The 262,501-nt window shown below is 40.7% G+C and overlaps 3 protein-coding genes across 22 annotated transcripts; all 3 read right to left on the reverse strand.

The window, feature by feature from the left end:
- Positions 1-6,679: 6,679 nt before the first annotated feature.
- Positions 6,680-64,459, reverse strand: MND1 (meiotic nuclear divisions 1). 3 transcript variants are annotated; one of them, XM_027636210.1, is made up of 9 exons: positions 63,947-64,155; positions 62,383-62,482; positions 62,100-62,165; positions 61,239-61,296; positions 59,438-59,586; positions 43,101-43,175; positions 41,157-41,271; positions 7,977-8,074; positions 6,680-7,511 (listed from the first exon to the last, which is right to left on the reverse strand). In XM_027636210.1, the coding sequence occupies exons 1-9, from the start codon at positions 64,045-64,047 to the stop codon at positions 7,398-7,400; spliced, it is 876 nt and encodes a 291-aa protein (XP_027492011.1). In that variant the 5' UTR covers positions 64,048-64,155; the 3' UTR covers positions 6,680-7,397. The 3 variants fall into 3 exon arrangements, with proteins under 3 accessions (XP_027492011.1, XP_027492013.1, XP_027492012.1); XM_027636211.1 differs by lacking the exons at positions 6,680-7,511; positions 7,977-8,074 and adding exons at positions 22,056-22,307; positions 23,949-23,993 and having other exon boundaries at positions 63,947-64,154; XM_027636212.1 differs by lacking the exons at positions 62,383-62,482; positions 63,947-64,155 and adding an exon at positions 64,364-64,459 and having other exon boundaries at positions 6,690-7,511.
- Positions 64,460-68,021: 3,562 nt separating this feature from the next.
- TRIM2 (tripartite motif containing 2) lies at positions 68,022-158,975 on the reverse strand. 17 transcript variants are annotated; one of them, XM_027635732.1, is made up of 13 exons: positions 158,676-158,975; positions 157,984-158,303; positions 108,662-108,840; positions 106,282-106,519; positions 99,601-99,752; positions 98,771-98,951; positions 94,857-95,580; positions 86,667-86,770; positions 85,280-85,447; positions 78,392-78,572; positions 76,694-76,764; positions 73,405-73,545; positions 68,022-72,444 (listed from the first exon to the last, which is right to left on the reverse strand). In XM_027635732.1, exons 3-13 carry the CDS (start codon positions 108,793-108,795, stop codon positions 72,292-72,294), a joined length of 2,247 nt encoding a protein of 748 aa, XP_027491533.1. In that variant the 5' UTR covers positions 108,796-108,840; positions 157,984-158,303; positions 158,676-158,975; the 3' UTR covers positions 68,022-72,291. The 17 variants fall into 17 exon arrangements, with proteins under 17 accessions (XP_027491533.1, XP_027491531.1, XP_027491547.1 ...); XM_027635730.1 differs by having other exon boundaries at positions 108,662-108,843; XM_027635746.1 differs by having other exon boundaries at positions 78,404-78,572; positions 108,662-108,843; positions 158,676-158,974.
- Positions 158,976-223,568: 64,593 nt separating this feature from the next.
- On the reverse strand, positions 223,569-260,343 carry FHDC1 (FH2 domain containing 1). Of its 2 annotated transcripts, none has more exons than XM_027636099.1 (12): positions 260,324-260,343; positions 254,771-255,400; positions 247,876-247,937; positions 247,198-247,300; positions 238,995-239,080; positions 238,813-238,913; positions 236,070-236,140; positions 235,860-235,967; positions 234,895-234,965; positions 232,432-232,549; positions 230,090-230,254; positions 223,569-227,617 (listed from the first exon to the last, which is right to left on the reverse strand). In XM_027636099.1, exons 2-12 carry the CDS (start codon positions 255,248-255,250, stop codon positions 225,572-225,574), a joined length of 3,411 nt encoding a protein of 1,136 aa, XP_027491900.1. In that variant the 5' UTR covers positions 255,251-255,400; positions 260,324-260,343; the 3' UTR covers positions 223,569-225,571. The 2 variants fall into 2 exon arrangements, with proteins under 2 accessions (XP_027491900.1, XP_027491899.1); XM_027636098.1 differs by lacking the exon at positions 260,324-260,343 and adding an exon at positions 259,800-259,864.
- Between the last annotated feature and the right edge of the window lie 2,158 nt (positions 260,344-262,501).

Below are 262,501 nucleotides of genomic sequence, written 5' to 3' on the forward strand. Positions count from 1 at the left end.
GCTGGGGCGGGGCGGGCGGGCGGCGGGGGTGGCTCCGCGGGCACCGGGCACCGCCCCCGCCCGCAGCGCGGCTGCGCCCGCCCCGCCCCGCCCGCAGCGCTGCGCACATGGCGCGGCAGCAACATTCCCGCCCCTCCGACCCGCGCTCCCGGGGGCGCCTGAGCCACCCCCACGCACACACTCCCCGCAAAGCAAGAGGGACATGCGGGAGGCGTCGTGGAAATGCGATGCCAAATCGCTCTTGTTACCGCGGCCGTGCAGTCGGACCGCGAGCTCCCCAACCTCCCGCCCGCCGGCCCTTAGTGCCCGTGCCGGGTGTCACCTCGCCGCGGCTCGGCGCTTCTCGTGATTTTTAGGGAAAAAAAGCATGAAAAGAGAGAAGGGAGTAAACCGTGACGCGGCACGAAGGGGGAAGGGAGAGCGCAGCTGGGAAGAGAGGGGTGAGGGGAAAAAAGACAACCAAAGTCCCCCAGATCTGGTGGCCCTAGTGCAGATGACAGAACTGTTAGGGTTGGAAGGGCCTTCTGGAGATCATCTAGTCCAACCTCCCCGCTAAGGCGGGGTCAACTAGAGCAGGTGACACAGGAACGCATCCTGGTGGGTCTTAAATGTTTCAAGAGAGGGAGACTCCACAGTCTTCCTGGGCAGCCTGTTCCAGTGCTCTGCCACCAGTAAGGTGTTAGCCAAAGGGTTAATTTGTCTTTCCTTGGCAGCGCTGTGTGTTGGAGGATAGCTGCTGCTGTTCAAGTCCATTTTGGTTTTAAGAAACTGTTATGGTGCCTGTGGGGTCTCTCAGGGAATCACAGGGTGTTTATAAAACAGAAGTGAAGAATAGATCCCAGAGATAGCTGTGTGGGTCATGCAGTTTTAACGTGCATCTCACACAGCCTTCTAATTGTATTTTAAAGCACTTGTCCCTTTTGTTCAAAAAAACATAAACCCTCAAATGCTTCAATTACAGCAAACAACAGTAGTTAAATTACTTTGCAAACCTTGAGGAGAAAAAGAAAGCAAATACTCTGCTAACAAGCTTTTCACAACCCCAAAATGGTGTCTGCTTCTCTCCTTACCAATCACTCATAATAACTCACACAAACACTGGCAACATGGGGCTTGCTTACCAAAGGCTCATAAATAAAGCCAAACAAATGACAAAACCCATTTTCAGCCCTGAACTGAGACAACACATGAGGCCATTTGGGACCTTGGTCCCCATTAGCAGTGGGTCAGCTGAGAAATGCCCTCTCTGCTCAGTGTTTGTAAAAGCTTTTCACACCCAGAGGCCATCCAGATTTGACTGCAGGCGTGGATGGGTCTCCACAATCATAGTGATGACCCCTTCCCTAAAGGAGAAGAATTTTGCACAACAGCCCACATATAGCAATGTAGCCTTGTCTCCTGCTCACATCCTCCTCTTGCTTTCTTCTCTTTTCTCCTTTTTTCTGCTCTCTGCCAGTTAGATGGGTCTTTTGTTTTCCACCCTGTTCCCTCGTCTCTAATCTCATTGCATGGGCTTTCCCACATGTGGGCAGAACACCATGGCACCCCTCTGCCTCTGCCCCAGAGCACCCTGGGACTTGCAGAGAAACAGAGCCTTTCAAAATGGGAATGGTTAGATCTTTCTCTGTCTACAAACATGCATCTATGCTTGGACAGGTGCTTGAATAGCTGCTTTAGAGAAAAAGAGGATTATAATGGCATAAACTCTGTATGACAACCCCACTCGAGGGCTGTGTGGCACCATAAACATGCTGTGCATTCAGTAGGGAACTGTTCTCATCACTGCTGCAACTGGTCCCAGTTTGAATACCTTTAGAGCTGTAGACTGGCATTATTTTAACTTATTAGCTTTTTCTTGCCGAGTTTTTAAAAAGCAATACCAGCATGAGCTGATGATTATTTGCCTGTGTGAGTCTAAAAGTCAACTGCATTTTAGGGTGTCTGGCGGGTCATAAGTAGCGGTTTAGAGGGAAACTCTCCTAGACGGTCTTGGTTTAGCTAAGCAGGTTTAAAAGTGTTAGGTGAGAGAAGTGGTCTAAACTGCAGTCCAGGCTTGGACAAGGTGCACCTGGGAGACAGTTCCCCCTTCCCCATGGAAAGGGGCATGTCCGCAGCTTTGGAAGGGGCTGGGGAGCAGGGGGAATGAGGCGTTCTGCAGCCATGGTAGAGGCATCTCAACTAAACGGCACAGCCGAACACTTTGCTTTCTGAAGGCTTTTACAGATGCAACAGGCAGGACTGGGAGGAAATCAGGGCCATAATGCAGACGTTGCAATCAGATGGGCAGATACATGTTGTGTAAGAGACATTAGATGGGAGCAGGCAACCTAATTACATTCCTGCTCTTGTGCCACTGTGCATCTCTTTACCAGAAAAATATGCCTGGGACTGTTCTTTATATGTGAGATGAAATTAAACATACCTACTGCTATATACATGGAAATGCTCCTGAGCCAGCCCCAGGTAAACCTGGAGAGCTGTCGCCAACCACTGAAAGCACAGGGGAGAACAGGTCAGGGACGATGCTGGGTGGGCAGAACAGGAGGGAAGCAGAGGGTTAAGCTTTTCCTCCCAGGTAAGGCTCTATAATCATGAGAAAGGATATTTGGGTTCTTCCAGGCTTCTCTTGGCCTTGGTTGCTCAGGAGGATACCCGAGACCCCCGTGTCTCGCAGCACTCACTGCCCCATTCTTCTCTAGGCCACGCTCAGCGGGTGCCAGCCCCACACTCCCCCAGGCAGGCTTTGCCTCCCTCCGCAGCATGGCAGGGGCTGTGTTGCTCCTCCTCACCCACAGCACTGCCTGCAGTGAGCTGGCATGTGAAATGCAACCCTGCTCTCTGCTCACATCGTCTTTAAGCAGCTTGGGCATTCCTAACAACACATCCCTTGCCGTCTGGTTATGCGCACATCAGCACCACCACCACCAGCTTTCCAGCTGCATCCGACCTACATTTGCCATCTTCTCGCTGCCACAGCTCCATTTTATTTAGAGCAACCTCACTCCTCTAGTCTCACTGCAGACCTGTACTGGTGAGAAGGAGCTTGGTACGCAGGGGGAAACAAAGTCTGTCAGCATGTCCCTGCTGGCCCTCTTTGATGGGCTGCCATGGTAATCTTCTGTTCCTCAGAAATTACTGACTAGTCCAGAGCCCCACTCAACCTGGAAAAGCAAACAACTGCTAAAACATTTGGATGAAGAACTTGTCAGATAACGTACTGGGAGGGCATGGTCCCTCACATGAACCTGGTGTGGACTGTGCAGAACCCCTAGATACCTGCAAATATGCCAGTGGTCTTCCAAAGCTCACAGACCTATTGATGATGCTGTTTTCCAGCTAGAGAAGATTCTTTTGAGGCTGTACACATACTTACTATTCATGCAAAACAAATCCCTGTGCTGCCATACTTTAAAATCTTTGACTTGTTTTTTCAGTACTAGGATGTGCTGCTGAAATATTTATTTTTATTGTTTGCCTTGCCCTTGAACTACAAGGAAAAGGAGCTGAGTTTTACCTACAGCAGTCTGGAGATACTGTTGTAAACTTCTGCAAATCATAAAGCACACAGAAATTAATCCAGCACTAAATGCCATTACAAATCCCCATTACTTGCAGCATGGGAATAGCTATTTGCCTTTCAAAAAAGATGTGAGACTTCACAGAAACACTAGGCAAAATTAACTTCTGGGGGAACTGAGCCCAGCAGAAGCCTTCCTAGTTGAAATATGCAATCATTTCATTTGCAGTCATTGACTGTACCATATGCAGTCAATGCTTAATGTTAAGTCATCTATTTAGGTGTTTCCATTAGATGCAGTTTGAGAGATGGTCTGCGCCAAAGGTGATATATTTTTTTAAAAGCCTCAGGGAAGTGGTCGGCTTGCTCTGGAGTGTTGCCTTCGCTTTGCCATCCCCAGCTGGAAAATTGGCAGTGAAAAGCCCAGTTGGTATGAGCTGGAATGTGCCCATCGTGGGGTCTGCATCAGGCTCCAGTGGAGCTCAGGGCCTCTCCTCACCCTCCTCAGTGGCCTCCCTCCCTTGCCAGGTTCTGCTTTATCAGCCCCATGGCTGTACATACCCACACCCACCCCACACACCCGGGGCCAGCCTTATCAGCAAGTGCAGCTTGCTACAAATCCCAAAGAGAGATGGAAAGGGGATTAACGCCTTCACTTGGGTCATCTCCTTGCCCAGCTAGCTCATTCTTCACCAAAGGGGCAGCCTTTCCTCAAATACCCACCACCAGGTGACCAGACAGATCACCAGGGACTCAGTCCCACCCAAGGCAAACCAGGTCCTACCAGCCTCTGCTGTAGGACTATGTGTTCCCCAAAAAGCAGCTCATGGGTGAAAAAAAGGGGAGGGGAAAAAAAAAAAATTAGCGAGAGAGGACCTGGCAGGGTACAGCTGTAAACGTCTGTGCTCAGTCCTGTGTGACGACTGAAGATAAGCAGCCCTCCCTTTTCTCCCTGGCGTTTGCCCCGCTGCCTTGCTTAGCCAGACAGTGTTCTGGGAGCAGGGACTCTCCTTCCATCTCAATGTTTGTGTAACTCCTGGCGGAGCAGGGCTGCAATCTCTGTTGGGGCCCCTCTGCATCATTAGAATAATAAAACATTTCGGGAACAAGAGTTTCTCTCTTCCTCCTGGTGACAATTATCGTCATGCACTCCCCCACTGCATCCCCCCATTCCTAGCAAAGATTTTTAGCAAAGACGGTGAGTGCAGCTCGAGCTGGGCTGAGCCTAATTCTTTAAAAGACTAATTCAGCCTGATAAGAGTGTCTGGGACAAAGCCTGCCCTGGCAGCGCAATTAAAGAAGTACAAATTGTTTCTAAAACCACACACTGCAGAATTTTTACAATTAATGACCAGTTGTCACTGTTGGGGCTTGTCAGGGAGGAATCGCTCTTGTCTTAACACGCCCAATCTGGGTCAGCAGCCCATCCAACGCCTCTTTGAGGACGGGAAAGCGAACAGGCAGCGGCACTGCCCCAATAAGCTGTTAACGACACCGTACTCATTACCGCGGATAACAAACATCAAGCTCTTGTTTCCAAGCAGAATTTTTGCCAGCTCTCTTTGACTTTCTAGGCTGTGATTTAACACAGACAGAAAAATAGGGTACTTACCTGGCCTACTTTTTTCCTTTGCTGCCTTCTCATGCATTTTTCATTGAAAAAATCTGCATGGTAAAACAAGCATCTTTGCTTGTTTTATGATCACACAGAAGACCTGATGAATGTAGGACAATATTAAGTTATTATAATGATGCAGTTTATGAAAGATTGACAAGAAAAATTATATGGTTAGGCAATCTATTTAAAAAAAGCCACTTGCTCTGGAATCTCAAGTATACATACATATATATCCCAAACTCCTCTGTGTACTAAAGAAAGGATAGTAAACATTTTTATTTTAAAAAGCAATGTTACCATTGTGGTATCAATCAAATGCTAGGTAATTAAAAAAATATGCTGACATGCTCTGTCCTTTCCTTGCCCTGCTCTGCCTACATTTTTTAGCACATACAGTGCATCCACTTGAAAGCGTGGTGGATCCTTGCACACAGCGGGATTTTTGCAGTCTCCTGCGGGACCCACCATGTTACAATAGCGTTCAAAGCTTTATAAGCTTCATTTAGTTTCAGCAAGCCTGTTGGAGCATTGTCTGTGCTTAAAGAGGCATTTAAAACTAAAGCGAAGCTTTGAAAGCTTCAGAGACAATGATGCTGGACTCCCTAAACCCATGAGTTCACTGCACGGTTTGAAGTGATGGCATCATGTAGAAAACATGACACGCTGCTCTGAGAGCCTGGCAGCACCTAGGCATGAAAAAGTGGGGGAGCAGAAAATCTGGGGCACACATGGAGTTTCTATCGCTGAAGGTCATGCCTGGACCAAGGGGAAGAAAAGCATCCTTAATTTTTTCCTGCCTTTGAGATTTTTACCCATGCATATTTATTCTCTCATTCTGGAATGATTTCTAAGCCATTGCTATGCGTGTTCCTAAGCTGTTATGAATAAAAGAAAACAACGGTAGGAACGTGCACAATAAAAACAAGGGGTGATGCAGCAGCCATGCCTCCAGGAGAGGTCCAGCTTCTGCGACTCTCCCGTCCTGTGGCACCGCGCTGGTGTAAGTGGTTTGCACATCCCTGGACTGAGCAAAAGGCAACATTTAATGCAGAACTACACTACCTACGAGCTAAGGGAAAGAGCAGCAAAACAGGCGTCAGTAAAACTGTGCTTTCCCAACAGGTACTAATTTTTCAATGTACAACCCCACCTGTCACTGTTTCTAGGCAAGGGCATGTAATTTGTAAAACTACAGTGTTAAACTGCATCAGTAAGTAAGATCTCAATGCAAGAGGAAAACACTCCCTTGACTCCCAAAAATAAGTGTCCACCCCTACCCATGTCACCTCACTCAGGCAGTGAAGGGTCACATGCATCCTCCAGCTGCAGTGGCACAAATTCCTTCTCCTGCCTCATAGGGCTTCCCTGGCAAAACCCCTGGTGCTCAGCCACTGGCTGAGCAACCTCTCCATCACCACAGACAATGACAAGGAGAGGAAGACCCACACAAAATGATCCATGTAAAAGAGGACCCTATGGATCAAGTCAGGTACAGGATGCCCACAAGTAGATTGACAGGACAGTCTGTAGCACACAGGTGTAATAGATACCAGCTTTGAAAAAAGCCATGGTGCCTGAACGGGTTTAGAAATAAAACAGTGAAATAGGATTTCACAGCATGACAAATGCTGTCCAGTAGAAGCTGGGCACACCTTGGCAGCACTTGGAGAGTCATGTCATGTCTCACAGGCTGCATCTCATTCATAAGACCACAGTATTTCATCGGGGCGCAGCTGCTGGCAAAGCTCAGTGGACTGGGCAAAGGAGATGGCATGAGCCATGGCAGAGTTACCATGTGGCTTGATTTTCAACTTCAATAGCTATGGAAGGTTTTAATGGGGGTAAAATGTAGTCTTATTTAACCTCACTCCTCAGTCTGGTGGAGCCCTTTTTCACTGCAACTGAAAATAATGAAAATAAACTAGTTGGAGTTGGGTAATGAGTATGGGAAATTTTAGCCCAAAGGGTTAAAGCCTGGTCAAAGCAGAAAGCAACCAGAATCAGTTTAGTACCACAATATGTCAGAAGAAAGCTTGGCTTTCAAGGGTGCAGTAGTTCCACATGTGTGCAGTTGTTCTTGAGGGAGGAAGATGCTCTGATAACATTGAAAAACACAGCATGGAAGTAAAAAAATTTCAAAATACATCTAAATTGGAAACACTACTGTTAGAGGCTGACTAAAACACAGTAAAATATTGTTGTAGCTCTTTTTTTTAAGTCCTGCAGTGTTACTATAACAAAAATAAACATGCTGATAACATATTAGAGAACAGCAATGCCAAACTCCTGGAGAAGCAAATGGCAAATTTGCCCAAACCATGATTCCAAGTTGGCTGCGCAGCCCAGATCCAATGTTAATGGGTCACAGATGTTCTCCTGCAAAAAAAGAAGTTGAATGTGTTTATTTCTTTCATGGTACAGGCCAGAGGACAGTTAGGGGAGCAATTGGAAACCTGTAAGTTGCAGTTACTTGATCAAATAACCCGTTTGAAAAAAAGATGTTGCTGTGCAAAATTATCCTTCCCCCCTCCCCGCCACCTCCCTGCCAGTTTTGACAGCATATAAGAGTTTCACTTCCATCTGAAACTGAGGGGAAAATTTAGGTAACCTAGAAAAACAACGTAATGTGCAGTTTGTGAAGTACCAGGGATTTTTCATGCCACAGCCTTAAGGACACCTCTTTTTTTACACCCTCAAAGAACACAGGGGGCTCGCCACTGCCCACCTCGGTGCCAGGGCATCAAGATGCGCAGGCAGGTCAGGCTCTCCAGCTGGAGCCAGGCTCGCTGGAGCTGCCAAGAGGAGGCATCACCTCTGGGCACAACCGTACTACTCACTCACCTCTTTGCAGACAACCCGTGTGGCTGCAGCCATCAGTTTCTCACCAAATGCCCTTCCCCAACACCTCACTCTTCCAGCAAATAACTGAGGGGGTAATCCTTTAGAGAAAAGCCACAGTTTTACAAGGAAGAAAATAAATCCCTTCCTGAGGACAAGGAATGCTATTACAAGCTGCCTCGACTACCCCAAAGCATTGGCATTTGATAGTACTCGTGGTTTTAATGGGGGAGGAGGAGGGGCACTGCCTTGCACCCAGGCTGCATGGGGAGCAGTGGTGTGGGTGACAGGATAAGTTAGAGTAGTACAACTCATCTAACATGGAGACAAGAAGGGTGATGGTTTCCAAGTTCAACTCAGAGCATCAACAACAGTCCTTTCTGGATACCTATACCACATAGAGCAGAAAAATCCTAGGCAAGAGTTGAGTATCTGATGGCAGTCCTGCACATACAGGGTACTCTCCAGAGCCACAGCTCCAATCACCACTGAAGTAAAACATCATGTGCGAATATGGGATGCTTCTTCCAGGGGCGACAGGTATGGGTGCCCAGTTACAAACAAGCATTCCTCAAAGGACACAAAAACATATGGGAACTGCCCACTCCACTGACCTGAAAGTGAGTGGTACCCACAGACAGCTTAGCTAAGGAAGGGTGGGGAAGTAACGCCTTGCCCTGGGACAGAAGCCACTTCACTGCCCTCACCTGAAATGGTCTGATTGCTGAAGGAGTCTCTGCAGAAGCCCTTGCCATGTGGCAGATCCCAGAGCACTGTGTGGAGCAGGGATGCCCAGGCTGCCCTGGGAAGAGCCCAAAGAGCAATTTTTTTCTTTTACTCCTATAGTCAGGGATCAGCCTTGATATTTACGACTTTCTAATCCACTTTCAAATGCTGCTTAGAAAAGCATTGCAGAGAAATCAGGTGATTTGGACATCTTGAAGACTTCCCAGAAAGCAATTTTAGGCTTGTTCATTTCTTTTCACAGAACATCTGCAATTCCCTCCAACTGTAATTGCCATCATTGTCTTTTGAAAATGACGGACACTGTACAGCCTCCTTCCAAATAATTGCAGGTACTTTCAGTTCCTTAAGGGAGCATATTTTTGATGCACGAGTCTTCACCTCACGGCACCTTTGCCCTTTCCCCAGGGATGTGCATGCGTTCAGCTGCTGTACTGACATCCCAGGGGCTGTGGCCCTTTGCTCACCAGTTATTCCCAGTGGCATGGCACTCACAGCTGGACAGGAAGCAGTACAGCTCCAGCACAGCCTGGATGAGAAGCTGTGCACATCGTCAGCCACAGGAGCCGGATGCCTAATTCTCTGCATGCTGTGCGAAAAATGTACTCTGCCAGGTGCCTGAAGGCTATGCAGGTTGCTTTTCCAAACCTATTGTATATGCTGAGTGGCACTCAAATGAAATGCAACTGTGGAGCTGTTCTAAAGGGCTTGATAAAATATCAGACAAGGGGACCTCTGAAAACAACACATCTGCCCTAGGAAATAGATTTTGGTTATTGTAATGAATTGCATTTTTACATCCAAAATCTGTTTAGTTTCCAGGAAGAAATCAGAAGATGGCTAACATGAAATACTTCCGTGGATTCTGCCAAAACAGCTATCTTGTGGGTGGATAAATGCAGAAGGATCTGGAATTTCTTTAGGATACTGGAAACAGCCCTACAAATAGGTTGAAAATAATAAGTTGTGTTTCCATGTAAAACTGTTAGCCTTTTAACATTCAACACTCCAGCTTTGCTCTTGGCTTTCTGAAGCTGAGATTATTCCTTATGCTGCTGACTACACACTTGCACTTACATGTTTTCTTATTTTTTGGCTCAGTGGAGCAAGCAGTCAGCTTTTCCCTCATTCCTGAGGGATATCAGGTTACAACGAATGTTGTTCTGCTATTATATACTTACCCAGTGGCGTATTAAAAATGCTTATTTTCCATTTGATTTTTCTCCTTGCCAGAGTTGCATTTAAGGCCACTTTTCTTCTCCCACTTGCTAGGTACTGTTAACAAGCTACGAGCTTATTCCCAGATGTAAAAAGGCAGGCAACAATACATGCCCTGTTTAACCCCAGCTGGGGATATAGTCCCTACACCAGTTCATTTAAACTAAGGAAATTCACAGTGCATCGCTGCAGCTAAACTATTTTTAAGCGTATTAATTTTTTGAGAAGTAGGAAAGAGACAGACATATGGAGGCTGCCTGATGATGCCACAGTGTCCTGCAGCTGTGTGTACTCCTGCCCTGCCAAGGCACGACACACGCTCCCCTTGCAAGTCCCAGAGGGTCTCAAGTTCCTGCTAGTGGGTGCTGTGTCTCCACTCTGCCCTGCCCTTGGGCACGTGGGATTCAGCTGCCATGTGTGAGGCCATGGATGAGTACCACTGCTGAAGCTCTGGGGGATGTTGAGGGTCCTGTCACTCTCAGTTTTGTTCCAACTGGGATATCTATTCAGTTATTAAAATTAAGTAGCAAATTCAAAATAAAACCAGCCAGAAATGCAGTGCAAGCTTATTAGAGCTGTGTCCGGAGGTCTGTGGGGTCACCTGTCTTTTCTTGCTCACCACTGACATTGCTCAGTTTAGCAGCTTCATCTCAGCCCCATAAAAAAAAAAACAGGATAGAATCCTACTGAATAGGCTCGATTCCCCACCAGCATTATCCAGCACTGCTGCAGCAGCCTGCCTGCAGCACCATGCAGCTGCCCAAAGCCCCGTATCTGACATAAGGAGAAGCCCAAATGCCACAAGGCCAACATCTGCTCATGTTTTGTCTCATGCTATGGAGAGGTTGTTCATCAGTCACACGGTCTCAGGTCAAGGTACTGCAAACCCATTTTCAAGCGCATGGGGGTAACCCTGGTACCTTGTTCTCAGTCTCCAAACTCTTCAGGTCCAGGAGCACATACGTGTGCACTCATCAGTACAATAAAAAAAACCCCCAAAACTTACCAACTGACTTTTTTTCTTGTTTAGAATTAGGTTAAAGACTTTGAATCATTAAGTATAACTGATGCTAATAATATTCTTCTACAGATATGCTAGAAACTGTTAGTATAGGAATCTCAAGAGGCAATTTAATCACTACCATGATTCCCTGAAACACCAAGAACAGGGATGTAACTGTTTTTCCTACAGCAAAAAAGGGTGAAAGGTTCAGCCTGAAAATACCTTTGTGGTCCGGTAATTGCCATGTGTAAAGAGAATGAACTAGAGGACTACACAGACAGACAGGGACAGTAAATCCTATGGATGTAAACCCATGTTACCACTCAAGCTAAAAATACTGCTTAAAGGAATTATATTGTCTATTTGCTCTTAATTGAGCATATAAAGAAGCAAATCACTACTCAATGCAGATTTCTGAATTGGAGCCTCACTACTTGGATTTGTCTGTGGCTGTACTATTATGGATGATCAAAACCAATTAAATGTATTCATTAAGTAATCACCTCACCAAAAGAAAATACAAAACAAAAAAAAAAAAAGAAAAAACTGATAAGTCAAAAAAGTCATAGAAGAAAATGTTCTGAAGTTTTTTATACGTTTATATCCTATGTGCAATAGCAAGGAGAACAGGCTGATATTTCTAAAAGGTCAATTTTTTGTGCAACTAACCAGAAAAACATGAAGTAACATGAAAAAAACAGAATCATACAGCCCCTATGACTCAGAGTCCTAGGAACCAGAAGAGTTTGCATGGACATATTCTAACTCAACCTACAAAAGGATACGTCTAGGTTTTATGCCAACTTATCAGTCTTCAGCAGGAGAGCTAGACTATCTTTCTTTGCTTTATCCAAATCTAAGCATTCAATTCCATCCATTTGGGAAAAATTCAGAAGATTTTCTTTATTATATTTAGCATGATGAGCATGTGAAAACAGAAGATGCTTCATTCAACTTTCTCAAGGAAAAGAATGCAAACTCACCTCTAACTCTCCTGGAAAACCCTCACATTCTCTCGAGATCCCTATACTAACAGTTTCTAGCATATCTGTAAAAGAATATTATTAGCATCAGTTATACTTAATGATTCAAAGTCTTTAACTTAAGAAAACAAGGGAAGAAAGCATAATGGACTAAACTTGAAACTTGATTTGTTTAATTTTCTGTTTTAAATTATTGAAAATTATGCAGTCACCCTTCAAAAGCATTAAATGTGGATGAGACCAATTCTCAAACTGAAAAAAGGACATGAGACTTCTGTCAATTCCAAAAACAGTTATTCAGAAAAAAATAATCTGCTTTAAAGCTGGTCTCTGTTGAGATATCAGATCCTATACAAGGTATTTTGGGCTCTGAAAACAGTAGTAAGCAAAATGATATTCATCTAGTTTGAGTATTCCTGCTGTATCCAGAACGAGGCTCAATTGCTCCTACAGTAAAGGATGATTTACAATCCTGCTGTCTTTAACAGCAGAAAGCTTAAGTAAAAAAAACCTCACAAAATCTCCCCTATTTACTTTAATTCATCCAATAACCACAGGGAAGAGACCTGAGACTAACTCAGACAGATTCTTAGGCTCCCAGTGATTTCAGAAGGACTTGAACTCCTGAAAAACTCTGAAGAGACACAGATGCTCCAATGCCTCGCACGGCATTTAGCACGGCTGTACTCTAAACCCCTAGGGATGTCCACGCAGATGTTGAAAAAGGCTCAAAAACCTGTTTGGGGGCCAGAAGCAAAAGAGACTGTATTGTGCTTAAAGCATGCCAGGAAACCTTCTGTTGAGAAACTGCACTGTGGAGTAAGACCTTTCCCTTACTTTGCAGGTAAGACTGAGGTATAAGTAAAATGTAATTCATTTCCAGAAAAAAAATTAGCAATACTTTTTATGATGCTCATGGAAAGATATGCTCAGGCTGGTCCCTTCCAGAGGCTAGGCTAAAATGCAACTGTGCTTCAAGTGGCATTTGACTGAAGCACATTTTTCCACAAAAGCTCTTCAGTCTTGAAGCCGCCTGATGCTGCAGAGCGAGCTCCTTTTTTTCACAGCGGGCTAAAGCTGCATCTTGCGTCTTACTTTGACAGGCGACAGCTGTTTCTGCAGCAAGACATTACAAAATATGTAGAGTTCGAGGCTTGTTCGCAGAGTCTCTGCATGACTAATCTCTGAGCAATCACAAGTTTTCCTCGAGAGAAGCTCCACACTGTACTACAGATTACTGGGCTCTGCCTTGGCATCAAGTGCTCTGGCTGAAACGCAGCCTGGGGCCCAGCTGTAAAATGAAATGAGCAGTAAGGGAAAGGCCAGAAGCATGATATCCAGCAGCATCTTGCATTGCACTGCCTCCCAAACCCGCTGCAAAGAGCGCTCCAGCAAAGTTATTCTTTTTTGATAAAAATCAGGTGCAATTCAAGAAGTTTTAGCCAAAAGATAAGATGGAAGCCATACGCCAAGGAATTCTGGAGCATGAATCTCACAGATTTTTATCCCTGAAGTGAAAAGTAGTGATTTAAACTCAAAAGGCAGAAAGGAGGGGGAGAAGGAAATTGTGGGCGTGAAACCCTGGTCACACTTGGTGGAGATGAATGAAGATAAAAATCCTGATTCTCTAGAGTTGAGCAGGGTTCAAGCAAAAAGGGAATTTTACTAGGTTGAGCAGAGGGATTCCTAAAAAGGAAATGATTTTCCTCCTTCTCATCGAAAAAAGATTGTTCCAGTGACAGTTACCATGGAAACTGATTTTGAGAATAACAAGAAAGCATCTATGGTACAGAGCTTATTTTAAAAGACGGTGAACCATCAGCATCCCATTCCCCTAACTGGACTGATAACCTGACCAGATGACCCAAAGAACAAAAATAACACATTTTAAAGTGGCAAGGAGTGGCGATGCTAAATGGAACAGTCACAGCTTCCTATTGCTGTGCTTTTATGACCTTCAAAGCTATGGACATGGGACTCAAAAGCTTCTCCCAGGACACAGCTTTAGCCAGGCTGACTGGCACCGCATCTCTCAGCATGCAAAAGCCAGAGACAGGTGAGCACCTCTGCTTGAGTTAGTTCATTCAGGCTGTCATTTTCTTTTGTGTCATTCAGTTTTACTATGAAGGAGTTGGTTTTTCCCCTGGCAGTCTGAAAATTCACAGCTGTCAAATGCAAGGGAACATGTGACTGGCCAAAGTGAGGAGGGCAGCACTCCTGGTCATCATAGTGCCTTTGCACTCAGGTTATTTTGCTTCTTCCTGTGGTTGCCACACAGACAAGGGAAACAGAAATGCCTGCTACCCCAAGGCAGCAGAGGTAGGAAGGACCCCTAGGATGTCTCTCAACACATAATGTTAAAATGTTCAGAGTAGAAGTCATGAGGTTTTTTCCTTCCACTCAACTTCAGTCTTTGCTCTGTTTTGCATTTACTTTCTATTTTTATTGCTTCTCCTTGAACTATGAAGGCTGAGGGACAGGAGGCTGCACACAGACTTCAAAAGAGAAATACACAGACATGGGCTCTAAAATAAAGGTAATAATGTTCTATTAGCACTGCCACAAATATTTTTCACACAAGGCTATCAAGACCTTTTCAGCTTTCCAGATACGAGGCTGTTCTCTGCACACCAGTAACGGAGGAGCAGTATCTCTGCTCACAGCCACCCACAGCACTGGAAGAAGAACCTCGCAGCCCAAACTCCCGGGGCCAGTCTCTAACGGCTCAAACCCAAGATAAGATGACACCTGTCAGGTGGAGCAAAGACAAGTGGCAAACCCTGGGCTTTTGCAGGATGTGAGCACAGAAGTGGATGAGAAAATATATTAACTTAATCAGATTTGGATACTTTTTGAAGTACTCAGAAATCAAGCAAGCTGTAAGGACTTCACTGCAAAAATGTTTCTTTTTCAAGGAGATTGATTCTGCTCAGAAGGTTCTTTCTCTGCTGGCTTCTTGGCAAAATTTCTCTCATTTTAGTAAAAGCTAAGGCCCTGTGACCCTCCATCATTGCTGTCATTCATAGCAGAGGTGACAGAACTGTGCAATTAGCATTGGTGTGGTGAACAAAACTAAAGCTCCTTAAATATGAACCCTGAAAAACATCACATATCAAGTAGATAGCTTGACATTAAATGGTTTCTTTCAGTAACTCCATAGTACACCTGCAAGCCTAGTCCTCTGAATTTTAATTGTAAATTATTGTTTACACTACTGCATACTAATTTATGATGCAAAATCACTTGCATCAGAGTACAACTACTCACCACTCACTTGCAAAGATAAGCATTTGTCAGGGTAAATCTGTCAAAAATAAAGCTGTCTGGAAGAGCAGAGAGGGAAACTGCTATCAAAGGTGGATCTAAGCATAGGTCTTGCTTGTGCTTTTTAAGCAGTGAACTGTCCTCCCTCTGGCCTTAATTCAGGATGGAGACATACTAAGCAATAATAGTAACAATAAAAAGGCAAAAAACTTTACAAAAACCTGTCACTATTGTTTTCTATCTGGTTCCTACCAAAAGCTGGATGATGCAGCTGGTGGGTTGGTATAGGAAATATTTGCACAGCAAGTCAGGAATTAATGCTTTTCATTTACGGTTTTCTAATTTGGGAAGTTGGTTGAAACCAGAGGTTAGACAATTCCTACTCTGTTGGCTCAAGACTGACAAGGCAAAAGTCTAAAATGAACCAAAAATTTGAAATTAAATTTCCTTTTTTTCCATTTCCCCAAGTTGCTATCAAGTTATCAGTCAAGTCTGCCTATCAGTAAAGGCCCTCTAATAGAAAATTCTCTCCATTTTGGTTACTAGGATAAGCATTGAAGAAAGAGTAAGAATGAAAATATGCAATCCCAAAATGCAGATTTTAGATCATGCCTACTTGAAAGAGTGAAGACATATGTCCTACTCAGACCTGTATAATTTCCCTAGGTTTGTACAATCTTCTAATGATTTAGATAGTTAATGATAAGGAAAGGCTCCTGCACTTTTTTTTTGTGGTGGTATTGTTAAAGAAGAAGACAGCTTCAAGAAAAAGATAGATGTGATATCCAATTTTGAACATAACACTTTAATTTGAAATTTTGATTTTGAATTATTTTAACTATTTTCACTTTTACCACCTCCAATCTAAGGTCAGAACAGCAAACCAGCACTTTTATAACAGCTTAACTTGAAAAGACCATTAAAAGTTGATGGATTCCATCTTGAAGCTGCTTTGTTCAACGTAGCTGTTTGAAAAAAATGTACTCATTCACTGAATCTTTGATGGTATTTATACCAAAAATGGGACATATCATCCAGGCTTCTTGCCTTTCACCAGATGATAGAGACTGGTGTTTTGGAGTATAACTTTCTTGAGTGTTATTTCTTACATATCCTTTTCGAACAGGTACAATATTAATGACCATGGAATAACAAACAGATCTGCTGCAGAGCCTTGACTTTTGGTTGTTTTTGTTTTTTTTTTTATGACTGATCTCAGAAATAGACTTACTTTTAAAAACATAGTGAAGAGCATATTGCCTAGAATATATTTCAGGAGAAAAGAAAGCCCACAGACGAATATAGTTTATTATGATGATTAATTGATGTCCATGCAAAAATAAATCAAAAAGCATTTCTGCCAGCATAACACGGAAAAAAAATCTGATTCAATATATACTTAATTTTTTTTCTGAGAAACTGAAAACAAGGTATGAAAATTTGACTTTTATCTTCCTTCAAAAATCCTCCAGAATGCTAGGACCAGCAAGAGGCATTATTTTGCATGGTTAGTAATGGTAATGTAAGAAAACATGATGTAATTGACTTTTTTTGCTCTCCTTTTTTTCCTAAGCAGAAAGGGGAAGAGAAAAAACATTAATATTTTTCCCACTGTAGACTGCGAAAATGAGGAAAAAAATTACGTTTTTGCACCTCAACATAAAAATCTCATCTCCAGAATGCCATTGAGGTGCAGCCTTGAAGGAAGGTGACATGATCAAAGGTGTCCAGGGAAAGAGGTGGATCTCTGTAAGACGCTGCTTCAGCATGCAGGTGGTAACTCAGGCCCTTCTCACTTCAAACACAACTTCTTCCTCCACTGGCTTTCTCTAGAAGTCACAATTTTAAACGACTTTTCCTTTTGAGGTTCAGCTGCAGCACAGCTGAGGTTCATCATCTTACCTGAAAAAAGGTGCCCCTCGGACTGCTCACAGGATTTACTTTAGCACTGGTTGCCAACAGATCAGTAAGTTTTTTTGAAAGAGAAGGATGGAGTGTATTTTAAAATGAAGTTTTGCGTGTAGAAAGGCTCATTGTTTCTCAGAATAACTTGGGTTTTCATCAAACACTGGAAACAGAAAATTACCCAGCAGGTTTTGCTTGAAAACTGTTCTTTATAAATACTTCAGCAGTTATTTTTTTAATAAGTAAAATTTTTCTGATTAGGTTTGGTAGCAATTGAATGACCACATTATCCATGGCATAAAAACTGTTCATTCATTTCTGGGGCATTATAAAGCTTCTCAAGTGACCCTGAAAAGTTCAGTGGTGGTGTTCGCAGATGTTTTTGCCCTCTAGTCTCCTTGATGTGCAACCTTCTGCACATACGGTTTAAAAAGACAATTCTAACATATAGATGCTCACCTTCCTGTATGCCTGTGCACTGGAAGGTGAGCGTGCTGACAGGCATGTCAGCAAGAGGAGGAGTAAGACAGACAACCATCTGTACAGACTGTAGTGCTCTGCTTGTTCAGCCTACATAGTTTCTGTAAGCAGATCTGAAAGGAAAATAACAGTGAAGGGGTGGAAGATAAAATGCAAATGGGACAAGGAGAAAAAGAAGATGAAGAGAAAGGCTATCCCTGCTGTGAAGGCAGACCCCTTAAGCACAAGAATACTTAGGCACTGTGTCTAGATGGCAGCTAACTGCAAATGGAAGAACCCAGTCACATGTGTGACACTGAGGATTAGTTGAGGACTTCACTTGTTGAAGCCCCTGTTCCTTCCCACTGAAATGACGCACACACCATTCCATCTCAGCTCCAGCAATGCTGCCTCACATGTACTCCATCACCAGCAGGCACCAAATGCTTCCTGGTCTTTTACAGTCATCTTTGACATCTTTCCTTCCTCTTCCTGCCCCCAGCATGCTCTGCCCCTTCTCAGGTCCCTAAACTGGCAGGTGGGAAAAGGAAAGCCTGTATTTATCAAGCAGCCAGCCAAGCAGAACAGATAAACTGTGAGCTCGTACCACAGGCCCTCAAGAGAAAATCTGGATGAAATCGCTGGGTAATTTAAGAACACTGGGAGGGAAAAGGAGGACAGAAAACATGACTGTACAAACCTCACCTCTGCAAGAAACAAGGTAAAGATAAGCACCAGTCACATCACCCAGCTAGTGGATATATGCCTGGGTGACAGAAGGACTGTAAGTAGCTCTTGCATCAAAGTTCTTAATCACTATCAGAAGCTGGGTTTCTTTTCCCCTTATTCTCCCAATAAGTTTCAGTTCCAGCTTTGCCACGTGATCACAACATCACTGCGACATTTGCGTCAGAGCCTGGATTCTCCCTTTTAAAACCCCCCCAACAGTAATGACATTTCAGATGATGCACTAATGAAAGGCTTAGCACCCGATTTATGTCAAAACGTAAACCTTTGTGACTGTTAACATTTAACACTCTGCAAGCACCAGAAAGGGAGTCCTAGAGTTCATGCTTGGTGTTGTATGGAGCATGCAGATGGCTAGTTAAAAGAAAAGCCAAGGAAGAATGGGCTGTTTCAGGGCAGACCTTGTCAGCAAAATTTCTTTAAACCAGTAATGTTTCCCAGCAGATCAAGTAGAAACAAATATTTTCTCTTGTGTCTAGGTTGCTTCACAGTGGCTAATCAGCATCAGTCCCAAAGAGCAGGCAACAGTTCAGCCTGGTACTGTAGAGATAAACTCCTCAAGAGATTATTTTGAAAAGCTAGACCTGATACTGTTCCTGTCAGAGCTACAGACTCTGCTAAAAACAACTGCCTTTGATTTTCCCACATTGCACTAGTAGCTGCTTTAATTATAAAACTGAATTGTAGTAAGGGCCTGACCTCCTGACTTAGCTCTAACAGTTGAAAATATTTACCTTACATGGGCAAAAAAACCCTATAGGGCAGAAGAAAAAAAAAAGAAAAAAGAGGAAGACATATACATAAAATAGCTGTGACATAACCACAAGAATAACAGTAGAAGCGAGCATTTAAATTCCATCGTTTTCATGTTAGATTCTTTAGAAATATTCCAGATTCTACCTCTGAAGAAACAAATTGGGACAAAAGATCAGGTTGAGTGTTTTCATTTTTGCTATAAGCTAATAGCCAAAAACATATCAGGAGAAGGAAAATAATTTTAACTCTTACTGACTTTTAACTCAGCAGAAAACAAAAGTCTCAGCTTCTCTTAAAAATTCAAGTGAACACACATCTCAAACCACACAATCCTACATGGTTTCATACTGTGGGATTTAGTAGTTTACTCCATATCTTTTTAAGAAGAAAAGCTTCCAAAAGTGGGCAGATGCAGCAGTATGAAAGATATACAAATTGCCTCTTTTTGTCTCAGAAAGGATCTCGCTTTGCTTTTCATGTTGAAATTCATCTACACTAAAAATGCAGAATCATGAGAAAGGTAGCACAAAATAAATCTATTCCACTAGAGGAACAAAGCATCAGTTTCTGACAATGCACCACCTTTTCCCTTCCTCTCTATAGCTTAGAAATTTCGGTTCTGGCTGTTCCAAAATTGTGTCCTTACAGAAACAGACATACTGTCCCAGGCTTGCTAACCAACACCAGCAGTAGGAGACAGGAGCAGAAAACAGAGTGCAACTGCATGTCTATAGTCTATGGTGTACTTGTAAAACAAAACAAAAACTCTACAGAAAATTATATTATTAGAAATGCCTTGCACTTTAACTGTTTAATTTCTGTGTCCAAAGCAAAGGGACTGTGTTTGGCATTTTAAAGGTACTGCTCATGCTGGCTGAATGCACTATCTCTAAGCAAATCTATCTCAACTACAGTTATTTAAATTATATTTATTATATTTAATGGTTTTATTACAGTCCCATGCGGGCTGACTGTAGTATCTCTAAGCAAATCTATCTCAAGAACAGTTATTTAGATCATATTTAATGGTTTTATTATAGTCCACAATGCTTTTACCATACAAACAGGAAGCCACAATATTGCAGCTAAACTTACATAGCTGGTCATCTTCATTTCCTTCTTGAATTTGGAAAGTAGCCAAAGCAGTAAAATCAGTAAGAAACCCTCATCCCTACAGGTACCAGAGGAAGTCTTGATGTACTAGCCACTACAGGCCACAAATTACGTGAGGCTCCTTGACAAGTAGAAGGTCGGCCACATGAAAGTGATTCTAAGAAGCAAAAAACATCAGTAAGTTAATGTGCTCAATGTTCCTTCGTACAAACAAGCCTTTTGAGTCATCATCATCTCCAGTGTATGGCAGTTATGTGCTCTCAAACACAGATGTGTCAAAGAGCTTCTGACACCTGTTAGGCAGTACAGAATAGTCACAGAAAAACCCAGGTGTTTAGCCAAACAAACAAAAAAAATCACCGGAGATATACTACCAAAAAACCAAAAAAACCCTCGTTCTTTGCTGTTTCCCAGCACAAAATCCAGGAGCAAGAAGAACCACCCAAGCTGCACGTGCACTGATACTTTGGTTTGGCACTGCCACGTAGCTTTGCTGCACAGCATCCCCTTCACGGGGCAGACACCAGGCCTGGCGAGGAGCACTGCACCCAGCTCAGCACCACCGCCTTGCATGACGCCTTTATCAGTCAGCAGGTGTATTAAGTGCCTAACACTCTGTATGTTAAATACTGGACTTATTAGGAATAAAATCTTTCCAAACACATAAAAGGAAACATCTCCTTTGCAATTTTAAGCACAGTGGCATTTTACTATGTGCCAGGCATCACAGACATTTTCCTTAGGCAGCAGATAACTTGCTACACTATCTCTTTGAGAGGAAGATCTTCCCCTTGCTATCTTCCCAATAACTTTGCTGTCTTCATAGACATGAGATGACAATTGCCAGGGGCATAGCTGAAATCCTTGGATTTTAACATGCGCTGAGCTGAGCTGATAGGAAACTTTTTAATTGGAAAGGTCACGGGAGACAGATTTCTGGGCATATCTCCAGCTAAATGTCACCTTTTCAGCAATGCTCTCATCAGAGGTTACATAAAAGGCAGACAGACACTTTTCAGTGATACACATGTCTACCTTGCAGCAGGCCTGCCTGCCTCCTAAGGGTAAAGCTTATACCCTCCAGGGATGTACAGCAGAAATGCTGTCTTACAATCCACAGCTGCGGAAGGTAAAGACCAGTCTGTAGCTTCCACCTGTCTTTCTATAGCCACGTACTGACCAGAACTAGAAACCAGAAGTTGATACAAAGCGAGATGCCTGTGAAATTTCACCAAACAAAAACAAGGCACTCTGAAATCTGTTATTATTTTGGTTAGCTGCTTTTTTAGCCTGAAATTGAAAAATGCACATTAACCCAAAGGTGCTTGATTTTGAACAGCAAATTCAATTGTCTCTCCCATCGCAAATAAGCATCCTAAATCTCGCTGCACTGGTCTGAATAGATGGGTACTCTCCAGTCTCCCTTCTATGCAGTTATACTCTTGACCAGAGCTTTCTCAGTGTCAAATCCAATATATTTGCTGGAACAGATTCAGCTCTGATGATGCCCAACAACCAAAATTTTGTCACTAAGCATACAAGTAGTTCTAGCAACACAATAAAAAACAACCTGAAATCAGACCTCAGCCTTTCTGCTCACACCCTTACTGCCTTGCTGTTTTTCATTAACTGATTATGCCTCTTTTCTATTTCATTGGTGAGATGAGGGAAAAATTCATTCTATTCCATATTGTCTCCTGCTGTTCTTTCTCCAAAGCCTTTAACATATTTAAACATAAATCCCTGGGGAGGTTCTAGCTTAAGCAAAGGAAGAGTTGAATCAAGATTCTATAATAATTATTCCCTATAACTTCTGTCCATTCTAAGTCTGTCTCACAGACGAAACCAAGATATTTACTATCAGCAGAGTACAAGACAAAAAATGCAACAAATATTTTTACAATTTTATTAACTTTAACAAAAACAGCAAATTAAAGGATGGTCAGTTTTTTGGAGAGTACTTAGATACACATTTAAATGCAAACTGCAAATATATAACAAATTATGTACAACTGTGTCAGTCATCAAGAGAACGCTAATCAATGTAATCCAAATCTTCCGGGATTCCAAAACCTTTATCAATTCTGCTCTCTTCAAATCCAAATTTACGTTTGGCCCAGGACTTTATTGAAAAGATGTTATCTGTGAACAGAATGAAAACCATTCAGCTTTGAATATTTAGGAAACCATGAATTATAGTCTTGGCTACAACAAAATCCTTCCATTTAAAATATCTCTTGTGTGTCTGAAAAAGGTACATAGTGGGAAACATCATTACTAAGTAGATTTAGAACAGAAAACAGAATGCTTTTGTTAATGACATAATTTTACTCAGTTCTAAGTAAAATATTTCCTCTTTTTTGGATGTTTTCTTTATCTTTCCTTGCTCCTCTTTTATAAGGAGACTGAAAAGCATGATTACAGTGTAAGCCTGCTATAGTGATGAGGTAAGTGTGAATATGCATAGTATTTTATAGGTCCTTCTTCAACTAGACACCTACTGACTGTCTACAACTGCAAAAATTAGATTTAAATTAGCTATAAAATCCTTTCTAGTCCCATGTGTTTGTTCAGACACTGTACATTTTTGAAAGTTAAATAAAAGACATTCAAGAAGCTTTATTTTAACCAGCACTTCTCTTTTAGCTTTAACATATACATTTTCTTCAATTTAACATTATTTTTCACTGCAGTATTGACTGAAACTCATTACGTCATTTCTAAAACCCATTATGTCATTTCTAACACCCATAAATTGCACCATTCCTTAAGAGAGTAAGTGTTCTTTGTCTGCACACCTTTGGTTTTAAAACTGTCTCTTCAAAAGAAAAATATGCTACAACATATAACCTAATTGTCTAATTAAATAGCAAAGTACTTTCTACAGGCTGAGGCATAGCTCCTTTACCTCACTCGAGGCCTTGAGAACAACAGCCTGTCATCAACAGCAGAAAGCCCTGACAACAGAATTCCCAGAAGTTATTTTCAAATCCATAATTTTATTTGCCCATATGCAGTAAACAACCCAGTGCAAATGAAGATATAAAATAATAGTCAAAAGAATAAGAAAATTAAATCCTGCTGCATTTGTCATAACCAATGACAGTGAACAGTCCATCAGTAGGTCAATTCTAGACAAAAAAATTACAAACAACATTCTAAATAATTTAAAAAAAATAAGGACATACAAATTGTTTGCTCTGCAAAATGGAAATGCAATATAGCAAACAACAGAAAATTGAGTTAAACTTCCACATTAATGTTATCACAATAATCTTCCTCAAAACTGTGCAGCATTTTTCTTGCATGTCAAAGCTGAAGAATTAGTTTGAGAAATATCTAGTTTATATCAGCATCCATCACATGGTAGCAGCAATAAGGTTCCACAAAGCATTCTTTAGAAACAGATGAACATTCAGAATAGAATTAAACTTTCTGAATACCTGGGCACCACCATTGCCAGTCTCTATTGTTTTGCTGATTGTAAGAGATTTTAACTCTAACAAGGAAATGAGTTGCAGGTTTTAACACAGTGTGCAAGACAACACCAGAAGGACAAATCTATTATGTCATATGAAGTACATTCAGTAACTAAACTCAGAAGATGTAGTCTTTATTTTGAATCATAATAGTTTATAAGCAAAATAAATTTCTGTATGTTTTTTTAAGTGAGGACTATCTAACATCAAATTTAAAAATTTAATCAAATTTAAAATTCTTAACAATGAGTAGGTCTTTTACTGAAATTGCTCAAGTGTGAAGTTATGTCACTGCAATACACACCAGTCCATCTATTGGCTGCCTCCTTGGCCACTTTGTTTGTTTGGCCTGAAACAGAGAAAAACACCAACAACAATAAGAGCATACATCACAGTAAAGTCATCTCACAGTTTCAAGACACAGAGATTAAATTTTTAGTGATGTCATTTTTAGGGAACCACACAATATAGAGAAGTTATTCCACTGCTTCCAAATACTTCTTTTGTTTTACACTTTCAAGGCTTCAGCAAGCACAAAGCTAGGTTAAAGAAAAACAGGATCAAGGAATATAAAAGATACCAGATGAACAAATGTGAGTTTTAAAAGTGTATTTTAAAATAAAATAATCCTACTTTGGCTTCCCTGGGGCCTTAACTTTCTGCAGCAAGATTGGAACTAGATACATGCCCTGAAGATACTAGAGGCAATGGAGATGGAAAATATTTTGTAATTCTCTCTATACATAAGTAATCCATCACATGGGTATGCATGATTCCATATACATAAGGAAAAGGGACAAGGCATCAGTCTATCACATTAATCCAAAAGTTTATCATAGAGTTCTGGAAGGTCTCCCAGGCTTTAAGAATCCCCTCAATGAAATGAAGACAAAATAATGTTTCTGGTTATTAAATTTGGCTTAGCAACCTTACCACCACTCCAGAACTAAATACATAATAGTAATTTACCATTACTACAAATAGCTTTTGTATAGCTTCCCTGAAGCAAAACTATCAAGAAAGATTCCTCCTAGATCACCTTGCTCCCATTAAAATAAGTACTGAATCAAATCAAGCAGGTTGGTTTGTAATGTGGGAATTTATCAGAATCATTATGGTTCTCATGCCTACACATAACTTAGTTATTCCCAGTTAGTCTTGTTAGTACTTGCACGATAATACTCATTTGAATGGTCAGCATGAAATTTGTCTCCAGGGGGTGCTTGGAAGTGAATATATGATCAGGTATCTATTGTTATACAGATTATACTTCAAGCAAAATTAAATTATGTTCAAAAATCACCTGCTAGCACACAGGAAGGTAAGCATTCATTATTCTAACCTTAATACTTCAGTAACTGATGTGAAAAATTTTTAAATTGGAGTAATATGACATTTCAAAACCAGTGTAGTTTCTAAAATGGTCTACAATTAGAAAGTTTGGGCAAAGCATGAAGAAAAGCAAAAAAGATGGGCAAAAAAAAAGAGTGGGTGAGAAGATGGCATTTCTGCTTGCCTGCATGCATCAGAAATTCAAGTTGTTCCTAGTTTGAGAGAGATATTCCTTTTTTTCTTTGCTGACTGCTAGTTGCCACCTCCACTTGTTCAGTTCCATGACTGGCAGTACTGACAGCATATTTGCAGCTAATGGCATTTGGAACAGTACTGTACTTAACCTAACCCTACTTAAAACAAGTCTGCAGAGTAAGAGCTTTCACTGGTCAAGATTTAAAATGTTAGTTGTGATACTTCCCTCAGCATTTTTCTAAAATTCTACAGTAAAAGTTGAAAGCTGTATTTGACTCCAAGTAATGAAGTTTGAAATGAAGTGGGGGAAAGTAGGATAGCATTAAACTCATGGATACAGAGCAGCAAGGTGACAGCATTCTGATGGCAGGGGAGCCAACCTACTCCACAGCATTTGTAATGTCTCAGCAGAAAGTTCTGCTTTGCTGGAAGCAGCTAACCAGCCTTGCTCTGTGCTTCTCCATCCCACAGCAGCTTTAAGTTCATGCAGCTTTCAGCACACAGCTCTGTGCTTAAAGCCCAGTGGCCATATAATACAGTACATTAAAAAACAAACAGTGGCAGCAAGGTGCATCGTCATCCTGCAAACATTGCTCATGTGTGTCAAAATATACATATGTGATCGTGTGTTCTGAAAATGTGGCTACATACCTCAGTCAGAGAAAAGGCTGAGGTGACCAACAGATATATAGGCTGGGCAACAGGGTGGTTAGAATGGCAGCTGCTGCCTATAACTGAGCTGTGGCTAGAAATGAAAACATGGCAGTGAGAGCAGAAAGCTATAGTGGGGAAATCCCACAGTGGGCATCAGTTTCAACGACTTCAATAGCAGAGAAAAAAAATAAAATAATAAAAACCAAACCAAACAAAAACTCCTGAGAGTAAAAGCTATACAAACAAAATGAAGAAATATTTTAACCATGGCATTCTTTCTATGCGCCACCTGGGACTGATCACAGACTGGCAGTAAAGTGTCATGGTAGAAGCATGGAAGGATCCACAAGGCAGAACTTCAGGATGGTGAAGGTGACATTCAAACAACCTGTCTGAACATCAAAGAAGAGGATTCAGTCCTTCAGAAATTGGGATGACATATCCCCCACATTACTTTGCTGCCAGAGGACTCAGAGTTGGGGAAAAGAAAGCCACTTGCAAAGCCTCAGGCACATCACATGTCCCAGAAACACATTCACAAGAGGCTGAGGCAAATGTTTGCTGCTTGCTATTTTGCACTACCTCATGCCTATGATACATCCATGTATATGATAGCACCACAGGGATGCAGGTATGGATTTATTCCACCAAACTGAAAGTTGCCTATACTATCAGGCATATTTTATCAACAGCAATGTCAGCTATCTTGGCAAGTTGCAAGACACTCATGTTTTCCTCATGTCCAGCCTGAGCAAGCTCACGCAAACAAGACAGACTACATTGTCTGTTGACATCAAGTGAGACTGTCAGCGTCCCTGCTACAGGATGGCACTGCAGTCTACTTAACCACTATTTCCTTCACTTAAATTTTCCCTTCACATTTATTTTTTTAATTTAGGGTGCAGGAAACATACCTCATCCATCTTCAGAAACTACTATGTCATCTCACCTCAGTTGCTGCCTCTTGGCTACAGGCAGAGCTTTCAGCTATCTCAAGGCAAGATGTAATCCTTTGGGATCAGGCTTAACCTTGCCTACAATTCCACTGCGTGATCTTGTGTGCCTGCTGTAACCAACACCATGTCTGAAAGAGGAACGAGACAGGCTTTGGTAGTCATGGACCTGCATCACATGAAGACAGCAGCCACATCTGCATCATTGCCAGCCATCTTCCAGAGGCCACCAACTCCGTCACAAGAACTGACAGAAATAAAGGAATCTGCACCTTGACTGCTTTCTGGAAGCCTTTTATAGTTGCTTGTTGGGACTTTCACTAGTTTCATCATCTGTATGTGTACATGCATGGAGGATGAGGGAAAAGAGAAGTAGTGAAGCAGACATCCCCCAGACTCACCTACTTTATATATGGGTCTAACTAACTGAAGGTCATGCTACTTCTGATTGCCTATTCTCTAGCTCCAGAGGATGACGCAGGCATTGGACTTCTGGTTTTCAGACTGCACTGAAAAAAGAAAGTTCAAGATCTAAAGACAGCAATAGCATGGGAACTTAAAAATGTATACTCCAAAGAAGAATCAGGACACCAACTGTGTGATCTGTAAAAAGGAGAAACGCAGACACAGCATTAAGGGCAACTGGTTAATTGCCAAAACCACCACTACCATTGGGTCTCAAACTTGGCTGGAGTCCTGCTGATCCTCCTGCTGACCAGAGCTGCTCTAACTGAAGTTGACTTTTGGCAGCTACTAAATAGTGCTCCAGTACTGAAGCTGCACAAAACAATGAAAAGGCCAAATGTGCAGTAGAGGTAAGCAATACAGGAAGCAACATTTTCCAGATGCTTCCAAATATTCTCCTTACCATTACACTCTAGTTACACTCTATCTATACACCTGCAAATAGGCTGACAATATATACAATTGCTGCCTGGAAACACCAAAATTATCCATTTGTTCTGGATATTACATATTTATTTCACCTACTGGTATGACAATACATCCATAGACCTTCCCACTCCCAAGTCTGCAGGATACAAGTCATTTATTTGGCTGAGGCACTCACTTGTACCCTCTGCTGAAGAATTTCAGGCACATTTGGCATTTTCTAAGAAAGAAAATGGAAGCTTGCATTTTCCCTTCAAAACTGAACAAAAGCAACCACTGTGCATACAGCAAGGCAAGGCCCAGGAACAGCATGACTTGCAATGCTAGTCTGTTATGTTAGCAAAACACACCTGGAAATATGCCCTAAACAGTGAAAGGTTAACGGTCAGAGAGTTAATTCTGACCAGTCCTCATGGAAGTCTCTTCTTCCCTCAGCCCCAGGTATTTCTGGAGAACTGGGGGGAACTCAAAGAGCCCAGATTCTGGGAGCTGAACCATTATCCTAGGCAACTGTGACTGTCCTTATCACAGGCAGAATCCCTTGTATTCCCATAGAAGAAAGCAATGGTAAGGGAAGAAAGGTCCGGGGGGGGGGGAGGGGGTATTCTGGAGCAGGCCAGGAGACAGAGCTGACAAAAGGACACATGGACACCTCTTGGAGATGCACCAAGGAGCCTTATAAAGTAAATGAACTGCACCTGGTCAGGAGTGAAGGCCAGCAACACAAAACATTTACACAGCAATGTTTCTGAACAAATCTGAACTGGCAATATATATTGACTCAAATCTTAGCACAGTAAGGCCACAATGTTTCTGATCTGGCTCAGGCAGTCCCACAGTCATTCTCAGCATACTGTAGAACTACAGCTTCCTTTTTCCTTTCTTCTTTCCTCCTTCCCCCAGATTCTCTCCCTTTTTTTCATGGAATGGGAAGGTGGTAGGAATTAAAAGTCCTATTTGCATTCCGAAAATGAAGAGCCAAAAGCCATAGAATCTCAAGTATTTCCACAGGAAGGGAAAACCACTACATGCCTCCTTGACACAATATATATACTAAGTTAGTGTTGCTATGAGACTTTGGATACTTTCACGGGTGAAAAACAATTGTGATAGCAACAACCACCACCATCTCCTCACAAACGTTTTCCAAATCTACTTGCAGGTTCTTCCTAAAAGCCTTTTTAAATCCTGCACATATCATTACAGAAATATTAAGGACTCAGTCATGGAATAGAATTCAGCTCTAAAGGCAACATAAAGTTCCAATAGCTATAGTAAAAAAAAAAATTTCAATAGCCAGAACCAGCTCACAACCACATATTATCTTGGAAACGCACAAGGAACTGTAGTGTTCTTTGATCTCCTAGATCCTACTGTGGCATTTTCAGGATAACTTTAAGGATTATTGTAAGTAATGTTTTTATGTATAAAAAAACCTTCAAGGTCCAGGAACCCCTATTTCCATAGAATAACCAAAGCTAAATGTATTTATACAGCTAGCACACTTTAGTGCCAGTTTGGACCTACCACAATTAATGCCACAAGAAAATTTTATGGATTTCCTCACTTAAAAGGCACACAATTGCAGAGGAACCAGCACTTTATCAAGGAGACAGTCACCCATCAGCCTGTGGGACTGTTAGCAGACACATACAAAATATAACTGCAGCCTTCAGCATGTGGGTGAGGGAGTAATTTTACAGTGTGAATCACAATTCTTCTGCATGAAATGCAGAGAACAGCTGCAACTGTTTCAGGGACCAGTGAGGATTATTAGCCCAAAGGTTCTCAATCTATCTCATGAAACTGGTCAGGGTAAATTAATTGCATTAGGTGCATTTGAATTCCTGTAATAATTCTGCATTCACTTAGACTGAATTCAAAGATGAAAAACAGCAACTAGCATAAGAAGTATACATGAACTTGAATCTCTGATGATTCTGATTGTCTGTTGCCTTCTGCAGAGAGTTTTCTGTTCTCTTGCACACAGGCTGCCCTCACTTTTCCAGAATCATCACACTGGGACAGATCTATGTTTCCCTACCTCTCCTGGAGCAGCATCACTATAATATCATCCTGTGATGCATAGTTTGCAAAATTTTTCCTACTAATGAAAATATCTCATGCAAATAAAGGGCCCATCTCTAAAGGCCAGGATAGAAGGTGAACATAGAAATTATACACCGGTCATCCACAGAAAGTACAAAATATAGTTGCCTAGTCAGTCCTACTGACATGCCGTTCACAAACTGACACCAGAGACTGATCAAGAGACTGTAGCTTGCCATTGGAGACTATTTATGGCAATTATGTGATGAAGTGGCTTCTTGAAAGTCCGTATTCGAGTATCCTCAAGAATAAGTAGTCTGTGACACTGTCAACAGGGTGAATTGCAATGTGGCAAGAGCTTTAGAAGAATGTTTTGTAATCATGTATTAGGCAGAGACACATCCACAACACTGGAAATCTTTACCTTCCCCCATGCTTCCCAAAGAGGTGTTTCCTCTTAGAAGCAGAATAAAGAGCTGCTGTGCAGAAAAGTGATAGCACATCACAATTCTGTCAACTCCTTTGAATCTGAAATAACATATCATTCTTTCCCCATACGCCAGTATCCCACACAACACTTATCCCCATGATATTAATCAACAAGTCACAATGCTTCAGGATTCATGACTACATTCAAGTCAATGCATAAATATGATTTCTCATTTAAATGACATCACAAATTCAACGGAATTATTTATACCAACTTCTTTTAGATCTGAATAAAGTTTCAGAACTACAAGAAAAAGCATTGATGATTTTGAATGCTACCTACTAATCTACAACCATTTTGAAAGGCATAGGACACAATATAAGCTATTTGTGATAGAAAAATACTCAAGAAATTTTGATATACAAATGAATTAAATTAGCACTTCTGCTGCAACGTGTGTGTGTATATGCACATATATATATATATATGTTTACTTGAAAATAAACCTGAGTGAATACATACCATAGTGCCAGTCTGTAGTGCTTGTCTGTATGGTGAGACACAGCAGTGCACAGTAAAGCTACTATAGAGCTGATCCACATTGCTGGGAACACGGTTTTAAAGGGTCTGTGATCTTTGTCAGTGTGTTTGAAAAAAGTGTCAAGTCTCATCAGCAAAAACTCCTTCTGTCCCATATGAAAAAGGTCACACTGTCAAATTTCATCAGGATGTACACAGGGTCTCCTTGAAAAACGTCGAACAGAATTTGTCAGAATTGCTACCAAAAAATTCCTCTATGCAAAAGACAAGCTCTTGCACTTAAGTTTACTATATTCATGTGCCTACAGAAAAAGACCATTTCCCTTTTAAATAGTGTCCCTGAAAACCCACGCTGAAATCTTAGTGGCATAACTAAAATATATCTATTCTTATCCAAAGACCAGAGGGAAGCAGTATGCTTACAAAACAGAAACAAGCATACCAACTTGATTCAGGGCTGATTCAGGGCTCCCTGAATGGACGACAACTTCCTCCCCACTTCATTCACTAATAAACTCCATATGTTCAGCACAGCTAAAGTGAATTCACAAAATCACAGAATATGCCAAGTTGGAAAAGAACCCACAAGGATCATTAAGTCCAACCCTTAGCCCTGCACAGGACCATCCCCAAGAATCACACCACATGCCTGAGAATATCATCCAAACACTTCTTGAACTCTGTCTGGCTTGGTGATGTGACCACTTCCCTGGGGAGCCCATTCCAGTGACCAACCACCCTCTGGGTGAAGAAGCTTTTCCTAATATCCAACGTAAACCTCCCCTGACACAACTTCAGGCTATTCCTTCAGGTTCTGTCACTGGTCACCACAAAGAAGAGATGAGTGCCTGTCCCTCCTTTTCCCCTCATGAGGAAGTTGTAGACTGCAATGAGGTCTCCTCTCAGTCTCCTCCAGGTTCCACAGACCAAGTGACCTCAGCTGCTCCTCATATGGCTTCCCCTCAAGGCCCTTCACCATCTTTGTTGCCCTCCTTTGGAGACTCTACAATAGCTCTTATACTATCTTTCTTATATCATGGCACCCAAAACTGCACACAGTATTTAAGGTGAGGCTGCCCCAGTGCAGAGCAGAGTGGGACAATCCTCTCCCTCAACTGGCTGGTGATGCTTTGCCTGATGTTCCCTAGGACACAGGTGGCCCTCCTGGCTGCCAGGGCACTGCTGACTCAGATTCAACTTGCCATCAACTTGCAAATTTCTGTGCTGCTGAACTGCATTTTACAAGGAGGCCCATTCCAGAGCACCATGATTTTTGTCCAGTTCTGGACTGCAATCTGCTGCATGCCTCATGTGTCACAGAAGTTGCAGAGAAGAGTAGAAGGCATTGCAGGAGGTCCTCCGGTCTCTGCACCCCACAACTCAATGCATTTTCAACCTTACCTATGCCATTTCTGAGGTATTTGTAGCCTGTTTTTAAGGTTGCCAGTATAAGAGCTTTCACAACCTTCCCAGACAGTCTAATTTTGTGTTTGATTATTGCTACCATTGGTTTTTCACTTAATTTTTATTCCCTCTGCAATTTAAGGCTATTACTTATTGCCAACTTCTCCAGGAACCTGAGTAATAAGCTATTCCTTTCCTTTTTTTGGAGGAGATACAGATATGCAATATTCACCAGAAGCAACCTTCTTTTGAGCCCTAATTTTATAAATCTTTTTTTCCTCTTAGAATGTGATTGCTCAATGTCTGGTCTTTTAGCTCTACCCTGAACACTTAGTTATAAGAATATATGAATACTTTGAAATAAATTAGGTAGGCTATGCAGCTTGGATATCCAACATTGATAGTGTTACGGCTGAAGCCGCACTAATGCCAGTTTGAGGAGGAAGATTATTTCATACATCTCCGTGCTGGTTATACTTCTGCATCTTAGTATGGTGACTTTGCTTTACACAACAAGAAATTTTACATTCAACCTGTAAACTACTATAACCCTGATATCTTTTTTCAAACCCTCCCCCCTTAACCAACTGCTCCAGATCATTTGTGTAACACCATATCCTTGAATGCATGTACACCCTTGCACTCACCACTACTGAATTTTATTCAGTGTTTTTTAGACTATCTTTGCAACTTGTCATGCTCATTTTGAAATCCCACTTTGTCCTTTGTCCACACAGTCCCTCCTAGTTTCATCAGCTGCAAATGTAACAAAAGCATGTCTTCTCTTGTATTATCCAGCTCATCAATATAAATATTGAGCAGATGCAAGACACAACAGACCACATTATAGAGCTTCATCAATTCTACATCCCTTTCTGATACTGAATTGCTAACAAATTATAAAGTAGTTTGAGATTCACACTACTCCTGTTTCATCAGGATTGTATTTCTCTAGTTTCACGCAAAACTGAGTCAAAATACCAAAGACAAACTTCTCCCAATCTACAAAGGTCTCTTACAATGGTAGAGAAAAAAACTCTGTGTTCTTCTTGGTGTTCCCAAATTGGTTCTCCATTCTGGATTTTTTCCTGATATCCTGCTCTTTTCAGTGAAACTAGCTCATAAGATATTAAAGTGAGAGGTGAAAAAAACATTAGAAATACTCTCAAATACACCACCAGCACCAAGATTAGTCTTGTACTCATACAACCTGCCCTGCAAAAACTCTGCAGTTAAACAGCACTGAAAAAGGTATCTATATTAGGAATATACCCTGATAATATACAGTCCTAGTCTAGATAAACCCATAATGAAAACATAACATACATGAAAACATAAAATATGGAAGATATCTGAAGATATGAGGCTGCCAACACATTTTTTAAAGGCCAGAGAAGACCTCATTTGACAGTTCTGCAACTTAGCACTGAAGACAACAAACTAAAATCTACAATACCTTTCCTGACCTAATTTTGCATTTAGATGTCATGAAAAGATATAAACCAGTATGTTCCTTTGAATATCACTACCATAACTTTATCGAAACAGACTGAATGAATGCTACCATACCCAATTAAGCTAGTAGGTCTAACACTGGGAGACAGAAGCAAAATACTCACTCCACAAAAGCCTTTCTGTTTCATATATAAATGATCTATTGATTAGCTCCATTTGATGCTTTCCTCAGGGCTTTAAAACATGGCCAAAATGGATTGCTACTGATCATTTCTAAATCAAGGAGTATCATAAACGTAGTCATAAGTAGCCATTTTCCACATCACAAATTTTATCAAGTGTCTACCATTCCTAAGCAGCTCAACAGCTTTTGCCATAAGGATTTACTGGCTCAGACAATAAACTATTCCCACACATTTCACCCATAACCCTCTAACTCTACATATTTTTTCTGTCATCCCAATATAAGCAAATAAGAAATAAAATAAACAGGAAGAACAAAAACAAGCCTTGTGAGTGTTTTCATTTGATTTCAACAAAGGATAACTTGCCAGAGTAGCAAATTTATTTAAGCATGGTGTTAATGTTACCTACAGATTTGATCTTCCAAGTGGCTCTTTTCTGAGCGTCCAAGTAAAGCCCAACGACAAAACACGAGCTGTGCTGTTTGCTTGTTTTTTGGTTTTTTTTGCTTAACCAGCTAAAACGCAGCTTCATTTTAAAGCAAGTTGGCTTTAGTTGACATCCTCTAAGAAAAATAGTCTTGCTAGAATGTATAGAGGTATAGAAACACATGTATGCATGTGTTTAAACATTTAGGGCAGTTTTTCATTGTGGAGTAACCTCTTAGCTGGAGTCCAAACACAGAGACAGAGAAATTCTCTGAAATGCAGAGAATAAGGGCCTTTTGCTGAAAGCCAAATGTCCCTTCTGAACTTAAGCTTCCCAGCAAAGCCCCACATTTCACTTTAAGCTTTGTGCCTTAGGTATATATGTACAGGTACATCCTAAGCTGCCCAGTTTTTCCTGGTCACCCTTCACTCATTATTCTTCATGGCTGTTGTATTCTCCTTTCTTTACAAGGGCCAGGAGCTGCTCACCCATTTACCTGTTCCTCCCTCATTCAGTTTTTCCCAGATCCATTTTCTAACAGTTCAACTCATTGCAGAGCTCGCAAAGATGTCCTTTGAAAACTTGTCACCTGACGTGCTCCTAGTTGGTCTGAGGATCCCTGGTTGCTCTTCAGGGCAACTACCACAAAACAAACAATTCTGTGGGGTGCATGATAAATTACACATGTATGAAAGCTTTCTGAAGGCAGCAAAAGACTCCATCAGACAGACCTGTCGGGGGGGAAAGAGAGATTTCAAATACCTCAGGAGATTCCATCACGAAAGAAGGGTATCCATACCATCTGTTCCTACCTTGAGCTGACAACTTGCTTTTATCACTGGTGAACTGCAGCACAGGAATGACAGGCCAAGGTGAGGACTCTTTAACCTACTTTTGTCAGGGAAGGTCCTTAAACCAGGTCTCTGGTAATCACAGCCAGATTATGCTTTGCAAGTGTTTGCTCTCTCAAAGGACCAGCATTTCAATAACTGAAATGCAAACAAGTTTCCCTTGACTTTCAAGATAAAAAAAATGGAAGGGCCGAAGATAAAGGAACACATATTTTGCTTAACCTTGCAATTCCATCTCACTTGCTATGATTACCAAAGGAGCTTGGAGTATCAGTGATCCAAGTACACATTTGTAATTACACTCATCAATTTTACTTAACAGTTAAAATTTTACTGTTACTATATGTAACTATGTTTTCATGGAAGTACATTTATTATTCCTAATTCTTCCTAGAAATTAAGTTATGTTTAGTTTTGGGAAAACATTTTGATTTATCTTTTAATGTACCTTTTGAAAAGGTAATTTAATTTGCCAACCTTCCAACTGAATGACAAACCATTCTAAGAACATTACAGGGAGCAAGGAAAACAAAATTCTTAGCTTGATGCAATTAGTTGAGTAAATGTGTTCTTTCCTTATTGCTGCACATCTATATATATTCTGCTACTCCATGATGAAGTAGGAAAAAGGGGTGGGCATATGGGCTGTCTGGTTTTGTTTTTATTAGTAGCAGATAGTCTACAAGTTACATACTGGAACATTCATTGTCTATTTCCTGTCATATCCTCATTCAGATCCTCGGGAGATGAATACACTAAATATACAATACCCTGAAAGATGAGACTAAGTAAAAAAATTTGCTTGCTTTTAAAATTATTATTTTTCTACGTACTTTTAAACAAGTGTCTGGTTCACTCCAAAGAAAGATTAGTTTAACCCTCTAAGGCTAACATAAATGTGAGTGAAGACACTAGTCTAACTTCAGCAGAATGACTAATTTCTGACTGCAGATCTTTGTTAATGATATTGTTGCATAAAACTGTAAAAAGCACAGCTCGCCTCTCAGATGCCAGGTGCATATTTCATGGTCAGTAGCTAGGAAACATCCTTTTAATTGCAAACTGAACATACTGGATCTAGAGGTGATTAAAAAAACATTTTGTCTATAGGCTTCATCTGTACGCTATTGATCTTGGTGGCACTTAGACCAGGCTTATAATTATTTGTAGACATTCACTTTTCCAAGTGAATCATTACATTTTTAAAAACAGATACTTAATAGTTCAATAACTGATACTGCTGACAAGGCTTTTTTTTTAAGTAAACTTTCTGATACTTTTTCTGAACAATCATCTTTGCCACAAAATATAAAATAAAATCCATTAAACCCTTTTGTAAATTATCAGCGTTCTGACGAATTTTGAGTAGAACTGATGCAATTCATTTTAAAGCCTCTCCACTAGCCAGGATAGTCTAATCTTCATTTAATTTCTTCACTAGTGTTTCCTTTCTGGGAACAGGGACTATTCTCAGTGTTAGTAAGAAATTCCCAAAAGAATCCAGCACTTGGTACTAAGTTTGTGTAACATGAAGTACATCTGCAAATGTAACAAAGTTTCTAATTTGTTTGAGCGTAACAGAAGAGAATAGGGGGGTGTATCAACCAACAAAAAAAAAAAAATCCCTCTCCTCCCCAAAAAAACACCTAGAAAAACAACTCCCAAACTGTGCACCCCACAAAATCCAGCAGGTAAATCAACATTAACTTTTCAGCATTCAGCCTTCAGATATTAAGATGAATGAAGAAACTGAAAAATTCAGAACTATTTTCTCATACTGTCTGTATATCCTGATATAATTCTTCACAACAGTTTGTCAGCTGAAATTTTCAGCGTTTAGAAACATCAGAATTAGGAATTTTGAAGCATCTACAATGAAAGACACTTTCAAGTACATACTACATATAACGTAACATTACCATGGCATTTAGTAAAGTCTGGATGTTATCCCAGAATTTACTTTCACATACCCATTAGTTTTAGAAGATAATCTAACACTAAAATGGACTCGTAGTGATGTCTCTGAGACCACACATTCAGGGAGTCAAAAGGATATCTGTGGTTTGAAATCACATCCATTTGAATCACTTGCCTCTCTTGCTACAGGATAAAAATAAACAAAGAGAGCCAAAGTAAAAAGGTTGACATCAAAATTGCTACATGAGTTGTATCTGGTAGTTTGCTAATTTTTGAGAATACGGCTTGTCTAGACGTGTTAAGATCATTGTTTTAAAGGTAAAAGCCTAGATAAAAATTATCAGCCACTGGACACTCTAAAAACATGCTAAATTAAAGACGAATTCTAACAGGCAACATCTAAGACAAGCCCCAAAAATATTAGCAATCATACCACACAGAAGTCACTTACTGCAGTCAGTATGTAACTATTTCTGAGATAGCTGTCCTATGCAGAGGCACACAGTAACCAAAGTACGGCTATTGTGAAAAAAAACAGCTAAGACCCAACAATCTTTTAATAAAACTTAAATCAACACTCCTCTATTTACAGTGAAAGAACAAGAAGTTGGAAATTCTAGAAATGTTTATTTTACAGTGAACATTGAAAATGTTTAGCTGTTTCCAGTTACAAGCTGACCAACTCAGAGTAAACTCGCCATCATTTATACAGTTATGTCGTCAAGACAAACTTTTCTATAAAATCAATTATGAGAAAAATGCTATTAGCTCCCTAACATCTCTCTCTGGCAGGCAGGCAGAATTAAACTTACGCAGCAGGTTAATCTTGATGTTACATGCAGCTTTTTCTGTCGACTTTATAAAAATCTGGAGAAATTATGAACTACTGTTCATATTATGAACATTATGAACCATGCCTTTGTCCTCTACCATAATCTTTAGAGAATCTAGCAGCATCACACGTATCCAACTGCATACATGCATGCTATGTCACATAAGCTTTTCTACTGGAGGAATCTCTCTACAATGGCCCCTTTCTCATGAGAATATCTTCCACCCTACATAAACGTGCCTCAAAGCTGAGAAATAAGGGTTCCATCCTGAACCATCTGCAGCAGGATTACAAGTTTAATAGAGAAGTATAAAATGCCACTATTTTTTATTTTTTTTTTTACTTCCAGTGACTGTTGTCAGTTTTACTGCCTTTAATGTTGAGAAATAATTTATTACTCAATCCTAACTCACACAAGATGTCTTAAAGATTGTTTCTAAGTGGCAAAGACTTCAATCACTGAATCACGGAGGTCATTAGAAAAAAAAACCCTCATATTTTGCTATTCTATTTTTACAATACCCTACCTGTAAAATGGAATTATCCAAATATATCCACAAAACCAGACTATTACGTAGTTTCCTCTAGTGGTCTGGCCCTAAATCTTGTTTCTTTTGCTATTTACTCTAGTTAGTTGTTATATAAAAATACTGAAAGTCTGTGTTCAAATGCTGTAAACTTGGGTATGTGTTAAGAGTTTATACTTCAATGCACTTCTAACACAAAAGACATGGAAACTAAGCCAAACCATACAGCAAAACATTTGTAACTGATATGAAGAGGACAAGCAGTGAAGTCAGCAAAAAACAGAGTTAGTATTTCAGTATTCCAATCAGCCCCCTTGTGAATACGCATTATAATATATTTAGTTACATGGTCAAACTTGACTTTCCCACCACAAGATTCAGGAAGCAAGACAGATGTTCTGTTTTTAGCTGAGTCTTCAGATATTCGCTATGAATCATCCAAACTTTGTTTTGACCCTGAAAATAATATGTGTGTGTGTGCGTGTGTTTTAATAAGGCTTACCACTGTGCAATAGGTTTGTTTCTGCAATACTTCTTTGAGGGAATGAGCAACTAAAAAGACACAGGAAAGCATTCACCAAATTTGAAGGCCACTGAAAACAGATGACAATTTGATACAGCCCTAAAATACCACAAGAAGAACCAAAGTAGCTCTGTGATATGGGATGAGAAATTAATAGAGTGAAATTTTATATTAGACATCAGAAAGATTTCCTCAGATGTTGAAGTCATTAAGGAAGAAGAAGGAAACCCCAAATGTAGAATGTGACCACTGCCCACTACAAAACACATTTTATTGAACAATTCAACTCTTTTTAAGAGTGCGATTTTATAACGTAACAGCCATCTCTAATTTCTGACTCTAAAACAAGGTAATTTAGAGTTAGAAATTTGCTCAGGTGATCTAACTGAAAATAATCACAATTATCTAAATTGCACAGAAGTATAAAATCATATCACTCACTTGCAGTTCAAAAATACTTTAAAATCTGTGAATGAGTAACTTTTATTATAAGGTTTTTCTGCAAAGCATCAGCCGTAACTTTTATGTCTAGCTGAATGCCTTCCATTGCCTGAGATTCTTTATTGCCTTCTTACACTAAAAACCATAACTTCCTGCAGCTTGTTCTGCCTTTGCATTTTTCCGCACTCTGAAAGAAGAGAAATACCCCCCAACGTTTTTTTCCCCCCTTTCCCTCTTTCCCTTAAAGTCTGTAAAATTCCATTCAGCTTTGACACAGACCTTAAGTCCCCCAAATTGACATGACCATTTATTCAACTCATACATTGCCAGCAACAATGTGCACTACTAGTTCAGTAATAACTGACAAAACATATAATGAAGCAGAAACAATTTTTAAATTAAAGGTCAAGGACAAATTAATTTTGAAACACTACTGCATATTGCCCCTGCAACAGCGCTAACCTCATCAGCTCCCTTAATTGCTCATGCCTCCATCACAGAAGTTCACATGGACCTTCTACATACTTTAACAAAAAAATCCCCCAAGCAACCAAACAAAAAAACCCCAACAAACAAACAAAAGACAAGAGCATAAGTGAAGTAAATAGGTATTACATTTCTTTCTCCTTCCCTCTTTCCAGGATATTAGTCTCCACATTGCCAACTAATGCAGTTGCCCTAGCATTCAAGCTGTGATTTGCCCCCTTGTGCCTGGTATTCAGGAACGTGCTCACCATGAGTGGTTCAAAAAAGAGGCTCCTCAAACCATTCAGTGCAGTGCTTACTGTAAGGGTACCTCAGCAGTTAAAATACCTGACATTACACATCCCTCTGCTGTCAGTATCTGCCTAACCTCGCTCATTTTTACAGCTGGAATCAGCTGGAACGTGTCTTGTCCTCAGGAGAGCAGGCAGCAAGGGATTTACAGCACAGTAACTAACCTCAGGTCTCAAGTTTGCTTATTCCCTGGCATACCATTACATCCTTAGGGAAAGATAACACAGCTGACAAAAAATGTCACAGCCCCTCAAAATAAATAATATCTGTCCAGATTTGGTGTATGCTGCCAACTCTGTTTATGTTCCTGGCTTCCTCTCAGAACATTTCTAGTGCTGTGGACTTTGTTAGAAGAATAGGGAAAGAGGAAGATTCAGCCACGTATCTGTTCAGAAAAAGGACTGTGCCTGTTTCTCGTCACTCTGTAGCAGCATGTTGGCATTACAGCAACATGCAGTGGTGCTTGGGTAGCAATGTAAGAGCCTAATAAATAAAACATGAAAGTTGCAGTAGAGAAAATTCAATAAAATTTCATGCATGTTTTTCATTTTTCATGCTAAGGATCAGAATATTAAGTACATTTCAGTGCCCAATTTTGTATTAAGTATTAAAGTCACTCATCATTCCTTGTATTCTATTAGAACTAGAAACTCCAATCAAAGCCCAGCATGTCAGAGACAGTACAGTCAACGGTGTGATACCACACTTTTGTATGTGATAATTAAGCATCTCTAATGAAATGCTTATGTTCTAAATAGATAAGTTAAGTACCTGTTTTGCCAGCATGGAACTGAAGGTAAGTGGGAACCAGACACTACTCTTCCTACACACATTCTAGGGTTCAGCACAAGTTATAGAATTAATATGGTTCTAGAAGAATGATCCTGATATTAATTCTAAAGCATAAGTAATTATGGGATTGTTTGTTAACTGCTCAGTCATTGGCAGAGTAAATATCAACAAACCCCCTCATATATAATATAACAGAACATGAAAAGAAATGGTCTGTGTACTGTTTTTATTGCTCAGCTTTAAAAAGAAAAGCAGTTAGTTTTTTACTAACCTCTGCATACCAGATTTTAAGCTAAAGAAGTGCAGACCTTTTCACTTTAAACAATACACAACTTACGCATTTCTTCAACAACGTCTGGATCACATTCTCTGTATTTGTCTATCTCTGCCTTTAGCTGCTCTTTTTTCTGCCGAAGGGCAGCAAGTTCCTCCATCAGAGCTGCACGTTCTGCCTGAGGATTCAAAGTATGTTGGGAGACACACACAAAAAATACAAACCTTAAAAACAGTAATTATCACACAGAACATTTTGCAAGAAAACAATACATAAATTTAAAAGCTGCTTTCACTACTGCTTTCTGTCAATGAACCACTTGAGCATTTTATTTTATTACACAAAATTCTCAGTGACACTCAATGATATCAAGGACAAACTGGAAGGAAAAAAATTAAGGCCAAAATGGATAAACAAAAGAACAATTTTCTACAACCTTTGAACTCAATGAGATTTGGCAAACTCCAAAGAGATCTCTTAATTACTGAGCTTAAAGGTTAAACAGTATTTAGGAGTTCTAGTCTTGTAATTAAAGACAGCATTACAGAAAAACCTACCATCCACCCTTCCACAAACTGATATGCTGTGTATGAACACCCTCTGAATTTATTTTTCTTATTTGCCCACACCACTTGAGAGCAGTAGTCTCAAAAATAAGCTCAGATATTTATGACATGGTAGTCTGCTGGGAGTGTACACAATATCAACCTCAAAGATTCTATTGATCAATAAGAATCTGCAGACACTGACTCAACACGAGCTCTCCCACAGCCAACTCAGCACATACTTCTAATTCAGTCTGTAGTTACAGACAAACACTGTAACTGGCTGATACTCAAATAACTCATGCCAGGGCACTGGGTAGCCTAAAAGAGCCAGATACCACAAGTTTGTAAACCATCAGGTTTTTTACCAGTGGAAATCTCCATGGCAGCCCAGCAGTGTGAGGTGTTCATGGGGGTGGGGTTTTGTTTAGGTTTTGTTAGGTTTTTTCCCCCAGTATTCCATATTCCCAGTGCTTTTGCCAACAGTGTGGATTCAGCATGTTCTGAAAATGCAGAATGAATGGAAATCAAAAGTTTCCAGATGCTGAAGTATGGGCATAAGATACTCAGAGACCCACACTGTGATCTAGATTTTTCAGGACTTCTTCCTGATGTATAATCAGGAACCAAAATATTGGAAACACAAGCCGGAACAGGATTTCCAGGACCAATAGCTTTCTGTAGGGCAGGACACATGCTGGAGCAGACCAAATCTGGAACAGTTCATTTGGAAAGATGACAAGCACAACTGTGTGAGAAACCCACCCATGATTCCCTGATTACAGTTCACTGCGAGTGAGAGGATAAAGAATCACCATTAAAGGTACTGGCAAAAAGCAAGTTTTAATTAAATTTGTGAAAGTGAGACTTCAACAGAGTTTGATGGCAAGGTTCACTCTATTACTTACTAGATAAAGGAAGCATACACAGGAAAAACCTAGAGTGTTTCTATAAAACAGTTTGGATTCAAAGATTTGACACTTTACTACAAAATTCAATTCCAACTGAAAGCTTCTGGCTGTCCCTGTTTTATGCATTTATTTATTGGACTTCAGACAGAGCATTGCAGTGCAAATTTGCAACACAGAACACCATATCAAGTATTTCTAACTAATATGTTACTTCATAAATATAGTAAACATAAAGCCTAAATATTATTTTGTAGTGTCAACAGCTTCAGCGTGCAAAGAGAACCAGGTTTACATGGCTGCTCAGAACAGTAATTTAGCAATCTATACTACAAATAAGTTTTAAAAAAACAACTCCAACATCTAAATTTGTCGTTACTAGATTTGGCAGTTCAGCAACCATCGGCAACTTTGGTATACACCTCTGGGTAGTTCAAGTTTTAAGATATTTTTAAATCTGAAAGCACCTGGAAAGACTACACTAGTATTTACAAGAAGTGCATACTTGTAGCCCTATTTCCTTGTAGGATTGCCTCCCCCTCAAAGCAACTTACAGTATCTTCACGTCCAATTTTTGATTTCTCAATGCTTTTTTGTAAAGCTTCTTTTTTCTGACTGCTTTCAGCAAACTGGTAAAGGAAACAAAGAACAAAATCAAACTTATTCAGTAACGTATATGAAATATACCTATAAAATGTGTATACATATTAATATATTTAAATAAACAGGTGGATATATCCTTTTAAGATATATATATTTATAACTTATGTAATAAAAATAAACAGAAAATAAACACAAAAGCACCCAAATATAAATCCAAGGCTCTGAACCACAGAGAAGAATTACAGGAAGCAACTTAAAGTCTAAGAAATTTTTGCTAGGGTGGCACATAATCTTGCATGTTCAGCATGGGACCAAAATCCTATGTCATACCATGATCTGGCATCGCTATGCAAAGGACTCCATAATATGGAGGCCTTGGATTAGATGATTTCCTTTGGTCCTTTTCCAGCTCTCCCTATTTGGTCCTTATTCCAGCTCTCCTGTCACCTGCTCAGCAGCTGACACTGGTATTCCCAAAGTCTGGTAAGCCACTGGCATGGCCCCAATCCCTTTTACATGCTGGTGAACAGAAGCCTCTACAGCTCAAAGGCCTGTAAAGCGATGGCCCCCTTTTACTGTGCTCCCTCACACTCCCAGATCTCACAGAGTTCTCCTCCTTCACGCCTGAGGTAGACGAATCTCACAGAAGTCACATCTCACAGGGCTGGTGTGAATACTTCCATTTTCCTGTTATTCCAGGACAAATAAATTTGGAAAGAGAGATCTCTCTCCATTAACCTGCCACCCATCTTGAACCAGGACCTTCCAATTTAGTTGGTAGTTTTCCAGAGATACTTTGGAAACTATTTTTAGCTGAGCAGGACATATGACTTGACACATACACAGCATTGGCCAAAGCCCCTTGAAATATTAAATGAGATGAATGAGAATTTAAAAAAAACCCAAACTAATAAAATATAGTTTGAAAACCATTTGAAAGAGAAAAGAAAAAACAAAGGAGAAACAATAGCATGCTTTTTAAGTACTTTTTGGTTTAGTTTCAAGATGCTTCGAGCACCAGTCAGGTAGAACATTAGTATATCAGACTAATTGGGAAAACAACAAGGATGGCTGTCAGAGCCCAGCTTTTATTCTGCCCTACCCCAAAATCCCTCACACGAAGCCTCCACTTCTACATTCCCTTTCTTACTGAGGATCCCACTGAGTGGAAAAGCATTCCTAGACATTTCTTGCAAACCCTAGCCTTGATAATTTAACCATATCATTTATATCATGCACCTGAAACACCAAGGCCCCATTCATACAAAGCAAACTGAATGGTTTTGGACCTACAGTCATTTCTCAATTTCTATTGAAATTAATGTTCAGTTCGTATTTTCAGAAATACATATTAAAAGTAAATGCATAATAAATATCAGGCAGAGCTTATTGCCAAGTCTTGGAGATCAGCCAGAACAGAAAAGCCAGAAAAGAAACTCCATCCTGGTGGTCCAGATAGATTAGGACCCAGCCCAACTGCAGCTCACTGGGTTTAGTGGTTCCTTTTATAGTCCAATTTTTGAATATAATTACTCTTTCTGTGTTCATGCATGTGTAAGCATACATATGGACAAGAAAGTTTCCTTTCTAAAAGAAAGTTTTAGTTTTTCTTCAATTTACACAGAAAATATACTAATGGTAAGACATACATAATTTGAGGAAAAATATGTCCAGTTGTTTAATTATTGCTCTCAGTGAGAGTAACCACAGAGACAGTGTAGGTTTCAGTATGTGGCTTGAAGTACACCAACGTCTTAATTTTGGTGGATAGCTAAACAGTACTCCTGCTGGGCTTTCCAAATTCTTAAAAAATTAGGTGTGTTAGTCCCCACATTATGCCATACTAAACAGAGGGATTATAGAGTTCAGAAGAGGACAAGTACTCAGGTGCAGTTTGCAGTTCACAAAGCCCAGGGAAGACAAACGCCAGAGCACACATTATTTGGCACCTCTGAACAAAGAATTTTTCTGGAACAAAATTGGCAGAGGAGGTAGAGAAGTCAAGGAGCTTATCTAGGCCCTTAGACCACAAGTGCAAAGAAGAAGCTAACGTTCTCTGCAAGAGAGGCCATAAAGGTGTTGTTTTCCCTGTTTTTTCAAACTTACTAAGTTCTAAAGGAATTTTTCTGCATTCACTAAAATGGATGCACAGAAGGAGCTCTCAGGGCATTGCAAGTCATAAAAGCTGGTTTCCAGCTTGGAAGCACGTTTCACAGTATGGCATCTTATTATTTTCTTGATTCTATATTCTACATAATTTAATCATGAAAGAGACACTAATGACAAACTCTGGAGAGAAAGACTTTTATTAGATTCTCACCTAAATAACACGCAAGATTGTCGTGTCATGAGGTTCATCTGCCTAAAAGCAAAGATGATTTTTACACAATCTTATTTAAGATTTTGCTTTCTTCTCTCACAGATTTTAATTTTTTGGATGTTTTTCGGTTTTTTTAATTGTCCTCACAACCAAAAAATTTACAAAATAAAATGAAACCACAGCTCGTTGTGTATTATTTGGAAGTCACAGTGAGTATCCCCATGACAACAAACAAAAGATGAGAATAAGGAAAGGCATAGCTGAAGGCGGCAAGATATTGAAGAAAAGCTAACGTAGGACAAGGATACAAAGGGTAGGAACAGATGGCCAGGGTCTGTGCAAGAAATCTATAACAAAGGGAGAAGCAGGAAGGCTTGGATACAGAGGTGGTAACACAGCTGAAAATAACTGTAATAAGAGAAGGGAAGACAATCAGCAAGGATAAAGGAATCTGAGGAAGGAAGTATACAGATGATACAGTACTTAACTGAAAGGTAAGGGCAAATGGCAGATGACAGCTGACAGGTTATAGGGCAATAAGAGAAAAAGCAGAATTTGCAAGCGTTGTGTATGTATGATAGCAGAGGATGACATCTGGACAAATACGGTAACTTACTTTCCCACTCACCAGTTGTAGAAAAGCCTGGTTGCAAAGAACAATAGAAGCAGATGGAATATTTCAATCTTTGGAGCAACCTTGGGACATTTTTCAAGTGAATTGGCAAACAATTTCTCAAGGGAGATTAACCACTCAGAGAAATGTGACTCCTGCCAATAGCAGTGAGACTGATCCAGTGAAAAAGATATTGTCTCTCCTCTATGTCTCTTGAAAGAGATGACTGGTCTGACACATGAACAACTTTGTGCCACAAGTGTAAGTGACCAGGTATGGAAAAGAAGTACAGAAAGCTTCATGTCTCCAGTCTATCTGACTGCTCTGAATCAGCATATGATTAAGCAAGATGCAAGAAAGTGGCAAAAATATCATTTAGGGGAAAACTGTTCAAAGAATGAGGGGAGACTAAATAATTAAAAAATAAGAAGTTGAAAAGATTCTTCACAAGAGCATTTTCAGTGTTTTCAAAACACACTGGGAGCCTGCAAGAAGACAGTTTAATGAAGAAAGTAACTAACATCTATAAAACAGGAGATTTGGGGAAGAGTTTCTTTAATTTTACAGACCAGTGTGGTCAATTAAGTGACCACTGGCCTAGCTTAGACATTAATGCAATCCAAAGTCCCCCAAAGGGATGATTTTTCCTACTCTGCAAAGGCTTCACAATGTTTAGCCATACATTTGTGCAGCAGTTTGTGTGTGGAAAGTGCTATGTGCTGATGATAACCATCAGTTCCATCACGGGCCTTGGGGTCTGGTTTGTATCAAAGGATACAAAGATTAGACGTACACACATAATTTATAATATAGTATGAACACATTAATACCAGGGTTCCACTTCAGCAAGTCAGTGCTGTACATCTGGAAAAAGAACATTAACCCCAACACATAACAGCAGCAGTTTCAGTTCTATTCCTTCTCAAAACTTGCCTGATAGACTTTTATTCTAGAATAAAAAACCTATTTTTTTTTCTCCAGCCCAAGTTTTTGTTGGTTCTATGCCTTCTGGTTCCTAGTTCTTAACCACTCTAACCACCAATATCCCACCAAACATGTAGCTTGTCTCACTAGCATATTAAAATACCTACAAACCTTGTGTAAGCCATGCAAACACATACCCTGAGTATGTTCAGTGGACAAGAATCAAACCAAGGTCTCATATGCTAACCACCAAGAGCACTCACAGCTGTTAGCCCACTGTCATTATGGTCTTAAAGAGAAATATCATACATTTGGTTTTCTTTCAGCCAAAACACTCAACCAAAAATGGTATTAAAAACTACCGCTATTGTGAGCATCACTCACTGTGGCACTACGAAAGAATACAAACATCCATTTTTTGATTGTTTGTAACTTGCAAAGTTATTTACTTTAGGTTTGAAGCTCACTGTGCTTTGTTTCAGGCTAAAGGCAAGGCTAGTTTTCTTTTGGCTTATACAAAAGCAGTTCAAGAGTTTTAGGGTGATATTTGCAGTAGGTATTTCTTCCCTACATTAAAACTAACCCACTACTGAAAAACTTAAATGGAATTGACAGACAGCATGGAGAGAAAGTACTTCAAAGCATTCCTCTAGATTCTAAAGATAGATAACAAAAAAATTGAAGCCAAAAAGCAGCCTAATAATATATAGAGAGCAAAAATGCAAAGATCAACAGCCAAAGAACAACATGGAAATATTGAAAACAGACCGGTTGTGTTAGAAGAAAGGCACAGAACGTTGCAAAAAGAAACCACTCAGCAATTACTGTTGACTAAAACAATAAAACTTTCAAGAGGAAGAAAAGTTCCAAAGGGTAACAGATTGAAGCGCAGAACTGCTTTCTAAAGTACTACACTAAGTAAGCATACAGCTACTTCTTTTACATACACAGTCACAAATACGTACTTCCAAGGGCCTCCAAACAGACATAAGCAAGCTTTTCAGTCAGCTAGTTGTGGTCACAGCAGAGTAGAGAGCTCTAGTGTGGCCTGCAATACTGCAGCTTCCACTCTGCTCTCAGGATGCAGCGCACCACTCGTGAAATGTCATTTCTCCATATAACCCATCCAGTGAACTGAACTACAGCAGGAGCAGCTACCAGGTCCACTGGGACTTTAATCAGGGATGCCATGTACCCTTAGTGAGGCACAGACAGCAAACACACACTTGTTATGTAAATACAATTAAAAGGTCTATTTTTTTTTTCTTTTAATGTTTGTGAAAGAAAGAGAAAAGCTGCATGCAAGGTCTTACCCCAAGTCACTTGAAGTTATTTCAGCAATATGAAGTAGTGATTTGTGTTTGCTGGGACTTAGAAGGAGCAACTAGGAAACTGAAATAGTTCTGGAAATACAGGTGAAAACAAGAGTAGAGATCAAAGCAATTTGGAATAAGAATGTGAACTCAGAAACTGAAAAATAAACAAGATTTTTTTCAGTAAGAGAACACCATAAAATGGATGAAAAACAGACTGTAGAAAAAGAGAAGAATTAGGGTCCACCATATTTCTGTATTCATAAGAACTTTTTTTTCTTAAATACTGCATTATAGGTATACTGGAAAAATGTTAAATCCCAGAACACTCTTCTCTTTATGTATACTACAAATTTTACCATGTAAAGATTACCTCATTTTAAATGAAATCTTTGAAAGAGTCAATTCAATAACCTGGGAGAAAGTAGGAAATAAACGTAACTTTCTGGAGAAAAAGGAGACCCATAACACATTATATTTGCTATTCAAAATGAAAGGCTGGTGCACTGGTTTTTTAAAGTGAATAATACCTGTTCCAAAATATCATACTGCTAGTCCTACCAGTGTGCAAGTTCTGTCTTTTTAATGAAGTACTGAAGAGATAACGAGTGGGTATTTTTTTTGGTTTACGACTGTAGCTTAAGTCAGTGATTAAAAAAAGTATCAGACACACATACTAAATAAATAAAGGGGTTTTCAGGGAACTAATTGAATAAGTATCAGACTCTCCATACAATTGTCCTTACAACTAAGCACTACAAAGATTCTCAAAAAATAATAATTCCAAAGTTAGAACTTTGCACTCCTAAGCAGTATTTATGTGTTTTGCTTGAGTATTCATGTGGGTAATACTGACTTACTCGCCCCTCCCACAAACACAATCAATTTTGTATTCCAAGAATAAATTTAGACCTATAACCCTGATTTACTTAGCACGCTAACACATAAGAGTGAGACTGAAGTATCACATGGTAAATTAGGCATGGCTCTATTCTCAGGTCATGTTGAATAGGAGATGAGTCATTTTTCTTTTTGTTAAATAAAATAGAACGTGGGTTATCTAGAAAAAAATAAGTGAGGAATTCCCCCTCTGTTGGAACCTTCATCTATCCTATTACAAGCTTTATATTGCTGGTTTAAATTATTTTAAAGATTATTCCTATATAGTAAACCCCTTTACATTAAAAGTAGTTTTTAATTCAATTGTTTTCCATCTTTTTAGATTTGCCATAATAATTAAGTTAAAGTTTACTAAGAGAAGTCTTGTCATGAGCTTTTGTTTTTGCTTCATTCATTTGCAACACCATTTGATAAGTACTAGTTATGCAACAGAAAAAAACCACCCCAGGCCAACCTCCTTAATAGACAAAAGGTGAAAGAAACAGTTGTGCAGGCTGAATAAAAGAACTGAATTTCTGTGGCTGCTTTCAGAGTTGGCATAATTGGCACGACCTGAGGGACAGATGGCTGTCTACTCAGAAACAAATACCAAGTATGCCCCAATCAACTCCAAAAAACCCACCCCAAAATAACAGAAAAACAGCTGAAACACCTTATTCTCCAACATTGTTTCACAAATGCAAGTAGTCTAATAAGGAAAGCTGAAAGAACTTCGAAAGACATTCACATGACTGACAGAGCTATAGAAAATTTGAATACCTGGACATGAAGGATATGCTTGTTACTGCATATTACTAAACTGTTACTGCATTTACTAAACCCACAAAGTCCAAGGTGATAGTTAACAGGTCTGTTCAAGGCAAAAAGAACATTGAAAAATATTTTCCCTTAAAAAGAAAGAGAGAGAGAGAAGAAAAGTTTTAATTTTTCCCTAAAGGGCTTTTAAAGATTGGTATCCTAAGCAGCTGGGCTATACACTGAAAATGCCTTCAGGGACTAAATACAGACAGTCCCAAGATAAAACACATTATTCATCTGATATTCCCTGAGCTCAAGTCCTGCTTAAATACTACAAAAAACAAATCAAACTTTATTCCACAGACTTTTAAAAATGCCCAAATTCTACACTGAGATATTATCAGTAAAATAAAAAGTGACAGTAAAATACATCTATCAAATTTCAGAGTTTTGACAGCAGTCTTACAAATTCACTCTTTCTGCCAATTTCATCATTTTTAAGTAATGCTCAGACAGATAACCAAGTCATCAACAATTCCTGATACATAGAACAGTCTTTGATGGAATTACCATGTGTTCAAAAATAACGAGCTGTTTGGCTGTTATAAGGAAGACCTTTCCTCTAAAGTCTCCCTGTTCAAAATAATATCACGCATTTTGGTTTTATACTTGAGTTTTTTTCTAAATATTTTTTTTTATTCCTTTCGAAAGAAGAAAATGCTATGAATGTAGACTTCTGTAATTGCATGCTGGTAGTTTATTTCTGCATGTGTGCTAATTTTCTAAAATAAAATATGCTTTATTAATTGAATTACAAGATTTTAAGGTGAAAGTCAAAGTTCAAATTAAATAGGATTACAACTAACTGTGCCCATCAAATCCAGCTTTGAAAGTAGTATTGCCTCTGCCCTATCCCTAAGCTGGAAGCTCCTGGCCTTATAGCAGAGGCAAACTTCCAGACAGCACAGAACACCTAACCCTTTAAACTTCCTTGGGATACTGGCTTTCTGTTGATATGCTGAACTGTCACTCACACCTGCCATGCCCACTGTGGGGCACAGGGAGACATGCAGGGCTGCATCTGTGCCAGCTCTGACAGGGCTTCTGGGGTGCAAGCCCCATGTTTACTCCCAGTTTCTTTTCATTTCAGATTAACAATTTCATTGCAATGTCAAGGACTAAGTCAGCAGCCAGTATGCAAAGCCTCTTCGAAAAGGTAAACTGTGAGATGATATCACCCAAAAAACTGACAGTTTCACAGAAAACACTGTTTGAAAAACCTGTTGTTCTTTCCTGCATTATATCAGGAGGAATATATAATACACAGTAGTGGGGGATGGTAATGATTTATCCTTTTTAATATAACAGGAATCTTCTTTAAACCTATTTTATAGTCTTTAGAGTTCCTACAGAGGCAGCGTTTTTAAAAAAAAATTGCTCTTAAATCATGCCAATTTTACCTCATGCTCATCCAGAAGGAAGGAAAAGGAAATCTACACTTCACAGTTGCCATCAATCTAGTTACATATGAACAGCTAGTAAAAGGAAAAGCATGAAATTTAGCTAATGAACACCAAATTATGAAGTTGCTTAATTCTAACAGAAGCCTCCAGAGTATTTTTAGAAGTCTGCCATGACAGCAGTAACTAAGCATAGTCTCCAGGGCTTTGTAGCATGCCATAAAACATAATTCCAGAAGGCTCTAATAAGTTACAGCATTAGAAGAGTATTCTCTGCTGGACATTTTAAGGCTTACTAAATTCAGAATCATTTCAAGGAATCACCATTTTTCACGTGCAAGATGCAAAGAGGTAACAAAAACCCTGGACTGTTCAAATAAAATGTTATTAGCATTTTCTAGGAGACTAATCCAGGGAATAAGCTTTACAGGATCAACAAACAAACCAGCATAGATAAAATCAACGTATTTGCAATGTTTAAATGATGCAAATTCTCAGCCTCTTGTTTTAAAGGGCGCTCTTCACTGCTCCAGCTCCCTCTGGATGTTAACTAGTCATACCATACCAGTTTTGCAGTGGGCCTTTTCTTTATGAGTCTAGTCCTTTAGTTCAAATAAAGTGTACAGGTGAGTGAAAGCCTGCAGCAGGGAGGGGTCACTAATTGCCTCTGTTGGGAGAGTCATGACTATGCAAGAGAAAAAAAAACAAGTGAGGCAGAATTAAATGGAATCAGCCAGCACACTGGGGCTGCAGACTGTCAAAATGGCCAGGCTGACCCAAGGAAGAATAACTAAATACATGAGTAAGGGGAAAGCTAAATGACATGTCCTCAAATAAGATGGAAAAACAGAGGCCCAGTGTGGATATGGGAAGACTGCTCTAAGACCTTAGTCAACACACTGGGATCCTGCCTACATATTAGAGAATCACAGAATGGAAGGGACCTTAAAGATCATCTGCCATGGACAGGGATGCCTCCCACTAGACCAGGTTGCTCAAGGCCTTATAATGGGCATTAAAAGAGAGACGTCTTTAGCAATTAGACTTTTATTTTTCCTGGAAAGGGACAATCTATTATATTTTCTTCAACCCAGTAAAATTAAATTGTAAGCATACATATGTCTAAATCAATGAATGAGACAAACGCCTAAATAAATAATTCCTAACACAAGTCACAGGCATTAGTTGCAAAAGTTCTGATGTACTTCTCTGGTTTTAGAGGACAATTCTTTAACTACGCCACCTACTCCCTTATCATTAATAAAATATATACAAAAAGACAGCGCTAAGCTTTTCTAAAAGGTATTTCAGTAAAACTTAAAATCATTACAAACCTTAAGACACTTTATGCCTGCAAGTCCTTTATTTTCAATAAATGAAAAAAGTTGTTTAAAAACACACTGAATACTGCATTACTACAGCTTTTCAACTGATCATAATGTGAAAATCTTACATCCAAAAAAATAACCTGTTCTATCAAAAGCATTAGGTCATAGATTCTAAAGGTGTTGCACATGCACCTGTAAGAATAGCTCATCACTTCTACGAGGCAAAAAACCCCCACTGAGATCCTGAATTCAGAACCATCAGAGGCTGAAAATTGCAATAGAGACCTGAGGTATGCAAGGAGCTCTGTTAAGGGCCCATGGTGTACCATCTGCTGAGGTACAAAGCAATGCCAAAAGCTTGCTTCACAGCAATAGGGCCTGCAGGCACTCCCTGCTGATTCAAAGCGGCAGCCAGGGCACACATCTTGTCCAGCAGCTTCAGCAACGTCACCCGACTCCAAGCACCATCAGGCTTGTTACTCCTCACTGAACATGACATCTCCACAGATTTGTACCTCCATTCAGGGGTGCTTTTAGCCAGCCACCACTGAGCATTTGTACCTACTTGCAGTCCAGAAGCAATCAAACTGTGTGGAAATACCTCAACAACTGAGTGAATCAACTTGATCAAGGAAGAGGCTGCTCAGACTGAAACAGTTTGGGCAGCAGAAGTTTCCTGAACTTCAATCAGTGGTCTCAATCAGGCTCTGTTTAACAACTTCCCATGCAGTAACCCAGTCACAGTATTTAAGGAGGAAAAATACACCTAAAAGGTGTATTTTATAAAAGCCACTACAAAGCAAAATGCAAGCAAACCCAAGCTGCATCTTGAAAGAACTTTCTGATAGTTAAAACTCAAAATTTTCTGTGTGCATTCTAAACAAACATGGTTCTCTCCTTTTACTTATGTTGTCAAATATCTTCAGGATGATTCAAGCCACATTACTCACAATATGGTTATTTTTTTCCATTAACTATTTTCAAACAATGTGCATTCCTAACATAAGCATTTCCTAATATAGCATTGCCTTAGGTTATTTTTTTACTAAAATAAATCCTTTTGCTTTTCATATTTCAATGCTCATAAGTACAATCAATTTGATACATATGAAGTCACTTTATTTCAACATGTTGGTTTTTCGGTAGGGCTTTTTGTTTTGTTTTAAACTAGCTGCCAAATGAGAGTTAGGATGTATTGACTTCTAAATACTTCCCTTGGCTCAATATACGAGTCATGGGAAGTGAAAATCCCTCCTCTTACCAACCCTAGGGCAGGGATTTAAGGAATGAAACATCAACTAATCCTTTTTATCTTAACTAACACTGCCCCAATGCAATGCTTGGTGGGAGAAAAAAAATTGCCAGAAACTCTCAAATCTCTGTTGCTCATGAGTATTTTGATCCAAGCACAGGAAACAGCACAAAAAGTCCATCCTGTATCCTGCTCACAAAGATTCTGTTCAATCTTTTTTGCAGTGCAACATGACACCATCCTGCTCTCAGTTGGAACAGCAGCTCTAATACTGTTTGCTGTTAAACTTTCCCTTGCAAAGCCTAAGAATACAAAAGATTAACCCCCGGGAAAGTGACACCAGGAGAAATAAGGTGAGACAAACAACAATAACACAGTGACATGAAGGGGTTTGAACTGAACAGTGAAATGAACTCTTACAACACCAGACTGAGGAAAGGAAGCAAACTGGTTGTTTCCCCAAGCTATTGGACTACAGTACTCCCAGTACTCTCAATAGTTACACTAACAACCACAATATCTTTGAAGTACTTGGTATTTCAGGTCCCTATCTGCTAAAAGTACTACATTATGCTATGGCAATCCCGTATAACCTTATGGTTCCAACATATATGCCTGTCATACTGAATGCCAGACACTCTTCAATGTCACCAAGGACCATTGAAATTGCTTCTGCCTCCCTTAGGCCCTGCCATGTCAGTACTAAACCTGCCCTGTGCAACTCCAGTTGAGATGCCCTGGAGCCTGTCACACTGGCTATGGCAGAAAATGTGCTGGAGAGATGGGACACTCCTCATGGCTTCTGAGGATCAGGGTTTGCAGACTCATCAGCCCTTGTGAGACAAAGGCTCACTGTTACTAGTTACTTCAATTAATGCTTAATTGAAGCCACTACAAAGCAAAATGCAAACCAGCATTAAATCACCTAAAACAGTTGCAAGTGTTTTACCCAAGACACAGATGAAAATATGAAAGAAAATCTAAGCTGAATCTGTTTATACTAAGGCTACATCAGAAAGGTTTCTCTTTTCCTCACTCATTGATAGGCCATTTCCTACCTGATAACACTGTTGTCAAGTTTTTGGCTGCATATATCTTCTCCTCTTTAGCAGGTAACATATCCTTCACATTCATGTCCCTTCTGCAACAACACATACAGCAGAATACAAAACCCCAAATACGCAAGGGAGCTAATTGTGTGAAGCACATTAGCAGTTCTTGCCCAAGATTGAACATGGCTGTCATTAATACACTGGAGCTGCTCATCTCCAGTCTCCTCATTTTATGCAGGCTACACAATCAACAAAAAGCAGTGGAATCACCAATAAATGATGATCTTTCTGTTACATGGTGTAAGTCAAATTCTTTGTTAGTTTAATAAAAACCCCAAGCATCCAATATTGTTATGCTGAGAATAAAATCTCATTTTATCTAACTATAACTGATTACAGGTTATTCAAAACTTCAGAATACAACAGGAAAATATTGATAAAAAATAAAACCATATCCTTTCACCTTTTCTTATTAAAGGAAAAAACTTACAACCTAAGCACCCTGTCAGTAAAGCTTCCGCAGTTCTCTGGACAGGTGAGGTTCCACTAAAAATTTCTTCACTTATAAACATTGTTAAAACAGTATTTCTCAGTCCACACCCTTGCTATAGTTTCACCATCTCATAGCTGTACCCATCTAACTAAATGCAACTTCCACATGCAAACAAACCAAATGTGTGTATAAACCCATCTAACTACAATGCAACTTCCAACTTCTTTCACTTTTTCAGTGGTCCCCTTCACAGCTGCATAAGCATAACCAAGAGATTAAGAAAAAGCATCTGGCAGAAGGCATAAACCTTTAAGAGCAGCCTCGTCACTGCAAAATAAATCAATACAAACTCCACAGGCACCTACTTAGCAATTCTCTTACTCTGTGAGCTACTGGAGAAAATAGCAGCAGAAGCATCTGCTGTCCTTGCTTTTCAGAAAAACAGGAAGAAGTCCAAACAGTAACTGGGTTAGAGGGCAGCACCAAGATCCTAAACCTAATTAGATCAGCACAAGTTTGCCACATACATAAGTTCAGGGGTTAGTGCCCCTCTCCAAACACCTGCCCCCACAAAAGCAAGCTGAAAGATGGGGTCAGGGAGGTGAGCTGTCAAGAAACTTTAGCATTATTTTTAATTGTCATATCACTGCACAAAGGGATCACACTAATGATGTCATATATCCTTATAGAAAAAAAATCTAGGGTATACCAGAAGCCCTGTGAAGTGCAACTTCAAACATCTGGGCAAAACTGGCTTGCTCTTCATCATGAATACTGAGTCAGACTTCTTTGCTACTGAGTAAATTGGGGTGTGGCTTATTAATCACTAAAAAATCTGAAACAAAAGAACTCTTTCAAGAACAGTTCCCAAACCAGCCTCCCCACAATCACAAGTTGTGTAAGATACAGAATGCTATGAGCAACTTGGCTAGAACATGCTGAAGTACCAATGTATGCAGGCAAAAGGTCCTGTAGTAGGCCCAACCTGTCAAACCTAAGCCTCAGAGATATGAATTAATAGAAGAATTTGCATCACGGAGATTGTTCTATTCCTCCAAATTATTTTCAAATGTCTTAGTTCAGCATTAGAGATCACTCCTTTCCATTCACTATTTACCCTAAGCAAACAAAGATATTGTCTCCTGGTAAAAAGCCTTAACTGCAGTACAAACTGAACTGCTCGAATTTTAAACATGCTTTAAGTAAGGCGGCTTCATTCTGGCTTTTAACTGCTAAAGAAGGAGACCAACTCACACAGTTACCAATCAATCTGGACAATTTGATCAGGAATGATCAAAGACAGGCAACATGCAACAGAAATGGTAAAATAGCTGACTGTTTTCCTCTGCTTTACATGTTCTCACAGGAAGTTTTGTGATACTCGGTGACTGGGTTTAGAAACTCTTAAGAAAATCTGTATGTGTTCACATCAAGAAGACTTACAAACACCAAAACAGCTGCTATCATCTTGTAAACATGTTCAGAGAGCTTTCATTGAAAATGCCATCTTTCCACTGTGTCAACAGGGAAGTTATGTTCAGCTAGTAAAAATGCTTTTCCCTGAAATGCTGAAACATTTCAAGTCTCATCAGAAAAGTGAGGTAATGAATAGAAGTACTTTATAAGACTCATAACATGGTCTAAAGAGAGCTCTTATACCAATAAACCCACATGCAAGGAGCAGGACTTGGTTTGCAAATGAGGGTCTGGTAAAAAAATATTTCTTTTTAATAGTTTTATGTTGCAAAACTGTTCATATCAGCATGGTTTACTTCCTACACAGAAATAACCATAAAATGATGTTACAATACAGTAACTACATGCTTATTATAATTCCACAATAATAGATGGTTTTGTCTTTAATAATGTAAAAGTGCATTTAAAACAGTACAGCATATTTTTGTAGATAACACCAGGATATTTATGGTGGAACACATTAGCTGGATTCCGCAAGACATTCATCAGGGTATGTTAGAGACCTGCTTGACCAATTATCTTTGAAATTCATGATGGGACTAGGCCTAAGGGCAAAGAAAACCAACCAACTCCTTCATTCAGCTACTTGAGTATAATATGGAGTATGAGCAACAACAGAAAATTCACAAGAGCAAATCATTTGCACTCAACAAGACAGTGGTACCAGACCGTTTGGTGAACAGAGACAGAATTTTGGCATGTATCTGTTCAATTGCTCAGGTGGCATTTATGTTCTGGCAGAGTAAATAGCCTGATCTAAAACTTTCATGAATATATTAGTAAGTTGAGTAACTTTGCTAGGAAATTCAGTTCCAAGTCAGTGCAGAGTTAAACTAATCTCTTGTTTCAGACAGATGAAACTTCACTGGAGTAAGAATCAGTGCATTGTTACTACCAGTCCATAAAAATTAATTTAAGCTCAGTAGTGCCAGATTAAGTCCATCCTTGAAAACAGTGCAACTATATCCAGTTAAATCAAACTCCTTTTTCAATTCAAGCTGGGGAAAAAAACTTTTTTTTTAAATTATCTTGATATAATTGTATAAATATAATGAAGTAGCTGAAGTTGACAACACTGTACATAAAAAGGAGAGGATGATACTAGAGCTACGCCTGAAGAAAATAAAGTCTGTAAAAATGTTCAGATGCTACCAATAATTTTGCATTAATTCAAATGATTCTTTGATGAAAGACTATAATGCTAAATAAGCACAGGAAAACTTGGCAGTGTTGTGGTGCAATCACACCACATGGTCTCATAAATCTATTTTGTTGATCTTGTTATCGTATACTCCCGTTGCAAATAAACTGAAAAACAGATGCTTTCCCACTGAAGAAGCAAGAAAGACAGTTCCTAAGAAGTAGTTAAGAACCAGACCAACAGAACAGCAATGCTGCAACAAAAGACGCCTTGCTCTTCTGCAGAAGAGCCTATCCTTCCCCTCTACTCTGCCCTGGTGAGGCTGCATCAGGAGTGCTCTGCCTAATTCAGGAAAGGCAAACAATTACTGGATAGGGTCAACAGAGGGCTATGGAGATGATGAGGGGACTGGAGCACTATTCTTACAAGGAAAGGCTGAGGGAGCTGAGCCTGTGCATCTGGAGAAGAGATGACTGTGAGGGTGCGTGTCTACAGGATGGAACCAGACTCTTCAGTGGTGCCCAGTGAGAAGACAAGAGTCAACAGGCACAAATAGGAAGTTCCATGTAAGTAAGAGGAAAAACTTCTTTCCTTCGAGGGTGACAGAGCACTGGAACAGGCTGCCCAGAGACGTTGTGGAGTCTCCTTCTCTTATAACCTGGATGTGATCATGTGCAACCTGCTCCAGGTGAACCTGCTCTAGCAGGGAATTGGACTAGATGGTCTCCGGAGGTCCCTTCCAACCTCAGCCATTCTTTGATTCCGTGATTCATGACCTATCTGCTCTTCTCTCCTACTAAAAGTACAATATGGGATTACAGAAGTGCTCACAAATTAAGCCATAGATAAAGCAGAGAGGAAAGCACAATGGCCATAATGAGAAACCACTGCCACATTTACTCAGGTTATGCATTTCAGCACTCATGACTTTTACATTATCACCACAGGATGGCCTACATTATGTAAGAGACACAAAACCATACACTACCTAAATATTTTGAGTCCTTAAATGACACTTTGCATCATGAATAACATACTTTCAGCACCAAGTAGATAAAAAGTGTTCTCAAGCTCCAACAAGAACTTCCAACATTTTTCTGATGTGACAGTAAGATAATGAGAACATCCTACCATGTGTGACAGATAATTCCTATAGTAAAAAGCTCTGTGTGTGGGCATGTACTTTTGTACACAAGAGATATAAATGAGAATGATCAGGGGGTATAAGAAAAGGAAACCCATTCAGATAAACAAGTATTTTTCATAAAATAAATTTACCTGAGACTCCAACTCCTCCAATTTACGCTTCCTGGCATGAAGAGCTTTACTTGGAAAAGCCCAGAAATAATTGGAAGTTCCAATTCTATCAGTGTCCACCATGCCATCGTCAACTAGGCTTTGCAGAATCTCTTTCACTGACATCGAGGCTAACAAAAGCAAAAATATCAAATTAGAACTGCACAGCATCTAAACTATGGAGAATTATGAATACACAACCCAACATCTATAATCACCTGTACGAATATTTTACTCTAATATTAGTCAGCTAGCTAGAAGATTTCAAGAGGACACCCACCATGACAGAAGCTTCCCTTGAAAAGATTAATCTCTTTGAAATCAGCAGTTTGTTCCTAAAGACTGCTATTCTGCACATCTGCTAACAGTTATTTGCAAAACACCACTCATGAGTATCATACAACATATATGCATAGCACAGTACAATACCATAACAAACCCATGAGAGGTACTTCAGAAGTTGCCCTGCAATCTTAATATGGATTAATTTACAATTTCTTGATTAGGAGTGTAATTACATTTCACTTTGTAATGCTTATCAAAGCATTTAATAGCAGCAGAGGTACTAAAGCCATCTGTCTACAGACTCAGGAGGGACAGATTCTACTCTTGATTTTGTTCCAATACAGAACCTCACCTGCAGTTACAAGGACCCAAAGCACTTCTGAACATAATTGATCATTTTTTAGCAAATCTGTGGTATAAGTCACCATTTTAAAAAATGATGACTGTTAACGAAGCAGAATAGTTATATTATCCTCAAGTGTTGAAGATGTAAAGACTTTTGAGCTCATTTATGGGTTTTGGTATTTGATGTTCAATTTCTAGTCTAAAAGGGATCCCAGATCAAAATCTGTGTTTTGGAAGCCATAGGTTGGATGCCAGGATGAGGCCTTTTCACAGGCTAGTCATTTTTCTTTTCAGAGTAACTGGGGCTTGTGTTGTGTGGCTAAATGCCTTCATATGCAGAGGCTGGACGAATTTGGATTATTCAAAGATGTTAACGGTTTTAGAAACTCTACAGTTGATTTTTAAACATTAAATTCTACTGCTTGTATTTACCACAAATTACAACTGAATATACGGATTTGCAAACCAATCAAGACAGCATCACGTCTCTTCAGAAGCCCATGAGTGCCTGTTAGCTGCTGACACAACTGCAAAACTCAGCTTTGTGATATTCACATCTGCAGTTCTTTCAGCAAGTTCATTTACTCTTGCAATGCTACCAAGATATGCCAGTCAAGGACAGTGGTAACTACATGAACATTCTGCTTTGCCCCCCTTTTGTCAATGAACATAGAAAGAAGAAGAATGAGTAACATATAAACCAACTCAATGGCATAAGATAAATCCTCTTGGACCTAATCCTAAATCAATGGATCTCATCAGGAAGGCTTTCATTGAAAAGAAAAACTCCTTCCATCTACAGCTGTCCAGCCATTTTTGGAGGGGAACAGCTCAACAGAACACTGTTGGTGTATGTTTGGACTACCATGTTCAAATATTTATGACGTTACAGACAGATCTTTAAAACCCGAGTGCCTATAATGATTTCATACACTGAAAGTCACTGCAAGTCAGGCAACTTAGAGCCTAAGAAAGCCCCCATCCCATGTCACTTTTAACACTACAGCCCTGCCACTGACCAGTCTCCCATTCTAGATATTTTTTCCATTATTACAACCACAAGCCTAAAATTGTAGCCAGGAAAATTTATGCTACTTGACCTGCCCCAAAAATGATTAATGGTTCAAGAGAAATAAGTTTTATAAACACTTACTAATCCCTTTTTCTTTTGGAGCAATCTTCTCTATATCCTTCAACTGGAACACATCTTTCTGTGCAAAACATGAAAGACAATTTAGTTCCAAATGACAGCATCATCTAAGCCTGAGTGTTTCTTATACTAAATCAATGCCAACAACAGCAAGCAGAAAATACACTGTATGTTTTGGTTTTGCTAGGGAAATAGGCTGCATATTCCTCGACAGAACTGGAATGTTCTTGAGAATTAAATAATAAGAAAAATACTATTATTGTAACAAGCCCTGTTCTTTCCTTTGGTACTCTAAAGTCACCATATTTTGCCTAGTTAGACCATAAAGCCCTTAGGGCACACAGAGCCCAGGTCAGATTGCCAGCACCAGATGCACCACATTGCTCAAGTACTCAGGTCACAGTATTTTTTTTAATAGGTGAAACACGGTGGATTACATATGCCACCAATACAATTGAACATCTGCTTTTGTATCTCCAGGTCTCTTCCCCCTAGGGACCTCTTCTAGTCTGCTCTCAGCTTTTCTAACACTCAGATTTTTTTCCTTCTCTCATAAAATGCAGTGAGATACCTCCTAATCTGCTACTGTCCCTCTTATGGCAACAGACTCAAAAAGAGACAATGTGCATAGGTAGCACATGAAGATTTTAACACATCTGTGCATGTTCATGCCTTGGCTCCACCAGGAGATGATCCACCTGATTAGAAGCTAAATGAAGGAAGCTTTGTGCCTGTAATTTATACATTGATGACACAGGGCATCAGTGAAATGCATACTGGGATACAGAGTTCATCTGCAGGTAAGCTCCTTTCAGGACATGTTTTCCCACCAATGTAAATGCAGGATAATTACAAGTTACTTACTGTTTCAAAAAAGATCTCCATCATGCGAGCTCTCTTCTCCTCAAAGCTCAGACCTTTTTTCTTGGACTAGAACAACGAAAAAAAAAATTCAGCTATTTGAATAATTAACAGCTGCTCAGAATTCAAATCTGTTTACCTCTAAGTTATATTCTCCATCCTTTAAAATACCCTATTACTAACCCCAGGCTTTCTTTGCAAACTACTTCTTCTTGGTCACTACACCAAGCTCATTCACCTGCAATCTATTAAATGGAGAAACCTACCTTCTAAGTTTGGAACTGACCTTTGACACAATCCAATCCACCTCCAGATTCAAGGTTTCTTGACAAATACCAATCCTAAAGTGTGTATTTATACCAAATGCATGCAAATGTTTAATAGTCCTTAGAAAAGAAGGAATATCTTTTGAAGTTTTTTTAATAATTGTTTTCTAGCTTTTAATATACACAGAGGTATATTAAAAGATGTGAGATGCAGGCCATTAAGGGTTTTTTTAGGAGATAAAGAGCATTTTGAGGTATATATTTCTTTGAATGTCCTACCAAACTTTATAATTCCAAGGTCATATTTTAAAAGCATTGCTGCATTTATTTCTTGTCTCTGCAGTTGTGTGACCAAGCAGTAAATAACACAGGTTGAACTTGAAGCAAAAGGCAGAAATGGCTACTCACAAACTGCTACCAGCAATACGAAACTGAGAAATAGTCTCCTCTGATCACTTTCAGAAATGCTATTTTGACATGCTCATTGTAAAATTCGGATATAAAATATTTCATAGAGATTTGGAGTTTTATTAATAGCATTTAGCATAGTCCACAACAACTTGAAAGCAACTGCCATAATGTGAATCTGAAAAGTTTCCCCTTGCCCCACTCCCTACTTCACAAGCTGTGTGTGGCTACAAGAAATTGAGAGTGATAGAAAGAAAACCAGAGGTTGCTGACAAAAAAAGGTCTCATTTAAAAGAAGCCAAAAGACATATATATTGTCGTCCTTGAGTCAATGAAAGTGGGCATTCTAATAACATGATGCTTTGAGAAAGACATGGTTATGTTTCCAAGTGTCGACAGAAGGGAGTCAATACCATTTCTATTTTTTAACAGCTGCTTCCTTCTTAAATAAATCCCATAATAGGGCAGCACAACATTTAAAACGTGCACCAAGAGCAAACTGGCCAGACTGACTTAATTTTAAAAAATAAAAGGTAGCTTATGAAGCTACAATAACAGAGACAGGAAGAGAAGCAATTCAATACTATATTTTACAACAGCACCATTAGTTTGTCTTTTTTTTAAGTCTCTTCCCTTCTGCTTTAGCCAGTGATGCCCGATGCCAGCACTGACGTCACAACTGTCTCCTACGATGTCACTACATTGCAGGATTAAAGCCTGGAGCCGCCACACACATGCGAGTAGGAGCATGAACGGAAAGCAGACTGATTAACTTCCATCTCCCTGCCTTCCCAAACAGCCCTGACACCGGCAGCAGCCAGAGGAATAAAACCTGTATGTGCATGATGCGGAATCGAAGCGGCCTTTCTGAAAGCACGTGCTCGGGCGCCAAGTTTCACATCCGCGCTCCAACAAACAGAGCAAAGCAACCAATCAAAGCGCGCTCCAGATAAATGTTATTAACTTTCACGTCGATTTCTCCCTCCTACCCCGCTGGCAGGTGCTCCCCACCACAAATACAGACCGCACCAGGCGCACCCCCTTCGCCGTCGCTCCCGCTGCCGCAGGCAAAGGCGGGTGTGCGGTGCTGTGAGCGCACTGGAGCACATCCGCGATACACTCTCTGCCCGCTCCCACCTCCCCACAGCCGCAGCCAGAGGCTCAGCCTGCTCACACCTGGGCCCCCGATTCCCAAGGGGATCAGCGGGCGCCGCGCCCACCCCGAGCCTCTGCCACGGGGCTATGGCTACTCCTCCAGGTGCCGCCTGACTCTCCATCGCCCTTCAACAACCCAAAGGCACAGCTCACGCCGTGCTGACGCTGCGACCCGCGACCCGGCGCCGTGGGAGCTTATCGGGAGCAGCGGTGCCTGCCCGGAGCGGGTGCCCCGCTCCCCTCAGCAGCCGCCGGGGCGGAGGGACAGCGGGGCGCGGGCGCCCGTCACACGCCCCCTGCCGCGGCCCCGAGTGGCAGCCCCCATGGCTGCGGCTCCCTCAGCAGCCGCCGCAGCCTCAGCGACCGCCCGGCCCGGGCGCGGCTGCGGCGGCCGAGGGGCGCGGGAGGAGGAGGAGGAGGGCGGGCGGCCCCGCTTACCATGGCGCGGTTTGATTTCGGCGCCGCCGGGCGGGAAGAGGCCGTGGGTAGGCCGCGTGCGCAGCGCCGCCTGCCGCCCGCCCCTCGCTCCCGGCTGTCCCGGGGCGCCGAGCCGCGGGAGGCAGGCAGGCGACCGTCACAGGGCAGTTGTAGAACACAAATCGTTTTAAGGCCACCGCTAACGTACTTGTGTTTTACCTTTTTTTTTTTCCTTTTACTGGCCGGATGGCGCCATAGAATAAAACCGAGGGGACAAAAAGAACGCGGTAACGGTGGTCTGAAACGACGTGTGTTGTACAGCTGGCCTGTCACAGGAACCGCAGGACATGGAGAAATAAAACCCTTGCTGACCGTGAAAGTGAAGGGCCTGGGCACATCTGGTGTTGCATGTAACAGTTGTTCATTGAGATGACTGTTCTAGCGGCCTTAATTACTTGCATCTTGGTTTAATTATCATTTGTGTTGTAAATCACTTTCCTTCAGCTACAGGATTTATGGGAAATTGCAACAGCAGTGGGTTGATATCTGCCATACTAATTGTAGAGTTTAAGTAAATGAAAACATGCAAGCTGAGCTGTTCAGGCAGCCTCTGTGAAGATTTTCTGTACCTTTTGCAAGGTGCCCCGTTCCCTGAAACCTGAGGTTCTTTTCCATGCAGACCTGGCCCATGATCCTGTTCCTCGTTGTGTGCACCAGTGTATCACTAAAAACGGAATGTGAGTTAGAAAGGATGTTATTAATACAAAGCTTAAGGTTCATACAAAACACAAAGCTTCTTGTTTTTTCATTCTCTCTTGTGCAGCACATTTTCAACTCGCTAGCTTGCAATGAAATCTGTTGGTACGCCTCCTCATATGCTGTGAGGGCTCATATTCTGTCTCCTTGCTTTTCCCTTCCTTTGGCCAGCCCCTTTTAAAGTATGTCCCCACACTCCCTGTGACAGTTCTTTTCCTCCTGTCACACTCACCTCTGCTGCCGAGGGCGTGGGCCCCTTCCTGTTCCTTCACAGCCTGAAATAAAACTGAGCTCTGCTCTAATTTTTAACTGCTGCCAAACAAACGGTTGCTGCAACATTTTTTGCCGTGTGGGTTTTCTCCAAGCAACACATGTGAGCAGCAGAGTGGGTGTCAGAGCTGAACATGCTGAACATGCAGAAGAGGAGGAGAGGGAGGAGGGGTTTTCATAGGGTCATTCACTCTGAAGTGGGCTTGGGGCATGTACCTCGTGTATTGTGATCAGCATGTGTGAAACAGCAACGCTCCCATCTCCCCATTACACCTGAAAGTAGACTGTCATCAAACACCTGGGTCACTCCCCCAGGTAGAGCCCATACATGGCTGGAGCGCACACGTGGAACCACAGCTGGAAGGCATTCCTTGTTTCAGCAGTGGTCGCAGCAACCAAGACAGCCCATTTGTCACGGAAACATTAGGTCATGCTCTCAGGCGATGGTGGGTATCGACAGGTTTTCTCTGTCCATGCCCCCTGGGGACAGCCACTCTCAGCTACCCTGACTGCACTGGCAGCTCTGAAGCCTTTTCATGGCCACACTACTGGGTCGAATTTGCTCTGTAATTAGAGATTCCCTAACACCTCCCACGTTTTGCAGTACCAGCTCAAAAGTAATTAGTTGAAAGACCATGGGGTGAAAGAAGTCTCAAACAGAAGGAGAACACACAGTAGTATCTCATGCTGTGTCATTTGAGGGTGGTTTTCTGTTACTGGGTAAAGTGGAATGAATGATTCCTAAAATACATAAAAGTCTGACATTTTTAATTGGCTTCAGAATGGCTAAATGTGGTATTTCACAAAACTGCTAGTCATATGCTATGATTCTAAAAACAAGACAATGGATGGAAACACTGTGGAAGGTGGACTCATAACTGTACCTTTCTATTAGAAGATTGTTCTCATTTTCCTGTGATTTCCTTAAGCTTTAACAGTTTGGGCTAAATTTTCTATGCTAGGTGTCTGACCAGGACGTTTAAGTACCAGTCAAAATAGTTTTCTACTGTTCCTGAGTTAGACAAAGTGCAGTGCTTCATCAGTGTTAAAATATGCTTGGATGAGATGAAATTTGTACCCTCCACTTTGCTCTTACAAATCTGTAATTGAATGACATTCGGAAATTCTGTTTTGAAAGGACACTAAAGTGACAATGGCAGGAAGGCTAGGAAGTAGGAGAACAAAAATTGTCCTACTTTAGTTTTGTTCCTTCAATACCATATGTGCCATAGCGCAGTCTCTAAATTACATGAGCTATTTTTTTCAGCAGAAGGGAAGAATTCACATTGAATAGCAGATCAGTTTATTTCTAGAAGTGTAACAGCAAGCCTTTTGAGTCCTTTGGCTGCCTCACACAACACCCATATGACTGACAGCAGTAGAGCTTAACCATGGAGGACGAGGAGAGCTCTAAGAGATGCTCACCCATGGGAGGTCATACCAACTTCTCTGAGGTCCAAGCAGTCAGTCATGGGCTGTGACCAGTTATCAGGAAACAATATGATCCATGAGTGTCCCATACAGGCTAGTCTCTGCAGCATCTGCTGCCTCATTTCAGCCTCAAATGAGCATTTGGACTGTAAGCAGATGTTCTCCCTACAAACATCTTAACCCAGTGAGAAATGCTAGTTGGCCCTCCTCCAAAACTGACAGCTTCCACAGCTTTGCTAGGCAGAGCTGCTGAAGTAAGCATCACCAATATTAGCATTGAAATGAGTTACTTAAATACTAGGTTTTTGGTAACTAGGCATTTCACTGAAAGAACAAGTCATTCACACACCTAGCTCAGCCAACAGATCAGAGGGGCAGTGGTCTTCAACTGGACGTAGCAAATGAGTAGCAAGTGGTGGGTATCTATTCCACCAGCACAGCTGGGGCCTGCCTACGGAGACCATCTGTCCACAGAAATTACATTGACTGTTCCAGTCACTGAGATACTTTTGGCTGGTCCAAATTAGGCAGCATTCACATTAACCGTCAGCAGACTGTGGGGATAGCTAACTGCAGAGCAGCACAGCTGGATGTGAGAGAAAACTTCAGCCTAAAGAACAAGGAATTGGTATATCTGAAGATTCTGTTTATCTTTGTGAGCAGGTTCCCAATCACACTGAGTTCTTAAATGATTCAGGTTTGGAGAGTTCACCAGTGACAAAGAAGACATAGGTATTATGTAAAATGAAAGTTAACATGAACTGAAAATTTGTTCTTACAGGAATACAGACTGAACTCCTAAGGCAAATTTTCTGTTCTTCCACAATAATTTATATTTGATTTTCTGCAGCAGACTCTTGAAAGATGATAGCACGGCATAGCTAAAAGGTACTGTGTACTTCTGTGATGCAAATGGAAAAGTTTATGACTCATAATCTTACTGCCACCAGTGAAAATGTTAATTTTGATTATTGGACTGAAGAAGGAAAGGAGGAGATAAGGAAGCTCCAACTCTCCACCGTCTTCCCAAGAACAACTCAAGTCCCTCTCTCCTCTGTGTCTACGTAAAAGTCTAACACCTATGAAAAAAAGTCAGTTTTCTTGTGACCTGTGGCATCAGGGAAAAAAACTGGAAAAAATTACCTGTCTTCCTGCATTATGGGGCTACTTTTACAGACAGTGAATATGAGACATATCAGAAATAAATCCTCAACCATGAAAATAACGGAGGAAACAAGCTTTATTTTTATTATTTGAAATTTTTGTGCGTGGTAAAGGTACACATTTGACTCTGGTTTTCCTACATTTCCAAGACAGAGTAATTTTTTTTTAATCATCGGCTAAAGCATCAAGAATACTGTGGCACACAGGAAGCTAAAACTACACACACACACACACAAACACTTTGATGCACATCTTTCATCCTTGACCTTAAGGAGAAAAAGGTTGTATTTAGCCTCATAGGGATTAAAAAACCCAACCAAAACCAACAACAATAAAAAAAAACAAGTGAGAAGAATATTTCATTATGAGTTTCAAGAGAGTGCAAGGCTTACATATACACAAAACATGAGATTGACTTACAAAGATGGAATGTACAAAAACTTAAAAAAAAAAACAAAACATGAAAAAAACCCACTCACTCCTAGAACTGGAAAGCTGCAGAATATCAACTGGTAGAGATTTCTAACAGGGGCTGCTGCACTATGCATCTGAGGGAACATTCCCATGTCATAAAGCCAAAGGAAAAGTGTTAGGGTTAAGGCTGTGTTGCTCACAAACATCAACTGAAGTGCTGTACATGTGTCAAGAATAACAGGACCTGTTAGGAATCTTCCCCCTCTTTAGCACAAATACCTTTCGCACACTTTTCCACAAATAATCACTGCTCACAATTCTTGAAGAAAATTTTCCATGTACATCATGATTTCATAACGAGCTGTCTCTCACAACTGAAAGTCATTTCTTTATAACAAACAGAACATATTGGGCACTTATAGTTCTCATGGCAACACTAGATCCTTAGTTATAAAAAATATCGACATAAAATGAAAAGCCCTCTAGCTTTTACAGAGCAGATGTGCATGTACTAATAAATAACTATCCACTTTCATTAGGCAAATGCGTGCCTAAACCATTTTCCATTTCTTTTTCAGCTACATTGGTGCTGGTTTAGCCTATGTAAAAATCTCCTACTGCTTATATTGGATTTATCTGAACAGATCCTTTTATTTTATTCTATTTACAAAACAATGAAAATGCAGTTGGCTAGTTTGTCCTAAAATGCTCCAAATGACACAAGATCTAATAACCTTTTGAGATTACTTTTGAGTTGAAGATTAGTTAAATGAAGCACATACTTTCACCATTCATGCTGTGCTGCTAGTCAATTAGCATTCCAGGGAAAGCAAGGGAACATTTGGTTATACCTGAAGTCTGGCAGCAGCGTGCCTATAAAGCCTTTAATAAATGCTAACAACTCAGCAAATCACATAGTGCAATTCTGACGTTCCCTTAATTAGATGAGAAAAAAATCTGCCAGTTTTTTAGTACAGAATTTCTGCTTTGGTTGCTCTTTGTAAGGTGTGTAAGCCAAGCATTTTAGTGAAATTGGCTTCAGAAGCACACTGTAAAAGCAATGTGTTTCTCAGTGTCCCAGTGCCAGGCAGATAAGGTCAGACCTTGGAAGGGAATGCCACTGAATTTGAAATCGTAATTGGCCGCATTTGCTATCAGAAGGAACTCAAAATTAGTGACATGTTTCAGGTGCTTCTCTGGTGATAATATCTAAAAGTCCTGAAAAGGGACTACTCAATTTTAAGAAAAAATCCACAAAATCCCTAATAGCTTTTAGCTGGGTTGTAATGGGGTTGTGTGCAGAATTCCGTATTTCATCAGGATGGACTGGGTTGACAAGGGTTATATAAAATAATAGTACACAATGCTGGACCAAAGGGACTGAAAAGCTTTTGAAGAAAAGTGTGTACATGAAATAGTACAGTATTAAGTATATGTTTTGATATATAGGCTAGGATCTGATTTCTATGCTTCTCAAAGTTCCTGAAAGCAGAGGATTTGGCGATGTTTTCTGAGGGGTAAGCATGCAAGTTTAGTAACATTGTATTATAAAAATCCATATTTGGAACAAGATACAATAACTGACAGCAACAGCACATTTTTCATTTTCTCTTAAAGTTTTTATCTCATAGAATCTGTGCAACCTCTTCTCTTTGCTAATAAATAAAGTTAAAATGCTACGCACCTTGTCTTCATTAATAAATGTGCCATTTAAAGACCTTCCAATATCAGAAACTGTTTGCTTACCAGAAGGTTGCTTATAAGGACACTTAGAATGAAAATCTGATCTACAACTTTGTTAAATTTTGATAGGACAGTTTATTGTGTAATGACTGAGATACCATCTTCAGAATTTTAGGACAAACTCAGTTCAAGCAGAGGATATTTCGTTCTCTTGGTAATAACAAACTTGAGTTTTAATATTCCATAAATGTTACCATCAGTTTCTCAGCTGCATTATACAGTCCAACCTTAAGCTTCATGCACAAAATATTTATTCCAATGAAATAAGGAAACTTATATTTGCATGAAAATTCATACATTGGCTCTATGTGCAAAAAATAAACAAGGGAAAGAGAAGGAAATATCTTTAAGAAAAAGTAATTAAAAACCAGACAAGTTCCCCATTTAAGAACCTTGGGGTCTGCATTTTTACAAGTCAAATGCAACTTTACAAAAAAACCATTACTCTTTTCAAATTGATTGAAACAACCACCTTAACCTTTTAGAAATAAGACAAATACTTTTAACAAGTAATTTTATCAAAGATTTCTTTGCATTTTGAAGACATGCTTAAAATACTCCCTCATTTCTGACCCAATGCCCTTTTGTTTCTAGGCCTAAAAATGAGAAAAGAAAGACAGCACTTCTCAGGTCATTGTAGGCATTGGCAGCAAGCTCACTAGCTTCTCAAATGAGATTTAAGAGAGAGCACCACTCTATCTACATTAGGCTACAGTAGCAATTTATCCCTTGACCATTGGATTTAGAAATAATAAAGCAAATGCTACTTTAAAAAGGACAAGTTCACACTTAAAAAACTCCAACAAACCAAACATTAAAAACAGAAATATGACTGTAAGCATTTCCAGTTAAATTAATACTTTAACAAAGAACACAGAAGAGAGATCTGGCAGAAGAAGGAGGGACATTTTTCAGAGTACTGCCATTGTCAAATGTCATACATACGTTCCAGTTTGCTGAAATAACCCACATTTACTTTTTTTTTATTTTTATGTCAATCAGTCATACATACATACATACATACAAACAAACAAATCGGAACAGATTTCCCAGTCCTTATTTTGTCCTCTAACAAAATTCCCTTTAATGAAGGACTTCAGGAATTGGTTCAAATTCATTCTTATTTGTATTTTTTCTCACATAAAAACAAATAGCTTTGGTAACCCTTGGCTTTCCTATACAACCTCTGTTTTCCACAGTTCCTTTGGTTGTACAATGTAGGTCCTCCACAGGGGTACCTCTCTGGCTTTCTGTCCTGTGTGATGCTGCATTTTATTTTATTGGTTAATACAATGAGTTGCCGCAAGGAAACACGGCAATGAACACATACGAAAGAGTGGCACATATGAGGTTAATTGAGTTGACATTGTAATAACCCTGATCCTAATGAACTAGTTTGGTGTCAAAAGGTCTGTCATTATACAGAAATTCCATTCCCACTAATGTATCGCTACAATTAAGTTTTTCCAGAGCTTTAGAAATGTCCGGTCTCTGCAAAGTCCTTCCTGCACATTGAGCAAGAGGAAGAGTGAAAAACAAGCATATGAAACAATCCTTCATTAATTCCACGTGAGTAGGGAATTTGCATTGATCCTCATAGTGCTAAACGTTGAGCTGTGTTAGGTCTGACAGTTAGAGCTAGACGGATTGTGTGAGACTTAACCTTATACTAAAAAGACCTACTTGTTATAGATAGTAAGACTGAAGAATGTTAAAAGTGTAATACCTACCATGATAATGAGATCTAGAAGATTCCCAGGATCACCTCTGGGTTAAATAATGCATAAGAATGATACTTCTTTAAATTTGGAAGGTCTGACCCCTTCGCAGTCGTCAAAAGGCTTTGGGGACTTTTCCCAAACTTTTCTCATTTTTGCCTAATTAGTTAATTCCAGTTCCATAGCTTGCAGTTTGTGTTTAATTTCACATTGTCTTTATGAATTCAGTGAAAGAAGACTTATTTTATTAACCCTTGCAACAAAAAGTTCAGTGAGAAACATAAGAGGTGCAAGTCCTATGTAAACAAGGTAAGTTTGGAAATTATCACAGGAAGTCCATAAGAGACTCCTTCATTATTAAAAATGAACTCAAAGTAGGAGATATCTTGCATTGGATCTCTAGGACCAGTCTTTTCTTAAGGGTGGGTGATTATCCAGCTCCAGAGCTCATTGCTACTGTAAGTATCGATAGACCTTGAAGCAGTGATTTCCAGAGTCTGCAACTACGACGTGGCCATCTGAAGTAAGGGCCAGACCTTGGGGACCATAAAGTGGGTCAGCAGAGGTGTTAATGTAGGACAAAAACGATCCGCTTCCATCAAAAACCTTAGAGGGTGAGAAAGCACAGAATAAATGTTATGAATAAAAAAGAAAAATAGCGGACACAAGTCTGCTCTCAATTATACTGTTATACTTCTCATCTCTGAAACAGTTGACATACACTAGAACAAACAAGGGCAAAATCTGTTCTGTTATCTCATAATACGCAAGTTTATCTAAAAATGTATTTTCTTGTTCAAAAGAGCTAATTAAAGCTGTCAGGATCTTTGGCAAGAATTAAACACACAATGAAGTAATAATAATAAAAAGCACCTTGGCTGTTCCTTGTTCTAAAAATAGGCAACTACAATAAATCAAACTCAATCAGGAACTCAACCAACATGTTGTTTTCCTAAAAAATATTACTGTCATGGCTAGCCTGACTCATAGGTTCCCACACAGAAAAAAACAGGAATTTGTTTACCCTGTTGATAGTGCTTCCTGAGAACAACTCATAGGCAGATCTCTCATTTTTGTATTCAGTGGAAATAATACATACACTTAGTTATTTATTGGGTATTCTTTGGCAAATAAGAAGACCATGTGATTAGCACTTGAAAGATAAAAAGAGTGCAACTCTCATAACTTAAAAGCAGAACAGTTTCTCAATATTTAAAAAGATGATAAAAATCTGCTGCATTTGCCTCAGGTCATTTGCTTTTTCATCTCAGCAATGCTTGCAAGTTGCATAAGTCATCCAATAGCTTTTGGGGAACTACTTGCAGACAAAAGCCTTGGTCACAGTGACCATCAGAATTGCTAGCAGTCACACTGGAAAGCCTATCATCTGACATCATCAATTTTAAAAGTGGACAGGCCAGGAATGAGGCATATAAAAGGTGAGAAACCACATCACTTCTAATTTTTGCCATTGTGTTTCTTGGGCAGTCTGAAGACTTCAGTGGCCAGAGTTATCAATCCATTAGTTTTCTTAATCAAGCACCCTTGAAATATGGAAAGTTCTACCTGTATTCGGCTGTTTCCCCAGTCTGCTACAATAATATTTCCATTAGAATCTACAGCTACTCCAGTTGGTGCATTAAACTGTCCATTTCCTTCTCCATTTGATCCAAACTTCAGCATGAATTCTCCCTCCTGGTTAAATACCTGTATGGGTTAAAACAAAAACCTGAATATGGCATCGCATCAATATTAGTATTCTACTAGTACCAGTTCACCTGCCAGTGAAAGTAGGAATTGAAGATTCCCCAGGAACACACACACACACAGAAGACGGGAGAAAAGGTATCCATCTCTCCCTCCAGCTCCATTACACTGTACAGTCTTTCCCTTCCCACTTAACATCTGATTCAGCTCAAACACAGAGGTGAAGAGCCCCAGAACCCTTCTACAGCTTGCCCATCTCGAATTAAAAAGAGCTGAGGGCAGATGCAGCACTGGGTTCTGTGTTTCTGTAGAACTGAAACACAGCGAAGCAGATACACCCTTCTCTGACTTCCATAATCTAACACACACTGAGAATCATGGCATGCTGCTCTCTGTATGGACAGTTCAGCAACTGAATTCTCTGTGATGGTAACAGGTTTAGACAGTAGAATTACAGAACTGGTCAATGACTATTGTGTCAGTGACCTGAATGCACCAATGGGACCAACTGAGATACAGAATTTGTCTCTTACATAATACCATAGCCATTTCTAAAATATTTTGGTCCACTTTGGACCCAGACCCAGCTATAGCACAAGGTCCAACTGTATTCTTAGAGACTGACTGTGGCTTGCACAAGAAAATGCAAAGACCTGACAAGTGCCAAGTGCTAATAAGGTGGAAGATGCAAGGAAATCATCCTGTTCACCCACAGTGAACAGAGAAAAAGCATTTGGGAAGGGAAATTAATGAAGTACTTGGTTGGTACCTCAGGTGATTAAAGAAAATAGAAAAAAAGTCAACTAATGAAAAAACCAGGCAAAGATGTATTGCTCTCTCCTTGGGTTAAAGTGACCAAATGAGAGAGAAGCCTACACTGTGCAGGATTTTCCATAGAAGATGCCTGAGGGAAGGAACATGCTTGGAGGTTAATGGGGGAGGGAGAATAATGTTGCTGAGTGAGCATGTTTAATTCAAAACACTGGTGGCAGGAAGAGGCTTTGGGACCCAGAAGAGTGAAATTAATTTATTTAGTTATTTATAAATTAATTTATTATTTAAAACAAGATGTACTCTGCTCCCAGATTATACACTCTGCTCTCCAGAGTGTCAACAGTTATCTGTACCAATTTAGACAGCACTACAAAAATAAGAATCTTCTCCAGTTAGCACCCAGTTGTAACAAATAACATGTTTATCCCACTTAGTCATGCCAGAGACAGATGGGAACACTCTGTTCTCATTAGAAATGTAATAATTATAAATTCCCTAAGATGCCACACTTCTTACATGTCTTCACTTGCTTTTTTTTCATTTTAGTTTTCCCTTGTTGTTAAGCCTCTCCAGGCATTCTTGTTACCAGGCAAGCCATGCTTGTGGAGGGGTAATTTATGGAATCATAGGCATCCTGCTGCTAAACATTCTGCTTTAAGGCTCCTGCAGCAGTCTTGATTTCTGTGTTGTAATCCAAACCACAAGTTGCTACTTCCTCACAAATTCCAAAACGATACGCAAGCAAGGTTGCTGTTCAAAAGGTAGATGATTCAGCACTGCTCAGGACATGAAAGCATCTATGTTTAGGCAGCAACTTCCTATTTCAGGTGAATATGTAAGATTTATCATTGCAATTATGAACAGTGAAGAGCTAGACTGAGGGTCCATATTTGTGTTCAATCAAAATAGGCATCCATTAGGTGAAATCTCAGGCATTTCATTGGTGCATGGGACTTGATGCATGTGGCCTGAGAACCCAGATAGGACAGCATTCTGCCTGTGTCCACCTGATGCTGCTTCATGGTGAGGGAGGGAAAAAGAGCAGACATGGAAAGCGTCTGAAAGGGAATGCCTGAGAACAAACATGCACAGGTGAGTAATTTCGGAAATGGCCTTTATCTCCTTCATATACACTTTCCAACACATGACCTCTCAACACATGTATCCTTGTTTTGGTTTATTACTGGGACAAACGAATATACTTCTCTATCTTACCATGACTGTTTTAACAGGCCATGAGTCAGGACTTCCCGTGGGTGTAAGGACTAGTGGCCAGTTCTGCCCAATGCAGGAGGTACTGAATGAAAACCAATGGTTACACAGTTTTTAAGAGATCTGATTGTAAATGGATTCGGTAATCTTCAAGCTTACAGGTGTGGAATTTGAAGACTGTCACATATCTTTACTTTGTTTTAACTTTGTTCAGCTAGAAATGTGGAAAGCTCTTACTGGGAAATTCAAAAGCAGTTATCAGACTCTTAAAATAGGACAGAACATAGGGACTATAACAGGTTTGGTAAAGTGCTGGTAAAGTGCTAATAAAATGCTAATAACTAAGTCAAAATTATTTGTATCAGGTACAGCTTATGTTTGAGCAGTTGAATTAGAGGTCATTATAGCGACACCAAAGGCAAGGGACTATATCTTCACTAAGAAATGCACTGCATGCAAAGTTCTCTGAACATGCTGTCAGAGCCGGAATTTATTTCCCCATAGCATCCCTCACAGTGCTGTGCTCTGCATTGGTAGCTAGAGGAGTGTTGATAACACGCCCATGTTTTGGCTACTGCTGAGCACAGCATCATCACTGTAACATTCCTTCTTCAGTCGAGGGCAAGATCCTGGGAGGGGACCCAAGCAGGCCAGCTGGCCCAAACTGACCAAGGGGATATTCCAGATCATATGACGTCAACCCAGATATAAAAGCTGGAGCAAAGAGCAGGACTGGAGGCACTCACTGTCTCTGACAGCTGCCTGCTGACAACCATACACGTGCTGGAGCCCTGCTTCTCAGAGAAGTGGCCGATCACGGCTGCTTATGGGAAGTAGAGGTTAACTGCTGGATTCTGCTTTGTGCACACGCACGTTGCTTTTGCTTTCTTTTTTTGCATGAATATAAACTGCCTTATTGCAACCCATGATTTATGTTGTTTTCTTTTCCCACCTTACTCTCTCCCCTGTCTGGCTGGGAAGGGGAGGGATAGAGCAGCTGTGTGGGCACGTGGCGTTCAGCCAAGGTGAACCCACCACATGTCCTTATATCAAAGCTCATATATATGGAGTCTGATCTCTTTAACAATACTTAATATTCCTCAAGAAAGTACCATAATAAATAAAAATGGCAACTTTCCAATTTGCCATTAATTGACAGTACCTTGACAGAATGGTTATGAAAATCTGTAATGATGATTTCATTGTTGCTGTTTACAGCTGCAAAATGAGGACCTGCAATGCAGAAGAAGAAAAAATAAAAAAAATAACAGTAGCATTAAAACAAAAAGTATTGTTAAATTAAAAAAAAATAAATTCAGCCTGCCAGGATATTATGTTTGGCTTCTGAGCAATAATAGCCAAATTGGGAATACCAGTTTCAAAGTAGGAGTAGTTTTATTTCGTGAGGTTTTTTTTAAAAGCTCAGGATGCTTTTTGTAAACAGTTTCTTTTTCAACCAGTTGTCAGCTATTGTTACCAAAAGCATTGTTCATTTCTCCCTCTCTTGTATACATATGACTATACAGAGATTTATGTGCTTATTAACAACTCAAAACACGTAGTGCTTAGGCATAAAATGGTGTATACACTGAAAATAGTTCTCAAAAATGTTAATGTAAAGTCTTAATTGAAATATTCTATGCTCTTTGTGCTCACATCTTACAAGCATTTCAGATAACAAGTTTTAGGATAAATACAAAAGTTACATAGAAGATCATTGTCATGGAAAAATGTGCATTTTTGGTTTACATTGTGTATCGAACTATGTGTGCAAATTTGACTAATAAACAAATGTCCCCAAATCAAAATACTTTATTCCATTTTGAGTTATTAAACAGATCAGAACTCAGTTTCAATTTTCAGAGTGTATCAGGGTAAACTGTAAAACAGATGAAAGCCTTTACAATGAAAAGATCTGAGTATGGACGTGTTTTCTGTTGCATATAAGCAAGGAGACGTGATACGTTTATCAAATGCATTGTTAGGAAGTATTTGCACACTTATATTCAGGAGGTGTTCTTACAGATTTTAAAATGAAAGAAATTGAAGATACCCAGAAAATCTAGCTGTGTTAGAGCCAAAGTGCTCATAAATTATATATATTATGCCATAAAGACATTGCAAGAGATATGATGATAAAAACAGTTATACCACTGCTATATGCCCCTCTTATACTGTGAACCAGTCAGAACATCCGACCAATCAGACTACATACTCAGTGACCCAACATCTGCAAAGTGACCTGCATACGTAATTTGGCATCTTCATTTCAAATTTTGAAAGAACAGCTTCTCACTTAAAATACATCAATTGGGTTTCTTTTTAAACTTAATTGCATGTTCTACTCGAAAGACACCATGTGCAAGCAGTCAGTTAAGTGGCAATTTCCCCGAAGTCACATTGGCCATTGCATAACTGTCTTCCTGATCTCAATCTTAACACTATCCCGTTACACTCATTTTCTAATGAGTGGGAAGCTACCACTTGGGGCATTGGTTTATGTGTATCTGATCACTGGAAATACGAAGCACAGTGTTTGAGCTGATTATCATGAACAGCTTAGTGTGGGCATTACTAAGCACTTATAAAATGCTAGTTAAGATCAGTCTTTCTTGGATCACTGATCTGAAATGCTTCCAGGCACAGAGAGGTAGATAAAACAATCTGGTTACAGCTGCATTTGCAGAACAGATGTTGCAGTCTTCCTGACTAATTAAACAAATGGTGAAGTGAATAGGAGCTGTATGTTTAGCAGAACCTCTTTCCAGAGGATAAATGAGTAGGATATAGCATCTTCAACATGCTCAAACATCATGCAAATGTGAGCAGAAGAGGCAAGAAAAGGGGATTTACATATTACCATCAAGTGTACCTGCAAACTGCTTGTCACCATTTCCTCGACTACCAAACCTGGTGACTATTTTCCCATTTGGCTGGAAGATGAAGACACAGCATGCTTTATTGTCCACTACAATGATGTGTCCGTTACGATCCACTGAAACACCTTTAGGGCCCATGAGCTTTCCAGACCCAATTTTGGCCTAAAAGGGAAAATACAAAACAGGAGAATATGTTGGCATGGTAGAAATTAGTTAGTACATTTTGAAGATTGTATTACAGGCACACGGCAGGACGGAGAGGCATTTTTGTCATTAACAGTTGAAAGCAATTGTTTTTATCAGTTCTTACTGTGTACTTCATAATTTTTTCTTCAGCTGAAATAAAGACTGCTTTATATATGTCTTTTCTAGAGTGAAAAATCTGCCACCTCAGCAACTGAGTCCAAACATACAACTCAAAAGAAACACAATCATGTGTGTCTTGACAAACTACAGCATCTGTCAAGAAATGTCTGTATATCCAGCATTAGGGTACCAGCAGGATAGGCAGACAATCCGAAAAGATTTCTGCCTCCTATTGCATTCTATTCCTGAGTCCAACAACCACCTGATTATGGACAGGGAAATACACCTCCATCATTGCCTGCATTCAAAGCAGACAGAGTTCACTCTTAGAGCATCAGAGGTGAGTGGGATGTAGGCTATGATGTCCTCTCTTCCCTTTCTTGGGTTCATGAGACACCAGCATCTTCTGAGTGCTCTTGGAAAGAATTTGAGCAGAGCTAAATCTCAGGCTAACCTCTCTATCTTCCACCAGATCCACATCAGATTGCTTCACTCTCTGCTTAGACACATGAAGTGTCAGCTGAAAACTGCAAAGGAGAGAGGATCATGCTGCCAAACAGCAAATGAATTCATCTTTGAAACACTAAACAAATCAAAGTTTGCTCTTGTCATAGGTAAATAAAATAATTTCCATCATTTTAAATAGGCCTTGTAACTACCAAAACCATCTGCCAGCATAACCAGCAACAAATATTGTATACAATATTTCAGTGGAAAAACATTCAGTGGAGATGAGATGGACCTCACACAGAGTAAATTATTTGGAAAGGTTAGAGAGCTGTCAAATCAGAAAATGTTAGAACCAATTTTCAGGAGGATCAAAAAGAAGGGGATCTAAGAAGAGGATCTAAACAACAGAGCAAACAGAAATTAAGACAAAGCCTTCAAAGAATCCATGAACTATCTGGGCATATACCCAAGAAGATTCTAGGATCACCTCACAACCCATTCCACATTTTTCATCATTCTGCTCTTTTTTTAGGCAGCGATTCTATAAACTGTTCTAATCTACATAAAATCAGTTGAGTTTTGACCTTTCAGTTAAAAAAGGTTGTTTGGGATGGAATGGAGCAACTTGTGTCCTGCTTTTTGATTTTTTTGATTTTTTTTTTTTTTTAATTGATACACAGATTTGGAAATCTGTGGTTGGTTTCAAAAGTCTGGTCTCTTGCCAGCATCTTTACTGTACTGGACAGACAATCCACCAAACAGGCTGTGCTGAAATTATGGATTCCAGAATTTTCAGATCCTGTAGTAATTTGTGAGAGACATGACCTACAAAGAGAGGTCCATATCTTGGTGAAGAGTATACTTTTCTGTTTCTATTGGAATTTAAATTACATAGATACTAAAATACTCATCTTGTTTATGAAACAAGGCCATTTTTCACCTCACTGCCTTTGCAGAGTGGGACGGATCACCACATAGAACAAGCAATGCTTAGAATTATAGAATCACTTAGGTTGGAAAGAACCTCTGAGTCGAAGCATTAACCTAACACTGCCATGTTCACCATTAAACCACATTCACAACTACCACATCTACTTGTGACTTCTCTGCCTCTCTCCTCTACCTCCTGCAAGTCATGAGTAGTAGTGGAACCTATCAAGGTGGGACAGATTGCAAAGCATGAAGAATATCTATTACCTAACTCATTTCTCTGATGTCCCTAATGTTTTCAAAGCAAACAGAAGGAGCTCTACTACCCTTAGTAAGTCCCATGCTCCTACTCCATGGTACATTCTCATAGGTGGGACTGCAGGTAAAAATAGGAACTGTCCTAAAATAAAACCATCTGGGCTCCCTGAGGATGTCTGGTACCAAGTCACTACACAACCTCTTTCAGTCTCAAATAAAGAAAACTCCAGGGAGTAAATCTTGCAGCTTCAAGACTATGATTAGCCAACAATGGCATCATGAGTCTCTTTTATGTTCAAGTACATACACGATTATAAATTGCTAAATATTTAGGCAAAATCCACCTAATTGAATCATGCTAAAATATTCCCAGGAGAAACTATTAAAAATTACTTTGTGTTCACAAGGGGAAAGATACCAGCAGACCTACAAAATTTATTCAAGTTTGCATAACAACAAAGTAGCAAAAACATAAATCAAATGCAAATCAGTAGATTTATTTCCTTTGGGGTGATTAAGTCATATTCCCTTCTTTCCTCTAGGATGTCCGTGTGTTTGTCTGCTTGTACATTGCACCACCTCCTTACCATCTTTCCAGGATTCCTATGGAAAAATAACTCAGACTCGTGAGTACAGTGACTTCCTGCCCATATAAACACATATGGAAAAATAAAATGAATAAATCACATACTACATTAATGGCCACTCAGTGCTGAGAAGAGTAATAAAAATCACTGGCCTTGGACCAGAATTTAAAATATAATTTGCAGGCAGCAATAAAGTATATCCAGCTAGAGTTTGCAGTGCCTTTTACTAAAAATCTCTGTTTCCAGTTTAGATCAAAATATGCTGATGACACATTACTGGGTCTGGCTGAACATATTCTTTGTATATTTTTATTTCAGAAGGTTTCTTAGAATTATAGGTTTGATTATTTAGAACAGAACATTATGAAACCCAGTCACTCCTGTTAACTGCATGAATGGAAGTATTTTCAGACTTTTCTGCCATTAGAAATGAATACAGTATAATGAATCATGTGAACCCGTAATACAAATAATGTGTTTAATTGAATTCAGTCAAGGACATTATGTCCCTTCTTTTATAGGCTCTTAGGAATTTAGACTGTTTTTCAAATATGTGTTTATAAAGTCACCCTACCAGGCTGGAAAATATTCAAGTGTGGGATATTCCTAGAGGTAAAAAAAAAAAATCAGCCAGCCTATGTAAAATTTATAAGGACTTTTCCACTGTAGAAGTAAGTGTGTTTGGGCTTTAAGGTTAACACTACCAATCTTCTTGCTGTCTGAAAGGTTCACGATTATCAGGAATTAATTATAGACTTTCAACATACCATCTTTCCCTGTTTGAGAACTTTCCTAATAAGGATATAGAGCTTTGTTACACACTGCAGTATCGCACAATACATGAATTTATCATTCACGTAACCACCATAATTCAACTGTGACCATTTAACCACACTACCTATTGCTATCTGAACATACAACCAGCTTCAAATAGCTCTTTCTTTAATTCTTCTAATGAGACAAGAAAAAAAAAAGTCTGACATATAAAATGTTTCCTTTCATCTTTTTCCACTCATCTAAACTTGATCTTGACTTGCAGCCCTGATTGGTTGATACAAGCTATCTTACACATAACTCTTCAAGACTAGGAGAAAAATAATTCTCTTCTTGGAGGACTAGAAGTCATTCTCTTGGCTCTGTTGTCCAGTTCCTTCACTAGGTTTGAACACTACACTGGTAAGAAGCTACTGCTTCACCACGTGCTCTCTCCTTAGCCTAGAGATATGTCTGCTGTAACAGTTTTCTTAAGCGATTTCAGAGTATTTGACAGAGGAAGCCAGCACTGCTATATGCCTTCTAGAGATGAGGAAAACAAAGCACTGAGAAGTGAAATGGAAGATCACTAGTCACCTGTGAGATCTGTGGCATATCCAGAAATAGAAGCCCCAAATCCTAAGACCCTATCTGAGTCTTTACCACGATAATACAGCCTCTCATTTTAAAATGCTTGTGTCTTGGTGCAACCTTAGATTAGAGTTTGTCCACCTCTGCATTATGCAAGTTAAAACAGCCTTGAGAAAACAGAGCTCTGTCTCTGTTGCTGCCAGCAGCTGAGGAAGGTGACACTTTTCTGCCTGGCAGTGGAGGTTGCCGGGGTGAGTCATGCCAGTGCTGTAAGCAGGGAGATGCCTGGGCCTGGCTCCAGGGAAATTTGCCTTCTGGCTCATATGACTATTAAAATGCCACTGAGAGAGTAAGTGTAAGTAAATACAGAAGAAAGGGGACAACATCAGAAATGGTTAGATTAAGTTCAGAAGAGACTTCTGGTAATGCTGAGTTAACAACTAGCAGGCCACCTGCAGAGGTCTTATATAATGACTTGCATGGCACAGTCCTTTGAAGGGAAATGCCATTCTCTCTCTCTCTTTCTCTGTTATCTTAGCAAGTGCTGCCCAATTTAATCTGACAAAGCCTCTGTAAGAAATACCATTGCCAACACACAAGAAATTACGAGGCTTTGCCCAGTTCCCAAAGGCTAGATCTGTTATACCTATGTCCTGTGTTTCAAATATATTTTATATAACCTCATCACAGAATATCCTGAGTTTGAAGGGACCCACAAGGACCACTGAGTCCAGTTCCTGGCCCTGCACCATCATGCCCAGTACAAGCCCCATCCCTTCCAAGCACCATCTTACAGCCTTATCCTTGGTGGGCACAACCTCCCAACCCTATGTGTGTGTCCCCAGGGCTCCCCCCACCCCCACCCCTGTCCCCCAGCACAGCTCACCGATTACACAGTGTGCAGTACAGCATCCCCCTCAACCAGTGCTGCACCAATACAGGATCCACTTCTCCCAGAACAGCTCCCCAGAGTGTGGACCTGGTCCCAGTGCCCATCCTTGTCTCCATCCTGGTGCTCCCCTTGCCCTGCTCCTGCCCTCCCCACGCACATGCTCTGCCACCTGCCCTGCACCCAGCTCCTGCATAGATATGATTATACCTATCCTCCATATAGAAAATACTTCTGCAAACATTTATTTTTTTCTCTCATAAATATGGCTTATTGCATTCAATCTAAAAATAGTGTTTTACAACATTGATGTTTCATCTCTCATTTAATCAGTCCAATTCCAAGAACTATGAAGTCCAATGCATTAACTTGTATAGACCACACAAATACTGCCAGTATTGCATAGCTTTTGCAATCCAACAAATATATTGACTAAAAATAAAGCTAGGCTTCACATCAGAGGAACAACATTAATAATTAATTTTTTATTCAATACCTCTGTCCCTGCTGGTAGTATATCACACATAGGGTCCTGGCTTCTCCAGAGCTTTTTCCTCCAGAGCTGGCACCATCCAAAATGCTGGATTTACAGCATATCTTGAGAAGGAAGGAAAACAAGCCCTCCATGCTCTGTGTTCAGATCAAGCCAGTTTCACATTAAAGATGTTAATAATTATTTAAAACACACTTAGGATATTCAGCATATTTGGATTCTTAACTAAATTACATCTTTCTTTGGGTTTGTTTTGGTGTTTCCATTTCATTCAAGGACTTCAACCAAACCCAAGATTTTCCTCTGTAGCTGCACATTTTCAAAATTAGCTGACAAGGAAAATCACATACTCTCTGCAAATGCAAGTGATTTGTACTTTTTTAACACTTGCATTGCATATTAGTATTGTTTTAGTTTTTTTTCAAGTCTATAGATGATCTGGATACTTTTAAAAGCATAGACATCAGTTTCTCAGATGGAGGTCACTGAGGACTATACAAGCACTATCTCCTATTTGCTATAGCATTTGTCACTTTGCAAAGACTTTTCAAAGGCAGGCCATTTCTTGGTGCACACGTGAGCAGCTCAGGACCCAAGTTTTTGCTCATCAGACTGCCAGAAAATTAGCCAAATAGGCCATTTCTCTCCAAAGTAGGACTCTAGAACTAAGAACTTACGGTAGAAATTTCCCTGCAGATCCATGATCCGAATGACCAGTGAGTACTGCTAACTGCTGCTATAGGTGGCTCTTTCTAGCATCACCACCAGACTTGGTAACAGGCATTCAGAGAACAGCATCAAATACAGTCAACGTTTACTTGTCTCTGGAATTACACCTGAACCAAGCAAAATAAATACTGCAGGTTGACAATCATAAATACAGCACAGTAGCTGCCATCTTAATTTACTCCCATTAAAGGGATCAGAGGTGATATGAAAATAAGAGGTGTGCTTTCCTCAGAATTTCTGATTTCTGAAACCTAAGACATTATTACGGTATTCCAGTTTTTCCAGTCATCGCACAATCACACAACCTAAAACGCTCCTGTCTGTGCTGTAGAACTGGAACAACATCCTGAGCTGCCCTTTCTTGCTTTGATTACCAACAGGATCCTACATGAATTAGATATGTTATTTGCTGATACACATGGAGTGGAGGAATGCATCATCAATCTGCTACCTTCTTTTTCTCCTCCATATGTCAGTGCAGAGCTTCACATACTCCTCATAAGATTTTGTGTTTGTCTGTGTGTACACACATATCTGCACATACCTTTCTGTACAATCAGAGTACTAATGACATGAAGGTTGTTGAGCTAGTCCAGCTAGACTTGATGGCACTAGCTATCCTCGACCATAAGTTACAGAAAGGAATCCAAGCACCTAGTATGCAGACCTGTAAAGTGGAACATATTGTCTCTACTTGGTATAAGATTAGCATCACAACTGTGATCTCCTCCTATTAATTATACAACATGGCTGTGTCATGGGTTTCCACATCACAGCAATGGAATTTAGACTAACTTACATGCAGTCTCTTGAAAAACAATGTTACTTTGCATTCCTTTGGAAGACAGAGAAAGCTCAGGAGAGTTCACATGGTAACTCGTACCTTAAATTTTCCATCTGATGAGAATATGCTAACCCATTTGTTATCATAGTCTGCAATAATGATGTCACCACTGGGATGCACAGCCACTCCTGTTGGCCGCTGCAGCTGGCCAGGAGACCTTCCTCGTATGCCAAAACGGCTTTTGAACTGACCATCATTGGAAAATATCTGTAATAGAAAACATAAGTTTTAAAATTAAGTCTCCATATTACCATCACCTATTTCTTGGAGCTTAGATTTTAGAAGTCACTAATGAACTAATGACTATAGTCAGGAAGAGATCTGGTAACTTGAAGCACTTTTACACAGTCCATATTTGAAAGTGATATGCCTAATTTAAGAAGAAGCTTGCACTTGAACCCTAATTTCAAAATAAAGAAATTCTCTGCACTTACATTGCACTGTTTCTTCAGTGACCTCAAAGTACTTTACAAACAGGCTTAGTAAATTAAGCTTCACAATGTCTCTCTCAGCTGGTAGGAAGTGGTATTATTCCCATATTAGAAATGAGGAAACTGAGGCACTGAGTGACTCAGCCACAGTCAAACACTAAGTCTGTAGAAAACATAGAATAAGTTCACTGGTTGTGCCCCCAAGCCAGGTAACTAGACACTGAAATTCCTCTGAAGTGGCTGCAAATTATGAAGCGTGAGGGTGCTGATGAATATTTGTCTCTTTGAAAAGGCCTGGAAATGAGTTCTTACAGCATGTGGCTTGCTGGTTCTCACATACTGAAGAACAAGCCACATGCTGCTGCCGTGTTCATTGCTACCACATGGGCAGCCTGAAGAGCGATGACAAATTGTTAATGGTAAAAAAGATACATGGCAAGCAAAAAAAGAAAAAACAGCTTGATTTTCACACAGGTTACAGAAGGCAAGAAATTATGGGTGTTAGAAGTGCTACCACAGAAAAGAGTTGATCATGATAGCAGACAGAAAAGTCAATTAAGTACACTAAAAGCCATTTGAAAATTACATCTATATGTTTATTCTTCTATTTGTATTTCCTTAAGAAATTATATTTGTCGCACCTTACCCTAGATTTATGTTTGAAAGCATGGGGGAAAAAATTTACAATGTAAAATTATATTTACAAAAAAGCGTTTTTCCAAGTTATTGCATGACTTTTTTTTTCATTCATTGCCAAACATCATAAGGAGAGGAAATAAACTCTGATATACATACTAGATATAGTATACATCTGAAAAAGATAGCTGCAGGTCAAGAAGATAGAATGATAATGGATGATAAACAAATTGAGCTTCCCTTGTATTTTCTATATCTGCTTGAATTGTAGAAAATGTGTCTTTCTGGGACTACAAAAAAGGCAGAGCTATGGGGGCAGGGAGAAAAAGAAAAACACTGAAAGTGGCATATCCTCATACCTGCACACACTGGTTGTTACTATCTGCTATTAATATTTTTCCATTTGTAGATGCAGCTACACCTTGAAGATTTGTAAATTCCCCTTTGTTTCTTCCTTTGGTGCCTAAAATTGAACACAAAGCACATAAGAAATCAGGTTAGACAGGACTAATCAGTTAGGACCTAAACGTCAACACATGCAATTATTACATTCCTGATCTAAAGATTTCTAATTTGAAGAGTTCTTATCACTGCTGCAACTTCAAAGAACCATCTCAGTAACAGATCCACAGTTCTACCGACAAGAAGGGATTATTCATATTCTTCAGCGTGTATGTCATCAATATAATTACTTCTTTGGCTTTCATAAATCAGTGTTCACAAATTGCCTCTTGCATGAGGGAAGTAGTAAAAGTTTTTTCCTAAGTGATGGACTTTTTTAAAACTGTGGATTTTTATTCAACTGAGAAGGCAATTAAAGGGGTACTACTGTGGGAAAATATAGACAGAGGCTAAGATAAGAACTTGCACAGATTACACAGTTTTAGTACAATCAGCTAAATCTCTAAAACATATCACTTTGGATGGGGCCACTGCAAGACAGGGAAGTTTCCTATTTATGCGTAAACATTAACAGTTTTCAATCACAAGCTTTAAAAATTCCCTTAGCAGGGAAACTCGGATGAAGAATTAGCTTTGAATGACTGGGACATGTGGGCCAATGAAGACCATCATCTGCAGACTGAGTGCTTCTGCAAAGACCTTAGATTGTTTCATAAAGCAGTGTCCACACACAGAGGTCTCATTTTAACTCAGGACAAATGCAATAGTGATTTACATAGAACTATATGTTGTTTCTCCAATGGTTTAAGGTGATAAGGAGTTGTAAAATGTCAACTTTTCATGAAAGTTCAGTAAGTTTAGGTGGCTTATTACTTAGATGTCTGTTCTGAGATGTTCCAAGGAGCATCACAGAGCAAACTGGTATCTTTAAAAGATCAGCCTCAAAACGGCTGGTTCAAAATACACCTGGAATACAGGATATCCAAATTCCTGATTTGTTTGTAAAAGAGGCTCAGGTATCTTTAGAAAAGACTGCAGTTGTGACTTTAGACACTAAGGTTACTCATAATGAATTAATGAATTTTGAAACAAACAAAAAACCACAAACCAACAACCAACTCTATAAGCTGTTCTTTCCAAGACTTGGATGCAGTGCTGATTTTCCTGGTAAAATATTTTTACAAGCATTCACTGGCTGTGTATTAACTGAAAAGCTTGTATTTTATTTTAGTCAGTCCAAAATATCCTGGAGCTCAATGATTAAAACTGTTCTGACTGTGATGCCTAATATAAGACATATATATTAGGTCTAATTTGTATTTGGTTTTCATTAGGGATGTGTATGCTCATAACAACTCTTCTTTCTTCTGGGGTGATGGCTGTGGGATTCATATTTCCTGTCACTGGCTAACAAGTAACATTTAATTTCTCTGTACTTGCTGCTGCAGGAATGTCCCTTTGTTTCAAGACTTATTTTCTTCAACTCCATCTGCTCCATCCTCTAAACAAGGCAAATGCTTCTCAATTTTTGCACTGCAAGGAGAAACTACGTATTCAGGGAATAGTGAGTTACATACCAATTACATTACCCATTCTTGAGCCATTTCTGTATATTCTTTTAATAAGCAGTGCCCGAGGGATACACGCAGTAATTTTTTTTTCACCATATGCTAATGATAAGTTTCTTTTTTGCCTTTTAGCCAAAGAGAATGGAAGAAAAGGGAGAAACATTCCTTTTACTACTGAGAGTAAAGGGAAAACATTTGTTAAAAAAGAGGATGCATAAGCTAGAGCATCTGGAACCAACTAGCACAACCTTTATGGAATGTATGGTCCTTAGCCTTAGAAAAATGTTCTTGAAAGTCAAGGAATTTCATTTTTAAAGATAAGAGAGACCTATATAAAGAGTTACTGAGTGTTCTTCAGTGGGACCTTGTAAATATACATCAAAGGAAAAACTAAAGAAATTACCCAGGAATGCCACGGTCACATTTCATAGTAAGCTTAAGAAATTTAGCAATTTACTAGCATAGTGTGTAGATGAAATTCAGCTTCATGAAATGTTCTTGTACCTAGCACTTTGCAGCTATTAAACCTATCACATAGGTCCTAATTTGCACACAGGTCTTTATACTGCAGTCCCCTCTGCAGTGGTACAAATTTCTCTGCATAAGAAAGCTGAGGTTAGTGAAACACAGCTTATTTCCTAATGTATGTTCAAGAGGAAAACAGATAACTTTGAACTTTCTGTTTTGAATAATTCACTATGCCAGCAAAGATCTGAAGCCAAGCACAGGCACTTCAGATGATGAGAGGAAAGCTTGTAGTAAAGTATGTCAGCCTCTGGAAAAGCAGGCTCCTGCAACTGACTCTGCAATACCAAAGGATGATAGCTCCCCTCTGTAAGCAGAACTTCCTTCCTTATGAACATAACTGCTTGAGAGAGAGTCTTCAGAAAATCTTTTACTGCAAGATACTACCCCTCTATATCAAGGCACCCCATGCTTTGTCTTCTCTCTGTTATGGGCAATCAGCCATCTCTCCTTAGTCTAGAGAGGCACTAACACTTCAGTGGCACAGGGCTGGAACCGGTGGAATCCTCATTCCAGTGTTTCCCAAGCAGCCTTGTTAGGAGATGAAAGCGTGCATCTTTCATACCAGTCATTGCCCAGCCTTATCTCCCTCCTGTTCTGAGCTACTGCAGGGCACAAAGGAGAAAAAGACAGATATTTTACTGCAACTGCTGTGGCAAGCTACTGGGGATTGGGAGCAGACAGCAGAGTTTTCAAAGGGGGAAGGCTGAACAGAGTTATTAGGAAGCAGGCCTGTGGCCTGTGGAATAGCTCCTTTTATACCATTTTTGTATACAGATAATAACCAGATTTGTCTTAGTCCTATCTAACTCCTTCTGGTATTACTGAGCATAGCCTACACAAACCAATTAATTTAGCTTTCAACAAAGTAAGTATGCAACCTAGCACACATAAAAAGTTTCATATTTTCAATCTTTTATTCTTGCACACTAGAGACCATATTGAATGTCACCAGAAAGAAAGGAAAAAAATAATCTAAAAGCCCATTAGCATCACAGGAGATGTTAAAAATTACATCATGTAACTGCAATAAGATTCTACTCTGTGAATGCTGGGAATCTGAACAAACTTGTACAGTGTATATTTTTGATGTGCACAGTAAGAGAAGGAATGGTTTTTGCTTCCTGAGTTTTACTAATATGAATAATAACCTCCTTGCTTGCTTACCTAGATTCCCCAGGTTCCTAAAACACAAAGAAAAAACATATCACTGCCTCCAGCAGGAAGAGAATAGATTCAGAGAGACAAAATAAAACTGCAGAAATATTACAGATTATTGGGAAGACTTTAGAGGTTGTGAGTGGCCATAACCTGTTGTGTACATACCATTTCTTTCCTGCCTACAACACTTCAAATACTTCTTGGACTCTTCTCTATGTGGTACTGAAAGAAAGGATAAAACTAAACAGCATGGAAAGACCTACACACATACTGCATGACAGGTGTCAAGGAGTTGTTTTGTTGTTTCCTAGCTTCCTTTATTTTTTCCTCAGAGTGCCAAAAGATATTTAGTCAAATCTTACATATTACAAGGATGTGATGCTCCATCTCATAATAGATACAGGCTGAAAACCAAAAGGCTCTGTTTTAAAACTGCACTGAATTGTTAAGGCTATGTGCTTGCTGTAAAACAAATGTCAGTGTTTCTAATCCAAGTTCCCACATAACTGCAAGTTTTAAAATCAATCAGTCTGTTGGTTGAAGGCACACAGTGTTTGTAACCTTTAAAGAGGAATGAATAATTCAGTAGGAACTCTGGCAGATATGCCCACACACTATTGATAGTGAAGATGGTCTGATTTGTATTAATTTGCTTTACACAGCACCTGTCCCTAAAAGCTTGGCCAAGGCCACTTACAAGACTTGCCTGTGCAGCAGAGCCCCTGTCACCACAGATTAGGTATTTACAAACCCAGGGGTAGGTGCACCTCAGAAACCGTTCTTTGCTGGTACAGCAGCCAAACCTTGAATAATAAGAGTAGAATCCAGGCCAGGTCTCTGTTGTCAGGACATCAGACCCATGCTGGCGATTTTGCCAGCAACTGATGTCAGAGTTGTTCCCCCCCTGTCCAGTACAGGTAATCACTGCAATGTAATGCAATTTAGGCCTGGCCTAACTTCACAGTGGCCACCACAAGCTTATAAAGAGTTCATGGCAAGCATCAGAGGGATTTGAGCTAATAAACTGGAAAAGGAAATCCTATTTTCCCTTTACCAGGCATTTCTATTTCTACAGAAATATAAATTCTTTATAGAAACATCTTGCTATTTCATACTAATTATTAATGGTTTTGTTCCAGATTTCTGAAACATAGAATGAAGAATAACTGATTAAACTGTGTCAGAGGGGCCTCTGCACTTCATATATCATACTTCTGTACTACATGGAATGATGCCACATACACATCCCTTTCTTCTCCAGTGCCCTTAGCCAGGCTGTAATTTGGCCAGGACAGGACCTTGCTGGAAAGGTAGAGAAGGGATGGGGAAAGAGGAGGAAGCAGATGCTGCTTGCTACGGGGAGAAGGTTCCTCTGAACCATCCACCCAACGGGGCTAACTGCAGTTGGAAAAATCCATTTTTTTTTCAAGGAGATGCATATCCCTACCTGTCCCCTTATGTATCTTTGTAAAAATGCAACAAGTATATACTTAGAGCCAACCCTGTTCCTTTCAAAAAGAACAATCCAATATGGAGTTTCAGGCAGAAGCCTTCGGAGACAATTAAAGAAATGTGTCATGATCAGTGGCACAGAGTCTAGTTGGAGGATTATATCTAGCAGTGTCCTCCAGTATTAACTTATTCATCAGTTGACTTGGATGAAGCAGTAGAGGCTTCCTCAGCAAGTTTGCTGATGAAACAAAGCTAGTAGGAGTGGCTGATATCCCAGAGTGCTGTGCAGCCTTCCAGAAGAACCTTGACAGGCTTGAGAGATGGGGAGAGAGGAACCATCTGAAATTCAACAAAGGCAAATGCAGGGTCCTGCACCTGGGAAGGAAAAACCCCAGGCACCAGTACAGGCTGGGGGCTGACCTGATGGAAAGCAGCTCTGCAGAGAAGGACTTGGGAATCCTGGTGAACAACAGGCTGTCCATGAGGTAGCAGTGTACCCTTGTGGCCAAGAAGGCCAGTGGTATGCTAGACTGCATTAGGAAGAGCACTGTCACCACTGTGAGGTGATCTTGCCAGTCTACTGAGCCCCGGTGAGGCCACATCTGCAGTGCCGTGTCCAGTCCTCCTCAGTACAAGAGAAACATGGAGCTCCTGGAGCAGGTCCAGTAGAGGGCTGCAAAGATGATTAAGGGACTAGACCATCTTTCTTACAAGGAAAGGCTTAAAGAGTTGGTCCTGTTCGGCCTCAAGAAGAGACAACTGAGAGAGGACCTCATCAATGTCTATCAGTATCTAAGGAAGGGTGTCAAGAGGTTGGAGTCAGGCTCTTCTTGGTGGTGCCAAGCAACAGGACAAGAGACAATGGGCAGAAACTGATGCACAGGAATGCCTTATGCACCTGAACATGAGGAAGAACTTCTTTACTGTGCAGGTGACCAAGCACTGCAACAGGTTGCCCAGAGAGGTTATGCAGTCTCCCTCACTAGAGATATTCAAGAGCCATCTGGACACAATCCTGTGCCATGTGCTCTAGGATTACCCTGCTTCATCAGGGAGGTTGGACCAGATGACCCACTGTGGTCCCTTCCAACCTTCTCCCTTTTGTAATTCTGTGAAACACCTGATCAAGAATCCCTTTGCTCCCCCTAAGCCTACTTTCTAAACTGCACTAAAGCTATTATTACACAGGCCTTGGTTTTGAGTTTTTATGTGGAGTAGATTCACAGTAAGGCTCTTATTTGCATTTAGCATTGATAACAGACCAGATGACGTTCATGCCTAGTAGGGAGGCTGACAGAAGGTACTGTTAAAGGCACTTCTTTTTTTTTACACATTAAATGTACCAGCTAAACTTAGATGCTCAGTTACATGACTGAACAGACAAGTAAACACGGTCTGAGGAAAAGGAAAATGGTACTTTCTAGCAAAGGGCCAACTCTCCATCTGGCTGTATCTGATGCTAATCCCACATATAAATACATGAAGGGGGAAAAGCAGTTAAAGTGGGAAATAGCACCATTACTGCTAAACAGTGTCAAAGAACCCAGTCAAGAAAAGTGCCAGAAGAGAAAAAGTACAAAGGCACACAGCACAGCAGAGCTAAAACACAAAATGGAGTCCTGGACAGAGCAGCTGATGCCAACCATGTCTCTTAACCCTCCTTTGGAGGACATGGGAGAGATTTACCAGGGAAGGTGGAAGTGGCTGCCACTGTGAACATCCCTCACCTCTGCTCAGCATGGGTCTAAGGCACAAAAGCAGGGTAATGAAGAAGAGACTTCCCTCTCACTTTAGTGCTTCCTACCACTTGTAGAGGTAGCAAAAAACCACTGAGCAACAATTATTTTCTAGGTATCATAAGAACATCCTTGTTTTCATTTGTATAGAATAAGGATACGCTGCACAGATATTGCATGGACACACCCTTTAGAGATCGCATCTGTTTAAAAAAAATAGGTCGAGGATATAAATTACTGAGACAGAAAAAGAGGATGCAGGAAATGCTCTGTTGTCATAAATAATGAGTTACACAAATCTATGAATGTGAAGTCAATAACGTGACCTTAAAATGTCTGAAGAGAACCACATGCCACTTTAAAAGCCATGAATAGCACAGAATTGGCAGAAGATACAATGCACACTTCCCCATGAAGGAAATGTAGTAATGTTGTGTTAATGCTATCTCTTGCTAATACTAGCAGGACAACAATCTCCTACTAGGAGCTGATCAATTTACTTGTGCATAAAAGCCCATATATCAGTGCACATACCATAGCATACTCCATATACTTGGATGACCAGAGGAATATTACAGGGTGGTTCTCCAACACAGCTGTATGAGCTTCTGGCAGCCCCAATATAAGATTTATCTTGCCCAGTTTAAAATACAGACCCAGATTTGGCCAGGACCATCAGAAGAATTCAACAATGGGTTCAAAATAGAAATAGTTGTGTTGGAAAAGAGTGATAAACTTTACATTACCTCATCAACAAATGAACCAAACCTTAACTTTTCAAAGTGAGCTGAACCAAACAAAGTCTTAAATCTATGAACGAAATCCTTGTGAAAATGTCAGAAGTCTTACCTGTCTCAATAATTTTGCATATTGTGGAAGAGTATAAAACACTAGAGAATTACAGCTGCAATGGTTCGAGACCTTTCAGATGATGCATACATAAGCCCACAGAAGCCCAGAGGAACATCTCTGTCTATGTAGGGTCATTGTGTGAAATGAGTGGCTGAAAGTTGAATATGTAATAGGATGAAATATTACTCTCAGCTCAGATTTTCTAAAAAATAGCAATCCATATATCCCAAATGTCGGCACTCTGAGAGGTTTAATCGGGAAAAACTCTGAGACATGCATAGCTCTTGTTCTAATTATTTCATCTTCTTTTTTCGACTAGTGAAGAAAGGGAGGAGGTACAACTCAAAAATAAAGCACATGGTCATGACTGCATCCCAAGAGAAAAAAAAGGGCACTGCACTTTTTGGAAAATGTTGAAGACTTCTAGAGTTTGTAGTATATTGGAGAAAATAGCTAAAAAATAAATCTAACAAACAACACCACTACCAACTAAAGCCAAACCAGAACCATACCGCTATTTAGCCAGAAACTGCTCACTAGAAGCAAGGGATACAGAAGCAGAAATTACAATCTGAAATTACTTTAATCCATACCAAAAGCTTTGTATTAAGAATATTACCAGTTTTAAAATATCCCAAATCAAATGTATGCATTGCTAAATCCAAATCCCAATTAAATATTTGCTGCAAACATAATTCCAGAAGTACGGGCTTTCAAAATTTACAAAAGTCAAGAGGCCTAAAGATATCATCAGGTTGCCCTACTTACACCTTTAACTTCACGATAATTTAACTTTTTCATCCAGTTTCCCTAAACTATTTTTAAGTATGTCACAGGCAGCAAAATCACCTACCTACTCTGAAGATCAAATCATCTTCAATGGGATTCTCTTTTCTTTTGCCAGTGCTGTACATGCTTGCAGGTCTTTTCACAGCTTTCTGCTTCACATGACCACTGCCAGGAGATTTAACACGCCTCTTAACCCCTTCAGTGGTAGGAGACACATCTGCTGATCTGACCACTTTAAGTTTGAACGGGCTGCCCTTGATATGTTGATCATAAAGTCTCAGAGACAAAGTGAAGTCCCCTTCTTTCTGAACAGTATACAAAAATTCGTAAGTGCCATTTTTGTTGTCAAGTATTTCTCCATCCGCTACACTCCCATCAGGCGTGCTCAGTTCAGCAGTGAGGTAAGCATTCCCGGATTTACAGAGTTCCCCATCTTTGTCCTTGGTTGTGATGGTGACGGACATGGGCTGTCCTATCACTGTCTGCCTCAGTCCCTCGCCTGTGGCAACTGTTTCAGAGGCAACAGCATTGGTGGTTAAAATAGTACCCAGATTGTGAATGGACTTCTTCAGGCCTTCTGTTTCCACTATGAAGTCCAACTGATCATTTTCACGGGGCTGCAGTGGGAAGTCCCGCTCAGCCAGTTCATTCAGCTTGTCACTCATTTGCTTCTTCACCAGCAGCACTTCGGTTTCAGTGCCATGGTTGAGGGCTTGGGCTGTGAAGTTGCTGCAACTTTTAATGCTTTCTTGCCCTTCAAGTAAGGTATCCAGTTGTGTCTGGAGGACCTGTGTGCATTACCAAACACCAGATTAGCATCATGTTACAAAAACTGTCCTATGAAGATGTAGCATACTTTATATCTGCAGGCCTTTGTAGAACCCAAATTTATAATGCATTAATTTAGAGTTTAATTTGAACTTCTTAGAAAAAGTACCCAGTAATCCCCAACACATATTTAGAATATAATGCTGCAATACAAAAAATGTACCCTGGTTTGGGTCTTCAGGGCTTCAGAGATCCACTGTCACACTAGACTGAATTATTGCCCCACCTGTCTTGTCTTCTTTTTTTTTAAGAAAAAAACCCCAACAACAAATGTAACAGTTTGAACCCTGCTCCATCTAACTCTCAGCAGTCACAGTAAATGAAATAGTTATAGAAAATTGACCTGTGTGCACAGAGGCAGAGATATTTTGGATTCATCAGGCCCATTAATAAGACAGGCTGAAAGAAACTTCTTGAAACCATTTCTTCAGAGCCAAAGGAAACTGGGTTACTCCTCTATGGAGATGGACAAGAAGGCACTCTCAAGACCTGTATGTACATCCATCCTGAGGAAAAGTGTGACTCATGGACTAAATAAGTGAAGAAAGGAAAATTCTCCCCAGCAGAAGCAGGGAAGTTGGTTCCCTAGTTCCAGCAGGCTGGAAAGCAAAACATACAGAATGGGTTGTGGATATTGGAAAGAGCTGGATTGAGTAGCCTGAAATTTTGGTGGGCAGCAAGTAGTTACTCTATATTTAAGACTATGAAGGAGTTTCTTTTATAGGGTTAGTTCTGGTCCTTAGTCTAAAATCCTTAAAACAGTATTGACCTCAAAATTGTTAGGTGTGGGCTAGGAACAAGGTTAACCGTTTTTTTTTTAAACCATTCTTGCAATGATTTGGAAAAAGGATATCTGAATTATAACAACCTAGCAGAAAAATTCTTGACAGTCAGGAAAACATTCCAGTTGCCCCACACACTCTCCACTGATAAAATACTCAAACTAAAGTAATCAGTCACACACATGGTATGTTTTTCCTACAGAGAACAATGGCACAGACATTATCGTGGATTAGAGAAGTTATTTGGTTGACCATCAATGTAAAGGAAATATTTTTTAAACATTTCAATTGATTTTAAAGTAAACTTAGAGACTGGGTGTATTTATTGTTATGAAATACTTTTCCCTCGCTGAGACACACTATGTAATGATACTGCATGATAAGGGCACTTTTTCCTAAGTTTTACAAAGCTTTCAGCTTTTCATCCACTAGAGAAAATCCAAGATCATGTGTTATTGATATGGAAAACTGATAACAACACAAAATGTTTTGCAATCAAAACAGAATGAACAAATGTCAAGACTACACTGAAATTTCAAGTTATCTGTTTTTCTAGGCATCCATAAACCTCTCAGGATTCAATACAAGGCATTTCTAATCTGCTTTGTCTTTATTCAAGGACATAAGTAGTTAAAGAGAGTGCATAGCTAATAATTTTCCAATATGACAAAACCCCATATGCTTGGGATAAGAAATCACAAACTTATGAGAAAGACAACTTGCAGCTATGTTTTAAAACAGTATTTTCTCAAGATAGTTTTCTTTCATTACAAAGATGGAAAATATTAAATCTTAACATAAATACTATTTAAAATGTACTTTGAGTATTTTACACGAGGCCTCTTTCAGTCCATTGGAAACTGAACCGTCAACTTTCTTTCAGTAAGGTGCCAAACTTTCATTTTTCATTTTTGAAAAGTATGATCAGAATGATTGAAGATTTGGGTTTGAATTATTTTGTGGGACTACTATTCATTCAAAAGTAAAATCCAATTTCAACTGCTTTTTTTAAATACAAAGAGGGGAGATGCCTCTTTTACTACTTATGTGCAACTTTGCAAAAATTTGATTCTCTAATGTTCAAAATAGTTACTAAACTATTTTCAATCCCTTTCAGCAACAATAAGATAATTTAACATCATATTCTATCTAGTGTAAACTTTGTACACATCCAACGTGTATTTGTTTGCTAAGAAAGTACGTTTGTGTGATATCTTGAGTACATTTAGATGAACCTGGGATCTGAGTCCAAATTATTGATGCTAAAACTTCTCAGCTGCTGCTTAGCTCTGGAGATGACCAACTTCTGTGCCCCAGTTGTCTTGGGCTCCCTCTGTTTCTAAAAGTACGCATCTTGTGCACATGCTAGAATTCCTCCATTTTCACAGGTTTAGCAGTTCAAGACCATCCTAATGATCAAGCCTGTTCCAGATCCAGGAATGCAACATTCCTCCACTGGAATGCAACATTCCTCTCATCTGGAGATGATCAAGCTGCTCAGTAATGGCAGAGAGTGACCAAAGATGCCAATACTATCAGGCACTCTTGAAACTCCAGTTGTTGATATTATTTTCTTTTCAAGACTACTTTGAGGAAAGAAATTTTTCTTTTATATAAAACAGACAACTGATGCCCCGGAAGATAAGGACTAAATAATTTCATTTTCCTGATTCAGACTTAATAATCCTCAAAAAAACCCCTACCCACCAGGCTACAGGCTTCTTTTTGTAAAAATGTACAGGTTTCTGTTTTCCTCCTCTGCAGCTTAGTCTACAATACAGGCGGTAAACCCCAAAATTCAGTCATCCAGATAGGAAGTAAAAGTATGAATACAGCTCTGGAATCTATTGCTCTCGGCATTCCCCTGAGAAAGTGAGATGTCCCTCCAATCTTAATGTGTTCCAACTCATGACATCTAACATGCAATACATTACCAAGTACTGGAAAGGAAAGTAGTGCTTTGAAGTATAACAGGAAGTCCTACTCAGTTATTCAGGACAAATTGTTTGGCCTGTATCTTCATGGAGGGGTTCATACGAATGCAGCCCAAGAATTCAGACTTTCCTTTGGTATTCCCTTACTGTCATTTGCATATCAGCATGTTGGCTTTAAGTAGATGCCTGCTTAGTGTGTTGGCCATTTTAGATCCTCCTCACACACCGTTCACAAAGGGCTATCTGCCCAGGTAGGGTCTGTATTCCACTTATAAGGCTGAGCACCAAAAAGCGAGGTTCTGCAGCATCTGATTTCCCGAAAATGTTATTCTCTAGATCTCAGACACAATTTGTTGAAGTGGCATCCTGTATCATTTGTAAAAACTGGATGATTAAATTAACAGCTTTTCATTGAAACAAAACATGCATCTTACTTTGTGTTTAAGGCCATAATTCACTTCCAGTTCCATGAGCAGCACGCTCTTTCGCACATTTAAAGTCTTCTGGAGTTCATCAAAAGTGGAATGAATGTCATCTACAATGCTAGCCTTTTGGTTGGTTAACTGGTGTATGATTTCAGATATAAAATGAAGTGCTGAGTCGATCTCTGGAAGCCTGAGGGAGGAATTACATTACAAAGATTTCTGTTTCAAAAGTCATTAAACATTGGCCCTTGCCCTGGTATCTTTTAATGAAACTCTCTAATCAGCAGGCTGTCTTTAAACCCAGTCATTTCCCAGAAGTAAGTTCATTTCTTTTATAACCAGATAGTGGGTCTGGTCTCATAAAATAAGGGTAAGCCACAGCCCTCCCTTATGCAAATCTATTAGACTTTAGGACTACCAACAATGAAGCCTTGGATCCTCCATCCTTTATGCTACATGATATATACTCCAGAAGATATAACTAGATCTACCTCACTTTTTCATGGCTTTTTTAGCCTTTTTGGCATCATAGTGTTTGTACTAGTCTTTTCAGCACCCAGTATTATTTATTTAGCAATCATTAAATTCATAACTGGATCGTAGTTTTCTCCTTAACATTTTATGCCCCTTCTTTGGAGGACACTTGCATTTCTAATGGCCTCTGTTTTGCAAAGGACACATAGGAATCTTTTGCTCTTTTCTCTAACATCACACACTCAATGGATTTTTTTTTATGCTAGCCTCACTATGGCACCAGCACACTAAAACATCTACCCAAGTTAACACAGGAAGCCAGCGACAGAACTGAAAATGGAAAATAATCAGTGGAGTCTCCCTACCTTTTGTTGACAGCATCCAACTGGACTTGGAGGGAAGCCTTGTGTTGCTCCACCACATCCTTGAGTGGTACCGTGGGATGCTCTGCGTGTTCTCCCTCTGTGCACTCCCGGCACATGGCTGTCTCACAGGACTGGCAGTAAAACTCCATCACCTGGAAAAGTGCATAACTCTACGTTCAAACATGGCAGCAGTAACACAATTCAAAGCACATCTTACTGGGTCTTGAACTCATGTTATTATCCAACCTCTGAGACAAGGCTTCTCTTTTTTTAGACACTAATAATTTACTGCCTAAAAGATGGTTGTTATTCTTACGTATTTCATATTAAAATGCTAGTTTAAATGAATTTTATTCTATCAGAAGAGCAGCCTCTGAACAATGCTGGACTTCAGTGCTGGTCCTAACATCATCTTTATACTGTGTAAGAGTAAGTTTTGGTGTCTGTCTTAAGTACTCTGTGAAACAACTCAAATAAGCAGGGCATTCAAGTACCCTCACTAACTTGATCCTTAGTCTTCCCAGAGGTTCTGCCAAAGGAAGTGTAAACTTAGGCTGTTTTTTGTAACAGAACCTCTGGTGGAACATAAACTTGATGGGACTCACCAAACAGCATGTTTATTTGTTAGAGGAAAGCACCCTAAATGAACCAACCTCCTGCAGGGGAAAATCTCCATATCCCTTACTAATCCCTTAAAACCATCAAAACTTCATATCTGAGATTATAATAGGAATGCTGATCTACACTTGAAAGAGGAGATTGTTTGAACCTGTTATGTTCTCAGTAAGATGCTGTCTAGAGATAAAAATAGATCTTTACATGTAATATATACCCCAAATTCTGAATATATTCATTAAGGGAAAGAGAGAGAGAAATGCTGTGCCCAAAATCATAAGTTAGTCAAAATAATGCACATATATGCAAATACAGCATGAGACTTCCTTTTACAGCTAAGAAGTCCTTGGGCACAAAGCATTTTAGGCTTATTAAAAGGATACAAAGAAGCCTGTAGTATATGCTTCAAAGGAAGACCTTGGCAGCTCTTTTGCATTCAGAACGCAGCATCAGAATCTTGAATAATTTGGCTGGTGCTCTTCTAGCACTCAGACATCTCACACAAGAGGGTTGTGCTGGAGATGTTGGTTGACAGTGAGATGGTTGTGTAGAATCAGCTGTTTACAGGTGAGCAGAGGAAACTGTAACGGTACCATGCAAAGTAGCTGGCTGCTCCAAGGTATCTTGAGAATTAAGGAGGGGGAAGCAAGAACCATGATTTGCACGTGGCTATTAGCATTAATAGGGATTTGCCTCTGATAAGCTCCTTTCGGTCTTATTCCCATTCTTCCCTCTTATCTCAATTCACAAGATATGGGATTCACATGCAATGAGGGTTTAGTCATTTGTCGGCCATTTGTGTAAGCCCCTTCAGAGAAAAGTTAAAAGTTGCTCCAAATAACCCATGTAACATCAAATATATCAGCGGGGGGGGGAAAAAAAGTAGACCTTTTAAACAATTACAATCCTCATCAACACTACTCTAGTCACTGTGAATTTAGCAGTTACATGGTAATAGATCCCCCGAGGCCTGGTAGTTACTTTGGTAGGCACTATGATGTGATGTGTTCTTACAGTGCATAGAGGAAATTAGTTAAGCAGAGTTTAGGATTTAAATTCTTTTCAAAGGCTTCAAGAACTTGCAAGCAGAAACAACTAAAAGGAAGAATATTTTATTAGGAAACTCTGAAGTCTTTTTATACAGACAAAAAAATTTCATTTATTTTGAATGAGTGTCCAACTGTGTTCATCTTTATGCCTCCTCATAATATAATGCTTAGGCTCAGGATATTTTAACAAGCCCTTTATTTATTCAATATTTTTATCTTTGGATACAGTGATTAGAATAATTTAATATTTTTGTTTCCTACCGAACACCCTAAAATAAACATCATTATATTTGCAGCCACATATATCACGAAGAAAGTATTTCATTAGCATATTGAAGTTTAGCCCAAACAACCTTCTTCCTCTTTATTCATGCACCAGAGAAACACATGTGGTAATACAGTAACATGAATAGTAATAGCAAGCAGACCACAAAGACCTAATGTGTATGTCTGCACAGAAATAGTTGTCAAATTCAAAATGTTTTGAGAGACAGTTTTCATTTTCCACTAAAATTTTTTGATTGTGCCATAGCTGAAGGAGAAGGAAAACCTAATATTAATACAATTCAGGCTTCAGGTGTCTAGATAAGCTGATTTGCTAAGATTTTTTCTAGCATTTCTTAATCTGGTAAGACTAATGTCTAACTACAGACAGATATGTATTGCTGGCTTTTCATCTCTCCCCTCCATGCCCAACATGGGTATCACAGTTTGTGGCATCCCCAGAAAGCTTTTCATTATAACAGGTTTGCTTTACAAAATAACTCAAAAAATGACATTTGCCTGAATCTCTCCTTTCCAAATTGAAGAGAGCTCTTGGTCAGGATATACTGTGGCATCCAATACCAGCTTCAGCTGTATTTCCACTGAAGTTAATGAGAACATTCCCATCAGCTGTAAAGATATGTGATATAATACCCACTGGTTCTGAAATCCCATCCACTAACTCCCACCTTAAACCAGACCAGCATATTTCAGCACAGTGATGTAACTGGAGACCCATGCATATCTTCACTACAGTAATTAAACTGAATTTACAGAAACTTTAAAATTTGCATAATCAAGGATGCAAGTACTTCTGAATTAGATTACACAAAGTCAAGACACACTAATTCCAGCCCTTCAAAGTTCAGGTCTTGAGGAAAAGGCTCTCACCAATCACAAGCCCCACTTCTCTAAAATCACATTGCTCATCCTGTGCTTTCTATTTGTTTGAATTAAAAGAGCAGCCTAGAGAAAAAGGCTCTGTGCTTCCCACCTTCCTCATCTCACACACACATGCTTAATTCCTCTGTCCCGGGGCTAGCATGTATCTTAGCTTTTAGAAGAATATAAGTTTGAATCACCTGAGGGTACATTTGAGATATCTGATAAAATTTAGAATGTGGGGGTTTGCTCTGCCTAGTCATAGCTTTTGCCTTACCCATACTGTAAACTTGAAAACTTTAAGCAAATTTTTAGAATATTTTTGTAAGACTGTCATGACTTAAACAATATGCTTACATAGAAGTGAACCACCCAAACCCCTTGTATGACTTTCCAGTTCAGATATGATTGTATCGGTCACACTATTGCTTCCTACCTATATTAAACGTTCCCTGTGAGGCAGAACAAAATTTTGCCAGCAGTGAGCTCAGTTTATTATTTCTAATGCTCATTAAGATTCTAACCATGATATTCTGCATTTTTTATTTGGCCTCAATGACACACTGAATATTGAAGAGTACAGAATAGAACTAGATTACATTTTAATGGGATACACGAGTAAGTGACATGGTGGGAAGTACAGAGGTGATGAGAAAAAACAAAGGTTTAAAAGGTATGGTATGAAGTCAATTCATCAGAATATCAAGGATAGGTGCTTTTTTATTTTTCGAAGAGAAGCATACAGGTAGTAAGCAACCCTGCACAAGTTCAGGAAATGTTTTTTAAACAAAATCTTATGCCTGTCAAGTTGCCAAGCTATACTGTGATCTTCTGAGAAAAAGCTAGGCAGAGCTAAGGCATGTTCTCTTGCTATGAGCATTTAATTAATATTGTGTATCCTCTCTTCTTACACTCCATAGACAGAAAATACATTGCCCCTGTAAAAGCGTGGATCCTCAGCTCTGGGCTGGTTTTCACTTCAAATTCAAATAAAACCCAAGCATGGACTTTTCAGGATGGGTGACTACGAAGAGTCCACACCACACATTACACATGGAGCTAGAATTTCATAGCCTTCCCTGTCCTGGCTGCTGTAGTTGCCCCAAATGATCATGGATCAATGTTAGGATCCAGGATGCTTATACTCAACAAGAGCTGCACATGTTTAGCAGCTGAGAATAAAGCCAATCTTATTTTAATGTGTAGGTAGAAGGTAGAAATCTTCTGGTAGGTTCAAAAGTTCCACATGTGCCCTATTACCCTGACTTACAAGAACATACATTTGTGCTCTGTGTTGGGTCAATATGAGGAAGCATTTGTTTATACTTCAAGCACAAGAAACCATCTCTCATGTTAAGATACTACAAGCTAAGTTTCATTTTTCATAAGAACACACAGAACAAAGATTCCACAGTGGAGCATGAGAGGATGTGCACAGAAGGCACAGAACACACACATATGGAAAATATGAGTGACGGGAATAAGAGACCAACTGAAAAGGAAAATATCTAACCTACATGGCCTGAGGAAGGCTAAATTACAAGCAGGCAGGTAAGTTAATAAGAAAGTATCTGTGCATCAGTATCTATGTGTTTTTAATCAAAGAGGTTTAAATCCAGCATGGCTCAAATGACTGAAAAAACTTGTTTAAACAGAACCTTATTTCCAAGCTAATACGAAGAAAATCTGGTAATATTTAAAAGAAATATACTTCATGCAAATGGTAAAAATACAGTGGGTCTGACCCTACCCCAAGCAATATCTAAAAATTAATGGAGGGAGGATTCAATGCATAATGACTGCTGGTTCTATGAAGGCATTCTTCAGCTACCAGCTCAATCCTCTTTCACTTCCTAAATCCCCCTGAAAAGCTACTAGCAGCCAGGCATTTAGAATCACAGAATACTCTAAGTTGGAAGGGACCAACAAGGATCATTGAAGTCCAGCTCCTGGGCCTGCACAGGACAGCCCCAGGAATCACACCACATGCCTGACAGCATTGTTCAAACGCTTCTTGAATTCTGTCAGGCTTGGTGCTGTGACCCCTTCCCCAGGGAGCTTGTTCCAGTGCCCAACCACCCTCTGTGTGAAGAACCATTTCCTAATAGCTAACTTACTTGCCATGCAGTGCCCTCATGTTCTGTACCTATGAAGCCATCAAAATCCATTCCTCAGTGATGCCTAAGGTGCCCAGCACCTTGGCCTGTGCACCCTGCCCTTCAGCCAGACTCACCTGGCCAGCCTCAAGCAGCTCTCCCCAAAGCTTACCTCAGCTCCTCCCATCACAAGGACTAATGTGTGCCATTTAGCTTTTCATTTCCTAGTTCCACAAAACTTTAAATTGGAGTAATCCTCAGCCTATCCCCAACTCCTATCTCCCAGATACTTACTGAAGCGAGAAGATATTCCCATCACACACTATTAGCATCCTAAAAGGCATGCTGTGTTTCAAGGCAAGCCAAGTCAGTTTGGTTTAGAGGACTTACAAATCTCCCTTTCCCTAAGAAAGGAGTTCTCAAGAGGTATAAGGTGGCATATTTTTAACTGTAGGCAAACCATTTCTTTCTAAGTGCACCTTAAGAATAATCAGCTGATAATTTAAAATGCAAAACAAGTAATACCTTCATTTTGATTTTTCTTCTGCATTTCACAATCAGATGGCTCCTATCACAGTGGCTATGTCAAAAAAGAACTATGATTCACTTTAAAGAGAGGAAATAGAATGGAAATAAAAACTAGGAATTTATTAATCAGTAACCACTACACAAACACAGGTATAGTACACATTAAAAAAGTTACAGCAGTTATCCATTAACCAGAGTGTACAGCAAATCAGTTCTACAAGTCCACCTAATTCCCACAGGTCAGCAAAGGAGAGGAAACTGAGCTATTCCTCTGTTACAGTAATCATTTCCTATCAGCCGAATTATTCCTATACAATATACTGAGTATCAAATAAAACAGTCCCCAGAAAGTTGTCTTAAACTATTGGTATGTATTTCTTGACTTGCATAAGAGCACAGCAGTCAGTATGCAACACAGCATTGCTGAGCTTTGTAATGTGGTTTACTTACGTGTTTGCATAAGCCTAGCTATAAATCAGGAGCTCATATGCCTATCATGAAGTCACACAGGTTAACACTGAAAATTGTGAAGTAAGCAGAGTTAGAGCTGTTCTGGCACCAATCTGTGAACACTTACGCAGTTGGGGGTACTTGCCAATGAATTCCCTGATATGATTTGAGGATTTATGTGGGGACATGTTTGGTTAAAAGAGTGGGTGAAGGGAAAAAAAGGCAGCCTCAAAAGACTAATACGCAAGATGCACAAAACACTGCAGATAAATAGAAGCTCTCTGTTACTAGCCTGTGCTGACCCAAAGCATCCTCAGCTAGAGATCACTCTTATTTGGCTCCATGTTAATATGTTCACATACCTTTTGGTACTGCCTAAATGTGCAGGTGAGTTAAGCTTAAAAGTTCCCTGTCACATATTGTCTAAACAAACACACAGGTCCCCACAGCAATATTTGATGCTACAAGCAAGAGAGCTAGGGAAACCCAACCCAAAGAGGTAAAGGCACAAGGTTCAGTGCTTGCAGGACAACAATTGTTACCAAATGTGCTAAAAGACAGTATAATCCCAGATGACTGGTAGGATGCAATAATATCCTGACTACTCTAAGATGTTCCACTAAGAATAACTGTGTTAATTTGAAAAATCACTTGTCTTTTGTTGACATATCATAAAATCAAAGAATTAGTGTGATTCCACTTCCTCTGCTATCTTTTTAGAACAAAATATCCATGAAACCCAGACAAATCAGCACACATCAATACCCGTACATATCACAGGAGGTCGTCTCACTTACATTTCCATCATGATTGGGGCAGGAGAGTGGTTTGCCTGCAGCAACAGCAGTGACAGTCTCCAAGATGGAGGACTCCTCAATGCTGTTGTCCGGCGTTCGTTGCAGGACATCCATCAGGTTGGTAATAAAGAAGTTGTTCTGGAGTGCAGAAACCCCTTTCTCTGGCAGAATGGAGGTCTGGCGGCACACGGGGCAAGAAAGGGTTAAGCTATGGGCTGGAATGTAATTCTGTAAACACCTATGGGAAAGGGAGGTGGAAGGGGAGAGAAAGAAAAAGTATCATCAGAGAGGAAAAAGAACACTTCCTTCAGTTAAAGAACTAGTTTGAAATAGTGCTACCCCTAATTATAAACGGAAAGGTACATCTACAGGCTTCAGAAGTAAAAGTGGTTATGGGGAATATTTTTTTCCTCTAAACCTTTTTTCCTCTGCCACATGAAAAAAAGTTCAATAAACTGATATTATTCCAAGAGTTATATGCCTTTTTTAGAGATTTTTGTGCAGTTGATTCATGCTGCCAGACATCTACAGCATCCTGCTCACAGGACAGTAAAAATTATGAACAATCAGATAAAGTTTGACAGACATGAAGTTGCCTCAAGTATTTGAGCCTGTGTCATTAACTGTCTAACCAGTGCTTGATCCTTGTCTTTTCAACAGAATCTCCTTTATTAACTTGTATTTGTGGGTATAGTATTTCAGAGGTAAAACACGGTCCCAATGAAACCAAGGGACATTTTTTCATTTATTTCAATTAGGAAAGTTATTTGGCAGCTAGCCAGAACCAACAGAGCTTTCTTTACTACATAGGGAAGTACATCCTAGGTTATCACTGTTTATGTTAAGAGGAGTTTTGGAGGAGATTTTTGTTTGTGTTCAACTGGGGGGAGGTGGGACTGGTGTTGGGATTTTTTTGAAAAAATAAATTTCACAGAATATAAATCTGACACAAAAGTTCTGTGATCGACAGTATGCAGCAGATTGGCCTAGGTGACAGTTAATGCCACTTTGGGCCTTGAAAATGAACTTAACACCTGCTGGGCACGCAACATATAGTTGCAATATACTCTATTCAGTATAGTCCTATAAGCAGAGGAAGCTTTGCAGAATGCAGTTCTCAAGGGAAGCAGTGCTACACAAAATTTCTCATGAGATGCCAACTGAGAGAGTGTGACCTCACACAGCTCCACAGCTCTTCTCCATTTCCAAGGACTTCAGTTGCACTACTCTTCATCTTCCTTGGCAGCTCTCCTCCTGACCCCCTGGTAAAGGCTCTCGGAAAGGAGAGCTTAGGCTTTGCACCTCAGCAGTACACTGGAAGAGTTCTTCCAGCCTCTCTCCATAACTAGATCAACATAAGAGGATTACGGTGAAAACCAGAAGCTGACTTTAGGTTTCACACATGAACTGAAGTCATGAAACTTAACACATGATGGTGAAAATCTTGTCTCCAATAACTTCAGCAAGGGTTTCACTGCTGCCTTCTGTAATGCCAGGATATACTACTCTTCTATAAAAGATCAGTTCATCTGACACACTCAGATATCCACAGTTTTTCTTGCACCCTGTGCAAAGTTAGATATTCACACTACAATTCTAACTAAGAGGTGAAAATCTCCTAAATTAAATAAGTGTTCACACCACACACCATTTATTAAAATTCTCCTGCCATTCAATATATAATCCACAGAGTTGTATCTCATCATCAGATAAAGAACTCTAACCACTAATTCTTCAGGATAACTTTTCTGCAGATGCTGTATTTTCCCCACCATTTGATGGATAATACAACACTGAAGCATCATTATGTATATTCAGTTCATTCAGCTGAACTCAGTAAAAGGCAGGTTGCTGTTTTATCACATCTCTTTTCATAGTTTTTCCACTTCAGTCAACCAAGCTGCAGAATAATGAAGGCATTTAATCATAGGTTATTAATAATGTATATATCATGTCTAAGGCTTGGACATTAAAGGATCGGATAATTATTTCTTGGCTTAGTAAATCAACAAAGAACGTTCTTTATTGTTTCCAATTATAAGCTAATCGGGATAAATATGAGACCATTAACTTGAGGTCCAAATTCTGGCTGTCATCACCTTTCACATTGTTGTAACTGTATTCATTAGTTTAATTAGATTTACTTTTTGTTTACTCTTGCATAAAAGGAATGTATTCCAAATATTTCACTGCTGTCTCTTCTTCCTGCCTGACACAAATTTCTTTTCCTACAGCCCTGCCTCTCCAGCCTTCCCAGACTTTATCATGCCTTAACATGTCCTTTACAAGTAAAGAGAAAAGTCTCCCTCCACTAAAGGATGCCTTGTTCCATGCTTGGCACACAACACAAATACTGACACCACATGAGGAAAGGACTTACCTCTCACAGAAAGTATGCAGGCAGGGAAGTACTTTGGGGTTCTTGTAGCGGTCCAGGCATATGCTGCAAATCAGAAACTGCTTGTCAATCTGACGGACCACAGGACTTGGGATGTTGGAGCCTTCACTGGCCATCCTAGACCACTGACATATGGGTCCTGTTCCCTTCTACCCTGCACACTGCTGGATCAGGGTGGGGAAAAGAAGAGAAGAAGAAAAATGGCTTATAAACTCCATGAAATAAAAAAATCAATTACTGATTCACTTATGTTTCGTCCTTATGCAGGAATTCATATTTCCATATAAAACCAAAACAGTGAAGAATTAAACTTCTAAAATGGTTTATCACTGATAAGAGCCTGGGAAACAGTCCGCCAAGTCTACACCACCTCAGTGTGAGAAGAAATAGTGAAAGGCATGCTGCCTCTGGACTGAGAGAGTTACAGGGATATCTGGTTTTAAAGAAATCCCACAATAAAAATGTTCTTGGACCAGTAGGCTCAGTCAGTGCTAACAAACATCGGATTTCTTACATCTACAGTACTGCTGGAAAAATGCTTAAACTGGAACTGCACCAGCCAGTCAAATGGCTGCATCACAGTTTGAAAATGGTTCACCTAACAATTTTTTTTTCACTTATCAGTGCTGGTATTGCCAAAAATATGGTCGATTTGGACTCCAAGAAGCCCCCAAGAAGGAAGCTCCAGAACCAGCCAGCCCCTGGGAAGGGAATGTTCAAATTCTGCATCAGCAACAAGGGTGAGATAGGTGAAATGAAAATCTTCACGATAAAAGAAACAAAACAAAGAAGAGGCAACTGATAGCTGCTGAGATTCGGCAAAGTTAGGGGGAATGATACATGAAGCACATCCAAATTATAAATGCAAGAAAAATGGCATTATAGGCAGAAGTTGTAGTAAGAATCACATTTCTAGGACTAAAGACTCTTCATAACCTGGCATAAAAAGCATGATATAAAAGGGTAAGAAAGAAGTCTAGTGACTGACAGAATTAAAACTGCAGGCTTGGAACACCTTCTGTCCTGGCACAAGGCACCAGAGAGAAAAACTTAATTTCTTTTCAGCTGGAGGTACAGATTATAGCCAACAGAATTAATACATGGAAAGAGAAGACAGGAGGAAAAGGAAGGAAACACCCTTAGAGAACTGCCTGCTAAAATAATTTAGGAAAACCTGGCATGCAGAGGCCCTGGCAGGGTGGCCCAGCTAGAACTCCTCTCCATCAGCGTTTCCAGTAGTCTGGAGTGCTGGGAGGCACAGGCTCGCTCCCCGGGGAGCTGATCGCAGCGACTCTGTCACAGCACCGAGTTCTGACAGTCCTCCCGCACCCCCAGCTGACAGGGGCTCCTCTTCTCTGTGAGCAGCAAGCCCAGCTGGACTTCTTCACTTCAGGTACACTCCTAAAGGGTCTGACTTCTTCCCTAAATAATTTCTACCATTTTTAGCCACCCATTTCAGGCAATTTGAGATCTAGCTTGAGGGCAGTTCAGGCTTTCCAAGACAGAAATAATAAGCCCTCTGCCTCTGTGCTGATCACACTCATTCAAAGGTCACTCAATTCCACAACTATTTGCATGACCTGGGTAGCATTTTATCATCAGTGTTACATCAGATCTTCTTCCTATGCTTGAATGCATGGCACACTAATCTGTCAGACCTGAGCCATGCTGAGCTGTGTATTTAGCCATACTGGTATGGTTTATTTACTACATTGAGCAAGTAGCTATTTCTAGCATAATAACAGTGATTATGGATCATGCTATACTGATTTTCCTGATAACAGGTTCCTGGGTCATTGCTTCTATGCTAGCAAATACAGCAGCATAAAGTTACTCACAACCCAACAGTGGTAACTGACTTTTAATTCAATGGAATTAAATTCCACTGAATTCCAGGGCCTTTCCTTTCCTTTTTTTCCCAATAAAGGGGAAACTGCAATGGTAAAAATTTTTTTAATATTCATAAAATATGAGTTCATGACCCAAAAATGCATGATTTCAGGATTGATAATATTTTCATGTCTTTTTTAATAATTTTTAATAATTTTTTAAATTTCTTTCCCCATAGTAAGGTAAAATGTGAATAAACCCAAATTAATTTTTCCTATTTAAATGTCATAAATTGCACACAATAATCCTTAGGAGATCAATTAAGAAACCATGTTACAAGCTTGTGTTAAAGATGATTTTACAAGGCATGGAACCAAAATATATAGCTTTTACAAAACAGAGTAGAAAGAGCAGACAATCAAATACACATTAACATATTCATACACTTGGCAGCATAACATGCAGAACATCAGTGATGTGTTTCAAAAGAAAATTCATTTCACCACTGACACAGCTGTGTTTGCCTCCCACTTTCCCTCCCCAAATGTTAGGGGCAGCAACCCATACAAAACAGGGAAGATAATCAGAAGCAGGATGACTTCTTATCACAAGTACAATTTCCAAATTGGACTCACAAATGGTATAATTTTTTTGTTATAGACTGAACACAGACTACTGGGAAAAAAACTGTACTTAAGATATGAAAGAATAGGTGTCTGGTGAATGCTGCCTGTCATTTAACAGAAGAAAGATCTCTAGCAACCAAGTATTTTTACTTATCAAGTAGAGCTATACCAGAAAATAGCAGTTACACAAGAAAAATTTCTGCTGCCTGAAAATATTAACATTGACTTAATCTGATCTTCATCTTAGTTTTTTTTACATTCCCCCAATCTCACTGCAAGATCAAGTAATTCTTAGCTCATGCCAGCCACTTTATTTTTCAAATGTTCATGCTTTAAGCTTTGTCAATGAAAGAAATCATTAAAGACTCAGAAATAAAGCGCTTTTAATATTCTGTGTTTTGTCTGAAACGCATGAGGCCATGATTGTCATTTATTCACTTTGCTCACATAAATCAGGTTTAAAACATACACCTGGAAATAGAATTTCATCAGTACATTAGTGGTTTTGGCCATTACCTGGTACAACTTCTTAAGTGGTTCATTTAAAAAAAATTTTTGAGTATGGGATTTGCAGGATTCTGCAGCTTCTCTGAGCCAACTCCACCTTTGATGCAATTTTGATGTAGTTATGAGAAGGATGATTTTGCATATTCACTCAATGAAAGTAACTGTACAATCAGACTATTTGAGGAAAAGCTGAACATTTTGGACAATGCCTTTGAATTTCAACACAGTATTTTTTCTGATTTACTGCTATGCTTGCAGCAGTTCGTCAAAACAGCAGCCTAAGTTTCAAATGTATTAGCAGTGGGGGATTTTGCAAAGAAACACTAGTTTTACAAGCAAAATGTTCTTTTTTCTAGTAGCATCTTCTGAGCTGAGAAACTGATGCTTTTCAGAGGTTCATAATGTCTCAAAGCTAATAAAGAGTAGCTGAAGCACGAGCTTTGAAAATAAGTGTATCAGTTCTCAATATAGTTACACTTCATAATTTAAACATGTAAAGCCAAAGGTTTATAAAATGTTGCACCAAAAATGATATAACCTCCCACCCATTTATCTATAAGACACACACACCCAGTTCAGGTTTGCTAAATCAAGTGCAGGAAATGTACCCCTTTGTCATTCCTCTGAGGTTCAAGGATTGCTATCTTCCCAGCCACCCCAAAAATAACATTATTCTTTTTCCTTCTCTTTGGAGATATGACTATCATTTTTCATTCAAAATACACTATACAGCAAAGAAAGGAGAACACAATGGCTCTCTAGGCTGGTGGAAATCCTTGCCCCGCTATGCATGCATGCTTTCAGGGTGCGGCCCCACCCATATGAAAGGAACTTCCTCTAGTATTAGAAAAGGGTGAAAAGAAAAAACACAAATAACAGTTCCAGAATAGTTGTTTTAGGTAGGTAGAAACATATAATAATGAAAGTGCACCCTTCCTACAGGTATCTTCAAATGAGCTCTGGAATTCCTGAACAGTTATCAAATCCTGTATTAGTTTCCGTGGCCTGGCCAACAAAAAGACATTGGGGAAACTTATAATTGTTCGGTTCTCAGGATTTTATTCTGAAAGAGTAGAATTCTGTGTTGCTGATACACTGCTATCACTGAAATCCACCCAGCCAGAGGTGCAACTAGCCTGAAAGTACAGCCTGAGGAGAACAAATTGCTTGCAGCTTGTTCATCCTTTTCTTATCAATGGTGTTCACAACCCAGAGGGTCTATTCATGTATTATGAATGAATAGGTTTCCAATAGCAACGTTTCCAAAGGAACAGTTAGGCCTCGAGAGCCGTAAGAAAGGGTGGGGAACCTCAATAATGTTGCTTCAAGGACTGGGAGAGCTAGAGCTTAAAAGTCCTTAAAACAGATAGATCACCTGTCCACAGTCTTTAGGAATAAACAGATTCAAGCCATTTCTAGCAGCAGCCCCAAAATTAGCCAATACCGAACACACTGAACAAATTAATAATCATAACCACCACACAGTCCACTTGTGTAAAAGGCTTGATAAGCTAAATTTGCATTCCTCTCTCTCCCACTCTTGCAATCAGCTTAGTGCCTTGTTTAAAACACAGCAACCCTCTTCATTCTTACAGCATGCAGAAGTGCAGTGAACGATCAGGGGCCAAAACAGAAGGAACAACCCAGCAGCAACCACCAGGAATAATACTGAGCAAACTTGAGCATTTCAGACCTACCCATCTTTGTAGAAAAATAGCTTAATCAGTGCAGTGCTGAGGATAAAATCCTTGCAGGGACGGAGCTGCAGTTCCGCAGTAATCCAAACGAACAAACCATCATCTGTTAATATTTCAAGCCTCACGCGTAAAACTGTTTAAGAATCCCTATCACAGCATAGTCATTATTAGATGCACAACAGATTTTGTGCTCTAAGGAATGACGCTCCATTCCACGAAGAGGACAGGTGGAAAGAAAAATGGAAGAATAAGAGGAGGCCCAGTGAAGTCGTCATGAATTTTTTTTTCCCTGGGGTCATTTACAAGTGGGAGACCCCTTCAGGATTCAAACCAATCAATCTTTATTTAGCACATCTTTTTCTCACTCAGCCTGTGTAGAAAGACTGCAGCAAATGGTGCAAGGGATTGTGGGATGGGGATGCAGCAGAGAGCTGCAACCAGATTCGCTGGGTTATTTTTTTTTCCTCCCTACTCAGCAATCAGCTGTTCCGAGACTCCGCGCAGGGCCATTGAATTTGGTCACCAGAATGTTATTACAGGATTAGCAGGCGGAGACAGCTACCACTGTGCATCTGGCATGTCAATGCAGCTAAGAAATACATATGCAAATATTACTCACAAATCGGAAAAAGGATTTAACTCTGAAGGGGAGAGTAAAGATTACATAACATCCATTACCAGGGGAGCCATCACAGATGAAACGAAAGCACTTTCGTTTATAAAGAAGATAAAGCTTAATACTTAATTATTCCACCCTGATTTTTCCAGATTCAGAGTATTTCTTGGAATGTAATTCTTCCCCGCTCCAACTTTCAGCAGCAACAAAAGACCCCACAAACGCTCTTTGTCTCCCCAGATGTTTAAAGCAGAAGCAAAGAGCCTCTTCAGAAAGCTGTGCTACTGACACACAAACCAGCAGCAGCTTCTTCCACTACAGAGCCACATATTTGACCTGACTCAGACTCAAGTCAAATATTCAAGTCAGCAATTAGTAAACTCATATTCAAGGAATGTGAGAATCAAAGCTAACACTGTTCAACCTTTCTACAAACATTAATAAAAAGGTATATTCTCACAGTCAATATATTTGCTTGCTTAAATTTTTCTTAAAATCACGGATCAACTCTGATTTTACTAGGCTGTTACCAAAGGAATCAAATAGAAATTTGGTCCCTGCTATTTTTCAGCTATGCAGAGAAGGTTGTTAAAAAGCTGCTTGTGAATACACAGACACTACTGAAGTAAAGCAACACAGAATTAGCTTTGTCTTCCAGTATAACAGCTGGTGGGTTTTGCAGACAAGGTAGTATTTGCATCTCTAAATACAGTGTATCTTTTCTTTTGAAAAAAACAAATCATATGCAAGTATTTCAGCTAACTGAGGCTAACAAAGCTTCCCACAAATAAAAGGACACAAAGCTCCATTTGCATCAAGAAGAAAACATGTGCAGCCTAAATACTGTCTGTGCTATCCTGACTTAATTAGGGCAGATATAGTTGAGAAGTTTTAAATGTTGCCATAAGATATTTAAGCACAGTTTCCAGAATATAATATTTATTCCATTCTTGAATTGATGAGGTAAATAGTATTAATAATCATTTAGCATGACTGAAATGTAATCTAAATTCCTGTTAAAAATTCAAATTCTGCGTACATTCTTTACTTTCCACTTGGTGATCATTTAGCCAGATTGGTTTTATGCAACAGACAGATCCAGCCTGGTTTCCCTGGACAATGCCCACAGGATGAAAGCATGTTGTAATCCAGTTTATAACCTGAAATGAAACATCAGGCAGCGTGTGTACATGTGTTAATATTTGGGGTGCTTGTGCCAAAATACGGCTCCTCTGATTCCCTTAACATGTGCTAAACTTGCTCAAAGAGAGAGAACAAGGTATGTTTCATTTTAGCTCCAACATTCAGGAGCAGCAAGCATCTGCACAGCAGGATTCACAGTTTAAAAAAGGCCAGAGATTTCAGGCATGTTTTTAGAGAGGTGGTTTTTTATGTTTAGTTGGAGTTTGTTTTCTTTTTAAACTCTCTAGAGAATCCCTATTGCGAAGACCAAGCAACATATTTCACTCCCACAACAAGGAGATCCTAGGAGTGGGTTTTTTCCAACACTGGAACAAAAACACACTTAAAACAAAAATCAAGAGAGAAAATTCAAGAGTGGCATCCCCAAAACCGAAGCGGAAGACTCTACAACAAAAGCATGCAGATATCACTTAGCTGCTTGCTTTCCCTGGCTCATTTCACACATCAAATTTACGTACACTAACCCAAAATGACAAGTATTACTCAAATTACTATTTCCATATGTGGTCAGTAGTAAGGACTACACAGGTCTCAAAACAGAACTGATCCTATAACATACCTCATGGTCAGAGGAGATTGCAGGAGTCACAGCTGCAGCCACTCTCACAGGGATCTACACCTCCAAATGTGAGATTGCTTCAAAGTGCTGTTCTCTTATAATTAACTCTGAGAATTGCCTGCTGACAATGAGCTGATACTCCACAAATAATCCTACTTCTTCAACAAAACAAAAACATGCTTGGAAAATGACAAGGAAAATGAGACAAAATGCATAACATTTCTCCTGAGATTTTTCTTGTTACATGTTGATATGTGGGTTTCTTCTCCCTAGTGAAGAGGAAATGGATTCACAGCTCAGTGAACAATCTTGCACTTTACCCCCATAGCCGTTACAACCAGACTCTTTCGGATAGGTTTATTGTATGTGTATGTCTTTTGTGTTGGGAGATGGGAGTGGGGGTGGTCATTATGTACTTGGTTTTGGTTGTTGTTGGTTTTTTTGTTGTTTGATTTTTTTTTTAAAAAAAGGCTACTTTCCCTCATAAATTTGCTGCATTCATCGTTGCTGCTGACTTATCTGTGTCACTGCTGACTAGTGAGGTAAGTTCTGGAGAAAATAGTACATAGTACATGCCATTTTCATAGTGCCATGAAAGAGTGATCTAGCTTCTGTTGTCATCCCCTGTAAATGTCCAAGTTTTTGAATAATTTATTCTTTTCCTTGTTCAAAACACAACCTGATTCATATTCTTAGTGGAGCCCATAAATAGTAAGCTACCAAAAAACCTCACAGTTTTATTTACAGTTCATAGGTAGATATTGATATGACCTTCCCTAAATAAGTCATCCAATCACTCCAAGTTAAGATTAATGGTCTGCACTAAACTCTGTACTACAGATTCACTGAAGGGAGAGTAGTCTAACTCAGCCTGCTGTATAAAAGAGATTTTAATGTCAGCAGAAAAAAAATTATTTGGTTAGCTCCAACTAAATGACCAGCTAATACAGTCCTGGCAATTAAGTCTGACTGAAAAGTCAGAGGTGGGAGAGACCAGAAATCAATTACCCAAAGCCAACATGCTGGAAATGAGGATTAGTTTAGGAACACAAATACAGGAGAGGATGGGCTTTTACAGCCATCGCCCATCCTTAATTTGACCCTGGTGCCAGAAAAGCAAGTGGGGTGAAACAGCTAAGCTCTGTCATTGTAGGACCATGCCCATACCAGGAACCAGGGGGCCTTAGTCATCTTCATGAACTAGTGGCCTTTACCTTTCCCTAGCGTAGCAGTGCATCCACGCAGATCCAGCAACCTCCAGCCCTCACTCCACATTCTCCAATAGTCCAGTCTGTAGCTTTTATTAGCTGGGAAGAGCCAAAGCTTCCTCCCACTGTGGGTTTGTAGCTACAGGGCACATCTGCCGCAAAAGGAGCCTTGCTAGGTCCTGGTTCCTCTCCACCAGCCACAGCCTCGAGCTGTGGTCACTCCCCCATCTTGTGATCCAGTGGAGCAGATGCTTTTTCCCAAAGCTTGTGATCCAACACATGGCTTTGTCATAGCCTGGGAGGCAAAGAACTTGAAAGGTTTGCCTGGGATGTCACGCTGGGCTGCTGGAAACCTTCCCACCACCCCCAGCACCCATCCTCCTATGCCTTTGCCACCTTCTTCTATTTCCTTCCACTTTCTGCTTACACCTACTTTAGCTTGCCAAGGTTGAAGTTGTTGTAGCACAATTGCAGCCCAGCTGGGACAGCCTGGCCTCCCTGCTCAGCCAGCCTAAGCTTGGCTGATGTGACTGTGCTTCCTGCCTCTCTCCACCACTGAAGTTGCAAGTCAGGCAGCACCAGACACAAACTGCTTCTCTATCCTCCATGTTATTCTTTCTCTTTCCCCTTTTGGATATTTGCCATTGAGGTGGCACTGTGGTCATCAGAAATAAGCTCTGCACTCTGCCATTCCTTCTGCATGGCAATGGGCTCACCTTCAGTACCACTGTCAGATGCAAATGTGATGAATTAAGTTCCTTTTAAAAGCTTTCAGCTTCTAAAGGCACAGGAATAACAGGAATAGAAACACTGCTATAAATTAAAGCCTTGCTTAATAGCTTTACATGTTTAATGATTTGTTCCTTTTTCCTCCTTCCTTTCCTCAGTCTGTAATCAAAGCTTTTAAGAGGGTGAGCACCTGAAATACATGCGGTGGACCTCTTAAGACATCAATGTACTAATGCTGTATACTCAAGGTGTAGAGAGAGGGTTATGGCTGGCATCTAACACCCACTTTTCTTCTCTCTGCCCATCCCCTCAACTTGTGCCTATCTCTTCAGTACCCCTTCTCCACTACCCTTAGGAGGTGAATAGTCCTGCTTCCATCCACACAGACCCCATCTCCCAGCTGTCTTGTTCTTGGATGGAGAGGGGGCCTGCTGGGGGCTGCCCTGCACATGCCAAGGAACAAGACTGACAGGCCTTGCACAATAAATTCTAACACACTTGAAGCACACTGAATTTACTGCACATGCAAGGACAATGCTTGCATTGCAGTGAACATCCACAAATCCCCAGTCAAATACCCAAAATTCCCAACAAATGAGATTTCAGAGAGAAAGGGTAGGAAATGAAGGGAAAAGGACACGCCAAGGGAAATGATAGGATAAAACTGTCACATATAAGATTAAATTACAGCCTCAGAGCAGTCATTTAGGGCCTTTTCCATGTTTAATAAAATGTCATATTCTCAGGTGATCTCCTAGAAAAAAATCTGCAGTGAGGTAGGCCCAAGTAATTATTTCAGGGGCTAGATGTTGTGCAGTCATAAGTAAAAAGATTTTAAATTGTACACTTGCCATCCAAAGCAGTGAGTCAGAGCATCTATAGCAAAAAAACCACCCTACCCCAACTAACTACCCAGTGCTGTTAACATCAGCAATGTCAACTGCACATTTTTGACTCTCCAGGCCTACCTGTTTTGTTAACACTGACAGATCTTTGTTCAGCCTTTATAGGTATGCAGGCTCAAATAAAACCAAGCTGAACTGACAAATAATTAAAACTGCACATCAAAACACTGCTGCTTTCCATAAACATCTGCTGTGAAATGCTACTTGAAATAAAAGTGCTCCATGGAGACTCCATACTAATTACTGATAACCCCTCCAGGTGCAGGAAAACAGGCAGCAGAGAAAAAAAGTAGGAGGTTGGGCAGGAATCTATTTGGAAACAGGTCCCTGGTCTTTTCTACATACTCTTAGATATAAGGTACATTTAAAAATGCTCTAGGCATTTTCTTCAGAGTCGCTGAGCAATGGGAAGAAAAGTAAAAGCAAATAGCAACTGCTCAGTGCTTTTGGTACTGAACTATGTGGTGAAGGTTGAACTGCTTAGAGACCATCCCCTCCACTACCTCCTGAGACACTCCTCCGGATCTGCCCCACACTGCACCTCCACTGCAACTCTCCCTTTAGGGGAGTTGAAGCTTAGTCATATATTCTCTGTTGACCACTAAAAAGTTCCTCTGCTTCTGTTTCCATTGACTTCAGTAGGATTTTGTTGAAGTGGCACAAAATCAGCAAGGGAGAAGGCAGCACCCAGCAATCGCCACATGCAGTGTAACTTCACAAAATTAACTTAGAGACTGCCAGCCCTTTAGAATTTTTTTCTTGTAGCCTTCAAAAATCCCACTTCCCATCAGATACAGCATACGGAACATAAACTGGAGAAAAAAAACCCAAACAACTTAGGTATCTCACAGTAAGAAACAGCAGATGGAATCTAAGCATTAAAAAAGCAAACAATAGAGGCACAAAGTGAAAGACATATTAGTGCAAAAACACATATTGGGAGAGGGATCGAGAAGGAGGGAGAAAGAAGAGCCCTGCTCCAGCATGTGAGCGGGCTGAAATCAGGTTCACATCCTCTGTAGCACTTACATTGTTTAAAATATGAAAAATTGGCTGCTGCACCTCCATATTTGCCTTAGCTGTTGTACAGTACTCACCTCATTTTCTTATCCAGAGCCCAGCAGCAATGTCACCTTCTGTGTCTGCCAAGTCTTCTTCTGAACCAAAATATCTTTCAAAAATACAGCAATATGTCTAAAAATTTATATTGCCCATGCGTTCTGAGAAGACCTTGCTCAATCGTTAAGTGGTAGGCAGAGGTTTACCCAGGCAGGCTCTTTATGTTGGCAAAAGTACAATACTGAACTTTCACAGCAAGACGGTAAACACGTAGCTGTGTGCAGCAGGTAGTCTGGCAGCACCAGCACTACTGAGAAACAATGTCAGGACAACCTTGGCAAAAGAAGCTCTGTGGGTTTTAACAATGGTTGTAGGCACAGGAGCTGAACAGACCAAACAACCGTAGCAAAAGCCATCTACAGCTCCTGGGGGAAGCTCGAAGTGCTCAGAGCCCGAGTGTGCCAGCTGTGACGCTGTGTCCTCCACCTCCACACTCACAGGGTCACTCCATTTGACTTCCCAGTAGTCAGACCCAGCATTTCAAAACTTGGAAACACCCAATGGCTGAACTTCACCCAGTAAACACGTCTTTCCAGTCCTCAGCAAGGACACTGGTTTGCTGATTGCATGCTAGCACTCCTATTTAAAGAACTGTTATTGGAAAAAGCTGAAACCTTTCTACAGCAGAGATGAAGAGCTCTCCACATCTTGTGCCTTGCCTGCAGAAATGAATCAATTCCCAGCATATGCTTCCACAGCAGTTTCACCACAGCCACAGCAAGATGTGCCATCTGCCTGCAAAGCCACCGAACCCCTCAGCGGGCAGGATCTCCAGATAGTCCTAGTGGCCCTTTCTCAGGGCCTACCAAGCAGCTACTCTGGCTCAGCCCAGGTTTTCCTCAAGCGTTTTCCTTGCAGGACAAGGTTTTACATCTGACACAAAGCTGTCTTCGTTCATCCTTCATCTTCAAAAACAACTCTTCTAAGCTTTCTCTTAGACATCTCTTCCAGGTTCTCACCATACAGGGCAGGTTCAAGCCAGATGCCCAAGGCCCCTACGGGCCATTGCCAGGCTGCTCGTAAGCAAATGCCCAGCACTGATGTAGGTCAGACTCTACAAAAATTACATTCTCAGAGGACCCTTGTACATATATTCCTACATGAATATCAGTCTTTTTTACTGACATCACAACTTACAAAACAACAGCTAATGAAAGAGGAGGAAAGCAGAACCCCTCATACACAATTTTAAGACACACCCAGGATGAACTGGGATACACGGGAAATTAATTTCTATATGAAAATGCATCCATTTTACTTTACAGGAAAACCAGTACATTTTTATGTACGAGAAAAGCAAATTAGGAGACATTATAGAAAATACTAACCATATGGATGCATGAGTCTTCTTAAATAAAAAAAGCACTTGGAAAAAACCACTGGTATCAGGATAGCTAAGAACAATATTGTCTTACATTAGCCATAATTTTATTTGGATTTTGATAGCACCTAGAAATCTCTTTCAAGTACCAGAATCCCACTGTGAAAGGCACCAGTTACACAGAACAGTGCAAAGTCCCATGCAAACATAGGTAGCCCATGTCTTAATGCCTCACACAATTCGTCTGTTGCCATCTAACTGTATCTGTGACACCACGTACCTTTTTAAACTATGAAATAACTCTCCATAGCCAGCCATTAATTTAGATAAGGACTATTTCTGTAGAGAAAGAGGTGCAAGACAGCAGCTTACATAGCATGAAATCTTCTACAGTCAGAGAACAGGAGTAGATCTTACCATCCTCTTCCCTTTGCCAACTCCTTGAGTGGATGTAAGAACTGCCTGAGACTTTAGACATAAGTCCTTGTGATGACTGTGACAAGATGCACCGTGTTGTTACTGAAACAGATTATATGTAGTAAACTATAAAACCCATTAGAGGTGTATGTAAAATAACCAGCTGTGAGCACAGCTGTTACAAGTAATTGAGAAATCCTAGTGGAAAACCAGTTACAAAGAGGATATGGAGGCTGCACTACCTCAGGTACTGAACTTCTCTTACTCAGATACCACAGTAAGCAGTTGTTAGGATGTATTTCAAATAATTTAAATGCTTCTGGAAGCCTGATGAAAGGTTTTTGGTAGGTGGAGCCTGCTGTTGAGTTAAATTTTATTCACAATTTATTTTTTATTCACAATTTATATCTATTGTTTTTTACTATTCCTTTTTATTGACCACAGAGGAGAAACCCCTTTTATGGATACCAATAATATACTGGATAATTCTTCACCCTGTGAGCTGTAAAACCCATTGCCCAGGATGCTACAGTTGTTAATATTTTACAGACATTCCAGGAGAGCAGGACAAATTCATGGTGAATAGATTGATTAAAGACACCACCTCTACCAGAAGCAGAACTGGAAGCACAAATCATCGAATATGTAAGAGCATTCTGAAGAGTACCATGACATGTCTGATCTATTCTTATGCCCCTCTGTAAGCATCTGCTGTCAGCAACCATCCATATTATAAGGCTAGACTAGATTTACTTTTGATTTGACCCAGACAAACCTTCAAATTACTCAGAGTAGACTTCACAGGAGCTGACATAGTAGACACTCCCTTTTGGCATAGTTAATGGACATTAGTGGCTCTGCAGGGCTGTTTCTATCACTTCACAGAGCCCTCCCATTTAGGGATGTCAGGTGAAATGAATCCATCAGACATCTGCCTTAATACACCATTGTTGCATGAAGAATGCCACTCAGGGCCACAGAGTACCTTTAGCATGTACACCTGTTTTGACATCATACAAAGAAGAGTTACAACAATGGTGACTGATTAATAATCACCCCAAGCAGAGAACCATTTCATAGACAATACAACAGTAACCTAGCACTTCTTCTCTCCACTTCCTCCAACCTTTTCAAATTTACTTTATCCTTAAGACAAAAAAAGTACTTCTAGTGATATTTCCTTAAGAGTCAAGTTAGTTTTGTTTCTCTGCAGAGGTGCTCTGTATTATTCTAAAAGCAATGCCATAGAGCTTGGGGAAATCATGCCTTCATCACTATCCTGGTTCTCCTCATTTAAAAGTTGCCCACCTTCATCATCAGAGGTCCCTCCAGAGCGTGCATATCTTCAGAACAGGCCTTCTGCAAGAGCACATCCCAGAGGGCAAACAGTGATGGTTGTTCAGAGGGTAAAGGCTACCATTCAGGAGCACAGATAAAAATTCATCCCAAAGGTCAGATATGGGAAGAAGCCTTCCTGCTCTTACGCTTGTTTGTATTCAAGACTGTGCAAAGTATCAGCTTCTAATAAGACAAACAAAAATTTTGGACTGTGCAAACACCAAAAATGGAACTACTCACTTTTTTTTTTGTTTTGCAAATCCACCTTAATATATACAAACCTTTTTGCATGCCCTAGTGTAGTCTGGATTTTTATTATTTTTTGTAGGAGGGAATAGTAAAAAACTAATTAGAATGCGGAAGCAAAGGTATGAGTTCTGCCTACACAAAACATGTAGTACAGTTCTTATAAAACAGTCCTCCAATACTGTCTTCTCTTTTCTGTGTAATAAAAGATTGTACTTATCTCCACTGAGAGATTTTAAGTAAAGGATTACTTTTGTAAATGTATGAAAAATTATTTGTCTTTAATTAGGAATTAAGTATCTCAGAACATGTTTGTATTTCACAATCAAAATTTATTTCCAGCTATTTTAATACAAGACAAAAAATTATCACTGCATATTTGATAAACAGGATGAAATCTTCATGGTGCAGCACTTAATTTTATCTCTGTTATAAAATGTTTCCTGAACCGAGATGCAGAAAGATCATTTGTTCCCAAAACTACACAAACCAGACTAAGAATTAGGTAATAATAAAAGAGCCAGTTCTTTGCAGAGGGTCCAGTAAGACTTACAAACACTTTGGAAAGACCACATACTAACCCATATCACAATATTGTGCCAGAGGAACACACATGACAAAAACAACCCAACCCTCAGACACTATGAAATTAAGATGTGGCTCTACATGATTTTTTGGCCCTAGGTTTCCTAACTCCAGTACAGTGTAATTACTTAAGCTCTAAATATCAAATTAGATCTACTTTCAAGATAGAAAAAAACTCCCACAAAACCAAACCAAAACCAAACCAACACTTGCAAAAGCTTATCTTGCAGGAGTTAATCCCTGAAGGTTTACATTAACACTCCCACCAATATAAGGATTACAGGAGAGAAAGTTGTAGAAGGATATTTCATGAATACTGTTTCCTCACTGGAAAAGGAAAAATAACCAAAAACCAAAAAGCTGTGCTAATGCAGAGAAATCATGGCAGTTTTTCCTCTTCAAGAGTTTATGTATGCTGTAAAAGGCTTGTTCCTCAGTCATGCTTTTTCATTCCTGGGGGTCATTGTAGTTCCTGAGGAATTTGAAAGTAGTGAGATTTACAGGATTTGCAACTTATAGATGTTCTCAGAAGAACAAGAGTGGCCTTGAAGACACCTGACATCACTGAACCTGCTGGCATCTGCTCTCTGGAAGTCCTGTTTCTCCCAGAGTGTGCAAATTCTCTAATAATACAGATCATGGGACAAATATGGCTGGGGCGAAATATGGTACACATACTAAGTCTCTTCAAAGACCACTACAGAGATTAATGCACCCAGAGGAACAAAAACCCCACAATTGTTGGGATCTTTTCAAGAGCATTTCCAAGTTCAGCAAAATAGTTTGAATGCAATTTTTTTTGTTGTTGTGGTACTGCAAGTAATTGTTTCAAGTGCATTTGTTGAAGATTCTGTCTGCTTTGGAGGGGTTTTGTTCTGTACAAGGTGCAGGAGTATTTTGCACATTTATATTTTCATACTTGTCAGAGTTTTGTCATTCAGAATAATCTGGACACTGCTCTTTCCTTGATAAATCAATCCCGAGTAATTCACAAACCACACAGGTAGATAGCACACAACTTCAAGCTCACAAATAATCAAGTTCTACTAAACTTCAGTGTAGAAGGAGGCAAGCAGAGTATAAATCTTTGCAGAGACTAAACCTTTCCCTTTTTCTTTAAGCCATCAGTCCAGAAATAACAATATTCCAAATTACAAGTTCAATGAAGGGGTATTCTCAAACCTAGCATTAAAAACTCATTTAAAAAATAACAGAGAAAGAGGGAATTATCACTCTATGTTTCCCGAACTAAAAGAAAAAGAAATTAAGAACAGAAGCCCATGGTAGCACAAAACAAATAGCTTTCAATGACAAAAGAACAGAAAGTCACCCATAAATAAACTGATCATACACATGTTTAGGCAGACTAATAACACTAAGACAAATAAATCCATATGGATTAGGAGCAAGCAAATTGCTGAACATTCACCTCATGCATTTAAAACCTGATCAAAAGTAATTGCACCTACTCCAATCTTTTTGACTCTTTCACAAAGGGCATCCACCTTGGCATAAAGACCGAAGATCACCATCCTCCTAATTAACCACTTCTAAAATGCATCCAAAGCTGATAATATTCGGATGGTTTTAAAGTGAGAGAGAATGAATAATACTTTTACACATGAGCAAAAGTGCTGACCATAAAAGCAGAGTTGTTTGGAGTTCTTCCAGGGAACATTTAGTATATATGTGATTAGAGTAAATTTTTAAGTTGTCTTCTCCTAGTGGCAGGGCATATTCTTAAAGTTATTACAGCCTAGATTTAATATTTAACAGTAAACCATCGTAGCCATTCTGGCACCAGTTTCTTTTGATGCTTGTGTTAACAGGGTCACCATGTAACGTAAGAAGTGCCAGAATACATGCTGCTAACATTTTTCACATGGCTATGATTAGTATCCTTCTTAATTTAGCTGTGCCTTTTTAACCCTACTGCAACTAGCTAGTGGCAGTAGATAGTGGCCAGATAGAGCCAGCCAACATCTACATCCTACCTCTACCTGTTTAGCACCAGAAGAACCATATTCCATTTGCTATTTCAAGTCTTCCTTTTGTATGGGATTTTCCTCTGAGTTATTGCCCTAAAGTCCAGCCAGCAGGTAGGAAGGCTCCCTGGTTGCCAGCAGACATCTCAGCCGACTAGATCCTTGGCTGTCCCCACACAGTGCATTAGTGACATGTTATGTCATTTATTTCACTGTATGGTATTCCAGTCACAAACTGCTATTCCTGTGATCAAAGTAAATTACCGACTTCCAGCTAAAATCACCTCTTTAAATAAGCAGTGCCCAATCCAAATATAGCTAGACAGCCCAATTATTAGAAGGAATGACATGCAATGCCAAGATGTGTTTACAGGTTGTGGACAGAAAATGTCTAGAGATTCTGTGGTAGAAAGCAAAGACAAATGCCTTTAATGCTACAATTTATGCAGTAAATATTTAGCTATTTAAACCACAGAAATAAAAGATGATCTTTATAGAAATAAAACAGTTCAGAAAATTTGACGTGAAATGCCATTTTCATTTCTCCAAAGGTCAGCCTGAATTTTGTTCAGTGGGAGGTGGTCTTTATTCCAGTTGATCAAAAATAAAGAGGAAGAAAAAGAAATCTTGTGCACAAAACAGGAATTCTTCCAAATTGATCTTAAGTGTTTGCAACCAAGCAGCTCTTTCCTTTACAGACACGTTAACATAAACCTTACAGCACACCAAGGGACTGCCTCCAATCCATTCATGTCACCTAACAAATAGAAGAGCAAACCAAATTCTAACAGAAGCAGCAAGTGTGTCTTGAAAGTTAACCTATCAAAAATGGAGGTATAGAGAGGTAAAGTCCATATCTGTGACTGCTAAGCCCTGTTCTCTTCCCTCCAGTATTTTAGAAACCTCTAAATAATAATTATTTCCTTTTCAGTATTGATTCCTTTCAACAAATATTGATTTTTTTTCCAGAGTCTTGTTTTTTTAACAGCTCATGCAACGCATTTCACATGGTTAGTTCACCTTTGTTTTTTCACCAGGAAACATCAGCGGAAAATGTAATCACAACCTGCGCTCTCTGGAAATAGAATATCTAATTTTGGTTGAAGGTGTCTGCCAAGTGTAGCATCTGCAATAGTGGATTTCAATCTGACAGTCACTGGTCTGCTTCAACAACTGAAAAGAGCAAGTTCATACATGTTACCCTGCAAAATATCGATTTTTAGGGCTTTGGAATTAATGGCTCTTTGTAATACAGAATATTGCATTGTCCTTAAAACAATTAATTAAATCTAAAGAGCTATTCCCTTATATAATGCAACCATATTAAGGAACATACTTTATAAACTGAATTTATTATTTCGAGTAATATATATGTTTGCTGCTGTGTATAAAAAAATAGTTCAAACTATCTACACCCATATCCTCACACACATTTAATTTCAATGAGACAATATGCTTGCCAAGAGATAAATCAAATTCTTTTACATTTGGCTCAAGGATTTATCCTAACCTACTGTACATTGTGCCCTTGTTTTTATATAAATAGTTCATGTATCAGGACACAGTATTACATGTTTCAGCAAAACTGCGTATATTTAACACTTTATGCAGATGATTAAATTTCAGCTTCAGTATAGTAATGCACAACACTTAGTTCTCTGCATTAGGACACTCAGAACCTTTTCAGTTAATTTAATTCCTCATTTTTCCTCAAAGGAATCAAGAGCATCACTGTGTTTATATAAGCTGTCCAAATCCTACTTTTTTAAAGAATTAATGAAATTCCATTATCAGGCAAAGACATGCCCAGCATGTTTTCACGCTGGCTTCAAGCACCAATTATCTGGGATTTTCCAGTAAACAACTTGACCTCCAAGCTAAAACTGGGACTGCCTGAGAAATACAGGCTGGGGAAATTCCCCAGCAGTATTGTCATCTTTGTCCAGGTAAGGTCTAATTTTCCAAACACTGTGCATGCTGCCGGACATGGCAGGATTCAGACAGCCCTTGCATGTGGCCATGGAGACTGCTTGTCTCAAATCTAGATTTCATAAAAAATCAATGCTGCGAAAAAGATCAACTTATAAGACACACACCCACACCCACCCCCCCACACCCACCTCCCCCAAGGCATTAAGCATATATATAGTTCCAATTTTTATTCTGTGTCTGGAAAGATACATTTGCTATCTCCTTTATGAATTACACAGAGAAATCAAAAGATTTTTCCCAGATGACTGAAATAATTGTTTCCATTTTTCCCTCTTCCCAGAAACCCTATAATCAAATCTAGCATTGGTTCTGTCATAAAACCCACTTCATGTTTCCTTCTGGCCCTCAAGCAGTATGTCTTAGTGATGCTCCTTGAAGCAAAGTTCTGTTTAGCCTTCTCCCTGAGGAAAGACATCGTGTACTAAAGGCATATCAAAGCCATTTCTCATGAAAAAGGATGAATCTAAAGGACTGAATTGAACTCTCCATGGAGAAAACCCCAAACTTCTTTATAGCCAAACTCTGGGCATTGCAGGTCCAGGTCAGACCAGGGAGTTTCTTCACCATTCAAGTTTGTCAAATCCTTTACTGAGAAGTTTGAGGAAACCTTTTGTTTATGGTAAGCAGTTTTGGATGAGGGCCAAAGCACAGAAGCCTTATTGCATTTTTTCAGCAGCTAACAGATTGATTCCCCCCAAAAAAACTCTCTGGAAACAGAGAACTCCTCTTTCTGGTAGCTTTGTTTTCTAGCAGGATGATGCAGTCCCAAAAATCAGTAGCTTTCTGGTACCTTCTTTCTATAACCACTCCAGGCTTTAGATATCTTCCAGAAAATTATGGGACTAGCTTGAAAATAAATAACTTTATATAGATTTTAACAAACTAAACCTCTTAATACGCTTTTTAAGCCCTACAGTTTATATTCTCAAGTTTATTAAAAATATTTACATTGTCTAGAAGCTTTCATTAGTATCGCTAGTCAATTTAATTTCAGTTCTCACACAAGCAGGAATGTGGAATTTTAAGGAAAAAACCTTCTGATTATTAAAGCACAATAGTTGGCCACAGACTATTATCCAGGTAGTAAATCCATTGTCCTCAAAACCAAAAAATCCAAGGCTGGAACAGAAAGCAACTTTTCTTAAGTAAGAAAAATTTATTTAGTCATTGTACTTTCACAACAATTTTCTCATTTGTCCCCATATAAATGAACAGTTATTTAATTGTTTTGGCCTAATGAATGTTTGAGTTCAGGGCGATTTTCTTGGTCTATTTCTTGTCCTAGTATAGTACCTGGTACATTATCTCTAATTATAACCCCTTATTTTTACTTAAACCTATCAATCTGCCTGACAGTCTGCCTAGACTGCATTTTGAAAATAGTAAAATAAATTAGAAGGGGGTAAATCAACCTACCTAAATAACCTATGGAGAGCTATGTGGCTCAAGTTACTCTTCACAAAAAGCACAACAACAGAATATGGCAACATTAATGTCAACTGCCAGAATCAAAAAAATTAACAACTGTGAAAAGTAGAGTGTCTCTCCTAATTAGACTTTGGCATTGTCCTCTCAGATTTTCAGTCATTATTTTGCTTTGAATAAACATCACTATATCTTTCCAAGGCAAACTCCTTGGCTCTGTTTCAATTATTTCTTTTAAATATTAAAGAGCAGGAAACATTTGTTTTCCCTTGTCACATCCTGTCCTCTTTACATAGCATCACACAGTCCCCTTTGAAATGCCTGCTCTTACAGCAAGCCTGACACGCACAGTTCAATCAAAACATTTGCTATTGTCTTTTGCCAACTACAAACAAATTTCTGCACAAACACTGAAAAGGTTTAAAGGTTTCGACAGCCATTAAAGCCGAGCTAGCACGACTGTCAAAGAAAGGTGGTGTCAAACTCGGCTTCCCCACTACCACCCTGACTTAAAGAAGAAAAAGAAAGACAAAGCAATTCACTCATTCACACAGCGGAGCTTCTGGCAAGAGCTCACCCGCTGTAAAACCACTGCTCTCACAAAATACCTGAAAGCGGAAAAAACACACGAACAGTTAGAGATGAGTGTGAAAGGGTAACTTACATTACTTAGAAAGACAGTGGGAAAGGACTGCTGCAGTTTCTTCGTTATTTTACACTGCTGTTGGCAGAGTAGACAACCAAAAAAGTTCACCTAAAGAAATCTCTCCTTTTAATTCTCTCTCTCCCAGTTAATTTACTCTAGAGTCTCTCAGCCTGAAGAGATCCAACAGTCAAAAGTTTATCCCCTTGTATTTCCCAATGATATGGCCGACTTTCCTTGGACACATACCAGTGATGCAGTAAAAATAGACAAAAGAGGGGGGGAGGGAAGAAGCAATCTAGCTTGAGCCTGAATCTTCTTAACTCAGTGTTTTCTGTAAAAGCTGCTCTTATGTCAGAAGATCCCATTCGTACTCTAACTTGCAGAGCACTGAGTCATCCATCTGGTTTTCATAAACTGGAAATTACAGGCAAACCAGGGAATATACACAGTTCAGTTTTAGCAGAACTCCCCAGGCACCAGCCTTACAAGTAACCTGAGGTACAAAGGCTTTGAAAATAAACAACCAGCCCCATGCCGGGATGGTCTCCCGTCTGCAGATGCCTGACTGCTCCCCCAGGCAGCCCCCAGCAGCCCAGAGCACGACATACCACTCAAGAAGGTGGCAGCCGGGTCCTCCCCCGCCGCTGTGGAAACAAACAGACGCTACAGCCCTCCCTCCCAGCACAAGCAGCCTCTCTGGAAGGGGGGCAGGGAAATCCAGTCCATTACTTGAAATCGTTTAACAGTTTAGCAAGTCATTTAGAACAACATGTTTTCTATAAACAGGGAAGTGGATGCTGATCCACTTACATCCTCTAAAGCTTCCAGGTGAGAAGCAAATCTATTGTGTTGATAGGTTTTGTTTCGTTTAGGTGAGTTTTTTCTCTAATAAGAGTCAGTGGACAGTTGCTTAATAGAGAACTTCTGGGGTGATCCAAGCTATTCATTACAAGAATGAACATTTTACCAAAAGTATCAGAAGTAAAATTTTGATAAGCAGCCCATGAAAGTCCATGACTCCAAACTCCCGAGTCACTTTCAGTCCCTATTTTCAGCTATTTAAAAGTCTAGAGCCCTGATTAAATTCAATACAACAAAGGCTTTAGGGGTCACCTATATTTTTGGATACTTCATGGCTTTTTGGTCAGTACTGAAGAATAATGTTTTCTCAATAAAAAATCAGAAAACCAATTTTAAACAATTTTATGGTGGATAAAAAAAGTTTTGCCATTGCTTAAAACTAAGGTTGTTATCTGCATGTTCTTTACTTTAAAATAACAAGTTTTATTCAGTCTTTAGTTTTCCCAGAGGACTTTTTTAAGCTTTTCTATTGGGAATAATCTTACCCTGTTTGAACAGTGAGACTCTCTAAACAAGGCAGCTTTCACTAAAGCATGGGTGAATCAGTACAGTGAGTCATTACCAAAATAAAAACACCATTGTAAACACTCTGCCTAAAAGTCCTGAGCCTTGTCACTTGCTCAGCTTTTCATTTTTGCACAATTAGGATTGTGCTGATTGTCTACTCATCTTGTACCTGGATCCAGGATTGACATGACTGGACTGTTAAAGTCAAAAGCAGTTGAATTATTTAAAAACTAAACCAAAGCAACAACAACAACAACAACAAAACAAACAAACAAACAAAACAAAACCAAAAAACAACTAGACTCTAATCAGTAGAAGCAAAGGAGGAAATTATAAATTCATTTTCTTTCTTTTTTTTTTTTCCTGTGCTGTCGCAAATCCTTCCAACAGTTGTATAACCCATTGAATAATTTCAGTCACATCAGGTAGAGATCTCAAAGGTATTATATTCCTACAGCTATTGTGAAAAAAGGCAGCCCTCCAGATGAGTGAAATACAATACAACCTAGTGATCCAATGTAAAAGTCTACAGATGAGCTCAGTTTATTATTAGACACCAGAGCACATCACACAAACAAGAGGTACATGAGAACAGATTTCATGTGCCCTACTGCTCAGCTGCTACCACACTTGTGTACCTTTGACCTGCATTCTAGCATTTTTCCCCTCCTCTCCCATCCAGGTAGTAAGCAGCAAAACACTTGAAATGCACAGACATCAGCTGAAGCAAATAATATTACTTTTTGAAACAGTAGTAAGCAGGGTTTGTTAACAGTTGAGTTATTCTCTCACTTAGTAATCAAGTGGGGTGAACTGACTACATCACATTTTTACCAGGACTGATACTTTCCATGAAACCAAAGGACCTGATACTGGTAAAGCAGAATTCCGAGTCTGGGGACAGAAATTATTTCACTGGATACAGCAGAGCAGCCCTTGTGTGGTTTGCTAAGCATGTAGGTTCTCTCCTCACTGTACTGTCACAGTATAAGACAAGTTGAATGACTATTATTTTTGGAATAAGAACGCATTTTTTGGTGAGACATGGTGTTAAAGTGGAGAGTAGGTGGGAGTAACCACTTTTTGATACTTGTGCTGACAGATATTTTTTCCCTCCAAGGAGTGAATGCATTAATTCACACTGATCTCTCAGGTGCTTTTCAATATGTCTGTCAATTTACATCAAAGGCAGCTTTCACAAATAACAACTCTGTAAGAAAACGTCAAGAAAATTCAAGATTCAAAAATAGATGACTGATTTTAAATGACCCTTCATTTCCCTGACTCTTATTCACCGTCTTTTTCTCTCTTTTTTTATATTCAAAATTGATTTCCTCTTTCATATCATCCATATTGGGGTACCAGCACCCTACTGTCCATAGATAGCTCCTGCCTCCAGACAGGCTAGCTGTGTGTCCCTTCAATGCTGCCTGGATATTATTAGGACATCATTTGATGCTCACTTTCTCACACTCTTGTCTCCATGACCTTTGAGGCAGTCAAGCACCGTGTTGTTATTTTGCACAGGGATGCTAGTTTTCTGGAAAACTGGAGAGGGAAGATATTCAACAGTTTAACGGTGAGAAAATTTACTCTAGAAAGCTTCGTATAGGAAAGACTACAACAAAGAACAGATCAGATAGGGAAAACAGCCACCTAGGAGCAATCTGCCTTCTTGGAAAAAAAGACGCTTCCATTTAGGATGTTTTCAAATGCCAGATACAGAACCACTCTGTTATTTTCCATATTGATTTTTCACAGAGACCAACTATGTTAGCAATATTAGCAGGACAAGAGTGGAGTAGGATGCAGCTTAGATATTGATTATGCGGCTTTGTATGTAGATTCTTGAAAGGTTTTTTCAAACCTCATTGCATGTTCCTTAAAGCAAGGAAAAAGTGACCCTCCTCAGTCAGTGATGGACAGGTTGTAATGCACAGTAGGTGGCAGAGTATGTATCTCTCTTGGCCTGAATTCTGCTCCCATCTAGTCTAGTGTGGTTGTATTGTGAGTGCTGAACTGCGAAGGTATAGATGAAAGCATCCTGTTTTTCAACCTGTTCTTTGCAGCTTAAATACTGAGAAAGTGACAGGTGAAAGGTCTGGGTTTGGTAGAGGATGCACCTTGCCATTTGATTCGAATCTGTGAAATTACCTAAATGATAGAAGCTCAGGATAGTAGATTAACAAGCCAGGGTTTCACTACAGCTATGTGTTCACCTTTGATTTTAGCACTAGACCACTTGGTGTAGGATTTCAAATATGTTTATGCAGATTTCTAGTCGGTCATAGTTAAAGTCCTAGATAATTCTTCTGATGCAAACAAGCTGGCAGGCTTTGTACAGAGTGAAAAACCTCAAGTCTGATAAACTGAGAAAAATCTACCCTTGGAGGAGTCCAAGGAGAAGCTTCAGTTCACTCACTGTCAATGACATAAAATACGGTAGATTTTGGCACTGACAATAACACATTTTTAAAAGATAAATTAGCTGTGACATTATAATTCATCTTATCACCAGCATCTTTAAATCCAGCACAGGGAACAGCCATCTTGGGTCTGGGTTCAGATGCTAAGCTTGTATTCAGTCTGGACTCATTATGTATTTTATTGTAGTACTTCAGCTTGGTGCCCAGTGACTTGAGTTTGGCAAAAGCCTGTCCCTCTCCAGAAAGGCACATAATTGTCAGCTGATCTCTCAAAGAGATAATATCGTGTGATAATCCTTTGCTGTCTGCTCCAACTGTTAGATGAGAATTGGGCTGTTTCAGTGCTTTTGGTATTTTGCTTTATAATGCATGTACTTTGCTTTATAATGTATCACTTGTTTTCACAGAAAGAAATACGCAGCTCAGACAAAAACATAATGCATTATAACCTTGATGTCATCGTTGGAGAAGCCCTGTGGCTGCTGCTGTTTTCACTACAGCCTGCAATAGCCCCTAGCTGTTCCCAGAAAAAAAAGGGAGAATAAGCATAACACTAAGCCACTTTTTCTCATCAAGTCTCACTAACATCTGTGACTGCAGGGATTGGGGCTTGCCTGGGGCACATGAGCTCATTCTGAGAGCACTGGTGACAGAGAAAAACGCAGCCTTTTCCCTTCTAAGTGTGCTGGAATCATGATCCTTTTTTCCTACACTGAAGCCCACAGGACAGGAGTTAACGGCTGTATACTTTGTATTCTTTAAGTAACAAGTCAGCAAACAGCATGCAATGCATATGTCATAGTGGTTTTCATCAGGGAAGGTCAAATATCGGAAGAACATAATTTCAAAAGACAAACATTAGATTGTTTTCAAAGGTTCCCTTTTCCCCTCTAGTTGCACACTCACAGGTCTTACCTTGCACTGAGAGCTTGTTGAACTGCCACTGAACAGATACAGTTGATTGCCTGACAGAAAACTGCCCTATGATAAAATGCATCAATTTTCTGCAAGCTATGAGAGGTGAATTAGCTCACAGGGGTCCGCTGAATGCTGCAGCGGACACACACTTGGGATGTTATGGACCAGAGCAGGGGAAGAAAGACAACTGTGAGCCAAATGCTCAAGCTTCTTATAGAAATATACTATGAAACAGCAGGTAAGCCCACACTCCTCCTGACTGTAATTCTACTTCAAGCTCTAAGTTTCACTTCTGTGGCAACCATGTCCCTTAAACATGGGCATACAGTTTGTGCCATGCTCATGCTTCTGCTCTGTACTGCCCTAAATCATAGTTTGCTACTGTGAGAAATAACCACCAGCCCTGGCTCCTATAAAATTGTACTGTCTCAGTATCACTGTTTTTCAAAACTTTTATTCACATAAGTAAGCTTTCTTTCAAAAGCAAGTATCCAGGAAACACTGATGTAAGACATTTTCATATGTCTGCATTCATGAAAAGTTCTGAACCAAAAGTAATGTGTCCAAATCCCTCTTTTTGTTTGAAAACATCATTCATCCAAGAAACAGAAATGTTACCATGTGATTGGTAACACAAAGAAATGAGCACATGAAGAATCACAGTGAACAGTTCAAAAGCAGCTCTGGGCCTGAAGTTGGTTCACAAGATACTTGTTGAATACTGGACACTTTGTTGGCCAAGATAAATAGAAAGGGCTATGTTTCCTTAAAAAAAATAAAATATACCATGCTTATATATTTCTTGGCTTAGTCTTTCTCTGACCTTGCCTGGATCTATCCACTCTTACAGCAGACAAAGGACTAAGTGCCTGGTTTATCCTGGACGTGTCCTGCCTTCCTGCCTTCAAGTAGAAGAAAGAGGTAAAAGAAGGTATGTTGAGGCCTTTGCACTGAAGAACCCGAGACTCCTGGGGAGAACAAACAGCCCCTGTCTCTCAGACTGCAAACACTGGGCTGTAGTGAGGAAGACAGAGAGTACGAGGAGAATAAGGCAAGGAGTAAAGAGCTCTGGGAAAGTTTTTAAGGACTGTGAGGCAGGGAGGACAAGCATCTTAAATGGTATTGAACACAGAGGTTCGGGAGGATGGGATATGGGAGGCCTGGGAAAAAAGGTGGCACTAGGATGGGAGGAGAGGAGTTGTAGATGAAGAGCCTGTGAACATTGTGGTTGAGGCGGGGGGTACAGATGACAGATGTCCTCCCTATACAGGCATGAGCTGCAAACTTGGTCTAATAACGAGGGGCCTCAGGCTAGGAGACACTAAAAGCCAGAGTGAAAGTCTGAGAGGGTTGAGGCTGTGCAGGGCTTTGAGGTAGATGGGAAAAAAGATTTTCTCTACTGAAAATCTCCTGATCTACATACCTCCTCTGCATATAAAAGATGCTGCCCCATCTCTTTCTATCCATAGGATCATCTCTTCCCACTCCTATACCCTCTCTTTTGCCCTGGCTCGCATTTTTCCACCTGTGTATTGGAGTGTGACAGCATAACATTTTCCATAGCCATTATGACCCAAGAAAATGCTTTGATGCAGCTCTGGATCACAAAGCATGAGTATCAAGCATAGATTACAAAGTTAGAGAGATGAGGAGGTATCAGGAGAAAGTGATAGGAAAATGGAGAGAAGGAGGCAGATTTCTTTAGACACGTGGTCTCATGAAGGCATGCAAATGAAAACTGTAATATGCAGAAAGTTCAGCCACTGCAATTCTGGAGTTGATATTAACATCATCAAATACCTATCAGCTTGCTCCTACACATTCAAAAACTAATAGAAAAGAAGACCAAGGGTACCATTCTAAAGTTAAGCAACCCAATCAGAAGCAGAAATTAAACCGCACATATGAGAAAAGATTGTAATTCTCACAGTCCCATTTCAGCCCTTAAGTAACCAGCCTTTCTATTGCAATTAGTGAGAGTTTTGCCAGAATAAGACCAGAAGAATTCCATGCCAGAATATTACTATACCAAACATTAACATTTGACAGTTAAGGTACATTAGGGGGTTACAGCATACCTTAGGGAGCATTAGGTAAAGTGTCAACTGAAGATGCTGCATAAGAAGAAAGATGTCAAGAAAAAAGCAAGCCCCAGTATGATTTCATTTCAGGAAGGGAACTGCAGTGCAATTCTTGAATCCTAATGGATACTATGCTTCTCAGTTTCACATGCTGTGAACCAGCAGTGATAAGAGGAAAAGGCTGATGACAGCCATGATAATTTTTTTTAGATAGCAGCAACCAGGACAGAACACAGCAAGCTACCCTCTTAATTAGGGACATTTTATGCTATGAGCTTAAATTGCTGCTTTCTTAGACCTTTGGCAAAGGCAAAAAGGAAGGAAAATGAAATATTTAAAAGCTTCTACATGGATGAAGAAGCAGTGGCATCTATAATATTTCCTGCCTACTTGAGCACATACTGGGATACAATTTGCTTTCTGGGCCGGAGAGAGGTGAGCTAGAGAGGCATCAGGGTGGACCATCTGGAGGCTGCAACTAATATTATACAATATACAATATCCTGTATGTACCCTAAAAGAAGGTAGTTTGTAAGATTCTGCCTTTTACACACTATCAAAGCAAAGCAGCAATGCAGACAGCCTGTTCTGTAAGCCAGTGATTCCAGTAAGAAGAAAGTTTAGGGCTTGCCTATGGAGTCCAAGGGAACATCTTCCCAGCACAAGAGCAGAGCAGAGCCATAATACACTGCTGCTTGTTTCTCTCAGCATTGCTGGCTAGCAGGGAGGCCAGGTATATCTATCAGACAGGAGGGAGAGAAGTCAAAGAAACCAGTGGACACTGGTAGATACAGATGATTTAAGGCACTACAGACCTGAAGACCACTTAGCCACTGCAATTCACTGTCTGCCATGAGCAAGGAAGATAGGAAGTGATCCCTTTTCTCTCTGTCTTGGCCCAAGTTTTCCATTATATGTCAGGCCACCCTGCAGAATGGGCCCTGTGGCAAATCCTTGGTTGAGGAACTTCCTCTTTTCTCTTGGGGTGAATTTTACACCTATAACTTGCCTAGCACTCCTTTTCATTCCTAAGTGCAGTGCCTTCTCCAAGTAACACCATCAAAATTAAATGCACATATGAGAAGAACACTCTCTGTTCTTGATGTATGAGTGAGATGTGGGTACTACAGCCCTGCTGCTCTTTCTTTTTTAACAGAAAAGGCTGCATGCTTAGCATTTTTCATTTTTTTAGAACCAACCAGTGCGTTCCACTTTAGGGGCAACAATACCCCTTACCTAGAAAAGGATCTAATAACTAGGAAAAGGGACCTGGAAAAGAAAAACTCAAATCACAAATGAAAGATTTTAAAAGCTTTCATACGTATGGGTAAAAAATGAGGATATTAGCATGGAGGATAGTAGTCAGAGGGTTTAGATTTAAGAGAGAGGGCAACTTACCCAAGGAGGCTGAGGAGGGGTTGTTTGCAAATCTCAACCTTTATCCCTGTGGAGACCTGAGTTCTACTGATAGTGAATGATTTTATAAGGAATTCTATTCAAACCTGGCAGAAGGCTGCCATTGCTTCTTTCAATCCTGCTACCTGACAGTTCAGTTTCCTGGTCAGACTCAAAAAGCTGATGGGAGGGGAGCACGTGGTATTTCACTCACAGACTCTCCCTTATCATAACCTTAATTCATGTGTGTCAAGCACGTAGGACACAGCAGCAGAGCACCTGCTAAAAGTCCAAAACCCTGAGATGAAAATAACCCTTGAAGCCTTCTGCTTTCACTAAAAATTCAAATGCCCAGTGTGATGAACTACAGCTCTAGTAACTCAAAACTCTTATTAATCCAAAGTTGTTCTTTCCCAAGAAATCAATCCACTTTGAGGGCTGGCCTGACATTCTCAAGGGCAATGAAGGGGAAATCTGGTAGTCTTAGTTATCTGGTAACCATAAGTATATTTGGGAAATACTGCTCAGGGTTTCAGTCAACTCCAAATTAATACCTTCCATTGAGTGCTGAACAACTGAATAATAGTTATATTACAAATGTGCCTGCATTTTCCTCAACCACATGAAAATGTTGGCAAGTGATCCTGCAGTCAACATACAGTGCACCTATAGAGCCAGAGGAAGAGAATGAATCACAGTAAAAACACAGCCCTGGAAGCAGATTTTAGTTCTATTTCCAGCTTTCTTGCAGATTTCATTTCCCTCTTTTGTAGATTGAGGACAATATGCTTATCTCCTTCCCAGGCTATCTGAATGCTCTATTAATGAGTACAAATAAATAATTTTGTTTTCACAAACTGCCTACCATCTCAGAATCAAAAATTGCAATTATAGCTTATGCAGTTCAGAGCATTTTTTTTAAATGAAGGATGTTGATTCAGCACCTTGTTTTAGCAAGCCCTATGAATACATCTTCAAAATGAGCTCTCTAGGAGGAAAAAAATCAATTTTAATCTTCTGCCTGTTTACCCTGATGCAAATCAAACAGGCACAGTCTGCCCCTACAGAGCCAGCCATGTTGTGCTGAGCTCGTGATGCACAAGGGAGTTCTTTCTTTAGTCAAGAGAGAGACAATGTGGTAAGCATATTGATTACTCCTAACTATGTACTGAGAGAGCACAGCAAAAACTCCTAGGTGTGTATCTCATGGCTTTCACTTTTACTTAAGTACTGAGATCCTGCTTTCTTAATCTAGACAAAAAACAATTTCATTTCCATCTTTACTAATCAAGGGTTAGTATCTATCTGGTACTTAGAGTGAATGAAACACTGAAACACTCTGGCTTGTGTTCACAGCCTGGCACAGAAGCAGCTTATTGCTGTAATTAGCTTTAGTTCATACACTAGCACACATGCACTGTATTGCTGTAGAGGAGGCTCAGTCTCAGAGCTGAACAACCATCAGCATCAAGACCCACCTAGTTAAAATGTACCAAGTACAATAGCTGCCCATAATCTGACCAATTTTATTTGAAAGTTTTTGTCTGTCTCCCAGCCACTGCTTCCCACACTGGCCCTCTGCAATTCACAACTCATTGATGCAGTCCTTGAGATCCTATAGATGAGTAGGAGAGTTGAGCCAAAGGTCTCCAGACTGCATCAGGGCTGTCTGCAGAAGCTGTGCACAGCCCCAAAACACAAGCAGCACAGCAGAGATGAGGGCACAACCCCCAGGGCATCCCCCTATGTTACATCCATAGGGGGCAAGTTAAACAAGCTGAAAGGAATATAGTATCAGGCCTAGTTTCAGATTTGCCTTTTTTTTTTTTTTTTTTTTTTTTTTTTTTTTTTTTTTTTGTGGCATGACTCAAAGCTAATGAAGATCTGATTGAAACTTACTTTCCTGTATTTTAAAAAGAGGAATAATGAACACACTTATTTACAGTGACTGCTACTTTTTTCCCCCAGGTATCTTATAGTCTGAGCCTCACTTACCACATGAAACCTAGACACAGACTTGCCAAAACTTCAGGAGTAGACCACTTCTAAGATTCTGCATAGTGGTCAGCTCTAACAGGGCCATTAAGATTTTCTTTGCTGGTGCAAATGGTAAAAGAAAAAATATAAAAAGTCCATCAATATATGCTATACAGGACTGAACTGAAGAATAGTGTCCAAGCAGGTAATATTTTATTTCAAATTCTGAAAGTTAGAAAGGGTATATTAAAGATGCAAGAAGTCAAGCTCATTCCATCTTTTCAGTCTTTTGCTCTGTGGAGCTGTGAACATTTCCCAGTAGCACTCAACAAAGACTGAAATCTCTGAATGTAACTTTGCTTTTCCACTGCTAGGCGTATATCTTCGAATATGACAGCACATATCAGCATTTTGGGGAGCATTCATTTTGTAGTATCTAATTTCTAGCCATTTCACACTTTTCTAAACCACGCTACTCATGACCTTGCAAAAACTGCTGGAGTTTGAAATATGACTGGATGATCAAATACGGCAAATGTAGCTAAAAATAATAACTAGGTGCAGATTAAATAAATTAATATATATATGCACATATAAAAAAATAACCTAGTAAGTTGAAATGGGTTGTGTTACTATTAACTTCTTCTCTTTTGCCTCCCAGGAAGGTCTCATTTGAGATTGAAATCGTGTGGTCCTTGTAGTCATGACACTGCATACAAAGTAGCTGCTCTTTTACTTTAGACAGAGGAAAATACTTTAATAGCTGCCTCTCTGAATGACAGCGCCTACCTGCCTTGCTAAAACACGCCCTTAGTCTCATGAGAAAAGCCAGAAGAGGACAGAAAGCTACTTACTAGTGTTCCATAGAGTCCACGCAGGAGTATTAGAGGCTGAAATTCGCTGTGCCTCTGATCAGAAGATTTAGCTCCCTGCATTCAGACAGTTGGTCCCATTACGGCCATCGGGCGGCTGAGTTAAAGGGTGGCCTTGCACAAACATAAACAGCTTGTCAGCACAAGCCAAAGAGGCGGGTCTGCCCTGCCAGCCACAATGCGAGCCAATGATTAGCTTCTTCGCATTCTGGGTGTTCAAGATATTGCATTTCATTCTTAAGCAGGGGAACAAGGGGGGGACTGACTGGGAAGGGCCAGTGCTCCACGGTTTGCTGCTAGGCATTAAAAGGCTTAAGGTGGAAGGAAAAAAAAATCAATAGGTCACTTCAGGAAAAGCACATATTTGCTGTATATTCATACGAACACTTTTAGAGAGCCCACAGGCATCTCCAATGCATTGTTTCTTTTAGGTCAATCAAACATACGGACAAATGAAGAAAAAATTTGTAAATTAAGTTTAGCTCATATTCACTGTAAAGAAGTTTTACTTGCAAAGTCTCTGATTTTTCTTCTCTTCACTCTTTTTCTTACTCTCATCCTTCCTAACATGCTTTATTTGCTGACACTGGCATTTCTCACTTCTCTGTCACAAATGTCTTACCCTGACCTTCTTGACCTGACCCTCCAACCTTCATTGATCCTCCTATGCCTGCTTCTCTTCACCTCCATCTTAACTGCTTGTTCTTTTGGTCCTGATCGCCCCGAATGAGCAGAGTCACAACAGAGGCACCTTAGGGTAAGGTTCTGTGAGAGAACCAAGTTGATGTAGCAACTTACTGCTGTTAAAAGTTGAGTCTCTCCTCTCTTCAGCACTACACCGTGGCCCCCCATCGTTCAAGGAAAGGTAATGTAGCACAGAAGCAAATATTTCTCTATCAGTTTACTGATCTTAACACAGAGACAAAAGAGGTACTGCATGGAGTGAATACTCCCTGAAATACAAGCTCCTGCTAATCTTGCCTCAGCCATCTATGATCCCACCTGTCTCCCCAAGTTCCTCTCTCCTTTGTTTGAACTGAATTGTTCCTAGTTAATTGAATACTCTGCTTACAGCTGCTGATCCCATTTCATCCCAGCTCTGTCCTACTTTCTTACGCCTCTAGTTTGGCTGTGAGGCCTGTCTGCCACCAAAATCACTCTCATCAAGTGTTTTATAATAACTCCCTGCATAAATATCATGCTTTGTGCTTTAAGCCTCAGGGTCTTTGAGCTCTTTTTTGCTTTGGAAATAACTAAAATCCTCCTTAAAACCCATGCCATCGTTTTGGCTTTAACCATTTTTTCTCTGACCTTTCTGATCAATTCTTCTCTCAGCATCTACCCCTTCCTCCCTCACAATCCCAAAGGCACCCTACTCTTGTTATAGTCTGTCCAGCTTTTACTATTTGCTTGTGCAGGCTCCTGTACCACTTTATGTTAGTGATTTACAAGCATCCATATGTATTTTTCAGCTTTCTGATTAATTCTTCTCCAGTCCCATATTTCACCCTGTGTTTTAGGCATATTGTATTAAACGCCTTGACAGCTCCTAATTTTAAGATCCTTTTCTGGGGTCAAATTAAAGCAGTGCAATCACACTATTCATTTCTGTGTAGTCTTGGCAAAAGTAATTTCTCTCCCCCTCTGCTTTGGTAATGGAGTTGAACACCCCACAGAAGCAGATGCTGGAGTTAGCACCTCGTTCAGATGGGAAGGCATATCACAGCTCTCGGGCTTCTGCTGACAGGCTGCGTGAGAGTTCTGGCATATAGTGCTGCATCACAATGTATCAGGGTCACATTTGCAAGTTTTTCTTCACAGTGAGACATACTAGGCACGTTCCTCAATGATATCAGAGATTCCGGTGCAATTGCACAGCTCCATCAGCTGCCACCCAAGTACATAACCTACACTGCCTTTACTTTTACCCAGATTTCCTACTTAGTTAACTCTGCGCTACCCACACTAACAATATTATTTTACCAGAGCTTTTTTCTAATACTTTTAACATGCAAATCTCTGCTGAGATCACATGTGTGATCACAGTATTTGATTACTTTAATTATTTTGATTAGTGAGCCTGGATCTTATTCCCAATGCACCTGCATTGTTTTCCACAAAAAATTCAGCAATTGAGGTTATCTTTTGTTCCATACCACAGCCAAATTGCCTACACCCCTATGAAAGCCATGCTTTCTTGTCCTGAACTTCAAGGCCTTTTCAGAGTTTCTTCTTTCTTATGGATCCACTCCCACAGCTCTCTTCATCACAAGCCCTGTCTTTTCAGCTTTCTCTCTTCCTACAAAGCTCTCTTTTCTTACCTTGTCCTCTATGAAGAGAATGCCCCGCTTCATCAAACCAAGTTACCTATTCTTCTTTCTTTTCTACAATCCACTTGTCACAAAATATAGAAATAATGTATCAGTACGAGAGTGAGGAACAATAAATAGTCAACAAGTCACTCCAGAAGGAGGGATGTTTCATCTGTGTGTATAAATAATATGTGCTAGAAATATTCTACCATCAACCATATATCATATGTTATGCACCTTACACTGTTATATTTTAAGGAACAGCACAGGCATGAAAAGCCCTTGATGGATATGCATCAAGTGCCCAAACACTGTCCATGAGATTGTGAAAAGACTGCTATGAAAAGACTGTTTGTAGATGCACAAGAGAAAGCAAGCTAGCTATTGCATCTCTGATTCCCATGGCAATTTATTTAAGATGCTAATTCAGTGTAGCCACAAAGAAAGAAACAAAAGAGAGAGCAAGAATGAGCTGATTTAGTGGACTATGTTGAAAAGGCACACTTTAGACAAAGTCACCCTGGGTACAAGTCCTGCGACTCCACTAACAGAATTATGCCAAGGATGAAGCCGCCTCTTTGTCCTTAAGCCTTGTATGACGTAGGAAAATTGTTATCAGCACTGCCAATGATACCAACTCAGGCACCAGCTAAGTGTAATGGCCAAGCTGATTTAACAACTTACTTTTACCAAAAGGGTCATTCTGCGCCCTCTCTTCACCACCATTCCCAGCTGCACAGGCCTGCCCCTCTCTCATGCATGTTCCTGGAATGGTGTGAAAGCTCACAGACCAAATTTGTTTTGCTGGGTATGTTTTTCAGACAGGTTAATGATCTGACTCATCTCCCTGCCATGTTAAGCAGCCCAAGAGTCAGCGGAGGTAAATAGTAAGTACATGCAGCTGAAAAAGGAGAGGGAAAAAGGCGGAGACCAGAATCACCACCTTTTTCATAAGCAAAAAGCTGACTGTCATCCCTAGAAGCTACTATCTATTCTGGGGTGAAAATTAAAACTCTGACCCCCAAAACCATGGCATCCTTAAACACAAGGTCACAAAAGCTCCTGTAACCCCTTGCTTGATTTCAAGCAAGAACTAAAATGTTTTACTGAAATGTATTTTCTAAAGGAAGATGTGGTTTTATTTTATTAAAATGCAAGTTTCTGAAAACATAGTAATAATTTGTTTTCCTATGGAAAAATTTGGATAGGAAATATATTTTGACAGGCAAAAAAAATTGAAATATTTAAGTTTTCTGCATCTGAAAACAAAATATTTGGGTTCTCTTCAACATCTTCATTAATGACTTGTATGCAGGACTCAAAGGAATACTAAGTAAGGTTGTTGATGACACTAAACTGGGAGGAGCTGTTGACTCCCTTGAAGGCAAGGAGGCCCTGCAGAGAGACCTCAGCAAATTAGAGGACTGGGCAATCACCAACCATATGAACTTCAACAAGGGGAAGTGCCAGATTCTGTACCTGGAATGGGGCAACCCTGGCTGTACATCCAGATTGGGGAATGAGATGCTGGAAAGCAGTGCTGTGAAAATGGACCCAGGGGTCCTGGTCGATGGCCAGTTGAATATGAGGCAGCAGTGCCCTGGCAGCCAGGAGGGCCAACTGTGTCCTCAGGGGCATCAGGCAAAGCATCATCAGCCAGTTGGGGAAGGAGATTTCCCCCTCTGCTTTGCACTGGTGCGGCCTCACCTTGAATATTGTGTGAAGTTTGGGCACCTCAGTATGAGAAAGAGATGCTCTTAGAGAGCATCCAAAGGAGAGCAACGAAGATGGTGAAGGGCCTTGAGGGGAAGCCATATGAGGAGCGGCTGAGGGCACTTGGTCTGTTCAGCCTGGAGGAAACTGAAGGGAGACCTCATTGCAGGCTACAACTTCCTTCTGAGGGAAAGGGGAAGGGCAGGCACCGATCTCTTCACTCTCATGACCAATGACAGGACTCAAAGAAACAGGATGAAGCTGAGTCAGGGGAGATTTAGGTGAGATATCAGGAAAAAGGTTTTCACCCACAGAGTGGTTGGGCACTGAATAGGCTCCCCAGGGAAGTGGTCACAGCACTGTCACTCAGACCAAGTCTGTCTGAGTTCAAGACACATTTGGACAATGCTCTCAGACACATGGTGTGATTCTTGGGGTAGCCTGCATAGGGCCAAGATTTGGACTTGATGATCCTAATGGGTCTCTTCCAACTCAGCATATTCTATGATTCTATTATATGATTCAGCAGAACTTTGTCCACTCTCTAGATTGCAGGCTCCATGCCTAACATTTTGACTCTGTCCCCTTTCATATTACTATCCATGCAACTGGTTTCTACTTTTTATTGTTTGCTTGCTAAAACTGTTTTTTTTAACTTTTCCCATTTTGTGGCCTCAGCCCAGCCTCACTCTGCCCTTTCTTCTCAAAACACAAGTTCAGCTGGATGCTATTTTGCCTGTCCTTTAAGTCTCCTTTTGGGGGCCAACAAGGAACCTCAGGTCCCCCGAGGCTCAGCCTGACCAGTTCATATCTATTCCAATGCTGGGAGTAGACCTGTCCTGCTTCTCCAGCAGTAGCCACAGATGCTGCAGAATGGACCTGAGTGAGAAGATTTTTGTCATGTTTTACTGGCCTGCTGTCAATTATAAAGTGAGTCACAGATTATTCCCAGAAAGCACACAAGCTCAAGCAATGGAAGACTTGAGACAGTGACAAAAGAAGTGAAACTTTGTAGCTGAATTGTTTCATTTTCATATTAAAAAGGAAAACAAATGTCAGAAATGGCAATGGGAAGAGACCATGTGCAGATGCAGCACACTAACATAAGAGGCTGCAATCAATGGGAACTTGGGCTCAGTCCCAGCTCAGACCATGTGCATTTTGAACTTTGAGCTCTTGGACCACTTCCTAATTAGAGAGCCAGCAACACACTGTGGAACTATTTAACCCTTTGCTGGTGCCTCCTGAGGTCTAGCAAGTGCCAGAAAAGACTCTGGAGATGTATCTAACCTCTGGAGGCCACATATACTATAGGAAGTATCCCCGTGCCCAAATGGTTTAACTGAAACAACTCCTGTCAGCGCCTCTCTCTTCATGCCTCTCTACATAGAAAGGTCAGGTTTACAACTACGCCTTCCTGCACTGCTGAACAATTGCTGGAATCTCCCCCTAATGTGCCAGCTTCCTATCCAGAATCTGCCTCTCTTCAAGGCTTGTCATGGTTCCTTCACCCTCATCAGTAATGCTACACGAAGGATCAGATCAAACAGAGATATGCGCCAGAACTTAATAGTGTAAATAATGCCACACTGCACATGGAGATTTGTGTCTCTACTCCACAGGAGTGGAAAAGCAGCAGAGTATTATGAAATGGTAACTGTACCCAAAAATACAATTATAGCATTAGAAGCTGTGTGGAAAGAAAACAAGGGCTATACAGCTGATGTACATCAGCAGTTGTCATGTCTGACTATCACTGGTGTTCTAGTTAGAGCTGCACTAGTGATTTTATTTTTTATATCCCTCTGTAAAGTGGTAATATTATGTCTTACCTATTTCACAGGATAACTACATCAGCAGGGTTTTTTAAAAAATTTCCTACCACCTCTGAAGTCACTTATTCCAAACATAACACAAATGCACTAATAAAGGGATGCACCTCCAAAAATATATGCACTGTGGGCAAAGATTAACTTTGGGGTTGTAGAACATAGTAAACCTGGTTAGACAAGAAGTGAAGCAAATCAGCCTGTCTTGGGCACCATGCTGCCATAACTGGCTTCTATACCCAAGCTGGCTATAAGCTACTTGCTATACTACACTACAGGCATTTCTCTATTAAATTATGTGAATGAATCTAGAGACAACATTTAAATTCCACTGTTGTTTGGGGGCGATTCATGCACTTCTAGAGGGATTTTTCAAAGAGTCCTGAAACACCTTTGGCTCTGATTAGCTTCAGAGTCCACAAAAATATTTCAGAAGGACAAATGTTTTGGCTTTGGAGCAGACCTACATTCTGAGTGTCAGGTACTCTTGACAAAAAGCCAAAAAAGAGCTACAGATACTAGTAGCATACACATCCACCCTAATTTCAAAACACAAGATGACTTGTCTCCAAGGAATGCTTTTCTATATAACAGCATAAACATTTCCAGCAGTATCTCTGGAACTGACAAATTCCTTATTAGGTATGGCCTTTGCAATGTGAGCTTGTTTACAAAGAAAAAAGATCACCCCCCTAGTTCCTCGCAATTCTCTGTGAGCTGAGATGTTCCTGCTCACACAGAAGAACTCAAGGGAGGTATTCAAAAGAACTCTTTTGCAAAGACCTTGCTGTTACACAACAAAACAGATACAATTAACTAGAAGACTGCCTTCAAGATAGCCATGGTTCATGCTCCCATTAGAAACCCTATTCATCTTGAACTCAGCAGTAAATATCCCACTTGCTTCCTTGGCACAGAACCAAACTTCTGCATCAACAAGAGCAAAGGATGCTCACAGACCAAGAGGTATTTGCCCATCACAGGAAAAATGCCCAGATTAGCAATGCAGTGACCTTGGTTCAAAGAAAGCACTTTAATATGTGCCTTCCTGCCAAGCATATGAGAACTCCCGCTGATTTCGCTGTCACATCAATGAGGTCAGCCATGGATTTATCCAGGAACTGAAAGGAATTAACTCCCTTCACACATACACACCCCACTGAATAATGGCCAGAGTGGTCTGCGCCTAATGGTGCAGATGTGACTTGTCCCTCCCCTCTCCCAGTGCGGATCAGGAGTTTACCTCTCCTCGAATGAGACTACCCATGCATTTTATTCCTACTTGCTGAATTGGAGGGAGGGGGATATCAAGAAAAATGCTATACTCAACTTACTTTTCCATATCTTTTCTACCAAGCAAGCCTAGAGAAAATGTGCTAGTTACCTAGTATGCAGAAATACTTAAATAATTTAAATGCTTGAAACTGCAGAGACACAACAAAGGTCAGAATCATTCACTTGGATAAAGAAATGCTTTTAAAAGATAGTGGTGTGTACTGATAGAAGCCTGCAAGCAAACACAGCAGTCCAAGTTTTCAATATCCTCATATAACAGGCTAGTAAGGGGGAATTTTGATGAATTCCAGGTGTTCTCAAGTCAAGTTCCTAGTGATTACCTATCCCCTATAAAAACAGGGACACGCTAGTTCTCAAGCAAAGCTCTGTTATAAAGGTATTCTGAGCAGTAGGAGAGGGAAAGAAGACCTTAATTTTAGAAGATACTACACACTTTAGCAATACAGGAGAGCTCAAAATATAAAAGTCCTCCTGATCCAAGTAGCACATGGCTAAACCTGTCATGTAATCAGAACCAAACCACCCCCACATCTGGATTTAATTATGTCATGCCATTTTATAGCAGTCTAAGAAAAGTGAACTGGGGGTAAAAATAATCCCAGAGTAATTCTTGAGTCAATCACACGTATAAGAACCTGAGTGAAAATGGATAACAGACAACATCAGCAGACTGAGCATACAAAGGTTCTTATTAAAGGCAAGAACAATGAAGAAGTGTACAGACAAATGGCTCACTTCAGAATGAAAGCACCTCCCACAAATTTCTGTATGGTCTATAAAATTCAAGCAAACCTATGAAACATGCATACTTGAAAGAATGGAGTTCTGTTCAATATGCTCTCACTGACTTGAAAAGAAACAGAATTCATGGAATGCTAAAATGCTTCAGAAATACATATACATATTTGAAACAAATTCTCCATAAGAAGTATTTGTATGACTGTATGTATACACAGCAACTGTAAGTTACAGGGAGAAATCTACATAAGAATTTGTAATTAATTTTAATACTTGTAATTAATACACAAGTAGCATGAATTAAGAATTAAACATGACATTTAATTATTTATTCAATGTGAGTCTAAAATCAACTAAATTATATATTTTCATTTGAAAACAAAAAAGTCTAAATAGGTTTCTTGCAAGTGTTAACTGAAGGGAAGGAACTTTAAGTCTTTTGAAATATTACCTAGCCAGCAAACAAGCTTGGAGATGCTGTATATTCTATCTCAAGCAAATAAATAAATTTTTAAAAAACATATATGCAAAAGCAATACCAATGCTATCTAAATTAGTAAGGGTTTTCTGAAGGTATACAGCATGAAATAAAATTATAATCTCTATAACCTGGATCCAGCATCACTATGGCATTTTTACGTTAATATGAAATCAGTTCCATCTCAGTCAGCTTTTTGTTCTATTTAACAGACACTTATATTAAAAAACCCCTTTCTTCCAGCCTTCATTCTTCTTATTGCTTTAAAAGTAATGAATATTCTGCCTCATTCCTTGAGTGAGGACCCTCTGATGCTGTTAAAACAGCCACAGCTGCCCTACTGCATCACAGTGCTCTACCAGGGCCTTTGGGTTGACCCAGGCTACAATAAGTATTAAATTATAGCTCACACACTGTGATTCTGTTTGCATGCAAGGAAAAAAATCTGTGTGAGGTAATACTGCAGTGTTTGGATGAACAGCAGGCCTTGAAAATTTGTGTGCGTTCACTTGTGCTTTTCTGCATGCTCGTCAAGGTCAGCAATGTGGCACGTTTAAAGGATTGTTGTTTGCTCTTGGTTGCTTTCTGACTCAAGTTCAAGCTGAAAGAGACCGCACAGAAGGCGGCCGTGATAATTGCAATGTAGTTGCTAAAATTCAGCAATTGGTTGGATTAATGCAGTTACTTTAAAGCCATATTTCTTGGTCGTTTTAAGGACAGGTTAAAGACAGCAAAAAGCACAAGTCAGCCAGAAAGGAAGTTTATATTGTAGTCCATTCCACTGGCATCCCTAGATATGATGATGCCTAAAATACCTTGATACTCCAGAGGATTCAGGAGCATTAATGTCCACAATACAAAATAACAGGACACAGGCACTCGGGAGGAAAATATCCTGCAGACTGAAAAACCTATTTAACTTGGGAATGAGGGAAAAAATCAAGTTTTCGCAGTAGCATTTCAAAAAATGAAACTGAAGATGGTCCAGTCTTTTTGCCTTTCACTTCCTTCCTCATCCACAGTAATCTCAGACTCTACAGCAAGTTCCAATATCCCTTTTTCGAAGGGGAAGAAATCACAGAGGTATTTAATATGATCCTCAACAGAATAAATTACCATTCAGATTTTTTTTCTAAGAAATCTTGTTACAGCTATACATAGGAACCTCCTTGCCACACAGAGGTACTGAATGCCATGATAATTGCCCAAAGCAGCATTTTGTTGTTAACTGTGCATTTTTAGTGCATTTTGGTAGGATGATCTGTAAGCATAGTAATTTTATATTTCTCCATTAAGTGACCATGGTTCAGCATTTAATAGATTGACAGTATTTAGGGGCTAGGGTGAAATCTTTCATGCTAGATGTTTGTCTCATTAAAAACTTCAGCCAAAATCATTGAGTTTTTTCTGAGAGCAAGACTAAGAAAAATCAGATTGCTTTGCATGACAAAAATTCATGCCTTTATTTCAGAACCACTAAAATCCTCTGTTTTGCAGTAGAAGCATAAATATTAAACAATAGGGAGTGGCTTTATTCCAGAAAATGAATTTTTTAACATCTCATGAATATGTACACTAACCTCACTGTGTCCTGATGCATACTCACTTGGGAGACAAATTTTTTATGTGATATAGGCATGTTGCTTTCTCTCCTTTCCTAAATATAAACCTTGCAGCAGAGAACGATATTAAACAAGGCACATCACAACCAGTTCAATGAAAGAGGACAGTTTAAGTTCACAAGGCACTGAAGAAAACTCCCTGGTATGAGAAGTATTCCCATGGGCAGTTCTCTCAGAAGAAATATTGTCTTACAAAAATTCCCCAATATGGAATATTGCTCTTTTTATTGCATACTGTACTAACACTATTTCCTCACTGTCAGGGCTGTTCCTTCCCTAATTACAACTATATTAGCCAGCTCAAGACCTCATGGTGGTCAAGGAGTGCACTTTGCAGGGGAGCAATAGTGGAAGGTCTTGGTCCAGACAGAACCAGTGGAATATGTTCAGTGAATGAAGCCAAGTGAATGGGAAAAAGAGACTCCTCTGTCACTGTATTTTTCCAAGTTGGCTCTCCGTGGGATCATACTTTTGCTATAGCAAATAAAATGGCCAACAATTGTTAGTAGCAACAATTAAGCCATACATTGTGCCTTTTGGAAAATGATGGATGGAGTTTCTTGTACCATCCTCAGCCCAGCTGCACTCTTTGTCAATTCCTCCTTCATGAAAGTTGTGCTATTTGAGCTTCTGTTCTGAATCAGTAAATAAACAAACTACTATGGACTTCTTTGTACACATACCCATTGACAAATAGTCCTGTGAAGAGACAGCAATCCACTGACCTAGAGAATTGCACTGCCAGTGTGATAGGCAGCCCTACACTTTTAGTCCCCTCCTTGATTAAAGCAATCAGCTGAAGAGCTCTCTTACACTCTTTACAAACACTTTTATTTAAATAGTTCATCTGTGGAAGCACAGATGATGACATACTGATGTTCAGCCACTTCTTGCTCTGACAACACTAACTCTCCTCAGTGACAAAGAGAGGGGAAATATATTTACAGGAAAAAGCTTTCCACATGATAGGGCCAGAGTAGTGTGGGTTTGCTGCTCCTGCAGGATCTAAGCCATTTTTTCCCAAATCAGGGTTGCATAACATCAGCTCTGATTTCTCCAAGGGCTAGCTGGCTGAGCATCAAGGAGCATCAAAGAACTTTCTTCTTTCTGCTCTCCATAGCACTTGCAATCAGGTGAAGTCCTCTCTCTGTCTATTTGCTCTCACCCCTTCAAGAATAAAGCAAACCAAACCTTTCAGAAAACATTTTAAGGACAGAATAATTTTTTAAAAGCATTACCCAAAAGGATAAACTCACACTTCCCAAGAAACAGAAGTGTTTTGCATGGTGGTCCTCCCTTACCTACATTCTGTGATACTGACCAAGAAATGAACATTTATGGAAAAAAAGGAATTAGCTGCAATTATTATTTTAGTGCATCAACAACCAAGGCCGGAACCAAAGCAAACCATCACGTCTCCTAATAGTTACAGTGAAAATAATGACCTATTTTCTCATCAATAATTATTGATTTCTAGAAGACCTTTGATGTCATAGCATGGTGTTCATTATAAGCACTATACAATGGTATCTGTGCTACAAGCACCGCTCTGTTAACTCTCAACATGTTCTCAAAAACAAAAGAAAAGCTGAATAAATTCTCTGTTTCTCATTTTGAAGAACAGAATCTTAATTTTATAGAGAAAAAGAGTACTTTGGCTATTCCACTTGGTAGAAACAGTGGTGGTTGGAAGCCCATTTGGAGTAAAAATCTGCCATGAGAATAAGCAGTATGAGTTATATTCACTTGTAGGATGGCTATGTCTTGGCCAAAGGTTAATAAGTATATTGTCCTGGGAACTCCAAACATGCTAACATAATTTGGCTGTTAGTTATCTAATTCTTTAATCCATTTTCAGCCTCACTGCTTTACTTTTACATAGCAATTACCTAATGTCTCAGCATTATCTAAGGACTAATTTAAAACCTGAGGGTCACACATACTCTAACACAGCTAGAGCAACCTACAGATCAGGTATGTCAGAGGGCAACACTCAGAATGTCAAGGGAGTTGATGTCAACCTCCTCTTTCAAAAACCTAGCCCTGACAAGACTAGTAGTTCCAGCAGGAACTACTTTTCTGCTAAGACAGAGCCAAAGACACCAATTTTAGTGAACCTATTTCCACAGAAGAGTGGAAACTGGTTCGTTACAAGGCATTCAAACAGAAGTAGCTCAATATTAGTCTGCAAATACTCTCATTATTTAAAAAAGCCCCTTGTGTCAGTGAATTCCCACTGAACTGAAGGAGGGGGGAACAGAAGAGAAAAGGTGTTTAACTTTTTTCAGTTACTCCTCTAGACAGGTAAAGGAGACTTAAAAGTATTGAAGCCTTTTAATTAAGACTACCTATCTTTCTAAAAGACAAACAAGCTGCAGTGATTTGGTTATTTCTAATCTACTGTCTTTAAAATTAGGTCATTACTTTTAAGAATGCTTTGAAATAAATGAATGATAGGACAGGATTTCAGAATGTTCTTAACACTAATCCATACCACCATGGGGATAAATTGCTTTGCTTTTAACCTTCTAGCTAATCCATTTGGGAATCACGTTATTGTCTCATAAAAAAAGAGGCACCCATCTTAATATTCCTGAACTAATGAGTTCTGCAAAATCCTTTCAAAGTACTAGCTAACCAGATTGATAAACCACTGCTTTATCCATCCAGATCAAGCTGGATTTATGATTAATTGCATGCTTGCAAATAATCTTTCAGACTTCTACTAATTGTTCCCTGTATGAAAAAAAAGACAGACATTTTATGAGTACAACAGCCCTTCATGTTTGTTTGCTTCCATTCATATAGATCCTTTCAACTGTTTTCTGGAAGGGTCAAGCAACGCTGTCAGAATATATATTTAAATTTAGTGTTTAATATGTCACTAAAGTGATACAAGTTGCAGTGTCAATGTAAAAAGACATATTATTGCAAAGTATAGTTTCAAACTGAAATTAAAAAATCCTTGGAACTTCAAGGTACTGCATATTTTCAACTACAACTTGACTCTTTACAGTTTTTTATTCCTCCATATACAACTAGGTTTATCACTTCAAAATAAAAATGGCAATTAGAAATCCTAGTGGTTTATGCAATATACATTTCCAGAAAGAATAATTACAAGTTTGTCTCAGTTATATAGGTTACCTTGCTCAGTTAAGTTATAGCTTGTATTCACATGCTACAGCCTTGCCTCATGAGAAATGATCTGAAGAGTGTACAAACTGAAAAAATTAAATACCTTCAGCATGGAATAGTGCATTATAATGTGGCTTTGTAAACTAGAGAGTTGTCTTGATTTATTTCAGATGGCAGATTCAGTCCTAGTTTACGGGTATAAAAACTACTGTGTACCTTACACCATATTATTCAAACAAAAGGTAGCAGAAAAGGTGATTTTAACAGATGTGGGACTGCTCCTGAAATCTACTTGTAAGCTGGATAAAGAGCACAGTGATGGGAAAAATCAGTCTTGCAGAAAATACAGATGAAGGCTCTCATCCCATGTTGTGATCCCCACTGTGCACCTGCCTGAATCACAGCACATGGTCCATGATGAGTCACTGTCTGATGGCCATGTGTCATGCTGCTGCTACTTCATGCCAATAATGAACATTGACATTTAGAATCTGTAAATAACTAAAGGTAAACATGCTTCATTAAACTTAATAATGAATATTATTACCTTAGTAATTAAGTTTATCATGAACCTTAATAACTTAGTAATTGACAATAATGTCTTAATGATTTTAAGGGGAATCTTCTTTGGTGGCCCACAACTATTTTGTAATTATAGTCATGTTTTGGTCAGTTGAGTTACTTTCAATTAATATACTTCATTAACTTAATAGCTAAACACTAATAGCCTAAGGGAGACACTCCAAGTGAATCACTAAGACAGCTCTGAAATAAGGTCACAGCAAGTGTATGTCATTTTCTAATTTTAATTACATGCGTTTTCAAGGCCATGTCTAAGAAAACTCTGTTATCCTGACAACCAATTCAGATGTAACATACTACTGACATCTGTGTTCTGAATTCAGATGAAGAGCCAAACAAGAATGGTGCTAAGTGTGTGCTAAGGAGGTTTTTGTAGTACAGCTTGTATGCAGTCTGGGGACAAGTCAGAATTTCATATCAGGTGTAATGACTGATATTTAGTGAAATGATCTGACACTGCACAACTTCTTAGGAAATAATCAAGTCCTGAATAATTTGATTTAAAAGAAATTACTGCTCATGCAGTTATTTTTCTCAGATTTTTTCTTCATGCAGAGCCCACAGAAAACAGCAGCCATTATCAGGGATGATTAAATAGATTGAGCCTACATGTGATTTGATGTTTGAAGATCAAAATCCAAAACTCAGCCTAGGTATCTGTGCTGTGGTAAGTTACATTAATTGGTACTCTAGTTACCTTTATATTCCTCAACTAGATGAGCATAATGGTTTTCTTCCACACAGATTTTTTCATCTTAAGAAGTCTCAAATCACAGAAGTGTTTGTGTCAAAGCAGATAGAAATTTGAAGGTGGAGGAAGGGAAGGAAGGATAAATTTCTCTAAGATGTTTATGAGAATTTGTCCTTACCTATCTCATTTGTCTCAAAATTCTTTGTAGGGAATTAGGAGAAAGGAGGAGCGATCGTAGAACACTAACTAGAAAGAAAAGACCAACATGGAGACTTAGTCTTTCCTATGACTACAGTAGAGAGAAGGTGGCCATGGAATACAGGATTCCCAGTTTTAAAGGACAGATGGGAAGGACACTTCCTCTATGAGTAGCAGTGAAGAACACTAAAACACAGTTGCTTGCTTGTAGTAAGAAAACAAACTTGGAATGACACAGAACTATCTTCAAAGGGAAGGAAAAAGGGAAAGAAATACTGGAAAGGACTATATTCCTTTTCAGAATGTTGGTAAGTTACAATGGATTTGGCACTACTAAATCTGAACATTGAATACTTTGCAGGGGTTACCTGTGTTGGCAGCTCACCCTGTGCTTTGCATGGAGAATACTGAGAATTCTCTTGAACAGTGGGCAGCTGCAAAAGACTGGTCCAGTGCAGTCACTGGTGTACCGCTTCTTATTGTCTAAGAGAGGTCAATCACAAGGTGAACAGGTTTGTTCCCTCATCAACTGCCTGGCTTTTCTATAGGCTAAGGTAAAGGATCAAGCAGTTTCACACCTCCCAAAAATATTTATGCGGCAGGGGGGAAACCAGCAAGGCAGCCTATCACAGTGTCACTGATCTGTTACCAGGGGGTAAAGGTATCTGAGCCAGCATGGGAATGCTCACACCTCAGTGTCTTCAAAGAAAGTTACAAAGCATCCATGCACGTAATAGCAAATGAGGTTTCAGCTCAGGGCTGCAGCACCAAGAACTGCAGGGGATTGTTTAGTATTCAGTGAGCATATGCCTAAAAATTCAGTGCACATGCTATCAGAATTTCAGCATCCTGCTGCACATTGATGAACTTTGCTTAGGCTTCATCAGGAGCCATTTACATTCTGGATAAGAGATCTGGGAGGAAAACTGGTATACAATGCAAAGGGCAAAATTAAAGGCCAAAATCTGCCTTTCTGGATATCTGTCAGGAAGCTGTCTGAGCAGATTTTAAATAAAACACCTCTGAAATTTTCCATCCATGTCCCAAATCTTCCCAGAAGAACTTCTGAAATTATTCAGGACACATATGAATAATTTCTCTATATTTTAGAGACTTAGGCAGGGGCTTTCAATGTTTAATCCAAGCAAGCAGTGGATTAACTGTCTTCAGCTGAAAGACTGCCAGCTGACTACTCTTCCCCACACACATGGCATTTGATGTCTGCCATTTTAATATTTTGACATTTTTGTGAGAGACATTGTCCTGAAAGGTCACCACTTGTCTCAGCAGTTGGCTGACTGCCACTCAAGCTTGGGAAGCTTAGCTCCACAGCTGTCATCAAAAATGACCATTTTCAGTGCTAAGTTTCAGAGAAGCTATGAATTTCTGACTGTCTATAAGGGAAAAAGGAGACAAGAGGAAGGAAAGAGAAGTTTCAAAATTACCTTTTACTTTCCAAAATGAAGATAGGCACTTATACATATATGTAAGATGAGGCTGAAGTATTCCAAGAGAAGCTTATAAACAACAGATTGATCAAACATACCTGTGTTACAGCAGCATTGTCAAGGGGTTATACCATTAATATGTTTGGCCCTCTCTTGCAGCAAACAACATAACACACAGACTCTCTCCCTAGTCACTTAATGGCAGTCACCTGTTAACTGTGAAAATGACATTTTCACATGGCTCACCAGAAGTTTACAGTACTGCAGTGGTCCCCAAGAAATAACAAAACCTATAAATAAAGCAAGAAACATGACGCAGCAACAGAAGCAAACTGACTGTAACCTGCACTTCTTGTGCAATTATCTGATATTTATACTTGCTACTGACCACAAGCTGTTTACAATAAGCAGAATTCATTCACAGCACAGTAAGAATTCACTAGCCATAAACTTGAAAGAACAATTACACTACAGAATCTTTGAATTAGAAAGGAGAATAAAAACCAAGATGTTGTTTCTTCAGTGCTACGAGACCAAAAAACACTGAAAAATACCAATTCTCTTCCTTAAAGTATCACTGCAACACCAAGAAACCTTCAACTCCACTGCTTCCCAACCACCTTACTATCCTGTCGTCATGCCACACAGCAGATAAAGATCATCTTCATGTATAGACAGAGTGAGATTGGTGAAAAACATGCATTGCTCACCGTGCTATGTTCATTGTTCTTATCAGGTCAGCTGCAGACTTACTGGTGCCCCTTATGATGACTATTTGTTTGCATTTCTTATAATAAGGTACTGTCGAGTTTCCTAATCAGAAGTCCAGGTCTGCATTTATGGATTTTTAAAGAAAAGTCTCACAGTGAAAAATACCAGGGGAGATTTCTCCCCTATGTGTTCACAAGCTGTCTATTACAAGCTGAAGTATCTTTCTTGCTATATATCTATTACTATCTAATCTAAGCAGAAAAACATCTCTCTATAAGTAACTCCTGCATTTGCTTGACTTCTCCCCTCACAGACAAAACGGCAAGCAGATATCCCCAAAATCAACAAACACAACCACAAACTACTTGCTCTGGAAAGCTTTCATGCATCCGTTTCCCTCGGCAGCTCTTCCACTGAAAGCCAGAACAATACTGCAGAGAAGATTTCCCCCTGTCAGGATGTTTTCAGCTTTCATCTCTCTGCTTTTTCAAGCAGAAGACTGAGGTAGAAACCTTAATTAGCAATCTGAAAGCACCACACAGGCAAGGAATACTTACATTTGCAACTGTATTTGTGATATTTGCGCACTGATCCAGCGACTGGTGATTATAAAGAAGAGAAAGAGCTTTTTAGGCTGCCTTTCAAGTCTTGCAGCAGTGAAACGAAGGCTGTTATCTGAAAGCTACTCATTTTCTATATGCTGTGCTCTACTTGCTTCCCATGTGCATACAACACAGCTGCCAGATTTAATAACCATGTCAGCCTGCTTTCCCCATAAAGCAGCAGAGAGATGACAGGATGAAGATGAAGTAGCCAGCGCGTTAATCTGTAGTTATGGCTGCACTAAGCCTTGAATGAATGTCACGGTTTTATTGCCCTTTAAAAAAAAATAAAACAAATCAACACTATTTGTGAAAAAAAAGCGCAAAAGGATTTCAGAAATGTCAATCCATACTTGCCTCAGTGACATTAAAGTACATTAAAGAAATTTCTCCTTTTTTTCCTCAGTTAACAAATCCTAGGACTTGTGTTAATTTCTTTTTCCTACATCCCAATCTTTCAGAATACATTTTTCCCAGCAGAGTATGCCTTCTACCCCAAAAGAACAAAACCATTGACTGGCAAATTAATTGAGCTTCCCTCCTCTCCGGTTCCTCTCTGGAAGGAAATATTTCCATACCTGTTTGTCTTTGCTGACTTCTTTCAGGAAAAAAATAAAAAATAAAAAAGGGGTAAAATTCTCTTTTACCATTTAAATTCTCCCACGCACAGTGGTTCCTAGAGCACTGGACTTTAGTATCTGATGTGGTCAGTTCACTGCCAAGGTGGAGCATCGCCGTACCTCCAGCTGCAAAACCAGTTCCATGTGAGGGAAGGGTGGCCAGACTTTACACGACCAGAGAAGGTGCCACTCATGCAATGAAGAACAACAAACTAAAAATAAACAAAGAAGTGTTCAGTTGAATTTGCAACAGTGCAGGGATGCCGCAGAGGTCATATGACATCTGTGCGTGTCTTTTTCTCTCTCTCATTTATATTCCCTTCACTTCCCTTGGAGGCACCTGTCTCAGCGGGGAGTGGTTTCTGTGGAAACTACGGACAGTCAGTTTTCCCCTCAGAGAAACTGTTACTATGGAAACCTTACATAATGTATATGGCCTAGATTCTTTTTAAAAATAATCTGACCCTGAAATTCTCAGTATAAAATAAGAACTGATCTGTCTGGGGGGCAAGAAATATAGTTATTTAATAACTGCATTAGAAATATAGGATTAAAAAAATCCAAATGGTGTTATGAATTAAATGAGAGTGTAGGGGGCATGTCATTGCATCAGTCACAAAGACAAAATAATTTGTAAATGCCAGTAAACAAGGTCCATTATTTAGCACTTGTGGGAAGCAAGAAGGAAGGGAAGCATATACTTGACATCATGGCTCAGTGTAGCAATCAATACTACATCTTGCAGAGTTGAGCTTTTCCCTGTGTGTTTATTTTTCCAGCAACCAGGACCTCAGTTAAAGATGTGAGCCCAAATACCTCTTACATCTACCCCATTCACAACCGAAAGATTAGCTTCAAAGTCACTTACCCTACACTATGAAATCATGCTGTGTTAAAACTCGAGGAAGTGCCTGAAAGGAGCTGCATGAGTCAGTGAGGCATAGCATGCAGTGGAGCAGAAGCATAAAAGGCACACTGCTGTTTATATGACTTTCCTCTCAGCTCAGAGGAGACAAACCTGTCCACGGTCATGGTGGGCAGGGCAGGTCTGTCAGATTGCATTGGGGACATTGGGATGTAAGGGCCCCAGTAATGGGGCTGGGCAGGGTGAGGGAGTTTTGCCTTCTAAGTCAGCAGCTGAAGACCTGGTGGGTCGGGAATGACATGGAGTGGTAGTCACATCACAGATGTTGTGAAACGGGTAAGTAGATGTCTCCCTTCTCTCCCCTATATCTGCAGCCACCCTTGCAGATAACCCTTTTACTGGTAATACAAATCAAATCAAATCATTAAGAGGGCACAGCTACCTGTTTAACTCTACACAAAATTGGTGATTTCAGTTGGAACAATGTTGTTAGGGAAGCTTTACTAAAACCCTGCCTCTGAGATATCTGTGGTGTGACTCAGTGGACTGATAGCAACCCTAATTAACATGAAGCACATTATTATATATGAGGACTGATTTTTCTTCTCCACTCCTATTCAGAAGATGAATAAGAGAGGGCACTCAGCCTACAGAATATTTCCCCAAAACTTTAGTGAGGTCTTGCTACGCTCCCCTGTGCAAAGGGGCTCTCCCAACGGGACAAAGAAGGCATGAAGCATTGCTTCAAATCCCACAGCATTTATCTTCCTTTCTTGTGTAGTGGAGACACTCTAACAAACAACATTCATGATGCCTGAGGATGAGGTGCTGTTTGAGATCTGGCTTCTCCAAGCAGGTGTTCAAGACCAGGGTTTCACAAAAAACTTGCTGGTGCCACAAGTCATGAGACATTCTCTAATACAAAATCCCTCAAAGGGGTTTCTCTGTACTGGGCAAAAGTCCCTGGACTTTTAAATTAAAGAAGAAAACTGCTCCATAAATCTCATTGAATACAATGCAATACAGAAGATCTACTCTGATAATCACAGAGCAGTATTTTGTCAGAGGCTGTGCACACACACCTTTTTGTATGTGAAAATCAAATGTTGTATGAAGATGTGAAAGCATTAATATTCTCTCTCTTTCACACAGAAAAACAAAGGAGATTTGATGCATGGTGTTAAATTGGTTTTGAGAAAGTTCAGCATCAGCGGGATACAGTCTAAAACTTAAATGACTGAAACTTTTATGATTTATCAAATATCACATTCCTAGGCAAACATTACACAGGAGTCAGGCCCCTCTAACTTTTGAACCCCAGGGCTCTCATGTTCTATCCACAGGACATACAGCCACAATGTGTTACAATCAATCTTTTGCCTTCTAAAATTAAAAAAATTAAAAAGTAGAAATATTTTCAACAAGACATCCTACATTCACTTCTGAATTAATCTTATATGCAAAATTACAGAATAATTAGACAATGTCTAGTGAAACATGTATTTATTGGCCCTAGGAAAGACAATATATTCAAAAAGAAAACCAATAAAAGGAAAAGATTTCATAAGCAGATTAGAAAGAGCTAAGCTGTCACTTAAACTCATGTAGTTCTGACATTTTGCTATGTAAAACCTTGAACTTCAAAGAGTACATTGCATAAAGACAGCAACAGGGACAAATTGAGAAATAAATATTATAACAAGGTAAAGCGATGAAGCTAACAGCTTATTTTTAAAAAAAGAAACAAACATATGACATAGAATGAGAAGGCTCAACTATTTTTCATAGCTGTGCCAAGTCTCTCACCACAGAAAGGCCTATCACAGCAAAAGCCAACATGGTTACATGACTTCTGGACTGAGCTAAGTAGCATCTAGCCAGCTCAGAGTGGAAGCAGCATAAACTTGGATCCCTCACCATTTATCTACATAGATATTCTGTGTGTTTCCAATTCATGGACACCTGTGGCTTCCTCAAGCAAAGGAAGTGTTTGGGCACCAACCTCAGGAGTGGACATTTCACTAGTACCAGTGTGCTTCCAGTAATTTAACATACAGCACTTACATTTCTTACCTCAAACTCTGATCGTGCTGTAAGAGACCTGGCTGAGATACTGCTGAGAAGGCAGTTACACTAACCAAAGAAAGATTTGCATTCACAGCAGGACTCAGGCATACAGAGATGCAGCTGTAACCTGTGAACTTGCTGTTACTTTCTTTCCAGCAGGGAGTTAGCTCACTCTAGGAGTCCAAGCTTCTCTTGACAGCCTAAGATCTGCAATAATGGCCTCTCGGTGAATAGATTCAGAAAAAATGTAATTGAGCTGTTATGACCTGCACATTGTTTGGCTCACATCACGGAACATTACAGCAACTCTACAGCCTACCATACAGAAGACTTTCACTGGTTATTTAAAATGTCTTCCACCCATTCCATCAGTATTTATTATATGTTTTCCACCTCTTCCCACACCATTACATCAGTTCTATGAAAAAATATATTAGCAAGCAATATTACATATGGTTTTACTCAGAGATAGACAGAGGTGTCAATGGAAATCCTTTGTACAATATTGCATCACTTATTCCAAAAGAAATCTCTAGTTGTCACACCACCTCACTTAACTCTTTTTTACTTTACTCCTGCTTTTACATAGACAAGCTACTTGTTCAAGGGTACTGACTGCTCATCAAATTTATATTACTTTTGATACTGTAGTCTCTTTTCTCTCATAGTCCTATTATAGAAAAAAGTCCTACTTCCTATCTACTTGGATTGCCATGCTTTGGATGAGGAAAAGAAATCTTAGCAGTAAATAAAGGGAGAGACAGATGCACAAAGAGGCACAGGCAGGGGTGTCAGCTCCTAACCACAAGGTGCCTTGCAGTCTGCAGATCCTCCTACCAAGAGTTCTGTGCTTAAGCAACCCACAGGAATGACACCCACAAAAGCCAGCACATTAGCACAGAGCTGCCCAGCTTATCTACTGTGAATGCTAAGAACTCTCTCCATGAACTCGGTATCCTCATCTGGACCACAGGAAAATGCCTATCTCCAGCTGGATTCATACATACCCATTCTCTTGAGTTAAATTCCCTTTCTTAAAAAAGCTGACTAGGGAAGAGATGAGAGCCAATTACAGTATTCAAGAGATGACAGATTTGGGGTCAAATCTACTAAAAGCTTAACGAACATTCCCTTATTTAATCATATCTTTGTAGGGTATTCCAAGGTAGGAATCCTCCCAAAGCTGCTGTCCTCATATTAGTAAATAACAAAGGGAGTGAGGGAGAGAACAAAGACGACTGTGTAGCTTTTGTCAGACTGTTGTTTAAGGCACTAACCTTGAAAGTCCAATCTCTGCCTCAGTAATTGGCTGTTCATTAGCTGTAGAATCAGTTTTCTGTGCCCCTGATGACAGGAGCTATTTTGCTGGGGTTCAAGAGGTGCTTTCTGAGTTCTGCCAGATTAACTACTTCGGAGAGCATAGGCACAGAGTGTCTTCTGTGATGGTCCTGACATGCCAAGGTATGAGGGAGATGCCCAGCTGTTCAAGCCTTGCTGCTGCTTACATCTCCAGACACCTGGGCTAAATGGCAGGTTTTGAAGGCTGACATTCCTGCCTGAACAATTTAAGGTGGCCATTAGGTATTTAAGGCCAGGTCTACAAATGTGGGAGCAGGGCCACCTGAGCTGGCAGGGATCTGCATACTGACTCATAAACCAGAAATGCTGGGCAGTTCAGTGCAGAAACACACAATCTGGCTCTGGGCATGGTCACTAACAAGCCAGAGTTCTGTGTGCAAGCCTGCACTCCATTGTGACTTTGTTCCAGATTGAGGGTTCCTGAACTCTCGTCTACCCCAGAGAGTAGGCAGGCCCTACATCTGGCCTCAGTCCATGAATGGATCTTGCCTTGGAGTTCAGCCAAGAAAACAGTCATCATGGGGATTAAAACTAAACTGATTTCACCCAGCCTAGAACACACAGGAAACAGATCAAAGGTGGATTTCTGCCTGGGTTTCTCATGGATTTCAATTTTAGTTAACATTCACAACTGTAGGCCTGCCTATTTCTTTCCTTGTTTTAGAAGCACAAATCGTTGCCAAGGCTCTGGCAGTCAGGCCAGAAAATAGTGACAAATAGTGTAAGCTGATCTGGCAGGCTTCATTAAGGGCAGATTAAACATTGACAGTCCCCAAGGTTTCTGTGATATGATTGCATGACATGGCCAATGAACTAGTCACTCCCTAGGGTGAGAAGCAGAGATGATGTTCAACTGCCTGGAGAGTGGAACATAGACTATTCTGTGAAATTACATGTTATGACAATGTAAGATGCAAAGCACCATCTCTAAACAAGGTGCTTCACCTCAAATAAACCTTATGACTAGCTAAATAAAAGTCTGTCTGTTTCAAAGAGGGCTGAGCGATGTAGAAAAGGAATCAACAGACCTGAAAAAGGCCAACGCAGGACTTCAATAGTCTGTCCCAGTAAGGATGTCTTGCCTTTTTTCCTAGAAAAAGTCCAGTCCTCATCATTTAAGATTTTTTTTCAGAAATATTTGAGAATGGTCCCCAATTTACTGAGTCAAACATTATTATATCAGAATGTCATGAACCCTCTGAGTTGTCTATGCTCATGTCAAGGTTGTGTGGAATCTAAAATAGTCTCCTTGTTCCACTATCTGCTTGTAACCTGATGATTCTCCTTGCTCTACAAGAGTGGTTGGTCTGTAAGTTTCTAATCACAAAGACTGCATGACACAATGATAGCATTTCCCTTTTCAATCCAGAACACTTCAAATGCTTTCAGATTTTCTGTTACATCACCAGACCAAATAAACTGATCTTATTTGAAAAGTTGCCACTTAACATCAAAAGAAGGATGTTATCCAGCAATCTTGATCTGCTTTGTAGGTCCAGAATAAAGAGAGTAGAAAGAAGCTTCACTGGGTCTATACCACTACAGCATAGGAGGCTGCATTAAAGTAATGACACAGAAGAGTAAAATTTGTCACTGACCATCTGAAATTAAAGAGTTCTAACAATACAGAAATCAGAGAATCATTAAGGTTGGAAAAGACCTCCAAGATCTCTCAAGTCTAACCTTTTGACCGAATACCACCATGCCCACTAAACTATAGCACTAAGTGCGGCTACTTGTTTTTTAAACACTTCCAGACATGGTAACTCTGCCACTTCCCTGAGGAGCCTGTTCCAATGCTTAAACACTCTTCCAGTGAAGAAATTTTCTCTTATACCAACTTAACCTTTCATCACACAACTTCAGATCATTTTCTCTTGTCCTGTTCTGGTTGCCTGAGAGAAGAGATTAACCTCCACCTTGCCACAGCCTCCTTTCAGGCAGTTGCAGAGAGCAATAAGATCCCCTCTGGGCTTCCTTTTCTCCGGGCTAAACAACTGCAGCTCCTGCAGCCATTTCTCATGAGACTTGTGCTCCAGACCCTTCAGCAGCTCTGTTGCCCTTCTGTGGACATATTCCAACACTTCAATGTCCTTCTTGTAATGAGGGGCCCAGAACTTGACATAGGATTCAAGGCGTGGCTTCACCAGTACTGAGTAGAGAGGGACAATCACTGCCCTGGTCCTGCTGGCCACACTATTCCTAATATAGGACAGGATGCCACTGGCCTTCTTGGCCACCTGGGCATGCTGCTGGCTCATGTTCAGCTGGCTATCTACCAGCACCCCCAGATCCTTTTCTGCTGAGCCACTTTACAACTACTTTTCCCCTAGCCTGTGGTGCTGCATGTGGTTGTTGCGACTGAAGTGCAGGACACAGTACTTCACCTTATTGAATCTCTTAAAATTGGCCTCAGCCCATTGAAATGAAAGGTGATAGCCTCATCTGTGCCTCACTACTTTATCCAAAAAGGCAGGAAATTCACATACACAATCACTAACATTATAGTCGAAAAGTGGACATAATTCCGCAAGCTTCCACAGAACAGGGGGTTTCTAATTCAGGCAGAAAATTATCTGAAATTCCATATTTCTCTGCTAAGATGTGGATTGTATCTATTGACATAATTTTGGAAGAGAGAAAAAGTGCTGTTGAATGTGTCTCATGGCCAGAGAGCACTGTATCTGAGAGGCATAGCATGGCTTCTTACTATGTCATGGATTTAGTCACATGAAAAACCTGTTCTTCAGTGCTGCAGGTTCTGCCTTTAACAGCCATTAGGTATTTCAACCACATTTGGACAAATTTTAATGCCAATATACCTAGCAAAAGCTTCTTGAACATAGTACATGCAGTGTCCTGTTTGAAGTGGTCTACCCTGCATTTATTATTAAATAAAATGGTTTGCTTACAGTTACTACAGGACTACGGGTAAGAGACAGCAGGTGAAACTGAGGTGTTGGTATACACAGGGGAAGATGTATCTGGAAAAGGGAAGTCAAACATCACTTATTTGCAAAACAAATGAACAGCTGATGGGTGGAATATTTTGGGCCTTGCCTTGTCCACCTTCCCTATTCTTCCTGTATTTTAGTACTTTGACACCATCACCATAACTAGCATTCACAACTTCTCCACTTAGCCCTTTTAGACCATGAAGACCATAAAAGAACAAGAAATAACTACCTTTAACTCTCCTGAGTCATCAAGTCAGCATGGAGACATTTTGTCGCCTACTCAGACACCATTTGTGCCCTAGAAGTTCTGAACTGAAGTGGATGTCTCCAGACTCCAGGAACATCCAGAGGGAACTTTCTACAGCACTACTTACTTGGAATGTCTTTATACTTGTTAAATACAAGGAAACAAGTTAAAACACACAAACCAAAATTATCTACCAAGAGAATTATATTCCGATGTGACTGACGCATTCAGCTAGTTAGGCCTCTTTATGGCTTTACCTCCAATTTAAACTGAATTGAGTAACTTTCTGGGCATGTGGGGGTCCAAGTGGACTGGAAATGATGAAAGCACTCATTCAAAACATTTGTCAGCAATCTTTTCCAGCACTCCAGTCCACATCAGATATTTGAGTGGATTACTTGTAATTTAGGAACCACACACTATGACATGCCTGAAAAAATAAATTCCCAGAGACAACTGCAATGCTGCAGAAACCACTATGAATTAAGACAAAGATCACTGAAAAGGGAAAAAAGAGCTATAAGGATGTATGTTAGCAATGTCTTTTCTTTCCTTCAGGTTTTGTAGAAGCCCTTTGTCATGCACAGAGCTTTCCTGATTTCTAGAGGTGAATATGCTCTAGCTTGGTGGAAAGGAACCAAAGATCAGTCTGCTCCAACAACAATTTTTCCTACATAATACAGAGAATTATTTAGACAGATCTCAGATAATCCTGGTGCCCAGAACTAATATTTTGACTCTTAAAAGTTGCAAACTTCCTTCTGCTCCCAGGCTGAGCCTGAAATCAGAGAACAGAAAACAAACCCTTGGTTTTGCAGGATAATGCTCTCATATCTACTCCAGAGATGGGCTTCTGCCTTATCTGCACAGCCTTTTTGGCAATATCTCTCTTTGTATTCTTCACTCTGAAGCCAGAGAATCGAAAAATACCACTACTTGTTTTGCCTTCTCCAAATACAATCCTGCTGCAGTAGATGGCATCCATGAGGGACTCCTTGGTAGGTAAATGTGATAATGTGGGGCTTTTGACTGCACCTTGGTTCCTGAAAGGAAGAAAATTTGGACAAACTCCTGTACTCACTGTTTTCTTATGGCTACTTCTATACTGAGCCTTAAAGGTTCTTCATTGACTCTATACAGTGCCTAATTCTGGTGCCTAAGCTTAATCTGTTAGGACCAAGCACAATTTTTACAGGCACTGCAGTGCAGAACTGGAATTCTTGAAGCAGGTATTACAGATCTAAAAGCAGAGCACTTGTATTTGGGCACTTGTCTCAAATTATCAGTCTTGTTTCTGAGAAGATACACAGTAGCATTTCAATGTGTACAGAGAGACTCACTATACTAATCAAGGATACAAACGTTCATCTCAATCTCCTCACAGGCTGCATGCAACCACATTTCCCGCTTTCTCAGCTGAGATATAGCACTATATGCATCTAAATATCTATGTGCTGGGAATATTAGATCCTTACTGATCCTACTTTGCTGAAGAACATCATGTATCCCTTGTGTAAAATAAGTTTTTCAGATTCTGCTGCAATCAGCAGTATGCCTGAGCAAACAACTGCTGTAATAGGATTCATTTCAGACAAAATGGAATTGAAATCCCATTGTTGACTACTGAAAAAAACAGATAAATATTTTATTTTCTTTAGCATCAGCATCTTATTTGGTTAGTATTCCTAGGAAATAAAATGTGATGGGAAGAGCATTCATTTCTCAGGGAACAGCCTGTCTTAAATCTCTGAGCAGATCACAGTAACTTTTAAATTAAGGAAATTCTAGTACTATTTTCCACAGAAGCATCATTTTCTTGCTATGAACTATCTGCACCTCACTATAAAATACTTTGAGATTAACATTATACTAATCAATAGTTAGGTCTAATTAAACTTGCTATTGTAATTACATCAGTTGTTGCTTCTAGTGACCTTTATGAAAACATCAGAGATGATGAGAAGGGCAATTTCATTTCATGCTCTTTAAACCCCCTAAGCCTTTCAGTAAGCCTTGCACTACAGATGCCCATTCTGGCACCAGGTGTCTTGATGGCTGTGCTAGTCAAATAAACCTGGCCATCTTGGCCTCATTCAGAATTACTGACTACCAGAGAAGATATGGTCATAACCACAGACTGACAAACAACTGGCTGTTGTGATCTCATCTACAGAGCCTCGCCCTTCTTTTCTTGCTGTATCCCTTCCTGTAAGTGCAAACAATGGATGCACAGCTATTGCTCTGTGTTGTTGGGCCGCTTGGAATAGAAATTGTACTACCATCTTTTGACTGTAAGGAGAACTACACCTTTAGGGAGCCTCCCTCTACATTAAGTCACTGCAGGGAGTAATCTCTAATTCAGTGATTGAAACATACAAATCCATTTAAATGTGGACACACAAGATGAACAACGTAGTCTGTGAGCTGAGTCCTTTACAAAAAGCAATTTAGTTTGAAAATATCTTTAAGAAGGCCTGTAATTTTTGGCAATCAAAGTATACCCAAGAAAAAAAACCAAAACATTAACAGTCTTAAATATGTCAGCCACAGTGCATCTACATCCATTTCACACGTCCTGTCAAACTGTTTGGAAGTAGCTCCATTATGACAGCTCCATGTTTCCTCTGGGATTTCCAGTCTGCAGCTGCAATGGTGCTCAGCTCTTGGGCAGATCAATACCGATTAAAGATGGTATTAAATACAGACTCTTTGATTTTCATTGAGCAGTTTATATCAACATCAATTCAGAAGTGATGGACAATACCACTTTCTGTAATGTGCAGTGATCTATACAAAATTATTTCAGTTCCTAGAGAGGTTTCATAACTTATAACCAGAATTAGTTAACTGTCCTTATTGAAAGTCTTAGAACCAAGAATTCTTACACTTCTATGCCTAGAAAGTTCCACTGAAACAAATCAGAAACACTTTGGAGATGTGCATAACAGATCTTCAGAGGCTGGTTGTCCTATGCTGTTCTGATACACAAAATCTGGATATTTTGAAACCAAGTAAAAAGACAATACTGACATTTTTAGGCAATTGCAGATGAATCTCATGTATTCATAAAAGCTAAATTCCAAAGCACTGTGGATAGGCAAATATATTTAAACCCCAAAGTAGCATCTAAAAAGGTACACTTCACATTTGACATTAAGAACAGCTTTGGGAGTGGAGTGTTTAATAACATTCCTCTGCATAGCAACAGTGGTTCTGCTGGATATCTGACAACAGAAACACTGGTTTAATAGCCTGTGATCTAGCAACAGCATTTTTGCCAATCCCTAAGAAGAAACCACTGGCATTTTGGGTGTGCATTATGGCATGTGTGGTTTAGTAATGCTTAGCCACTTTATAAATTTGGGGAAAATTTTGGTTTCAATGAAGTCAATGGCATATTCGCTATAGGCCTCAGTGGAGTTGGGCTTTCATACATAACACTTAAGAAGTGGGTCTATAGTCTGAAGAAGAGTAAAGGAGAAAGTAAAAAAGTTTTTTTTCCATTGCAAACAAAAAGGTTACAATAAACACTAATGGGCAAAATCCAAGTTTTTCATAAGATTCTTTTATATATCATTTATACTGTGCTGTACACAGTTTTTAAGCAACTCTCAATCAATTGCATATGCATTTACATGTGCAAAAAACCTGGAAAATAGTACATACGTATACATAGGCTAAAAAGTCAAGATAGTTGTTGTTTTTCATTTTCTTCTCTCATTAGCATAGTTCCACTGATATTCAGTCCCTTGGGTGTAGCTGGAATTACATACGGTAATAAAGAACAGAGTAGAGCTACTAATGCAAAGAAATCTTTTTGTTCTCACATGTAACATTATTAAGTTGAGCCATTACAAAGTAGTGGCCAAGGGTCTTCACATTTCATTCTGACCTTTGATCTGCACCCTCTCTGTAAAAGACCATCATATACCACACTACTACAGTATGCAACTCCTTCACACTGGAAAACTAGGGCACAGTCTTATCGTTAGCCTGCTGGATGGAGAGAATGCTTTACTGCTGAATAATTCAACAAAATCACCTTTTATCCAAAAAAACACCTTATATATTCCCTGCTCCTCAGTAGCAATGAAAGCACTCCTTCCCTGCCCCTGACTTCCTTAAATTGTGTAGAATCTGCTTTTATCCTGGGTAAGTATAAATAGAGCATGAAAAACAGCTTTTCTGTCAGTGGCAACAATGTTTCTGTAGTTGTACACAGCACCTAAAAAGTTGATCGCAATAGTAAATCCTTTCCATCCTTTTTTGTCTGCTGGTTCAGAAAATAACTTGTCATTGGATCTCTCAAGGCCTGGGAACCCTTAATCTCAAATCCACTGTCTCACCAAAGATGCTCGTTATTGGCATGATGAGCCTCAAGAATTGGTTCTGATCTCTTTTACATGTCTCTACCCTGTATCGCTGTTGGTATAAGGTTATGGCTTTGTGAAAAGCTATGTACTGAGGTTTGAGCATCATCAGTCAGATGAAAAAATGCTTATCTCACAATGGGATAATGATTTGTTTGTAGTCCAGTGAAGCAAACAGCCTGTATTTCATCCGGAAATGAGAATGCTGTCTAGCTAACATCTGAAACACATCAGCATTTCTACAGCAAGGTGAACTGTTACTTGTCCTGTATGAGAATATTTAAACCGAGCCCTAAGAAAGTGATGAATTAAAACAAAGGAGGAAGAGGAAGGGAAAAAGAAGGAATGCTTGAATCTGAACAGAATTCCAAGAAAAGTTTGGCCAGTTTATCACATACAAGTAACCCCTAAATATAGGAGTTTTTTAAGTGACATTTGAATCCAAAGTAGTGGGCCTTGTCCAAGAACTGGACCCCAGCCACAAAGCATCAAAGTATTCTGACTGCTTGCTAGGTGAATCTGAGCTAAAATAAAGGTAGATTTGCTTTTATTTCTTTTGGCCTGCCTCTGCACCTACTAACTTTGCTGTCTACGTTTGGCTTATGTAAATATATTATCCTTCTGCTTTTATCTTATGAGGGATTTTAGGTCAGCTGGCAATAAATAAAACATTCTGCTTTGATGGGTGTGGATTATCATTAAGACAGGGCTACTGGACCCATTTTCAAGTGTCCAGACCCCACCACAATTAATCATACAGAATAAAAAAAGTCAGGAAGACCTTTTTCTAAGCTGTTCTGCCTGCTGAGAAGCTGGCAGTCCAGTGTCAGTGGGGAGGAAATGTCATTCCCACTGATTAGCATCAGCTGGAGATATCCTGGCATGCAAGAGACCTATAAGGGAGAATGCCAGGACCATGGTTATCACCCACACCTCTTCAATGATGCATGACATAGTGCTCCACCTGGGCCAGGCAGCACTAAGCAAGAACCTGATATGTACATGTATATTCCTAAACTGCATCAGAAATGTTTTGAACATCCCCTGGTATTGAATGTTACTCAGCAATGGCAAGAGTTACTTCTCCCTCTGAAAAAGTAGTCATCAACCTCAAGTCCAATGTAAACAAGACTGCAATGCAGGCAAAAGTTTCCCATGCATCACCTCTTTAGGGGCATTTTTAGCTTGCTTACCATCACTGCTCTTTCCCAAAATTATCAATACAACACAAATATCCAGGCAAATGGAAAAACAAAGGTTTGTAAGGTTAGGTATTATAGGGCTCATGAGTTGCAGCTATGTACTCTGCATCGTGTTTGATTAGAGAAGCATTTTTTAACAATTTTGGGCTTTCCATTTACAGTACTCAACAGAAATATTTGTGGTGACATTCCAAATGCTCAGAATGCGGATTCCTTCCTATTTCACTGGGAACTCTGAATTAGACCAATGCAAACAAAATAAAAACCATTTGCGTAGAAAACTGATCCACAAAATGGCAGTGTTCACTGCAGGGACAGCAATATTTCATGATTTTTGATTTTCACAGAAACAATTCCCATGTGCTAAATTACTGGGTACAAGTGAATTACAAGATTTCTCTACACGCCACGGCATGAAACTGATGATCCACATTTGATCCTAAATGCCCGGCAGCTCTGTGTTTTGATATGGTTTTGTTTCTCGTCCCATTTTTCTTTAAAAACTCAGACTTCTTTTTGAAATGTGCCCACTTTATGAATATGTTTTCAAGCTTTTATTCTATACCAAAAATACCTGGGCAACAAGATGACAGCACAAGGAAAAAAAATCTACAGTTATTTTAAAAAGTCAGGGTTGGCAGCATATTCTGGAAAATGCCAAAGGGTTTGTGGAATAAATTCATTTGCCAAGTTTAGAGATAAAAGAATCCAGCTGCTTTCAAACACCAAATGCACCACTAAAAAGTCTCTAAAATTCCCAAAACGTCTTAAATCAACAAAACATACCATCCTCCCACACAAAACAACAGCAACAAAAGAACCTCAAAACATTCCTATTTAGATAGACTTCAATGCTAGCTGAAGTATGTCTGTTCCAGGCACTTTGTCAAAGAATATGCTTATACGCAACAAAGGGCACGGGGTTGAGGGATTTTATGATGCTTCGGGATATTGCAAAGCAAGGTAAAGAGATGAAAGCAGTCATGCTGATGAGGGACCTAGGACAAGGAACCGGCCTGAGCCATATGATGATTGGTATCCTTTGCAAAAGTGCTTCTATCCACTTGATTAGAGTCTTTCAGTGCCTGTATCGTTGAACAGGAGTTACGGGTTTGGGACTTGATTCAGTGTTCACGGAAGTCAGTCATGACTTTCTACTACATTTAAAAGGTACATAAAACATACTTTTAGCAAAACTGGAATTACCTACAACAGGGACTATCTCCTTCATTGTAATAGGAGAAAATACTCAGAGGACTCCCTGCAGAAATGGCACGAATACTGCCCTTTTAACTCTAAAGAGAATTTGTATTTTCAGGCCATTGTTCCTTGTCATTGTTCCTTCAACAGAATATCCTAGTTCTGCTCCTCACAGCCACAGCCCCTTGGCAGAAGTTTATACCCTGTACAATGAAACAACTTGTGTGACTGCACTCCAAAACAGACTTGCAAAATGTGTTGGCCTTACTGAAGTACAAACATATTTTATTTCTTTTTTAAATGGACCATTTCACAGATCTAGGTTTGAAGTCAGTCACACTAGCACAGATGAGGGTAAGGTAGCTTCTGGTAAACAAAGACAAGTGAGCCACAGGAAGTTACTGATGGAATGCTATCCTGGGAAACAGTCTGGTGTCCAAAAAGCTAGCATGGAGTCCTTATGGAAACAGTCGTCCTTGTAGGTAACTAATATTCAAAGGTAAGAAGCAAAATTAATAACTACCCTTGAAAGTTCCTTTCATCTCTCCTTATCTCCTGATAATTCTACAGTATCAGTTATGAAGAGCTTTGAAACTCATGTTTCAAGCTGGTAATTTCCAGCTAGTCTTTAAAAAGATATCAAATCCAAGCAAAAGCAGTTCAGTAGTATGAAAAACAAACACAAACTTTTCCATTTCTAAACATACACACACAAAGAACATAAAAGAGACTTGTGCTGAAATGGTTGGAGATAGAAGGCACAAATTTGGCAGGCAAGATGGCTAAATAAGAAGAAATGCCTCCACATTTTCCAATTAAAATGGAATTTGCTTTGACCGATCTGCTGCAAATCAGACTTTTTGTCCTCTATCAAGTGTTTTCCCTTAGCTTGAAAGGAAGCAGCTAAGGAACATCATGCTGTGCTTGTGTAAATTAACTTAGCCAAGCAATGAAACATTCAAAGAAGAAACAGAACAGCCCTGTCTGGGATATGCAGATTTTTATACTGTGCTTACACAGTACTGAACATCCAGTATGGTAAAAGCACTGTAGCTCCCAAGACTCGGGTACTTAATTATATCCTACTAACAGGTCACCTCGACAGTCTCTGTACAAAAAAGTGAGTGAATTACAAAAGCCATAACATCACAGAAAGTTTTTTTCTCTTTGGTAATGAATATAAGCACTGGAGCTTCAATCTGCAAATGGATGCCTTCATGTGCCTATGGATAAAGCTGTTTATAATTAGGCTGAGAATCATCCCACTATTCAGGCTTTGTGTCATTTCTTGCACATTACCTCAGCCCTGTGATTTCAGATGTCTGAAGAACTCCAATTTGTCTATTAGAGATTTCATCTTATACCTCCTCCTGCACATGATATGCCTTTTTCCAACACTCCACTTTGCCTTTAATTTGCCAGCAATTACATTGTCAGGAAGAAAACAAACAAACAAGCAAACAGGAAACCTCTTGCTTTTATTACTTTTCCTGAACAGAGAAGGGCAATAAAGCTGGTGAAGAGTCTAGAGAGTAAGTCATGTAAGGAGCAGCTGAGGTTGTTTAACTTGCAAAAAGGAGGCTCAGAGGAAATCTTATCACTCTCTACAACTATCTGAAAGGAGGTTGTGGTGAGGTGAGGGTTGGCCTCTTCTGCCATGTCTCAAGTTAAAGGACAAGAGCACACAGCCTCAAGTTGAGTCCAAGGAAGTTCAGATTAGATAACAGAAAAAATATTTCACTGAAAGAGTGGTTAGGTATTGGAATAAATTGCCCAGAGAGGTGGTGGAATCACTGTCTTTGGAAGTGTCCAAGAGGCATCTGGATATGGCACTTGGGGATGTGACTTGGGAGTGATTATGGTGGTGCTGGGTTGATGGTTGGACTAGATGATCTTGAAGGTCTCCTCCAACCTTGAAGATTCTGTGATTCTGTTACACCTCACTGCTGAAACATTACACTGATTCAACATCAAACTGACATGAAGCACCTTGTAACCACACTGAAGTAGATTTAATGTTTTCCCTTCAGGAAATAGTGAGCTTTACTTTTGACGTTCCAGTCTCACAGTGCTGGACATTTGTCTGCAAGTGGACAAGCTGCACAGCAGCAGAAAATGAGACTTTATCTTCTGATGTTGGTTGGACTGAATGTTCTTAGCATGTCTATGTAAGATTGACTAAAAAGAAGCATTATTTTTATGTCAGACATGAGCCCTAGAGGCAGACTAATTTCCACACTTCCAGGAACTTAGCTTCTTTGAGATTTTAATTGCCAATGTTGGAGCTGGCTGAATACTATTTGCCAGTTGACACCAGTTTTGATCTTCTCCAATTCACAGTCATTCACAAATATTTCTCACTGTCAAGGAACACATGTTGTCCCTGGATGCTTTTGCCAAACAATGTGGTGGCCCATTTTGCAGATGCTGGATGCTCATGAACATACCAGCCTGAGTTACGTGTATGCTTTTCAACCATTGCCTTTTATTGCTGAGTGGGTGGCTGAAACTTTCATGGAAAATAATCAATAGCAAACAATAGAGAATGGATTTCCATGACTATTTTTTTAGGATCTGCAAACATCTCCATGACTGTTACACTACTGTACAAATATTACAGACTAGCAAATAACAGAGCCATCACAGTCTTCCAAGAATGTTGAATTAAAATTAGGCTTCCCTTTTCTGATATCCTGCCAGCCTTAATCACTACATCCTATACCAATGGTGGCTAAAAGTCAGCAGCAGATCCATGCTAATGGTCTGCAGAAAAAGTACTGAGAAACAAGTTTTCTTCCATCTTCAGTGCATATGCAACCTGGAGGCTGTATCCATATTTCTCATAGATGGGGGGGATCACAATTTGCATCTTTAGGCATCTCCAGTCTGCCCTACTGCAAATGGCCAGATTCCTGCTACTTGCCTTCCAAGCAGGCTGTGTGTTAAAGCTGCTTTTAGTAGTAGGAGTCTCACAGTATGAACACTTGCTACTATCAGGCTCTAGACAAAGTACCTATTCAGACACTTTCACTCATTCATTTTAAAGGGGTTTACAAAGGTGGCTGGTAAAAACTGGTTGCACTTCACTACTGAAGGCAACTAAGGTGCTACAGAAATAAGACTCTTTTTTCTTTTTCTTTTTGTCTAAAATGGCTCCTTTGACTGCCCTAATGTTTTTGTTCCAGAGTTAAGCTATTGAAAAGACTAAGTATTAGAGGTAGTGGTGTTCCCCTGAACAATCCTGTCATCACAGCAGGCATTTAGCATTTCTGAAAATGAGCCTGAAGATTAACACTTCTAGCTAAATATTCTGATCTGACATACATAGTCCTGTGTCTCTAAGACCAATCACACAAAGGCAGTGGTAGGGTCAAACTCAGTATCTCTTAGAGATGTTTCTCCTTCAGAGCATGCGTAAGTATGAGTAAATGAAACAAGCTATACCACAGGACTTGTTTGTTCAACAAAAGGAGCAAGAATAATTTGTATGTGGAAATCTTCTCAATAGAAAGGAGTAAGTTGGCATGACAATACATTAAAGAGCTATTTTGTAGAAATACAAGAGTAACACATAAGGGGATTATTATGAGGACAGTAGTCCACAGGCTTATAAAACGTTCCTATTTCTCAGAAATAGGAACAAATAACCCTTTCTCTAACTTGGTTGAAATTCCAGCAATGACCCTTAAAGGTAACAATTAGATTTTCCAAAGACCTGAAAAAAAATTAGCTTTTGTTGTATTCCTCTTTGTAACTTTCCAGTAGTGTTTTGGACCTAGCAAATGTACCAGTTTCAATTGACAGAGTTTATTCTGCCTGCATTAGGATAAAATACTCTAAGAAACTTATTTTAAAAACATAAAACACCACTTGCTATATTAATTAAGGACTAAACTGGAGTTTTACCCCTATTTACTTGAAATGGTATTAAGTTATATTCCAAGTCTTGTTCTGAACAGATATTTTTAGAACCAATTATGCTAGAGGTTTGAGCTACCTGAAAATAAATCTTTTGGTCCCAAGAAAAACCTAGTTGAATAAAGCAACTCCTTTTCTAAAGAAAAGTCATTCTTCAGATAGAGACAGAGGAAGTAATTTTCAAATCCATTGTTTTTACGACCTTCACTGCGCTGGAGAATAAGATGATCATCTTACTATATTCTTTTTTTCTGTCAACAACAATTAGACTGTCCAGATTATGAGTTCCATTTAAAGTGAATGAAGGTTTTCAGGAGCTCAGGTTTCCCTCCATAGTCAGCCCTGCTGAAATGGCATGTTCTCCTCTGGCGTATAGCTTCCTAGCAATAAGCAGGACTAGTGAGACACAAAGCTGCATCAGTGGGTAGAAAAGCAGAAGCAAGTACATAGAACATTAAATGTTCTTAATTATGAATTAATGTATTTCTATAAATGTTGACATCATTTTCACATCTACAAAGTTCAGTCCTGATACATCTGCACTATAGTCCTGCACCTGATGTACACATGAAAAAAAGAGCAATGACAACAGCATAGGTTTCAGCTCTCAAACATTACTTAGACATATGAAGGACACACTGAGGCTTGTGCTGTTTCAGCCACAGTGCAATAATAACTACATTCAGCCTGCCTTAAGCTGTCTGGGGCATCTTTCCTCTGTACTGCAGGCACACCCTTATCAAGGAAGCCAGACTTGCGGAAAATTCAAGTTCTTGGGTGGCAGATGTGGATCATTCACTGTACCATCCAGAGGTGGTAATAAAAACATGAGACCTTGTAGAAAAAGCTATTAAAAAATTGGAGTACTTTAAACTTCTCTGTTATTTTTCTACCCAAGAAAAGATAAGTATTTAGCATAACATCTGATCAACCAACTTTCAATAGAATAAGACTTAAAATTAACTCTAAATATATGTAGTTTGTATTCTATTTGAAAAGCTACTTTTTCCTTCTTCCAAAGAGCTTCATTTCCCCTGTTGCCAGGCTTTGTGCTTTGCCTCAAGCTAGTCACAATATCCAATTCCTTACAGTTTTGCATTCCTCTCCTCCAGGGGTATTCTTTTGTCAGCTCAGCAAGACCTTTTTCATTATATATTCTCTTTTTTGCTTTCTTTTTCCTCTCGGGCCCTCTTGCTTCTATGCACATATTTACTACATACAAGCACATTTTACATTTTCTCACTATTACTTTCCTAGGATTTCTTTAATCCCATCTATCTCACTTCATAAGGAATAAATCCATATTGTTTATTTCTCTCCCCATCTCCATGCAGCTGTCAAGTTGTTCTGTCTCTTTTTTTCTTTCAGTCATTTTCCTCTTCAGCCTTATATCACCTTCCTTTGCTCCTAACACTATCAAACTGATAAATTGTTTCTTGTGTCCACAGGCTGTGGACAGTTGGGCAGTACTTGTTTCTTTAAAGTTCGCATCCATTCAGGAAATGGGATATCACAAGTGATAACTGACTCAAATTAAAGCCCAAGAATTGCCACCTCACAGCTGTTTGAGACCAAGGAGATACCACTGCGGATACAACCTGCTCTTAGGAGATTTAAGAAATTGTGGATGGCAACATTTCATCAATACTAATCCTGTACTGACCTTTAGAACAACTGCAGTAAAATTTTCCATTCTGACCGATGTAACTTGGGTCACTGCAAATTTCATTTGTTTCAAAAGTGTAATCTCAGTCCTGTGAGGAGTCCTTGGCTATGGTAGTGTGACAGCAGTCATATCCAGACTAATTTCAAAACAGGTGAGGGAGCAGCGGGTGTAAAATCCAGCAGGTCTCACTTGGCAGAACAAAATCAAGAGCTCAGTACTCCTAACCAGTAAAGGAGAAAAACTGGAAAATCAGCTTCTGCAGATAGAGCTTACTTAAATATTATTGGGACATAAGATATATATTGGTCCCACAGATTTCAAGAACTAGAAGGTGCCATAAATTGTAATTACTAACCCTAATGACAGGCATAACATGTTTTCCTCTACCTATGTTTATCCTAACAAAGCAGCACATAAGCCATAAGCATACATTAGATGGGAAATATCTCAAGAGCATGAAAGAAGGTTTACAAACTGATTTTCCAGGCCAGGGCAGGTGCAGAGAGCAGAGTCACCATTAGGTGAGAGCTACTGGTCTCAGCTTGGCTGGAGAGGAAAGAGAGATGCTATCAAGCAGAGGCAGAGCAACTCTTCAGACAACAGTAACCAGCAGAAGAAACAGTTTCGAAAAGACAGTTCAGGAGCTGGCTGTGATCTTAACAATTGGTTCTAATGAGCTAGAGCGAACTTTCTCCAGCACGGTTGTGCTTAAAGCTGTTTTTCTGGACAGAGGTCTAATTGAAATAATTCCACATTCCCCTGCCTTGTGTAATTAACTTGGGTTTGGGGTTTTGCAGAGAAGACCGCTATTAAAATCAAGCTGGTTAGTGGTTAGCAGTATTGTTTGTGTTACTAGAGCACCTCTAAAATCTAGTCATGGCTTGAGATTCTAGTGTCCTGAGGCTGTATTGACAATGAAGAAAAATAATGGAGTACACGCTATATGTCACAAGATGGAAGCACTAAATCTTTCTCCAGCTTGGCAACATGGCTCAGCATTTCAAATTTGGTTCTTTGTGGACATGATTGCCTGTTGCCCACTGAACACTAGCCTGGGAACCAACTCAGAGTGCTGAAATACTACTCATCATCTATATGAAGCCACCTTCCTCAGGGCAGGGCCTGCTGCAGGGAGAGGGGGTGACTGTTGTAGGTACCCGCATGGTTCCCACCAGAGTAATCCTGAGGCAGTTCACTGTCATGAGCTGCCTCATTAGGTATTCATCATTACAGTGCCTCCTGTGTAATGAGGCAGCCTAGGTCTTGAGGGACCTTATTGACAAAGCAGCTTGCCCAAGATGATAAAAAAACCTCAACAAACCACCTGTGGCAAAGCAGGAACTGAATTTAAATTTTCCTGGTGACCACAGAGCTTAGAGTCTACTATTCTCTGAATGACCTTTCCTTACATCACACTATGTTTGTATGCCATATCCAAAGCCAAGATGCAAATGTTTACACAGCACATCTCATTCCTTCCTTTTTAAAAAGACAAGCGTACGGTAGTAGTATGCTAGGGAAAAAATAGCGTAATTTCCCTTTTGTTTTAAAATAAGTCAAGAAGCTTAAGCACCTGGGGAAGAAAAATAAAAATTCCAAGGCCTTGAACACTACAGGGTTTCATAACTTTAGAAAATGATTGAAAACTATCTTAAGACCTTTCTATCTTCTTTATCATGTTTCATCTAAAATAGTCACATCATTTCACAAGTAGCTGCTGTATAGTCATATTCGCACTTGCACTGCATTTCCTCCACATTTTTTATATAGCAAGCAAAACTTTATTACCTCATTTGAGGAGAAGCTGAAGCCCAAAGAGAACAAATGAAATGTCATGCAGTTAGTGATCTGAGTCTGCAAGAAAGCAACCTAGCATTACAGAAACAACATATAAGCCCTCTGGCTCCTGCATCATGTTTTGTGCTTGGCATGACAGCAGTAGGGACCTTGTGCATGGCCTGCTGGGCTGGGAGATCATCAGTCATAAACAGGCAGCAGGTCTGTCAGTGAACACACCATGAAGCAGAGTTTCAAGCAGCCAGAAAAATATAGTTTGAAAACCAGAAAGGGAAGAGTTGGTTTGAAAGCCAGCAAAATATTCCATTCACAATGATGAGCCCATAATCTGAATTTTCAATGCAGTCTATGAGCTGAGACTGTCCACAGAGGAATACGTACTAGGTGAGGATGGAGGACTCAATAGTAGCGAGTTGGTCTATTTAGGTCTTTATTTAAGGGAGGACTTAGTTCAAACCAAAGTTTTAATCTAGGTGCCTCTCAGATTTTGTTTTTTACATGGTTCTCTCCCTACACAAAGTTAGTAGTTCTATTCAACTCAAATAATTATTTTCTCTTACTTTTCAATTCAATTATCAAACACTGAACCTCTCTTCTTTGTTCAGTTGCACTAATCTTTGCTTTCTCATGTTGGCTCCACCTACCATTTTTGTTTGCAATTTCTAGAAAAGAAACACTGTAAACTAAACTTTTGGTGAAGACTTCATTCTGTGATTCAAGGAAATAACAGTTCTGGATTAAACAGTCTGACACCTTAGATATAGTGAGCCCTGATCTGAATGCTAGCCTGTTCATCTATCTAACTGTTCATTCCAAAAGATAACCATACTGATCATATCAGAAAATATAGTTCTGCAAACATGCTGTGGCTGCATATTTACTAGGAAGCATTTGAAAAAGTTACTTGCACAATCATGCATCATTGGGTATGTGTTCAAGATAAATCACTGTTTATACCTGTCAGTTTATATCCTGTTATCTTTGTCTGCATACTAAGAAGATTTAAAATCTCCAGACCATCCTTTGAATCTAATAACAGGTTAGCAAAAAAACCTGTGAGGCTATGAGAAAAATATTTAACAGATACATTAACATGAATCCTCCATGCAGTAAAACATAATGAAACTATAAGAATATAAATTACTATTCAAAATATTTTAGTATCTATATATTGTAGGTTTCAAACACAAATATTTTAAAAATATCTGCTCCTTAAAAATGAAACACATCATAACTTAGGTGCTATCTTACTTTTTGTATATTTTCTGCATATAATACTCCAGTGCTTTTGTAAATGAATCCCAGCAATAATGAATCAAACACCATGAAAATAAACACAAAGTAGCTTATAAGGCAAAGTAAGAAGTCATTACTGAGCTAAGCCATTTAATTGGTGAGCATTTCAAAACAAAAGATAAAAGTATTATTTTGTATGTCCAAAAGTTTAAGTTACTTAAAGTAACTCTCCTTTGGAACTGTAGACAAGGAGAGCTCACAGACCATGAATTCTCTCATCAATTTATGAACTTTCTCCAATGCTGTTTCTTAGCTTTCAGACCAAGAGGAGCAGGCAGTTTTACAGACCACATTCCACTGCAGACAAGAGGCAAATAAGCTTTATTAACAAGAAAGAAAGAACTTGTTAAGTGCCTACCTTCTCCTCATTTTCTTGGTTCCAGCTCCTCTGCAGTCTTCAGCTTTGAAAAACTCCCCCAGCCTGTGTGACCCCACAACAGACTCTTGAGTGATTCATTGCGGCAAACTTCCTTCTGTTCAGCTTCAGACTTGCTGAGGTGGAAAAAACAGAACAAAGGAAAAAATAAAGAGTGGAGGCACTGACAGGAGAAACTCAAATCATCTTAAGAAACGGTGGATCTGGCTAAGGCACGGTGTTCTTTCACCATGACAGAGAGCTAGTTTACTGACTATTGACTTTGCCTGTAGGTCAGTAGGGTGCTAATGCCAGGCAAGGCAAAAGGCATTTTGTCCCTTGATAGGATTTAAAGGTAATCTTCAGGAGAAAGGGTGAACAGTTATTAGTATTTGGGGGTGTGATTGCTAATCCAGTAATGATGCATGATTGATTTATTAACTGTTTCACTTGCAGAAACAAATGGAAAAAAGTTCTGCCAAGAATCTGCCATTCTTTGATAGAGACCACAATGTCTCAATCCCTTTCTTAGAGCAAAGCCGTGGCAAATGCTGAGCCTGTGTGTTTCGCAATGAGGGATTAATTCTGTCTTAATGCATAATCCTGTATGCTCACAGAGGAGAGAGTGCTGCAGAGAATTTTAAAAAAGCAGGCAGAAATATATCTTGTGTGTGATATACATTTATAGACAAAGAGGAAGAAATATTTCTTCATGCATTTTTTCCCTTGTTATCACATCATCAGTAGCTAAAGTAGGTACATGTAAAAAGTTAAGCCATTAGCGCTTCCCCTACTTCTTCTCCTCCACCACCACATCCTAATTCCATGTGTGTCATTGCCACAAAAGTGAGCAACTTGCATGTGGTAGGTTACACACCGTAGGTTACTCTTCAACAGGATTATGGGGCCTTGAAGAACACTGGAGCCTCTTACACAAGAAAACATCCTCTGCTCCAAAAAGCTTACAATCCAACCAGTCTCCTCACTGAAACAGCTGCATTAGCAGCTCAGACAAAAATCATTCATTCAAAGTATTCTGTAAATTCCCATCCTATAGGTACATATTTTCATTTTGCAATGATACATCCGGGAACAGACTTACTGATTTAGAGTGACCTAAGTACAAGGATCAGAGGCAGAAGTTTCCCCCCTGAAAGGTCAGGTGTGCAACGTCTAGGTGTCACATACAGGTTCCTTATCACATACAGCAGTTGAATTCATGTCTCACTTTCAGAATTCTTCCCCACTCAGGTATCCTAAATGACACCTATCCCCTGTTATGGCTTTAAGACAACACTGCTTTTGAAATAAGAACTATTAACACTTGCATTATGTCTTCATGCCAGGAGGTCTTCTCTATTTGAATTGTCAGTTTAATTGTTAATTACTTTTTGAACTAGATATCTCATAGAACTAGTCGAGATGCAGATCTTGGTTCAAACAATCTGCATTCAGCATATATAGCAAGTGAGACTTCTTAGCTGGCAATAAACAAAATAAGAGAGTCTGAAACAGAAGGAGTGAGGAGGGGAACACAGCCTATATGAAAGGCCAAAAGTTGTCTAGGCCTTTAGCCTGATCTATACAGCCAGAACTCTGATCCTGTATGAATCCTGCAGCAGCTAAACAACATTGCTGAGCCTTCTACCACATTTTTTCCTCTTCAACTCCTGCCTTCAAATTTAACAGAACATGTGATTAACGCTCAAATGCAACCCTCTGCTCTTTACAGAGCAAAAAAAAATCTCCATTCAGCAGTCCATTTCCTGGATAATGTGAACAGTCAAAGTTGGCCTGAAAGTAGGTGGAGTTGGCCATATGCCATGAGCTGCACAAGGTGTGCAACCAGTGTGCCATTATAAGAGATCTGCATAGAAACAACTCCTGCAAGCAAGTGAAAAAAGGCTAAAGATTAAGATCCTTCCCAAAGCTAGGTCAAACTATTTTTTCTTTTAAATGAATGTCCTAGGAAAGCATTGAGTAAGAAGTTGCAAATTGTGCGCAAGAAGAAATGCACTTGCATACTGCTGCTTTCTCAGCAAGTGCTCTCACTTGCACTGTGGGCAGTTTCACTGCTGATGTAAGAGCCCTGCCTAACTCTCTGCATCTCACCTTGCTTTGGCTTGTACTGTGTAATAATTGTGCTTCATCTTCCAAATTAATCTCAATGACTTTTTCAGACAGATTTGGACCTGTCTTCTAATAACTTATGAATCCTGCAAGCTGATCTGGGTGTCAGAACATCTACTCAATTAACATATTGGTTTATCTTGGTTAAGTAGCAACCTTAAAAAGCAGGACAGAAATGACAAAATGTCTCAAGACAGCCATGTATCATTAAAAACCACGATAATGACATAACATCAGGAAGTTTTCCCTCCACTTTGGTCAACTTTACGAGCCTGTTTTTGTCTAAAAAAGGGAAAGATCTGCAAACAAAGAGCTATAGGATATCTTGGCAGAGGGAGGCACAGGAGCAGGGCACATTTCAGATGGAAAAAGATGGCAACTCAGCAAGGGAGCCTGGCATACCACAGTCTAATGACAGGAGCCTCACAGGGTAACAAGTTAAGCCAAGCTGAAAAATTTGTCCTAATAGCCTGGTTTCCCACAAAGTTTATAACCTCCAAACCCGATTACAACCCCACTACATTTTCTTTAGTACAACATTATCTGTCACAAATTAAAGTGATTCACTAGGTATGTAAGTACTTTGTAGAAATTCACTAAATTTAAAGAGTGGCTTGACTTTCTTCTTCAGTACAGATAATATCTTTTCCCTTACTTAACTGGTACATATTCAGCACCAGACTAATTTAAAACACTGAGACCTTATCAACTGTGTTTCTCTCTAGTATCCTAAAAATACAGACTCTTCTTCTCCTTTTTTTTCCATGCTCATAGAAAGTAAAACAGCCCTTCACTTTATTACCTTTTATTTGAAGGCTTCCCACAAATTGCTCCTTCAAGGCCTTTAGTACCTTCAGAGGAAGAAAGTCATAAAAATCCCTTAGCTGTAGTGCCTGATACTTGAAAGTTCATGCTGACTATTGGTATCTTTAGACTGGTAACAGAGTCCCTGGTAGTGCTACCAGGAATCTCAAATACCTAAACACAAAGCATCAAATTAACCAACACAAGCATTGTAATTGCTCAACATCACAATATTTAAATGGTGTATCCCAGGACTTAGGTAATATATATTGTACATAATGATTTTATCTTCCCGTATCAGTCCAGTCATAGACTTGGACATGTTATTTCTTACAAAAAAAATCACATAGAAAGAAAACTGTCACAGTCTACTGCCCCAAGAACTGTACCACCGACAAACTGCAGCTGGCTAATTTGCAGTTCACTCTTAGGTCCGAAACCACCTTACACTGACAGGAAGAGAAATTGAGGTTATCTCCCACTGACCTGTCAGTTTCTTCCTTACAGAAAATACTGCATCTTCAGGGTTGAGCAGCCTTCACACATAAATCTTAACAGCTCTGTAAACATCTGCACCATGGTTCATCAATTACCCTTCCTTGCCTTCTGTCACTAGCAAAGTTTGGGAAGAATTTGTTTGTCTTGCTGGAGAATGACTTTTTCTGGAATAAAAGTCTATGCCATTTCTTTGTTCTGTCTCTAGAAAGAGAATGAAGAAACATGGGAGGTTGTTATTATAATCAATTGCCTTACAAGAGACTTTTTTTTTTACTCCATTTTTAGTGAACTTTGCTGAATTTCACTAGCTCCCTAAAGTCTTTCGTGTTTGTTATTTCTCAGTGCTTTGAAGGTGTAGCACAATGCAAGACAGGGCAGAGATATTAGAGACACCTCAGCATGAACTGATTCTACAACCAGCCTAGGTCAGTACCCAGGATGGCTTTTCTTAGCAGCTGGGTATACCGATGTTCTCGGGACAAACCCTTCCTTTTTTCCAAAGGGCAACTTTGAGTCTGATTTTCATGTCAAGTCTGTCCCTGTAAATGAGAAATTATTTCCATTAGCACTAAAGAATAACTGAATTGGAGACTAGATTTTGTGAGATTCACACAAATCACTCCTCAGCCCTTTCAGGAAGGACTCTTTTTATCCTGATTCTGTACAGCAGTTAAGCAGCCAGCTCACATCACCGTGACCTGCAAAAAGGGCTTCTAAGCATAAGAGAAGGGAGGGGTAGGGGGAGAAGGGAGAAACAGAATTATGCACAGAGAACCCTACCTGCTAGTCAGGAAGAAGAGACAAATGGAATGAAAAAGATCCATGACCTAGAGAAGGTTCTCACATTACTATTTGCAAAATGTTACAGCTTTGATCTATAATCCCTGTTCTCTTATTCCTCCTCCTCCTCCTTTTACATCCATGAGCAACTGTTATCTTTTATCTTACTTGGAGCTAGAGCTTCGAGTCTGGGGAGATCAGATCTTTGCAAAGTGCTTTGCTCTTTCATGGCAGCATTAAAAAGGCAGCTTTCCATAACTGCATTTTTCTGTGGGAGCAGGATTCTTCTCCTGAAGCAGCAGCACTAACTCTATTATCATGGAGCACTTCAAGAGTCTGGACTGAAAACAAATGCAGAGTATCAGTACATACATTTTAAAACCCAAGAGACACTCTTATTTTAATGTAACTGACAGAGTTTCAAAAGCTTTTCAAAAATAACTCAAAATCTCTGATCAGTGCTTTTTGTTTTAAAGTTATCAGTGTCCCAAAAAGCAAAAAAAAACCCCAAAACAACAAAAACCCAACAACCTCATGCCTGCAACTGAAATATCATATAAAAATTAACCATTTTTTCCTTAGGATTTACAGAGCCAAATTCTGCTTAATGACTCAACCCAGGCAAACACTAAGAATCAGTGAATTTGACCCATGGCATTTTATTCTCTGCAGCAAACCAGCTAAAGGTCATGCTTACGAAGACACGCTCATTTCATCTGTGATATGGATACACACCCAAGCATGGGAGAGTGGATGGAAAGATGTAAACAGAAAAAAATTTTCTGAGAATCTAGCCGAAATTCAGGAAAGATAATTGATAGTAAGGAGAGTTTTTGTCTGAAGAGGGGCTAAACAAGGTCTCATTTCAAATAAGAAGTTGTAAGATGTTTGATTTCCCTGCTAATTCCTTAATGTTGTGACATTGCAAGTAAGAGGGGAGGTATGCAATGGAAAGGGGCAGTGTTTCCTCTCCTATTACACAGGAGCTACTCAAGAAAGGAAAGAAAGTGAGCTCAGATCTATGCTTCACTGGTCATAGCATTTGCTAACTGGTAAGGAGATACTGAGTGAAAAGGTTTAGGGATATGACATCCATTGGCAAGGAGGAAGTTCATCATCTGCATCCCTTGCAGCTGCTGATACTTGGGCAACACACTCCTATTCTGATGTCAGTGGTCTAAATGAGGGCCATACTCTGACAGTTTAATCCCAGGAAATCTCCGTGGAATTATTAGCAAAGCTCTGACTTCCACAGCAACTGTGCACTGTTCCTCAAGCACAGACAAGATGCACTAGCTTCCTATTCAGGTAGTGGAGAGTCTGCTAAAACCCTGGTGCAAACCTACTTTTAAGACAGATCTGTTTATATCTGATCACCACTACCATGAGCTTTCAGTGAACAGAAAAATATTGTCCAGTTCCTCAAGTGATTAGAGCTGGGCTATTGTCAGTAATAATTATTAAGTGCAGCAAAATGCCACCTTGGTACCAAATAAAAATACTCAGAATACATGAAAATACTGCAACAGCATTTCATCTTCTCTCCTACTGGCTGGAAAGCTAACATCTGTTCAGCTTTCTGAGTCTCTTGTGGATATAATAATTTTATAAACTGGAAAATTTGTTCATGACTCATCTGCCTGTATTACCAAGTGAATTTTTTAGTCCAACAGCCAGACATCCATTCTGTGGGCTGCTAAATGATTTACACTGATTGAACATGCATGGTATGCAGTTCTCGCAAATTTTATATGCTAGCTGTATGGAGAATGAATGCTTGCTCATTATGCTCCAAATAGCAATGAACCCAATTACCTAAACCACTAACTCCCAGCATGGAAACCAGAAAAGCAGCTGTTGCTCAGGTACCTTAAAGAAATGTTTACTGTTTCTAATTTAACAATTGTAATTTGAAGTAAATGCGAGATTCACATTAGTGAAGAACACATTCGTTCAAAATCACCTCTTTTAATAGTTGTTTTCAATTCCTTATGCTCCATAGCTTGTATTCCAGCATAAGGCCTTACCCCACACCTGGGGAAGCAGACAAGAATCCAGCTACCGAGCAACTTCTGAGATGGAGCCACCAAGATGAGAAGCCTGAAAAAAAAAAGGTAAATTTCATCAGGGAGACACATAAGGACACTTCTGAATCATCCTGGGGTGAAAAACTGACTTGTATCATCCAAATAGCCAAAATGAACTGAGTTATGAGGAACGGGTACCAATGACTGCAGAAGAATCACTAAAAAAAAAAAATAAATTTTGGCTGAAAGCAACATGTGGAGATCACTTAGTCCAAATGCCTTTTCACACAGGGCCAGCTTCACAGTAGACATTGAGATCTTGGGCCTTGTCCACTCGAGGTTCAGTGTGGACTGAGTGATCATGTTCTCTGGCTCTGTTTCCAGTGTTCTGCCATCCTCACAGGGGGGACTTTTTTCCCCATGTCAAAATGGAATTTCTCTCCTTGTAACATTTCACTGTTGCCCCTTATCCCTTCATTACACACCTCTGGGCACACCAGCTTTGTACCTGGTGACAGAGTCACCACCATAGGTGCTCCATGTAGAGTAGTGACTGCAGCATGCCTGGGGTACAGGTGCAAGCCCAGAGGGACATCACCACCAGAGAAAGCAGCTGCAGTTCTATAGATTGGGAGCAGCTACAAGTTTAGCCAAGAGTCTCATTTAATAGCTTATATTGCATTTCTGAGCTCTGACGCACATGCAATTAATTGACTGACGTCACCACAGAGCTCTGCATCCACAATGCTGCTGAGTCTGTACTTCAGGGAAGGACTTAAAGCTAGGACTGGAATAACAGGAAAATCAGGGGAGGATGAAGAACAGTTTTATTCCTTTGAGTTCAAAAAGCACCTGTCATACAAAACACTTCTTTCTTTTCAGGAGCACAAAAGTCACACCACGTATCACAGAATTAAATGAAAAAGCCAGAAATTACCAGTGTGACTGAAATCAGAGCCCTCTCCTCTTGTTCACCAAGCACATTATGAAGACCAATGGTTAAGTGGCTTTCCATTCCAATCAATAATTAAATTGTTGTCTATAGTCAGTAAGGTTTCAGCTCCTGTTCCAGACTCCTAGGTATACCCACAAGTACATTTGCCATGAAAAACCATGAGGAGGGAGGCACCCCCTCGCTCATCACACTGGTACATGGCTCAGGAGACTCAGTATGGGTGTAATCTCATCAGTTTAGCAATACAACTAATCTAAATTTAAAAATAATAATAATAATAAATCTCTATTTAAATAAACTTTTGCATGTGTGGATCTTTTGTCTTCCAAAATTCTTGAATAATTTTTTAGATATTAATGGATATGGTTTAACCATACTGTGAAATCTAAGATGGTTGCCTGTATCTATCTGTAGGGTTGGGGAATGGCAAATTCCCCAGTTAGCAAAAGTTACAGCTCCAACTGCATAGAATTAGACAAAACAGAAAGAAATTAATTATAAAACTCCTCTTCACAAATGCAATTTGAGGATTCAATTCATATCCCTTTCTCACTGGAAAGAAAGATAAGATTCTTTGGAGGATCATTCTGGAGACCAGTTTATCTGCCCATTCTCTTTCCTGCTGTGCATTTTTCAGACTACTTTGTACAGTGGCTAAAAGGGAGGATATGAACAGATGGCTGTTTGCACTGATAACTGTGTCTGCTCTTAGTCAGATTAATTGGTTACAACCCAGTTAAAGATTAGAGTCTGGTAAAATGATACAGACAGTCCTTCAGTTACTCTTCACAAAAAATAAAATAAATTGCTAAGAATGAAAATGGAGTTTCAGTACATGCTAGGGATTGTGCAAAACACTGCTGTACAGTATTCACCCTTCCACACTACAGCTTTAAAGAGTATAAAATTTACAGGAACATGAAGGTCAAATGGAGGTTTAAAGACACATTCTGGAGGATCAACAAATCCTAGGATCTTTGACAGAACAGTATCAGTGTCATGATTACTTTTTGTTTATCCAGGCCTTTGGCATCAAGCTGCTCATGAGACTTAGGCACTGAGTAGTATCTAATTTCATACCTCTTCCGATTATGCTGAAAAGAGATTCCCCTTCAAACAACTGGGAATGTGCCAGAAGACTGCAGCATTGTACTGATACTCACTGAAGAAGAGATTAGGTTGACCTCAGTAATTATAACCCTCAATGTGTGGTAAGATAATGGCAAAAAACATGCAATGCAATCAATAAAGGATGAAAGGATGGAAACATAAGTAGGGCTGGCCTATCCGCTTATATGGAAAATAAACACCAACTCACAAACCTGATTGCACTCTCTGAGCCTGTGAGATTGACTATTAATGAAAGTGTAAAAACTTCCACAGAGCACTTGACACAGTGCTGCAGGATACTCCACTTTAAAAGGCAGCTCTTATCCAACACCAATGAAAGCACAACATATGGATTAAAAATTGGCTAACTGTCAAACTCACAAAGATAGTGGGGAAACTTGATCAAATGAGTTAAGTTTCTAGTGGGGTTCTGCAGGGTTTCATTCTGGGTACACAGACCATAAAAATAGGTTTTTTCCTCCCTCTTCTGTGAAACAGAACTGTACATAACACACGTACATGTTTGTATGTGTGATACATACACATGTGTGTATCATACTGAGACTGACAAAGGGTAGAAGAACTTGATAATAACTAAATTCAACTCAAGTAACATGTAGCACTCAAGCAAACACAATGCAATGTAAGAACAGCAAACACAAGTCTCACAGGACAACAGTGCATTCTAGAAAACAAAGAACTTGAAAAAATTTGGGTTTACACAAAAATAAGACACTATATACATGTCTGAGGAAGTAAAATGAGCATATACAGTCTGTATTTTTGCACTATGCTGTAGGGGAGGGGAACAGGAGAAGAGAAGCTCGTTTCTCAAGTCTTTGATTAAGAACTTGGGAGGAGGTAGAAAGAGGCACAAAGAAAAGGTGAGAGCTCCAGAAAATACTTTACACGAGAGGCCTATGGAGCTCCAGCTGTTTGGGCTATCAAAAGGAAGACAAAGAGATTACTCGACTACAGGACATAAATCCTCCAAAAGGAGAAAATAAAAATTATTAGAGAGATGATTAACATGGCAAAGAAAGACACACACACAAACCCCCAGTGGTTCAAGCTAAGAAAATTAATTTGTGAAATCAGACAAAATTGTAATCTACAAGGTGATTAACCAGAGAAGCAAAGTACCCTGGGGGAAGACTTTTAATCTTTGCTTGGTGTTTCCAAACCAAGACTGGATGTCTTCATGGAGAACAGAAGCTTTAGTCTGATTCTTCAGATCAAGGGGAAAACAAAATTGAAATTCTGCCAAAAGCACCAGTTTTCAGCCTGTGGTGCACACCTGTAGTTTACTTCAGAAGTTGCAAGATCTTGCTCACAGTGCCGAGATCCAGGTCTTTTATCAGTCACCAATACTCCCTAACATTCACCTTCTCTCACCACCAACTCTCGGGTTTCTTTATACCTTCTCCTTTAAGCAGGTTGGTGAGTAGACACGACCACTTTTTAATGCATATAACGAGAGAAAAAAGTAACATTTTCAAGTAGAAACCTAAAACCCCAGGGAAAGGCACATGAACCACGTGACGAATAGCTGTAACACGGATTCTTATCAGCGCTCAATCCCAGCCTCTTCTCTTACTCTGCTATTAAAAGACACGCGGCCCGTGCCATGCCAACCCGTGTGCCCCACACTCGCTGCCTCTCGAGTGAAACCCGTGCACTCAGCTGCCCTCACACGGCCCTGCCGCGGGCAGCGCCGAAATGGCCCCCGCGCACCGGCGCGGCCCTTGGCCCGCCAGAGGCCTCTGGCGCCACCCAGCGGCGCCCTGGGGCCGCCGCCGCCCCGGACCGTGAGGACGTCCTCGGGGTTTCCCCCCGCCCCGCCACAAACAAACAGCGTTTTCTTCGCAGTACTTCCACAAGAGCCAACTAAATCCCCTTTGGACGCATTTATACCACAGCGGCAAAGCCCCACTCGCTGCCCAAGGCCACTGGGGATAGAGCTCAGCTGCATCCCTGCAGCCCCCTGCCACCCTCACCCTTCTCCGGGTGGGTTAATTAAACCCTTCTCCGGGCTCCCCTCTCCCCTTAACGAGCAAGAGGAGAAAAAGCTCTAAAGTGTTCTCTAAAGAGCTCCGTAAATGCAGTCTGCTAGCGGGAAGCGATGCGAAATGGCCGCCTTTGCTGGCTTTTCGTGACCTTTCTCATTGCCCAGGCTACAGTCGCCCATCACAGCTCGTCAGGGCATCGCTGCCAGGGCGGCTAACGGGGTTGTGTTTGCGGGATGCAGGTTGCAAAGTTTGCGTGTTGCTAAGCCTAAAGCAACCAACCCAAGTTGTTTTTTGGTTTTTTGTTTGGTTGGTTGGTTTGTTTGTTTGGGTTTTTGTTTTGGTTGGGGAGGGGTTGTTTTTTTTTGTGTGTGGGTTTGGGGTTTTTTTCCCAGATTCCCTCTTCTGTCAAATCAATCCACAGAGCAAATACTCACTGAGGAAAAACATTTTTAGTTCTAGCCCGCAACCTGACTTTGACAAAAAACTCAAAGGCAGCCCCTCCTCTGCCCCCAGCTGTGAGATCTAGACCTGCAAATTTGCTATTAATTAAAAAAAAAAAATGCAATTTTATTCTAAGAATTACTGCCAAAGCTTAGTGGTAGGACCACACTGAAGTGGGTGCACCAAAGAGACACAATAGTATCTTCAGATGTCCTTGGATGCATTGCCTCCTTTAACCACTTAACTGATATAATGAGCTAAATGAAAGCATATGTGGGGTTTTTATATCACAGAGCTGCTGCTCACAGTAGGTGAACTAACTCAGTTTTTAATGCAATGTCTCAACCCCTTGAATCTCAACACCTGAAGGAACTAAGCTATAAAATCTAATGATGGCTAACCTGCTGACTTCAATCTTGGTCTAAATGGACTTCTGTCCTCTGTCTTTTCCACTCAAAAAGTGCACCATTCCCCCTGTCCCTTCCTGGAGCATTCTCAGTCCCCATGCTGCTTCCCCACCTGCAGCACCAGTAAGTCTTCTTTTGTCCATCTCAAGGGACACCACCAGGGTATCTATGAAGCATTTTTTGAATAGCTGTTTTTCTATTAGCTTTTTTGTGTCAATGACCCAACAACAACTGGTAAAGGAGCAATCAGGTCTTTCCCTTGCAAATTGCTGTTAATGGGCACACATACCTTATACCCACATGAAATATTGCTTGGTGGGCTGTGTGGGTGGACCTGAGCCTGTATTCCTGCAAATACTTGAGGGCACAACCTAGTCACATCCTTACACTTAGGTGTTGTATTAAGACACACTTGAGATAAGCGTACATTTCAGCTGATTTTTTTGTTTCAGTTTTACACCCCTTAAAGAGTGTTGACCACTCATTCAGTGGTTGTCACTTTGGTGCTGGAGGGTTCTGCTGGATACTGTCTCAGTACACATTAAGCAACAGTAAGTAATAAATTTAGGCATGGCAGCCTGACGGGTAAGGTTTCACTGGAGATAGGACACAAAATATCATGTCCTACATACATAAGAGAAAGGGTGAAAAGAGAAGGCTTGAAAAGGTGTTTTTCAATTATGATTGTGGAAAACAATGGTGGGTTTGAGCTTTATACATGTCTGATTTTCAGAATTCCTAAGTGTAGCCAGAGGAAGCTGAGACTCCTACATATCTACAAGCCCATCTGCAAGAGCAGTAGCACTGTGTTCCAGCGCTGAACTTGTTGTTCTTAATGCTGGTATAGAGATGGAGATTGGGATCTTGATTTCACTTAATACATGACTGACAGTGCCATTTTAACATGAAAATCCTCCATCCACATGCTTTTAAGGAATGAGGAGCCAGAGCCTGTCAGATGGATTAGCCATATGTCAACTCCCCAGTGCACTACAGCAGAGCCATCATTAATCTGAAAACTTGATCTTGAGCCAAAGGGAACAATTATATAACCCAGATATCTGAAAGGTGAATGGTACAAAAACAAGCAAGAAAGAACAATCATTCTTACTTACACGTGTGTACGTTTTACTACAACTCTTAGGCAATCAATTTTGTCATATAATTGGCTTTTTTAAAATTACAAAAATGATGGAAGGGTTGCAGTAATTAAAAAGTGCAGGCAAGACGTTGAAAGGTGATAAATTACATAAAGGCAAAGTGCAAACGAAGCAAAATCTTTACAAGTATTTATTTGCTTCTCCAGAATTTAGATAATTTGTGTATTTGTTGTTTGTCTGTTCCTGACTGCCATTGACAAGCCAGTGTGACAGACAGTCAGAGGGACAGATAGCTTTCAGAATGACCTGAGTTACCAGAGCAGAAGATTGCTTTTAAAATTGGTGTCATGCCCCAGAAAAGCCACAGGAGTGAAGCTCTTCACCAAGATAGATTGCATGGGCAAGTTCTATGGCACATGCCTCAATTATCATGAACATCCAAAGCAAACTTTGGAAAAGTGACAACAGAAGAAAAAGGTCCACTAGCATTATTCCTCCCACACGGTTAAAGGAGATGAATGTGCAATTAATTCAAGGTTATTTATTAGGACAGCGCCTAGGGCCCCTCAAGGTGGGGCCTTATTATGTTAGGCAGGTAAAAGCAGAACAAGCCTCTGCCCCAAAAAGACTTATACAAGTATATTTCCTTGTACAAGGATAAAATATAAGCTCAATGAACTAGCTGTCAAAGGAACTTTAAGATAATACTCCAAAACATGCTGGAAATTATTCTAGGAGGAAAGTGTCTGCCTAGGTAGTTCAAAATGCCAACCTTTTCATACTGCCCCAGAGCCATCCTCCAGAGATCTGCCACAGAAGTAGTAGTCAGTGTCAAATCCCACAGGAAGGTCTGCAGTCTGTAGTAAACCCCTAGGACCTGCCTGATTCCAGGGTTGATTTTTCCACAGAATTACTTGGGAAGGTAATGGTCCCCCTTCTTCAAGGGTCCTGGTAGCAAGTCTCCAAACCTGTATGCAGTTTAATACCCGACATCTGGACATATGCTCTCGTACCTGTTGACTCCTGAGTATTATTTGCAACATATGGTTTGCAACCAATTTATTTGTATTTTGCAGCTTCCTTAGATTTTCTTTTCTCTCTGTGTCTTTTTTTTTTTTATTTTTGCCCACCCAAAGATGCCCCAGGTTGCACAGCCTTCTAGCATTTTACATGCACATTTCTGAATTTACTGGTGCATGGGACTGCTCCTCACTGGCATGGGCAAATTCTTTACGTTAAGTAATGCTAGTAATAATATTTGCTATTTTTCTGTTCTTTTCTGTCTTCAAAATGTTAAATTAACTATCTAAGCTGCTAGAAAAGCTTTTCTGTAGCAGTATTTCAGATTTCACAAACCCACCCATTTGGTCTGTGCCCAAACTCTGAAGACTGCAGTGCAGATGTAATGGTAGCCTATAGCAGAGAAATGTCAGACCTGACGTAACCTCCACTTCAGCACGTGTGTGTATACACAGCCCTTTAAGGTAGATGTGTGAGTTGTCCAGCTGAGGTCACAAACAGTGGACACTATAACTGCGGGGGAGCAGTTATATATAATTTGTAAAGAGTGTTTTCAATAAGACTAACCTTTAGTTTGGATTAAGAGACCACAAGGAAACAACCCAGGCAAAAGAGTAGTTGAGAGAGTGTCGCACACAACTTTGTATTAGCCTGTTCGGATCTGGATGCAAAATGGCTGTCAGGCTTTCCTGCCAACTTTGACATTAACAGGAGGCAGGGAAGCCAAGGGATTGCGTGCTGGTCTTGAAGTGAGAAAGCCTGAGCCCTGCGAGCTGCTGGTTGATTGACACAAGACGTACTTCACTTCCCCGTGCCTCTCTCTCCTTTCCCATCCATTGCCACTCTTTTAGATCATGAGCTCATACAGAGAGAAGCTGTTTTCTTATTCTGTCTATGAACAGCAGAGCCCTGAGCTCAGTTGGGCCTCTAGGCACCAGGTTAATATATATAATAATAGTGTGGTACAAAAAACCAAAGGCATAACAGTTTCATGACGGAACGCATCTCAGATGAGTTAATGTGTGCAAAGCACTTTGAAGTTGAAAGGTTCTGCAGTGTGTAAAAGCTGAGCATTGCTTTCATATGGATTTGTTGATCTTGAGGACTCACGAAGCTACTCAAAACATGCCTCTACTCAGCGAAGTGCAGAGTGCGAATCCCTGCTATGCACTCCGATCGCCAAATGGAGTAGTATGTCCAAGAAATTCCTATTTGAGGATGTCATTAAGAAAACCCATGTCATTATAAGCAAATATCTTTAGTTTTAGCACCTCTCTATATTAAAAACAAGCATCCCTAGGGAAAAATGCAAATAGGCTTTTCACAATCCTGCTGATTTTGGCATTATCCCTTCTCCATTGCTTTGAGTCACTCTCACTTTCTGGTTCTCTTACGTTAAGTTGCCATGGGAAATACAAAAATTCAAAGAAAAAGTGTTACAACCTGCCAACAGCTTGACATGAATCTTAGCCATTCTGACTCCTGAAGCTGAATTGACTTTCCAAGATTCCCTGAAGCCCAACCCATCCCTGGCTGGGAATAAATGGCATTTTGTGACTCCATATCCAGCGTTTCTGAGATCGAAGCTGAGACCCAGCCCAAACATTCCCCAACAAATTCCAGATCCTAACTGCTACTTAAGATCATGCTTGCTTTAGTTGCTTTCATACCTTACCACCCGTTTTGGATTATTATTTACTGCATTTCAGGGGAAGGGAGCACCCTAGCTCAGGATCTAGGACCTGTCTCATGAGGTGACACCCAGGCACACTCAGTGGTGGTCCCAGAGCTCATCTTCTGGCTGAGACAAGATGCAGCAACTGCGCAAAACATCCCCTAAAGAAAACAGAAGAGTTACGGGAGAACAAGGAGTTACATAGAGCGGCTTTGTGCATAATTTTGGTGATTCTGCATAATTTGAACTCTTCTGCACCGTTTTGTGTATGTATTACAATAGAGATCCACAGCGATATGCACGCTTACACGTACATGTACCCAAAGGGAGAAAAGCTGTAATTAAATCCGCCTGACAGACTCCCACCGTCCCCACGGGCCGTGTCCCCTCCCACGGCCACCGCCGTCCTTCCCAAGCCAGTGCCACTAGATGGAGCTGAGCAACAAAATTCCTCCCAGGCCATGTGCATAGCTGCAGCATCAGCGGCATTGCCCAAGTCGCAGGTTGCGACTTGTTTCTTGCTTACTGGGCACTAATATTTCCCTGGCCAGTTGATACAGGGACAAGCTGTGGCGAATTGTCATTAAGAGATTGCAAAACCGTACTTCCCAACCACGCTGATTCACCCTTAGCAGAGGATGATGTCAGTCCGTGTAGATTTGGCAGCCAGAAATGAGTTTGGGAAATGAAAGGAAGGGCTTCTGCATGCTCCACAGTTTATGGTGGAAAAATCTCCTCTGTAATGCCTTCCCTTGATTATCTAGGGAACAGAGGGTCTGGCAGCTCTTGGCCTTTTAGTGAAACACTTTTGCTCATCAACAGCCTCCTGAGAGCCTGGGAGACAGGTGGGAAGCATCTCTGCTTTCCCTGTGGTTACCTCTCCAGCCTTTCAAATGATCCAGTAACAGCAAACTGGACACGAAACTGCCTGTCTTCCTTGGTGAGGGGTAGTGCAACAGAGAGAAAGAAATACAGGGAAAAGCAATCATAAAATAAACCCTCAGCCTTATGGTCCAGACAGAGCAGAAATTTCAGGGAAACAATCATAATGCAGGCAAAACAACTGTCACTCTCATCTTGCATGGGTAGTGGTGCTCAGAGGCTGAAAACTGGCTCAGTGGAAACACACAGCCCTGGCACACCCCATTTGAGAGAAGTGACACTGCCAGATCTTGTTTACAAAATGCTTCCATAGCTAAACAAATACGGTGTCAGGAAATCTGCTTCTAATTTTTTAAAGACGCTACAAGCAGAGGAGATAAAAAAAAAAGTGGGAGAAAGGTAAAAATAAAATATATTAGCAAATCAGGTAATTCCAATATCTAAAAAAAATTTTAGGATGCATATTGTCAAACTGAATTTTCATTTTATCTGTTGACAAATACAGTGGACTGCAATGAGCTGGGAGCAGAATGCAAACACAACCATAGCTTGTAACATAATGTTATTTAGGTTATATGTTGAAATGGGAATAGGGATTAGCTAAATTCTCATTAGAATGGGTCCAATATAAACTTTGGAGAAACCAGTGTAAAACCAGAATAAAATCTTAACCTTTGCAATGCACTCATAAAAATTACATGGGCATGTGAGAAAAAAAGTCATTAACAAATCATGGAATGAATCTGCAAATATACTGTTTCTGTTCAAATCTAAATGTATTATCCAAAATAAGCCTATTTTTGTATTTACCTAATCAAGTGGATATATTTACAGAGATAGAGATACAGCAATCTCTTAATTTCTTTATTCCATGAGTGTGTCATATTATGGGAACCTCAGTTTAAGATTATTACAAAATGAATGCTTTCTGCATCCCAGCTCTGTAAGGTGGCAAATATCTGCAGGCAGACACTATTGAGATGTTGTAGCGGTACATTATGCAAAGCAGATGCTACACTAGTAGGTTCCTATAATGGTAGCCAAGTGGCTAACCAGTTGGAGGACCACTTTTTACAAGCCAACAATACTAAGATGCTTTGCAGTCAAGGTGTGTTAAAGCCTGCAAGAAAGGGTGTGGTACACTCACAAAAGCATGTCTGTGGCCAAGGTGTTCCCAGGAATGTGGGGTGAGTCACCAGTGTCACATTGCTTAATTGCTTGTGACAGGTGACCTTTGGTAGCCACATTATTAATAAACAGAAGTATGAGTGAGCCTTGCTACATGCAGGCACCAAAGTTTGATGTGACCATCTAATGCTTTACAGAAAGCCTCAAGGAGCACACAGGACTGAAAATGTAGGATTATAGCCTGATTAAAAAAAGGGGCTCTCTGTGCCTGGTGAGCAGTTGTGAGGAGATTGATAACTTTCAGGAGTTTAGCCATATATTATTCCACTGTAATGAACAGAGATAGCTTTTTAATTATTTCTAATCTAATTTGATAGTTAAATTCAGAAAGCAAATCAGTATCTACTGTAGCTGATATTTGATGTTGGGGAAGCTGGAAAATAAAACTTTTTTTTTTCCCTACCTTATTGGACTTTAGGTGAAGTTAGATGGCATCCTTAGACAAAGGTCTAAGGATCATCATTTAACTTCAGCTGTGCTACCTGACTTAAGCAAATGGGAGCTCTGGTGTGGCGCTGTCACATTACAGCCTCCTTGGCAGAAGTGCTCTGTTTCCCAGGCCCCACATTGCAGCATTGCCTGTGCCACCAAGGAGGTTTGCCTCCAAACCTGCCGAGGCTCGTCGGCCACCCAGCATGCTCGCACACCAGCTTCTGGTCAGGACTCCCACTTCTGCTGGAGCACCTTTTGGAGAGGGAAAACTCAGGTACCTTCATGCAAGTCCAGACCATTGTGCCTACAGTGCTCAGGGAGCTGGACATAGATGGCACTGAGCCCATGCGCCCTGGCCAGGCAGCTGGCAGCCCAGGTGACTCTCTGCAAGAGCATGCAGGTGGCAGGGCTAAGCATGCCAAAGCCTGCCCTGAGCACAGACGTGGCCCGAGGGGTTTGCAAGATTTGCCTCTGCCCTGTAAGAAACACATGGTCACCTTGCACTTTTGGGGGGCCCTCCTCTGGCTGCTGCACTCCCCAAGTTTATGGAGCAGCCAGCACATTGCCCTAAAGCTCAGTTCAACCTCGGTTTATGGTGCATATGAAGAAGATCCTCCCTCATTCTCGCAGACACAAGGTGATGGTGGCAGCATGGCACTGACCCAGAGGCAAAGCCATATGAGTGTCCAGTCTGGGGATCTCCAGCTCCCGGCCCCACAAGACTGATGTTATCTCCTGCACACCCAGGCTGCTAGTGGTGACAAGGAGCACTTTCAGCTGCTGTTGGCCTGCCTGCTTTCCAGTACCATGGACCCCATGCCTCTTGACATAAATCCGAGCTGAATATAGCCTCAGGCTTCAACTCACATTAATCCTACTACGAGTTCATACAGTGTGGTGCAGCCAAGGAACTCAATGCAAGAAATGAAAGAAGAAAGCAGAGAGAGAAATAAAAACGGAGCAGGAGGGGTTTGGCACCTGTGCTAGAGACATGGCAGAGAGCAATTGGAGGATTTCTCACAGCCAGTTTCAGATCACCTTTCATTTCAGAGGCAATCCTGCCTATGAGTTGCAACACCTTACCCTGAGACCCTGCATAAAAAAAAGCAAGCATAAATTAGTTTTGCCGTTCAGGGGTTTTGCACAAGGGGAGCTGGTATCTCTGTTTCCACCCAGAGCCCCTCACTAACAGAGCACAGCTGAGTACAGGGCTTACTGATACAGAAAGCTGAATGGAAGGTACTTTTTTCACTGAAAGGCATGGTTTGTACTGGAGAAGGTGGAAGAGAGGCTCTTTCAGCAGGGACAAGACAGCTAACACTGCCAAATCTCTGTCATATGGCCACAGTTAGCGACATCTTCCAGTTAGCTGGGGAATTGGGCAAACTGCTCTTTCTTGCTTACAGAAAGGCTGAAATTGCCCACTAGGTGATGTGGGGAAAAAAGAGACTAATAAATCCCTTGTCCTCTGACAGGCTTACACTGGTCCACACTGATGCCTAGGCTCAGGTGGCATCTCTTGAGTCTACACACTTATGGGGATAACCGGGGCACAGTGACCCTACAACCACTACCTACACACAGACTTCCAGCACAGGCAGCTGGACAGGGAGCTGTAAAAACAGCCTCTGCCCCATGGTAGTCGCTTGCCAAAACTGTGAGCCCAGCCAGGCACACGGGTAGCTGTGCTGCCAGTGCCAGTCTGCTGCCAGGCCAGTGCTCTTGGATACCAGAGCTCAGATAGGAAAAGCACTGCTCCCTGTCTGGGGGAGAGGAAAATCTGTCTAAAAACTGCCATCACATGAGAAGATTCACCAGGATGAAATGTCAACGTTTTGTTTTGACTCTGCTGCTGAGCTTACAGGTGACACTGAGGAGAGCTGAATAGCCTGGAGACAGAATGACCCCTTGGTTTTTGGGTCTGCCAGAAACAACATTTTTTTGTCTCAAGTTTTCTCTTCATCCACCAAACTCAAAAATCAATTCTTCAGCCAGCTCTAACAATGATTTTAACATCTAGCTAAGAAAGATGTGTGTTCTCTGTATGTATATTACCAATGACACTGCTCACCACAGGTTTAGCACTAAACATGGTGATGATGTTTTTTCCTCCCTACCTCTTCTTCTCTGCTTGTAACCCCCAGGACCGGTTCCTGCACTTACCAAGATGTTGCGTATCCTCTTAGGACAGACAAGAGATTGTTTTGAAGTCCAGCATCTGTTAGTTGTTGTTTACAGTGAAAGTTTCAGCTTTGAGCTGAGATCAATGCAATGGTTTTAAATATTGGAGAAAGTGTAGAATTAATATAAATCTTCCTGTCGTTTCCTCATGTTTGTCTACTGTGCATACAGGCTCCAGGCCACAAGCTCCAGTGAAGCCTCCAGAGACAGACTGCAAGGGGAGACATGAAAGACATACACCTAGTTTTGTCAAACTGCTAAAATTAAAGCTGGTCAGAGCAGTGTGAGGTGCCCTGCAGGTAGCAACATGGTGTCTCTTTCCTAGGACCCTTTCATGAGGTAATGATGAAAGTACAACAACTGTCAGGGAGGCCTCTTGCTGCTCTGCCTTCACATGCAAAAGCCTTATTTGGTTTGCCAAAATGAAGCTGGTGCCTCTCAACAGTAGAAATACTCATGCCTACAAGTGGCCTGTCTGGCCTCTCCCAGGTTATCTGTTGTGGTCACATCCAAAGACCCCAAATCAAGATCAGAGATGAGGCTGTGGTAGATGTTGCGGAAGTCCCACACCCTGCCACAATTTCCATGCTGGTGTGGAATGGGACCGAGGAGCCAACAACTGGCTGTGGGGATGGTCATGGCTAATGGCAACTCAGCCTGGAAAGCATGTTCTGGGAACAATCTGATCCTTCACACTCATAAAGGAAACCAAACAAACTCTTGTACAAATAAAGCCAGTTAGCTTTGAAAGCTATCCCAGCCAGCTCTTGGTGTCCCTCACAGGCTGATGCAGACCGTCACAGCCTTTGTGGCCCACTTTGCAACGTCAGGGTGGCACAGAATCCTTCAAGCAGCCAGGAGGGGTGTGAGAGTGGAGCAGGCAACACTGTAGGGATGCCCCATCCCCTGCCACAGAGCACATGCCTGCTGATACCTCATGGAGGGCTGTGAGCGAGAGCCAGGGCTCCTTACACCCTCAGTAAGTCTGCCCCTGTCAAAAATTGGGTGGAGGGAGCCTAACCCCACACAGCTGCAAGGCAGTTACAATGGGAACACAAATTAAAGCCACCCATTTATGTAAACTACTCAAAGTACTGAATACAAAAGCAGATGCATGGAAACAAAATTGCAATACCAGTTTCAGGCAGGATCCACTGGAGCACAAGATGAATTATATACGTATAGGATTTCAAAGGGGATCATTAAGACAGGCTGAGTTCTACCCACATCTTAATGACCTGAATAGATTAGCCTCTCCCTCCTTGCTGCCTTGTGCTATCTGGCTAGGGATTGACACTGCAGAGATTTTCGCTTCGCTTCAGGCCTTAAAGCACAGCTTCAGCATCGGGGAGAGGGCGGGGGGGGAGTGATGTGCTGCTGCATCCCAAGAAGCTCCCACCACCCTTCCGAGAGTGGCTTGTTTGCAGAAACAAACCCTGTGGCCAGCCTTAAAGCAGAAAACAGGCAAAACGGAAGGAGAGGAACCTAGCTGAGTGCACTTGGACTGGGTAAGGAAGAATAAGGGGGAAAAGTGCCTGAAATGAGCCTTTCTGTGGTGTTTCTCAAGCATCACTAAAGGAAAGAGAGAGAAAAAAACCAGAATAAACAGAGGACAACGAAGGAAGAAGTATGATATTAACAAGATGGAGAGTTTAAAAAACAACAACAATAAAAAAAAACCAACAAAGAGATGCATGACAATCATAAGAGATGCCCGTGCACTTTGCAGATCCCTCCTTACAACCGCTGCTCTCCGTTCTGTGAAGTGCCTGTTGTCCAATGGGAGAAAGGTTGAGCATGGTCTCCTCACAGCCTTCGCAGGGTTTCCCTGTAGGGCGCGCACTGCCCATCCCTGTGCGGAGCAGCTCTGCCCTTCCGGAGCACGGGTAAATAATCCCACGCGCGCACACCTTGGGGCGAGTACATTTTTCCTGGGTGAATACAGCTTTTCCAAGTGACCGAGATAGGATAATCAGGAGTAAGAGACCAGATTATACAGCAGGGCTCAGAAATTTTCGTGGAAGCCCAGGAATGCAGTGCCACAAGTAAGCCCTGCTGTCACCTCTGTTATTTTTCAAGACCAATTTCCAAAGGTAATTTTTTGTTTGCGATAGCCTTGGTGTCACTCTGGATTTATTCTCTGTAGATCACATCCACTGACTGTCCCCGTATCAGGGCAGTTGGTGTCCTTATGACCTGTAGCCCCTGAGGGAGCCCTGCTGCAGCCACAGCAAACACCCCATCAGGTTTCCCATGTGCTGCATGCAGCAGAGGGTCTGGATGGCCACATACAAGAGCCGTCCCAAAGCTGTGACTCCTTGCAAAGCAGCAGGAGACCTTGGGGTAGGGCAGACCTACGGCCAGTGTTAGCATCTCTTAACCTCAGGCAGGTGGGTTCACATGAGGAAACCTGACACAATCCATGTTCTACCTCTCTCTGTGCCAGGAAAAAAGTGCTGCTGTTTGGGTTCCCATGGCATTTATTTTATACCCTTTTATCCTAAAGCTCTATGTTCTTTAATGTAATAAACAAATCACAGGTTTTGTTTTACATATCTCTTTTCGGTACTTTTTATGCTTGTCTAAAAAATGCCTAGCAAACTGCTGCATTAAACAAAAATGAAGTCGAGCTTGGGGCTCCTGTACCCAGAGCCCTGAGGTTTCACAGAGCCTTCTTTGTACAGCTTCTATTTCTGTCTGATTAAGCTATCTAATTCTCAGAGGTTAAGCTATCTAAACTGACTGGGTACTGAAGCATTTAAAATGTAAATGCACTGAGCTTTAATCACAGCCTGCAGACTATCCCTCACTTTCTCTCCAACTGTGTATACATGGTAGCTGTTTCCTTGCAATTTCTTGATGTTACACCTGCATCTAGTGTCACTCTCACATGCCACAATGAACCAGAGCATGCTGGGGGGAAGGACAAGGTGTCCAGGTGTAGGAAAGCAAAGCTGAAGGTGCAGCTAGGGCAGCTAATATGTCCCTGTTTTCCCTCTCTGTCCTGCTGCCCCCCATAGCCTCACATTCTCTGTGTCAGTACCTACACTATTGGCTCAGCTTGCCCTTCGTCAGGCAACACCTCTGCCCATATGAAAGTCAGGAAGGGGGAGGAAGGCAAAAACACAGCTCTCCAAACAGGGACAATTTATGCTCCCATAGTAATGCACTTCAGACAAGTGAGTGCTGCCAAGCTCTCCTCCCTCCCAGTACCTCACAATGATATTCAGAACTCCTTTGATTTTTTACATTTGAGAAAAATCCTTACAGAAGGAGTATTTCCAGTCTGGCACGGCGTGCCCCGGGAAAAGAAGACACATTACAGCTGCAGTTGTTCTGCAGCTCTGGCCCGTAGGGGTTATGGGGGGAAGAGTGGGATGAGCCTGATGCAACCCTGCAAATCCCAGGACTAGGCAGCTCAGGGACTTCCCAAGCTACAGGCTGCATCTGCAGCAGCAGCTCTAACAGGCCTCCATAGCCTGCTTTCCCATTAATTTGCCTAATTGCTTTTTGAACCGATGTATAGTTTCAGCACCTGAAGCATCCCATGGCAATGAGTTCCACCAATTAATTATGGTTGTGTGAAAAAAAGACTTCCTCTTCCATGCCTTAAAAAATATCTGCCCAATGATTTCATTTAACATCCCTTGGCTCTTGCCTTATGAGCAACTGCTTCCATTCCTCCTGCTGTTCATCACGTTGCAGACTCTGCAACCTGCAGCTTCAAATTCTCCCTTTTCTAGGCTGAAGTTTACTGATTCAGTCTCCTCTCATACAAATAGCATTTCACGTCTCTGATCATTCCTGTCATACGTCTCTCTGCCTTTTCCCATTCAAGTACAGCCTGAATTTCAGGAGTGCCGCACACCCACAACCTTGAGGTTGCTCGGTAGGAACTGAAGGTATTGGGTCCTGCATCCTTTAAAAAATCGAACTTGCTGCTGTGGTTTATGCCCCAAAACTGGCTGCAGCCATCTCAGCAGGTGTGCTGGGGACATTGGCACTAACCCTGCCTTTGGTGTAGGGGTGGTAGCACCATGCCTGGCTCCCACAGCTTCTGCAGACAGCGGCTCTGAAGTGGCAGCCATGGCCAGCTCTGGCACTTGCTTCTTGACACCTCTGTCACTAAGCCCACAAACAATTGGTGACTGCCACAACATTTGTATTTGAGATCATGTGGACAATAGAGGTAATATGTTCATTGAGTAACTGCAAGCATTACCTCAATGAAACATTTATAGGCTCTTGCAATAGAAATATTGCAGATAGGAGAAGAAATGACCTCAGACAGGATCAAATAGGCAAAGCTAACTGTGGCCAAAGACTTCTCCCACAAGATAAACAAGTGGCTCAGCCCTCGAGGGGAACAGCAGGAAAGGGGAATCCCAGCAAGCTGTTCTCGTGCCAGGTTGTTTTTTTTCTGCAGGGCTTTAGTAGGAACTGTGTCTGGGAATCCCAGGATGGCCTCAACCCTTGCTTGCCCGTAGCAGCCCTGCCTGAGGACAATGCTGTTGGACCCCGACTTCGCCGGAGCCCTTCACCTCAAGCCCTGCACACCACAGGGGAAGCAGGCTTGTGCCTACTCTGTGCCATCAGTTTCTCTGAAACTGAACAGGACACAAATATAGGCATGGGTTTTGAAAGGAGGCAGGGAATATTTACAAGGGCTGGGCACATAAGGTGACTTTCTCTCGCTCCTGAGATGCAGAGGTGATTACAGTACTCCACCCTCTCCAAGACAACTGCAAGGAGGAAAGTCAAAATGCGGGGCAGAGAAAAAGCCATGACTCAAAGCACTATGCCCACCTCCCTGTATCTCTTGGGATAACAACGCACCAGCCACTTCTCCAGTCACCGCGAATTCCGTGGGGCTGCTGTGTGCCATCTTGGAGATTATCTTTGTCATCTCTGACATTTTTCTAGCTCAGCTTATAATCCATCTTTCTTTAAGTACTCTGTTTTTCTTAAACAGCGTTGCTATTCTCTTCAAAACATAGCTCTGTTTATTCAAAACAAGCAAGGGTTGGTATCATACCATGCCAAATGGCAGCCGTGTTGCTGCTGGGTGGCGCTTGACAGCGCCGAGCTGCAGGTGACAACTCCTTTTTCCGGTAGGTGAAACAGGCAAGGGCCAACAAGGATATGCCCACAATATCTGTCGTGGCAGAGATTTTTAACCTGGTTGCCAGCATGGATTACAGTCTGAATCTTCCTTTTCTTTAGGAGAAAGCATTTGCAGACACTTCCAGCATTCCTTCTCTAAAGTTATTCCGCAAAAGGTGAGTGAAACAAATTGTTGGCTTAGCAGGAGTGAGGCAGCTCTTCTTTTAAACAGAGGATTTTGATTGTGCCCTGTTATTTTATCTCTTTGGAATATTCAGTAGACAAAGTAATTTTCCTGTCTCTGAGCAGTGCTAAGCTGTCAGACTCCTTTTCTCTGAGCAAAAGGTAGTGCAGCATCTTCTCCCCACACAAGTGCTTTTTTTGGAAAATAAAAAAGAAAAGGAGAAAGAAAACCACCCCCACTCCCCCCATCCCAGTCACTTAGAAGCATATGGTTTTCCAGAGACAGCAAGAATAAAACTGTGCCTGATCATATAAAACCCCAGCACCCAGGAATTAGTCCTAGCAGGATTGCCACCCCAGGAGAGCCAGGCCCACCTGGGAGCATAATACCAGGAAGCTCATTTAGCAGCTAAAATAACCCACCCTGCAAACATCCTTCCATTTAGTTTTAAACAGCAGCGGGTCTGAAATTCAGCTGGATTCAAACAGGATGGGGGGAGGTGGGAGGTGAAGGATTGGGGCAGGGCAAAAAGATTACCCAGAGCCCTCCCTTGCAACCAGTCCAGACACTGCCCGTGTTGTTTCTTTAATTGGGGAAACAATGTGCTCTTTCAGGGGCTGCAGGTGGCTTGGGGCGTTGCAGAAAAGGGACATTATGACTTTCCATGATAGTGTGGTTGAAAGGTTTGGAGCCCTATGTACAAAAAAGCCTTTGCTGAGGGTATTGCTGCTGCATCAAGTATCAATGAAAGCTGCATCTCTGCTGTTATGAATCCAATCGCCACAGAAAATGAATGGGAAGCATTAAGAGTAGCAAAATAGTATTTCGAGCTGAAATGAACAGCATCCAATTCATCAGTGAATAACCTGGGCCTGGGTCAGTGAAAGAATAGCTCTGATTGAAAGAAATATGGAAGAGCCTTGAGCAGTCTGCAGGAGCAGATGTGCAAAAGAAGTAACCAAAACTGCAGGCGCTTCTCATATACAGCCAGCTCCAAGCAAAGCAGTCTGGCTGGGTGTAGGGTCTGCAGCTCCCCATGTGAACCACTTACAGAGCCTTTAATATCCTGCCACTCCCTTGTCTTTGGAAATAAGCTTCTCTGAAGAGGAAAAACAACCTGTATGTGCAACAGCATTATAACACAGCGGTTTACCTCCAAACATCATGGTCAACCCTTCAGAAACCAAACTGGCATGAAAAGCATAACGGCGTTATCAGCATTTCTACAAGTTAGGGAAAGTAAGGGTATGTAGTAAAGCCAGAAGCAGAATTTGACCTGACCCTGTTTCTCCATCAGCCCCTGTTCCTCTGATTTCTGGGATGCTGCAGTGATGAGAGCTGCAAAACCTAAAAGCAAACCTGCTCTCTCCACCACCATAGCAGGACAGCCCAGCCTCAGGATGTTATTAGTGGGTGCCAGGGACCACTTGTAGCATCAAACAACTGCTTGCCCACAGCCTCAGCCCAACTTGCCCCGTTGCCAGGACTTGGCAGGCTCTGCATAGGTTTTTTCCTGGGTGTGTGGGATCCACTTGATACTGGGTAAAACCTGCTGATGGTACCTACTGATGGTACCACAGAGAGTTAGCTGGGACTTGGGCTCTTGGCCCAATGGCTGCTAGTCCCTGAGCTGCTGGGGTGCCGTGGGGCTGAGCCAATGCCAGGACATGTCCCCCTAGTTCTGAGCTGCTTTGGGCTGCACACTGGGCTTTTACTCAGAGATTTCTCTGGCTAACCTCTCCATGGCATATGCTGTCTTCAAAGAGCGGTGACACAGGAATAGCAAGACAGCTGATGAGGTTTGATGGCTCTTTATTTAGGGGAAATCCTCCTGGCTATTGCCCTGGGCAAATAAGACTCAGAGGCTTGAATTCCCAGAGGAGGCATTGATGCACCAGATCAAAGCCTGCTCCCCAGCTGTCACTGCAGAGGCATTACCTCCAGCCATAACAGGAGGTTATAAAAACAAGGTCTCTCCCTGACACATCCCAGGCTCCACTAAGAAATCAGCTCCAAAGAGGGGAAGGTGAGAGAGACCCGGCTATAAGTCCACTGTGGACTTCTTGTGCAAGGGGCAGGCTCCCAGAAAATGCTGTGGGATCAGGGCTCTAGCCTCAAGGATGTGCCAGAACCATGCAGGAGCTGGGGCAGGGGAGCATTGTGTTGTTCAGCTCTGCCTATTTCTTGTATTAACTCCTATAGGCAGGGATCCATCTGTTTGCTTCCATTGTTACACTCTCACACAAGGGAACTGAAGTCCAGAGCATTGTGAGACTCTTTAGTTATTAGAAGTTCTGGGGTATAGTTTTTAAACCAACAGGGGCATAGGGTCCTGCCACTGGCAGTGTGATTTCTCTCAGGTGGAGGCTTTCCAAAAAGTCTCACCGCTGCTGGCACCTCATAAGGAGCCTGACTACAAGTGGGCACAGGCTATATCAGCCTGCTCGTTCTACAGCCGCAGGATTCACTTGCAGGGCACCATGTGTTCTCAGGAAGGTGGCTGCCCACTGGGGCTGGGCTGCCAGCACTGCTGGCACAGACCATGCCAAGCCAGTGTCAGGAGCAGCTGGCAGCCCCACGGAAAGCTCACCTGGTGCAGAAAAGGCCAAAGAGTTGAGCTGTGTTAGTTGACATTGCTACAATAATTTATATCACATTTTGTAGCTGTTGATGTTACAACTCCTTCAAGGTACTTCAGTGTGAAAGATAGCAAGGTCCCTGCCTTGGAGACCTTACAGTCTAGTACAGACAGGTAAACATAACAAGTAGAAACATTAAACTTTAGGTAGGGAGTGGGGACAGGTTGAGGGAGTATGTACAGAAATTATCTTTGGCACATCAAAGAGCTGGAAGAAGTCCATCAGAGGAACCTTTAGGCTATTTATGTATTTCAGGTAGCAAGATAAAATCATGAATAATGAGTTCCTGCAGCCTCTTTGCAGAACCAGCACTGAAGCAAGGCTTACAGAGACTCTTCCCTGCTAACATATGTCCTTCGGATGGGGAACACTGAATCCTCCCCAGATTTACATTGCTGTCTTTTAACCAGTACAGAGAAAAGAAACAACAGGCAGCACAAGCACACCAGCATCCTTCCAGGTGTTAGTCCCTGTCCATAGCTATATGATCACATTGTCTATCAGCCCAGCACTGTTCTCAGCATCCTTTTCTTTTCTTCTTTCTTTTCACCAAGACTGCTTTTTCTGAACTCCCGAGCTACCTACCTCCCCAAAACACCCTATTTTGAAGTCAAAATTCCCAATCTTTAACCCTGCTCTCCTACACCATACTCAATCCACACTGTCTTCACAGAAATGTTGCTGAAAGAGGGGAGTTACACATCAAAGAGAGGAACAACTAGACCTAGCTTCAACAGAGCTTGCTGTCCCCTCAGCTCCTGCAGCCGGACGGTCAGTGTCCACCAAGGTACAGCACAGGGGCTGTCCTGTCAGTGCCTGCCTGCAAAGCTTCTCTGGACAGGGGCAAAGGACTCAGACACTTCCCTTACAGGCTTTCAAAATTTCAAACTATTGCAGAAATCAGAATTTCCTGGGTGAAGCAGAAAGGCAGATAACCCGCTTTTGCTACGCTGTCAGGTGGTGGAAGGTTCAGGCCTCCAAGCACCAGAGACAGCTTGGGCACAGCCCAGGAGGTGTTTCTAGGTTCATGTCTTGTGTCAGTCTGTTTAAGAAAGCCCTAACAAACAAGAATAAACTCCTTCCATTACAATGCAAAAATATGTCACCCAAAAAAAGACAAACATAAGTGGCAGCACTGTAGTCATTTTACTGCCAAACAGATCAAACCAAGACATTTGATCAAATCACAAAGGAATCCTGTGCATAGAGACGCTGGAGATCTTTTTTGTCAGGCTGATGCGGGTTCTGCCAGCCAAAGCCCCATAGCTATAGTGTGGAGTGCAGTTAAAGAGAAAAAAAGCAGCTCCTGCCCACCCTGCTGCTCCCATCTCCTGTGCTGCCTCTCCCACCCCACTAGCCCCAGCACCACTGCAAAGAGCTGAGTGAATCAAAGTGTTAATTGTTTGAAAAATAAGTTTTTTTAAAAAAGTGTTAAGCTGAAAAAACAACCTGGTGAAAAGCATTATTTCTCTGACAGATAAATTCTGCAATCCAGTTCATCCTATAACAGCTCCTATGAGCAACTTGTCAGGCTCCATCCTTAATCAGCCCCTGGGCAACTAAGTTAGGACTCTTCTACCTGATGGGAAATAATTGCAAGAGATTGCCATTGTATTATTATTGGTTTTTTTCTCATGCTCTTTCAGCCTCGGTTTGCTGGTCGCCATCTCACTTGTCGTTGCTGTGGGTCAAGGAGCTTGGTGGCATTACAGTGTTTTCAACTGGAGAAGGCTCTCCCCAGACAACTCGAACTGCTCCCCTGCAGCTTGGCCTCAGGGCACACGGAGAGACCTAGGCAGGGCCAGGCAACCCAACAGCAATGGCAGCCACAATACAGCTTGGGTGGTGAAGTGAGTGGCAGGCAGGTCATTTGTCTTCGCATGGCTGGGGTCACACAGGGCTAGTGAGAGGCTGCCTCTGCCTTAGCCACCTGATAAAATCAGAGATAACTCTTAAATTTCTTTTTCCCTCCTTTTTCTACTTGTTCTCCCTCCGGCCAGCACTGCCAGAGACGTGCCCTCCCAAATCAGCCAGAGGGGACCTCCCTGTCCTTGCAGCTCTCCTCACACCTCTCCCCACCATGGTACCACCCACCGGTTACACAAGCCAGGATACAGCTCCCTGCCTATCCCTTCAGCTCACCTACACACCCCCTTGTTTCCCTTCTGTTTTGACGACCCTACCGAACAGCTGTGGCAAAGTGGAGGCAGATCTCCAACATTTCCTCCTCAGGTGTGTGGATAACAGACACAGCAGCAGGAACAAGGCACAGCCTCCTCAGCCCCTGTGAGCAGCTGCTTATCTCTACAGAGGGCATACAGATTTCAAGACACAAAGTACTCCACAGTATATCTCACAAGGAGTTACAAAAGGCTTTTAAGTTACCAAACTTTCTCTTTCCCACTTATTTGGCAGTGGACACCGTAAATCCGTGGTACACTGTAGATTGCAGCTCTCTGAGGATGGGGTCATCTACTTGCCCTGGGGCACAGAGCCCAGCACTTTGTGCACAGCCATCCTCATCCATTCCAGGCTCCTCTGCTACAAAATAATTTTTTTTTTTAAAAAGGTACCATGCAAGTGAGAGGAATCACCAGCCTCTTTAAGGCAAAGTAAACAATCAGAGAGAGAAAAACACTTGTAAGTGGGTTGGCTTAATCCATGCCAAGAGAAAAGGATATTTGTTGCACAAATAAAGTGAGTAGGAGCAAGACTTTCCGGCCTAACTAGTGGAGAGGTCCATAGATCAAGACTGGAGATCCTAGCCATGTATATGAATCAATTAAAGCACTCAATGAATCATTTATTTTCGACACAGGCAATCAGTAACAATGGTTTGATGTTCAATTGATTTCTCATTTGTCTTGCTCCCCTGAGTAATGATGAACAACTCACCACTTACATGGTACATGCCTCAACTCGACTACTCCTGGAGCAGCTTCTTCTTCAAGGAATCACACTGGGCACCTGCTCCTACCTGCTGACATTTCATACCTCTTGGTCACTGCCTGCTGATGCCTTTGGCTCTGCTCATTTCATCCCCTATACTCTTCCCTCCATGTTCCTCCTTTTTTCTCCCTCAAAAAAAAAAAAAAAAAAGCAAAGCTTTGTTTCCAATGTGTGGCCATAGAGCCACAGATTCTTCACTAGGGAGCATCAGCATCCTACTTCTCAAAAGCTCAGAATATCGAAAACTGCCAGAGAAGCAGCACAGCTCTGTGTACAGCAGGTGAAGTAAAACAGTCTAAAGAAAGGAGGGAGTCTTTACAATATTTTCTATATCCATACACACTTCATCCAAAACGCCTTTATGTAAAGTGGTTTGTGTAGACCTCTATCTCATATTTTGGACACCTCATGGTAAATTTCCCTCGTTAGACCCAGGTGCATACCAAAAGGAAGCCCCCAGTTCAGATGCTGGGCTATGCTGAAATCTCAAGCGATTAATACATCGTGCCAACAGTGAGGAGTCCTGCAGTCACACAGTTAATTTTGCAGTGTGCAATTCACATGGCCTCAGATAGCTATCCTGAGACAAGACAGCTTGGCTGTCTGTTGACTGTTCCTAGCAGGTAGAAGGAACCCCTGGGATCGGGCCAAGAAGAACACAAGCATAATCCTATTTTAACGAATAAACTGATAAAAGATGGGGGAGAAAAAAAAATGTTGGGGCATGCTGAGCTTTCTCATTCAGGAAAACAAGGTGCCTGCACACATCTTGCAGAGCTGAGCACTGATTTGGGGGCACTGGGAACAAGTTTCCGGGAGGGTCTGAGGCTCCCACCATGCTCACCCATGCACTCTCCTGTGTGGAAAGCAGAAAGCAGAGGTGGGAGCTACACTGCCTCCTATGCCCAGCAGGACTACGGCCTCAGCTTGGTCACTGCCAACACACCAAGGCCTAGTGGCACAACAAGCGGCACGGAGGCTGTGAGTGACATTCAGGCATCGGTGAAGAACTGAGAGCAGACTGCTTTGGCTGTATTACAGTGGATAGCAGGGATATATGAGCTGTACTTCACCTCCATCTGCCTACAGTCACCTTGGGAGCATCCCCTCCCCAGAGTATCTGTTAGCCAGCATAAGGCTCTGGGGCTCCTTTTCCCCTCTGACAAGCCAGGCAACCAACCAAGAGATCTTGCTTCTTTGTCCTTCCCCATCGCTCTGTAGCTCTTCAAAAATCATTTTTGGCCATATTTGTGCATAAAGCAGGCCAAAGAGAGCTGCGTGATCATAAACAACTTGTTTCCTCTGCACTCAGAGCATTTCCAAACACTTTTGCTTTTCAGCCATTTCAGTGGGGAATATCTTAAAACCTCTCTTCCATTTATAGCCATGATTCAAAGATTTTAGTTCCTTGGTCCACCTCCTCATCTCTAAAGCTTTCAGAGAGCAAGGGCCACCTCGGGGAACCGCTGCCAGTGCCGCATTTCCAGCTCCCGTAGGAGTGAGACGTGGAAAGCAGCAACCACGCTGCACCCTTCCTATGCACACACACTCTGACTTTTTAAAACAGGCTCAATAGAAAAATACCAGAATTTTCAAGATTACCCAACACGCTACACTGAAAGTTGTTGAGACATCTCTCCCGAAGTCATTTGCTGCATTTGGGGAGCGCCACAAATGCTGCAGTTATGACTCAAAGGAGTAAGCACAGCAGCTAAGGAAAGTCCTTTCAAAAGGCTCCAGATTCACCTCCACAGAGCGGGCACGTTCAGAGTTCACCGAGCCTGAATTCAATATTAGCTGCCTGATGTCATCGCGATTGCAACTCACTTCCTTAAAACCCTGCAAGCCAGAACAGAGCCGGTATTCATGGAGGACGTGCAAATAGTGCTCCTTGGTGCTCCAGCTCTGGCTTGGGCCATGCTCAGATGCACGCTTGCACTAGCAAAGTAGCTCTTCTGGTGAAGGTAAAAAGCCTTTTATCTGATAGTTTCCATCTTACTTACAAAACCATTAGAGACCTTCGCAAGTCATGCAGTGCATCCCACAGGTGTAAAGGCTTCTTTGCTCCAGTTTAGCAGCTCATCCCTTTTACCAACTAAGCAATTAGGCTGCTATGAGATCTGTTAAAATCAGACTGGGAAGCTGAATGGAAGGAGGAAAACATACCAGGCCAATTTTTACAAATATTTCACATATGGTGCTTGATACTATTGGACCAACATGCTGCTGAGAACCACCCTGCTTATCCTCAGCTGAAATTTCCATGAGGCCTTTCTGTGACGCAAGATGACATCGGGCCTAGGGAAGGGAAAATTAGTGGATGTGACAGTGAGGAAGTTCCATCTGGGATCAATTTCTTCAGTCCTATCAGTGCTTACCCCAATGATTTCATTATCTAACCCACACTGTTGCATGTGGTTGGCCACCAACATGCACCTAAGAGAGTGAAGAAATGTAAAGAAGCTGCCAAAATATTACCTTGGGCGTTGTCAGCACTATCCAGTTAGCACCAACACGTGATGATGCCTTGCCCAGGAAGAGGGATGATGGCCATTACACGCACAGTTCAAGGAGCAAATATGCGTGGGAGTTGGTCCCTGCTGACTGCTCCTCGCTGCAGCCTGCTGGCTGCCTGCATCCTGGGCACATACTTCAGAACCAGCAGATGTGGCACCTTGAAACCCCAGGGATCTCTGTGACTAAATTTCCTCCACTTTCTCTTGAGGTCTGAACTCCAGCTGCCAGCAATAGAGGCAAGAAGCAGCTTTGAGCTGCTTCACTGTCATAGACACAAATTCCAGCTTCATCAATTCCACCCCCCTCAACCTTTCTTAACAAACAAAAAGAGTTGATTTTTAATTTTTGTAAAATTCTCAGCCTTGCGCAACTTCAAGATGATTTAAAAAAGTTACCAATTTCCTGCACTGATCTTGATTTTAGAAATCCACACATTTAAATTAAATAACTGGCACTTTTCATAGCATTTAAAGATTTGTGTTACAAGAAGGAGCACAGGCTTACTAATTTTTTATATTTGAAATCAGAAAAGACCACTTGATGCCTCCTCAGAAATCAGCATTCTCTTTGAAATAATGACAAATCCAATGGAAATGGAAAATTGCCACAAATTAATTTTTTAGAAGAGGCAAAAGCACTTCATGTCAGCTGGAGTTATAAACTTGAGTAAATCCTTCAGCTGGGTTTGGCAAGTGAGTTTGAACCAGTATCACAGTAACTCAGCTCTATGGGCAGGACACAGTATGCAAAGATTACATCATCAAACCTCACGTTGTAATCATCCAGAATAGGCAATAGGAGAATCATAAAAGGAGATGAAAACAGTCAATACTAAGAGAATTACTTAAAACTAAGTCTTTTGTAGACCCTGTGCCACATTATCCCTCCTTGCCTTATATGTTTTGCTATGAAAACCACTTCAAGTTATTTCTATGTATCTTGCGCTGTCTTTCTTCCTTCCTTCCTTCTTTCCCTGCCTGAAGGATGTTTGCCTTGTTTGGTCCCGTAACACTGAATCACATACCCGGTTAGGTCACCTGCAAGCTCTTTGCTGGGATGCCATTTTCGCTGGCTCTGAGAGCAGAGCTCCACGTGACTTTATCCTTATTCCCCTCAGCAGGCGATGAGATCATCCTTCTGGTGGCCCAGGAATTGTTGCAAGTCTTCTCAGGCTGCAGTGATTCATGGGGAAGCTGCTGGAGGTGGCTTTGGTGGAGCATGGCACATGTGACTCACCGCTGTGCTGGATAAACACCCGCACTGCAGCGAGCTGGCAGGGCGCTGGCACCGGCCAAGCCGCGGCTGCTGGAGCAGGGCTGGTCCCAAACAGCAACTGCAGAGTCCCTCCTCCCTCCGCCCCACTCCAGATCCAAAGAGTGCAACTCCTTTGGTTGCCATAGCACGGGACTCCACAATAACATCAATAAAGCAAAATGACCCAGGATGAGGCCATCTGTTTTATATTCACCTCAAGGTGCAGTCAGCAAAGGTGTTGTGCTCAACTGAGGGACATTTAGCCCAGTTGAACAGGAGCGATTGTGGAGCAGCATGGCTCATGCAGGCACCAAAAAGTAAAAAGATTGTGGAGGAAAGGAAAAGAAAGATAAAAAGGAGTCTCTTTTTCTAAAAAGCAGCCTTAAAGTAGAGAAAACGGTCAAGACAGTCAGAAAATGGTCAACTGAGAAGCAGGTGGCATAGCCACCATTTAATCTGCAGAAGAGCTCCAGGCTTGTCATCAACTTTAGCGGAAGGGAAGGAGGGAGGGAAACTCAGGAAAAGAGGGGACAGAGTAAGAGATTCCTTTTTAAAGAATGTCAATAAATGAATCATTAGATGTTATCACTGTCTCCTTAATTACAGAATGCTCAACACAGCCCCAAGGGGGAAGGGAGAGAGGTTTACTGAAAAATGCAGATTCCTAGCTTAAGGGACAGGAGGACTGGACCAGCTGCAGAAGACAACAGGGGGAAATCACAACTCTGCTCTCGCAAAGGCTTAATCCGTGAAGTAGAAATATGATAATAAGAGCTTGCCAGTTTGGCACACAGCACTGTAACAGATCCAGTTACCAGCAATTAGAGACTCCACCCCGATTAATTTGTGCTAGAAATCCTATGACAGTTTTAAACAGAGAGATTGAGTATGTATTGGAACTATTTACCAAAGGTTGGGGTGGCTTCTCTGTCATTTAAAATGTTGTATATTAAGGCTGGACATTTTATTCAGAGCTATTTACTGTACTTTAAATGAAACTTATTCAGAGAAGTACTTTCATTAAACACGAGGTTAAACTTGATCATACAATGGACCTCTGTGATTAGTCGTGGACCCACTTTGCCAATTCATGCTGCATTTTCAAGCTACACATTCTTGCAAATGTCTGCTTTATGGTCTTTTGTAATATTGCTGGTTGTTTCTGCAATTACAAAACGTCTCCTGCTGTATTTCCACATGCCCTTCTCCCACGGGTTGCTTATGCCACATTTCACATTATTTCAGATACTCTCTTTGTGCAGGCTGGGGACACCACAGCCTCTGGGACTCCATGGGCACAGGGCTGTGCCCAGTGGCCTCGCTCCTCTGCTTGTTGTGCAGATGAGGAGCAGCCCAAGATTTCAGGGATATTCCTCACAATAGTTTAAAGAGCTCCCCTTACTAACACTCCGCTCATGGCCACTCTGTCTGTGCCTCTGTGCTGTATCTCCAGTTGGCAACTCATCTGTAAATTGTCTTGCAGGGGTCTGGTTTGGCTGGTATTGTTTAGTGGGTCCAAGTGGTCAGTGAAAATTGGTTATACTCCTACTGCAAGGTACACACAGGGAAGGCAGGGGTTAAGATCTGGCTTGTGCATTTGTATTTTCCCTACAGCTGTCTCCTTTGCTGCCTTACACATATTATGAGGTCCTTCAGGGCATGAGCTCTGATCTGGGACCATCTCCACTGGAGTATGAACCAGTTTCATATTTTGCAGAGACCACTAAAAGCACCATCAGGAGCTGCTACATGATCCAGCCCACGCTCCATCCAGTCAAGTTACAAGTCTCTCACAACAGATTGCATCAAATCCATCACAGCAACCCAGGCAGTATTTTGCAGCAATATAAAATATTTTCTAGATTTCTAGGCTTCCTGGTTAGCTGCTGCTTTACACACTCCACACAAGTATTTGTATTACTTGGGATGACCACAGTGGTTCTTCTGTAAGTGTGAGGGTCCTGGTTTCATTCATAAAGCCGCATTGCAAGGGAAGACAAGCATCGGAAGTATCACATTTGTCAGGAGACTTTCTGCTTAAATTGTACATGCAGAAAGAGGCATCCTATCCTGCAGGACACAAGTTCATCACTGGGAATACTTACTTATTGTATTTGGCTGGGTTATTCCTTTAAGAAGAGGGTAAGAAAACATCTGCAGGAAGGGCTGAGCTGTTGAGCTCACAAGGGTCATTTCTCAGTTTCCCATGGATCAATTATGCCACTACCAGCACCTGCCCACATTCACCTGCACTCAGGTTAACAGCGCTGGGCCGATTCTCAGCCTGGCTACTGAACATCTCCCACTTCTCCTCCTCTTTCTTCATCCAAATTGCAAATATCCACTCTTTCCTACAAGCCTTTGCAACTTTCAGTGTTCGTTTTTCCCCTCTGGTTTCTCTTAAGCCCCAAACTTCTTTCTTTCTTGCATTAAGTAGGGTCCTTCTGCTTTTGAGTTTTCCCTCAAATTTCTTGCCCAGCTCCTGCCTTTACTTGCTTTACTGACTTCAGGTCACCATCAGCCACCTAAGACAGGCTAGCATTAAAAATTACAATATATTCCATGAACTAGGTGGCAAACACTTTTCAAGCCATAGCCTGCAGAAGACAGGCATTTTCCTTAGCGTTTTCCCATCCTCAGCACCCTTATTTCAGTAGCAGAATCTTACGTCTCCCTTTTATAACCACTTTGTGCTAAGAACGACACCCTTTGGCCCTCAGCAAAGTGACCTACATGTGAAGTTAGCTTTTCTTGGAGCAGAAGGCTGGGCTGGGTGACCTCTAGAGATGCCTTCTCAGCTCAACTATTCAACTGCTTAGGCAATAACCTCCTGGGAGGAAAGACGTTCTTAAACAGGATTCAACTGTTTTTAGAAAGAACACATGCGACACCAAGTACTTGCAGCAATAAGCAGTGCATACCCTATAAAAATACACCGTGCGTGCGTTCCAAGTGCTCTCCCTTTCATGCAGTGATTAGTCACTTCCAGCAGAACTAAAATTGAGTATATATGCTTCAAGACCCATCTTTGGGCTTCCATGCACTATCTCTTATGAAAAGGTCCGTTGTCCCGTCAGAGAAATGTAAAATCTCCTAGAGCATTAACCCATATCATGAAAAGCTATGTGCACATTTAAGAAAGAGTAATACAATTATTATGCTCTGGTGCACAGGGAAGCAGCACTAAACTGACTGCACAAATCTATTTGCTTGTAGTACCATGACTATGGGTGGGGTTAGAAATCACTTCGCAAATGGCTTTTTAAGCTGTCCTCGACAGTCTTTCATTAGGGCTTTTTAGACACCGCAAAGCTAAATTAGTCACACCTTTATTTGAACAGACTTTCCTCACCCACCTCTGCAAAATCATCCCATGTGCTCAGCTCCTCAGCTCCCCCTGCTCTCCCGTAAGCTGCTTGGCGTGCGGGACAAGCGACATTCATACAGAAAAGAAGCAAAGGTGCACTTCTGGGTAACAGCCTCCTCCAGCTACTCACTTGCAGTGACAAGGCAAAGCTGCAAAATACAGACATGCAAGCATTAAAAACTGAGTTCATTTTGTTGCTCTATTCCCACACCTTACTGGAAGCTGGCAGCAAAAAGTCTCAGCTTGCAGATTTTGCAGACAGACGTTTGGGGAAGGACTCACATTGGCAGAAAGAAGAAAGCAAGAGATGGAGCAAAGCAGCCACTGGAGTCAAGAAACAGAGAAAGCAGAATGAAGCAAATGGAAGAGTATAGAATGCCTGCCACGTGGAAATAAGATAAAGAGAGGAATGAGTTACTAGCAGAGGATGGAAAATTATAACAGAGGAAACAGGAGTGGGAGGAAGCAGTCATGGGATGTAAAGGGGCAAATACAGCTGTAAAAGGGTGGGGAAAAAATCAAAACCACATTTACTCCAATTTTTCATCCGAAAACAGGGGATTAAAGATTTGCATAGGGAATATATCTGAATCAGTTTAAAATGCTGCATGAGAAACACCAGAAACCAAAACACGAAGCTAGCAACGTGTCCTAGTTTCAGCCCCAGAACTCAAGCGACTCCAGCAATTCTCAGAGAATTGCTTTCTGCAGTGATTCGGTGGAGTCAGGCACAGGGGAGTCCCCGTTTCTCCTGGAGACCATGATTTAAACCTAGAGCTGCCAGAAACAGCAGAGAGAGAAAGTGACCCATATGGGTTCTGAACACTTGTCTCCAGTTGTGCCTATACATTTGTTTTTGCCACATTTTCCCTTATGCACTTTTCCCTAGGCAGCACATCAGTTACTGGGCTTCAGTAACGCATAACACCTATTGTGCAGGTATCCATCCTGGGAATACATTCAGTTCCTTCCCACAACTTGTGCTACCCAACCTGAAAGATGTAAAATCTTACTCTTTTGAAGAAACTATTGAAAGTGCACATAGAGAATCAATTAATCTGTTTACTTAACCCTACACAAAAGGACTGTGAGAGCAAGCACTAGGGAAGTGATGTTGATAGAAGGTTTGCATCCCTCAGCCCCCCTTACTGCTCTCTGTTGAAGGTCACTTTTTTACTTCTAATGACAAAAAAATGGGAGACTATTGAAAAATAAAATTTATCGTAGTTATTTAGAAGTGGAATCAAACATGTTTTAGCCAGCTTCTCTTGGCTGCCCAGATTAACATTGTCTGGGTTCACTTGCTAGAGATTTGTATTTAAGAGCAAAGAGAAAGCAGCCACTGGGATGTACTGGGGAGCTAAACAGTTCTTGCTTTTATGCCTATTTTGCTGCTGGATCACTGCAGCCATTGAAAATATCTGCTGCCTCTGTGCAGCAGAGAGTTATTTGAAGCTAACAGCTCTATTTATGAGTCAAAGTCCTATTGTTTAAAAAAAGACAAAAACCAGAGTAGGTAGAGTTCATATCTTTGCACCACTTGACCCACGAGGAGGCATCAAAGCTTTTTGCCTTTTTTTTTGGAATAGGATAAAAAAAAGGACCTATTGTTCAGACCCGATGAAAAGCAGAAGAGGCACATCTCTGTTCAAAGGGAGTCTGTCTGCTTCAGATGGTGTGAATGGTCTCAGAAACCCATGTAACTCTCTCCCCTCCATGCAGACAAGGCCACCCTTGCTGAGCATTTGCTCAGCCACTGCCTAACTCACCCTGAACAGCACCACTGAAGTCAATATGCTCATATCCCCAGTGCTTCAGTGCTACAAGTAAGGACATAAGCAGCTAGAGATTAATGAGGATTTTTCTCTTCTTTTTTTTTTTTAAATCAGAGCAAGTTGCCAGCTGAGGCAGTGTCTACCCTGCAACCTCAGCCTTCAGCCTGAAAAGACACAGAAACCAACTATATGGCAAGGAAAAACCGCTGGCTGGAATCAGCTTTCTCTGAGCGCAAGTAGTTGGTACTGGTGGTGGTGATCACATACCTTACACCAAGAACCTTCACATGTCCCTTGCCTCAGTGTCACTTTCTTTTGAAGTTGCAAGGATATTTGCTCAGCTGCCACTTTTAATGGCGTACAAGATTTCCCAAATGCATCTTTCAACCAGGAAAACATGTCAGAGTTTTTAATATCAGCTCACGAGTAATAAAAAAGTAACGTATTTCTGGCTATTTAGATAGTGACGTGGCTAAAACAAACTCCTTTGTTTCCAGCAGCTGTTAACAATACCTGTAGGGAGCTGTTCCCTAGGCAGTTATCTCTGGCACTGGCGGCAGTGGGATGTAAACAGCATGTATCAAGTTAATGGAAAACACTGAGCAGCCAAATCTGAAAGGAACTGTGTTTAGCTGGGCCTCTCTCACAGGGATTACGTTCTCACATGCAGTGGCGGGCAGGTCTTCCTGGGGTCGGACAGCCAGGGCTCTGCGGCAGCGCTGCCGAAGCAGCGAGCCCGGCCGAGGGTGTGCAATTACAGCCGCGGTGTGCGAGCTCGGGGTCAGCGCCCAGGGAACGCGCCCTGCGCCTCCAGCCTGGGGCCACCTCGGCTCTGCTTAGGAGGGAGCCAGCCTGTGGCTGTCTGCATCCGTCCGCACTGATGTACCCTAGGATTAGAAAGATACCGGTGTGCTATTTGGAATGACACCGTCCAGACTTGTACACTGTGGGAGGTGTGATGGGAACCCTTTCTGTCTTTCTTGATAATTTAATGAGCTGTTGTAATGAGGGATGCACTGAGCCCCTCATTTGTATGCAGCTCCCACATGAGATGTGAATATTAAATTCCTCTAAGTATGAATCAGCACCTCTTACTCCCACGGCTTTCCTCTACCTCTGAATCTCCACCAGCTCCACCAGATTCCCTCATGGTCCCCCAGGCTCCCCCAATTCACTGCCACTTCAGCAGCCACCAAAGGAGATTGATGTACCCCTGGTCACAGTTGGAAGCATCAGCCATTCAGCAGAAAAAAGCTGGAGAAAAGGTTTCAGTTCTTTCTTGAAAACCAACTGCAACCAAGCGCCCTGGCCTGTTAGTGTTTGGGAAAATTGTATGACATGGGAAATTAAAGCTACAGGGAATCACTGTCTCTGACAGCTGGTAGTTTAAATAATGAATTGGTAATTATAAGCCCTTTTGACACAAAAATGAAGTTTAAAGAAACATAAACTTTTGAGACACACCTTTTGCTGGTGAAGGGCTTTCCCACGTAGATTCCACCAGCAGCCATCACTCAGCACTGGCAGACAGCAGGTGCTTGCCACTCCAAATGGGGAGAGACACACTCACCAAACTAGAAAAGTCAGGGGCTAAACAAGTTTGCAAATAGCAGCAATTCCAGTCCAGAAATCATTTCCATAGCAGAGAGGAGGAAGTGCTCCCTAAGGACAAGGAGGCTGGCTGGATTTTGCTTTTTTTTCTGCTGAAAGATGTTCTTTTGTGTGCAGTACAGAACAAAAAATAATGGGAGAATAGGACAAAATTGAAAAATTCAGAATTGCAGTGTAAAAGTCACCACCTGCTCCTGCAAAACAGGTCATTCTTTATTTCCACAGTCCTGGGAGCTGTAAACCAGAATTTCTCAATAAAGTGTGCTAAGCTCAAAGGCATGAAGATAGCGACAGATCCAGACTTGTTAGTGCCATGAACATTTGCCTTGGCCACAACATACAATGTGTACACAAAGTGCTGCATCTACCATCTAATGCCTTCCATGTTATACCCCGAGATGTGCAGAAAGTCCCACTTCAGAAACATTCAGAAACTGACGTTCAATTGCATGTCTCAGTACAAAACCAAATCACGATGTCTGCTGTAAAGTCTTTCCGCAGTCACCTACACCCAGACTCAGTCGCTTGAGATCTCCAGGACCAAAGCCAAGAGTATAACAGGAAGGAGAAAGTACAAACCTCATACCCAGTAAATGGGAACTTTATTAAACTACCAAGTTACTCCGAAATGTATAAATGTTCCATTAAATACAGTCAGTTTTCTTTTACACCGATTTATAGAAATTTATTTACATGTTCCAAACACATTTAAATTATTTTTCAAGCTTGCTACCAATAAAATTTGTTGTTTTTTTCTTTTTTAAAAAAGGAAAAAAGAGAATAATCTGCTCTTGCAGATGTGCATACATCCACACAGATACAAATAAGAAGGGAGATGCTTTTTTATCTAACCCACAAGGGAGGCAGTATCCAAAAAGCTTACGGCATTTCAAGCAAAATATTTGCTCTTGCCGAAAAGCGGGCTATATAAATTCTCCCTGTGGGACAGACTCAAACAAGAGGCCCTATGCAATACTTCATGGTGGTTGGGTATGATGTCTGCATCAAGATTTGCTGGTACGTGGCAGGAGCTAAAGGTGCCTTGCCAAATTCAAACCTCAAAGCTAGCTGTCCCTGATACTAGCCCGTGAGGCTCATTCTCACTGAATTATGCTCTCCCAGCACTGAGGGATAGAGCAGACAAACAGATCTACCACTAATAAGTCAATGCCACTTGTCCAAAGAGATTTTCCTTTTATTTTTTATTTTATTCTTAAATGAGGCTTTCTTCGTAAATGAATAAAAGGCAACTCTTTAAATAAGATGCTTAGGAGAACAGCAGTTTCCCTACCAACCTGCATTTCTCTTGGGAAGATGCACAGCATGCTGAATGAGTTTTCCCTCATTCTCTTTATCTTAGTGTGACAGGAGTTAAAATTTGTATCTGCAGAAAAAAAAAGTGGTTTTATTTTGCAAAAAGCTTATCAAATACTAGTTTAATTCCTTTAGAGTCTTTAAACATTAAAAGCCACATTTGAAGCAACCAAGGAGCTCTACAAAAACACTGTCATGCGTAAGCTCTGTGTTTCATGCTAAATATTCTTGTTGACAAGGAGAGGGAGTGGAAAAGGAGGAGGAGGCAGGGAAACTAATGGCTCAACCAGAGCCATTGCAACATTCAAGTAATTTGGTAGTATATAAACCAGTGGAAACATGGAATGGTAAGAAAGTGCTCGGCACTACATTGCAGCCTTCAAGAGCTGAACTGCAAACATCCTGATATGTATCATAAATATATGGCACTTCTGTATGACCAAAAGCTGGCAAGTTTGCTTGTGATTAAAACAAGTCAGGAGTAGTCATTCCAATGGTTACAGATGGCCCTTCCACCAGGCACAGCCTCCAGCTGTGCTATTCAATGCAGCACCAGCCATATCTACGTGTGCATGCAAGACAATGCTGCCACATTCTTGGAGAACAAGCCTCCTGCCCAGCAGAAAGCCTTTTCCAGACACACATACACATTCATAAAACATGCTGTAAATTCTTCAGAGAGGTTAAAGATAGCCACAAAACAGCAAATGTCTTGTTCTACATTTTTTTGGCCAGCAGTTCTCAGTCTGTCCAATTGCCAGCAATGGACTTCGCAACAGGCAAAAAGAGCTCCCGAATCCAAGGAATTGAAAGCAATGGAAAGCACAATCACCTAAGTTTGTTTTCAGTACTGTTCCACAGGATTCATTTTGACATCAAGTAAGAAAACCAACCAGCACAAAGGCTTGAGTCTTAGGAAGAATATTATGTACACTAAAAAACTGGCCTATATCCATGTTTTCTGTCACAAAGTGTTTCATCTCGTAGTTAAAACTTCTTAAAACTTTTTGGCTTTTGGTGACCTTCTGTATCATAAACACAAAGATTTGCTGTTCTGCTTGCATTCCATCACAGTAGGTTCAAATACATTCAAATTCATATAAAAGGATTTAGACCAGAACACAACTACTTGACCTTTTCCAAAGTGTGCTGTACTTTAATGAGCACATGATCCCATTTATCGGCAATATTACTGTTTTAAGGAATTTCAGTACACAGACATCCAGTGCTTGAACAAGTGTTCACATTGCAAGGTTAAAAAACACCTCTCCCTTATTTCAGTAATGGCTTCAGTATTTTACCAATTGTGGTCCGGTTTGCATCTTTCAGTTTAAGAGAGGCCTTTTCCACTGTTCCCTGCTCCTTTGGTGCAGGCTCTGCTGTAGTGCTGACGGCTTCTCCCTGCAGGATGCTTCTCCCAACCACTCTGGCACTACTCGCTCTCTTTAAGGTACTCATACTGTTCTCCTTTGGATTTGGATCATCAGAAGTTGCTGCTGGCTTCACTTTAGGCAGCCTCTGGGACACAGACCTTGTGATGGCTGGAGGTCTGGATGAGCTGGATAGATCCACTTTTGCACGCTTTGAAGAAGAGGCCACTGTATTCCTTGCAAAGTTTGGGACAGCAGATGGTGTTTTGGGAATACTGACTGTGGCAACCTTGGTGTCATCTGTAGGAGTCTGGGGTTTTACACTGGAGCGACACATTTTTGTTTCGTCTGTCTTTGATTTGACATTACTCCTAACAGGTTTAGAGCTTGGCTTCTTGAGAGAGACTCTGTCCCTCTCAAAATGAGCACTGCTTGAGGTGACAGTGCCCCTTCGTAACTTTGGCTCCTCTACTGACATGCTGTGCCTGTAAGGACTTCTTGGCAGTGTGTCTGTTGTGCCTCGGACAGAGCTGCGATGAGACAGCCGACTTTCCACTGTACTAGTTTCACGAAGGACTGGCTTGGCTTCTGGCTTTTTCACGCTGCTCGGTGCCCTGTTTGACCGAGAAATAGGCACCACTTTCCTCATACTTTCATTCTCAGAGGCATTCAAAGTTCTGACAGGTCTGGAAGGAGCTGTGTGGCTAGGGCGAGTGCCACTGGGTTTTGAGGAGCTTGGAGATCTATCTTTTAGAGAGTTTCTCTTTGGTCCTGCTGGATCTTTATTTTTTATGGGCTTTTCTTTAGGAATCATATGCTTGCTATTGGCATCGTCCTTATCATTTGGAGAGGTGTGAAGAGACAGGTCCTTGCCAGAAGCAGAATTCAGATTTGAGAAGAGAGTTCTAGCCCTGTGTTGAGCATCATTCCCAGAAGAGCATGCTTTGACAGCCTCACTTCTTATTTCATTGCCTGTTGATTTAAAATCATTTCCCTCTTCAGAGTCCAATGTCAAAGAACAATCAGTTGTTGTATCTGACACATAGCACATTGGCCCATCCTCCCTACTTCCCAAAACACTTGTATCCACAGACATGGGGCTGCTGCTGCTGGGCTCTGAAGCTTCACTCTTGCAACCCGCTGCCTTGGCTTGATGGTCATGGGCCTCTCTGGAATTTCTGCAAGCTGGAGGCAGGTCGTCATCAGCAGTGCTCTGGGAATGAAAGCTTAGATCATCTAGAGTCTCCAAGTCTGTTCCACCACCATCCTCTAAATATATTAAAGGTGCATCCTCTGCAGGCTTTGTTCCTTGAATATCAAACTTACGCAATCCTTTAACAAGTTCACGCTCCTCAATTGCCAGGGCCAGAGCATTTAAATCTGTGGACTCCTCGCAGGAAACGTTGGAAGTGTGCATGTTGTAGTCAGTGCTCCTCTGTGAATAAGGGGCACCAGGACCAGCTGAGCTGCTGAAGTGACTGAGCTGAGCTGGAGGCACCTGCACTAGGCCACCACCTTTCACTTCCATTTCAGACTGTTGGTGTAAGTTCAAGGTATTTAAGTTGAGATCTCTTGTTTCTTTGGATTCAGTCCAGGCTACGTTTGGTCTTGCTTGTCGGGTGTTTGCACGGGGAAGGCTGTTAAACTTGTTTGGATCCTCGTCTTTTGAGATTTCCAGGAAACTCTGCAACTCCCTGTCTGCAGTAATCCCCAAAGAAAGTCGAGAGCGTCTAGAATTTGTGTTTCTGTACAAAGGGCTTTGAGGTCTCTGCTGCAAGAAGGGAAGAAACTCTCCAAGTCCTTTTTTGGCCAACATCTCCACATCATTTTCACTGCTGCTCCGCCCAAAGCTCCCAAGCTCTCCAGCTGCCCAGGATCGCCGCTTCTCCTCCAGCTCCTTTCGCCTTTGCAGACTATGAAGTTCCTGCATCTCTCGCTCCTTGTTTTCCTAAACGGAAAAACCATAAATACATGACTCACAGGACAGTGTCCTATGCATGAGAACAAGACACGCTGCTTTATCTCTCCCTTTATTTCTTCTCATCGAAGTTAGCTCCTACTGCTATCACCCTCTCCCAACCTCCAATAAATATGCACACATGAAATCACCATGGCAACCACAGCCTGCAACTATTAACCCTGTGGAGAGCAGTTCCCCACATAACTAATGCTGACAACACATCAGTCCCTGCAAAGACCAGCAACGTGATCTATCACACCCGAGTAGATGTCAGGTCATAGAATATCCTCAGTTGGAAGGGACCCACAAGGATCATCGAAGTCCAACTCTTGGCCCTGCCCAGGACAGGCTCAAAAATCACTGCATGTGCCTGAGAGCATTGTCCAAATGCTTCTTGAACTCTGGCAGGCTTGGTGCTGTGCCCTGGGGAGCCTGTTCCAGTGCCCAACCAGCTTCCACTTTTGGTCCAGCTAAAAAGTTCCTGCTATAAGATGGAGAGCTTCAAGTCCTCACTAAGTTTAAAGTTGGCAGTTTTATCAGGCGAGTAAACATCTATCTAATCATTACATTTGTATTTTAAGACAAACTTGTCTGACAAGCACGCAGTTAACACCATGGTCCTTCCACCCTCCCTTACTACAATTGCAATTGTTCCTCAGCAAGTGCAATTTCTACACAGTGCTACTTCCCTCTATCATTACCGATTGGAGATTTTGCAAAAAGTCATTGCTTAATTGCATATGGAAGCAAATAGAGAAGTTAACACAATGCCTCACAATACTTAGACATCAACTGACACCACTCAAGGACCATTTATCAATGCCTCACTCCAATTCTGGATCTTGTATTCACTGTTGGCTTCAAAAACTGGCAACTACTGTAGAGAGGGTGCCCAGGACAGGATAGAGATTTTGGCAGCTAGGCTGAGGGATTTTGATTCAGGAAGCCATAGAAGAGGTAGTTTGTGTTTGAAAGACAACAGTAACACCTTTTTACTAAAATAATTACCAGTGATTTCCTGCGAATATCAAAATTTAACTTTCACCTCTAGGCTTCAGATTTAATCAAGCAGTACCTTTGGTTGAGCTTTCTGGGTCACTTTCTGAAATGAAGAACCTGGTTTGCTGCAGCCAGTACAGCGGTAGTAAAACAAAGAAGTGGGAGGCTGGTCTTGACAGAGGGTTCAAAAATTACATAGTTTTCCAGCATGTTGTTAAATCTGTTCTGATCATTGGCACACTGTTTAAAAAAAACACACCTATATTTGTCTGAAGCACTGTCTAGTTTGATCTTCCCACTGTTGTGACAACAGAAGAGCTGCATAACTAGAAGAAGTCACCTGAAAGCTTTCAGTAAACAAAAGCCTAATGCTTTTTGATGAATGGATTAATCTACACCTCTTAAAGTAGATTTGAGACTACACTGGCCTCTGAAAGATAAGATGCATTAGAGACTTAAGAAACCTGAGCAGCTAAGAAAGGAAAAATGTCTGTGCCAGATAGCTTGCTTTCACACATATGGAACAACAGAATGAATTCTTGCCAAACACTAAAATTCAATTTTAAATACTGCATTGTAAAGACAAATGGTTAAAAAGAGGTATAGATATTATTACCATCATATTCCATATTAGACGCAGAAAATTTTAACCCCACCCAGAACATGTTTTAGGAGATTTTACTGAAATGAAAAATCTATTTTAAGCACATAAAGACATGTTAAAAATGGCAAAAAATGTTTAAATATTTGAAATATGTGCATATGGCCATTGTGGTACAAGCCATCTCTTTAAACTGCTGGTTTTGCTGTCCACACATCACATTCATTTGTCAGAACTGCCATCTTTATTCTGAATTGTTCTCTTAATTTTGCAGGAACAGTGGTTAGTCCATGCATAGTAAGCAAATCTTCTCAGTATTTCCAAGTAAGAGTCTAATTTGTCATTTTTTAGAGTGTAGCTGCTTACTACAGAGAGAAAGAAAATCCCCACTGGACCTCAAATTAATAGCTATCCAACAACCACTCGTAATGTGTGACCATGAATTAAATCCCCCAAATATCTGAATGTATATGCATGAGCTCATCTCTTGCTAAACTGACTGCAATAGTGATCACCATGTGGTTTTGTACATTTGTATAATGTCCACACACGTGTAACTACGGGCTGTCTTGGGTGGCAAAGCTTAGGTAAGCTAATGGTACGACGGGCACGTTAGCTGAACATCCTGTCAGATTGCTACGAATCCAGATTGTTCTCTTTTTTCTAAACTAAAGCTGTTACACAAAGTGCTGTCAAATGCAGATTGCATAAGGCACAGAAATAAAGAAATGTGTGGATCCAACTAATTCATACTATTTATAAAAGCCTAAAAATACTGGTAACAATAGGTAGACTTTGCTGAACCAAAACTGTAACCAATGCCAATACTTCTTCATCTTGGTATACTTCAGCATTCTTACCTTGACAGCTGTGTTGAATCTTATGCAGAAGTCCCTAAATATCTGGAAACATTCATCCAACTTCATAGTTTCTTTGTCTTCACAGAAAAAGTCAATGAGAGCATTTCCCTCTTTTTGCAATTCTCGTTTCTGGTGTTCAAGCTCCTTTAGATGTCTTACAGCAAACTGCAGCAAAAGCCATATACAGCATGAACCACACAGAAAAATTAAAGTCACTACAGGTCATGTATATATTAGGAACTTATAAAGTTCATGTTCCAACCTAGAACTTATTCCCGAGCCTGGGAAATTAACATTTTGAAGGAGAACTCCTACTAACGAGGAAACGTCATTTCAGCAAACAGAGTAAAGAAGGTCAGGAGAAATGGATAAACACCAGGAAAAAGTCCAAAAGCCCTTGAACAAACTTAGAACTTTAATTTTTAGATGAGTAAAGACTGTACTAGGACACTGACAGATCACCAGGGAGCCCCTTAAAAATTCTTTATTCCTTAGTTTCCCATTTCCCCTTCAACTTTCAACTAAGCAGAAAGGATTAATTCCCCCTCCCCACTCTTCCAAAAAAGTACATTAATAGATTCATGGATATACATCACAAAATCAATTCCTTCCTAAGGTGACCCTAGACCATGATAAAAAAAGGTTTTCATGCCAGAAAGGCAAGGAACTGCTGGAAATATGTATATTTTAAGACATCCAGAAAATGTTCCCATAAACTAGCACTTTGAATCATAAATGTAGAGCTATACAGACAGGATGGGAGGAAATCAGTGCAAAGAGATTGAGGAGGAAGAGAATAAGGCTGTGATTAGACTCTGAGCAGCAGAACTGCTTAAAACACTTTGCTCAGGTGCTCCTGTCTCCATCTGCATCACCAGCCACTCGCTTCTATCCTTGCCCATTGCCAGATCTGAGACCGTATGTGATTTAAAGTAACCTGATGAGAAAAGATAATTTTCAGACAAGTATGTTCTCAGAATCTAACTCATGGACACCTAAACACTTTTGATAATGTAATACTGGGGTGGGAAAAGGCAGCTGGAGGCACTGATGACCATTTGAGCCAATCCTGCTTTCAGGAAGTTACCTGGAAGATTATACCAGTAGGGTAGGAAAAAATATGACTTGCTAGTCTTAAGAAAAAAAAGAAAAAAAAAAGGCTCACAGTAAAACCTGGACTGAAGATAAACTGGACAATTGATAAAAGCATACATTGAAAATTAGTCCCTCCCACATATTCTGTACTTTATTCATGAGGGTGAGATAATCAAAGCTGACTTTTATATCAGCTTGGCTATCACCTTAATTTAGAAACAAAAAACGGAAGTGTTTACGTAAGGTATGCATTTGTAGAACGATTTTTTTCCCAACATTTCTTTTGGAATGTGGCCTAAACAAGGTTGTAGTGTTACATAAAACTAGCTATTAAATTTTTAAAAATCCCAAACATGTTAAAACATAACATTAAAGAGTCTGGGTGCAATGGATAAAAGCCAACAATTCAGAGTGAATGAGGACAAGTATTTCAATCTTAACCCACCCCTTTCTTCATCAGCTTTTCATCTCCTACAAAACTGCAGGGACTATTAACTATATTTGCAAGTGGAAAATCAGGGCGGTTAAGTTCCGGATCAACACCTGCCTTCTTACTTTTAATAATTATCTATAACATGAAACAGAAAAATAATTTAATTGAAGTATAATATGTATTTCTCCGAGCATCACCACATACTCAGAAAATACCAAGAACTCTGCTTTAAAGTTAAGTGCTATACACATTCAGGCCTGCAAAGTCATTGCAGTACTAAAAGAAAAAAAAAAAAAGGAGAACCCACCTGGAAATAATGGAATGGCTCACAATAAGACACTGTGCTAAGGGTAAATTAGTAGAGAAAACAGTTCCTTAACCTTCCAGCTGCTAGTATCTCTTCAAACACCCAGCCACAAAGATTTATATTTACTGCACAGTCTCAGCTAAAACTGACATGCTCCAGTATAACGTAACACAGAGATACTACATTTTGGGCAGCTGCAAAGTACAAAAACATTGACCACTCCAAATTGTCTTATATTTTAACTACGGATCTTCATCAGTCATTACACATGCATTAAACATGCTTGCCTAACAAGCCTGGAGCAATGTACACTCAGTATCCCTCCCTGTAGAAACACAGTCCAACACTCTAACTTGACAAATAGCATAAGGTTGGAACACCTTTATACAACTGATAGGGGAGGTGTATTAAAATAATACTTCTGTTTATTAACATGTCCATACAAATTGAATTCATCTGAAGAATGCTCCTGCATTCAGGTGACACTAACACCAACATCTTACAAACCTGGAGAAAGCTTTCCATCTGGTGAAAGAGTTTTGGGTCTCGTCGGATGCTGTCTTTAACAGATCTTGCCTTGAGAGACAGCGAGTGGAGCTCTGCTTCTACATTATCGATGGATAACCTAAAAACAGCATAAAAGGAGAATGTTTATCAAAGGAGAAGGAGTGGCCCACAGGTTAGCCACAACATGCTGCAAAAATGGATGTTTTACATGAGGTGCAACCTGGCCATCAAACAAGACCTGCCTGTTCAGGAAATCTCTCCAGAGCAGACACTGAGGGTTAGGAGAGAGATAAGCACATTTCTTCTTATTTGCAACCTCAAAAGATTCCCATGGGGTGTGGCTTCATAATTAACTCCAGCCAGTCCTACCCACCCTTACCACGAGAAAGGGTAATGCCACCCTGCGTCTGACCAGATGTTCCTTTTCTCTCTCAGGTGCCTGTGCTAGCACTCATTTTCTAGATGGCCAAGCCACATCTGTGTACCGAAAATTAACCTAGGAAAATGGAAGAGCCAATTTGCTTCCTTTGCTTGGTCCAATTGATTACATCATTGTTCGAGTGCAGGAGCTGCCACAAAAAGGGGGCCACCAGGGACTGTCAGCCAGGACTACCCATTTTGGCAGTAGCATCTGGCATCATGAAGTTGCATCCTACATTCTTCTAAGTAGTCACAGCAACACAGTCTACACAGGATAAACCCAACAGTCATAATATTTCATCCTTCTACTAGGTACCAGAGCTGCTCCTATAGAGAGGTAACTCAGAAATTGAAGATCACAGGAAGGAGCTCTGATCTGATGTAATCTAAGCGTTCTCCTGGGAGACCCATGATCCATACAATGGGAGTTCCCACCTAAATCTCTCAGTCACTTGAGAGTACATCCTTCTAAATCTATGGGATTTCCTTCACAAGAGAACTAGGCTTTGTCTAGGAATTGAAGCACTATGGTTTCCCAAATGATAAAGATTAACAACTGTACACATACTCCTAACTAAGGTCATTGCACCAGCAGCATGACTTTTGAATAGTAAAGCTGAAGAATTTGTGGCAGACGGACTGAAGTGCACGTGGCAGCAAGATGGTGACAGCATGCATAAGTTTGTCAGTGCACACACAAATGAATATAATGTGTGCTGGTTTTTCTCTGCTTACTTCATCTGCAAAGATTAGTTCCCTGTTCTGGGCAGATCATAGGTGTTTTTGCAACTAAGGAAAGCAGTAGAAAATACAGGCTACTTTTTTCTGCCTTTGAAGGAGGAAGAGGATGGCCTACAAGTAAAGAAGGCAAGACAATAAAAAATAAAGAACATAAAGGTAGTTGTTTTAACATGCTCTAATTGGGACAATTTATAAGCAACTTGTACATGACAGTTCTCTCTAAAGATCTTTCTCATGCCCAATGGTGAGGCACTATTTAATTTTGTTTCATTTTCCTGTACAGAGTGCATTCCCCGAATAGACTTCAGCATGAATTACAACAGAAGAGTTGCAGCACTAACAAATGTGATCAAAGGACAAAGTGGTTAGGAAAAAAAAGAAATCACCAAATTTGGTATTCTGCCTGTTCCCCTGCTGTTTGCCAAGGGGCTTGGATGGCGAGGAAAGCTACATTCCCCAGCAGGCCACATGGCAGACTGCCAAAAAGGTGTGTGGGTTGGATGGCAGAGAGCCACACAGGTGGTCCCTCAAAAATTTTTTTTATTAACTCCATGGCCACTCCTTTCCTCAGAAGATTTCAGTCTTTTGCAGACATTACTTAACTCTCCATCAGATCTAAGAGACTGGATCCATTTTACAGCTGGGAAAAGAACGTAAATAGATTGCCCAAAGCTCAAGAGTAAGGAAGTAGCAAAACTGGGAATAGAACTTCAGCATTGCTGGCTTCCAGATTTGGGATTTAGATCATGCTGTCTCACATAAGCAAGTAGTTATTGAGGTACGAATCAGGTTCAGTTTGAAATTATGCAGCTTGAGACTTTAGGATTATAAAAAATGCAGAGCCAACAAGCCATTCAGATTTTCCATCCAAGACAGCAAATAGAGAGAAGCAAATGGAACCTCAGAAAGCATCTAAGCAAAGCCAGGGCCAGCACCTGTACCTGATACCAGATTTGGAAAAGTATAGTAGCCTGCTCAGAGACAGATGAAAATTGATTTAAGAAAAAACAGTAACACGCTTTTAGTTCCACCCTTTAAAAGTAATGAACATGCACATGTACTTGACAGAGACAGAACTACCAAACCCCTATGGAGATCATGTAATAAAAAACCTCATACCTGAAGGCACATTGCAGGCATAGTTCTGCTAGTAAATGGAAATTAAGCCCTCAAAGCTACAGTAAACATTTGTAAAGATCTGTTTTTGTGCCAAGACTTTCTTGAACAAGCTTCATTGCTTCACAAATAAGAAAATTCCAAGTCACGGTCTAACCATAAGTTCTCAGTTTTCTTTTAACTCACCTGGCGGCATCATGAACACTCCCGATTTTTTCTGAAAAGTTGAGAAGAGCAGCATCTTTCTTTTGGGCTTCCTGAAACAAACACAACAAAACCAAAACATACACAGTCCATTAACATTCCACCACCATGCCAAAGCCCCTAAGTCTGACAGTTCTAAAGCTTCTGGGAGGGCACTTAAAGGTTTCTCTCTTGCATTGTTTTTCTTCCCATTCATCCTAACACAACTGAGTGGAGGACATCCCTTAAAGAAAGGCAGGGATTAGAACTGGAAACTTTAAACTCCAGCTTCTATTTTCCAATGTGCAATAATAGCTGCTTCTGCCAGTGAACATAAGCCACATGTATTAATAAGGAATGTCAAGGAAAGAACAATTTACTGATGCCATTGTTTGAGCAGATACAATGTTTCCTGTGCAAACATCAATTAATACCCTATTGTTTGCTGGCTGGAAATCTGTTAAGCCAGTTTGTACACAGATAACCAAAGTCACATATGGAAGCATTTAAATCCTCTTCCTTCTAAAATCAAGAAGTTTGAAAGGAAAGAAAAATAGCTTGAAAAAAGTCTGCAGCATCTTTACAAACTTGTGTCAGTCACTGAGGGAGAAAAACTATCAAAAAGGCTGCTCAAATGATTCAATAGGAAGATTGAAAGAATATTTACCAAAATAAGCCACTTCCACAGTGTAAGAATTCAGGACAATAAGAGAAAATCTACAATGATGAAGTTTGATGAAGGCAAGTTTTTACATTATATAAAAACTTAAGTTTTCCATGGGTTTCTGGATAGGATGACCAGGTAGAGGTAAACTGGTGAATTTTGTGGCAGGAGAAGAAAAGTGAATACTAGATCAAAGCTGTAAAAAAGCTGCTTTTTCTGAGGCACATGGCCCCTTCTATTGTCTATCATTTATGCACCTACATTTGTAGCAGTTGCTTATACCAGCAAAATAGTTTTTCTATACCAGAGCAACAAAATGCAGCAGACTCATCCCAGGTTTGTTTGCTTTTGTGTCCGCCAGCTTGAGCAGTGACGACAGTTTAAATCCAACAGCATTGCCAGCATAACCTCCCTAAAAAGAAATGAGCAAACAGCTGAGGCATGACATCAGTGCACTGCAATACTAACAAGGAAGTATGGTCCATCAGCCATCTCCCTTTTGGATGTCACTTACCGCATTCATAATATTCCCAGCCTGAAGGACCAAGTGCAATATGGAATGCAGTTCCTCACAAGTCATTAGCTCTGTAAGGAGCAAGAAAATTGCTGTCTAACAAGTGTTTGTTTAGAAATATACACAGTCAGTTACCAAACTCTTCTTCATCTCAAGCTTTTTTTTTTTTTTTAATTTTAACATGAAACTACAATAAACTGAAGAGGTCGTGGGAAAAATAATGGTACTATATAACTCCAATTCACAAGCACAGTTGACAAACCCTAAGTGTATGTTCAGACTTTAACTCAGCAAGTGTAGTATTTCCAAGGCAACTTCCATCAGCTAAGGAAACATTTGGGGCCTAATCCTGCAATGTGGGAAGTGTCTCATGCAAGTGGTTAAGTAACCTCACCACCTACTAATTCCAGTGTGAGGCAAATGTTCTGCACCCTGCAGGATCCATTTGCCATCTGCCAGGATCGGGCTTTTGAACAATTATTCTTTTTTTAGTAGACTTGGCCATGAGGCCTGAAAGGATAACAGGCAGTTTTTATATTTTCCTTCTTATCCCACTCCCACTATGAATCATCATTTTATTTCTGTATGATCACCAACTCAGAACAGCATTTATTTTACTTTAGTCATATCAAAGATGATTTAGTACAAAGTTATATTCAGTGTGATGCAAAGAGTCAAATGGAATAAAACTGCCTTTTAAAGCTTTTCCATCACAGAAGCCTGGTTTGTAGGTATTTCCATTTCTTGTGAAATGCACAGAACTGCTCTATCTGAATTCATACACCTTTTCACCCAGCCACATATGAACAAAGAACAATACATGTGCTTAAAAGGCACCAGAGAGATTGCCCTAGAAATGAGATGCAGAAATTCAGAACTGTAAAGAGTTAATAAATTGGCATGACACAAGTGGCACGGCAAACCAAATAACTCCAAATTTGCAAGTGTCCATACAGCAAGAAAATCACCATGAGCTGGTTTTAATGTAATATACTATACTTTAGAGTGATGAACATAATAAAAGGTGGAATCCTTTTGACTGCAGCGTAAGTACTTTAAAAATCTATTTTGTTTCCAAGTTCACATTCTGAAATTTTTACCCTGCATTCAACTGCTCAACACAACACAGTAATCTATCATTTTGGAAGCAGGTAGCCCTTGTAAATTTGTATTTCAGTATTAGGAACCTAAGAACATAGAACTAATTAAATAACCTTTGATCTAACAAGCCATAGGTGAGGAAGCAAGGAGGAAAAAAGACAAGAATACAGAAAAGAATAGCAAATTTCACAAGGCCAAGAAGAGAAGGCAACTTCTAAAGACTCTGCATAGTAAGAGCCTGTTCCGCGTCACTATGACATACATCCATTTGCAGGCTACATGAGAATCCATCAGGCTATTTAGACCATCCTAACCCTTAGTGATTGTCAGCATTAAAATTTAAGTGAGTGTTCTCTCAGCTTAATTACAAAGGAAAGAAACCTAGGAGATAGCAATAGAAAAGTAGACATAATTCCTAAACAACTTCGGGCTATCAACAAACCCTGAAGTGAAAAGTCCAAATAGAGAGCACATGACACAAGTGGACTGAAAACAGGGAAGGCTCAGTCAGTCTGATTTGCGTGACTGGCCTGATGCAGGAGTTGGAGACCAAAGTGTCTCCTCTGGAGGGAATTAATTCATAAGTTTACAGATGTCCTGGGTGAAGGACGTGAAGGACATTAAGGTGCAGCTGCTTTTACATATAACATATGCCCTCACATATGTCTGCTCAAAACACAAAGAACAATGATTTGAAAGAAATCCTAATAAAAGGCCAAACTCAAACCTCATCTTAAGCTAAGGCACATTTTCCTGAGTCAAGGACTAGTTCGATCCCCACTGGTGGGAAAAACACAGCAGGCTTTTTTTTCATTTGCTTTCACTCAAAAGGACTATCCTAATCACCAGCGCTAATAGTTGAATATTTTAGTACTGTGCCTTTTTATACTACCAGAAGCAGTCTAAGCAGTGTTCTACTAGCCTCTCAAAAACATTTTTAGCATGAAATCGGAATTTCTTATTGAGGAACAGGGAAAATAGTCACTCAAGACACTGGAAAGAGTCAGCATTAATGTTTAACTGAAAACAGGAAATTAAGTATTTTCCTGCAGAGTAGAAGACACACAAATAATCACCTGCAGCATTTCAACACTTGTGAAAGGTAAAGAACAAAATAGATATATAGAGAAACATAGAGAACAGAAACAGAAAACATATGAATAGCAATAGTATTCTCTACAATAAAGATTTTAGCCTATCAATACTGCCACCTCAAAAGGAAATGGCATATAGAGAAATTTAGAAAGTACAGTCACTTTCCCTATGAATCTCTGAAAGAATGAGCAGAGAAGTGTAACAAGCACATTCCATCAGAAGGAGAGTGGTGCAGGAATGAGCAAACTGTATGCAAAAGATGACTTATCCTCATTTGGTCATGGACACCTTTGCTTCTCTGAGTTTAAGATGCAGTACTCGTGGGCTTTGGTCATGAACTTGTTGCTAGTGTGTCCAAAGTCTCCAGATTTTTGATTTTGGAAGCAAAGATTCACCAGGCACACCCTGATGGCATTTGTCAGAGGGGAGTTAGCTTCCTTTTAATAGCTAAGGTACCTGAAATTCAAGCTCTAGTCTTCGTAATGCAGACTAATTAACATGCTAACAAAAACAAGAGTATTAGGCATGTCCCAACATATTTAATTACCTTTTGTTGCCCGTCTTATAATTTTCATGTCATCCTGTAGAGAAGCACAGGAGGGTGAGAACTCCCTCTCCAACACCATGGCTTCAATCCTAAGAGCATAGCTGGAGTACACAAACAGGTTTAGAACTGACAGCCAAAAGACAACATTTATCATGAACAGAATAAACCTGCTGTCTCCTTACTTTGGCACCTGGATTAGTAAATACATGAAGGAATCAGCTTGAGACAGTTTTGATACATCTCCATCAAAGGCTTTTAATTTCTTTACCTAGAAAAGAGAAAAAAACACTAGCAAAGAATTTTAACAAAGATCAAGATTAACTTGACTTTGGAAGCAAACAACTTGAAAAGCAGTAAATTTAACAGAAGGCATTGGAAAGTCCACCCAGTGACTGAATGGTTTCACTGTCCCAGGCTCCTGTAATTTGCACACATCCCAACCACAAAAAAAATTTTTAAAAATAACATCACTCTTCTCCCAAAAAACACAGTCCAATGGAAGAAAATATAATGCCTTCATTCTCATTGGTGATTCTGATTTCTGAGCAATGTTTGCTCTCATCACTATGTTTAGGACACTGATGATTATCCGAAAAACAATCCTCAACTCTTCAACAACTGTGATATACGCTTGGGCATAGTTTAGCTGTGTTCAGAACTTCCAGCAGAGGACTGCCGAGATCTCTTTGGCACAATGAAGTTAAGATTTAAGTTACGGGGTGTTTTTCAAGATACTTGCTTCAACCATTTCCCCTAAAACACTCTTAAAGGATAAACTGCATCCTCTTGAGTTTGTATTTTTTTCATTCACATGAAATATTTTAAAGATAAAGCCAATCTTGCATTTTAAGTAATTTGTTATCAGTACTCTGAAAACACCATTTACATGCAAAGGAAGTATCACTGCATTAATTTTGGCAATCATCATTCCCAGCTCCACCAAATCCATATATTTGCATGATCTGGAAGCTGCTGATCTACCCACATACGCACTATTTGTTTATATAGAAGAATTGAAAAATACATGCACATATGTTTAAGTGTAACTAGAATTTCTTCCACATCTTCCAACACAGCAACTGGGTCCAAAAGCAGAGCTTACTCTCAGGTACCCTGTTTCTTCATTCAACCAACAAGTTCACACCCAGCGGCAGTTGTATGTTTCCACTGATTTACACATCAGCCCATGATCCTTCCTTTTTATAGCATTACACTTAAAGCCCATTAACAACCACATTTACACAGATGGTCTTCAGTTTTAGAAAGCATATTAAGTTATCCTGGAGTGAGGCACACTACATCAGGACATCAACGGTTATCACGTTGCCATGATTTACCAAGATATCAAGAGGTTTTTTTAAAGAATCAGCTTCCAAATTAATCACTTAAATTATTTTCCTGCTTGGACTGTAAAAAAGTAACTGATTTGTAGTGGAAACCAAGGTATGCTATAAAAAATCAGGGATTTAAAATAAATTCTGAACTAGCAGAAGAAAAGGATTCTTTTAACCACTTTGTTCTGCTTTATTCACATTTTTTTCCACATCATAAAAAAATAGATGTTGACAACACATTAAGAAAGAAAAAACAAAAAATACAGATTAAATTCAGAGTAGAAAAGAATTCCTTTTCAAATTAAAAAACACACACACACTAACAAACAAACAAAAACAACTAATAAAAACTTATGACCAAGAAAGAGAATTCTAATCAGAGAGCAATTTTTATTCAGTCTATCTAGCTCTATTTCCTAACACCTCCCCATTTAACTCAAGACACTCAGACAAAAGCTCCTCTAAAGATAAACAGTATACCCATTTTTTGAGGCCTGAGAAAACTACTAATTTACTGAGTAATTCAAGAAGTCTGCCAACAAAAAACAGGAAAGACGAGACTTGAAAATGCTGATAATTCTAAAGTATTAAATGAGCAAGAAACAAACCCAAAATAAACATTTTTTCTACATCATGAAGTGGGAATATGTCTACTATCTCAGTTAGTCTTTACAGATTCTTTAACCTAGCTTTCAAAAAATAGTGGTCTGGAACCTAAACAAAAAAACCTGCAAATTCTCAAACCTCATTCTACCATGTTGCAAACATCAGAGTTTGCCTGAAAAGGATACAGGTATTCAGATATGGGAGAGGGGGGGGAAAGAAAGAAAAGCAGTCCACCAAAAAACCCACCCCAAGTCACCAAAATCAAGATCATATTAGCCACAGGTAATTATAGGAAGATGCAATTTGAAGACTTAAATGCACAAAAAGTGAACAAGAGATCCTGAGATACTCAAAGGAATATTAACTTACTCATGCTACCTGTACTATACTTAAATATACTTTTGCCAGTAAGTAGCAATCAATGTTTTCTATGTGGAATTTTAGTTTTACAGACTGGATGAAATCCTTTTTCTTCTACCTACTCGGAAAAATGCCTGGAGTGCTACAGGGGAGTATTGAATCCCAGAATTCATTCAGAGGAGGAATGTTTCTAAACATGCACAACAGAAGACATTGATTGAGGCTGCCTTTTGATAGGTAGCATGGGGTGTGAACGTCAAAATGCAAAAAGCTTTGGGTCAACCCAGAAGATGGCCCATGTAACCAGACAAATCAAAGATGTGCTCAACACCTGGTTACACTTTTCCCAGCCTACATCAACCATCTTAACCCCCAGTTTTTCCTTAGGCATTCAAAATTAACTTTATAAGAAGCAGCAAAGCAGCTCACCTAACAAGTTCAAAATCAAAACATGGTGGAGGAAAGCGACCCATTCCACAAGCAGACAAAACAGGAACAGGATAGAGTTATAAGGTCATTTTCACCCTGGAATTCGGCATAGCATAGCCTGATTCTCCATATGTGTAAGTTTTTCACATAGAAGACTAAATCTTCTGTTTACTTGGCCTTAAAGAAGTAAATAATCAGGAAAATAGTTTAAGGTAAAGATAGGACAATTTATTTTCTGATCCCTCTTTATTACAAATTTCATGACTGAAAAAGACCAGTTATATGACCATGAAGCAAAAAAGAAAGTTATTTGACTTTACTGACACTACCTATAAACTAAAAAAACAGCTGCTGAGCCTCAAAGCTAAAAATTACTGAAACGTATTTTTTATGTTTGTCCTTATACATTCCAAGTGAGACTACTAAAAATCCCATGGGACTGGCCTCTTCTCTCTGCAGCCATATTGTTCGAGTCTTCCCAAAGAGAACTGAGATTCTCTGATGGCTCTTAGAAGTGGGGGTCAAATTCAAATACCAAATGCAGCCAGGAACTGCGAAGAAATTGCGGGGATTGACAACAATGTTCACTGTTAATCATATTAACAGATATAGGTTTATTAGTCTGAGAACACAAGAGATGTAAAAAAGTGGCTTCTTGTAAAATTGCAATGAGTAACTCTCTCAGTACAGGCCTTGCCTTCCTCTTTTCAAGCGCAACAAAATCTTTTCCACAACAGTAGACAGTCACTTACAGAGGTATGGCAGTGCAATGTATATATGCAAGAGAGTGTAATTACATTGTATGCTCAGTTCTGTATTACTCAAATTAGGTGCAGAGCTACTAATTTAATTTTTCATTATATTTGTATATGGAATAGACATTTGCACTGTCCATGCATGCCCATGCACAGTAAATCAGATTTTAGATACAGAAGGTTCTCACTTATGTAATTTGCTTAATTTTAAAAACAGTTATGAAACATAGAAAGCCTGATCTTGAATTTGATTTGTGAACAATTGCAGTAGATATGCCTATTGCAAGTATGTCATTATACCTTGCAGATAGGAACGCTAATGTATTCAAGTTTTGGGTCATTTTTGAGCTACCAGTAACACTCATAGTGGGATTTTACTTTATGGCATAAAACAGGTATGTTGTACTTCTACGCAGGAATAAACGTTTTCTCTGAGTTTTTTTATTTAATAGTTCCATGCCACTGCAAATATTCAGAGCACTAACAAAAAAAGACAGTTCAAAAACACCAAACCCCTCAAAGGCACCACAGTGGAATCCATCTACAAGGGCATGTGGGAAACTAATGTATTAGGCAGTGAGGCATCATGGGGCACAAGCCTGGGCAGTGGCAAACCACCATGAGCAAATGATAAAAAGAAATGGAGACAAACCTGCAGGTTATCATAAAGGGCAAAAAAGGAAGGAGGAGATGAAAGCTTTGAAGGATGGCCAGCCCTATACAGCAGTGGCTGACGAAAGGAGGGGGCAGTTAACTACACAGACATGGTTTGAAAAGGGTAGAGCTGTCTGACAGAAACAGTTCCAGTACAGCAGGTGACAGATGACTAGGGTTTGAAAACAGAGTATACAAGCAAAGGACAGGCTTGAGACATTATAAAGGAAGTTAAGACATTGTGTTGATAACCTGGGTGTGCATGTGTGTGGGTGAGCTGATTACCAGTATGATACGCTCTCTTCTGTATATATTTAAAGTACAAATTCAGGCTATTCTAGCTCGTTAAACACTGGACTCTCAGCTTTTACCAGTCTGGGCCTGCTGAGGAGTGCAATGATATGCACATAAAAGCAGCTAAAAGCTCCTTCTCTGCTTTGGTCAGGATGCCAGTAAATGAAAGCTGTCAACAGGATATCGTTAAGAAACAGTTAGGAATCTTTTTAGAAGTGATACAGCAGAGAAGGCCGTTCCTTAGTTAAGGTTCCCTGGGAAAAAAATGAACTGAAAAAAAGGATGAAGCAGAGGAGGTTCCAAATAGGCATTTCTGTCTCTTACAAAACTGCTTAGCACAGTATGGTACAAACAGCAGGACTTCTAAGAAGGCTTATACAAAATCAGTGATCTTATCTTACTTGTTATTGTATTGAGAATTTTTATACATCTGCTTGGTCTTTTTATTTAGCCACTGTATAGTGGTCAGACTGGAGACATACCCACAGCCCTGAACAAAACATTGAGCGGAACCTTGCAGCAAGCTCCAGGTTTGCCAGCTTCAATTATTTGTCAACTTTTTCAAATTCAACATTTAAAAATACTCAAATATTTTCAGTTTTATGAAAGACTTCACAGCAGTGCCAATATTTCAACAACAGTCTTATTCAGTCTGAGAAAATCATTCAGTAAAGCGAGTATTTGCCATTTATACGCAAAAATCCCAACAGATTTGATAGCTGTTGGGATTTTTCTTAGAAAACAGCTAGAAAATTACCAGTACCGACACCTATTTATGCATATAAATAGAGTTGCCACAATACAATACCACAAATAAAAAGAATAATTTTAAGGACAGCAGATGATAAATGTATTTGTTAATGCAAGTACTTAGCCTATACTGTAAAAAAAGCTGGAACATCCATCAGATACCAGAGATACTATCAATTGAAATTATGCAAAATGTGTCACAGATGTCAAACTACTGACCAGGGGCACATTCAGGTAATGTGACTGTGTATCACAACACTTCTAGATAAGATAAGATTAGACTACAAAGCTGGCATTTATTCACATTAGACGAACTGTAAAGGTCATGGTGAAAAAGAAGAAACTAAATGGTCCAGAGTTGCCCTTTCTACAGCTATGACCAGGAAAGGTATTCCTCTCCCTTCTTTCACTTTTACAGACTGAGGATTTATGGTACTATATAAAAGAAAAAATGGAAGACATTTCCAAACACAGTTACTGGTGTAGATCACAAGCACAGCAGCGGGTAGTTGGCTCTCATTCCAACCTGCAAGAAACCTGTGCTGCTGGGAAATGTGACTGTAAAAATACCTGAGTTGCTGAAAAGAGCATACAAGGGGAACTCCAGAAGCCCACCTATGGTTACACCAAGACAGTTTGCACTGGTAACTGAATAGCAACTAACCTTTTAGGATGCTTAAGTTTCTGCTCAGAGTAATTCTCAGTCCCTACAACAACAAAGCAGGTCTTCAGGAGAAGGGGAAGTATCTAAAGGGCAATCCCAGGGAATCCTTGCTGAGGACAGGTGCAACATTGTGTAAGGACAGGCCAATGTGATGACACCTTGCCAAAGCTGTCTCACATGATATGACAAAAAGAAATTAGGGAGTGTTAAACAAAAGAGGGAACAGAGAACAAATAACACCACTTTACTTGGTATCTCTAGTGATTCTGGATTATTTATATGTGGGGTTGTATATTTCTGATGCCTTTCCCTTGGCAAATGGTGAATCGCTATTCCAGGGGACAGGTATTCAGACTCAGAGGCAGACAATGAACATACATTTAGGAAAAAAACGCTGAAAAAAACAAAACTCAAAAGCCCTGAGGTTCATAAAAAGAATGAATTTTTTAACTGCCTACACTAAAATTTTAGGAGCCACAATAGTAAATGAGTTATTGGACCCATTTATTCTTTGACCACTTTGAGCATGAAAACCTGAAGGCATGGAAACGTTTTTTCATACCAACAGAAGCATCAGTCCCTTACACTCAGGATTTTCTCTCTGTCTTGCCTGCCACCATCCACCCAGCTTTCAAGGAGAAAAGTCCCCAAAAGTTAAACAACTATGGGGAGAATAACAAAGAGAACAGAAGTTTTTCCTTTTTATGATGCGTGGAACTAATTAAATACACACAAATACCTACACAGTGGAAACTAGCCTCTTTCCAGCCTTCCCTTGGGAACAGCAACAAATCTAATGTCTGATGCCCCTTAATTTCTAATACTCTACCACACCATAAAGTATCTTTTATTAATTTCTCAAGTGACTCCTTAAAAGCACTTTTTAAGTTCTCTGGCCCCGCTATCTTGAGGGGCAGTTCTGTTGTCAAACCATATACTAGGACATAAACACACCTTTTCACTCTTAGCAGCACCTCCTGGATAGCTAAAGCATCTATTTGAGTATTGCAGACAAAACTGATAAAATTCAATGACTTGCATAACAGTTCTAGCTGGACAACAACATTTGTATCACATAGAATACATTATTTGAAAGATTTTCTACTTGTCATAAAATAACAACCAAGATCTAAACCAGAAAAAAAAAACTAAAAATACTTTTCTTTCAGTCTAGTTTGCTGTATATACACAAAGTTAACTAGGAGACACTTTCTTTTAAGTTAGCACTCCACTGTTCACCTCTGCCTGACTCCTTCAGAGGAAGGAGATAAATTCTGTTTATATACAGGAATATGTACTACAATTCAAACAAAGAGGGAAGGGGGAATAGGTTTGAGGTCCCAGCACTACTGTTGCCTTTCTTTTTTTTTTTTTTGGTTAATTACATTTCAACTTGTTGATATCCCCCCAGTGCCAAACAATACCTTAATCAAGTATAATAACACAATTTTTATAAGATTCTCTGCAAAGGCACTCAATTTAGGGTTATAAATTTGACAGCAAAACAGTATAATGTTCTGCTGTTGACTGGATCTGAGATTTGCTGCTGCACAGAGGAAACAGAGTGCTTCCTACGACCTTGAAGTGGTAAAGCATGTGAGTTGAGGTTGATCTGTATGTGGACTTTAACTTAGCAATTTCCCAAGTTTCAGCGGTCACTTTGATGTGAAGCACTCAAGCAATTCTAATGCTAATTTTGTCGAGTTTGTGGTTTACATTACTCTCAAGTGCATACAAATGGGTCAGTGCAAATATGTGAGCAGACAAGGAACTGTACATCATTAAGCAGGGCTCCCAGGTCAGTCAATGAAGCTTCACCTCTTTAATCCTATGGATAGACTGGAAGTTTGAGATTAGGAGGGGAGAAAGCTGCACTTGCGTGTTGGTCATACGGAGAGCACGAGAACATTGAGAAGGTGCTGTGGTAATTCTGTGCCTTCTAACATGTCTCCTTGGAGCATGAAGCCGTGTTAGCAAATTCAATGGGTGCTGCACACTGGAGCTGCCTTTCTACACTGTTAAAACCAAATGACCCAGGCCCAGGAGCAGGCAAGTCCCAGATGCACCAAGAAGGCAGGGAACCAGAAGGCAAAAAGACAGTACCAAGGTAGGGCTACCAATATTCAGCTCACAGGCACTGTAATGGGAAAGTGGGAGGCAGGTGCCAAAGAAGTGAAATTTGTTTGCATTAGAATATACTTTGATTCTGAGTTTTCTGACCTCCCCAGAGCAGAGTTATCTGCACACAGGAGGGTTCTACGTCTTGCTAAGATGTCAGTGGGATAAAAGAGACCATCAAAAAAGCTAAAGGATCTTAAAAACTCCTTAAAAGCAGATGAAATTACTTGATGTGAGGGGAATGACTACACTGCGACCTCAACACTACATGTCAAATGAAGATTAAACATTTGCATTCAGTGTTTTCCTATCCCCTGGTCTCAAGAAGGCATTGGGATTCCTCTTTTAAAGACGTTCATGTTGGAATTCCAGGCAGTAGAACTCTACAAAAAAATAAGTTCCATGTAAAACCATTATTTACCTCCTCTGCTTCTGGTAATAATTTAAGAAATTCATGTAGCAGTTCAGAACCATAGGGTTGACTTCTTCCATGATAAATATCTTCAATGATGGATTCAGCAGACCTTGAAAAAACAATTGAGCATACATATTTCTAACACTTGCAGGGCGAATAGTTACACAGATTATAAAAAACGTGCCTGGGCTACTCAATGGAATTACAGTGAGGCTACGGATGCATCAGTGTCCACAGCAGCACTGTTCTGACACCACTTTCAGGGACGCCTTTACTGAAGGGCAACATTTTCAGTGAATACATATAGCAATGAAACAGCTTGCTCTTAAAAGTTCCTCATGTTTCCCCTTTCTACTAATTGTTTATAAAGAAAGGAAGCCAGTGAAAGGCAGTTTGCATGCAGTATTGCATGAGATACAAGAGCTTCCCTTAACTCTTAACTAACTCCCTGAAAACTGACTTCCACTGGTTAACATTAGCAAACTCTAAACGTTTGGTGCTAAGTCATAAAAGAACTCAAAACTAAACATATTAGAAAACAAATTATGTCAAATTATGTTTGACAAACCTGAACAGAACCGTAAACTCCACAAGGAACAGAGCACAATATACATTTGATGAGCACTATAAAGAATTTCACACATCTGTAGCTTGCACTAGCTGCATAGAAAAATCAAATCTTACTTTTTGAATTGTTTGAGAAATATCCCAATATTCATACTTCTCTTTGCATCCAAAATGGAAACCTGGGAGAGAAAGCAAGAGAGATTAAGCTAAGAATACCTAGGAAAATAGCACATAATGCAGATATTGTTTCTTCAATTGCTACAGATAATTGTGTGCAGTTGCCACCAAATCACAGGCCAAATGAACACACAGTCACTTCTCATCAACAAAGATCATATATTACAAAAACTAGTTTTTACCAGGGAAAGGCACAGCACACTCAAACACCTTTTTCCAAGTGCAGCAAAAAAAAATCCACAGCAACATGTATGGAAGGAATCAATATTTTTATTTCATTACAAAGCAAAAACATTCTTCTTGCTTATTTTATACCACTGCAATTGTGAAATGTTGCTTATCAGGTAATAGGTTGTATTGCATTTGAAGGCCTCGAGGTTAGGGAGCACCACACTTCAAAACTCACGTTATTTCAGAGGTTTTATAACAAATGTGAGGATGGGATTTCTAAGCAGAGGTCAGTACGCACTAATGATTTCATTCATGCAAACTGACAGCCACGCTGATCCACAGAAAGATAAGTAAGTTGATCTTGAATCAAAACCTGAGACAGATAATGCTCAAAAGGAAGTAAAAGGAAATACATAATGACATAACAGTCTCCCCCTACTTTGTATTTTAAAGTTGATTTGCTGCATCATCTTATGTGTATAAACTCTGGAGACTAAGCAGAGAAAAACCCCCCACGACATTTTCCACTAATTAAAAAAAGTTAAATAAAAGTGTTATCTCTTTTTCTTCCTGTAACAGTATACAAGCTTAAACCTGAGAAGTTTGACTTGTTTTAGAAATTGTATCCTTAAGGTTAAAATTTTACCACAGCTATTTTGGTGATAACAGTTACAAAGTCATGAGATTTACAAGGACAAGAGAATTGTTTCACCTTAACAGTGCCACCTGACTGCTACAATAAAACAGCTCAGTACACATAGATGTTCAAGACTACTATTGGACTCATGTTTGAGGTTTTGACAACTGGAAAGGTGTTTTGACCTCTGTGAGGGTGCTCAAATTAGAAATACATATATAAACGCAACATTGGCATTGTCATGAAATTGAATTAGCTTGCAGTCAGCTGGTGACGACGAAAATATAGGTATGGACTATCCTCAGCATACACCCAGGAGACAGCCTCCTCATCTGCTGAAAATAGTGAATCATATTGAAAAGTTTTCTGAAATTCTGGAATTTCCTAACTTCTGAAAACGACGAAGACTAGAAAACTCAGGAAATATCAGCACATTAGTTTCAATTGGATTAAATTAGATTAAATTAGATTGCTAGCCTGAAGCCCTTCAGTTTTAGCATACGCAAAGATAAGAGGACACATCGTGGTTTATTCTCCTGTTATCTTGGGAGTTGAGTGGCCCCTAACAGATCATTAAGGAAAAGCCCCTTAACACAGGACCTGTTCACCTATCTCTCTGCCTGCAGTATCTAATCTTTTTTCAAATGTTTTACTGCAGGGATCTCTCGGTGACCTCTCAAACTGTAACTCCACTCTCCAATTGCTCTGGTCACTCCTAATTCTCTGATTTCTCTGTACTAAGCCTATAAGCTTTGCCATCACGATTTGGCTTTTGGTTTGTTGGAGATTTTTAAACATGTTCACAATTAACCTTCTGTATATATTATTTTCAGTCAGTCACTAACTGCTAACAAGATGACTGACCATCAGTTGGGTAAACCTTCGGTTTTTATGGCACAACTCAGATATATAGTACAACCTCAAACAAATTAGAGAAATTTTAAACATCTTTCTGAGAAGAAAAACGACAGACAGGAACATATACAGCTGCACTTGTATTATCAGTACAACATAAAAATGTCAGAGCACTTCTTACGTACCAGGATTTTATACACAGTTCTTTTTCTGTATATGCATGTACACAATTTTTCCCTGATTTCTTGTTTAAGCACACAATCAAAACACACCCCAGGTTTTGGTCATTCTTGGCTTGATGTCTACTTTGAGCTTATCAAAAGTGTTTGAAAAAGCTGTCATAACTCCTTCAAGGAGTCTCCAGATGGGACTGTGAGGAGGAAAATAGGGGAACTGGCAAATATTCCATAAATACTCTACTCCTTGCACACAAATACGGTATCATTCATCTCACATTAAGTTGCATATTAGATTCATAATCTTAGTCTCAACATCTGTTTGCAATGTCTACTCTTCTTCTCCTCTGAGATTTCATTTGAATTCACCCTTGCAGAAAGCTGTCTGCTGTTGCTTTTCACCCTTCAAACATTACTGCAGCTTTTTCTAAATTCTGCTCAGTCTGCTCCTATCTTCTGTTCATAAAGGCCTTCAACACTGGAGCTGGCACAGCATGCTCCAGATCTCTGCTTGCCATCTAAAGAGATTTTAAAGTGCCATCCACCAGTAATACCCTCAAACTTACTGACTCAAAGAGTTTACACTGCACTGGAACTGAAAATTGAGAACAGACATTCCTATTCTCACTAGGATTCTTCATATCAAAGAAAACTCTCATATGGATTTTATGATTTACTTTAGATAAATTCAGGAGAGCTTACTCCATTCTCATCTTCTTCAACTCTCTGAAACTGGAAATACTACAATTCCCTCAGACACTTTCCTTTATGTCAACACCTGCACTTTGCCATTCAATGCAAAGCATCACAGGCTCACACACTTGCCACTTCCACTTCATAAACAGTGCAATCTTTAAAGCAAGGACACCGATTCACAGACACCAATTCACTCATTAATCTGCTTTTCATCGCCACAGTATTCAACCCAGCATGTTTCCAAAACCTGCAGCAGGCACAGGTAACAGAGCCTCAGTTCAACAAATGTTAATCCACCACTGAAATGTTCACTGTTTTGATGTATTAACAGAAGGGGAAAATCAGCTTGAGTACCATGGTGGAGCTGTGATGATGGTAAGATAATATCAGCTCCTGAACCCTGACACAAATTTGCAATCAACACGACAGATTCAGAGGAGTGTTCTGGGAGACACAAAAAGCCTCTCATCAAAACTGGCTTTGTAGTGACTGCAGAAATGCAACAGGAGTTTCTCGCCATGAAATCGTCAATGAGGAACAGGAACATGAACATGACAAAGAGGATTTATGGCAGATTAGTGAAAGCAAAACATTGTATGTGTTCTTTGCATAAGAACAATGGGCTTTCACATGGTGGGATACAGTTTACAAATCAGAGTAAGCATGGAATATCCTGGTGGCTCAGGCTTGGTGCTGAAGGTTAGGAAGAATATAAACAACTTCCTGTTTCAACTTCCACTTCACTTTACAATGCACTGACCATCACTGTCGAGTTTAATATTTTGGCCTCTATTCTCTGAGCCACATGCACTGCCTGGAATAGTTGAGGAAAGGTGTACTTTCACAGTGCAGCAGAGTGAACCTGGCAGCTTACTAAAGGGCTGTCCCACTCCATGTCATCTCATCCTCCCTTGTCACGTTCCTAGCCTGCTCTTTCCCTTAGGCAGGCACTGGTACTCATCTCATTTGGTTCTTGCTGTTAGTTCTTTGCTGGATTAACTGGTTGAATCAGCTTTCAAGAAGGTGGAATGTGCACCAGAGCCAGCACAGAGAAAACAGAGAGAAGGCATGTTTAGGAGAGGGGACAAGAGACACCCTGTTCACTCCTTCCATCTCCCTGCTCTTTCTTCCTCTCTCCATTGTAGAGGCGCTGGTATTCACTGCACCCTTTCACAAGTCATCAAAACTCACTAAAAGAGCAGAAAACAAACTAAGAACCCCACGGCATTCTGCTGAGCTACTTACTTAAATACGTTTACAGAGGATCTAGTATCTGTATTATATTATCCAGTATCTGTCCAGAGCCAGCAGACATATGGGGTGAGGTAAGGGACAGGAGCAGAGGGACAGTTTGAAGGACAAAGCAAGACCAGCTTCTCTGGTTGACAAGCTGTTCTGCCCACTCTGCTGCCAGGCTTGCTATAAGCCTGGGTGAGTGCATTTTTTGCCACACTGTGACACCACTTAAGGACGGCGAAAGTAAATTGGCGTGTAAACTTTACCTCTACACCCCCTATTTTTCAGAGGCTCAAATTACATGGAACCATAGGGCAAATTAAGCCTTTAGTCAAGGAAACATGTTAATTAATCTCCTAAGGGTTTGGTGAGGGATTGTTTACAAAAAGGAAAGCATTTGCTGTAGGAGTTTTGACTCAAACCTCAAAAGGGACTTCTGTTATAATGATGATGTTACAGCTAAATTCCCTGTATAAATCACCAGCGAGTGAGGAATTAAAAGGACACATAGTGTTGTAAGCTCCCACCCGTGTAGGACTTCTCCCAAAACTGCTCATAACTTTATAACCAACAGCTATCTCTGAAAAAGGTATGAACCCCCAGTCTCCTCCACAGTCTCTCCTCAACACTGGTTGAAGAGTCACCCTTTACCACTTTCACTGAAGCTACACCACTGCACTGAGGGGAACCCCACTGCAACAACAGAGCACTCTCCAGCCACGCACTTCTGTACAGCACTTTGGACACGTGCTGCTTTTTTCAGATTTGGATCTAAGTGATAGTAGAGTTCAAGCAATTGAAGTAATCTTGAAAATTCGTTGCTGACATACTACGCCAACTGGGCTAATTTCACTATTTAAACTCCAAAGAATATTTTCACTGCTAGACCATAAAGCACTTTCTAAAATCAACTAAGAACAGAGGTAACGAAACAATAAACGTCTTGTCCATCTTTCCCTGTCAAACAGTAACACAGCCACAAAGAGAACTACAGCTCCCTCAGCCCCACGCTAACACACGCTCCACAAGGTCACACAGACACCGTGTACCTCAGCCTGCCTCCAACTCCTTTCAGCCTGTGTAGGTTTTACTACAGTGAGTTGAGGATAATCATTCTGCACTAAAATAAGTGAGCAGCACCTGACAGCACGGACGATGGGAATCACAAACATTTCCCGTGCCTCAGACCTCCAGTCTCCTGCTGAACAATGCCTGTCTGTAGTCACGTTAAGCAGGTGAGCTGTTGCGCATCTGTACTTCCGCACTTCCAATAACACAGAGCTCCTCGGGATTATCTCCTTCCCTCTTTGCTAAGTAGATAGGACTGCAAAGTCCATTAACACATAAGAAATTGCTCATCACTGTCTGACACACTGCTGCAGCATGCTTGATAAAGCTTAGCAACGGTGTTGAACATTTTGTCACTTAAGTGGCATCACTCAGAGGCAAGTGCTGTTGCCTCACCACCTGCCATGCAAAAAGTCACTCAGGGAGCCCTGAACCAGGGTGCACAGGCATCAAGCAGTGCAGATGCACTGGACCACCATATCAGCTCCAGACAGATGCACAAAAACAATTAACTTGCAGCAAGGCAGGTTTTTGTTTCCAAGGTACTGTATCTTGGTGAATCCCTTATTTTGCAGGCCTCTAATTTTAATCTCTAATGGTGCATGAGTTCTGGAGCACACTGGGGTTTTCTCTGCCCCAGCTACTGCACACTATGAGCCACATTCTGTTTTATGAAACTTATTGTAATTTTTACCAGAACTAGATCTTCACTACACAGCAGTTCTGAAAGGGGAACTAGATGCTTCTAAGGAAAACACAGCATCTGTAAACAGCACAGGAAGTCCACTCACTACACTCCTGATTCGAAGATGAACATAGTCTGAACACAGCACAGAGGTAATGACTACCTCTGATGATGGCTCCAATTACTACTTCCTGATGTCAGGGCTTCAGAGCCTGCAATACCCATGCCTTTCAAAACCTTTCATTTTAGTCTATGTACAACATGCAAGCTATCAGTATACTGGTTTCTCATCTTGTCCCTGCTGATCTTATTTTGACATCTCATGAATCTTGTAAGGTACCAGCAACTTTCAGTCCCTATTTTCTCACTAAAAATTGATGCATTGTTACATCTCTTAATCCCATGCCCTCTGTATTTTTTTTACAAGCTAACATGTATGTAGACACACACCAGTGATTAAGTCTGCATTTCAGCCCTCCAATTACTTCACAGAAAGATCAGTTGAGACAATTCAATTCAGGCTTCACAAAGAGGCTGTCTATAAATGAGGATTTAAGAACTAGAAAAGCTACTTATCAGTTCACAGAGAGTGGCTGAACCTGAGAGTACTTGGTATGTAGCACCTCACCACCAGAACAGAAACCAGTGACAATCTTCAGATCTTGTTAGAAGGTTATTTTAATGCCCAGAAAAAGCAGGGTAGATGAAATAAGGTTTTCATGAGCAGGAAAGCCATGTTTATGAAAGGTGAAACTTTACCTCAATTAAATAACAAATACCCTTAATCACTATATTATGTTTTATATCCTTGCTGTCATTCTGGTGCTTCCCTTCCTGATGTCTCTAGGACATCAAGGGTATATACAGCATTAATTCTTGCAACAGGACCCTCTTCTCTCCTGCCTGGTGCATGTTTGCATGTACAACATCTCATCTGCACCACAGACATAGGGAAAGAGCGGAAGAGAAAGGCAACAATACACCTATGTTCCGCACTGGAAACTCAAGGGCTATCCAACAAGAGTAAATACAGATGCCTTCAGCTCCCTTCACTTATTCCTATTTATTTTAACAGGTGATCAAATCACAGCACTTACCAAGTTAAAATAATAAAACACTGTTAGCTCTTTGAAAAACAAATATGTGCCACTAAGAACAAAGAGTTTATCCTTCCCATCACTCCCCTCTCCTTCAAATCAAGACAAATTTGCCGTAAGGATGAAACTTGACAGAGAAAGAGACAAAGGCGAGGCAGAATTCACATAACTCCCACAGCTTTATGTAAAAAAGAGGTTATACTTCAATTCTTACCTCCTCTTTAGTCTCTTTAAACGAAGACTTTGAAGATCGACTTCGGGAGTCCTGGGGCTTGGTTTCTTCCTGCTGCCCAAAAAGTTCCTCAATTGTCTTTGTATCAATCTGATACTGTGGTCTTGCAGCAATTGTCCAGATGTTGTTTTTACCACGGACTTGTTCTTCAGGGATAGTTTTCCAGAAAAAGCTCCGCATTCGTTTTTTTTTGCCATGGTTGTCATGCCCATTTATCAGCTGTGGAGGCAGGGGTAAGTTGGGCCCAGGCAGTGGAGGAGGGGGTGGTGGTGGAGGCAGCATTGCCGGGGGGAGCGGAGGGGCTGGGGGAGCCCCTGTGAGGGGACATGGTGGAGGGGGCGGTGATGCTGCAGGCTGAGAAAGCTGAGATGCTGTCGTATCCTCGTTCATTAATCCCGTTGCAACTGGAATAGCCCCATTTTCTTTATCATTGACCAAGGAGAGACAATTCATAACATGCATTTTATGGCCTCTCCAAAGAGGAGAGTGTTACTTCCTTGGATGGGTTTGAAACATTGAACAGTGAGTGCAGCAGCCACTGGTAACACTCCCTCTTAAACCCTAGTCTGCCAGCAGCAGTAACACAAGAGGGGACTGTATCATCTTCGCAACCTACAACAAAGGACAATAGGGAGACTCAGATCAGAGAGACTGGATATTGTCCCTTGCACTGAAAAGACACCAAAATTAAGGTACAACAGCTATCAAGTTTTTAATCCAGAAGGGAAATTTAGTGACTCAAAAGTCTTTCACAGGGCAGTTGTATAATATTTATCCACACCAAGATTTTAAGTAGCTTTAGGTGCCTAGATTTCAAGAACATATATAAAAATAAGAATACCTCTTAAATCACGCACAGTATATATTGAAACTACCTATTAAACTCAGTTCAGTGCAATTTTGTAAGAAAATATATTTACCTCAAATTATTAAAACAAACCAATATTATTCTACTCCTAATTTCAGATACATTTTTAAAGGTGACCACACACAGTTAGAAGATATAAGTATTAACTGTGGTACTGGATTAACTGGATCAAAGAGACCCTGTTTGAATCCTTTGAATTCACGGCTCAAATCCAAATTGCATTAAAATAACAAACTATGTCTAAGATTTAACAATGTAACTTAATGTACTACTTTTTTTGCCTTTGCATCTTTCACACAATTGTCAATAAGGAAAAAATAGTGTGCAGTCCCTAAACGCTGTATGTTCACTGAGATGAATTTATAGTATTGCTGGTCTGGTTATACTACCTCCCAAAACACACTCAGAGAAGAAAGACCACAGTTTGATTAAGCTGCCCCTTATAATTTACTTCAGCATCTAAGTTAAAAGAGCTAGTTCAGTAGCAGAAAGGACAGAGGAGCTGACAGGAATAGGATCCTACACATCCTGAGCATTGTACATATGCAAAGATTTAAATATTTAGGAAAATTTTTACATCTAGCTTATCTCATGAAACAATAGGAATCACAGCAGCTTTTAGTATTTTCTCCTACATTGTCACCTTCTAAATGAAGATGCTGTTATTGACAGCAAACCCTCAAGTAAAAGTATGACGTCCACAAAACCTACAATTTTGATAAGCCAAATCTATTGAAACAGATTTAATTCATAAGTCTCAGAGAAAACAAATTGAATTGTTTCAAGACCAAAGAGGAATCCCATGATTTTATGGAAATTTGGAAGCTATCTCAAAAAAAAAAAATTGGGAATTGACCAGAAGAAAAAAAAAAAAAAATCAAAGTGCCACACAATACAAATTTAGACAGAAGACATAGAGCCCCTGAGCAAAAATCAGTCACAGGAAAGCTCAACAGAAAAAGCTGAAGTAATGCACTGGCACAAGAACAACATCAAATCAGAAATTTGGCACCTATTTAGCAGTATGCCTCTTCAGCAGGGTTCACATGGAGCTAATAGCAACCCAGATCAATTTGACGTTGTATAATAGTGATGAAAAAACTTCGCTATTTTTGCCAGAGATCCATCACCGTACAGGAACAAACAGACCCAAGTCACAGGAATAAGCCTTAGGGCAAATTCTCTCTTGGTCTGCAAGGGCTCAGCCACTCACAGCTTCACTGAAGCCAATGGAAACAAGCACAAACGATCCACTGTACCTTTTCTTCTCAAAAGCTTGCACAGGTAGCAATGAACTCCTCTCTCCTGCTTCAGACTTTCTAATCTTATACCTTACATTATACAGGTATTCACAAGAAGAGAAAACATATATCAAAACCTGTATGATATTTAAATCATAGGAATGATGGAAAATATTTTAATGGCATGGTAAAAAGGAGAAAAGCTACAAAGAAAGTGGATCAGGATAGAGTGTTTCAAATTTAAGTCAGCATTAATACCCAGCTGCTATTACAGGCCTCTGTATGTTCACGCCTCTCCTCCCAAGTTCATGATCATAGAAGCAGAGAGGCATAAAAAAGCAGGTGCAAGGTGGTGGAAAGAGATTAACCACTCAAAGCAATTAAGTGTTGCATTAATTTAAAGAAATACTCCACTAGGAAAAAAACTTTTCTTCCCTACTACTTATTTAAAAATTAAAAATGTATTAGCTAGTTTTCCACCATCACAAAGCAGTATTCAACATTATTATTATTTTCTAACTTGGGTTCCCACAGATTAAAAAAAAAAAAGAAAAAAGAGAGAGACAGACTGACCAACCATGCCCCTGGCAATGTGCAAGAACCTCATTTTGAAACTTTCAATAAATCTGGATGCTTTAGGAAAAACAGGATCAAATCCTAATGGAACAAAATTGTAGGCAATGAATCATCAGAGTCCCAGCACTAACACACAGGAGTGGAAAATGACTGATCTCAGACCTGAGTGCTTCTGAGTTAGACAAGGGACACTCCTAGTGAAAGGAGTGGAGAAGGCACAGGGAAGAAAACATCTCAACCTAGATGTAAAGATAGATATATAGAACAGGAAAAACTGTTTTCAAGCCAACTGTTTTCAAGCCCTGTACTGCTTTTGATGAGGTAACAGTCAGCCAGAACCAGGAAAGGGGAAGAATCAGCATTTGGAAGGAAGGCATGAAAGGAGAGGCACAGCATAAAGGCTGGCATTCAGCTTTGTTTTCTGACAGATAAGCACGATTCAGGTGACAGAGGTCACCTGCTTGTAAGAGGATGGCAGTCTCGAGTTACCAGGTACCAGGAGACTGGTCAGAATTCCCTTCTCGTGCTGCCTCTTGGAGGAGTGGCTCAAAGATGTTCCCACTGCTCCCACCATTACCTGTGGGTGGGAGAGGAGAGAAGCTGGCAGCCGGGACAGGCACTGGGCTGCTCGTTGGTATCAGCAGGTGCCTCTGAGCAGGAAGTACAGCAAGAGGAGGTGGGGAACAACGCAGCCTTTCCAACTGTGAACTACTAAGACACGCTGGGACTGGGATGCGTAATAGAAGCCAAGCAAAATTTTAACTCCTAAGGAGCTTCTTCGCACTTTTCAAAGGATTAAAGGGGGAAAAAAAAGGGAGTCAAGAACAAACGTTTAAGATATCTCAATTACACTTCATTATTGCATGTTTGTTACCCAAAACAGTCCAAGAAGTACAAGAGCTCTAAAGTAACGCCTTTACTGCACATTTTAATTGCGTCCATATTTGGCATAAAAGAAAAATTTTATTTCTTTGTCTCATTCATTGTTTTAGCCAACCTAATCTAACTTGGAAATGTAATTTAAAATTTAGAGGGTGGGGACAACTTTCTCCCCAGGTAAGAAGAGAAACGCTCTACAGTAATTTGTTTCTTGCAAAAAAGGCAGTTGCCACCCAGACGGACGCACACTGTGTTTGCATACACAAATTAACAGGTGAAATGCCCAATGCACTGAAGGGCATTTCATAATTCATACTGCAAGATATTACTCCCTTTAACTCACACCTTAAGTTCTCTCCTGCCCACGTTTCTGTGTCAGGTGCCCTCCAAGTTCTCACGAGAATGCTGGTTTTGACACCAAAGCCCAACCACAGTATTTGGATGTCTGTGTCTCAACAACTGCTGTACAAAGGGGCAAAGGGAGCAACTAGTTGCTGACTGCAAAGAGAGGAACTGTAGACACCGATAACCAGCCCCTGATCCTGCCAAAACCCGCAGGTTACAAAGAAGACACAGCTTGTGCTATCACAGCAACTTCAAACTACATCCCTTCGTGCATCTAACAAAACCCCTGGTAGGAAACCACGACCCTGCCAGCCGGCCGGGATGGGCAAAGAACCCCCGAGCGGGTCCCCGCGCCAGCAGGACGGGCAAGGGCAGCGGGCCGGGGGGCTCGATTCCAGCTGGTTTTGGCTTGGGGTCCCAGCCACAGGGAAGGGATTTCCAGTGGAGCAGCCCCTGGCAGGAAACCACGACCCTGCCAGCCGGCCGGGATGGGCAAAGAACCCCCGAGCGTCTTGTTTTCCGTCCTGGAGCAGGTGCTTGGCCCCGCTGTGAGGTCACTGCCTCCGGGACCACCCGAGGCGCCCCGAGAGAGATCCTTACTCCGCAATTCCCTTCCACCGACGCCACAGGCCACGGGGCAGCGCGGAGGGCGCGGGCAGCTCGGTTGGATCCGGGGCAGCACCGCGCCCCGCTCCCCGCTCCCCTCGGGCTCCCGTCGGACCCGGCGTCCTGAGGCGCCCCGCCCGCACGGAGCGCTCCCCGCCCGGCCCGGCCGGAGCTCCCGACACCCGCCCCTGCGGGACGCGCTCGCCCCGCCACACAGAGCCGGGGGTCCCCGCGGCAGCCCCCGCCACGCCGTGCGGGAGGAGCGGCGGCGGCTCTCAGCCCTGGACAGCGGGAGGTCGGACGCCGCGGGAAGGGGAGCCCGTTCCCCAGAGAGCGCTCACCCCTCCGCCGCCTCGGGAAGACGGAGAAGGACCCACGTACGCGGGCGGCGACCCCTCTGTCCTCTCCGGCCGCGCCTTCCCCCAGCAGCGCGGAGCCCCCGCCCGGCCCGGGGAGCCCTGTGCCAAGCCCGCTCCGCGCTCACCTCCGCGCTCACCTCCGCGCTCACCCGCGGCGCAGCCGCTCCGCTGCCGCCGCCTCCTCCTCCCATCGCGCCCGGCCCGCCGCGCCGCGGGCGCGCGGGGCGGGGCAGCGCAGGCGCTGCCGGGCGGGGCCGCGGCAGGTGACGGTGACGGCTGCGGGAGCGCCCCGGTGGCGGGACGGGGAGGCCCCGTGTCCCTCTGTGCCCGGCCGGTGCCACCGAAACGCCCGTGCGGGAGGAGAGCGACCCGCTTCCCAGAGCCGGCGCCGCCGCGACCGCGTTGGGAGATGCGCAGTGGCGTCTGCGGCGGGACTCGGTCTAAGCCAGCTCCTGCTGAGCGGATCCATTCACACATCCATCCATCATTTCCCGCACGCTGTCACCGCAATCACAGCAACTATCGCTATAGAAACAGGACAGCGGTGCTACTGGCAGCGCGCTCGGCTGGGGGAACGGGCTGCCCTCTCCGGCTGAAGCCTTTCGCCTTCTGCCCTCGCTCCCAAGGAAGGGCATCCCCTGTCCCATCCCGCATCCCTCACCTGGGCGCTCCCCGCCGGCTCAGCCCAGCCAGCCCCGGGGAAACAGGCAGACAAGACGGGCGCGCCGGCTCGGCCCCTGGAGTCTCCAAAGCGGGCGGTGTGAGAGAACTTCAGATTAATTTAAGATGGGATCATAGCCTGGGGTTAAGGCGCTTCAGGCAACAGCGCACATGAGTTGTGGATACCTGGAAGCCAAAATACCATCCACTGATGAGACAGCAAACAAATACATTGTTCTAAAATATTTTATCAAGAGGTTGAATCCTATTTCAAAAATAATACCGTCTTCCCAAAAGGAGGAAAGGTGAAGAACTTCACTCACTCAAGTCAACAACAACACACGCCATCACTACTTTTTACAGGAGGCAAATTCCAAGGTGGAAACAGAAACTTTTCCTGTTCTGACGAAGGACAGAGAAAGAAAGAAAAAAACCTCACCTCCAGCCTTGCTCAGCCAGCCACCAGAGCTTCCAAGCTCAGCATATGAGAGAGAAAATAACACCTTGGCATAGCAGGGGTGGGAAAGCAGGAGCAGGAGGACAAAATCGTGTCTTACTTCAGTGTGTAGTGCTTAACCTGGACTACTGCCTCTGCTCAGGGTTTGGGAGGCAGGAACCAGAGGAAGAGTGGGAGACCAGACAGCCTCCTGTGGCCCCAGGCCTGGAGCCCAGGCCCATGGCTGCTGAGGTTACACCATCCCGACTTACAGTTCTGTGGCCACAGATCTGACCTACTGGTCTGGCAAGACAGCCTGTCTGAGTCACTCAATTAAAAAAAAAAATAATATTAGAACAAAAGGAAAATTTAAGGAACGCAATGTCAGAACCTGATCATTTAAGCTCAAAATTCACTGTGTTAAAAGAGTTCAACTGCAGTAAAAGGCAATTCCCATCACACCACACATCTCCACTTGGCAGGCTTAGCAGCAGCTGGAGAGGACACGCTTCGCTTTGAGCCAGCATGGACATTCCTCGAGAGTGTCAGGTCACCCCTGAGGTCATCGGCGAGGAAGGGCTTTGCCGCTTGGACTGCAGCTGCCTGTGTTGGAGCCAAAGAGACTTGTTTTCATTGCTGCCAGTCATGAGTACAAATGTTCACTTAAAAAGACGGAAAGAGCAAGCCAAACAAGAGACTTGCATAATGGCATTGTATTGAAAAAGTCAAAAACCGAACAGGACAGCAGAGGACCCGGCAGCCAGTCCGGATGTGAAGTTAAACTCTTCACTTTTCCCCACCCTGTGGGTTTGTTCTCCCTGAACTTTTCCAGAACACTGTGTTAGGAAATTAAGGTTTTAGCTGATTTTTTTTCCCTAAACATGTTAACAGGCAATTATTTTGCCCGCATGGCTAAAATTAATCTGAGTTACAAACAACTGAAAACAGGTCTTTACAGTAGGAAGTATTAGGCAACTTTAATAATAGGTAGATCAAGCAGCCCCACCTATAATAAACAACAAATGCACCTCCCTAGAACAGATAGTATTTAGATGAGCTGGTATACTACAAAACCAAAATCATATTGTTAATTTTTTAAGATTTCTAGTTAATGAAATGCTCAAGACAGTTTTCAAGATGACTTTTTTTTTCTTTGAGAGGAAAAAAAAGCCCTTGTTTTTAGTAAACTCCACTTTTCTTTAGAGCACAAAGAGCTTCTAATTCTTTAGTCTGAACATGAATTTAATGACCGAAGAGATCTAATGGAAAAAAAGCAGTTTATACCATCTGAATAAAAGATGTCATCATCTTCATTACAAGCCCACAATTCTACAGTGTTAGGACCAAGGCAGGAGAGGAAGTTACTTGTGACATTTCAGTCACGTTAAAACCAAGTTCTATTTGGTTTCAAAATTAGGCACTGTCGTAGTTAACCTCTCAAAACAAACCCTGCAATTAATTACCACATAAAACTAGCATGATGCATACACACATGTAAGAAAGGCAAATCAAGACTAAAAAGGCAACACTAGTTTTTAGCATTATTTAACTCTCAAGTGCTTGAATTTAAAGCCTTTAGTATTATTTAAAAGACAGAAAGATGTATAATTATTTAACTAGCACAGTAAGACACCATTTGTTACGTACCATTAGTAGGAACACACTGCTGATAGCTGAACTGTTCCTGACTGAACCAATGGATTTATGCTGCCATAAACAGCAATAACAGGGCAAACCTGAACT

The sequence above is a fragment of the Corapipo altera genome, unplaced genomic scaffold, assembly GCF_003945725.1.
Source record: "Corapipo altera isolate COAL_440 unplaced genomic scaffold, ASM394572v1 22b, whole genome shotgun sequence".
NCBI classification, from domain to species: domain Eukaryota; kingdom Metazoa; phylum Chordata; class Aves; order Passeriformes; family Pipridae; genus Corapipo; species Corapipo altera.

What these genes read in the sequence shown, in the direction of transcription:
- FHDC1 (XM_027636099.1), bottom strand. Translation starts at nt 255,250, where the DNA reads ATGCATGTTATGAATTGTCTCTCCTTGGTCAATGATAAAGAAAATGGG. An exon ending in TTAAAGAGACTAAAGAGGAG is followed by an intron (nt 247,938 to 254,770) that starts GTAAGAATTGAA and finishes TTTCTCTCCCAG; the next exon opens with GTTTCCATTTTGGATGCAAA. An exon ending in TGCTGCATTTTGTTGCTCTG is followed by an intron (nt 234,966 to 235,859) that starts GTATAGAAAAAC and finishes TGTTTGTTTCAG; the next exon opens with GAAGCCCAAAAGAAAGATGC.
- MND1 (XM_027636210.1), bottom strand. Translation starts at nt 64,047, where the DNA reads ATGGAGAGTCAGGCGGCACCTGGAGGAGTAGCCATAGCCCCGTGGCAG. An exon ending in TGGAGGAGTTGGAGTCTCAG is followed by an intron (nt 43,176 to 59,437) that starts GTAAATTTATTT and finishes TTCCTTTACCAG; the next exon opens with TTTGCTGAAAGCAGTCAGAA. An exon ending in AGACGTTGTTGAAGAAATGC is followed by an intron (nt 8,075 to 41,156) that starts GTAAGTTGTGTA and finishes TTTTCTCTAAAG; the next exon opens with GATTACCCCCTCAGTTATTT.
- TRIM2 (XM_027635742.1), bottom strand. Translation starts at nt 108,795, where the DNA reads ATGGCCAGTGAAGGCTCCAACATCCCAAGTCCTGTGGTCCGTCAGATT. An exon ending in CTGCATACTTTCTGTGAGAG is followed by an intron (nt 106,520 to 108,661) that starts GTAAGTCCTTTC and finishes CCTTTCCCATAG; the next exon opens with GTGTTTACAGAATTACATTC. An exon ending in GCCCCAATCATGATGGAAAT is followed by an intron (nt 99,753 to 106,281) that starts GTAAGTGAGACG and finishes GCACTTTTCCAG; the next exon opens with GTGATGGAGTTTTACTGCCA.